Below are 236381 nucleotides of genomic sequence, written 5' to 3' on the forward strand. Positions count from 1 at the left end.
GTGGAGCACATAGTGGCGAGTAGGAGAGAAGGAAAAATGATTAACGTCACTAAGCCAGTAAACAATAACTAAACTTAACAATGGTTAATGGTGATGGCGAGATGAAGATCCAGCAAATTGGTTCTCAAAAGGGTTTCATTTTCACGAGGCAAATAGTGTTAAACAGGCAGATACATTCCAGATATGTGGCAATGAATGTGTTTGTGTAACTATAGGAAAATGATAGATGGGAGACATTTTCCTTTTTATTCAGGAATAATAAGTTCTCAAGCCTCGATACGCGCTTCACAGAAAACTTCCTGGATTACTCGACACGCGCCCCGAAGCCTCGGCACAGCACATAACCTCACTAAAATGCAGAACTAAGCCAATAAAACAATAATTAAACTTAACAATGCAGCGTCCGTGTTTTAATTTAACCAAAAAGTTGTATATAGACTGTAACATGACTTACTACCAAACACAAACAAACTGGGGATACACTGTGTCTGCATGTTACAGATGATGGAATTAAGGCTAAATAAAGACTAAACAAGCATGGTTAGATTAGTATGAAGCCAGTCCTGATGAGGACAGTCCATTCAAATGTACTGTAATCTTTTTTTCCTCAGGTAACTCCCTTTGTGGACCTCAGAATCTGACACTTACCAGCTCTGACCAGATGATCCTGATAACATGGCAAGATGAGCCGTCATGCTCTGCAGTACAGGATGTGCTGATCTATGAGCTGATGGTTCTCATAGCCGACAAAAAAGAACATTATGTAAGACTTAATTTGTATTAAAACCAACGTTGTTGACTTCCATATAACAATATCCTCAGTTTTTGGAGCCTGTACTACGAAGCGAGTTCAGCATACCCGCAGGGTATCTTCTCGTTATCTGGCTGAACTAACCCAAACAAACGAGATCACGCCAAGCGGTCCTACGGCGCTGGTTATCAACTAGGGAAAAGAATCAACTCAGGGTTTCTCAATCTGGCTATGAAAGGGGCGGTGTTTGCAGCATGTGACCAATCACAAACATGGACAAGTATACTGTCAGCAGAGCGGCACATTTTGCAAACTGTAATATAAGACAAATACGAAGAATTCAAACACACATAATCTGGACTAAAAGTAACACAGTTGAAGTTGCCAAATGCAGGAAGGACAGCTGGCAAAATAATATAAATGCCGATGTGTGAATGCGTAAATTATCACTTATTAATTTAACAGAATACTCAAAAGTCAGATCTAGTCATCTAGATATGGCAGATATTATAAAAAACGTTCAGAATATAATGGATGATTAGATTACACTTCATTACACCCTTAAGTAATGAAACAGCGTGTATGACTATTTCAGCCTTCTTTCAGCTGCGTCCCCGACTCCGATGGCGTGAAACGGACCTGAGAACAAGTAAAAAATAAATATAAAAACATAATTCAAAGCGGTAAGCACCCGCAGCATTAATCCAGTTGTCCTTCCTGCATTTGTCAGTTTAAACTGTGTCGCTTTCAGATTTCCTGGATTATGACTGTAACTTCTTCGTATTTGTGTAATATTATCATACAATCTGTGCACCGAGCTCCGATTTGTCAGTAGGCGGTGCTTTTATACGTCTCTTATCTGGTACCTAACCTGCTCCGGAGCAGGTTATAGCTGTTCAACATTAGTTACCATGGCGATCTACCCCGGTAAGAAGTGAACCACCATCGTAGGAATGAAAACCCTGAAGTTACCTCGCTAACCCTAAATCCTGCTTCGTAATACAGGCCCTTGGAGTAGCAAAAATGAACACACTGCTTAATTTGGTTATGAAAATGATTTAGGAGGAAGTTGCTGTGATGCCTGACCAGATAGGATCTACTCACTCCTGGAACTGGACGTCCTATTTGGCGTTGGAGTGCGCTTCCCATTCGGTCAGGCTCCGTTCCCGACACAAAAACCATAAAAGCCCATGGAAACAAGAACAAACTCTTCCTGGTAAATATTCCGCTCACGTATCTCCATGTTTTGATCATCAAAAACATAATAAAAGCTAACATTATTACATATTTGACAGACATGGCACTCCTTCAGATGCTTATTATGTCCTATTATTATGCTTTTGCAGGGATGGAAACCTCAGAAAGACCAGAGGTTTTTCCAAGGGACAAAACGTTCATGATTGGCAGTAGAGTCACCTTCTGCTGCGTTCTGCCAGCGGGGAAAGTTTTTAAAAAAATGTATCTGTCTGAGTATAGTAGAGCTAATATGAACGCTACCACGATCAGCAATCAGACACATGCCTTGACCGTCCTCCTGAACCGGTTACCAAAATATGATACCTTTATTGTGTATTGTGAAACAGAAGACAACAGTAATAACCGTAATGGGGCTGTTGTTGAAGTTGACTGTAAGTATGATTTAGTAATGTCCTGAATTTTGGGATTTTGGACTCTTAAATATGTCTTGTTAATAAATGCTGGCTGTTTTTTTTTTTGTTTTATATATATATATATATATATATATATACTTGCCATCACTTAGACCCACCTGATTACAGCAACCTTACGTGTGAAACTCGAGATCTGGAATCAGTCGAATGTTACTGGACAGAAGGAAGGAAAACGAGGTGGAAAAACATAAGTTATCAGCTGCTTGAAAGGTATATTAAAAATAAACCGGATGAGTATGGAAACAAACAAGGGTAAGGGTTTGAATCTTAGGGGGTTTTCACATATAGTCCTTTTTAAACGAACCAAACTCAGTCCTCTTAAAGTGGGACAACCGAAAAGGGACTCATTCACATTGTCCGTTCATTTGAAAGAGGACTCAGTTCTCTTTCTGGTCCACTTCAGCTCTGATGGGGCCTCAGTCCTCTTTCTGTTCACACTAGAGTTTCTCTGGAGCTCAGACCCACATAGTCCTAATGATATAAATTCTTTAAGCCCATAAACATCTGAGTGGTGTATATGGAAAATGCAGCGCTTTCATCAAGTAGCTGCCACCGCCGTTTTACGATGTTTTAGGATGTTTTAGGATGTCCTGCCTGTGCAATCAATGCGATTATTAATGTGTTTTTTCATCATTTATTACAATCATAACTAGCATTTGGGAGCAGGACTGATACAGACAGAAAGGCATGTTTCTCTCTCCTCAAGCGGTGGTCGTAACATGGACATGCATAGTGTCTCTAAAACTGTAAAAACATCTCCTTCAAACAACTGTTTTTATTCAAGTTTCTCACCAAAATCCAAACACATTTTCTTTCGTCCCCGGGATGACGGGACGCCATTAGTCTAGAGCCTTGACGGTACATACGGTACCCGAGGTACTGTAGAAAAACAAGTACCGTCACGTCTTCAGAATTTTTGCATCGACTTGGTACCGAAGTATCGGTTCTCGTGACATCCCTAAAGCGAACCTGGGGCGCTTTGTGTTCACAACGTACAGGTTAAGCGAACCGCAACGCAGACTTGAAGCAAACCGAACTCAGACCTCCCCCTTGTTTCAGAGGGTCTGAGTTCTTTTGAAGTGTTCACATAGTATTCGAAAAAAATGCTGACTAATCGCTCTGAGTTCGTTTGGAGGGCCGAAAAAGTCAGAGCAAATGTTCGATTCGCCAACTAATATTGTAAAACTGTCAATATTCAAAATCTACACAGTTGATTTCTCGCCTCAAACATTTTTCATAAGTGAATTTCAGTGATGAAATAGCTACGAGTATAAGTACGGGTATAACTAATGGATGGAATTAGTCGCTCAGTTGCTTACAAATTCAGAATCTAAGGCCTTTGTTTGCTTCCATATTTGAGGTGTAGTCCTGGTTGCCTGCATGTTTATATTGTGGGATGGACTCGAGTATTTTATTTGCATTGAATGAAAAGTTAGACTCTCTTGGCTTTTTGTATTTCAGTCTATGTACAAAGATGGTGAATTTGAGATGCTCTCAAGAAGTGCAAGTAGATGTTGGTGAGAAAAACTGGACTTTCACAGCAAAGAGTGGGTATGGGAAGGTGGAGCTTTCAGACACTGCAGACCTGATTAAAAGAGGTACTGTATACCTTTACAAAAATATGGTGTTATTTGGTGTTTTTTTTTTGGTTATTGACATCTCATTTTAATCATTAAGCTCAGCTGATTGTTGTTTGTCTTTTGTTTTAGTGCACATGCGCCCTCCAAACGAAGTCACAGCTTCAACTGTGAATGCCAGAAATGTCAGCCTGGAGTGGCGGTGGACGGTGCCAAAGTACAATAATCTCAGTATAACATGCCAAGTAAACATTAACTGGGATAAAAATACCAGAGAGGTGAGACATTAGAATGGTTTTTAAAGTAGGATCTAGAGATGAAAACGTATGAAAATTTAATTTTTTGCGTTGTAAAAGTGAGAGTGAAACTTAAAAGCAACACGTAACATGTAAAACTGAATGAAACGCCATGTTTTCAACACAAACAGAAAGGCTTCTTTAGGTTTAGGCAAGAAAACTACAACTTCTTTAGGTTTAGGCAACAAAACTACAACTTCTGGTTTAGGCAAGAAAACTACAACTTCTTTAGGTTTAGGCAACAAAACTACTACTTCTTTTGGTTTAGGCAACAAAAGTACAACTTCTTTAGGTTCAGGCAACAAAACTACAACTTGCCTATGAATAATTGCAATGAGCCCAACAACTGACATAGTTACAAAGGAGGGTTAGGGCGGTTGGTAAGATCCTTCTCTGAACTACACTAACATCATCATCATTCTTTCCCATATTGTGTTCCCAGAGAACACAAGAAAGCTTTGGCGTCGGTCTTAAGTTTGTAGTTTTGAATGACCTGATACCGAATTGGAAATATATTGTGACAGTACGATGTGGAACAACGCATAATTTCTGGAAGTGGGGTGACTGGAGCACAACTGTCAACTTGCACACAAAGGGTGATGGTAAGTAATAAAAAAAAAAAGTAAACATTTTGAAACTTTTAATAACCCATAATGGCAATTTAACAGATACTGATTCCATGTTCTGGTCACTGATTGTCTATTTGTCCCACAGTTCCAGATGCTCTTGATGTGTGGATGCAGATGAAGGACAAAAAGATTATAACCATCTGGAAAGTAAGTCCGACTATTGGGCTTAATCTTTATAACTTGTAATTAGAGGTTTAATCATTCACTAATTCTTAATAGATCAGTAATAAGCTGTTAATAAGAACACATTTTTGGTTGCCAGATTGTGAAAAAGCTCTCTTACCCTCCTTCAGCAGGACACTTGTCCTTTAACTCCTTAGTTCACCAGGTGAACCACTATAATGTTTTACCTTTGACCTTCGGGAAAAGTGCTGCAGAGCATTTGGACCAAAATCCCTGTGGGGGAGAGACGGGATGTCAACCCAGGCGGACTGTCCTCAGTGCGAGGGGTCTGTGGCAATGTTGGCATCCCCGTCTCGTTTACCATGTGACGTTTTGCCATCAGCATTTGTAACCATACAACCTTTATAATTGTTCACTAGAGCACCAAGCTCTTCATCAGCCTCTTCATTTTGCTCTCAAAGTGCTCCAGATTGATGCATTTAACTTTAATATGATCCAAATTTTCTTCTGGGGGAACACCACACCACAGTCTCTCAAACTCCCGGGGGAAACACTGTATTATGTCATCCAAAACTACTACCCCCCCCCCCCCCCCCCCCCCCCCCCACACTTCAAAACTCGTGCTGATCTGTGCTATCTATTTTGCAAGGGCACCGTTGCTGCATCGTGTGCTTAGCACCACCCAAGACAACTGCGATTGGTTTAAAGGTCCCATATTGTAAAAAGTGAGATTTTCATGTCTTTATATTATAAAGCAGGTTTAAGTGCTATATAAATACTGTGAAAGTATCAAAACGCTCAATATACGGAGAAATACACAAAGCCCGTATTCAGAAACTGTGCGTTTGAAACAAGCTGTCAGGATTTCTGTACATTTGTGATGTCACAAATCTACAAATTTTAGACAATTTCAACAGTTTTAAACAGTTTTAAACGTAAACATTCTAAATGTGTCCCAGTTTATTTCCTGTTGCAGTGTATGTGAATGACATCAGCTGACAGGAAGTAAACATGGACCCAAAGCTGTTTCCTAGCAACGCAATTCCGTTGCCATTCCGTTGAAATGTACTAAAACGGAGCGTTTCGTGATCGAGAGTGAATACAGGTATATTCAGACAGACAGTATGAGAAAAAAATAATGTGTATTTTGAACATTAAAGCATGTAAACATGTTCTAGTAGAAACCCAAAATACAAGTATGAACCTGAAGATGAGCATGATATGTCCCCCTTAAAGAAATACAAACAAACCAGAGTGTGTTTTTTTCTTGTATAGCAGAGCGATAATGTGTGGAGCCAGACCTTTCTATAGCGCTATCACAGTGCTGTGGAGATAGGTCTGGCATGTGAGACTACCTCTCTGCAGGTGCCTCTGGACAACCAGAGTCATGGACACATCGAAGACTATGAAGTGACCTGGACAAAGACCACAGAGAGAGAACGACAAAATAGAACCAAAGTGGCTCCCAACAACCACAGTCATGCTCTCAGTCTGGACCCCACTGAAGAGTATATCATCACAGTTACAGCCAGGAATATAAACGGCAGCTCACCCCCATCAAACATCACCATCCCCAGCCTCAATCCAGGTATGAAGCTAACACATATTACAGTTAAGGAAGAATTTAAACCTGCGTTAAGCCTTCTAGCAACAAGGCTGAAAGGTCACTATAATCTGACGGGTTTATTCTTATTGTCTGAATGCTGACTCATTCAACTGAACTGAAAGTGAAACTTATCTGTACTGTTTTTGTCAACGGCTTTGAAGACAGCAAAGATGAGTTTCACTTTCAATCACCCAATTTGACTGTTATCAGGCCATTAAATAGGCGTTATCAGTCGCTATAAGCACCATAGATGTGGGTCAATAGGGGCCTACTACGTTGTAAAAGTGAAAGTGAAACTTCATGAAACGTCACATTTTGAACACAAACAGAAAGGCTTCTTTAGGTTTAGGCAACAAAACTACAACTTCTTTAGGTTTAGGCAACAAAAATACAACTTCCTGTTAAGGCAACAAAACTACAACTTCTTTAGGTTTAGGCAACGAAACTACAACCTTTTTAGGTTTAGGCAACAAAACTACAACTTCTTTAGGTTTACGCAACAAAAATACAACTTCCTGTTAAGGCAACAAAACTACAACTTCTTTAGGTTTAGGCAACAAAACTACAACTTCTTTAGGTTTAGGCAACGAAACTACAACCTTTTTAGGTTTAGGAAACAAAACTACAACCTCTTTAGGTTTAGGCAATGAAACTACAACCTTTTTAGGTTTAGGAAACAAAACTACAACTTCTTTAGGTTTAGGCAACGAAACTACAACCTTTTTAGGTTTAGGAAACAAAACTACAACTTCTTTAGGTTTAGGCAATGAAACTACAACCTTTTTAGGTTTAGGAAACAAAACTACAACTTCTTTAGGTTTAGGCAAGAAAACTACAACTTCTTTAGGTTTAGGAAACAAAACTACTACCTCTTTAGGTTTAGGCAATGAAACTACAACCTTTTTAGGTTTAGGAAACAAAACTACAACTTATTTAGGGTTAGGCAATGAAACTACAACCTTTTTAGGTTTAGGAAACAAAACTACAACTTCTTTAGGTTTAGGCAACAAAACTACAACCTTTTTAGGTTTAGCAAACAAAACTACAACTTCTTTAGGTTTAGGCAACAAAAATACAACTTCCTGTTAATATAACAAAACTACAACTTCTTTAGGTTTAGGCAACAAAACTACAACCTTTTTAGGTTTAGCAAACAAAACTACAACTTCTTTAGGTTTAGGCAACAAAAATACAACTTCCTGTTAATATAACAAAACTACAACTTCTTTAGGTTTAGGCAACAAAACTACAACCTTTTTAGGTTCAGGAAACAAAACTACAACTTCTTTAGGTTTAGGAAACAAAACTATAACTTCTTTAGGTTTAGGCAACAAAAATACAACTTCCTGTTAAGGCAACAAAACTACAACTTCTTTAGGTTTAGGCAACAAAACTACAACCTTTTTAGGTTTAGGAAACAAAACTACAACTTCTTTAGGTTTAGACAACAAAAATACAACTTCTAGGTGAAATGAAAAACGCCCTTAAGGGGGAACTCAGAAGGAGTTTTTTCAAAATAAAAGCCCCAATAGAGTAACTCTATCCTAAATGGAAGCTCAGGATGAGGCATGGAAGTATTATAATAGCAGGTAGCTCAGTATAGGTCTTATTTTCATTCATACAGCTATATGTTTATGTCAAATCTAACTTTCAAAGAGTCTTCATTTTCAGACAGAACCAGAGTGAACACTTCTTGGATCATTGGCAGTAACGGTGGCTTCAACCTGTCCTGGTCTTCCAGCCCTACAGCCAGCTGTGGCTACATCGTGGACTGGTGTCCAACCGGGCAGTGCATTGTGGAGTGGCTGAAAGTGCCTCCCAATGAGACTAAAGCCAATATATTTTCAAGTAAGTCTTATTCTTTGCCCACAAAACGGTTATGTATTGTAAAATGTCCTTATGTTACAATACATCTGTCCTGTTATTTCTTCACCTCAGAAACCTTCAAAAACGGACTGAGATACTCGTTGTCCATATATGCCTGCACCCAAGGAGCTCCAGTGCTACTAGAAATAAGAGAGGGCTATGTCAGGGAGGAAAGTAAGATTGAATTGTTTGTCTTTTCTGTGGAGGACTGTTTGCTTAATAAATGTTTCAGCACAATAAAATGTTTCACCCATGTTCGCTTTGTCAGGAATACAAGACGGCCTGTTTAAATCATTGAAGGGGAAACAGCAGGATTCAGATTATGAGGTATCCTGGGACAAAATATCTTTACGAGAGCAGACTGCTTTCATCCAAGGATATGTCCTGTATTGTTTGGACAACAACAACAACAACAACAATATTGTCAATTTCAGCACAGGTATTGTGACACCCCCGTTATTTTCTGTTGACATTCCACAGAGAACCAGGGTTACATACAGGACCTGTTACACATTCTCAATCTGTAGATACATTCACAGATATTAGATAATATAGACATGATATGATAAAAAAAACATAATTTTCCCTGTCTTATATTCATCATTCATCAATATACAACACAAAATTGCCATTTATCATTTAAAGAAAGTGGCTTCAAGAGTGGAAGTAACAAAATGTTAAACACGAAAAAGTTATCCTTGTAAGTTGAAAAGTACTTTCAATTGTAATCTTGATGGTTCTTCAGAATGTTTATTAGTAATGACAATCTCCTTTGCTTGGTTTAGATAATCCTGAGGCCACCAGTCTGACAGCGAGAAAACTTTCAATCAGTTCCTACACATTCACAGTGAAGGCAAAGACAGCAGTTGGAGAATGTGGCACTCAATCCTTTACTGCCACCTTGAATACACCGAGTATGTTGCTTCTTTCCCCCTTAAAGACCACCATGTCTCCTTTTGTACAAATCCATTTATTTAGTAAAACTTATGAAAACATAATCAAATTTGTTGCTTTATTTGATTTTCTGCTTTTCCTCATCTGGGCTGTTTTGTCTCATCTCACCAGCTGATAACTTGATCAGTCCAGTCATCAGTCCAGTCATCACTGTTTTTGTTCTCCTTATCCTCATCGTCTTCCTTCTCTACAGACACTGGACATGGTAAGCAGGCAAAACACGTTCATTTTCTGTGCGATTTGCTCAGATGTTGCCTCTGACGTTTCCGTTTGAATGAGCGCATGTCGTTGCCATAACCTGTGTGATTTATTTCCATGCATTCTTACATCCAACAGTATCAAACAGAAGGTCTATCCTCCGATCCCGAAGCCGGTGTTGACATCAACGGTAAGTCCTCACAACCATGTCTTAAAGGGGCACTCCACTAGTAAAAGAAAATGTATCGAGTGGCTCTGCAGGGAGCTTTCTAAAGCCTGAAAACAGAGCCATGAGGAGGTGCAGTAGTCTAGTTTTCTCTCAGAACACTTGAATTACAATACGCTGAAATGTTATAATGGAATTTTTGCCCAATGACGCCAAAAACATTCTGCCTACTGCAGGTTTAAAGTCAGGATATCTCTGCTTTTGATGCTTTGTTTTTGTGCATTATTTTTAGCCATGCTAGTGGTGTGGCTCTAAAGATGGCAATGCCCGGTCTGATGGTCCAACACTGTGGCTTATCTCAACAACTGTTGGAAGGATTGCAATGAAATTTGATGCACACATTCATGTACCCCTCGAGACGAATTGTAATAATTTTGTTGATCTCTTATCTTTTCATCTACGACACATTTTATACTTGTCCAATACTTTGAGTTTTGCAGGTATTTGATCATAAACCAATCAGCCTTAGCTGTACTTTGCGTTTAGTGCTACTTAGTAAATGGTACTCTCTCAACTAAGATGGTGAACATACAGTATACGGTGACCAGACATTGTGTGGAACGAGTCCTCCAAGCGGACAGTATTAACAGAACTACTACTCGTCTGTGGTGTCCGCTGAGCTGTCCATGTACTGTATGTGTCTGCATTTTTGCACGCCCAGCTACCACCCCCTAAATTAATGTGAGGTCTTTGTTTTTTTTTTCAAGGGTGAACATTTATTTCGTCCTCTTCACGTGGACCAGTGTTACCACAGTGAAGCAGATATCCTGGATGTTCCGGAGCTGCATCATAGTACAGGAGCACCAATGAATGGTTTTGCTTGCCAGGAGGACATGCCATTTGTTTCTGCACAAATTCCAAAGGATTACTTATTCCAGCCCTTGGAAAAGTGCACCCCACCACCCCTAATTGTACCCACTACAGCCGTCCCATCTCAGTCAGGGTTGCCATCTTCTCCATTCAGAAGTGTAATTCCCATCCCATCATACAGCCTGATAATGAAGCACTGGGATCAGCAGTTCAACTCAGGTCCTGAGCTTCAGGGGGGAACATCTTTAGAAAGAAGCACCGATGAATACCAGCCTCAGGATTCCATAGAAACCTTCACTATAAACCAGACAGAAGGGGATCGAGATAGTCCAATGTCCTGTGTTTCCTCTTACATTTTGCTACCAAAGTCATCTTCCAGATAGCTGCTGCATGCACAGCCTGTGTGGTATGTTGTAAGTAGGGTTGCCAGAAAACAGATTTGTTGTACACATTTACGCATTACAATGTTAAGCATAGTTTTAGTCATGCTAATGCCATGGCTCTAGGGATCTAGTGTATCGGCACCATGAGGTAGATGCTTATGTTTTTTATTGAACAATTTTGATCCCCTAACTTTTCATCCAGCACCATTATCGGGTCACAATTTAAATTTTTCCAATACTTTGGTTTATGACCAAATACGTCCAAAACGCATGACATTCCCGTCTGTCTCAGCTGTACTTTGTGTTTAGTGCCAATTAGCAAATGTTTGCATGGCCAATACACGTGAAACACTGCCTCATAGAGCTGCTTGTTATATCCAGAAATCAGTGCTAGATTAATTAACTTGCTTCAGATTATTGAAGACATTTCACCGCTCATCCAAAAGGGTTCTTCCGTGCTGACTGACTGCTGGGGAGTCCCAGGCATTTAACCTCTGTTGGGTCGTTTAAGGGGCCAGTATACTCCATCAGAAGTGCTTGTCGGATCATACTTGACACAACTATTTCTGTCACTTTTCATGTGAACAGCCGAGTGCAAAACTATGAATCTCTATCAGGAGAGACTGTCTGGAAATGTGTGCCATATCTACATAGTCACAAAAAGTAAAAACTCAGGGCCGAAGTTGTCTTCTGCTAAGATAAGTTTCACTTTCAGTTCAGTTCCCTGTCGGAAAGGAGAAGGAAAGGGCTGTCTGACGGCAAGATAAAGCTGTGAAAATCTTCTCAATGTAGCGTACACTTAAAGGTGAACCTTTCTTTTAGGTGTTTTGCTGCAGGCCCCGTCCACAACACTTTATTGCTTTGCTCCCGTGCTGGTACTCCTGTCTCTTTCTCCAAGATGGGGGTGTGCCGACCGCCATTTACTGTATAGGTAATACACTGACTATGGATAAGTACTGTACCTCATACAACCCCACTTAAAAACACCCGAACTATCCCTTTAACATGCTCAAGAATGTAAAGCAAGTTCAGTTGCCCCATGTTGTATACCATGACCTGGATGGCTGAGAATCTTCACAGATGTACTGTTAGAATGATCTATGATAAAGTTACATACACTGGGAGTTATATTGTTGTCACAGTGGCTCGTGTCCAGAGGTCCTCTGACTTTTTGTTGCGACTGAATTTGAGTTTAAAGGCGCTAAATCAGTATCCAGAGCATTAATATAGCAACAACCAACTATTTGCCATTAGAGTTGGGCCGGTGTAAAAATGTTCAAACCGGTTTGATCTTGAGAAAATAGCAAGAGTACACTAGATTTTTAAAAATGCTCCAGAATAAAAACCATGTATATATACAGTATATACTGTATATATGATATATATATGAATTTGTGAATTCAGATATCTCGACAACTGGAAGCAGATTTGAACCAGAGTGCATTTCATCGGTGTGACCATGAGTTAACCGCGACTTGTGTGTGTTTTTCCCCCGTGAGTAAAACGGTATTTCCTCGGTGTAAAACTTGATACGAAAAAAAAAAACTAGTAACGTTATACATTTAACATGTGAACTACTGTATATACCTCAAAATAAAATGGGATAACTCTCCTGTCATTTGTGGTATTGATCTCTCTCCTAAATACAATACATCCTTCTATAAAACTAAATCATATATCCATCTGGAGTTACAGTATACATGCTGGAAATGCATTCTGATTTGCATTTCTGTTTGTCTGGCAGTGCTTCGGGACACTTTGCGGCTTGGTTCCCTTTGTTCGTACCAACGAGTCATTCAAAAGACTTCTAGAACGTCACGATCACTAGTAGTTACTCAGGCCCTGTTCAGACCTGGTATTAACATGCGTCACATATCCCAGCGGGACGTCAGTTGAGTAGGCGGTCCTTGATGTGGCACAGGACACATTCGGGTACATACTACTAAAAAAAAAGTGATAGTATAGTATGTCGAAAATGTTCATGGAAAAAAGTCATAGTATAGCATGTTGAAAAATTGTATATAAAAAAAGTCATAGTATAGTATGTCGAAAAATTTCATGAAAAAAGGTGATAGTATAGCATGTTGAAAAATGTCATGAAAAAAAGTCATAATATAGCATGTCGAAAAAGTTCATGAAAAAAAATCATAGCATAGTATGTCGAAACATTTCTAGAAAAAAATTCATAGTATAGTATGTCGAAAAATGTCATGAAAAAAAGTCATAGCATGTTGAAAAATTGTTTTTTGCTTCTTCAATAAGTATCTGTTCATTGTTACGAAACCATTTTCCCTTTAGCCTGAGAGAAAAAGAGAAAAGGGTACATTTTAACTGATATTTGATTAAAAATCATGACGAATATGAGACAAAATGCATTGTTAACAATTTTGTTAGTGAGCACTAGAGGGAGTTAGCACTACATTACTGATGAGAGGATTCTGTGGACTGAACTGTTACACAGTATAGTATATTATATTAAACCTGTGGTTCCCAATCAGATGGTTTCATTTAAACCAGCTGAGATTCCTTTAAACCTTCAGATTCATCTGGTGACCCTTTGGAGGGGGATCAGAACCACTAAACTATACCCAAGTGCATAATATACATTAGTTAAAACTTGCTCCACCTCAAGCTGCTAAAACAGTCAAACGCTGCTTAGATATTGATGCATCAGTATTAACAATCTAATAATGCAATATACAATAATATATCAGTTCACAGAGGCCAATTTTCTGCAGGACGAGGACTTTTACTTTTGATACTTTAAGTACATTATACTACAAATCTTTAGTACTTTTATTTTGGATGCAGGACTTGTAGTGTCTCCGGGTTCTCTGGCTTCATCCCAGAGTCCAGAGACATGCAGGTAAGGTTAATTATAAGGCTGTCAATCGATTCAAATATTTAATCATGGTTAAATGCATGATTGTCCATAGTTATTCTCGATTAATCGCAAATTATGCATTTTTTATCCGTTCAAAATGTACCTTAAAGGGAGATTTGTCATGTATTTAATACTCTTATCAACATGAGAGTGGGCAAATATGCTGCTTTATACAAAATATATGTATATATGTATTATTAGAAATCAAATAACAACACAGAACAATGACAAATTTGTCCAGAAACCCTCACAGGTACTGCATTTAGCATACAAAATATATGCTCAAATCATAACATGGCAAACTTACTCCTGTCTCTGAGTCGTGCGTTTGAGTTCTGTTCCTTGTAGTTTCACCTGATATCACACTCTTTCACTCTCCTCTTTTTCTCTCTTTCCGTGTCTCTCTGTCTCTTGCACATGATGTCATCACGCCTGTTTGTTCAGATGATGTCATGGCAGCTGATAACTTTCAGATGTGTGAGAGAGATTTTTTTCCATTACATTCAGTGGACTCTCGCCCCCGAACAGCCAAATAACCTCAGAGTGAAGTCAGTTTCTGGTAACAGTATCTGCTGTGTGAGACGGGCCAACTTCATGTACTCTACTGTGTTTTTGATTCAAATAGAAGTCAGTTATAGTCACACTCTGATACTGCACTGGTCAGATTACTTTCACTCTCCGTGTCACACTCTACTTCTTGTCACCATAGATATAAAACAGTAGATGTGACCGGGATGGAACCATATGGTTGCCATCTTACCTGGGTCCAGTTATAAACTTGTTGTAATTGGAACCTATGGTGAAAAAGCCTCATGTTGTCATTTATAATCCTTAACCCATACTGATTTTCATTCAAAGTAATGAGTGTAAAACGACTTAGATTGCAGACAATGATTTTTTTTTTTTTCAATTTTGCCTGAACTTAATATGTAAGAAGTGTCTTTGGTATTCTGAATGGATCATATACTACATTAAGCAATAACTTTTATGTGCAAATCCTAAATAGATTCAGCATTTAGGCCTAGAGAGGCAGGCAATTACTATTAGTCACTTCTTGTTTTGCCGTTTTTTTCCAGTCAACCGGCATGAGGGTTTGTTTTGATGATGAAGAGCCTTGCTAACTGTAAATGAGAAATTGTTTTTGTTAATAAAGTAAGTTTTGTTTGGAAAGGCTAATGATTGACTCATCGCATTCTCATCCCAAAGTAACCTTATGGATATTAACTTTACAGAGAAATCGCAGGACTTTTGCAAAATTGCAAGCTTGACCTGAACGGCTGAAGTATAAATTTCCTTTCTGCGACTGAATTACTTTAAACATGGGCTATTTTTATTTGCTTTACTGAAATGAAAATCATGTAAAGGGATGATGAAAGCTGACAACAAGTGATGTTAATATAAGATGACTGATTGCAGGATTCAAGGTAGCTATATATTGGGTTAGATGTTGTGAAACAATGTTAAGTACGACCCCTCGGTCTCGATTATATTGGTCGATTGCATGGTTGGTTCTAACTCACACAGGCTCCGCCCTCTACTGGACTCCATGGGTACAACTCTCCTCCAATCCGACTCACGCGTTTGTTCACTGAGATTTGCATAAACGTAGCCGGTCAATCGGCACTAGGTGCATTATCACAGTGCGTAAGGCGGCGCTGGCCTTGTATATCTCCACGGATGGAGTCGCCGTCACAAGAACCTCGATAGTGCCCGTCGTGCCCCCGGCCTCATTGCCGGGATGGAGCTTCACGATGCCTGACATTTCTTGTGCTTCAGAGTGGGACCACGCAGAGGAGGGCGTTCAGCAACCTCCAGACTGCCTGGCCTATACTGGTCGATTCCCAAGATTCGACACCAGCAGAGATGTGATCATTTTCGCCGCTGCGACGTGAGACTCCGCTGTGATGACAGCGACCCGGAGTCTGAGTTCGACGCCGCTGAGATGAGATCCCCACTCTGGCCATGGACGTTCCGCCATTGCCTCCAGCCATTTCTGCTGAGACGCCGGCTTCGTCTGCTGATGAAGACGATGATGTTTCCTCTGTGTCCGGCGATTCCATGGTCTGTCGTGGACTTTGATTTGCCGGGACTTCCTGCTGGTGATGGCTGCTGTGGCCACTCCCACCCAAACCCTTGAGCCGTCTTCGCCGCGGTTTTTACAACCCAGCTCGTCCAGCTCAGGCGGCCAGATTCGTCTTGCCTTCACTTCCGGATATCTGGCAATATGTCGAGGTGTCCTGGCCCCATCCGTTGAAGACGAGAGCCCCGGGTAGCAGGATAAAATGTCTTATTCAGCTTCCAGTTGTACTTAGCTCCACCCTCTCGTGTCACTTCTGGTTGCAAAAGAACCAAGATGGCGACGGCCAAAATGTCGAACTCAAGGCTTCAATACGGCAGTACACAAACCCAATGGGTGACGTCACGGTGACTACGTCCACTTCTTATATACAGTCTATGGTTTTCCTTTTTACTGTTTAGTTTTGTGAAATGTTGGCTATGAGAGAGAGAGAGAGAGAGAGGGAGGGAGGGAGAAAGAGAGAGAGAGAGCGGGAGAGAGAGAGAGAGAGAGAGGAGTGTCTCTGACTCACTCTGTCTGTTCTCGGATCGTTCAGCAGCTCTCTGCCTCTCTCTGTGAGTATTAACCTTCTTCTTAACATTATTATTGTTCCTACTGACACCCGGCCGCTGTCTTATATCTTAATCTCGCTTCGTTAGATGATTGTGTTAATTCATCAGATTCCAGCAGCTCTGAAGTTAACGGCTGGACCGGGAACTTTAACATGTTTTTGAGCGCGTCCTGACAGATCAGAGGAGTAGAGAGATCAAACTACTGACAGGTTATTATCACAGTGAATGTTTCCACCGTTTGACTCTTCATTTATCCTCTGCAGGGAAGCTCTCACTAATTATTGATTATTATTATCATCATTGGATAAACATGTACAGTAGCTAAGCAGTGTTTTAATGTTGTAAAGCTGGTGGAGATGGAGCTGATTTAAACTACATTGTTGGGTTGTTCAATTCATAACAATTCATCATATTTTCTTAATTATTTTGTGAGCTATTGTAAAATCTTAATTTGCAAACTAACTCCAGCTGTGAAATATTGATTGTATTGGAGTAAAAAAAGTACATTTCCCTCCTAAGTTTAGTGAACAGTAGAAAATGGAAATACTCTCAGAATTATACAGATAAAGTGTCATATATAAAGTCATGAATTGGCTGATATTTGCTTATTGCACATATACTGTGTGGTGTTGGGTGATAAGTAAGACATGCTTTTTACGTTGGAGGTTAATTTAGAAGCAGTGTTGCCGTTACATAGTTTGTCCACCAGAGAGTGCTGACTGTGGTGAGTGATAACAATAATCCTGATATTACAAGCTATTTTTATAATAAGAATATTTATGACAAAATGAAAAAAAGTTGTTTTTCAGCTGGTGTGTTCGGATGTATACAGCCAGCTCCTGTATGGTGTCTGGTGGACTCACAGGAGGAGCAGAGAGTGTCAGAGTATAGCGGCTCTTCTTTCAAATAACTCGCTGATCATCGGACCAGCTGAAGGGATGTTAGTCAGTTAGTTCAGCTGGTGATTATCAGACTTACTTCAACCTGGTGTTTGACTGTGTGGTAAAATATCCCTCATACATTCCCTCCTAAATATGAGAGATTTGTCTCTACTTTTCCATCAAAAATTCAGAGGAGTTTCCCTTTCTCATCAGGAAGCGAATGTCCCGGGTGAATCATATCCTTTACTAGATGCCGGAGTATGTAGCCTTTGTTGTGTGATGTAGTCTATGCTCTTTTAACTCTCAGGTTAAATGTTAGACTTGAAAAAAAATGTGAACCTGTCTTAAAACAATACTGACATGCCCATATGTACACTGAAACAGTTTTTGGTCACTGTTATTGTTTCTCCCGTTCATATTGGCCCACAAAGAGAAATTTCAGCAGAAGTGATGGGAGACAAAATCCACAGTCCTTGTTCTGTGTGAAAATGCCACGAGTTAGACAGATCAACTGGATACCTTCCAAAGTTACTTTCTTATTGAGTACAAAATTCCCTCTTTATGCGCACACGATTTGACCGTTATCAAGCCATTAAAGAGGCGTTATCAGTCGCTATAAGCATCATAGATGTGGGTCATTAGGGGGCCTACTACGCCTACTACGTTGTAAAAGTGAAAGTGAAACTTAAAAGCAACACGTTCTAACATATAAAACTGATGAAACGTCACGTTTTGAACATAAACAAAAAGGCTTCTTTAGGTTTAGACAACAAAACTACGACTTCTTTAGGTTTAGGCGATAAAACTACAACTTCTTTAAGTTTAGGCAATAAAACTACAACTTCTTTAGGTTTAGGCAATAAAACTATTCATCGTCCCCAACCTCCAGTTTCATACTGTACTGTCTATACTACAGCGCCTGACTTGCCCTTTTGCTCCTGTCATAATTACTGCGGTCTCTAGAGGTCGCTGTCGTCTTCTTTTATACCTTCTTTCAGTGACCTACCATGTGAATAGATGATAAAACCTGCTAGTGGGTGTAGTAGGCCCCTATTGACCCACATCTATGGGGCTTATAGCGACTGATAACGCCTATTTAATAGCTTGACAACAGTCTAATCGGCTGAAATGAGTCTGTTCTTTGTTGTTTCAGATCATTTGAGTGTGTGTTCCTGCTCGAAACTCTCAATCACATCTTCCAATCAGAAAACGTAGAAAAAAAAACTGTGAGAGAGAGAGTCAGATTCTCACTTTACTGACATTTAAATCAGGTTCATCACACACACACTCACACACATAGGGAGTACTTGGCGGTTCACTTAATAGCCTGACAACAGTCTAATCGGCTGTTCGGCCTAACCATATAATGGTCAAGTTGGAATATTATTGGTATATTATAGGCCAACTATAGAAGATGCATAGCCCAAGTATAATGATAATAAATAAATAAATAAATAAATAAATAAATAAATAAATAAATAAATAAATAAATAAATAAATAAATAAATAAATAGGTCGGCACACACGCCAACATGTGAATAAGGGGAGTACCGGCACTTATTTGTTTCCACTTCAAGCACTGTGCATAAAGTTTGTTGGGCGTGAAAGTTCATTCCTTGTAAACAGTTGTCTTCAGTCAGCACCACCTTCCAGGTTATACCTCAGTAATCTTCCTCCTCTTCCTCTCACAGACGTGTTTGGTTTTTCCTACAGGCACTCTTCTTCTCTTCTTTCTCTCTTCTTCCTGCCTTCATCCTCCGGCTGCCGACGTCAGTGGAACGTTTCAATCCCCTCTGATATTCAGGTTAATCTGATTATGAATATTTCCTCTGAGACGCCTCTTTGTCAATGACAGCCAAGATGGAGACTCCTTTTTACCACGACGACTCCCACGCCGTCCCCGGCTTCAGCCAGATCGCAGAATACGAGCGTTACTCAGGAAACAAGATGCTGATGAGCAAGAAGGCCATGTCAATGATGGGCAGTCATCACTTCCCTGGTGGTGGTGGCGCAGCAGGAGGGAGGAACCATCACCACCTGGGGCTCGCCGGCAACAGCTCCTTGATGGCATCAGCGGCACCCTCAACGGACATGAACCTGCTGAAGCTGGCGTCCCCTGACCTGGAGCATCTGATCATCCAGTCCAACCAGGGACTGGTCACCACCAGCCCCGTGCCGAACGCCTCCAATCCCTTCATGTACCGCAACCAGGCCACCAATGAGCAAGAAGGTTTTGCCGATGGCTTTGTCAAAGCGCTCGCCGACCTTCACAAGCAGAACCAGCTGGTGGGAGGCGGCCCCATGTCGCCGTCCTCGTCCTCCAACACCTCCCTACAGGCATCCTACCAGAGGAGCTTAATGTCCGGCGGAGACATGCCCGTCTACACCAACCTCAGCAGCTACAACCCGGGCCAGATGACGTACCCCGGGGGTCAGATGGTGTACGGTAGCGGCTCAGGCCACGGCCACGGCCACGGCGGAGCACCTCATCCCCATGCCCGAGGAGTGGACGCCCCTCAGACTGTCCCCGAGGTGCCTCACCCAGCAGGCGACCCCACGTCCCCACCCTCCCTCTCCCCAATAGACATGGAGACGCAGGAGCGAATCAAAGTAGAGCGCAAAAAGCTCCGCAACCGCATCGCCGCGTCCAAGTGCCGCAAGCGGAAGCTGGAGCGGATCTCGAGGCTGGAGGAGAAGGTGAAAGTTCTGAAGAACCAGAACTCGGACTTGGCCTCCACCGCCGCCATGCTGCGGGAGCAGGTCACGCAGCTCAAACAGAAGGTCATGAGTCACGTCACCAGCGGCTGCCACATTGCCGTCGGCTCGGCCCCGGCCAAGTCCGGAGGAGGCGTGGGAGGCGCCGTCAGCGAGGACTCCAGCTCCTGAGGAGGCGGGACACCAGGAGAATGAGCGTGCAGAAAAAATAAGCCGAGAGGTTTACTTTGACCATTTTTGCTATTTTGCTCGCATTCTCGGTGAGAGCGAGCAGAGAGCGAGGTGTCAGGACAGATGGATGTTTAACGGGATTTCTGTAGCCCCGTAAACCCCTGTCAATCATCCAGCCAGAGGGGGCGGGGCTTAGAGGAGAGATGGGAGACTGAAAGAGGGATAAATCCCTGACATGAGCAAAGTTCAAATTTTAATTTTTTTAAGAGGAGATGGCGGCAAATTTGAAGAGACTGTGCGCGTGTGAACAGATACAACGCATTTTTTTCGACTGGTGAATTATGACATATTTCAGAGTTTTTAAGCACAAAAAGGTCACGACCATCATTACATCTCAGTAAATAAACTGCAATGGAAACAGTGGAAATGATTTTCCACCACTGATTCTATTTTCATTTTATAGTAAAAACTGAACAAATGTTTAAATAATTTTTCTTTTTTTACAGTGTGAAGTTGATCTTTTATTTTTTGAAACAGAGTTGAGAAGATTGCTCATAAAAGGTAATGCTACAATCAAAAGTACTGATGTAATTCATGTGGAAAACAGTAATCAGATTACTTATAGTTACAGAGTGAGGACTGGCATTTTAATTCTATTGTCATAATTTACAAGAAGAAGAAGTTAGAGTGTCAAAGAGACAGTTTCATCCAGGGAACGCCTCGCCTGTGTTTTTACAATCACCCTTAATGGTTTCTGTGGTAGAGTTATGTAATCTGATTACTGCCAGTGACTGTTTACATTTTTTTTTAATTGTGTTTCTGTGTTTTCTTCGTCTGGAAGTTAAAAACCTTTATAGCTTTATTTTGACGAGTTTAAAGTTCCATCGTTGTTTTTCCAGCTGACAGGCGGTTTGATTTTTTTTTTTATTGTTGGCTGTTGGAAACTTTTCTCATTTATTTTCTGGATATTTCAGGAATCAGGACTGAAGGAAATGTTCAATTTAAGATCTGCCAGCAAAGACGTCTGTATGTGGTTTTAATCTCTAAATTTAAAACTCAGATTATTTTTACTTTTCAACTAGTGGAATAAAATCCAGATGTGGGGAGTAAACCTGTACGTTGACATAAATATTTTCTACAACAGAAATATTACTGAAGATGAAACATTTCATTTCTCATTTCATAACAGCATTGTGCATATAAGATATGACAATTTAATAATGTTTCTCATTTTGATAATTAGTTTGCAGCTTTGTCTGCTTTGCTGTTTGAACTGTGTAATGAAAACACTCCACACTGTGTGCTACTTTTGAAGATTTTCTTACTTAAAACTCAAGCTATATATGTGAATATACCTTACATGGTGAAAAAAATACAGATTGGGCATTTAATATCTTAAAGTGCAAACCCACAAAAGAAACTATAGAAGGTAAAAGTGTTGTTGTTTATGAAGTGTGTCGATTGATATTTTCAACACATTTTCAAATGATCCCTTTCTATTTTTGGACTCTGTTTTGTCCTGACAATCAGCAGGTCTGTATCATGTTACAGTTTGTAAATTGCAGCTGTCGGATAGAAAAACATATAACTGCAAAGAAAGAAAATAAATCCGATTTTTATGCGAGCGAAAAACCAAATACAAAGCTCCGCTACTTTAAAAAAAAAGAATCAGTTGCAGTTACATGTTTTCTGTTGGCGAGCGTCGAACAAATATTTATTTTTCTTTAACTTGAACGAGGCTTTTGACGTCTCTAATGATTCTATTTTTGTACAAATGTAAAAAAAAAAAAAAAATGTTATTAATATTCTGAAATGATGTGTGTGTACGAGCTTGTTTGTTTGATTTGATCAAACACTTTATGTCTCTATTTATTATGAATATCTTTTGTTATACAGATGTATGTTTATGTTCTGCTGCGTTGAGGTGTTTGTGTCAATATATCTGAATATGAAATATTCACCTGCTGCTAGTTTTGCCGTTTGTAAATTCAGAAATGGAGTGACATTCCACGTGACAATGGCCACATGTTGTAGTAAGTGCACTTTCCTAAACTCATTTTAGCTGTGTTCAACATCTCACATAAAGGATTAAAAATTCAACAATCAAAAAATGTAAATTCGGTGTTGAAACTGATGTGATTTCAGATGTTTACAGTTGTTTGCTGTAAAATGAGACAGAGACTGCAGATCTCCATCTGGGTTTATGGTAACACTTCATTTTACAGGTTCGCAAATTTCATGGTAATTAGTTGCTAATTAGCAAGGAACCTATTTTAAATTTCTTTGGAGCCAAATTACCCCAATATTTTTTATCGAAAAATTACTTTATTATAAATATTATTTAATAATTATATGCTGAAATAGCATATAATGGTTAAAATAGGGCCCTTAGGCTTGAGAAGCGGCTGCTCTTCATCGGAGATGGAAAACTAATAGAAGACACTTCTGATCAGGCACAAATGACACCAATGTGTGACTTATTGTCTACACAAATGTAACCTGGTAACTAATGTCATGATTCAGGGAGTTGTTTTTTTTAAAGAAAATTCAAATAAGTTATTTGCTAATAAATTAAAGTTATTATTATATTATTAAATAAATGATCAGCTATTGGGGAAATAGCGGAATATAATTATTAAATAATGTTTATAATGAAGTAATTTTCACCTAATTACCATGAAATCTGCGGACCTGTAAAATGAAGTGTTAGCGGGTTTTTATGTTTTCATATAAAGCTACGTAGGTATTATTGTAATTACAGTAAAATACCTCTTTATTAGGAAGCCGAGAGCCATGTGGAGAGCTGAACATTGCAGCCATATGTCATGCAAAGAGCAATGAGAACCAATGTGCAGGTGTAACACCCTGAAAAGGGAGACGATCAATCGACATTTCTGTACATAATTGTCGAGAATGTATTGCCGAACAGAAAAACATATTAACGAAATAAGTGTGTTTTCACTGTCACTGTCTAATGTCCATTTAGTTTCTGTTGCAGTCCAGCATGAATTATCTTCCATACAGCTCCTTTAAATGTCCTTTATACACACAAGGTATGAATGGATCCACCACGAGTGCAGACAGGTAAGTGATTCCGCAGAACTGCCCTTTAATATATAACAGACATTCTCTGTAACCTTTTCTTTCTATATGTTAACCTCCAATATAAAAAATATTTAAATGCATTCTTAAAAAACTTTCTTTCCCTTCCTCTTCCTCAGCAACAAAACTGAACTAGCTCTTTTACTCTATTAATCACAACAGCACATATAAATATACTTCATTATATTAATTTATTATTGTTAACACTAATTATGATAATTACTTTACATGCGTATGTTGTGTATTGACTGCTTTATACCAATTAACATTGTTTTTCTGGCTCACGTTAACACGTCCTTTAGATGATGACACACCAAACAAGTGTTTGACCGTCACCAGTGTGTAACCATCTGATGAGGCAGATGACACAGACAGTTTACGCACCTTTTGACATTTTTTGTATCTGATTTTCATAATAAATCATTAAGATTACTGATAGATACGACCTTTTACTAAAGATTCAGGGAATGAACGCCTTTGGCTAAAATCAAAGATCCAATCAGAATTCAGTTGGACGTAACAGGTGAAAGTTTGGACTCAATCTTTGTTTTGTCGTTGTGGACGGAGCCAAACTGAGTCACCTATGTCAAGGATACTATTTAAGGCAATCCTTCAATGATATATGAGTCAGCTAAACACACACAGGTCAGGTCAGAAAACCTTCAGCTGCTCTCAGAGGAAAACAGGAGCCTTAAACACTCGTCAATGAAACCTTCAATAACGCCGCCACCTCCATGTGTTGCAGAGTCAAGCTTTTTTTAATTCATAGAAAATGTTTATGGATTTTTTTGATATGCTTTTGTTTGTGCTGGATTTCATGAGTCACACTCATGACCTCTGACTTATGGCCATTTCTAAAATCATGTCCAAATCTAGAGAGGATCACGTTTGGTAAGAATCAAAACCTGTCTCTTAGAATTATGTTTATTTACTACTAGTTAGCAAGAACAAATGTATTTTGATAATGCCGCTGTGATTATGTTTTTTGTCAACAAAAAGGATATTTTTATATCTATATTAACTAGAATGGCACTCGGAGAGCGCAGACCTCCGCCAAGGTGCCGGAGTACGATTGCCCCCCCTCTCCGTTCAGCTTGCGCCATCATCCACGTGTATTTTTGTTTATGTTGAGATCAGCTGTATGTAGCGGAGCATCGTAAAACACTCCATTCAAACTGGACAGAAACAAAGTAAAACTCGCCTAAACTGTCGTTGTTACTCTTTCCAACAATCACAAGTGTGCTTTGGTCTGTCCCTCTCTCTGCAGGCAGAAGGAAAGTGGCTGGGTGACACGTCATGAACGCATCATCAGTTACACTGCACATGTCCTAAAGCCTGTGGTGGTTAATGCACAGGCTGAGCGGAGTTATTAAAAAACATTCCCGAAGCCGGATCATGATCCGGATCACCACCAAAATCAAATGGATTGTTCATTGTGCCACCCCTCCAAAAATGTTTAATTCAAATCCATCACAGACTTTTGGAGTAATCCTGGTAACAGACAAAACAACAAACCAACAAACAAACCAACGCTGGTGAAAACAATGGATTAAATGCCTTTATTACACGGCTGTGTTGAACACTCGATTCTGATTGGTCAATCACAGCGTTCTACGGTCGGTTATTTCTTTATAGCAGATCGTTGCTATGTGTAATAGACCGTTGCTATGGATGCAGTTCTGATGTCAGACTCTGGCGGACCGTTTTTGTGTCAAATCATTGATTTCTTCAGCAAGTAGCCGTGTAATAAGCGGGATAATATACAGCTAGCGGGTCATTGTTGTGAAAGAAACCCCTTCAGGGCCCTGTGACAAACTCCACAGAGAATTATCACCTGACAGCAGTTCACCTCAGCTTTACAGAGGTTTTTTAGTGTCCTTTATTTTTGTTTTATTTACACGGCCCACAATGTCACTGTCTTGGTTTTTTGTTCACTGTTTCCTATTTCCAGCAAAAAAGGCGTGACCACCGTGACCAGAGAGATCACCGCCAGCGACAGACGCCACGCAGTGGCACACACACACACTCAGAGTCGCGCTCGCGCACAAGCAGATCCATTTCCCGAGCAAAAAAACACTTGCTTCTTCTCCTATTTGCAGAATCCACCATTTAAATAAGGGAACAGGAGATGATACTCTGGTTTATTTCATGTTCAATTTATTTTCATAATAAAATCAAATCATAACAGAAGTTATCTCGAGACGCTTTTCATATAGAGCAGGTCCAGACCGTACTCTATAATTTAGAGACCCAACAAGCATGCGTTGTTATGCGACAATGGCGAGAAAAAAAAAATCCCCTTTAGTGAGTAGAAACCTTGGGCAGAACCCAGCCTCGACTGGTTGGGTACGCCCAAAACACGCCTATGATTAATTAAATACAACCCCTTTGCGCCTTACTTTGCGCCCAGATTATCTACCGTTAAACTATGAAAAGTTGGAGTTGGAAACGCTCTAAATGGACTTGTGCCATACGCTATAGATTGTTAAATAGAGCCCTTAGTGTTTGAAGCTCCGGTGTTTTATCATGAAGAATTTGAACATTTAAGGGATAAAATCATGTGTTTTGGTTGGTAGTGAAGCTGATCTACATGTGATCCAACCAGCTGATCAGCTCACGTTTTACTGTTTTTACTTCAGCCCTGCTAGAATCAAGTGTTTTTTTGTGTTTAACTCTTGGTCGAAAACGTTGTGTTGCTGTTTTTCCATATTCTGCTCCAGATGGAGTGACCCACTTACTGAGAGAGAGAAACTCTGTGCCATTTCTGGTGACTAATACCCCCTCCACCCACACCTCAACACACACACACACACACACACACATACAGAGCTGTATTGGCGTGCACGCCTTCTTGTTGTTTCTCTGTGCTTCTGCTCTCTGATGATTCTGTTAAAAATAAAGACATTTGTGAATAAATGAGGGTTGACAGTGAACGTCAGTGCCTGTTGTTGTAGTTTTACCAACCCCGATCTCATGGGAAGGCGTATAAATAGCACGGCATCACAAGGGCATTCTGCGTGTCATGAGAACATGCGAGAACGCATATTTGCCTTTTTAACGCCTTTTTCGTGTGTAATTTTAATACCACGCAACAAAACTATGGTAGCAACCAGTTTAGTGTCCGGCCAAATTCAGACTCTAAAATTTAAGAACCTTCAGCGTCAAGAGCAAGCCCCAAGGAAGAGCGCCAATTTTCGTAGTGGCCAAATGGCGGTACTACAACTTCTGTGTCCGTCACGTGTTACCATTGAAGAAGAAGAAGAAGAAGAAGAGCGTTGGGAACAGATATGTAAATCAGACTGATTTCAGCTTCCTGCTCTGAAGCTGACCTCAGGTCAGACTGCTGGAACACACTAGCCCCGCCCCCCCTCCACCTGGAGGGAAATAGACGTCGGGTCCAGTCAGACATCTTCCTTCATTCCTTCTTTCCGCCTCATTAAATATTCATGAGACTCATCCGAGGCGCTGCAGAACCCGTCTACTGCCCTGAGCCGTGATGTCATATCGAGGTGACGGTGAATCTCTTGATGCGAGCGGGTCTCTGTGAGAGAAATGATACAACGTTGTGGACGTCAGTAAGAATCTGACGGAAAGACAAGATCTGACTGACTGACAGCGAGAGTCTGCTTCACCTCCGCTGTCAAAAACTAATAGCGTCATCGGCCGAGGTGTCAGACCAACTGCAGGATCTGTTGGCTCCAGAACGTTCCAGGTATGACGATCAGGCATTCATATGTTGACTCTGATCCAAGATTCAGAGGCTCCACCCGGTCAGGAAGTAGTCCAGACTAGATCACGGATGTATTAAGAGAACTGGATACAGCGTTGGAGGCGGAGCCCCGTTCAGTCCTATGAAATTTGCTCAGTGGCGCATGATGCCAAAATGGCTTGACTTCCGAGTGGAAAAAGTACCCGGATCTTCCGGCGATCTGCCGCATCCATCGGGCCCATCGGACACGCACAGTAGCGTAGCGTGTGGGTCAATATTGTCATTTAGATGTCCTCAGACCTGGACCGCTATGAAGTAGGACAAATTTGACCAATTACAACCGTTCAATGGCGAATCAGGTAAATTCTCCACCACGCCACGTCTACGTCGTTCCATAAAAACTCAAACTTTTAACAACTTTTCATCACAAAGGTCTTTAGATTGTACTGACCAAAATTTGAAGTCGATCGGGTTAAATTTGTAGGAGGAGTTTGTTAAAGTACAGAGCCTGGAAATGGTCAAAAATACACAAAAAAAAATCACACAAAATTCAAATTGGCCGACTTCCTGTTTGGTTTAGAGCATGGCCCCAAGAGACTTTTTTTTAAGTCTACATGCGTTACATGTGCCTACTAAATTTTGTATATCTCGGTGAAACGTACCGCTTCGAATTATGTTTGTGAAGGTTCTCAGTCATCCAGGTCACGGTATCCGAGTAAAGGTTAAATCAGTTGGTTTAGATTCTTGAAGACGTTTCACTTCTCATCCGAGAAGCTTCTTCAGTTCAAGAAGCTTCTTGGGTGAGAAGTGAAACGTCTTCAAGAATCTAAACCAAGTCCAGTTGCTGCTGATTAAAACCCTTACTCGGACGCTTTGAATTATGTTTTTATAAATATTTTTGGACTTGCTCTCGAGTCCGTTTCACACCGCCGAAGTCGGGGACGCAGCTGAAAGAAGGCTGCGTTGATTTACCGAGTTGATAACCACCGTCGTAGGAACGCTTAGCGTGATTGCGATTGTCAAGGGTTAGTTAAGCCAGATAAGGAGAAGATACCCTGTTGAACTCGCTTCGTAGTACAGAGGCCTCAAGGTGTTGAGACAAAGCCCTCTGATTGGTCCATTTATCCTCAGTCCCCTCCACTCGTTCTCTCTCACTCTCTGTTGATGTTGTTGGCTGACTCAAAGAATTACTGCCTGTTACATAACCACACACGCACACACAGTGAAAGTTTTCAGCTGCGTCTTTGTTTTGGTGTTTGGGTTTGATGTTGCTATGACGACGCCGACTTGAAACAAAAACAGAGGTAGAAAATAAAAAAAGACAAGCATGTCAGAGGACTGTAAAAACACATCTGTAAACATTCATCAACTGGACCAATCAGAGGATTGTTAGGTGGGGGGGGGGGGGGGGGGGGGGCTGCAGGAGGACAGGTGAACCTGCAGGTGCGGGAGGAGGGAGGAATGAGTTGAACTTAATTGTAAAATACTGGGAGTGGATACTGGGCATGCTGGGAGTGGATTTGTTTGAACAAATGATAACAATGAATAAATGAAAATCATTCATTCGACTTAATGAATGAGTGACTGGAACAGATTAAATGAATGAATGAATCTGAGAATAGAAGTGAAGCTCGTGTTTGAAAGTAAACTGGTGAAAAGAGTTCAGAGCCGATGTGTTACGCAACCAAAATGTTTCTTTTATTTACTGAAGAACCGTTTTTGTTTAAAAAAAAACAACAACAAACTGAAAAGATGTGTCGAGAAAAACATTCAGTGAAGATTGAAGAAGAGAAAATCATTTGTGTAATCAATGTTGTCTTGAAACCGATGGAGGGACGAGGGAGGGATGATGGAGGTGTGCACGGATGGAGGGATGGGTGGAGGAATGTATTATTGGCTCTGTAGTTGTTTGAGGATGACTCAGATGCTCCGCCCACAGATGCGCTGAGTCACCATGAACCGCCAAGTACTCCCTATGTGTGTGAGTGTGTGTGTGATGTACCTGATTTAAATGTCAGTAAAGTGAGAATCTGACTCTCTCTCACAGTTCTTTTTTCTACGTCTTCTGATTGGAAGATGTGACTGAGAGTTTCGAGCAGGAACACACACTCAAATGATCTGAAACACAACAAGGAACAGACTCATTTCAGCCGATTACACTGTTGTCAGGCCATTAAATAGGCATTATCAGTCGCTATAAGCCCCATAGATGTGGGTCATTAGGGGCCTACTAAACCCATTAGTAGGTTTTGTCATTTGTCTATTCGTATGATAGATCACCGAAAGAAGGTATAAAAGAACAGCAACCTCTAGCGACCATAGCAATTATGACAGGAGTAGAAGCGGAAGTCAGGCGCTGTAGTATAGACAGTGTGAAACTCAATAAAGGGGTGGAGGTCGGGGACGATGGATGGGACACAAAACACAGGGTTTTTACCCAGGAGAACAGAGTTCGCATGCCATGTGAGACCAACAATGTGTGGCTGTCTTTGTGTTCGTAGTTATTTTAACCCAAATGTTTTGTTTTTTGTTGCCTAAACCTAAAGAAGTTGTAGTTTTGCTGCCTAAACTTAAAGAAGTTGTAGTTTTGTTGCCTAAACCTAAAGAAGTTGTAGTTTTATTGCCTAAACCAAAAGAAGTTGTAGTTTTGTTGCCAAAACCAAAATAAGTTGTAGTTTTATTGCCTAAACCTAAAGAAGTTGTAGTTTTATTGCCAAAACCAAAAGAAGTTGTAGTTTTGTTGCCTAAACCGAAAGAAGTTGTTTGTCTGTTGTTTCCCCGGCGGAAGAGAGCAGTCTATGCTCGCGACACAGCGCAGTTTGAGCTCATGTTTGAGCTTCGCTCGCCACAACGTGCAGCGCCCGAAGTTGGGCTTTGCGCGATGCAGCGGAAAGCCGTCGTGGTGCAGAACAAGCCGTTAGAAATAACGGGTTTCAGAGCGCAGTGGTGCCGTTGTGTCTGAAAGGACTTTTAGTGAGTGAGAGAAGGAAAGAGAAATGGAGAGAACTAAGAATAAAATACTCAAGCAGGAGCATAAATTAAAAAAAACACATGCCAAGTTCACACCAGAGGGGCGAAATATTCATTTTTCTTTCCTGGGAGTTAAAGGTAAAATCAAAAGTTTAACATAAATTTCTGTTGCAGTGTATTATTAGTTTGTTATTTTACTCTTTTAAAATCACCAGAAATGCAGGAAACATAGTCTCTGAAAGGTCTCGAGGTTCTTAAGTATGCTCCAGCCTTCATGTTGTTGCTGTTGTTTGTTTCTCTTTGTGTTTAATGAACTCAGACTCTGAGGTTACATAAAGCTTCTGTCTCAGCGAGGCTCTAACCAAGGAGTCCGGACAGGTACGCTCCTTGGCTGTCACAGCTCGTCAGACGCTTCCACGGTGTGATGCGAGGACTCCTTTACCACGCTGTAAAAAAAGTGACCGTCCTCACAAGGAAACTGCTTTAAAGGTTCCATATCGTGCTCATTTTCAGGTTCATACTTGTATTTTGTGTTTCTACTAGAACATGTTTACATGCTGTAATGTTAAAAAAGAAAACAACTTTATTTTCCTCATACTGTCTGCCTGAATATACCTGTATTCACCCTCTGTCTGAAACGCTCCGTTTTAGTGCATTTCAACGGAATTGCGTTGCTAGGCAACAGTTTGGGTCCATGTTTACTTCTTGTCAGCTGATGTTATTTACATACTCTGCAACAGGAAATAAACTGGGACATATTTAGAATGTTTATGTTTAAAACCGTGTAATGATCTAAATATTGTATATTTGTGACATCACAAATGAACAGAAATCCTAACGGCTTGTTTCAAACACGCAATTTCTGAATACGGGCTGTGTTTATTTCTCCGTATATTGAGCGTTTTGATAGTTTAACAGTATTTATGAAGCACTTAAACCTGCTTTATAATATAAAAGACATGAAAATCTCACTTTTTACAATATGGGACCTTTAAATAATAAGCTGTATTCCTCACTGTGTCGAAGTGAGTCACACCTTACACATTTTCTTAAATATAAGGCAACATCAGGTTTGACTTAAACATTGTTTTTCTAACTTTGTAAAACAAAATGTAACAAATAAATACATAGATAGAAATCTATTGAATTGTCAGGTTCCAACATCTGGTAAAAGTCTTCCAATCGAAGAGCGAAGTTCCCGCTGCAGGTAAAGTCTTAAAAGACACGTTACGATATTTTCTACAGTGTAGTGTTGAAGGCGTTTCCTCCACTGAAGAAGAACATCTGACCTGGAGTGTCCTCGCCTCATGCTGAGACAAGAGGTCACAAGGTCACAGCACTCTACGACCCTGCTCTCCCTCCTCGCCATCCTCGCTCCGTCCACACGCATCACGTCCTGCAGGCGTTTTTTCTTTTTTCTTTTCCTCTCTAAATAACAACAGCAGCAGCTCATTCTTCAGTCTGAGGAGCAGATTCGGCTGCTGGGACGTCATTCTGGATTAAACAGCGCTGAGGTCCGATCTCGTTTTAGCTCTGACCTCCAGCGCACATCAGACAGTCTGCTTCTAAAATGGAGGAAGGGTTCCAGTTAGCGGGAGGCAGACTTCAACTTCAGGCAAACACAACAAAGTCCCTGAGGGGTCCTGCGAAAATGTTAATGAGATATAAACTCATTTAAAGCCGTGACCACCACATCTGGAAGGTTGATGTTGGTGTTGATGAACTGGATTATGAAGAGGTGTCAATTACTTGAGTTAAATGAAATAGAAAATGAAATGCACTTTGTTTTATATTGTCTTGTATATCATTATCTCCAGTGTTGTGCAAGTTCACACTTTACAAAAGCTCAAAATTCAGACGGATCAAAATGAACTAGTTCACTTTCATTTCTTCAGCTGTTTTTCTTTTTGACTAGTCAGCATTTTCAGGTCCCCCAGAAGAAGAGTTGGTTGATGGTTTGTTAAGTTTATATGTGAATGCTGTGAGATGGTGTGATCAGTGATCAGCCGAGGAAACTATGAGATGTTTACATAAAACAAAAGGTTTTTTTAGTGGATTATTCCTGTAACAAAGATTTTTTTTCCAAGGTTGATAAAGTACAATAAAGTTTTAATTGTAAATTAAATATATATAAATTGAATTATATATATTTTATATAATTAAATTATTTTACATTTTTGTAATTACTATTTTATATAATATAAATATAATTTAATATATATTATATATTAAATATATTATATATTAAATTAATTTAATTTATAATTAAATATATATAAATTCAATTTCGTATTCAGTTAAAACTACAAAACAAACTACAGAGAAAATAAAACAGAATGAAATTGATTTAAAAGCAGAAGAGTAAAAAAACTAAAATAGATAAAACTGTAACTATAATAAAAGTGTTTTATTCATTAAACCTCGTTAAAACAGTAAGATTTACTGTGTGTGTGTGTGTGTGTGTGTGTGCACGCGCGCGTGCGTGTGCATGTGTGTGTGTGTGTGTGTGTGTGTGTGTGTGTGTGTGCACGTGTGTTTCATAGCAGTGTGTGTTGATGCGTTCAGACAGCTACCGTTTCCTTGCGGCTACACTCGATGCCTGCAGACACACATGCACATATGCACACACACACACCCCCACACACACACTGTATGTGTGTGTATCTGTATGTTTGCAGGCCAATCAGACTCTCCGGATCAGCACCAGTCCAGTCTAAGAAAAAAAGGGACAAAACCCACAATCCTCTTTCTACTTGTACTGAACAGATGATCATGACAGCACATTGGATTCTACACCATAGATGGAAAAATGGAAGTTAAAGACATAAAGTCTAACATTAATCCTGGTTGGAGCGTTTTGTTGCATTTTTGTTGCAAATTTGATTACATGTTCAACTTGTTTAAGTTTGGTTGACAAGAAAAAAGTAAAGTTACAAGCTAAAAAGGAAATATAAAAATGACGTAAAACATTCAACTACTTTAAGTTTAGTTGACAAGAAAAATGTAAAGTTACAAGCTAAAAATAAAATAAAATATTCTACTACTTTATGTTTGAGAAGAAAAAAGTAAAGTTACAAGCTAAAAATGAAATATAAAAATTTAATTAAATGTTCAACTTCTTTAAGATTAGTTGAGAAGAAAAATTAAAAGTTACAAGCTAAAAATGCAATGCAATGCAAAAATGAAATAAAATGCATGCAAACCAAAATAAAATCATACATAATTGATCAAGTGGCTGCCTCTCTCTCTCTCATATATTGTTAGTAATATTGTAGGTAAGGTTGCTTGTTTTGGGCTTGTTTCTATGGACCTGGATGCTTGTTTCTATAGCAACATCTGGCAACACTGCTCTCGAATTATGCACCCGAGACGAGAGCGCGCAACCGCCTGGAGCACACAGAAAAGTGCGCTATTTAACTTAACCATATACCTGCAACATCATCCGTCCACTCACCTCATCTTGAGTGCGGACTTCGTCTCACAGCCACCCTTCAAAGACGCTAAAAGACGAAGGAGTTCCCACAGAACAGACGACGAAGTAAAACTTTTCAAATCAGCTTTTCGCTCCGCTCTTTCAACAGCAGCTCTCTTCCGGGTGACGTCATCACGCACACCTCCAAACAACAACACACCGCGAACGCAGCGCACCTGTTAAAAGGGACAGTTCACCTTCATCCTCCAGTTCAAAGACTATCGGGATGTCGGAACAATGGGCAGTCCCCTTCCAGAACAGGTTCCTTCGAGTTAAAGGGACTGTTTGTAGCTTCTTACACGTATAAATCAACCCGGGTCGGTGTCCCATCCACGCTCGTGTGTGGCTACGCTGTTCAGACTCAGACTCCAACACAATCTACACGGAAGCACCAAAACCGCAAAGTTATATCTAGTGAAGCCCGTCTGTTAAACAGTGTTGGCCGCGGTCGGAGGATGCGGGGAGACCGTAGCTTTGGTCTCCAGGGCCGGAGTCTCTGTTCCTCTGCTCCTCTGCCTGCCTTCACTCACACACCGCGCTCGTTCTCGCTATATCGCTCCACTCTCACGTGCACGCACACTACACACTGCAGAAGAGTTAGTAGCTTTGAGAATATCTAGTGAATGTTCAGTGGACGTTTGTGCAGAAATAACTGCTGCAGCTCCTCCACACCAACAGAGGTTTCCAGTGTCTTATGAAGTGACGGGGCTCCGCAGAGAGAAACGTTATCTTGTCTCCAACCAAAACTCCGGTGTCTCCCCTGTTCCCTCCGGCCGCGGTCGGGAGGCTGAAGCAGGAAAAGCCAACACTAGGATCAGCAGTGATTCATGGAGAGACCTCCGTCTGCTCAGCTAACATATAGAGTGATATTGTGGTTTTAGCTGACGTGTGTCGCCTCACTGTGTTGATCAATGCTCGTTCATGTCTACGTAGAGCAAGCACAAGCGCGAGCGCGATCAACAGGACGCTGACTTTCGTTGACTTATCGGCCACAGGTGTCGCTGTTAACAAGCAATTTCTGATTCTTACAAACAGTCCCTTTAAATCGTACCTCATTGATGGTGTGGTCCTTGCTAGTGAATTAGTTATTTCTCTTATTTTGCACTTGCACCTTCATCTTATGTATACATATATGGTCTCAGTGTGCTCTCATGTTCCTAATTTATGTGTCATATAGCGGGGGCATATATGGGATTCAGATTATTACATTTTTATTCTGTAATTTTTTTAATCTAGAAAGCACTTTGCACTTAAGTTTGACAAACGCGGTATAAATAATGTAATTACTACACTAGTTGGCGGCTTATCTCTCTACTTTCTAATAGTAACATTCCACCACTGGCTGGTTGGTTTAGTGCCTTGCTCCAGGGCGCCTCTGTGGTACCATCAGTTGTTCTACTCCTTCACTTTCCCTCTGTTTCCTCCTCACAAGAGTTTCCAGTCGGTGTTTGGCTCGGCTTCATGGATTTATTTAGTGTCTGCAGATTGATCACACTGGTTTGTATTTAACCTACTTAGGCAGAGAGCGAGCGCGCTAAGCTGAGCCCCCTGCAGGATTTAACATTTCCAACTGTCAGGACGAATTAACCGGCACTAATACCACTTTCATCCCTCGCTGGGTTCCTTCAGTGGAGTGACTCACAGCTCTGTAACGCCGAGCAGGAGGATGTTGGAGCGTTTCTGAGAGTGATTCTTCTAAACATCCATGTTGATTAGACTCCGATCTGCTCCCAAGGGCTTCAAGAATGAGAAAAAAAAGCATCAGGGTTTGATTTATAAAACAATCATTTAAAAAAAAAAAAGTCAGTTATTAGTGTTTGGATCCAGGGTGTAAAAGTATTTATTATTTCTTCAATTACACATCTGATCAACACATTCTGATCATTAAATCTGTCTGTAAGGAGACGACATCAACAGGTGAAAAGAATTTTAATCTTATACATATATTTATATATTAGGTCAATATTACGACGGAGTGTTAGGGCCACATTGAGGGGGAAAAAAATCTGAGATTTCGAGATTAAAGTCGTAATTGAATGAGATAAAGTCATACTATTTGAAGAAAAAAGTTGTAATATTCTCTTTTAGATCCAATGAGCCCAACTGTATTCATGTGTGATGATGTTAGTCCCCATAGGAGCCATTTCATCGTAGTGAGACCATTTTTTTAAACTTGACCTCACTGTATAAAATGACCTGTGGTGACCTCTAGGATAATCACAGCCTCATGAAACTTTACAGCCACAAACTAGACACCTAGAGCATTCAGAGGATGGATGGCTTTCCTAGGTAGATTGACAATAAGGGGGTTTCTGAGCAGTTTACACAACAGGAGTGCTCGTCAGCAAAAGATGCGATTCTTGCAGAAATCTCAAAATGTCAAAAGTCACAGCATGGCTTTTTCTATGGTGTTCCTCGAGGTCTTGGTGTCTTAATGTGGTATTTTGGAGGATTATTGATCATTTTTATCAATTCTCGAGTGGTAAAAAAAATGGTTAAATTTAGCACCAAATCTGTGTAACAAATGGTATCAACCCAAATATTGCTGCGACAACTTAGGAGACATGATAGAGCATGGGGATGACCATCATGTACTTCCATCATAATGTTATAAACCCTTATACACTTTTACAGTTAATTTTAAATAATTAATTCATGTTTATTTCTGATTTCTGACTAGAACAACTTGACGCACAGTGCTGAACTGCTTCTCAAATTAATCAGGTTCCCAGCTTTCAGATGATGTACACCACTTCTATAAGACATCTACTGCTGACCTGCTATCTCCCCCTAAAGATCCCCTGCACCCCCCTAAAAAAAGACTAAAACAGGTCTATTGTGGGTCTCAGGGGGTTAAAAGCTAGTTTTTAAAACACACACACACATCACCAACACCTTATTTTCACCAAACTGTGTAAAACTTAAATAAGCCCCTCTCTCTCTTCCAAATCCAAGGGAAAAAAAACACCTCCATGAATTATAGATGAGCGTGAAGAGGATTAATTATAGCGCACTAAAACCTGATGCTAATGTGCTGCGTTCAGACCGACACTAATGCTAATGACAGAGACAGAAACCACATATCTCCACACAGGAGAATCGGTTAATATCATCAGTTTTCACAGCAGGGATTTGATGTTGTATTTATAACAGACTCTCAAACTGACCTTACAGCTCATAGTGTACAGACATCATTTTACAGTTTTCATAATAGACTATATATAGTGACATGGAGATCATATTCCCCCTAAAATCTCTCCCTTTAAATATGACAAAACATTAAGGGCTAGTTCACATGTTTAAGTCGTAATCCTCTTGTTTTAATGTGAAACTCTGACGTATAAATTCTCCCTTCTCTGTTTCTGTTTAACTGCATAGCTTTGAATAGTAACTGGTTGAAATAATCTATTACCAAATCTCAGTATCATTTATAAAACAGGTTTCTCTCTTCTTTGGAAAACAAAACTCAAACCCAGTTGACTCCCCAGCAGGAAGAATTTGTTTCTCACCACATCCCTAAAACAATAACAGAGCCATAACTGCCCTATTTAAAAAAAAAAAAAAAAAAGGTTGTCTTTATTCCAGATGTCATGACATATTGGAATCGGTTTGCCACTCTGCTGCGCTGTAGCCGGTCTGCGAGCGTCACTGTCCGGATGGCAAGCGAGCTACGCCCGCGGGTAATTATGGAGCTTTTCAACTCCAAAAAGGCAGATTTTCACAGGTTCCCGTTCATTTATAATGGACATTTACTGTATGTTGTGATATTTAAACAAACTATCAGTCAACAAGGAAATAAAAGCCCCTTGTCTACGAGACCGGTCTCTGGAGAGCTCCTAGCGGTCTGTGAGCGTCACTGCCTGGCTGGCGAGGTAGCGACCCCGGCAGGCGTTATAGCTAACTGTCACTGCAGTTTGTGGAGCTTCTAAACTCCAAAAACGTTGGAGCAAATGTTCGATTCTCCATCTAATATTGTAAAACTGCCAATAATCAACATCTACACAGTTGATTTCTCGCCTCAAAAATGTTCAGAAGTGAATTTAGTGATGAAATAGCTACGAAAAATGTAAAAAACAAAACGAGCCATTTTTGGCTGCTGCTGTTAGACTGTACCGTTCCAGCGCTTTGCATTGTGGGATACAGTAGGCGAGGTAGACTGCTCCAATGCATACTGGAGATTTTTTCCATATCAGTACGACATCAGGGGATTTTGGCATACTGTAGATTTTGCTTTTGTTCGCATACTGCATACTACATTTTGGCCAAATCAGTGCGTACTACTAGTATATAATGAGGTTTGGGATACAGCCAGAGTTTATCAGGGCGGGTTTCTAACAGTCAAGGCCCAACAGGCCTTTAGCTATTTAGCTATTCAAGTTTTTAAAAGTTGGACATTTGCTTTTTACCATTTTATGGTGAAGTGTCATCATGTGTTTTAACATGTTTTGTATACATTTCCGTCGATGTCAGTACGGGTTGGCTTGAGCTTCACTCTTAACGTTCATCTTGCGACCTGCTCAGCTGGGACTAGAAGCGTGGTCGGACAGTCAGGCGGACGGATGTTGGAGGAAAAAGGCCCCGCAGCGGCTCTGCTGCATGACATTACAGAGAAAAAACACGACAAGGAAATTTATGCTGCTGCCTCTTTGTGTTCACGCTGTGAGAGAGCAAGCTGAGCGGAAACTGATCAGATCTGATCAGAGCCACGTTCAGGACGAGGCCAGCGGGGGGGTGGGAGGGAAGGGAGGGCGGGGGGGTTATGTGTGCACGTTCACGGAGCCATAAACTAATTTCCAGAGTCGTGGTCACAGATCGTCTAAAAATAATAACGCCTCACATGTTTTATCTTCAAACTGGAGGTCAGAAGTAGAATCAACAGCAGCTTTCAGTTCTTTACTGTTTTTTTCTTTTTGTTTTAATTTAAAGTTACTGGCTGACTTTCATGTCACTGTTCCTTTAATTAATTAATTAATTAATTAATTAATTAGTTAATTGATAATTGTAAAAGTGTATAAGGGTTTAGAACCTTATGATAGAAGTAAATGATGGTCATCCCCATGTTCTATTATGTCTCATAATTTGTTGCAGCAATTCTGGGGTTGACACCATTTGTTACACAGATTTGGTGCTAAATTTAACAATTGTCAAGTTCCAAAAAATGGTGTGACTACAATGAAATGGCTACTATGGGGACTAACATCATCACACATGAATACAGTTGGGCTCATTGGATCCACAAGAGTCTCAGCTTTACAGTGATACCCAATTTATGTAATTCAGAGAAAGTTTAGGGTACCCATAGAACCCAATTTCATTCACATATCTTGAGGTCAGAGGTCAAGGGACCCCTTTGAAAATGGCCATGCCAGTGTTTCCTTGCTAAAATTTAGCCCAACTTTGGAGCGTTATTTAGCCTCCTTCTCAACATGGCAGCATGACCATGTTGGTACCGATTGATTCATTAGGTTTTCTTGTTTCATATGATATATGTAACTTCACTCTAGCTCTAAAACGGAACCTACTAGAGCCTCTGAAAGACAGTAAAGTCAGTCGGGATCGCTGACTCTGAGACCCTCTCGGAGGTCTCTGAGGGTTAATATTCATTATATGGAAATCTGAGAATATCAAACTGTTTTCATGCTCGTGTGCTTCATTCTGGAGGTCAAAGGTCATTACGGAGCAGCTCGGCCCCACTAGGACGACTAATTAGTCAGTCAAGGTTGAAAATGATATTTAGAGAAAAACTTCAGGCCAAAAGCCAAAATCAAATATCTGCTCATCATCATCATCATTAACGAGGTCAGATCAACAAAATCATGAACACACGCCAATAAAGCTTCAGAAGGAAACGGAGATGACACAGAGCTGAGTGAGACAGAGATACAACCATATAGAAATAGGAGTAGAATGGATATTGAGCTGTTTGCCGAGGTCATTTGACTAACAAAATTGCGATTGTTGTTAGTTGTTATGGTGACAACACACATCAGTAAGGCCGTAAAGTATGTTACACTCACTAGTTTGAGAACTCCTTTTTCTTGGGCCTACCATCCACATTAAGCCAAATTATTTGGAATTACTGCCAAATTACCCCAATATTTACCTCAATATTAATAAAAAATGACCTTATTATAAACATTATTTCATAATTATATGTTAAAATGGCATGTAATCGTTAAAATAGGGCCCTGAGGCTTGAGAAGCGGAGGTGGAAAATCAAAAATAATAAAAGACACTTCTGATCAGACACAAATCTCACCATTGTGTAACTTATTGTCTACACAAATGTAACCTGGTAGCTGATGTCATGATTCAGGGAGGTTTTTAAAGAAATTTAAAATAAGTTATTTGCTAATTATCATCTATTTATCAGCAGACATGGACATAAAACATATCAATTAACTTTGTATTCTTTTCCTGGAAATGTATTAAATAAATTACCAGCTATCGGGAAATAGCGGAATATAATTATTAAGTAATATTTATAATAAAGTAATTTTTGATAAATTCTGAGGTAAATATTGGGGTAATTTGGCAGTAATTCCAAAGAAATTTAAAATAAGTTACTTGCTAATTATCACCTAATTACCATGAAATTTGCAGACCTGTAAAATAAAGTGTTACCAGACTCACTTATTCAAACTGTCTAGTGTTGTAAATTTGTTTTTAATTATTTTTTATTCTTCTAAAACCCTTTGTGAATGTGTTCCATGGAAGTTGCAATACTAAATAAACGTATTATTGTTATTATTACAATGGTTGCAATGAACACATAAAAAGGGCTGCCACTCTGACCATCCTTCTACTTCTTCCTTCTACTTTACTACTATATTCTATTTCTATGGATACAACCGACATCAGAGGACCACACGTCTGTTTTTTTTTTTTACATGAACTTCAGATCGTTCACATCCTGACAGGTGTCTCATAGATGAGAGAATGAAACAAGTCATGCACACTGTTAGCGCTAAGTCTAATGAAATATTATATGTGAGCCACAGGTCACAACAACCAATCAGAAAAAAGTAATCAGATCACAAATGCCAATCACAGACAATCATCCGGATCAATAACATACTGTATAACGAGACAACAAGCAGCCTCTGACAGTAACTATTTTTTTCTACCTTTACTTTAGTTTGTGCGGCGGCTCGTCCTGCAGCAGATTAATGTTCCTGAATTAAAGCTGACAAATCCCAAACAAATGACTGACTGACACAGATGTGTGTGTGTGTGTGTGTTTATTGTTGTTGACATACATATTCAGTGTTGATTTGTTACACTGTCTGTACCTTCAGATTATTATTAGCCACAAGCTTTAGGATGACACACGAACACACATGAATTATTCATTATTTCTGTTCAAATATATTTACATTAATAGTAAAAGCAGGTAAATAAACATCAGTTAGATCCCTGTTTGGGGTTTTCTAATTGTCTTTAATAATCATTTATTTAATATTTATTTATATAATTTTCTTCTTTTTTACAATGTAATCTCTTTATAAAAAAATAAAATGTACAAAAAAATATATATAAATTGATCTGACATGAGACGACTTCATTTTACAGGTCCGCAGATTTCATGGCAATTAGGTGATAAATAGCAAGTAACCTATTTGAAATTTCTTTTGAATCAATGCCAAATTACCCCAATATTTACCTCAAAATATATCAAAAATTACTTTAATATAAACATTATTTAACAATTATATTCCGCCATTTCCCAATAGCTGGTAATTTATTTAATACATTTCCAGGAAAAGCTCAAAAACAACTTCACGTCAGTCGGTTAATGTTTAATGATGTTAAAGGTTTGAATGAACAAAGCAGCTATGATCAGAACACAAAATTATCTTCAGATCTAAAACATGTTTGAAATATTTCAATACATGTGTAATCTCAATGAATAGTATGAGTGTGTGTGTGTTGCAGTGTTTATGATATTCAGTCTGTGTGTTAAAGTCATACTTTGCCGCCTGCTTCCTCACTTTCTCATGACATCAGGCAAGAATTAAATTGTCAGACGTGACTCAAACCAACACACCTCTACTGTGTTAATGCTGAGCCGCACGCACACACACACACACACACACATAGAGGAGGTGAAACCATGTCGTTATGGTTACGGTGTGTAACAGCAACGCCCTTTAACCCCAGGGGGAGTGATGTCACATGGTCACCACCCCGGCGTGCGTCATGGTGACATCGACGGACAGAAACGCCGACACAATAACAGGTTTCTGTTTACTGAGCTGATAAATAACGTGACACACACCGAAGATCATCTGGTACTCAGGACTAGAAATTCATGGAAGACAAAACTATAGCTCCAAATACTGTATTTCTAAAAGCTTTAAAGCTGCAGTGGGTAGAAATGGAGAGCAAACGGTCAAACTAGGCAGCGCTGATCAAATATGAATCAATATTCTGTTACTGAAATGCCTATTTCTCTCCTCAGATGTTTTCAGAATCATCTTGTAGTGCACGGTTTAGCAGCCATGTTGAGATCAAGTTGAGGAAACACCAAGCACCGCCCACCAGCCGGAGAACAGCCAATAGGAACGCTCTCTCTCTGAAATGACCTGTGATTGGTCAAAGTCTTCCATCTCGCGCTAGATTTTTTAAAAACAGAGCCATGAGGAGGAGCAGAAGTCTCTCAGAACACTTTAATTACAATATGCTGAAATGTTATTATGGATTTTTTGCCCAATGATGCCAAAAAAATGTTGCCTACTGAAGCTTTAATAGCAATTTAACTTTTATATATATTCTATGTTTTATATATGCTTTGCTCAGCAGCACCTTGGCAGCATCATCAACGTTCCTTTCATCCTCTCCCTCCTCTGGTTTCTCTGGGATTTGAACCGACAGCTCTCTGCTCACAGTTAAAGCCTGTTTTCTCCCTCGTCTCCGTCTCCTTCCCTTGAGGCGTTTTTTATAGAAACAGCAGATTATTGGCAGGGAGATCAGACATTATTATAGATCTGATAGACGCTGCGAGGCAGGGTTTTTAGATTTATGGCATTGTTTACATTTATATATACCATCATCATTATCATCATCATGTTCGTCCTGCTAACCTCAATTTACTCCAAGTCCTCGGCTCAGCGCCCCGGGCCGTCCAGACTGAAGAGAATAAAAGTGAATCTGTGTAGTTTCTATCTGGGTCAGAGGATGAACATATTCATCAGCGGCAGATTCACATGAGCAGAGTCTGAACAGAAGAAAATGATCTGATGGAAGAAAAGACTCTGCTGTGTACGTGCTGTTCGTCTTTAACCTCTGATTTCCCTCTTAAATGTAACTTTAAGTGGCATTTAGTGCTCTTAAAACACACTACCGTCTAACAATATGAACACACAGTATAAAATAACGATTTATGTTTAGATATAGACATATATTTTTGATCCAATATCGAGGATAATATATGTGATATTTTACCATACAGTCAACGTATTTGACATAGTAACATTACATTACTTAATATATGTATTTACATATTGCATTTTCAGTTTATTTAGCAAAATATTTGGAAAAAATTATCTAACATCTTTCTAATAATCGTTCTATTGTACAGGGGTCAGTAAATCAACTTTTTTGTTTTATTAAAAATTCAGTTAATACTTAATTTTACAGGTCTGAAATTTTCATGGTAATTAGTTGATAATTAGCAAGCAACCTATTTGAAATTTCTTTGGAATTACTGTCAAATTACCCCAATATTTACCACAAAATGTATCGAAAATTACTTTAATATTAACATTATTTAATAATTTTATGCTAAAATAGCATATAATTATTAGCAAACCTCAGTATGAAACCAATAGTATGTGAATTGCGTACTATTTCCGGGGAAATATATTACAATATGCAACGCTGGACACTACGGCGGCACAAATATCCCACAATGCAACGCGGTAGCGACGACAACATTCATAACGGACGTTGACGGACGGCTCTGTAACATTAATAACGCTTAAATTTAACTGTAAGATTTCACTTTGCTAGGCGTTATATACATTTTAAATTAATTCCGACTTTTGATTCTCACAAACCGTCGTTTTGGTCACATGACGATTTGCGCGGGATACCATGGTTACACGTCTGCAACTGGCTCACAGGAAGTGACGACATAAATTCCTGCTGAGTGCATCCAAAAAAATACATACTACTGTTTATTCACACAAAAGTATGTTGAATGATAGTACGCATATTGAGTATGCAATTCCGGATAAAGCTTTTACCCCAAAATTACATAGTAGAATTATACATAAATAAATATAGTAGAATTTAAATTAAAAACAGTTATTCTGTGTGTTGACTATATTTAAACATTTTTATATCTATTTCTTTTTTGGCATTCAAATGTATATGAGCATGTTTCATGTTTAAATGTGTGCAAAAATACACTTTTTTGTATTCACAGGATGTTTTTATCCGTGTGAATGGTGTATATAAAACCCAATATTACCTTTGTTTTTGGTTGCTGGTGGAAGCAGCAGTAGGTCATCCAGGTGTTGTTTAATCAGAGCGGTCAGACTGCAGCCCGAGGAGGAGCGTTACAGATCGGGACAGGACGACCTTGATGCTACTCTTCAGCCCAAACACGTCCACCTGGATCACATTCAGCCCCGCAGAGGTCTTGTTCACCTGAGGAAGGGTTGAGGTCACCGAGGAGGTGAAGTCCGCTGTCTAAACTGAAAACTTGCTCCTGTTAGTGTCCCCTGGAGGATGTGAAAAACTGTCAGAATAATATCCTGAAGATTTAGCTACAATCTGAGTCTTAGTAGTGGAGCTAAAAATGTAAAGTTTGTCCTGAGGCTGGCACTAGAAGAGAGGTCATGGGGGTCATTACAATCCAAAGCGTTCATTCTCCGGGAGGGGACAGGAATGGGGTCCAAAAAATCTGTTTATTTAGATCCTCATTAGTTGTTGCCTTGGCAAGAACTACTCCATGGGTCCATATAAAAAGCACAATATAATCAACATCATCAGTTGCTCCCCACCTGGGAGTCGGAACCCTCAAGATAGATTCAAGATCAATTTTAAGGGTCACAAGGTGATCAGATGGATACGAAATATAAAATATAAAAATATTTGGTAACACTTCATTTTACAGATCCGCAAATTTCATGGTAATTAGGTGATAATTAGCAAGTATTTGAAATTTCTTTGGAATTACTGACAAATTACCCCAATATTTACCTCACAAGTTATCAGAAATTACTTTATTATAAACATTATTTAATAATGATATGCTAAAATAGCATATAATCGTTTAAATAGGGCCCTTAGGCTTGAGAAGCGGCTGTGCGCTGCTCTTCATCGGAGGTGGAAACTAATAGAAGACACTTCTGATCAGGAACAATATCACCAATGTGACTTATTGTCTACACAAATGTAACCTGGTAGCTAATGTCATGATTCAGGGAGTTTTTTTAAGACTTTCAAATAAGTTATTTTTACTAATTATGAATAAAGCATATCAATTAACTTTGTATTCTTTTTCTGGAAATGTATTAAATAAATAACCAGCTATTCATTAGTGCTTATTGGGAAATAGCGAAACATAATTATTATATAATGTTTATAATAGATATAAAATAATAATAATAAAAGTCCAGAGTCAAGTCCCAAGTCAAGAATTATAATTAAATTTTGAGGTAAACATTGGGGTAATTTGGCAGTAATTCCAAAGAAATTTCAAATAGATTACTTCCTATTGTTCACCTAATTACCATGACATTTACAGACCTGAAAAATGAAGTGTTACCAAATATTTACACAAAATGATAACACCAACTTCTATTCATTTCTTCAGATATTTGTCTAATTTATTTATTTATTTTTTATTTATTTTTCTGGATACTTTCACCTCTTCAGGCCAAATGGTTGGGGACCACTAAACAACAGTAAATAATACGGTTACAATTTCACCATTGCACTCAAACAAAATGACACCAAGATATAACATTTCATGCAGGTTAGTGTGATTCAAAGTGCACTTTAAGGTGGTTTTCACAGCTAAGTGTGTATCTAATGTTGTTTTAAGTGTACTTTTTTAATAGTACTTTGTACTACTCAGCCGGTGCACTGTGTGATCAGTGATCATTAGAGAGAGTTACTGGGATGAACCCACTGGTTTCTGACATACAGCTCTGTACCACCACCTGCTGGCCAAACGTATCACTGCTTTTCTTTTCCCTCAAACGAAAGAATTGCACATTACATTAATTTACTGAGTTGAATCAAAATGAAATAAATAAATAAATAGTTTAATCCTCTGAGACCCGATCCCGACTGACTCTACTGTCTTCCAGAGGCTCTAGTAGGTTCTAAAGGAGGCTAAATAACGCTCCAAAGTTACGCCAAATTTTGGTGAGGAAAAACTGTCATGGCCATTTTCAAAGGGGTCCCTTGACCTCTGACCTCCAGATATGTGAATGAAAATGGGTTCTATGGGTACCCACAAGTCTCCCCTTTACAGACATGCCCACTTTATGATAATCACATGCAGTTTGGGGCAAAAAACATGCAGTATAAAGGCAATCATATTAGATGAACAGGAGAATAAATGTAAGCATGTACTCCACCACTACCATCTTCCTGATGTGAATAGATTGACTCCAGAGCTTCTTGCTTTCCTCCTCAGACAGAGGCTCCTGGCGCAGGGCTTCTTCATCCTCCTCCTCCTCCCTCATTTTTCCATCTTCCACCTGCTGTTGGAAGCTGAATACAAAAACCAACCACCAAATATAATATATAAGTAATCATATCCTATATAGAAAAAGATACACATGAGAAAGGAATGTAATACTTGGGAGTAATAAACTTCCACTCATTGCGAACGCCGGCATCCTCGGCCGACTTTACCGTCTTTCAGAGACTGTAGCTTTTTTTGCAGAGGGAAAAACTGGCAAGGGCATATTCACAGGGGTCCCTTGACATATGACCTCAAGATATCTGAATAAAAATGGGTTCTGTGGGTACCCTCGCTCGCTATTCAATCACCGAAAAATGCAATTCTTGCAGAAATCTCTAAATGTCAAAGGTTTTCTGACACACACACACACAGAAAGAATGTTTTTGCATCATCTTTATGTGAAGAAAAATACTGAAAGAAAGTAAACCATTCAAAAGTATTACAAATGTACAATTTGTTTCACTTCCTTTAAGGAAGAATTCTTCAAAGTCAAAAAACATAAATAGGATAGAGCATAGGGAGGGGGTTTGGAATCCCCCAAATCCCAAACCAGGATCTCTGACGGATCAGTTCAACATTTTGGGAAAAATAGTTTGTTATCTTTCGGAGACTGAAATGAGAGTATCGATATCAAAGTCATGTTTGTGTGTTAACTACAGAGCTGGAGTCAGGATGGTCGGCCTAGCTTAAAGGGAAACAGCTAGCCAGGCTGAAATTCAAAAATAAATCTTCAAACACCCCTGAAGCTCACTGATTAACAACTTCAACTTGTTTGTTAAATCATTACACAAACAAATACTATAATTACTGCTTCACGGTTGTACGCCTCCGTCTACCAGTCAAATTGCAGTTTACATCCATGTCTGTCCAAAATGTCATCAATTCATCCTGTTAGATATTTGTGTTATATAATTGTCATAATTGTCATATGAATTCTTGAGTTAAGGCCTAAAAACGTGCTTTGTGAGGTCACAGCGACCTCGACCTTTGACCACCAAAATCGAATCAGTTCATCCTCGAGTCCAAGTGGACGTTTGTGGCAAATTTGAAGAAATTCCCTCGAGGCGTTCCTGAGATATCGCGTTCACGAGAATTGGACGGACAACCCGAAAACATAATGCCTGACAGCCGCGGCTGTCGTCGGCACGGAAGCATAATAAAAGACATCAGTTTGTGATTTTAGGGGGAGTTACATGTTGGAACTATTTCTTGAAGAACAAAAGTTTATCCATCCACCCAGTACTTCAGTGCAGCGTCTCCACTGGTTGCCTAGCAACCTCAATGTGACGACAAGACTCCAGGGGAAACAGAGCAACCCAGCTGTTTGTCAAGAAATGGTTTCAGCCATAGAACTCCCAATAAAACCAAACCCCAAAATGTTGAACTGTTCATTTAAAGTGACATTACTTAAAGTCATTTCACCGCAGCCCAAACAGAAACAAAATGATATGAAAAGAGTTTGTTGTATCCATCAAATCGGATCCACATCTTGCATTTGCACTTCCCGAACAAGTGAGTCCTTCAGCTCTAAGCTCGGAGGGTTCGCCGCCTCGCTCAGCAGCTCTTCAACAGTCCGCCAGCTGCTGCTGACAGATGTGAGATTGAACCTGCAGCAGATTTTAATTTGACCACACGCTCGTCTCTCGTTTCCTCGTTACTCGAGGCCTTTGAGTGTGTGGTACAGGTGTTTCGGTAAAATCACATATCCCTCTCCCAGAGCTGTTGGCGGCTCGCGACCGGTTCTTTGTGTCTCACACGCCACCTTCAGCCTCTTTAGCTGTCTCTCCTGCCGCCGACACTTCTGCTGCGTCGTCTTTAGCTTCTTCCTCAGACTCCCCAACTGCTCCTCCAGCTGCTCGATGCGCTTCTTCTGCCAAAAAGAGTCCTCCGCTGTGTAGTTGTGGTCGCAGGAGACCGCCAGTGTTTCGCACCGGATCTCGGGAAGGCTCCTCCCGGGCTCCTCCTCCTCCTCCACCGCCAGGTCAGAGGTCAGAGGCAGAGAGAGAGGGAAGTGGATCTCTGATGTGAAGGGATCCTCCAGGGACTTTGACTGTCAGACAGAAAACAAACAAGAGTTGCTGCTTTCTGAACTACCACAGGAAAGTTTCTAGATATCAGCTGGGAGAAACCTTGAGGGGTTTGGTAGCATTATATCAAAACGCTTGGAGTTTGTCTTTAATTGTAACCGTCAGTGATGGTGGCCTTGCAGCCATTTCATGACCAGTTTGTTGACATTTTTGTAGTTCTTTTCACCAACAGGAAGATCTCATACATGTCAGAAACTCTGCAGCTTGTATGATATGAACATACGATCTAATACTTGAGCACAACAGACCCATCGTTAATGTTATTAGCCTGTGCTTTTCCTACAATGACAAGTCAAAAATAATCTTCAATCTAAACCTCATTGAAAGTCATATATTCAGTTCATAGGTGTAAATATTTAGCAATCTCTACATAAGAACCAGTTAATGCGGTGCAACCTGCTTTAGTTTACAAGCACTTACATTAGAACTAGATTATGTTTTAATTTATGAAGAGCTGGTGCAACCGGCTCCTGAACTAAAAGTTTACTTGGTCTGGATCAAATGTGTGTGGACTCTGCAGTGGAAATTCACTGAGCTGCCTCACCTTGATGTTGAGGTTGAAGGTGAAGAGCGACGGCACAGCGTTCTCCTTCAGCACTCTGTTGTTGCACTCTCTCTTGAAGCAGTCTTTGGTGAAGTGCTGCGAGCAGATGTTGCTGTACTTCGTCGGCTTGAAGTTGTTTCTCCTCATCGCCGCCACCCATTTACAACAAACATCTGGGCGCGCCAAAGGGAACCTGGCAAAATGAGAAATAAATCTAAGGTGCGCGTTCACAACAGACTTGTTTAAAAACGGAGCAGTTGGAAAATTTAAAGGTCCCATACCGTGCTCATTTTCAGGTTCATACTTGTATTTTGTGCTTCTACTAGAACATGTTTACATGCTGTAATGTTCAAATGTACTGTCTGCCTGAATATACCTGTATTTACCCTCTGTCTGAAACGCTCCGTTTTAGCGCATTTCAACGGAATTGCGTTGCTAGGCAACGGTGTGGTTCCATGTTTACTTCCTGTCAGCTGATGTTATTTACATACTCTGCAACAGGAAATAAACTGGGACACATTTATCATGTTTATGTTTAAAACTGTGTAATGATCTATATATTGTATGTTTGTGACATCACAAATGGACAGAAATCCTAACGGCTTGTTTCAAACGTACAATTTCTGAATAAGGGCTGTGTGTTTTTCTCCGTATATTGAGTGTTTTAATCGTTTAACAGTATTTATATAGCACTTAAATCTGCTTTATAATATAAAAGACATGAAAATCTCACTTTTTACAATATGGGACCTTTAAACAATGTATTATCTAGGGATGATAATAATTTACCACTTAAAGGTAAATCCTGACAGTATGCCAGGCAGACACACAGCTGACAATTTGTACCCAATGATGACAAAAATATTCTGCCTACTGCAGGTTTAACACAACTTGCAATTTTTAGGTTGTATCAGGCTCCGTTTTAAAGCTAGCGTGAAGATACTGGCATCATATGAAACTAGAACACCTAAGGAAACTATTGGTACCAACCATGTGCATGGCCATTTTCAAAGGGGTCCCTTGACCTCTGACCTCAAGATATGTGAATGAAAATGGGTTCTATGGGCACCCACGAGTCTCCCCTTTACAGACATGCCCACTTTATGATAATCACATGCAGTTTTGGGGCAAGTCATAGTCAAGTCAGCACACTGACAGCTGTTGTTGCCTGTTGGGCTGCAGTTTGTTATGATTTGAGCATATTTGTTTATGCTAAATGCAGTACCTGTGAGGGTTTCTGGACAATATTTGTCATTGTTTTGTGTTGTTAAATGATTTCCAATAATTACTGCTACTGCTCTGTAACTTGTGTTGTTAGTAGACTTAAGTCTGGTTCAGCTCGTCTCACATGCCACACAACATGTTTAACCTGTTCCAGCAAAGTATACTTCAGGCTAACATTAGCTTGACAGCCAACAATACAAAAAGAACTGTAACCAAACTCCATTCAGAATTAATGTGATTTAAGTATTTCTGGATGAGGAAAACATGTTGGGGAATATGATAAGTGTTTAACTAACATGTAATATGTCTTGGTAAATTCGGCATATAGAAGTCTGTGAAACTGTACTTAAGTTAACACTGAAACTGGGATGTTTGGGCATCACCACAGTAACCACGATGCAGTTTAACTAGTTCATTCGGAGGAGGGGGACTGCGCGATTGGTGGGCGAACTTGATACAAACCTTTAAATTTCTCAAAGTAAGATGGTGCTTGGTGAATTATCGGTGAGACGAATTAACCAGTAAAATCTACTGACACAAGAAATGTCTTTTGTTAACTTCTACCACCCACCTACTGTTCACGACGAGCAATTAAGCTTAAATACGACATATAGTGAACGCAGTCTGGTGAACTCTGTCTTCCAGGTTTATCCGTCATGTCTGGACAGTTAACTCTAACTAGCTCACGCAAATCGTTCAGATAAACTTACTTGTGGAAGGAAATGTCTTTGTCTTTATGGTAGCGGTTCTTACAGCCGTACGCGGAGCACGTCTGAACCATGACTGCTGACCGGGACGACACGCACTGAGGCTCGGACTGATACTCTACGAGGCTCCGCTGGTGCTGCTCCACAACCTCCGCACAGGCTTCACTGCCAGTAACAATCATGGCGGCGGGGATTGGGTCACGTGGACTGTGTTCTTGGAACTGATTGGCCAGAAACACCTTACGGTAATCTCTCACAATGTCCACCAGAAGGAGACAAAGAAGAAATTGTCAAATAAAATAAATAAAATAATTAAAATAATTAAAATAAATAAAATAAATAAAATAAATAAAATAAATAAAATAAATAAAATAAATAAAAATAAATAAATAAATAAAAAAATAATAATAATATATGACCCTTATACTCTGAAATATATCATTCCATTTCATATACTGTATATATAGCTGTCAGACTCCACAACCAGCACTGCTCCCAGTAGACCACTTACACACCAAAAAACTGACAATAACCTGATATTTTCAGGTGGAATTTCATTCATTCATTCATTCAGTCATTCATTCATTCTCACTGTGCAATATCATTTTCCACTTGTGCAATTTTGGTAATAGTCTGTTTATTGTCAATACTGTATATACTGCTCCTATTTTTATACTTCCTTCTATTTAAATGGTTCATATTTTGTTACACTTTGTTTAGCTCTTTTTTTTTTTACTGTGTTAGCTGATGCATCTTGTTTTTTGCACTATCCCCTTTGCTGCTGTATACTGCAAATTTCCCCACTGCGGGACTAATAAAAGAATATCTGATCTTATCTTATCTTATATCACACTCAGATTAATTTAAATTTAAATAACTGCCATTCAACTTCAAATCTGTTATAAAAACATGTTACAGCTGCATATTTATACAAAAATGTGTTCGGAATCAGATACTTACAATTTGATTATTTCTAAATACATAAACATGTATGTGTACATGTACATTTGTGTGATACAATGTTATGTATACATTTTAAAAATATCCACCCGCCCTTGATGAATACCATTTTATTTCTACATATATCTTTTTGGGATTTATTTTTATGGCTTAAGAGGAAAAAGATACTCTGCTGTAAAAAAAAAAGACTTCATTTTTAATTAAATTTTCTGAAGATGTTATTGTTATTGTTATTGTTATTGTTAATGTGATAGTTTGTTTAAGATATTAAAAATCACTTCAAATACTCTTGTTAGTTTCTGCTCTGTATTTTGTGCTAAAAAAAACAATTTTAGATGCTGAACGTTGTAGTGGTTTGTAAATAAAAATTTGAGCAAGAAAAATGTATTTGTTGCGTGTTTGCTGCAGATTCCACTGGTACCATCAGTGTGAAAACAAAGGTCAATATCATGTGTTTCATATACACGATGACGTCCACTATTACTACTATTATTATTAGTCATATTTCTATTATTTTTATAGTGGTTGTTATTATAGTTGTTGCTGTGCACTTCTCTCTCAACCCAAGCGGTCAGGCAGGTGGCCTCCCATCTAGAGCCCGGTTCAGTTTGAGGTTTCCTCCTGTTAAAGGGGAGCTTTTCCTTGCAGCCGTAGCCCGAATGTTTTCTCATGAGGGAATGCTTGGTCTCTGTAAATAAAGAATATTAATTAGAGTCCTGAAATGTGTCATGAGAAAACTCCTGTTGTGATTTGGTGCTATATTAACACTTGACATATCAACATACGGTACACTGGCACCAGCAGTGTCTGTGCAGTGCTGTTAATATTTCTAGATATTTATGCTGTATTGTTATTACATTATGTAGAGGTGTGTTGCTCTTTAAGCAAACTAGCACTAGCAAACATAAAGGAAGTGTGAATATGCAAACTGGAAGAAATACACATGTAAATACCAAAATATTTTTTAATTTCAACAATTTTTCTGAAAGCAAAAAAGTGCAAAGGTACTAATATTTTTGGCTGCGACTGTATGCAATCCCTGTATGGAGGCTCTGTCAAAGCATCATGGGAGATGTAGTTGTGAAAGTCAACCAAATGTTGTCATATCTTTGTTAAAATGAGGTGTTCAGATGTTACTGTCCTGAGGCTTCAGCACTCAGTTTATCATTCACATATAAAAATAAAAGAGCAATATTTTACAGCTAGGGCAGGCTGATTCATGGGAAATGTAGTTCTATATACTACGAAAGTTAAGATGTGACTTTCCAACACAAAACTTGTTGGTCAAAAGAAGAAACTTTATTAATAAAAGAGGTGTTTTCAACAGGGCAGGGTTGGTCTGAAGAGCTTTATACAGCAATGAAAGACCATGACAACTATGACGCGTGTGCGTTTATCATCACTATTCTGTTTAATATAGAGAGTCCAGTGGAAGAGCGACAAGCATAAAAAGCCCCAAACTCTTAAACCCTTTGTAGGTTCAGTTTGAACAGCTGCAGACTGTAAACTGGACATAAAAAAAACATTCTTTACAGCTCAGTTTCTCATCAGCTGGCAGCTTATTTGCAGTTGTCAAAGCTCAGAAATCTGCAAAACAGGCTTAGCTTATGATAAGGGAGGTCTTTTTTTCCAATCTATATGACTGCACTTAAACGCACCATTACAGAAGAAGGAAGGAAAGAGTGAAGAAAGGGAGGAAAGAGGGGAAGGCAACAAGGAATGAAGGGAATATATTTAAAAGAGCAAACTTCTGATTAAGGACATTATTTGTCCAATTTATACATTAGCACATGAATGTAGCACTGAAACAGAATTTAGAGAGAGATAAGTAAATAGAAAAAGTACAAAGAAAGTTTGTAGGAGGGCAGCCCAAATGAACTCTATATACAGGAAACACTGTGTTGCTTCTCCTGTTATATTTATATGTTAAAATGTACTTAAATGAACTGCTTTCAGCAAGTGCAAAAAGCATCTGCCTTTAGGAGAAAATGTCTCTGATATGTACGAAAAATGTTTGTTTCTTGTAGTCTAAATCCTATTTTTTATAGTTCTGTCCATCTTTCCTGTCAGCTATGATAACATTTTACTGGAACAATTCAGCGACGCCGATAAAAGTTTTGGAGTCTGAGAGGTTAGTTAAAGAAGTACCTCCATACTCTTTTCTTTCAGCTATTTTTATGTTGTTGTTCTTTTGCAATAAACACACCGTCTTTGGTAGTTTTCAGCGCAGTCAGCTGCATCTCACAGTCTTCACTCACTTAATAGGAACTGACTCAGGTGTCATCATAAGACCTGTGTGAACACCAGACCAAAACCATCAACTGGGAAGGAGTCAAAGGTCATAAGTCAGTGGACGTTCAATCACATCCAACGCCAGAGACCGTCTTTGAACAGTGACCAAAGGTCATGCAATAACAACTAAACCAGCTCGTTTCGTTCAAGAGTGTGAGATGCAGTTGAAATCTATGGATAAAGCTAGTAGGTGGACCTTTAAGCTTGAAATTTTCTGTGCTCACTGTCTAGGATTCAAACAAACAACCATTGCCTGCAATAAATTATTATTCTCATTATCAATTCATCTGTAAATTAATCTTTCAATTCATTATTTTTGCTATAAAATGTGTGAAAATGTCAATGACACTTTTCCAAGTCCAAGGTGATGTCTTCAAATGTCTTATTTTTGTCCAACCAACAGTCCAAAAACCCAAAGTTTACAATAATATAAAACAGGGAAAAGCAGCAAATCCTCTCAACGGAGGAGCTGCAATCAGACAGCGGCTGCTAAGTCAAATATACTCGTAACTGAAGGGATGGACAAAACTACCAAACATTTACAGATATTTCTGCAAACATTGCCTTTAAACTGAAACAAATAAAAGGCTACTGTACAATAAAATATACAGTTTGTAAGTTTGTGGCTGAAATCATTCAGTCTAAATCCCCTGTTGACAGCAGCAATGAGCCCGTCAGACAGTGGTTTCATCACAAATTAAAAAAAAAAAAAAAGTCTGCTTTTCAATAACAGAGTGTGATTTTATCTTTTTTTTTTTTTTTTTTAACTAAAAAATAAATAAAATAGAAGGAAAGTGTAACAGAGAAGAATCTGAGCACTGTCAGTTGGGTATGTTGAATATCTCTGAATACAGCAGTACCCAGAAGCCTCAGCAGCCGATGTCTATCTAGACCTGTGAAATCAGAGTTTTATCATATTCAGAGTGCTTTCTCACCGCAGTCACACACTAAACAACAAGAACTCGAAGCTTTGTCACTGGATGTTTCCTCTAGCGATGCTCTCTGGGACTCGTATTTGACTTATCTCCTAGAATTGTCACAGACACAAGTTGCCTTTGCCTTTTTACAATAAAGGAAGGAACATTTCTTCAGCTCAGTGTCTTCAGTATTTGCACTGATATTTCAGCCGGGTGAGATCATACTTGCCAACCAGGAGACCTCAAAAAAAGGGAGAAAACCAGACTTTGTTTCCTGCATTCTGGAGACATTTAAAGACTGAAAATAACAAAATATTAAGTACACTGCAATAATCACCCCTCTGGTGTGAACTTGTGTGAATCTCTGATAAAAACTTATAAACTAATAAAAACTGAAACTAATCCTTTCAGACACAATGCGACAACAGCACCACTGCGCTCTGTAACATGTTGTTTCCAATGGCTTGTGCCACACCACGGTGGCTTATCGCTGCGTTGAGCAAAGCCCAACAACACAAGCATCTTCTCTACCGCGAAACAACGTAGCTGTATTGTCATCCTGGTGGAAACAGAAGGGTTTATATACACGCTGTACAGCGCCAGAAACAGGTTAAGATAACAACAAGGCAAAAAAGGTTTGTCATAACTCAGAAGTGTGACCCCGGGAGGAAAGCGGGAGAGGGCGATGAAAAACGGGAGTCTCCTTGGAAAATCGGGAGGGTTGGCAAGTATGGGTGAGATTCACGTCCCCACAGTCTGTCAACTGACACTGACGAAGCCCCGTCCTCTGAGCTGCTGTACCGTCCTCCAGCAGAAACACAAGATACACTAAAAACTTAAAGCCTCTGCAGCAGCGTCTCTGCTCAGATCAACACTGAAGCTGCAGCATCAAAAAGTGTCTGCCACTCTTATTTTAGCATCATCTGCCAATTCTGAGTGGTATGTTGATCACTGGTATGCTGCTGCTGATCTACTGGCGTATGTCTGTTATAAATCACTCGTTTGAGTCAATTCTTGTCCTTAATTTCAACTCAAGATCCACTTACTTGTGGAGCTTTTTAGCCACATCCGCCAACTTGTTTGTTGTTGTTTTCATGGTCTCGAAAACCACGATATAAAATTGAAAGCTCAGTAAGTGGACCCGAGTTCAAATTATTTTGTCACATGTGACTGATGTCCCCTGAGTGATTAAAAAAAGCAATAATATTAGAATAAAATAAAAACTATGGATATTTGACATAATGCACTGGCATCTAGTTAGCATAAATGGTAAAATCGCTGCCAACTGCTGCTAGTTATTGTCAAAAACAACAGGCTACATTCACTATGCTAGCCGTATGGGGATAATACGTAGCTGCGGCTAGCCCCATTAGCTTATACCACATTCACATTATCACCAACTTTACACAATACCTGCCGGTGTTAAATTGCACCTGTCTGTGTAAAATGGGATCAACAACTGGGATAAGTGACTTTGGGATAAATTAAACAGACTTGACGTGACATAGGTCAGCAGATCAGCAGGGGTAGACCACTAAGAATTAGCATATGACACCGAAGAGGAGTGCCACTTCTCTCAGCATCACTCTAAAGCTGTGTCCTAATTCAGGCTCCACTTCCTCCACAAAATACATGTCATAATGCGTCAGCGAGGCTCTCCAAATCATCTGCACATCTTTTTGTTGCGTGTCACCAAATGTCTGTTTCTATAGCAACAAGATATGACAGTGAAAACCTTGTCAGTTCTTAGCGTTCTCCACTTTAGATGCTGCAGGAGAAAGGAGAAAACTGTACAAACTAACTGTTATGAGTCAGACGATTTAAGTATTTAAGTTCTTCACATTCAAACTCCTTCTCTGTTCTCCATCACAGAGTGGATCTACTTCTTTCCCTTCTTTCCCTTCTTCTCCTCCTCCTCCTCCTCCTCCTCTTCTTCTTCTTCTTCTTCTGTCTCCTCTTCTGTGTCTTTCTCCTCCTCTTTGTCTCCTCCATCAGCCTTTGCAGCCTGTTTACTGTTGCCATTTTCTCCTGCGCCTCCATCATTATCACCACCGACGGCCTCATCATCATCACCTTCTTTGGACTCTTCCTCATCGCCCGAATCCTGAAAATACAAACACCGCAAGAAAATGTGTTCTTTGTTTAGATTATCAAACAGACTGGCAGCAAACAGATCATAGATCTTTGTTTCTGGCTGCCAGCGTTAGCTAGCACGCTAGCGAGCCTTCAATTTCCCAGGATCGTGCTTGGTGGCAGACAGAATTGCATAGGGAAAGCAAGGCTTATGGGAAACCAATCAATGCACATTATATAACATAAAAAGAACATGTTTTCTTGTGGTGGCTTTTCTAAACTGAGATGTGATTAAAGTTACTATATTCTGTTATGATCAAGGAGTTGATGAGCAGATGGCATTAGCAAGTGTAGCGCATTAGCTAGTTGAAAAGTGTTCCACCCAAGCCCCCAGGAAGAGCACCGGTCGTTGATGCCAATTTTTGTAGTGGCCAAACGGTGGTACTACAACTTCCAAATTTGTCACGGGATGCCGTTGGGCCCAAAAATACTTTTTCCCATAGACTTACATTGGGAAAGAGACCTCTGTAACTCAGCAAATTGTTTTTTTAGGTGAATCAAGTTCCCAGTAAAAACACTTTAATAGCCCTTATTTAAATCATTGGTTCTTTAAAGTTGTAAAATGCACTAATAGCCGAATCCAGAGTTACAAAGGTCCCATATTATGCTCATTTTCAGGTTCATACTTGTATTTTGTGTTTCTACTAGAACATGTTTACATGCTTTAATGTTAAAAAAAAAACTTTATTTTCCTCATACTGTCTGTCTGAATATACCTGTATTCACCGCCTGTCTGAAACGCTCCGTTTTAGCGCATTTTGACAGAATTGCAACAGAATTGCGTCTCAGGTCCCATATTATAAAAAAGTGAGATTTTCATGTTTTTTTTTATTATAAACAGGGATTAAGTCCATATATAAATAAGTCCTTGTATAATATAACAAGCTGTCAGGATTTCTGCCAATTCGTGATGTCACGAATCTACAATATTTAAACCCGTGACACAATTTTAAACGTAAACATTCTAAATGGGTCCCAGTTTATTTCCTGGTTGCAGTGTATGTGAATGTCATCAGCTGACAGGAAGTAAACATGGACCCAAGCTGTTGCCTAGCAACGCAATTCCATTGCCATTCCGTTGAAATGCGCTAAAACGGAGCGTTTCTGACAGAGCGTGAATACAGGTATATTCAGACAGACATTATGAGAAAAATAATATGTTGTTTGAACATTAAGAATGAAAACATGTTCTAGTAGAAACACAAAATACAAACATGAACCTGAAAATGAGCATGATATGGGACCTTTAAGTGTAAAGTTAAGGGACTGTGTGTGAGGTGGGTTACTGTACCTGCTTCAGGCGGTTCCATCTCCGGCTGGGTACCCGGGCCTTCATCCTCTTTGACAGCGCCAGCAGCTTGTTGTGTCTCTGCCTCTTCTTCAGCTTCTCCGCCTCGTCGACCTTCTTCTTCTCCGCATGATCCGAGTCCGACTCGTCCCGCGGCTGCAGCCTGCTCCTCTTCTTCTGATGCACCTTCCTCTTCACCTCCTTGCTCCTCTTCTTCTTCTTCTTCTTCTCCTCCTCCTCATCATCAGTGCTGTCCTCCTCTCCGGAACTGGAGGACGAGGAGCTGCTGTTGTCTCCTCCCAGGAACGAGCGCTTTCTGCGGGTGACTGAGCGGCTGTGGTCGCTGGAAGTCGCCCCGGAGTCGTCGTCTCCGCTCCGGCCTCCTCGCTCCTCCTGCTCGCTGTCCTCCTCCTCCCGGGAGCTCTGGTAGTCGGACTCGGATCCGTTGGAGGAGGAGGAGGAGGAGGTGAAGGAGCCTTCGTCACTGTCGTCCAGGATGGAGTTGGGCAGGCCGATCTGCCTCTTCTTGTTTGCGTCCACTTTGGTTTTCCGCATCGAGGCGAACATCTTCCGCTTGTACAAGCTCTCCATGATGGCAGACCAGTGACATTAAACAGAAACCCGAGAGAGAGACGCGGACCTGGGGGTGAAGATAGCTAGCTTCTGACCGTTATTACAACAACCACAGCATGGTGTTCATGTTAATAACTCAACACTTCACCTCTGTGCAGATTTATATTGGATTATTTACGGAAACGGTCTGCCTGTAAGTGTTTCAAATACGGATTTAGGAGGTAAGAGAGGCTCGTTTCGTAGCTGTTTTCTTCTCAGTGTAGCTAGCTGTGTGTTATTGTTGTGGCTCCCTCTTCGTCTTATTCGCTGGAAGAAATTACAGCACAGACTGTTAAAGCGCCTCCTGTGGAGTAGAGAAGGAGAAGAAGAAGAAGAATTATAAAAAGAATAAAAAGAAGAATTATAAAAATAGTAAAAAGAAGAATTATGAAAATAAGAATTATAAAAATAATAAAAATAAGAATTATAAAAAGAATAAAAAGAAGAATTATAATACAAATAATAATAAGAAGAATTATAAAAATAATAAAAAGAAGAATTATAAAAAGAATAAAAAGAAGAATTATAAAAATAGTAAAAAGAAGAATTATGAAAATAAGAATTATAAAAAGAAGAAGAATTATAATACAAATAATAATAATAAGAATTATAAAAATAATAAAAAGAAGAAGAATTATAAAAAGAATAAAAAGAAGAATTATAAAAATAGTAAAAAGAAGAATTATGAAAATAAGAATTATAAAAAGAATAAAAAGAAGAAGAATTATAATACAAATAATAATAATAAGAATTATAAAAATAATAAAAAGAAGAAGAATTATAAAAAGAATAAAAAGAAGAATTATAAAAATAGTAAAAAGAAGAATTATGAAAATAAGAATTATAAAAAGAATAAAAAGAAGAATTATAATACAAATTATAATAATAAGAATTATAAAAATAATAAAAAGAAGAATTATAAAAAGAATAAAAAGAAGAAGAATTATAATACAAATGATAATAATAAGAATTATAAAAATAATAAAAAGAAGAAGAATTATAAAAAGAATAAAAAGAAGAATTATAAAAATAATAAAAAGAAGAATTATAAAAAGAATAAAAAGAAGAAGAATTATAATACAAATAATAATAATAAGAATTATAAAAATAATAAAAAGAAGAATTATAAAAAGAATAAAAAGGAGAAGAATTATAATACAAATAATAATAATAAGAATTATAAAAAATAATAAAAAGAAGAAGAATTATAAAAAATAATTTACAAGTGAAATATGAATCCATCAATAAATATTTCAAATTAAAAAGGGTTTTACAAAAACTATATTTCATTTGTAAATTCTTCTTTTTATTGCCCATTAAAATGACAATTAATGAATTACTTTGTAATTTATTCCATTTATCAATGGATTAATAAATCAATTTGTAAACAAATTTATGAAAAGGTCCCACATCGTGCTCATTTTCAGGTTCATACTTGTATTTTGTGTTTCTACTAGAACATGTTTACATGCTGTAATGTTAAAAAAAAAATTTATTTTCCTCATACGTTTCGTTTTAGTGCATTTCAACGGAATTGCGTTGCTAGGCAACAGTTTGGGTCCATGTTTACTTCCTGTCAGCTGATGTTATTTACATACATTGGAACAGGAAATAAACTGGGACACATTTAGAATGTTTATGTTAAAAACCGTGTAATGGTCTAAATATTGTATATTTGTGACATCACAAATGGACAGAAATCCTAACAGCTTGTTTCAAACGCACAATTTCTGAATACGGGCTGGGGTGTTTCTCCGTATCTTGAGCGTTTTGATAGTTTAACAGTATTTTTATTGCACTTAAACCTGCTTTATAATGTAAAAGACATGCAAATCTCACTTTTTACAATATGGGATCTTTAATGCCTATTTTTATTGTACAATTAGTTATTAGTCAATTAAATGCTGTATTACTATTTTTCGTCACTCTTGTGGTCCTCCATAGTTGGAGACCAAACCAAAGCTAAAAGGAGGGTGAATATTGGACTTACATTGATCAGGTGGCCAGAAGCACAACTCCAATATGATGATGACATTGCTCTGCTTAATGTGGAATTAGGCAGCTGCTTGCAAACATGTTAGCAACAACTTAATAAGGTGATAATACGTCAGGGCTGTGAGTCTGTCAGACCGTTGTGGAGTTCCTCTGCCCCCATAGAGGCCTAGAAAAATCAACGAATGCAGCCGTAAGAAAGAAACCAGCTCTCAGATTGAACTTTCAGTGGGATTTTAATGTTAATATGAATTTATAACAGGTTGGTGAGTTTTTACTGTTTGTATCACATGATGAAACAATGACATAGGCTACTGTATTCATCAGAATCTGAATTAATCTCCATCACTGATGATAAATTCTGATGACCTCCGACCCTATCAGGTCATCAGTCAGGACTTCTGTGCCAGGAGCGTGCTCAGTTTAATCTTCCCGTCCATGGAGGCGGTCAGGCAGGTGCCGCAGTCCACCGCCGAGCACCAATCAACCGTCACCACCGGTGCTTTGTGCCCGCCCAGCGACAGCACGCTCTCCAGAGCCGGCTCCCCGTTGGTCTGCTGGAAGACGGGGAGGTGAAACATGTTAGAAAATCAAATTATAAAACATAGTTTAAACAAAAATATTCATTATAAACCAGCAAGGGTAAACAAAACAAAAAAAGTGTGAAAATATTCACGTTGTTTTAACCAGTAAAAACTTCACAATTACTAATTTAATTTCTTATTTTAAAAAAAAGCTGAAAGAAAATCAAAATGCATAAAAAATAATACAAAATATACACAACATATATACAAACTTTAAAGAGCATTTCAAGAAGGTTGCGATATAAATACAAAAATATTCAAGAAAATGTAAAGTTTGACCAGAACAGCTGAGCGTGGATGAGAGGTGCACATATGATGATGAATTTCCCTTGAGTCGGGATAAATACATTTTTGCATTTAATCTTATCTTATGAAGGTGTATTTACTCTGTATATTTGTCCTCCATTGCTGGAACAGGTCAGGATGTGTTGGCCTTCAGAGTCGAAGGCAAAGAGTCGACCTCGAGGAACCTGAACCTGAACAAGAGTTCACTCACAAATTTAGAAATCAACGTTTACATTCATTTTATTTGATCTATTTCATTCTTTTAACTTGGATTTATTTTCCTGTGACCTAATTAATTATGCCTGTGATGTCATCCTGGTTCTCTAAATGCTTTAGTAAAAGAGAAGTAAATGACACACATAAATAATATATACTGCAGATAAACCTGTTTCCATGGTAACACTACTTACCTGTCTGTATCCGCTGTACCCTGACAGGACGAAGGGCCCGGTGGCGTCCTGAGGTAAAGCCTGCTCTGACTGCTTCACCCCACACCGATGGATGTTCCACTGGATGAACTGAACACATACACAGATTCATTCATTAATATAAAATAATATAATATAATATAATATAATATAATATTATATTATATAATATAATATAATATTATATTATATTAATTGAATGAATATAATATAATATAATATAATAGCAACATTAAAACATGTTTTGAAAAGTCCAAGATTTAAAATACATTTTTTTTTATCTATAGACAGTCTATAACCATGATGGGTTTTCAACAAAATAAACACACACCTTGCCATCTTCCCCGATGCTGAAGACTGTGTTTTCGTCATAGCTGAACTCCACACTGTAAACTTCTCCGTCGTGAGCTCTCCAGCTCATAGCGCTCTCATACCGCTGCATATCTACAGCAGAGAATTCAGTTATACTGTTAGATTCATATGGAAATGTTACAGAAATTACTCAAAAATAAAAAATAAAAAGTAGAACTATGCTTTCACACAGCAACTTATCGTCACTACACATCAATATACTGTATTGTACAATATGCTGTTTAATGGGCAGAGCTGGTTCAGTAAGATATTAAAATGCTCAGGACTGATTTAATAGTCTTTGCTGAGAAGAAAGAATCAGATAATAAGAAAAATATTTCGAAAGATGTCACTTGGAGCTCTTATCTGTCATTATCTCTGAGAGTTTACACTGTAAGTGAGCAGAAATAGTTAACAAAGGAATCTACAATGAAAATAAATGATTAGTTGTGTCCCTGATAAACACCTACCAAACAGTCTGATGACTCCGTCAGCAGCTCCGGTCACCAGCAGGTTTCCATTGTGGTTGAAGGCTGTGCAGTTAATGGCTACTGGTTCAGGTTCTAGAGAGAACTGGAGCTGAGAGACACACAGAACACTGATTACACTACAGCCACATTACATACACTAAATCTAATGCTAAACATGCAGTTGCTAACACTACAATTACCATGATAACATTAGTGTACACATTAAGTTATTAGTGTTACCGTATCATTTTTATCAGGTTAGTGTGCATAAACATTACATGCTAAACATTAGCATGGTTCAGCTGTAAGCAGAGCTTATTGTTACATATTCAATGTTAGCATATTAACATAATAGCGGTAAGTGTAGTGGCAAAACTTCAGTTCTGATTTTTGTTTCAGTTAGGCCACTTCTTAATATGTACAGTAGAAAAGTGCCTGACTCATATCCGTGAGCGATCGTCTTCTGGTGCCTTCACACAACCTTTACAGCCTGGAATGTCGTGTACACAATATGCTTGGTGTTCAAGTGGTTAACTTGTGAGCAATGGCCTAAACCTAAAGAAGTTGTAGTTTTATTGCCAAAACCTAAAGAAGTTGTAGTTTTATTTACTAAACCTAAAGAAGTTGTCTTTTTGTTGCCTAAACCCAAAGAAGTTGAAGTTTTGCTGCCCAAACCTAAAGAAGTTGTAGTTTTATTGCCTAAACCTAAAGAAGTTGTAGTGTTGTTGCCTAAACCTAAATAAGTTGTAGTTTTGTTGCCTAAACCTAAATAAGTTGTAGTTTTGTTGCCTAAACCTAAAGAAGTTGTAGTGTTGTTGCCTAAACCTAAAGAAGTTGTAGTTTTGTTGCCTAAACCTAAATAAGTTGTAGTTTTGTTGCCTAAACCTAAATAACTTGTAGTTTTATTGCCTAAACCGAAAGAAGTTGTAGTTTTATAGCCTAAACCTGAAGAAGTTGTAGTTTTATAGCCTAAACCTAAAGAAGTTGTAGTTTTATAGCCTAAACCTGAAGAAGTTGTAGTTTTATAGCCTAAACCTAAAGAAGTTGTAGTTTTATAGCCTAAACCTGAAGAAGTTGTAGTTTTATAGCCTAAACCTAAAGAAGTTGTAGTTTTATAGCCTAAACCTGAAGAAGTTGTAGTTTTGTTGCCTAAACTTAAAAAAGCTTTTTGTTTGTGTTCAAAATGTGACGTTACATTCAGTTTTACATGTTAGAACGTGTTGCTTTTAAGTTTCACTTTCACTTTTACAACGTAGTAGGCCTAGTAGGCCCCTAATGACCCACATCTATGGTGCTTATAGCAACTGATAACGCCTATTTAATGGCCTGACCAAAGTCGAATCGGGTGCAATAACTGTTACTGAACTAGCTGTTTAATTACCTGCTGTTTGACAGTCTTGGTGTCCCAGAGCAGCAGCTTTCCAGACACCGGTATAGGAAGTCGTGATCCAGGTTCGCCATTTCCAGATCGACTAAGAGCTGCCGCTGTACAGACAAACGACGAACCGCTGGGACTGCAGGCTAAAGACAAGATACTGAGAGCCAGAGGAGGGACATATTATTATCAGAATTTGTACTTCAACAACAAACATTATTCATTGCTCTGTGACAAAATGCAAAACTTAAGCATGTAGTTTTTACCCAAAACAAAAAAAAGTGTAAAAAACCTGTAACACAGTACAGTGGACAGACAAGCAGGATTACCGCGGATGAGTTTCATCGATGTTCATCTCATAAAGATTCTTCTTGGCGTCCGTATCGTACAGCCGCACTGTGCCAACACCGCTGCCTAGTAACAACTGACCACACACAGAGAGCAGTTTATTGATGACTGAATGTAATCATTTATCAGGTTAAAGTATAAATAGAAACCTGATTAATGCTGTTAATGACACTAAACTCAGTAAACGTGCAGTCTGTGTGTTGCTCTTACCAGTCGGTCTGGTTTGGTGGCCCACTCCAGAGACAGCAGAGGAGACTTGGACATAATGGTAGCTTTGGTCTGCATGATGGGGTTGAATGACCACACCTGAGGGAGAGGAGGATGAAGGCCTTATTATGTGTTTCAATTAGTTATGTACGGTAATATGCATGTTGTTGTTTTTTATTTTCTATGTTCGTAAAACCTACGACAACTCATTCTCATATGTAATGTTCCTCCTATATAATATTAATTTAGCCCCTATGGACATATCGTCATCTGTACAAACCTCTCCTGTATAATACTCTTATACAGCATTTTTTATACAATATTTCATCAGTATGCAACTTATACTTAACTCTTATTCATCAGAATATACCTTATCTACAATCTGTATAGATGTATATACACCACAAATATCCTCATTTGCATATATTGTCTTAATCAGCACTGCTTTGATGCAAAACTGCATTTCGTTGTACTTGTACTATGTGCAACGACAATAAAGTTGAATCTAATCTAAAAGACAAATTATGCAAATTCACCTTGATGACTCCGTCTACGTCCAAACTGGCAACCCGGCGACCGGAACAGTCAACCCTGGAAAACAGAGGAAGGAGAAATGGATGACAGAGAGAATGATGTTTTCGGTTTTATCTTTTATGTGACTTTAAAAGTCGGTCAAGTCCACCTGTGATTAAAATCTATGACTTTGTTCAGAAACCAAGCAGGCTCATGACCAGTTAAACCAAACTGGGGAAGTGTGTTGAAGGCTGACCTGCAGTGCATGATGGAGGAGTGGTGTTCTGCGTACTCCTCCTGGCTGAGTTTGATGAAAGGCTGTTCCACTGAAAGACCTCCTCCTTCTTCTCCTGCTCCGCAGTTCTTGCTGTTCGAGCAGGAGGCGGGAGGTTCGCTGGAGGTCTCGGCAAGAAGCTCCGTCTCTCCCGCCTCCCCTTTCTTCTCTGGTGTCTGAAGATAATACATGGAAGGCTATTGTCAGTATAGTCTGGCAACCTGTCCTGAGCTTCAGCAATAACGTTCTATTTCTCTGATTCACTGCCTTGTTCTCACTAACTCCGCTCCCTCTCTTCATTCACTCTATAGCTCGCTCTCTCGAGCCGACGAGGAGGAGGGGCCAACTTTGAATGTTTACAAACAGCAACCAACAGCTACTACATATTATACATTTAATAAAAACTGACTGAACAAGGAAACCAGATGTTGTAAAAATGTACCAAACTGCTGTGACCTTCAGGTACCTGCGGTGGTGGTTTGGAGAAAAGCTCCTTCCTGTCTTTCTCATGGTCCTGGATTCTCTTGTGTCTGGGATATGTTGGCTGGTTTGTAGGTTGGTTTGTTGACTGGTTTGTCGAGTGGTTTGTCGACTGGGAGCTCGCGGGTTCACTGGTTGATGCCTGGCTGGACACTGGCTTCACCTCCTTGGCTTGGACTGCCTCTTTTGACTTTGCAGGCTATAAAACATAAATTCATTTTAGATATAGAAGATGATCTCAGGTTAGAATTATATCAGTCACTCACAATGTTGAGGACCTTCAATATGGCTGCCAGAGGTTACAGCTATAACATAACATCTGTGAAGCTCCCTACAGGTCTCTGAAGAGATTTCTAAAGCCTGATAAGGGCGCACACCCGTTGAGGACAAAGCGGTGTGGCGTTGGCGATGGTGTGATAGACCGAAACGCCTGTCAAACAAGAGAATCATCTCCAAACTTTTAAACACCTTCTCCTCTTACCGGATTGGTCGATAGGTCTTTCCTGCCCACCGCTACCTGGCTTGGCGAGGACCCAGAGCTGAACTGAGCGGGTTTCCCCGGAGTGCGTCTGGCCTGCGGCAGGAATGTAGAGAAGAAGTTTCTGGAAGGAGTGGTGGTGGTGCTGACAGGGCGCTGGCTCGACACCAAGTCTCTGGGGGTGAACAAAGCAAAGCAGATGCGATTTTACGTCGGTGGGGAGAAAGGCGATGATGACAAAGCAATCACGTATTAACAGTTGTTTTTAGCCACCGTAGCGGCCCTGGGAATGACAATGTCTGTCAGTGCACCACCATGAAATATTGTCTAGACATTCATGGTTCAGTTTGTTTTTCTTAACAATGAACATTAAAGAACTGCTAGGCTAGCTGTAGGCTCTTGGTCTTATTGCAGCCTAATCAGCGGACGCCAACAGTACAAACTGTGAAATGCATTCAGCCAAGTACTGTAACACATGGGACCTCATGTTGTTGGGCTGTCTTGTTTCTTTTTATCTTGTTTAATAGAAGCTGGTGTCCAGTTCAATGTCTTAATTCAGGATGTTCCTAACAACTATTTTCCCTGATGTTTAAACGGAAGTTTAAAATAGTCTACTAGGCTTTGGTAAGAAAATACTCAGAAATTCTGAAAAGTCCAAATTGATCACAATTTAATCCATAAGGTTAAACATTGTGTATAAGAGCCATCTGAAATTATTAATCACATTTTTCAATAACCAAATCATATTTTCAATGCGATCAGACCTCGATCGATTGATGTAATCATTTCCAAAATTCACAATATGTTTTAAATAGAACAAAATATTCTCACATTCACACCAAGCCGGTATCAAACCTGCGGCCCTCTTGCTGTGAGGCGACAGTGCTAACCACTGCACCATTGTACATATCTAGTGTAAAAAATTGGATATTTGTTGACCATACCTTTTTTTGGTTACTGCTGCAGAAAGAAACTAGGATTAACGCCTTACGGTTTTATGCCTCCACCAACCAGTCAATTTACATCCATGTCGGTCCTAAATATCATCACTTCATCATTTTATCCTGTCAGACATTTACGTGAAATTGTCATAAGTAGCATATGAATTCTTAAGTTGTGTCAGGTCGCAGTGACCTTTGATCACCAAATTCTAATCAGTTCATCCTAAAGTCCAAGTGGATGTTTGTGCTGGTTGTAATGAAATTCCTTCCAGGCGTTCCTGAGATATCAGAATCACGAGAATGGGACAGATGTGAGGTCACAGTGACCTTTGACCACCAAAATCGAATCCGTTCATTCTTGAGTCCAAGAGGACTTTTATGCCAAATTTGAAGGAATTCCCTCCAGGCGTTCCGAAAAATATCGCTTTCACAAGAACGGTACAAGCAAACGGACGGACGGACAACCCGAAAAATGCCTGTGCGGAGGCATAAAAATAATATGTGTTTGTGAAATGATGTTATGTTTTACTGTATATTAAAGTGTCTTATTAGTAGTACTCATTTTATATATTCTACAGTCCTCTGTCAGCGTGTGATAAACCAGAAACAACAATTCATCAGGTGAATTGTTTATTTGGCAACAGCAACTGCATCACAGCATACAGTGTAAAACAGCACACGCTTTTTAAATAGATATTTTATGTCAATAAACAAAATAATTCAGCAGTTATCTCTGCATTAAAGTACCTTAAAATTCTTCTAAAAGTGACTCTGGGATAAAGAAAAATACGAAGCTTCTGAACGACCAAAAAAAAAATAAAAAATGTCCTCACATTCCTCCATCTTCATCACTTCTCATAACACTGATGTTTCTAGGGAAGATTATTAACGCCAAAAACGTTCTACTTTATCCTCAGAGTTCAGAGGTGAATCTCACAACTCAAATCATACCTTCAACTTTCAGTAGCATTAGCAAAGAACTTTAGAGCCTTTCATTTAGCAGGAGGTCGGACATGTTATGTTCTAAAATTCAGCAAAGAGCTCTATTCTAAATAATCAACATATTAGACTTCATAGTGAAACTTTTATAATAAATTAGCAGTAAAACAAAAGCAGTCAGTCAATGCACTGAGGTAAAATTGAACAACAAGCTAGCATGCTAAAGTGCCAACACCAGAAACATTTCATGTGTCTGTCCCGTGTTTGGTGGAACGAAATAAATAAAAAAAACACATCAGGGTGAAAAACACAAAGCTGCGATGGACGGAAAGACCTTTTAGAGAGAAGATAGAAGACGGCTGCCGTCTGTAACAACACGTAACACAGTTTTCGTTTTTCCATTTAAAGGGTAACTCTGACAGTGCTTGTTCTTGCGTAGTTTTAGTGTAGCTTAGTGTTATTTTAAAGATTTTCAATGTCATGGCTGAATATTTAGATGATTGAACCAATTTCAAATATTTTTGTCCCCATTAATCACTTAGACACAAAAACATGGGAAAATAGGGTCTAGGTTGAAAAATACGGAAGTTACCCTCGAAGTGCTTAAACTGAATAAAAGTAGAACTTAGTTTATGCCTGGTGATCTAGTATCTTTAAGAAGTTTCCAGAGATTTGGGTCCAATAAATAACTTCCGTTAGAAGTAGGGCTGTCAATCGATTCAAATATTTAAACGCAAATTAATTGCACTTTTTACATCTGTTTAAATGTACCTTAAAGGGAGATTTGTCAAGTATTTAATACTCTTATCCACATGGAAGTTGGTAAATATGCTGCTTTATGCAAATGTATGTATATATTTATTATTGGAAATCAATTAACATAACACATTTTGTCCAGAAACCCTCACAGGTACTGCATTTAGCATTAAAAAAATGGCAAACTCAAGCCCAACATGGCATGTCTGTAAAGGGGAGACTCGTGGGTACCCATAGAAACCATTTTCATTCACATATCTTGAGGTCAGAGGTCAAGGGACCCCTTTGAAAATGGCCATGCCAGTTTTTCCTCGCCGACCTTTAGCGTAAGTTTGGAGCGTTATTTAACCTCCTTCGCGACGAGCTAGTATGACATGGTTGGTACCAATGGATTCCTTAGGTTTTCTAGTTTCATATGATATGAGTATCTTCACTTTGGCTGTAAAACTGAGCCCGCTACAGCCTCAAAATCGCAAGTTGCATTAAAGAAATAAGTGGCGTTAAAACGAATTTGCGTTAACGCGTTACTATGGCGTTAACTTTGACAGCCCCATTTAAAAGCATTATGTTGACTGTCTTTTAAATCAGCACAACGAACATTAAATAAACAGACAGAATGGCAGCCATCTTAGTTGTAGCCAGTCATCAATAAAGACAGAGATGTTAGTGTCTCACAGCTCAGTGTCTCCCAGACGGTCCATGTTCTGGACGTACACCGGCAGCTTGTGGTGGACCATCTCGTCTACCTCTCTCTGGTCCCGACTCTCCGTCTGCAGGGCAAACAGCTGGAAGAGATACGACAAGACAGACTAGTCAGATACTACAACGAGACATATGATACCTCAATACCATTTAGCCAAACGTCAGCATGAGACTGATGAGAAAAAAACTATTCACATGTTGCATCAATGAAAAAAAACAATGCCTGCACTGATTCCAAATCACAAAATATAAACAGACAACATTCATCCAGTCAAAATGTTCAACAGTGATTACCACAGCCGTACTGTATATATACACCAATAGGCTGACAGGCTCTATGATGACAGATGCGGTTAACCATCCAACCCGCCCAGGGTGATAAACATCTCAAAGAAATTAACAATTCAAGAAGGTATAACAAAAAGTACAAGTACAAATGCAATACAAAATATCACTAATTACAGTTCTGAGCAAGAAGGGAAAACTTGAAATGTTGTGCAAAAGCATCTTTAAAATGCATATACAGTATAATAAAAAAAAAAGTCAATGAAGAAAAGTTATACCTTCAAGAAATCTGAACCCAGATCAAATAAATTATAAATATATATATATATATATATATATATATATATATATGTATATATTATAAATAAATATACATATATATATATATATATATATGTGCTATTTCAGCACATAATTATCAAATAATGTTTATAATAAAGTAATTTTCGATACATTTTGAGGTAAATATTGGGGTAATTTGGCAGTAATTCCAAAGAAATATCAAATAGGTTACTTGCTAATTATCACCTAATTACCATGAAGTTTGCGGACCTGTAAAATGAAGTGTTACCAAACATTGTTTTAATCATTTTATTCTCACCAGCTGGCGGAGCTGTTCGTTCTCTTCTGTCACGCTCATCATCTTCTGGACTTCGGCATCAAAACTCAACAGGACTGGCTGGGGTGAGAACAAGTTAAGGACTGGAAACCAGCAAATCCAGAGTTTAAATGGCACACAGTGGACACAGTGGATCAGTGTGGCGCCTTTCAGAGTTTCCGACATGCATTACAACATCTTCATTGTTAAATTTAATGCAGCTAAAAACATTAAACTGCAAACTTCTTCAGCTGAAGGATATGCATACACTGGAAGAGGACCGACAGGAAGTTGTGCAGTGAAACCAGGAAGGTGTCGGACCACTGGCGGGAGAAGTACGGAGAGAAGGCGGGGTTCTGCTCGGGCGTGGGGATGAACGGCAGGATAAACCAATCACGCCACTCGACCTGACTCTGCAGCTCTAACGCCTGCTTCTGGAAAAACTCCTGAGTCCTCTCCAGGTTTCCTTTCTAGGAAAACAAAAGGACGAAGGCATGGTTGTACAAGAGAGATTTTTTAACTGTTCGTACTTGATTCCTCTACTACAGGATGTTACCTGGATGGTGTTGATGACGTAGTATCTGTACAGGCTGGTTCTCAGCTTGTTGACTGTTGATCTGTAAACATCCTCCAGTCTGCAGAACAGACGTCTGTCCAGGTAAAGCCAGTACTCCTTTAGACCAAACAAGTCAAAGCTGTGGACAAACTGCTGCAGCTGATCGATGATCTTATCCACCTGCAAACAGAAGATGTTTTAGAACCTAAAATTACACATCCATTTCTTAGGTTAGGGAAAAGAACCAAATACTTCATACAAAAACAGATCCATCCATATGCCCATCAGTCCTACCCTGAAGCCTTTCTCCTTGTCGGCTTTGACCTCGGTGTCCAGGTGTTTCAGAGTGCTGGTGAAGCCGCGGTAGATCAGATACTCTCTCACATGCTCGTCTGTCCTCTCTACTGCTGACCCCATGGTGACCTCTGATCCTGCCAGGTACAATGTACAATACAGTTAATACAATACGATCAGAAAAAAAACCTCATCTGTTTGGTCTTCTGTTATCATTCAGTTAAACTGTTCTGACCATATAAATGTCTGTGATGTTGCATTATATTTTAATGCTTCTTTATTTTTGTCATGAGCAAGGTCTGAAACTAGCACCCGCCACCCGCCAAATGCGGGTAAGTCGTTGGCTCGAGTTTGATAAGCAGGCTAATGATCAAATATTGCTGCCAGCCAGCAGGTGGAGTTAATGAAGACGGGATAAATCACACACAAGACAACTTCAAATGCTAACTTTGTGGGATCTTTTATTGTCTTCCCCATTTATATGTAGTCTTTAAAATAAAAGTAAATAAGAGCTTGGTTTTCAGTTTACCAAAACAAACAGGTATTGTTCGAATTTAGGTTTATCTTTGTACTATTTCAGTACCAACACGTCACAAACACGGTAGGTATTTGGCACAAATACGGTAGTTTTAAAGGTCCCATATTGTAAAAAGTGTGATTATCATGTCTTTTATGTTATAAAGCAGGTTTAAGTGCTATATAAATACTGTTAAACTATCAAAACGCTCAATATACGGAGAAATACACACAGCCTGTATTCAGAAATTGTGCGTTTGAAACAAGCCGTCAGGATTTCTGTCCATTTGTGATGTCACAAATATACAATATCTAGACCATTACACGGTTTTAAACGTAAACATACTAAATGTGTCCCAGTTTGTTTCCTGTTGCAGTGTATGTGAATAACATCAGCTGACAGGAAGTAAACATGGACCCAAACTGTTGCCTAGCAACGCAATTCCATTGCAGTTCCGTTGAAATAAACTAAAACGGAGCGTTTCAGACAGGAGGGTGAATACAGGTATATTCAGACAGAGAGAATGAGGAAAATAAAGTGTTTTTTTAACATTACAGCATGTAAACATGTTCTAGTAGAAATACAAAATACAAGTAAGAACCTGAAAATGAGCATGATATGGGACCTTTAAAACATTATCTTCTTCAAAAAACAAAAATTCTAGTAAAATGATGAGTTTGTGTGTGTTAACCTATCAAACTTACCAAACTTCACTTTACAAAGGAGACTAAATATGTGTGTCTCAGGGGGGTTAACATTGAAGTATGCATGAAACTGCTCTAACTTTGTTAAAAGCGATTTTAAGTCATATTTTTGTTATATTTTGACGAATTTTAATAATATTTGGAAGGTTTCATATATGCCGAATCAACATACGTATTGCCTTTATACAAGAAATGCCTTCAGTTGTGTCTTAATGTTTACGTACCTCGTTTTATAATGAAGATTAGCTTCACTTAGCAGGTTTTATAATGGAGTTTGGTTCCTTTCTGCAGCACAAACAGCAACGTAACGTTATACCGCCGTTAAACCTCCTTCAACCCGCAGAAAACAAACACCAAACGTTATTTAGATCCAAGTAGCAGCTGGAGCATCTGCTTCTCCGTCATATTCTGAATGCAATAAGATCGAATAAGATGTGAACATGTTTACACAACAACAGCAAAGAGGAAACTCTCTTCCTGTTGTAGTTTGTCACCTGACGGGATCACGTGATGAGGTCATGTGACGTAGACAGCTGGTGGTGAAGCCAGAGCGCCCTCAGGAGGACAACATGGACAACATGCTTCAGGAGGACAACATGTCAAACATGCTTCAGGAGGACAACATGTCCAACATGTCCAACATGCCTCTGGAGGACAACATGTCCAACATGTCCAACATGCCTCTGGAGGACAACATGTCCAACATTTCCAACATGCCTCAGGAGGACAACATGTCCAGTCCAAGGATCAAGGATCATGGATAGTTTTTATTGTCATTCCAGACACATGCTTTATATAAATGCATGTTTTTTTTTTATCTGTGGAAGATGTGACTCAAACATAAATAATGTTATTAAACTTTTTAAATGTAAAAGACTAAAGCCTACCTGTTCTCTGCACTGACTATTAGAAGAGCCTCTCATTAACTAACAGGGCTGGAATGGACATTCAAGTCAGCATTATATACAGTATATATATATATATAATATATATATATATATATTATATATATATATATATATACGTATGTGTGTGTATATATATATATATAAAGTATATATATGTAATAAAATATATTATATATAATATACTATATATAGTATATATATATTCTATAATTATAATTATAGATATAATTATATTATAATTAATTATATAATATAATATATATACTATATTATCTATATATATATATATATATATTCTGTAATTATAATTATAAATAGAATTATAAATAAATATATAATTCTGTATATATATATATATATATATATGTATATATATATATAGAATTGATTAGTACTTGAGTAAATGTACTTAGTTACATACACCACTGGTACTGGTGAGAGTTATGAAGCTGAATTGAAGAAAGAATTGTGACATCACCTCACAGTTAGCACTAAATTACAGTCAAATCAAATGGAATAATCCAATAATGTGATCAAGCTCATGTTTGATTAGCAGACTAATGATCAAATATTGCTGTCAGCAGCAGGTGGAGTTAAAGAAGACTTGTGATAATATAATAATCATTTCATGCAGACTACAGTACTGTGAGAAGCATAAATTAAGTTGAAATGTACATTTTTTCGCTGCTCTATTCATCTCCCCTCTCAGGCTGCAGTCGGGACTGGAGCTCCACTGTGGACTCACCTCACAAACTGACTGAAATCTCGCAGGAACAAATGGTGGAGGTCTCATTAAATAAATTGCAAATATATGCATTTACTTTTGTTATCCAGCATCATTATTTGCATATTTTAATAATCACTAATATATCTATTTCATACTATGACTAATCCTGTCTTCTACATAGACCCGTTAGAATGATGTAAGTACAACACACACGTACAAGAAAACTTGTTTAATCATTCAACTATGATAATTACAGCCATAGCATGCATAATAAAACACACCAAAACAAAAAGTACTTCAAACACTTAATAAAATATCAAAAGTTAAGAATACAATCAACACTTCTCAATTGTGGTGCAACGCTTATTTAAAGTCAGTGGAGTGAAACTGCTGCATGACATCACATTACTACAACGGAGTATTAGGGCCACATTGAGGGGAGAAAAAACAAAATCTGAGATTTTGAAAATAAAAAGTCGTAATATTACGAGAATAAAGTCATAATTTTATGAGAAAAAAAGTAATTTCCTCCTCCACAAAAGAGGCAGTTTCCCCCTCAGGTCCATGTGGTTCTTTCTAAGAAATAAACGCTGTTTCTTGCACAATCTTTTCAATTTCCTAATACTTATGATAATGTGGTGCTGATTTGCCAATGTGTATTTCATTATTTGTGAAACCTAAACTAAAGATTAACTTCACAAGACGTTCCTCATTTACACACAGCTGCTCTATTTCCCCTCTAAAATAACACGTAAAATTACTACTTTATAATATTAAGACTTTTTTCTCTTAAACCTATGACTTATTCTCGTAATATTACGACTATTCTTGAAATCTCAGATTTATTTATTTTCCCTCAATGTGGCCCTAATACTCCGTCGTACATTACAGCCTCTGTGAGTAGAATCAAATTATTGCGATGGCACATGTTTTAGTTGTAGAATAAGGAGACGAAAAATTGAGGCAGGCTAGTTTTCAGTTACCAGGTCAGATCTTTTTTCCTACTACCATGAGGAGTTATCAAAGCCACAGTTTCAAATCTTACATATAAGGGCATTAAGATAATTCAACTACAAACTTCAACTGTCCTCAGATTTCCTTATGAATACAATCAAACCATCACAGTATTTCTTTTTTTTCTTCTTCTAAAGATACTAGAAAAATGCCATTCACAGGTTTCCATATTCTGACATTTTGTCCAGTCAAGTACCAGACTGATGGGGGAAGAGTAATGTATTACATCAACTCCCGTTACTGTGGAGCTTTTAGTGTATTTGTCCTTTCAGTGCATTTTTTTCCAAGTTTTTTTGTTTTTTTTAAATAATAATACAGTAGGATTTTGAGCAAATTGAGCTAAACCAGCCCCTAAACTAATCTAATCACTGACATCCTGTGGCTTTTCTTGTAGCTTAAAATAAAGCATCAATAATATAATAAGATAAAATAAAATAACTAAATTAAAATCCATTAAAAAAATCACATACTTGTTTTCTTAAAAAGACACAGTCGGTCCTTGAGTTTAGCTACCTGTTGCATGGTTTTATAAAAAAAAAAAAAAAATTCTGAACTACAAATTTTGTTCAACAACCACATTATTTTTTTTCAGATGAAAATACATTTACTAAATTCAGTTTTGCATTTTTATGAGAAATAAAACCTTTTTGTATTGAAATACACTACAAAAGATAGAAAAATAGTTCTAGTATTACAGTTGGCAGCAGACTGGCTGGGCTCAGCGGAGGTGGAGGTGACTGGTTGTGTTCAGTGGGATCACATGATGGAGCAGCCTCTCTTCGCAGTGCGAGGGTCCTCCTGCACACAAACAGTCAAAACAATGCTACAACTGTTTGGCTGACACAATCGTCTGGTTTCTAAAATAGTAAAACACACAATCTTAAATCTACATCAACGTTGAGGGTTTAAAAAGGAAGGCTGAGATGTCAGGAAATAAACTTGCAGTCTTAAGCTGGGCATACACTGTACGATTTGAGAAATGTTGTTGTGTAACTCCTTCTCCTACTGTACAGTTAGATCGTTTGCGATGTAAAGCCAAAGCTCACGATTTATGTGCTCACACTGGACGTGTAAATTAGAAAAAAAACACAAACGGTCATCTTGAAAAATGTGTTCATATATAGCAAGGGTCCATAAAATATTTTTAAACATATGCACATTAAGTAGTTGGATTTAAATCCGAGGAAATGTCTGTACTGAGCTGATATAGAAGCTGAAGTTCTCACCTGCTGGAGGTAGAGATCGTCGTCGATGGCCTCCACTCCGTTATCGTCTTCCTCAAACTCCTCTTCTATTGCGGTCTTGTATGTTGTGGTTCTCTTTGCCACTTCCTGCCACACAACACACACACACAAGTAATCCACAACTGGTTGACAAATAACAACTCCTCAGCTTTTTTTTTTTTTGACAGAAAGAAAAATCTGACAACAAAAATCAGATGTGGGGATGGATGGGTGACTATTACACTAGCCTAGAGATGGTGATAGCAGATCAATAGACAAAAACAGAGTGCAGGGGATGGAGATGGTGGATGTGTGTGTGTGTGTGTGTGTGTGTGTGTGTGTGTGTGTGTGTGTGTGTGTGTGGTCTCACCTCTCCCTGAGGGTTGATTAGCACCACATGGACATCCACTCCTGAACCCCAGGAGGAATGGTTCTTCCACACGAGGTCTGTGGGAGGTTTGGAGCCCACACCAGCATCAGACGCCCAAACCTGCACAAAGCAAACAGCCCCAAAGGTCCTCCTCATATTCAACTCAGTATTCTTTTTGATATGTTTTTAGATGGATATCACTCCTGAACAGGTTCAGCAGCAAATGATTACAATCGAACTAAAAACAGACTCTTACCGTGACTTTCTGGCCAGCCTTCAGGACATATTTGGGTGTGAACTTGTAGGTGGCTGTAGCATTTTCAATCGTCTTAATCATCTCAAAACCGACCATCGCCTGATCCTGAGACAAACAATCATTGACACAATAAAGAAATCAGTCAGATACAAAGGTTATACTCGAACTGTATTATTAATAGGCTGATATTTATACCAAAATAGGCTATACATCAGAATTTACTGGGAGAAAACAAGCAATCCTATGTAAAATCTGACATTCAGCGCCCCCATGTAGACAGAAAGGAATGATCCTTTGTTTCATGACCACATTTCCCCGCCACTGCTAGACACTAGTCGACTATTCGGGGTCACCCCTAACCTCCACATGAACATTAAAGAACTAAAACCATGCAACGTCTAACAGCCCGAAAGCTCACCTCATCTCCACTGTTGACGAGGCAGATGAACTTGCCGTCTGTGTCGATCTCGTCGACGCAGATCGGTCCTGTGGCCGAGGCAGAATGAGCGATGGACACCGAGCTGCTCGCCTCCTGTTCCTCCACATCGACGCGCTTCCTCTTTCCCTTGGTGGTCTGCACGCTGCGGCTGCTGGACGAGGCTCGAGACACCGTGACGCGAGCTGAAGGACTGGGAGACAGCTTCAGTCTGGGGGGAGAGGAAACACCACAGTTAGAGATCCAGGTCACTTAAAAACATGGAGTAGAAATTCAACTGATGCTGTCACAAACTTCCTGGGTGCTCACCTTTCTTCTTCTCCCTCCAGAAGTTTGCGGTAGGCGTTGATCTCCATGTCCAGCGCCAGTTTAACATCCAGCAGCTGTTCGTAGTCATTGAGCTGTTGCTGCATCCTGGCCTGGATCTCAGCCAAGTCGCGGTCTTTGTCTGCCAGCAGCTTGCGGCTCTTGTCTTTCTCCTGACCCAACGCCGTCTCCAGCTCCATGATACGATCGCGCCAACCACGAGTCTGAATAAAGACGAGGAGGTCAGAGTGTGAGTTGGCGATGATGCCCATGCGTCACAGGTAACACTTTATCATATGTCATTTAAAAAAGCTTTGATACCTGCTTCAATAAAATCATTGCAGTGATGAAAATTAAAACTCAATGCAGGGCCCGAATACTTTTTTTACGTTAACATGCACTGGTGCATGTGACTTAAAATGACATGCAAAGTCAGATCTAGTCGTCTAGATGGGGCAGTGATATTATAAATAGCTTTCAGAAGTGTAATGGATGAGTTAATTACACTTTATTATAGCCTTTGACAAAGTTGTGGCGTGTATGAGTATTTCAGCCTTCTTTCAGCTGCGTCCTCGACTCCGGCGGTGTGAAACGGACTTGAAAGCAAGTAAAAAAATAAATATAAAAACATAATTCAAAGCGGTAAGCACCCACAGCACACAGCCATCTGTCCTTCCTGCATTTGTCAGTTTAAACTGTGTTGTTTTTAGCCTGGATTATGACTTAAACATCTTTATATTTGTGTAATATTATCATACAATCTGCGCAGCAAGCTCTGATTTGTCAGTAGGCGGTGCTTTCATACAAGTTGATCTCTTATCTGGAACATAACCTGCTCCGGAGCAGGTTAGGTGTTCAGCATCAGTTACCATAGCGATCTACTGCGGTAAGAAGTGAACCACCGTTGTAGGACGGAAAACCATAAAGGGTTAACCCTGAAGTTACCTCACTAACCCTAAATCCTGCTTCGTAGCACAGGCCTCTGATGAGGCAGTTTAGATGGGGGTTGGGGCAGGGCTGTCTGAACGCCGGATTTGTCCAAACTAAAAATGTTTAGGAAGCTCAGTTTAACCTGCGGGAGTCTTTGATTGTGATGTCACAGAATGTCATGGCGAGAACAATTAGTCCAACTGCGACCATAACCTTGAGAGAAGAGTCTGATAAACGGAATTGACAGACTGAAGAATCAGCTGCACTTGAAAACAAACTAGGTTAAGCCGCATAAACTTGTGGTTTACGGTTTCGGAAATGGTAAGATATTAAGATTCAGCATTGAGATAAATGCGGTCTGCTTCGGATGTTACAGGGTTTTATCAAATATGACTGCTTAGGATACCAATTCTAATTCTATTAAAAAAATAAAAAGTAAAATAAAATGCCAACCAACCTCCTTCTGCATTCCTGTCAGCTGGGCAGTGAGGCTCTCGATCCTCAAGGTGGACTCTCTGAGCTCCTCGCGGGCCATGTTGGTCGATGCTCCGTTCATCTCAGCCAACCGACGCAGGTCGTCCAGCTGGAGACAAAAACACGGATGGTTTGAGAGTCAGCAACATCAACACATCAACACTGTTTCATTCTCATCACACACTGAAAGAGGAACTGAGCAGCGTCAGTCACTTCCTGACCTGCAGGAAGTTAGTTAGCAACGTGTTGCTTGCAAACGAGTGTATTTTGTCACCTTTCATAATTTATCATAGCAGCAGTATTTCCAGCAGCTGTGTTTTTCTGTTTTGATTGCTGCCAAATAATTATCTTCACTTCACATCTGATGTTAAAGGTCCCATATCATGCTCATTTTCATACTTGTATTTTGTGTTTCTACTAGAACATGTTTACATGCTGTAATGTTAAAAAAAAAACTTTACTTTCCTCGTTTCGTTTTAGTGCATCTGAACGGAATTGCGTTGCTAGGCAACAGTTTGGGTCCATGTTTACATCCTGTCAGCTGATGTTATTCACATACACTGCAACAGGAAATAAACTAGGACACATTTAGAATGTTTATGTTTAAAACCGTGTAATAATCTATATATTGTATACTTGTGACATCACAAATGGACAGAAATCCTAACAGCTTGTTTTCAAACGCACAATTTCTGAATACAGGCGGTGTGTATTTCTCCGTATATTGAGCGTTTTGATAGTTTAACAGTATTTATAAAGCACTTAAACCTGCTTCATAATATAGAAGACATGAAAATCAAATTTTTTACAATATGAGACTTTAAGGGTTTCTTTTTGTTTTCAAGTTTTACTGGATCACACAAAAAGGCCCAGTGGATGTGGTGTGTGTAACACTGTGAGCAGAAGACTCTCATGTGAAATCTGTACTTGTGTTAAATGTTCTGCAAACCAACTAAAGATAAACTAAAGGGAGCTGTTAGAAATGATTAAAGGTTAGTAAAAGCATTGAAGTTTTCATCACTGTACTGGCAGAAGTGTAGTAAAGTACAGTAATGTGTACAGTACCCTCCCTCCCCACAAAAATAGGGCTCCTCCGGAAGCCACGGTGTAATTCGAACACTGTAATTTACCATGCATTTAATGTTTTTTGTGTAAAGATATCAAACATTGAATGACATCGGATCTAAAATGTTATTCCTTCATTTAGCGTAGAAATTTCAAAAGTGTTAGATAACATTTCTGAGTGGCATACTTGTCTGCCACAGTGGCAGGAAGTGAAAAAAGTTCATTTCAGACCCTGCAGAAGACACACAGACCATGAACAGCGCAGCTAATCTAGAGATTCGCCGTGTGTCACCTATTTTTTTTTCCGCGTGATGCGCGCAGTTCTCATCCAAAAAATAGACCGTGAAAACGATCTGTTGAGAGCTAGCAGCTCCGCAGCAGCAATGCGGTCTGTGTGGACGCCACACACCAACGAAGTGTACGTAATCATAGACATCCTGTGTGGGTGTGACAGTTATTCGGGTGTTGAATCTCCGTCGTGTGTGTGTGTGCTAAACCAAAACGTGTTTGTGTTTATCATGGTAATTGTGGTATTGCATAATCCATGTCGTGGCCGAACGTGAAACCGGTGACGGTGATGAAACCGGTATACCGCCTGTCACGGGTTAGACCGTGCCCTGTAAAGTAAGATGCAACGCACACACACTGTAACGCCACCTCCATCATATATTAAATCAAGCCGGCTTGGAGGTGTCGGTGTTAAGTGTTACCGTAGCATCAGTACTTCTAAATGTCGGGAGACCCGCCGCCAAAGTAATCAATTTCTTAATGGGGGTCATAGTGATACAAAGCATAAATGTATTTATGAATTACACACAGGCATAATTATTGATATTGAACATTTCCATTTATTGTAAAATGGATATTCAGTAAATTGTGTGTCACCCTCTCTTCTCTGCTGTAGATGCGCTCCTTGGTTTAGACTTGGACTGCCGAAACCGAACAGGAGCGTACCAATAGCTTATGTAAGGGGGGTTCCCAGAGAAGGTACCAAGTACAGTAGAGTTGGAGGGTGTTTGGGGGGGTTGATAATAGGCAAGGTAATTTTAATTAGTTTGAATAATTACTTGCCTCAAAATGTTATATTAAATGTTTTATAATTTAATTATAAATTATGTCCTATTTTTTGGACTGGATATTATTATGCTGTTGTTTGATTGATTATTAATTATTATTTGTTTTACTTAGTAGGATCCAGCTTCATAAAAGAGGAGGCTGGAATACCTGGAGGGGGGTCAGTGGAGAGCAAACCTCTGATGAGAGGCAAGCCATATTGTAGAGCTGCAAGGGCCCAACATTTAAAGGGGCATAGCCTATGCTGTATCTTGATATATATATTTGTCATTTTGCTTATATTTTTCATTATTTTGGAAGAACCTGTTTCCTGGATGCCAGGCCTGCACTGTACATATTTTTGCACTGGATTGTTGGTTTCCACTATTGTTAATAAATACACCTGGACTGTTTAACTGGAATTTTTCTCAGTTTTTACGCCTTAGCCACTCGGTCAACCTTACACCGCCCATGGATCATTATGCGAGTGGAGAATATGTACCAAGACAGTGTATGTGCTGACAGCGTGTGTGTGTGTGTGTGTTCATACTTTGGCCACGTAGGTGCTCTCCATGTTGTCCTTGTAGATCTTGATCTGCTCCTCATTCTGAGCCCTCATGTCAGTCAGGGCCTGAGTCAGTTTATATTCATACTCTTCCTTCCGTCCAGAGTCCACCTCCACCAGTCGGTTCTCATACCGCTGCCGGGATTCCTTCGATTCCTGTAGCATAGCACAAAGTTAGCGGCTTTCAGACCGTATTCTCAGGTTTGATCCTGCCCTGATTAACTCAAGTCAAAACTGGTTAGGTTGCACAAATAAAAATAGTAAACAGAAAGAACATTCATCAATTTAATAAAAAAAACAAAAAAAACTGCTTTAAGGTGGAGGTTATAAATACAGCGTAAAGCTTTGGGACGAACTTCCCTTCTCTCCGGCAAGGAAATAAATATCACAATCAGAAATACTTTATTGATCCCAGAGGGGAAATTGAGTTACGATTTGCTCCCATTCTAGAATAAAAATATATATACATAAAAATAGAGAAATCCTAAGCAAATCTAAATGAGAAATATATATAACAACGGTGCAAATAAGTCCAAGTATACGTCTACTGTGACTTGAGAAAATGTCATTCTGACCTCCTCTTGCATGCTCTTGCGAAAGACCATTTCCTCTGTCAGACTCTGGCAGCGGTTTTCCATGTCGACGCGCAGCAGCATCTCATCTGCGAGGTGTTTCTTGGCCTGAGCGAGACCTGTATCCAGCTGACAACACACACAAAAGAAATTGAAGATAAGTCATAAAAGCACACAAAAATATACTTTTGTAATAAGCACAATTGATCTCTTTGCATCACTCCTTTACAGGTCAAAAGGAACACGTACAATAGAAAGGAAAATCCTTCAGCAGTACTGTACCTCCTGCAGCTGTTCTCGCAGGTCAGCCAGTGCAGCCTCCAGGCCTCTATTCTCAGACAGCGCTGTGGCCAGCATGGCCTCTTTAGAGTTCAGCTGAGCATCCAAGTCCTTCAGCCTGGCTTGGGCTCCTGCTGCCTCAGAGTCCTTTTTGCTGTAGCTGGAAGGAAGATGAAAAGGCATAGTGAGTGCATGTGGACGACAGTGTTTGTTTCTAATATTTTGTTTCCTCAATCTATGAGGGCAGACAACACCCACATCCACTGCCTGTCAGTATTAAGACAGAAACTTTACCAACGTGAACAGCGTCCTCTGGTGGCCAGAAGAGCTCAGAACTAGAAGAAAAGCTTATTTATGTTATATTTAGACTGCAAATATATTTTATTGCCATTTTGCATTTTAAAAAAAAGGGATGTCAATAATTAACCGTTAACCAACATTAAGCATTTTAACCGATTAACGCTATCGGTTGAAATGGTTAAAAGAAATGTTAATAATGAATTCAAAAGCTGAACGGCTCAGAGGAGCGGCTCGACTTTTTAAGGAGAAAAGCTGGGCCACCATAACAGCCCACCTTAAGAGGCGGAGCCGGAGTTGCAGGATGCAGGAAGTCGGCTCCTGTCTCTCCATGGATCAAAGAACAGCTCCGGCTTGCTTGAGCGGAGGAGTTGTAGTTTCGTAGCACTTATTCACCGACAAATAAACTCACTAAAGTTACGCAGACTACGTGTGCGGCAGCGAGCATGAAGCCTCTGGCAATGCTAGAGCTGCTAACGTAGCACAAATACACACACTGTTTGTTGGACACTCGCTAAAGTTTTGCCGGGCAGACACACAGCTGACAACCTGCTAAACTAAACTAAATGTGCGGTGGAGACTTTTACTGGGAAAGTGGCTGCATGTCCGCGACACTACACGCAGCATCGTGGCTGCTAAGTTAACGCTCCCAGACGGGTGAACTGGGGACTCCCGTCAACGACCATCTGTTGTGCACCTGCAGCTGGTACACCGCTGCATGCGAGGCACAAATCTTGTCGGTTAACGGTTAAGACGTTTTTTTAAAATGAGCATCCCTAAAAAAAAAAAAAATCCTTTTTATGCCATGAATGCTTTGATTAAAAAACAAAAACAACAAAGCCACATATTTCACTTTCAAAAACAGGGTGGACATCTGTTTCCCGGCTCTGAGCCTGTGTTAACTAAGTCAACAGCGGAACTGTGTCATCAATGGGTCTGTGAGGTATGTGTGTTGGTGGAGCTCTGCTGGGACAGAGACCAGTTATTTTCTCATGGTGTGCCTGAGGGTTACAACGGGCGAGTGTGACTGCTGCCGAAGTGGACAAACTATGAGTGGAATGCAGAGTGGTATGTTTGTTCTTTTTCACGTTTTACTGAGGAACATTAGCTGGGAGGCGAAAAACCACTGACTCCAGCGCGCTCTGTCTTCACAGGAACACTCTCAGTAAGAAGACCACACCAGTGCACAACAAATACCTAAAATACTTTCAGAAAAGACAATAAGTCATTATTACATTAGGAAGCAGGGCTCTAGATAGAATGCAACCAAAATCGTAAAATGGAAGACTAGCATCCACCCTTTTGGTTCCCCCTTAGGTAAACACTGTTATCTCTGTCAGCACTTTCGCCATTGTTTGCACTGCGAGCAATCAGCTCGTCGTCGCCATGTTGAGAGGCAATAGAAATGCTCCAATCCCGTATTTAGCACCTTTAAAATCAATGATCAGACAAAATATATAAGCACATTGACAAAGGCCCTGTTCAGACCTGGTATTAACATAGGTCCTCAGTGATTAGATCACAAGTGGACAGCTCCAAGTACAGGTGTGAACGCAATCAAGATGCATTGAGATCAGATCTTTCAGACCACATTCAGAGGTGGTCTGGGCCACATATGGCCACATTCTTTTAGCAGTGTGTACGTAAATGTGGAGACACATTGTAATGCCAGGTGTGAACAGACGTACTTAAAGCTGTCCACTTGTGTTCGGATCACTCAGGACACATGTTAATGCCATGGAACATCCTACAAGAGCTGCAGTTTTGGAGATGCTCTGACCCAGTCGTCCAGCCATCACAATGTGGCCCTTGTCAAAGTCGCTCACATCCTTACGCTGGCCCATTTTTTCTGCTTCCAACACAAAGTTCAAAATGTTCACTTGCTGCCTAATATATCCCCCCACTGCCAGATGCCATTGTAACGAGATAATCAATGTTATTCACTTCACCTGTCAGTGGTCTTAATGATATGGTTGATCGGTGTAGATAAGCAGTATTAATGTCTGTAAAGTAAATAATACACAATCCAGTTACAAGATGTGTTGAAAATCAAGATGAGGTGGGCTAATGGGTCACGTCAACTGGCCAAGAGACTCAAACCAGCTGTCACTGGCTGCCACCTGTCAGAGTGTTTGACCACACACACAGTACTTCCTCTGTTCAGCAACACTCAACAGCTCCACACCTAACTCCTCACACTGAGCAGCACTTGTGTGTAGTAAATGTGTATCTGGGAGGCTACTCTTTTCACAGAGTCATGCTATATTCATTTAGCAACAACAGTGGACCTCTGCGACACTCTTATTACACACACTGGTGAAAGTTGGTAAGCTAATTTGGTTTCACATGCAGCCAAGGTAACATGCAAATACACAGCTGTGGGTGTCTCAACACAACACTGCTTGGTATCTATTAAGGGAAATAACATTAACTTTTTTTTTTTTTACAATTAATTAAACAGTTGATCAACTAACAGGCATTTTATTTCTGAAAATGCAGCTGAAACACCACACTTTCAGGATGAAAACCTTCCACACATTGTCTACTCATGCACTTTTGGTCAACAGCTGTGAGTAACAGTTGCTGCTGTCAAATTATATCGGATAAACGGGAATACACACAAATGTGCGTACAAATGACTACTAAACCTTAATAAATACAATTTGCATATTAAAATGATGTAATATGCATGTCTGATGAATATTTCCTCAACACACAGTATGCTAATTCTGCATACCAATTCAATCAGAGCTACCAAAAGCACTTTAATTCTGCGCCAGTGTTTGGGTCTTCCTCATAACAGATACTACCAGTAGACCGTGAAGGCACCATGTTGCCTTCATTGAACGCTTTCGTTATCTGCCAGTTTAATTAAACCACAGGTACATTTCTCTAAATTAATTTGTTTCTTTTTTGGTAAACCAATTCGATCATTTATTTATTTAGACATACATGGTAAAAGTCACATTTTAAAGCCGGCTTAACATTTATTCTTGTATTTTTATATCTGGTATATTTTTTTGTACTTTGAACTACTAACTTTTTTACTGCCTTTTTACTAACATGTTTTGCACTATGGAACTGTGATGCTGGAAACTTGAATATCCCTCGGGATTAATAAAGTTACTATCCAGCTATCTATCTATTCTCTGACAATGGTGGGCGGATAATAAAGGCCATTGTCAATAAATCATTTCAAAATATAGTTAATTATTTCATTCATTTTAAAAATGCATAACTTAAGTTACTGGTTGTAACTACATAAAATGTAGGAGTGGCTTTTAACGAGCCACAAAGGGACAGTAAAAAACAACAAAGTATGTTGTTTTTTATTACAGGCCGAGTTTGAGTGACGCGCTAAGCAGATGGAACGTAACCGCAGAACGTTCGAACGTAATGTTGCAAAAGTGGCTCGAAAATCAAAGTCAGCACAACGTTGTAGCCTTTTAGCTAATTATCCCAGAGTTCCATGTCCCTATTAGACAGTGATTAAAGTGTTAAAGGCTTACTTCTGCAGAAGCTGCTCATGCTCGGATTTGATCTTTCCCAGCTCAATCTGCAGCCAGGCCCGCTCCTTGGAGGACTCATCCAGACAGCGTCTAGCGTCGGCTAGCTCGGTCTCGTACAGAGCTTTCAGTCCGGTCACCTCCCGGCTCCTCACGTCTTCCTTCTCGTTGATTTGCAAGTGGAGCACGTCGTTCTCAGACTCCAAACTGCGGACTGTGTCGATGTAAACGGCCAGGCGGTCGTTGAGTTCCCGCAGCTGGTGTTTCTCCTGCAGTCTGGTGATCCTGGTCGGGCTCAGCGGTGTGCCGCCGCCGCCGCTGCCGCACGTGGTGCTTCTCTGCCCGGTCGGAGTTGCAGCCGCGGTCGCCATTATTGGAAGACTTTAAATAACCCGAGATAATACTCAAAACCAAAACAATATTTAAATTCCCAGCGCTCAACAGCGACTTCCCAAAACTATCCTGGAAGGAAGTATATCCTGTCTTTTTCTTATCCGAATGAAAGAAGGGGTTTGGCTTCCTAATATGGCGGCTCATTGGATATTTGTACGTTGTGTACCGGCAGCCAATGAAGGAGCTCGACGCAATGCGTTCTTTCAATTTTCAACTTTTTGGGTTCGCTTGTAACTGTGACCGGCGTGTGCCGAAACAATCCCGAGCATGCGCGGTCTATTTGCTGTCTATCGTGGATGTATTAAAGAGAACGCCGGTTTGTGGAATTCGAACGTCCCGGTGTTAATAACAAGCGCCGCCTGACTTTACTGATAACGGCTGAGAATGGAATCGTTTCATTGTATCATTTTTCCCAGAAATGGCTCATATGAGGGGAAGAAGTAACAATTATTAATTGATACAAACGGAAGTGATGAAAATTGATGTGAATTAAAAGAAATGGAGTGATAAATTATCAAGGGATTTATTTATTTATTTATTTATATATATATATATATATATATATATATATATATTTGCTTATTTATTTATTTATTTATTTGACAGGAGCAGTACATGTAGGCATTGTTGCACTTAATCAAAGTGCAACCGATGCAATGTATAAAGGACTTTTAGCTGTAGCTAATTTGCAGACCTTGTCCTTGGTTAGGCTTTTAAGAAAAAAAAATAAAAGTACATAATACCACGTCCTACAATACAATAAATTTGCATATGTATGTTCCCAGTTGATTAATTTAAAGCTGATTTGATTAAAACAGTCGTGATATTGGTGAAAACAATCATCATTCATCATTCACAAAATTGCCATTTATCATTGAAGGAAAGTGGCCTCAAGGGTGGAAGTAACAAAAAAAGGATTGTAGAAAAGTGATTAAAATGTATGTGAATTGAACAAAAAGAGTGATAAATTGAGTTGATATGTTTAAAAAAAAAATGTTCTTCACTTCTCTTTCCTTAAATGATAAATTTAAATTTTGTGTTGTGAATGATGAATGTTAGATGGTGAAAGTTGAGTTTGCCATGTGATTGGAGCATATTTTTTATGCTAAATGCAGTACCTGTGAGGGAATCTGGATACATGTCATTGTTTTGTGTTGGTAATTGATTTCCAATAATAAATATATACATACATTTGCATAAAGCAAGCATATTGGCCCACTCCCATGTTGATAAGAGAGTTAAATACTTGACAAATCTCCCTTTAAGATACCATTTGAACAAATGAAAAAGGTGTGATTAATCACAATTAAATATTTTAATCAGCCTTAATAAGAAGAAATGGGCTGACTCCAAACCTGACACATCCTGAACGTGACACCCAAATAGATATGTTAAAAACAGGGAGGTCGTCAAAACGTTTAGTATGTTTAGTTAAATAAAGCATATGCACAAAGTGTATTATTTTAATTTACTTTTATTTTATTTATTGTGTATTGTTTAATGCTCTCTGGCTTTATGGTCATATGTTTTGTTCACATTGGTTATCATTTCTCATGCAGAAGATTTTTAGGTGTTTATGTGCTAAGTTATAGCGATTTGACATCTGGCATTTTAAGATGTTATGTGTGTTTACACATTAATTCATAACATCTTAATGCCCTTCTCATTTTCAACACTGTTCTTTTATTTCATATTATAATACAAACATATTTGACAATATAATGTTAAAGACCATGCACAGCCATGGGAGATTGGGAAAGAGTTTGACAGTTAACCATAAGGAGTGATATTATTCATCACTTTAGTGCAATAATGTTAAAGTACATACCAAACTTGAGCACGCTGCAGATCCATCACCCCTCAGTGGTCAACCCGGCACGAACTGTCCACAGCAAGGTAGCTACCCTCCCCCTTCACCACCACCACTAGCTGTGACATAAGATTGTGAAATAAGATATTCAGCATCTGAGGAGTAATGAAGTCTTTTTCTTTGCAGTGCTGCAAGCATAGAGACTGCAGTAAGTTGGAAAATAATCACATCAAGGACAAAGAGTGTCTTCAGTTCTCCCACAGACTACATCACTGATGGATAGTGAAGTAGTTGAATGTTTATCTCCATGAGTTGATTGACGACCATCATCAGTGGCTCACTGCCTCTTCTCCCCACTAATCAACAATGTAGCCCCCCTACATTTTTCTTATCAGTGTCATCATTTATTTATATACTTCTGCTATATAGCACCCAAGCATAACAAAAAAATGTCCAGACATTGGCTTGTTGCTCTCATTCAATTCCTGTTTAAATATGTCTGCATGGTTGTAACCCTGCGAGCAGCCATGAATGAAAGTTTGAAATTTAGGAAGACGTAGCTGATGGTCTGATTATTAACGTGATTTGCAGACAGTTTTTCCTCTTTTCCTCTGCACCACTAGAGAAATAAATCTCACCTGTTATGAGAAGATATCTCCACTTCACCTTATAATTACACCATTACTTGCATAAAAAATGATAACATATTGACAAATTTATAGTATCATCAACAACATCCTGTGTTGCCGCACCTGATTCAACTGTTATCAGGCCATTAAATAGGCGTTATCAGTCGCTATAGCACCATAGATGTGGGTCATTAGGGGCCTATACACCTAATGCGTTGTAAAAGTGAAAGTGAATCTTAAAAGTGACACGTTCTAACGTGTAAAACTGAATGAAATGTAGCGTTTTGAACACAAACAAAAGGGCTTCTTTATGTTTAGGCAACAAAACTACAACTTCTTTAGGTTTAGGCAATAAAACTACAACTTCTTTAGGTTTAAGCAATAAAACTGCAACTTCTTTAGGTTCAGGCAATAAAACTACAACTTCTTTAAGTTTAGGCAATAAAACTACAACTTCTTTAGGTTTACGCAACAAAATTAAAACTTCTTTAAGTTTAGGCAATAAAGTCTCCCTGATGACCTGGGAAATTGCGCCAAATAAAAAATTACAAATAAAAAACAGCAAGAGACAATGCACTGATTTGGAAATAGTTTATTCAGATCACTTTGGTACACAAATTGAATTGTGTTTTTCTGGATGTACTGATTACCGAGCAGACAAGGACACAACAGTGCACAGTAGCACACTCACACACAGTACTGGAACTATATGGTATTGTGTTTGTACATAAAGGCTGAGCTACTGATTACAACTCGCATCACTTTCTCATCCCAACTTGTCGCATATACACATGCTTTTGTAGATACCTTGGCGTCACTTTTCGGTTGCAGTAAACACTAAAGGTTGTGAATTAAACAACAGACCACAGCACTGGAACTTTTTTTTTCGTTCCAATGGTGCCTTGATCATTTTTACAAACTGTGGAAGCACAGGCAGTGAATCATCAGCAGTGTTTCAATAAAACAGGACAAATACTGCAAAAGCACCACCATCAATGTGTTTTTAGCGAGATTTAATTTAAATCTTAACAGTCAGAGGAAACTTGAAGTAAGCTAAATACAGCATTGTGACTTATTTTAGTTCCGTAGCTCCTTAACTAGGATTGAATGTATTTTAACCTCAGTATATGTTGATTCTATTACAAAGTTGCTGAAACAACTGATGTTGTCGTTCTTCTTTGCAGGACAGTCTCAAAAACACCAATGAATGTGACAATACACATACATGGCAAAAGTTCACACTGCTGAAACGCAACATTTATTTTATTTGCTCTATTTTATCGATTATTTTCAAGTTATAAGTTTGAGGTAATCATAACAAGCAATGTCACACATTGCAGCTACATGGCAACATTTAACAATGGTGGATCACCTTGTTGTTCACATCTGGAAGCTGCCACTATACTCTTTGATAAGATAATAATAAAAAAACATACTCAGATATTGGCAGTTTTCTTAATTGTATTCGTCATGATTAGCCCACTCCAGGAACCGCTCATTGAGCGCTCTACACACTAGAATGTAGTGTTAATAGCTGATGGTAAATAAGCCACTTTAACATCCACAAATTTGTTTATATTTCAAAGCATGTATATTTATCTTTTCCTATGCAAAATGTTAAATTAATTAATATATATGTATGTTTTATTTTATTAATTATTATTAATTATTTTATTGAGTTTGCTTGCTTTTTCTTATTAATTATTATTATTATTTTTTATCTTACTTAATTTTGAATTATTATTTAAAATGCTCTGTGTCAAATATTTGTGAATAATGCTCTTTTTCTTAAATAAAAATATTATATATATATATATATATATATATACAGTATATATATATACATATATACTGTATATATATATAAAGAAGATATTGTCAGTTTGGGGTAACGGGGGAACACATGTTCTTTAAATAGTCCACATAGGTGCACAGGTGCTGGCAGTAATGTACACGTCGCCTTATTTATAAGATTCAAAGCGGGAACAACTGTTGCTTTGCTACAGTCTTGGTCTCTGTGGATTCTTTGACTGTCCCAAAACAGGAATAGCTGATACCAAAGTTGACCAATGCAAGGCCTACATCACTAGGACGTATTCATGGTGTGAAACTTTATTGAAATAACTAAACTGACTGAACTTAAAGAGCCTCATTTCTTACACTGAGACACACGAGTAGGATGAGACAGCGAGGTGTGCTAAAGGCAAATGGCTGCGCTCTATGAGTTTAGAGTAGAATGTGAGTAAAATACACACCCATATTATACTAATGCTGAACTGGTCTTTGTTCAGTTAGCTTGTGCATGTGAGAATAAAACACCAAAAATGCAGCATGGAACTGGTTTTCTGCCTCTTGATGCCTCCATAAACCCGAGGCAAACACAGTAACACAGCACTAGGTGTGTGTGTGTGTGTGTGTGTGTACATAAGAACCCTAGGTCAGAGTGTTGTCGAACTGGCCCTTCTCCAGACCGTCGAGGCCTTCAGCCCAGGTGGAGGTCGGCATACTCCGGTAGGGGTCCAGCAGGATACGGAAGCATCGCACTATGAGGATGAGGAGAAAAACAAAGAGGAAGAGGACCAAGGCGAAAGTTGTCTTCTGCTCCAGGGACATGGCGGTGATGGCCGAATCCGACGAGGACGAGGAGGAAGAAGAGAACGAGGAGAGGGCGACGAAGTGACCCCCGGCAGAGTACAGCAGAGAGGAGAAAGCAGAGGTGAAGGGCTCTCCTTCCATCATCCAGGAGGAGAAGTGTGTGACGGGGGCGGGACAGTTGCACTGCAGCTCCCACAGGGGGGCGTCGTGGCATCCTCTTCACATCGGCCCCGTCCAACACCTTCAGATGGACCTCATTGTCTAGAGAGACGGAGGACCAAAGCATTGCTCTTAATATAACACAGTCACACAGGTCCTGTTCAGACCTAGTATTAACATGCATCCTCAGTGATCGAATCACAAGTGGACAGCTCTAAGTACAGGTGTGAACGCACTCAAGACTGATTGAGGACACATTGAGATCGGATCTGTCAGACCACGTTCAGAGGTGGTCTGGGCCACATGTGGCCACATTCTTTTAGCAGTGTGTACGCGAATGTGTCCTGAGCCGTCAGGATTTCTGTCCATTTGTGATGTCACAAATTTACAATATTTAGAACCCTTTACACAGATTTAAACATAAACATTCTAAATGTGTCCCAGTTTATTTCCTGTTGCAGTGTATGTGAATATCATCAGCTGACAGGAAGTACACATGGACCCAAGCTGTTGCCTAGCAACGCAATTCCGTTGCAATTCCGTTGAAATGCACTAAAACGGAGCGATTCAGACAGAGGGTATATACAGGTCAGAATCAGAATCAGAATCAGAATCATGATTATTGCCAGGTGTAAGAGGTATACACTAGGTATTTGCTTTGGTTTTGTTGGTGCAAGTTAAACAGTATAATAACAAAAGAATAGATAAAAACGTTAGAATAAAATAAGAATAAAAAATTTGAATTTCTAAGGTATATTCAGGCAGACAGTATGAGGAAAATAATTTTTTTTATCATTAAATCATGGAAACATTTTCTAGTAGAAACACAAAATACAAGTATGAACCTGAAAATGAGCACAATATGGGACCTTTAAATGTTAAAACTGCTTGCCATAGCACCTGCCGAGGTGCACGATGGTGCATATCATTCTAGGGACCAATGGGGATCAATCAATGTGCATATATTCATTCACACATGACAAAACAAGTGAAACATGACAGGTCTGTTCACGCATTCACATCACTCAACAAGTGCAAAGACCACCTGACCAACCGACACATACAGTTAACTCGTGCACACACATGCACTGCGAGCTGATGAGTAGCCTACCTGTGTCTGTGTGCAGTGATGGTGGATCCATGTCCAGAGTGGTCCGAGTGCGTTGATGATGCCCGACAACAGGATGCCATCCCAGGCTGAGAGCTGCTGTGTGCAGCCTCCCAGCCGGCTGAGGTGCTTACTGGCTCCGCTGGGAGGGGGCGGATGAGTCCGGTCCACATCACCAGCAGCTCTGTCTTCTATACCTACTGTACCTGTCTGTGTGTACCTGCAGCCTCGCATGAAGACAGTCTCGGACACCACAGCTGCTTTCATCGTCATATTAAAATCCCACACCTTTCCTTTACCCCATTTTACACAGTTTGAATAAAAAAATAAAATAAAATAACATTAAATATAAATAAAATAAATAAAATAAATAAAATAAAAAAAATAAAAAAATATATATATTATTTTATATATATATATACATAAATTATTATTATATATATAAATGAATGAATGAATTAATAATTAACTTATTTTCTGTGTCTCTGTTCTTTGTTTGTCAGCTCGATGTTTTCTGTCATTGTTGATATGTCTGTTTACTCTGTTTTTTTTTAGTTTAGTTTTTTTAAAGAAATATGGTTTGACTAAGATTATGATTATTATTAGTATTATCACTTTTCTTGTCCTTCATTAGCTATTAATTTGAAGAAAAAAAAGAAAAGAAAACAAAGTAAATTTAGTTCCCCCAAAAATATATATATACCCAATTTACCCAAATATTGTTTAATATTGAAGCAACCAACACAAAAACACACACCATAACATTTTGAGCTTAATGTAACCTATATTAATACTACAACTCAAACACAATCCTGACCTCAGAGTAAAGCATTTTTATTTTATTTATTCATTTATTGTTTAAATATACAGTTATTTGTTGTATTGTTGATATTTGTCTGTTTACATATGTGTCCATGTCTACTCTTTTTTTGTCATTGTTGTTGTCTGTTTTATTAGTTTATATGTCGTTAAGGTGGACAGTTTATTTGACCCTGCTTTTTTTTTTTTTTTTTTTAAATAATATGGTTTGACTGAGATTATGATTATGATGGCATTTTTATTTTATTTATTCATTGTTTAAATATACACTGTTTTTTGTAACATGTAGGCCTACACTGGCAAATATAAATCGGAGCTGTTGTATATACTGAATGTACCTATACTGCTCTTTTTATATTTTTTATAATATATGTTTTATTTCTATATCATCTTTCACCTACTGGTAGTAGATAATAGCTCAATATTTACTACTGCCCAGCTTTGTTGTTCTTGTTTTGAGCTGTACTTCTATTTCGGTGTCAAATTCCAAATGTGTGTACTCATACCTGGCCAATAAAGCTGATTCTGATCTCTGTTTTTTTTCATCACAGTGCCAAATAATTCCTGCCATGCTGGTCACATTTATTTAGTTCATCAATAATTCGTATGAATTCCACTTCATTATCATCAGGTAGTATGTACCTCACGGTCCTTATAACAATAAATCAGTTAGCAACAGAGGATACAATCTAAAGAGTACCATCCAGGTGATGAGTCAGTGTGCTGAGAGGCTTGCAGGATGTTGAGAATAGTATTTATGAACTCCCAAACCTGCGATGAAGCTGCACAGATACTGAAAATAGAATTTGAAGAGATTCATGGGAGCCAGACTTTTAGATCTGGATAAAGTGATGCTGTGAATGATAGACGAGCAGTCTATCGTTCACAGATTCTCTGTATCATTGAATACTGAAAGCACTGAGCCCTGTAGACATACTGAAGAAAACTCAATCTCATCTAGCAACGGGAAAGCATCAAAAAAGGTGCACAATAGAGATCTTTCTCCGGTGCTTAGGCTTCAATCTTTGGTCATGTCCTTTTATCAATCATCTACCTGTTTACTCAAAAATGTGAAGGGCTGCAATATGGCAATTATCCTTTTGATTAATTGATTATTCAGTTGGTCTATAATGTGTCAGAAAATTGAGAAATTGCAAAAAAAAAATTATAAGTATACTTGAATTGACTACTTTTTGACTAAATCTAAAATACTGGAATATTTGAACTAGTGGAAAACCCTCTACATGAAGTGTCCCATTCCAGGTCGCTAAAAATCCCCAAAAATGAACCTGACCTCTGTGTCCTCAGTGGAAGCTATGGGACAGACCACCCTGGCAGAATATACAATACTGGGAGAATATAACTATGAACTAATAACTTTACATTGTCTTTGTTCTGCATTAACCTGTGTAGCACGTTTAAGTGGAACAAACATGCAGCATTGATACAAACAAGCATGAAAAAAAAGATTAATTTATTTGTGTAAAAAGGCACATTTAGGGGACACAAAGTACACAGAAGAACGTTGTTTCCACTCAAGCTTCACTAAGTGTTTAGTCTACTGTAGGAGTCCCAACTGCCTGAAGGAGCAGAAAATAAATTATCCTTCTTACCTAATAATCCCAGGTTACCGTTAGCAACCTGAGGCAATTACTCATGGGCCAAAATGTGTTTTTACCTAATGTACATACAGCACAACATTTATGATGTGCAAATATTTTACTTAAACCCCCCCCCACAAGAATCAATGAATGTGAAATTTTTAAAACCAATACATTACATTTAAAACATGACAACGTCAGACTGTTGTAGCTGTGTCCCAGTAGCACACTATATACCGATTCCAAATGGATTTAGTGCTTTCACATCAGCCAAATGAATAAATACAATGAAAGAGCAGCCTGCAGGTTGCTTGACTTTAGGTGTTGAAGGCAATGTTGGGTTACGAACACGGCAAAGCAGGGAACTAATGATGAAGACTCGCTCCAGTGCAGCCCAAATCAAATGATCATCACAAAAAAAAGGTTGTCCAGTAGGATCAAATGCTTCAAAACAATAAACCATTTTCAGCACAATTGCTTCATATCGACTCAATGCTTTAAAAAGCTTCTAATTTTAGTTCAATCAAATTACCACGCAACAAATTACTACATGAATTTGGCATAAGCAATAAACTTAAAAATACCTTTAATGCATAGTGAGTAGGAGGAATGGTGGGTTAACAGGGGTCCTCTAGCAAGTTAATTTAGCCATGGTTGAGGTTTTTTCAAACAAATAAAAGGAGGAGTTAGACATTACAGCTAGAAAGATTGTTAAAAAAAAAGAAGAAAAATAGGTGGACGGTGGATCGATGGCTATAGTAATAACCCAGAAAACTAAAATATACACACAAAAACAAGGTCCTTAGAATAAAATTTCTTAAGGTTTTGAAATTGGCAGTATTGTGTCAGGATATCAGCACATACCTTGTGTTATTACCTGTTACTACAAAATGAACTGCCACAATAGTACACTGCCAGCTTTAGTACAAAGTAGAATGTACGGTGTTACAGTGGAGGACTTCACTCAGGTCTACTCAGGGTGCTTTCACATCAGGGACCCAGGCCTGGATCAGAGTACACTTGTCCTCAAAAAGTCCAGTTTGGGGTTCGTTGAACCGTACTCGAGTCCACTTGAAAAGATGGTCTGGAGTACGGTTCATGTGTACTCAGGTACAGTTTGCATCAGGTGTGAAAGCCAACCGTACCAAAACACAGAGGTGGACTGCTGTTAAACACGAGAGACGTTAGCAGTTAGCGAGTAGTTTCGTAAGGACAGGCTTTTATTCAACGCCGTCGGTCTCCTCTGAAATCTGTATACATATAAACTGTTTCATATCTATGTCTGTATATGCGCGCATCTCATCCTCTGAACTGCATGGCCATGGGTGATAAAGGCAGGAAGGCCATTGGGGTCAGGCGATGTTTGTTATTTTATTTAGCTAGTTTAATGATCTGCCTCTGAGACAGTGACGCAGTGAGACAGCGGGGGTGAAACGGAGTGTAGAGTCAGCATATTTTCACATCAAACTCTGAAATATAACCAAACCAGAGCTTGTGATTGTTGGAAAGACTAAAGACGACGGTGTTGGTGAGTTTTATTCTGTTTCTGTCAAGCTTGAGTGAAGTGTTTTACGATGCTCCGCCACTAGAACAGCTGATCTCAACATAAACAAATACACGTGGATGATGACACAACTGTACTCGGGTACGGAACAACTTTACTAATGTGAAAGCTGAGCGGCGGAGGAGTGGAGAGGGGGGGCTATCGTACTCGGGCATGGTACGGATCAATCGTACCTAATGTGAAAACGCCCTCAGTTCCTAGTATCCAGAAGCCAACGCAGGGGCCAGGTCCACATTACATTCAGTGTAACTGTTTTTTTTTGGTCTCAGGTTTCAGGTCAGATTGTTGTGTTCTCTCTGTTCGGGTCCGTCTGGCTCGACCACATTTTGGATCGGGTCTCTTTTTAATGGTTTGAGCAGGTCAGTGACGACCTCTAATATATACACTAAAAGTGGGACACAGTCCATGTAATGTGTCTTTACAGTAACCAGAAGCATTCGTAAACAAAACTAAATATTGTCACAATGTGTGTTAAGGTTTTTGACATTAATATACATAAAGTGTAATCTTTTAAGGACAAGATGTGTAGTTAAGTCTTCTTTAAACCTGAGTAGGCGAGTATTGATTTGATATCTGATGGCCTTTCAGTTAAACCCCGCTGAAATGCTGGAATGTCAGTAAACATCTTTGAGACGTTAACATCTTTAAAAGAAATGTGCATTTGGCGTTGCCCCATGAGGACAGACGGAGGACGGACGGGGAGATACGAGGAACGTCGCTGTCCTATCAGCTCCTCCAACGTGTCTCCAACTCCTCCCCCCAGTACGTGACTCAAACTGGAACCGTTCAGCCTCACACAGTCCTCGGTGGCAGCTGCTGTTTGTAGATTCCAGCCAGAGCTTTGGCGGCGCTCTGGATCATTTGGCGTTGGGTCATGCCCGTCATGGTCTGATGCCAGTCTGTTCTGTTGATGTTGGGCACGCTGCGCTCCAGAACCTCGCCCACGGTAACGATCAGACCTGACCAGCGCAGGCTGTAGTCAGGAGGGGTCAGGGACTGAGCCTGCACAGGAAAACAGTTCAGGAGGTTTAGAAGTGACTGATATTGAATAAAGTTTCTAAGGCTGAAGCTATATTTGATGGTATTCGTTCCCGTCAATGAACCAAGCTGCAACTACAGCGGTTGAAAACTGAAATGGTACCAGGGATGGGACGATTCACTTATCTCCTGATTCGATACTATCACAATACTTGGGTGCCGATTCGATATGTATTTTTAAGTATTGCGATTCGATATTACGATGTATTGCGATTTTAGCTGACAAGAACCATACTATCAGAGACATTAGGGTATTGAAATACCTGTTGGACGTGATCTAGAGCCAGAGGAGTTGCCTGAGTGAAGATCTCAATGCGGATGCTGTGCCCAGGGTCCTCCAGGATCAAACAGCCGATGTCAAACCACCTGAAGACGACAATAGAATTCTGAAACATTTACGGCTTTTATACGTCTGCATTCAATATTATTCACACCCACTGGATTCATTATATACATGGACATTTCAGATGAGTTGCTCAGTGAATATTGTCAAAAAGGATTAAAAAACAGACAATGATGATAGATTCAGGAGGCCTTTCAACCCCCGTAAGAGAAGGTCAGATAACAGCCCTGATAAGTCACAAAAGCAGGATGAGAAAATGTCATCCTGTTCGCACTTAATCCTCTGGGGGAGATGCCGTTGCCTATTTTAGAGATTGCTGGACTTTTTGCATCTCTGCTTACAGCCTTATTTTTCAGAATCCAAGGAAGTTATGATTATATAGAGCAGCAATACGGCGATATATGGAAAGGAATAGAATAGATATTGTTTGAATAATTCTGTGTGATAGAGGTCTTCTTCTTCTTCTTACTTGTCGGGAAAGAGCTCAGCGATGAAGTTTTCCAAAGAGACCACCGGCTGCTTCTCGTGGATCACACCGGCTCGACGCAGGCTGTCGATGCGCTCCTGAGCCCCCTGCAAACACACACATACATGTACAAATTCCCACGGTTTTGGTCAGAACTGATGAGTACGAGGGGAAAGTATGATGAAACATGATCCTGTAAAAAAAAGTACCACATTGTAGTAGTTCTGCCTTGTCTGTTATTTTGAAACAGAAGTTTACTTTTATTTATTAACAAAGCCAGTTGGAGAAGCAGCAGTGGACTGACCTTGACACCAGCTGCATATCCAACAGGCTGCGGGGCGATGTTGGACTGACCGGGCTCTCCGGTGACCAAAGCCATCCCAAAAACCTCCTGGAAGGCATCTCTGACTGCCTCCACGTTTTTCTCCTTATCGGAAGTCACCACAATGTCGATGTCCCCGCCAGACTCTGGAGAGCAACAATACAGGAACATTTAAGGACAGCTTTCTTCATTATGAGGTAAGGTAGTGATGAGAAGAGAGCGCAGGTAGACTTACTGATGTATGGAGCCATGCCAGGATCCAGAGTGGTGATCATGGACTCCACAGAGTGCTTGGTTTTGTCCAGAACTGACTTTACTACGGTGTTACCTGCCACTCCCTGAGGACACACAGACAAAACGTAGAACATGAGCTTGACTGTTAGAAATGTCATAGTTGGTGCTAAGATCAACTTGGACACATTCATACAGATCAATAATTACATTTTCAGAATATACTATATACTAGTCAGATCTGGTGTTGGATATGACGTTCATATGGGTTTGCTGTGACATAGAACCACCTCCAGCTAGGTGACCACACGCAGTACCTGTTCAAGGATCGGTGTGGCGTCAGCAGTTATGCAGGAGTGGTATCGGACGGTTGTGGGAAAGAGGGAGCTGAGCCGGAAGCCAAAGCTCTCGATTTACCGGTCCATCTATGTTCCGACCCTCACCTATAGTCATGAGCTTTGGGTAGTGATCGAAAGAATGAGATTGCGGATACAAGCGGCCGAAATGAGCTTCCTCCGTAGGGTGGCTGGGCTCAGCGTTAGAGATAGGGTGAGGAGCTCAGACATCCGGAGGAAGCTCGGAGTAGAGCCGCTGCTCCTTCGCGTAGAAAGGGGCCAGCTGAGATTATTCGGGCATTTGATCAGGACGCCTCCCTTTAGAGGTTGTCCGGGCATGTCCAACTGGTAAGAGACCCCGGGGCAGACCCAGAACACGCTGGGGAGATTATATATCTCATCAGGCCTGGGAACGACTCGGCCTTGGGGTCACCGAGGAAGAGCTGGAAAACGTTGCTGGGGAGAGGGACGTCTGGAATATCCTGCTAAGCCTGCTGCCTCTGCAACGCAGCCTCAGATAAGTGGAAGGTAATGGATGGATGGATGGATGGATGGTATTACCTTGAAAAAGCCCCAGATGCCTCCTCCACCAGTGTTGGCGAGTCCAGGCCCTCTGGGATCTTCCTGCTCCTCTGGGAAAGTGATGGGAGATCCAGCATCTAATCCTCCGGTCATGGCTGGCTGCTGAACCATGGGGTTCGGCACTACACCTGCAAGGTAACATGTTTTTTGTAAACCCATATGACAAATGTAATTATACCATATATAGTATATGATATGATATAATATCATATAATAACTATTTTATTTATATATATATATATATATATATATATATATATATATATATATATATATATATGTATTTATTTTCTCCTTGGAAATTCTCATAAATTGGAATACCTAAAGTGCAATGAATGAGGTCATATCTAACTTATAACTGCAGCCTTCTCTACGTAAAATTAATGAATATGATATGTGCTGTGGTTTGACTTCTGTTCACAGCACTGAGGGGCTGCTGGGAGGAACTTGCTTCATGTGACAAGCGGGCACTAACCTGGCATGGCGGCAGGAGTGGAAAATGTCGGCATCAATGGCGTCTGTGGTGTTCGACCGGCGTGCCCGCGTGTGATGTCATATCCTGCACTCATGGAGAAGTTGGATACGGGCGGGCCCACGGGAGGGGCCGACATGCCGGGAGCCGAACCGGGAGGTGGTCCGATGGAGGAGGCCAGGGGAGGCAGAGAGGGGGAGGTGGAAGGAGGAAACGGAGAGCTGCTTGTGAAGTGGGAGGCGAGTGAGGAGGGAGGGGGGAAGTGGGAGGACAGGGAGGGGTGTGGGGCCAGAGGGCTGCTGTATGGGATGGAGGGAACAGGGGGGAACGCGGTGGAGACCGAGGGGGAGCCCATGGAGACGGAGCTGGTGCCAGAGAGGGACAGAGGGCTGGACATACCTGAAACACAATGAACTCATGTTACACCTCAGAGACATCTCTCACTGTGGCTTAATAAAGTGCTCTAAATTCAGCTGTTCATATGTATATTATATGTAAATCACAGGGATCTAGGTCTGTTTACATAGCAACACCTGATAAATCGTGTCTTACCGATGGTCATTGGCGGGGGGCTGACGGTGGCAGCCACAGTCAGAGGAGGTGTAGGGCTGGCCGGAGGCGTAGTCTCAATCCCACTCTCTTCCATCATCTTCTCAGCCTGATACCTACACTTCAGCACAGAATACAGCCGTAGTAAGATGTTGTGATCATCGTGTTGTTAAGCTTATCAATTAAAATGTCAGTGTACATGGTTCTATGGGTACCCACAAGTCTCCCCTTTACAGTCATGCCCACTTTATGATAATCACATGCAGTTTTTTTCTGCAGTATAAATGTGTTATTTTCGCCTATTCTAAAATTATGTGTTTGAATATTTCTACATACTGGGGTCCCTAAACAGTCTTGAATTACATAAATTGGGCATCACTGTAAAGCTGAGACTCTTGTGGATCCATTGAGCTCAACTGTATTCATGTGTGATGATGTTAATCCCCATAGGAGACATTTCATTGTAGTGAGACCATTTTTTTTATTTGACCTCACTGTATAAAATGACCTGTGATGACCTCTAGGATAATCACAGCCTCATGAAACTTTACAGCCACAAACTACAGACCTAGAGCATTCAGAGGATGGATGGCTTTCCTAGGTAGATTGACAATAAGGGGGTTTCTGAGCAGTTTACACAACAGAAGTGCAATCGTTGAAAAGTACAATTCTTGCAGAAATCTCCAAATGCCAAAAGTTTTTGATCCCAAATCACAGCATGGCTTTTCTATGGTGTTCCTCAAGGTCTTGGTGTCTTAATGTGGTATTTTGGAGGGATTATTGATCATTTTGGAGTGATAAAAATGGTTAAATTTAGCACCAAATCTGTGTAACAAATGGTATCAACCCAAAAATTGCTTCAACAACTTATTAGACATAAAAGAGCATGGGAATAACCATCATATACTTCTATCATAATGCTCTAAACCCTTATACACTTTATTTTAAATAATTAATTCATGTTTATTTGCTGATTTATGACTAGAACAACTTGACACACAGTGCTGAGCTGCATCTCAAATTAATCTTCAGGTTCCCAGCTTTCAGATGATGTACACCACTTCTATAAGACATCTACTGCTGACCTGCTATCTCCCCTAAAGTACATCAACATGTTGGCAGTTTTGACTGCTATCTCTCAGTGTTAGCAGCTAATGAAACGTTACACGTGTACAAACACACTCAGATCTGGCAAAAACAAACACCTAGATGTAGGAAAAGTGACATGTAACATTACATTTTTATCTACTTCTCCAACAACAAGCATCAGAGAGAATCATGAGTTCCTCTTTTTTACGATTTCAAGACATTTATCTTGACTACTCACCTGCTAGCTAGACTAGCTCAGCACAACATGAACAAACCAGCGACGCTCCTCGATGACGTCACGTGTTGCTGCCACGTCTGCTCGGACCTGACTCCTCCCACTACCGGAACCAGGATGAAACCACGTGGACCCAGTTCAAATCTTTTTTATTATTATGCTTTCTCTATTGAACTCATGCTCATTAACAGATGTACAGATACATACAGTTGAAAAAAAATAATTACAATAATAATTACATATATATTTCATAATGCCAGAGTTTGTTTATGTTATAAACATAATTTTATAATAATTTAATTTAAATTTAAATTTGAATAAATAAAATAATAATAATAATAATAATAATTATTATTATTATTATTATTAATTCAATTCAATTGAAATGTATTTTTATATAGCGTCAAATCATAACAGAAGTTATCTCGAGACGCTTTATATATAGAGCAGGTCTTAGACCGTACACCATAATTTATTATTATTATTATTATTATAAAATGTACCTTTTATTATTTTAATTTATTGTTATATATTATTATTATTATTATTATTATTATTATTATTATTATTTAATAATTTAAAAGTCTTAATGGCTTTTTTGTTTTTAATATTGGGTATGATGGTGCTACACTGTTTGAATTCATTAATAAAATGCAGGAAAGTTTGCTTGGTTCCTGACCTTTTTGTCTTATGAATATGAAATTTTCCAACAATAATAAATAATTGTATTATATATAGCATTTCCAATCTTATCTTGACTAAAATATATCATTACATCAAAAATATTTATTTCAACACTCATCTTAAGTTTCTTTTGTAGAAAGTTGATTAAATCCATCCATTCTTGTATGTATGCAGTGAAAGAAATAAATGGGAAATACTTTCTTTTTCATTTCCTAATGCAAGCTCTGATTGATCCAAATTTGGTGCGATAGTAGCCAGGGGGTTCCTCAACATGTGTGAAGAAACAGAATGTGAATATATTGATGCATTGAAGAAATACAGTTATACAAACACTTAAGTACAATAAATGATGATGAATGTATTCATTAACTCTCACAGCTTTGGCTTTGATTGTCCCAGTATCACCAATCAGGGTTTTCTGGATTGGTATGACTGTGCTGAATCCAGCAATATATGATATGTAACTGTAGCAGGTATTGGTCAGTGGTCTACATTAAGAAATGTATGATGTGTTCCAAACATGAAATGAGGATAAATGTCAATCTAGATACTTAAACATACACTTTTTAATGTTCTTTTGAGGCAACGATATGCAGGAGAGGATTCATATTTTACAGACATGAATCAAAATTTCACAGTCATACATTAGCCCACAGAAATTCACATGTCCAATAACAGTAGGCCTACATAAATAGGAACATGTTATCTTTTTTATTAGGAATGTTTACAGTGTTTTTACTGGTCTATCAACAAATATACAGAGATATTAAAATTCAACTGAATATTTAGTCAAACGATTGTACACACTTGGTGAAATATGAGTTGAAAGACAAATTTATATTGACATTTCCATTATAGGCCAGACATAACTGTACATGTCACTAGTGCTAAGTGCCATGCTGAGGTTAGTTTTTACAGTTGGACGGTTACCGTAGTGCCATCATCATGGAAACGCTCCCAGAAATTCATTCATCATTTCATTCATCAGACTTCTGCAAATATTAGATTTCCATTCATGAAAAGACAAACTAAACAAATCCAAAACTACAAACTAACGTCATTAAAAGTTCATTTTAAATGGTGTTAAAATATGAAATATTCCCATCCAAAACAATAAGGGGTAACACTTCATTTTACAGGTCCAGGATTATGACTCTCTGTATTCCTGCATTAACGTGTCCTATAACGTTTATAATTTCATGTTTCCAGACACAATGTCGTGATAAACACATACAGTCAAGTGAATATAGTCCTTCTGAGAGACGTCTAAGAAATACAGAGGATCCTGAGTGACGTCCGGATTAAAACCCTCCTGGACCAGCTTCACCTTCTGCTGCTTGAAGGTCTCCGTCACATCCAGAGAGCTCTGAAAACACAGGCGAACAATATAACTTTACACTTCAAAATGCATACGGCAGGTAAAATGAAGACCTGCGTGACTTACCTGTATTCTGAGAAACCACGGCCAGGCGTACGCAGGGAGCGTTTCTACTAAATGGTTGTAGAGTTTTGTTCCATTTAATTTGTGATCCTGTTTTAAGACGACAGCAGCCATTCCTGCCCGACCTTCATGTCCTGCATATACACATTGGAAAACAGTCACTATACAGTACAGTCAGTAAACAGTATTAGAAATCACAGTGTAACACTTAGACTCCACAGACCTGGTATGGTGACTCCGTAGATGTTGGCCTCCTGGATAAAATCAAGAAGACCTAAAACCTCTGACACCTCGGTGGTGGACACGTTCTCTCCTTTCCATCTGTAGGATACGAGGTTAGATGCAGTTAAAGCTGAAATAACTGATTTCTGTGGCCACTTGGGGGCTGAGGAAACAAGTTGTGAACACAACACTGACATCTCATCACTTTTTAAGTTGGCCAAGTTGGTGAACTTGTTTTCAAAAAGTTGCTTATTTACACATCCAGCAGTTATGTAGCAACATGTAAATGGACTGGCATTACAATATATTCACGGTACCTGAAGGTGTCTCCGATTCGGTCACGGAAGTAAAGAAAGTCCCTGTGATCGTGGAGCAGGAGGTCTCCAGTGTTGAAGTAGACATCCCCAGCTGCAAACACGCCCTTGAGCAGCTTCTTCTCAGACTGGACCTGGTTCCCAGCGTAGCCCAAGAACTGGTTCATAGCGGTCAGAGGAGCCACCAGGATCCCCGCCTCTCCTGTGCATCGAAACAGGAAGTGGACACATGAGCTTTTCCTCTCAGCTACGTAGAACAGACTTTCATGTTAAAGGACTTATGATCAATTTACCTATTTGTGCTCGCATGCATCTTCCAGAGTCTGTGCGGACCGGCTCGTATGTTTGTGGATCGTATCTCAGGAGCTCAAAGGGCATAGAAAGCTGAAAAAGAGGAAATTACAAGAGTTTATGAGCCAATGCTTTAGCAGCTACCGTCTGACTAATGGACTTCACTAGATCACTGGTTTTCGACACATTCAATTGCAAACAACACCGGTTAAGCCAGGAAGTGACCTTCAACATTATATCAATATTAGAATATCAGAATATATTCCTGACCTTGTTGAAATAGCTCGCCCTCCCAATTGGTCCGACTTCATCGGTGTAGTTGAGAAAGCCGATGCTGGCCTCAGTCAAGCCGTAACCCTCTCTGATCTTGATCTTACCGAAGCGTTTGACGAAATCCCTCCAAACATCTGATCTGAGACCACTTCCTGCCGCCAGCCGGACACTGTGAGTTCTCTCCTCCGGAACCTGGAGGCAGGATTAGAGTTGCATTAAGAAACAGCATTTCACTTTTTAAAGGAACAGTCCTACCTTTTGGGACGTGTTTATAGCTTCGCTTTGCACAAAGACTGGAAGCAGGGGGGGGAAACCGCTAGGAGATTTTAAAAGCATGCACGGTCACGGCCACCCTCTGTACTGTATACTGCATACTGTATACTGCATACTGTATGTAGTAGGTGGTTTCGAATGCAGCCTTTGTCTGCACAGCACAACAAAGTAGGAAATAACAATAATAAAACAACTTACAAATATTGGTAATTTGTAAATACCAATAAATTATTTTGTGAAATAAACAGCTTTTTAATTTATTTATTTCACTGATAGTTGTATTGTGTATTAAAAATCGGGCTGTCAATCGATTCAAATATTTAATCGCAAATTAATCACAAATTTTTTATCCATTCGTAGATTCGTCAAGTATTTAGTACTCTTATCAACATGGGAGTGGGCAAATATTTACACGACTACTCATTAAAATCGGTTGAGAAATGTAGACGTTATAATGCCTTTTATCCAGAAAAACGGCAGCTCACTTGTATAGGGTTACAGGCCAGTCTTGCCTGGTCCAATATGATGCCCACGTTGACGTATCGCTGAAGCGTCCAATGCGGCGTCTATGTACTGTATATATGTCTATGTCTAGCCCCTCTACTGATAATGCTCATCCAAAATGATTATAGTATCATTATCATTGGCTGCAATAAACACTGAAGCCTCTCGAAGAAAATGGCTTGTTTTAAACGTTGTCATTCTTACCGTGGGATGGTTGAACAGGTATCGACAGAGCTCTCCTATGTACTGCACCACCGTCACATTGTGTTTCACACAGTCCTTCCAGAACTGACTGGCAGAAAACTTCTTTTTTAACACGCACGTTGCACCTGTGATCCAAAGAAAGAGAAAGTAGAGAGAAGATGGCAGAGCAAATATTGCAAGTGCTAAAAAACTCTGATTTTCAATACATACTACATGTCTGACAATGTCAATTCAAACTATTTATAGCCTGAGCTGTAGTGAGAAATTTCCTCTTCATTGTTTCAATGTTTTCTCCTGGTATATGAGGAAGTGAGAATTCCTTGTAGGCCAATAAATCCGGATATCCGCCGTTATGTTGTGTTTCCTGCAACTGGACCTTATAATGTACTGAATATAAATGGCATAGGCATTGTGTTCACTGTGAATTATTCCACCGTACATTCACAGTAAATTACTGGCTACTAGTTGCATTACTTTCACAGTAAAGTACTGTATCGTGTTTACAGTAAGGTATTGTGAAATGACAGCTGTATACTGCGACCTCACAGTAGTTATGGCAGCATATTACTGTGATTTAGCAGTATGCTGCTGTAGACTTACTGTATTTAACTGTAACTTCACAGTAAATGTTTAGATTACTGTGATTTAGCAGTAGGCTGTTGTAGAATTACAGTGTAAACTTTACACTGTAAATTACTGGCTACTAGTTGCATTAATGGGACTCAGTAGCCAGTACTGTGCTGTGACTCTACATGTAAAAAACAGCTTTATCTGTTAACCCATCAATAACTTCAAACATTGAGGTTAATTTCAAATAAACACAAAAATATGATCAATTTTACACATTTTTTTAACATGTAGAGAAACCTCTCAGTAGCTTGCAGTAATCACAGCCGTAATAGCCATGACTTGCATTATTTTCACAATAAAAGTATGAATATTATATTGTGAATATAACAGTTAAAGGCCTGTGATGTAATTATAATGTCATTTATTGTGAATTATTACAGTTGCATCTTGTGAAATCCTGGTAATAATTTACAGGGTATGTTTGTCATGGAGTACTGTACAGCTGTTCTTACCGAGGTGTATGCATCCTCCGATCCCTAACAGGGAGGCAGACATGTGGTAAAGAGGAAGAGTGATGTAGATGATGTCATCAGATGTGGCGCCAGACATTTGAAAGAACGCCATACTCATGATGGCTTTCAGGTGACCGACACGGGCTGCCTTGGAGAGACCTGGAAGAGAATGACACCTGAAAAATGACTTAACTTGAAAAATTACATTTTAAATTGACATTAAAATAGATGTTAGAAAGGTAATTATGACCTGTTTAACTACCTAACACTAGCTCTAAGCAGCTTATAATACATCATTAAAATTACTGACGCTAAGAGTTTTTTAATCAAAGCAAATATGTAAATAACAATAAAATAATTTCTTTCTTAATCATTTTAATTGTGTTTTTTATGCACTATAGATGACAATAATAAAGTGGAGTACAGGGTAACACTTCAATTTACAGACACTTCTGATCAGGCACAAATATCACCATTGTATGACTGATAATAAAGTAATTTTTGATAAATTTTGAGGTAAATATTGGGGTAATTGTGCAGTAATTTCAAAGAAATTTCAAATAGGTTACTTACTAATTATCACCTAATTACCATGAAATATGCAGACCTGTAAAATGAAGTGTTACCCAGTACGGTACTGTGTACAGTGTCTCTACTAGAGCAGTGTAGATGTGATATCTTGGCGCCGTGTACGGTGTCCGGCCATCTGCAGGTTAATATGTAATAACTGAATAATACAATGCTCGTGCAGCAGTACCTGTAGTTCCCGAAGTAAAAATGAAGAGAAAGTTCGACATGATGTCGACTTTAGGAAGGTCACTTAAGGTTTCTCCGGACATGTGTTCCACTTTATCTAGTAAACTGCTAAAATCCTCAGAGGGTGAGGTGTGATCCACCACCCACACCGCCATGTTGTCCTTCTTCAGATCCGGCAACACCTCCTCCACCAAACGCACCAAATCTGGATAAAACAGACATATAATGGGATATAGTAAACAAACATACACAATATGGTCATTTTAGAGGACGTTTGTGGTGTTGTGTCAGACTGAATTATACTCTATAAGCTGTTATTTTGTCCTGCCCTACATACAGATATGTGTGTATTCAACATTACACCTTCCATGATACTTTACAGACCACGACTCTGACAGAATTTAGGTAAAAAGTCAATATATTCCTTTTGATTCAGGGCTCCAAACCATTCAAATACATGAGTGTGCTTACTGAGAGGTCACGGCATGGTACTTTGCTCTCTCTCTGTGTCAACTATCAGTATCACTGATAGCCTTTTACATGTTATTAACTGCCATCGGAGGGCCTGTCTTGAAAAATATGAACTTTTACTGCACAATAAATGACAGATTGCATTGTTACAGCAGCTATATTCTCCAGATAACCCACTGATCTTACTGGACTCATTACATTCACTGTAATTAGACTTTCTCTTACCATTCTGCTGACATGGTGTGAATACAAGAAAAGGGCCAATTGGGCAAAAGCAAAAAGCAAAAAGTGAAGTCCTTTGGTAAATTTGAATTTAACTATGAAAGTTGTCTTTTTAATGTATTTGTGAATAATTTATAAGACCATCAATAAGCTATACATGAGATCTAATGATATTTTCATGAATTGGTGTGGGTCTCTTAAATATTTATTTGTTAAAAAGAAAGTGAAGAAGTATATATATATATATACGACACAATATTCAGGTAAAATAGGCCAATATAAAAAGAAGGCAATACAGTAATTTCAGCTGAAATCATTTTAATTTTAGGCCCCAAATCTTTCTTTGTCCAGGATGGCATCCTGCTGGAGCCATCCTGTGTATTATAATAATAATAATAATAACAACAACAGATTTTTTTAATGTGTATTTTATCATGTAAATTGCACCCTTTCCCATTCTGTTGGTAGAAAACTGTGTCCATAATTTTTTGAAATGCCTTAAAAAAATATTTATTATTATGTCTCAGAGTTTCATAAATCAAAGCACAGTGAGCAGGATTGATAAGAGAAAACTTTGAGGAAAATAAAACATGCAATAATACCCTTTTACATTATACAGCATGTAAACATGTTCTAGTAGAAACATAAAATACAAGTATGAACCTGAAAATGAGCAAAATATGGGACCTTTAAATAATAAATTAGATGAATTGTAATGTAAAAAAAAAAAGAAAAAGAAGGAATGCAGTAAAAACTGTATTTCAGAGAAAAATTGAATTCCAATCTGATATTTATATATATTTGTATTAAAAGTGTATTGAAGTACTTTCAATAACAAAGAAACTATCAACTACTCAAAATCTGGGAACCCCAAATTAGGCCCCAAATCTTTCTTTATCCGGCCCTGCTGGAGGCATCCTGTGTATTGTAATAATAATTACAACTTTTTAGTGTGTCTTATCATGTAAATTGCACCTTTTCCCATTTCTGTAGGTAGAAAACTGTTTCCATGATTATTTGAAATGCCTAAAAATATATTATTATGTCTCGAGCATTAAAAAGAAATGTAATAAAAACTGTATTTCAGAGAAAAATGTACAATTACAATTTACAATTTACATTGTAGCCTACATCTATACTTTCAATAACAAAGAAACTATCCTGAACAGTGTGCTGCTCAAAATCTGGGAACCCCAATTTTAGGCCCCAAATTTTTCTTTGTCCGGCCCTGCTGGAGCCATCCTGTGTATTATCATAATAATAACGACAACAGATTTTTTTAGTGTATCTTATGTAAATTGCACCCTTTCCCATTCTGTGGGTAGAAAACTGTGTCCATAATTATTTGAAATGCCTTAAAAAAATATTTATTATTATGTCTCATAGAGTTTCATAAATTCAAATTCTGGGAACCCCAATTTTAGACCCCAAATCTTTCTTTGTCCGGCCCTGCTGGAGCCATCCTGTGTATTATAGCCTCCTGTGTGTATTATAATAACAACTTTTTAGTATCTTATTATGTAAATTGCACCCTTTCCCATTTCTGTTGGTAGAAAACGGTGTCCATGACTATTTGAAATGCCTAAAAATATATCATTATGTCTCGAGCATAAAAAAGAAATGCAGTAAAAACTGTATTTCAGAGAAAAATTTACAATTGCAATTTACAATTTACATTGTAGCCTACATCTATACTTTAAAAAACAAAGAACCTAGCCGGAACAGTGTGCTGCTCAAAATCTGGGAACCCCAATTTTAGGCCCCAAATTTTTCTTTGTCCGGCCCTGCTGGAGCCATCCTGTGTATTATCATAATAAAAACAACAACAGATTTGTTTAGTGTGTATCTTATGTAAATTGCACCCTTTCCCATTCTGTGGGTAGAAAACTGTGTCCATAATTATTAAAAAAAATAAAATAATAATAATATTATTTCTCATAACTCAAATCACAGTGAGCAGGATTGAAACTATGAGAAAAATAAAACAATCCTACCTTTGCCTACAAGCAGCGTCCTGGCTCCACAGCTGTGGAAGCAGTGCAGCAGAGATTTGGCTTTAATGTTGACGTTGAGAAAAGCGACCTCGCAGCCCAGTTTGCACAGAGCCAACCACACACAGATGAAGTCCGGCTCGTTGAGCATCAACAGGGCGACAATGTCTCCTTGTTTCAGAGAACCGTCCGCTCTGAACGCGTTGGCCATCCGGTTACTTCTCCGGTCCACATCCCGGTAGGTCAGCCTCTGGTTCTCGTAGATGATGAAGAGTTTGTTGGGGCTCTTCCTCGCCTGGTGGAGGAAACAGTCGAGGTATGTGATGACTCCTCGCTGCATACGAGCCTGCAGAGTCTTCCTGTAGCTCTGGAGCCTCCAGTAGTAACTCAGATCCAGCCAGAAGAAAGGATAAGAGATCCTCTGGTAGAGGAGAAGAGCCAGGAGTCCTGCTAAAACACTGCTTAACACCACAGCTATCATCTTTAACAACAACACACCACACCTTCTCCTACCTCTCTCTCTGCAAGACTCCCTAAGCTTTAAATAACAGGAAACCTGCAGTCAGGCTGGTGGTCTGCTCATTATTATGCAGTTTCTCAGTGACAGCCAATGAGCTCTACTGAGGTCAAACCAGCCTCCACCTCGACAAAAACACACTAGTCAAACTCAAAGTAGTACTTACTGGCCCCCACTTTGTTTCACGGTGCGCGTCTTAGACGTTATTACGGTAAAGAGCGTTCTGACTGACTGATTTCAAAATAAAAGCGGCGTTACAACTTGAATGGCAATTTCAAAGTTTTTTTTCTTTTTCAAAGTTAGTCTGTCTGTCTGTCATAAATAAATAAATAAATACATAAATAAATAAATAAATAAATAAATAAATAAATAAATAAATAAATAAATTAATATATAAATAAATAAATAAATTAATACATAAATAAATACATAAATAATTGAATAAATTTCACAGTGACAGCCAATGAGCTCTACTGAGGTCAAACCAGCCTCCACTTAAAAAAAACCCCCACAAACTCAAAGTAGTACTTACTGGTCATGTAATGTGTTATACTGGCCCCCAATGTTGTTTCAAGGTGCGTGTTATAGACGTTATTACGGTAAAAAGCGTATTGATTTCAAAATAAAAGCGACGTTCCGGTGAACAGTGATAGGTAAATTACAATTTAACGTCCATTTAAAGTTGGTCTGTCTGTCGTAAATAAATAAATGAATAAATGAATAAATAAATAAATAAATAAATAAATAAATAAATAAATAAATAAATATACATACCTAAATAAATAAAAAATACACACCTAAATAAGTAAATCAAAAATCAAAAAGTATTAAAGTGGCAGTAGGCAGTATATTTTTGTCATCATTGGGCAAAAATTCAGAGGGACATGATTTTTTTTCAGGTTACCTGTTTCATGTACTACTGTCACGATATAGCGACCGTTTTATAAAAATAACTTTTTTAAATCATATTTGCTCCAATCTCGCCTACTTCAGCTTTAAAGGTCTCATATCCTACTCATTTTCAGGTTCATACTTGTATTGTGTGTTTCTACTAGAACATGTTTACTTGCTGTAATGTTTAAAAAAACAACTTTATTTTCCTCATACCCTCTGTCTGAAACACGTTTTAGTACATTTCAATGGAATTGCAACAGAATTGCAACAGAACTGCATTGCTAGGAAACAGCTTGGTCAATGTCTACTTCCTGTCAGCTGATGTTATTCATATAAACTGAAACATGAAATGAACTGGAGGCACATTTAGAATGCCTTAAATGCAGAACAACATCAGCCCAAGTACACGTCCCTGCGGCATGTCATATAACTGCATGTCATAACTGCATGAACTATAGGCTGGCCATTTTAAAGATGAACATAATAGGTAATATTTAGTGCTGAACAGAAATCAAAATGTCAAAATAAAGTGCTCACAATCTCCACAAGACACCAAACTATTCCATCATATTATGTCATTTTATTCCAAAGCATTTACACAAACAGCACTATAATGAAAAATAAAAAACAAAACAAAAAGCGTAACAGAATCCCATTGTGGCGACGTCAAAATCATTGTCAAGTTATTCATGTGCAAAGGATTCTTCTTCTGGTGCTTGAGGATTAAAGAACCAATTAAGAGTCAAGATCTTGAGGAACTCTCATGCATTCCTTTCAGAGTAGACATCTTTAAAATACACACTACTCTGGAGGACCAGAAAGGGAAATATCACAAAAGAAATGCCGTATCTGTAGAGGAGAGTGTCAAGTTTCCCAGTTGTCATAACATCGTTGTATCAGTGCTAAACCAAAATGTGTTTTCAATTTCGGACATAAGACGCTGGGTGATGTTAGTATTTTTACAGAACCGATCATACTATGCACATTATATTACAAACATTTCAAAATAGCTTAAGACTGTTTGCTATTTTAGGCAATTCAGAATACAGGGAGGATTAATAATGTCAATTTTTCCTGTCATAATTATCCTTTCAAAAAAGCCAAAGTCCAGCTTAAGCTTGCACTCCATTAGATATGTTAAACTGTACAGTAATAAAGATTAGCAACCGTGTTATTATAGGTCTTATTGTAGAGATGACTGCGTTAATTTGGTGATATGAAGATGTTTACTTGAAGAAGAAAAGATGAAGACGTAATGATTGTGAAATATGGGTCACTGATGGAAACTCGTGAATTGCAGTAAAAGATGGCATATTGCCTGTCCCACATTAACGATGAAGCGTGTCTCGCTTTTGCATTTTTGATGCTATATATATACGAAACATCCCAGTTTGTACAATGCAGTGGAAACAAAATTAATAACCAAAGTTTACAAGGTTCAGGTTCCTGCAGTGGAAAAGGGCTTCAAGTGCCTCCTGACAGCCTGGTCTCACTCCCAGGGCGTCAAATACGGACGCTTTGGCAGTCTGGTCTTGATACCGACACCCCTTAGCGTCTGTATGAGACGCACCAGGCTTTCAACTAACTCCAATCTAAACACATCTGTGTCATTAGTTGACAGTCAGTGCGACTGATGTATTAAAGTGGCAGTAGGCAGTACATTTTTGGCATCATTGGGCAAGAATTCCATAATAACCTTTCAGTATATTGTAATTGTAGTGTTCTGAGAGATAACTAGACTTCTGCACCTCCTCATGGCTCTGTTTTCAGGCTTTTAAAAAATCTAGTTTTAAAAAAACAGCGGACCTCAGATCAGCTCTTACTGCTTTTTTTCCTCCGGTCTGTGAAATCTTGCAGATGCTGTTAGGAGCACCAGAGGACACAGAGGAACATGATTTTTTTCAGGTTACCTGTTTTTAATAATAACTTTTTTTTTAATAATATTTGCTCCAATCTCGTCTACTTCAGCTTTAAGAGCGAGAAAGTCCGCTAACGGTGGGACGGAGCAATGGTGGAGGGGTCAATCAACCTCAGGACTTTCACTCGGGCTCATCCACTCACTGGTTGGATTCCTACATTTGCTGCCATCTAGTGGTGGACATTTTCACCACGCTGCACGCTTCGTCTCCTTTTACACAGAACTTTAAATAATGTTTTTTTTTAATAACACTCCATTCATTCATAAAACCACGTTATTTAGCACATCAACACAATGAGCAAACAAACAAAAAAAAGAATGTATCATGAAAAATATCAGGATATAGGGAAATTGTGATGAGCATTTTATATATGGTAACCAAATCATTCAGTGATTCTGTCTTTTTTCTGTCATTTGAAGTGTTTGTTTTCAGAAAATTCAAGATTAATTTCAGTGTAGCATCCCAGTAGGTAGGCCAGGACAAGTGCTTGAAAATTGGGACTCTTATGGATGTTCTTATTGTCTTGATTCTGCCCTCATTGTGATTGGATGTTGCTGATATGCAAGGCTGTCAACAATCATGGTGCACCCAGAACAAGTAATGATTACTGAGCATTATGTATGACTGATATGATATTCAACGAATATTGTTGCGAGGCTCAGCTCGGAACATCTTGGATTAAAACAAGTCGCAGCGCTTTGAACTAACGCTGATAAAAAATAGTATTTAAAATGGAACTTGTACCTTTGGTTAACTTGAAATGTACTAATCCAACACTGACTCTATTCCAACATCAAAAACACGGTCAGCTGCTTGACTCTACTACTCTTCCTCATGAAACACAAACATCTAATCTTTGATATAATTGCTAATATTCCATCAAATTAGCCATTTTTCTAATACTGTTGTTACAAAAATAGAGATTTGATTGGTATTGAATGTTATACACAAACATCATAAAAGGCTTCAGTATGCTTGAAACGAAGTACTCCGATCATTTAACAGCATCTGAAACCACCTTTGGGATGGGGTTGCGTCCGAGAATCTCCGTACCTTTCCGAATAATCCAACAATCACGCCCACTTTTATGCAGCAAGGTGTAGCCAAGCCAGGAAGAGCGCCGGTCGTTGATGCCAATTTTCGTAGTGGCCAAACGGCGGTACTACAACTTTTGTGTCTGTCACGTGACGCCATTGGGCCCAAAAATACTTTTCCCCATAGACTTACATTGGGAAAGAGACATCTGTAACTCAGCAGATAATTTTTTTGCGGCTGTGACCCCGTGACCGAGCCATGTGACCGAGCAGACGCTACTGCGCCTGCTCCCATGGGCCCACTGGATGCGGAAGATCGCCACAAGATCCGGGTACCATTTTGGTGCCACTGAGCAACTTTCATAGGAATGAACGGGGCCCCGCCTCCAACGCTGTATCCAGTTCTCTTTATACATCCATGGGTGGGTGTAGCCAGGTGTTGCGGAGGTATGGAAAGGTGCAACACCACAAATGCTTTGTCGCCTTATCGCCGTTTGTACGATTTGTCGCGTCAAGACTACAAGACACGCAAAAAGAGTTCTTGGAGAGAGAGATCGGGGGGAGGCAGTCAGAAGGAGGCTTTATGCCGTCAGCAGTCGTCGGCACAACACATGATACAAACTGCTTCGTTCAAAGCATACTCAGACCTCACCTCCCAGACATGTGGAATGACCTACGAAGGCTTCATCGCAGTTTACAAAATTGCTGTAAAAAATAACAGCTATACCTCAAAAACTAACCTCCAAACTCTTCACTTTTGTTCAGAGAGAAGTTACATAAGATACATAATTACAATGATAAAAGTTTAACAGCGACGAAACAAGTGAAAGCATGTTGGTGGGTATAAAGTGTGCCTGTTCGTGGAACAGCCAGAGCTGCAGACTGGAGGTGAGACATCTGGTCTCCGTACTGAGTCTCTCTGCCATCATTCACTGTCTAGCTCCTTGTGCTCCGGGGACGGACTCTCTCTGGCTGGCAGGAGGTCGTAGTGACAGGGGATGTGGCTGTTTTTTGGTAGATCGTACGGATCTTGACCAAACTGTGCGTTGCTGTCTCCGGTCAGCAGGATGGTACTTACAGTCGGCTCTGAAATCAAACACAGGCGAGTTGGCAGTTGCAGGAAGAATAAAAATGTGTAATCTGCGATAAAGCGCTATATAAATACAGTTAACTTTACTACTATGTAGTTAATGCGATTGAAGCTTACTTCTCTATAAAGCACTCACAATGACAACAAACAAATTTCACTCACCAACTTCATAGACGTTCCGGTTATTGGTGGGGCTTTCGTTGCTGATCTCGGCGTATGGTGAATCCCGTCTGGCCGGCGACTTCATCTCCACGTAGCCACACTCTGTGTTTTTGGCCGTCAGCGGTGGGAGGTCCTTTATGGTGGCATATGGGTTTTCAGAGCTGTTGAGGGAACAGGAGCTGGCGTGATAGAGCGTGCCCTTCAGATCTGGGTGACACGGACAGAGGAGGCCAGTGAGAGGATGAATTCCAGCGTTATAAACTGAACAGTTCAGGATTTCTTTGTAAAACTGCAGGACCTACCTCGTAGAGATTTCCCCATGTACCTCCTGTCGACTCCGTAGGCTCCTATTGTGAGGAAAAATGGAAATGACGAAGGTCAGTAAATGGTGGAAGCAAAAGTTATGTGATATGGTGCCTTCAAATAGGGTTGTGTTTACTGTGTTTACTGTGTTTACGAGATGAGCCCATATGAACACCCCTCCCTCTTGTCGTATTCACAACCTCGTAAGTGTTTTTTTTGCCTAAACCTAAAGAAATTGTAGTTTTGTTGCCTAAACCTAAAGAAGTTGTAGTTTTGTTGCCCAAATCCTAAAGAAATTGTAATTTTGTTGCCTAAACCTAACTGTTTTTTGTCTAAACCTAAAAAAGTTGCCTAAAGCTAAAGCCTTTTTTTATGTGTTCAAAACGTAACGTTTCATGCAGTTTTACAACATGTTAGAACGTGTTGTTTTTGAGTTTCACTTTCACTTTTACAACATAGTAGGCCCCTAATGACCCACATCTATGGTGCTTATAGCGACTGATAACGCCTATTTAATGGTCTGATAACAGTTGAATCGGATCGGGTTGGTGGGTAATACTCTCCCTCAATCACGAGCACACATCGCCCACTGAGCCAACAATACACAAAGATACCAACTTACAGCATTAATGTTGATATTTATGAGTACACTATAATGTATTCCATGTCTCACCCAGTTCATTGAAGCAGTCTTCTTGTTTCCAGCCTGCAGGCAGTGTGCTGGTGTGCTCAGATAGAGGAGCCCTTTTTCTGTGATCTCCATTCTTCAAGTTCACAAACAGCTGGTTGCTTTTGGCCTGAACAATTAAAGTTAAAGGGACAAACATCAGTTAGGATATTAATTAATAGACACATTCCTTATGAAACAACTATACAGTCTCAAAGTCCATACCTTTCCATATGGACCACTGTTAACATGTGGCGGGCCGACACACTGGGTCAGAGTGTGGTAACTGGGGTTGGAGAAGTAGTTGCTGGGGTGGGACTCGCACGCTGGAGGGTGAGCATCTGAAAAAATGACAAGAACTCTTACTTCTTGACGCGTTACCGCCATCAACTGTCAACCGGTTGAACCGTGTTTTATAATAATAATAATAATAATAAGCACTAAGTACATTACAGCATGTCAACCTGTAACGTACCTGTGATGGTGTAGTCAGCAGTGACCCTCATAGCAGGAGTGTAGGTCACAGCCGGCATGGTGGGCTCTTTGCCCTTTTGCTTCTTCCTGTAGATGATGAAGAGGAGGAGGAGGAAGAGCACCAGGAGGACCAGGACGATGATTCCTGCGATGGCTCCGATCTGATAGGTGTCCACGTGCATGGCTGCGCTGGTCAAACTGTTGAGGCTGCCCACCACGACACCAGCTGCAGACAGGATGTAGAACCAGAGATAAAGGCTGTTTGGTCCAGATAAACATTAGTCCATTTTTCAAAATAAAACGTGACAAAGTTTCGATCAAAAGGAGATAACTGTCGATAATCAGACAACCAAGGGACTCTGATTACAGTAACTGTCACATCTGAGAACTGGCTATGGACAACAGGCATTTTGATCTGTTTTCTTCATTAACATGATGCTATATTGATTGATACCTTGGTCACAGCGAGGTCCCTTCCAGCCAGGGTTGCAGTAACATGTACCAGTCATGTGATCACATGTGGAGTTATTCAGACAGTCACAGACCTGACGGCAGCCATAACCATACGAACCATGAGGACACTCTGGAAAAATAATAATATAATTCAACTTAAGGATAACCCAACCCCTAATGACAAAACAACAGTACTCTGCTGGAAACAATAACAAAGTTAAATTATATATATACTTCAGAAAGTACTCCCATAAATACAATAATAATATAATAATAGATTCAATAGCTAATGAAAATGTTAAATCATGGAAGTTATATATATATTCTTTTATTCTTTCTTCCTTTCATTTATATAAATGAAAGAAAGAATAAAAGTGAAAAATGAAAGGAAGAAAGAGAAAGAAAGAATAAAACACAAAAAAAAGAAAAAGACAAAAAGAAAGAAAGAATGAAAGAAAGAAAGAGAAAGACAGAATGAAAAAGAAAAAAGAAAGAGAAGGAAAGAATAAATCACAAAAAAGAAAGAAAGAAAGAAGGAAAGAGAAGAAAGAAAGAAAAAGAAAGAGATAGAAAGAATGAAATAAAAAAGAAGGAAAGAGAAAAAAGAAAGAAAGAAAAGGAGAAAGAAGAAAGAAAAAGAAAGAATGAAAGACAAAAAATAAAGAGAAAGAAACAATAAAACACACACAAGAAAGAAAGAAAGAAGAAAGAAAAAAAAGGAAAAAAGAAAAAAGAAAGAGAAAATATAAAGAATGAAAGAAAGAAAGAGAAAGAAAGAGAGAAAGAAAGAAATAAATAAAGAAAGAAAGAAAGAAAGAAAGAAAGAGACAGACAGGATGTGACCTACTTTGTTCACAGTGTCGTCCCATGAAGCCGGTGCGACAGGTGCACTGTCCAGAGATGTGATCACAGTCGGCTCCGTTCCTACACTGACACGTCTGGAAACAGTCTTTCCCATAGTAACCTAACGGACAGCCTGCAGGGAGGAATCACACATCACATGATATACCTTCAAAACGCTTCATTTATAAAATATACAGCACAGACTTTATTGTTGTTTTGTCTCTCTTTGTTGTTATTTTGTGTCTCTTCTGTGTTTTGCATCTCTTTGTGGTCAGTTTGTGTCTCTTTCTGGTTGTTTTGTCCCTTTTCGTAGGTGTTGTGAGTCTCTTTGGGGTCACTTTGAGTGTCTTTGTAATTGTTTTGTGTCTCTTTGTAGTCGTTTTATGTTTCTTTGGTCATTTTAAGTCTCTTCATGGTTGGTATGTGTCTCTTTGAGTGACATTTTGTAGGTGAAAACTGAAGATCTGTTACTGACGCTGTGTGCAGTAGAGGCCGGTCCATCCTGGTGTACACTTGCATTCCCCATCGTAAGCGCTGCAGTAGGCTCCGTTGTGACAGTTACATGTGTGGATGCAGTTGGGTCCCCACTGGCCAGGCGGACATGCTGAAACACAGAGACGACAACATGTAAGTGAGTATAATCTTTAGTCATATAACAAAAAATCCTTTCTAAGTCACTTTTTTTTACATCATGAAACAAGTGCTTTACAGGATAGCATCATTATAAAACATCATTGATAATTTTATTGAGTGAACGCACGCTGGGAGCAGTCGCTGCCGATCCATCCTGGATAACACTGACAGGAGCCATCGATGGGGTTACAGGTGCCGTTGTTGGTGCAGCTGCAGCTCCATGCGCACTCCTTCCCAAAGCGACCACTGGGACACACTGCACACAAGACATGTGTGAGTGTTATTCAACCACATTTTTGCTAGAAGTACTTGTTGAATAGTTTGATTTTTTACGGGGAAATTCTATCATAACACAACGAGACTTCTTCGAGTAGCACTTCTAATACCAACAGGAAGCTGTAACCACTATCAGCCTTTAAAAACCCCCTTTAGGTTGAGCCTTGTAGCTTTAGTAACACAGTAGAAACTAGTGTGCTGCAGGATAACTCACCCTCGTTGCACAGGGCCCCCTTGAAGCCCGGCAGACAGTCACACTGTCCTGTGATGTGATGACACGGTCCGATACTGTGGACACACTGTGGACACGTCTGACTGCAGCGGTGACCAAAGTAACCTGGAGAGCAGACTGCAGGCGAACGCAGAGAAACACAAAGATGAGTTCATTTAATCTGCACGTAAATTAAATAAATTTTTTTTTAAGGTAACTGCTAATTATGCAATCAACAACAGGGATTGTTTTTTTGCGCAGCCCAGTCGCCAGAATAAAACGTTGGCATTGTACGTTTCTGCAAACCACAGATGTGTTGAATCTCGACGTTTCTAAACATAAAGTAGTTGTAGTTTTGTTGCGTTAACCTAACTGTTTTTTTTGTTTCCTAAACCTATAGAAGTTGTAGTTTTGTTGCCTAAACCTAAAAAAGTTGTAGTTTTATTGCCTAAACCTAAAGAAGCTGTAGTTTTATTGCCTAAACCTAAAGAAGTTGTAGTTTTGTTGCCTAAACCTAAAAAAGTTGTAGTTTTATTGCCTAAACCTAAAGAAGTTGTAGTTTTGTTGCATAAACCTAAAGAAGTTGTAGTTTTGTTACCTAAATCTCAAAAAACCTTTTTGTTTGTGTTCAACAGAGGATTTTCATTCAGTTTTACATGTTAGAATGTGTTGCTTCTAAGTTTCACTTTCACTTTTACAACATAGTATGTGTAGTAGGCCCCTACTGACCCACATCTATGGTGCTTATAGCGACTGAAAACACCTATTTAATGGCCTGATAACAGTCGAATCGGGTGCACTACTCATGTTTCTGATTAATTTTTAGTGATGTAACCATGTTCAACGTTATTATCACTATATATGAATGGATGTGTGATGATCTTGCAGTGCATGTGGTACAGTAGGTCTTACTCCTCTGACAGGTGGTGCCTCTGAATCCTGGAGCACACTCACAGGTTCCTTCATCTGGAGAGCAGGACGCTCCGTTCTTACAGTTACAGTGGAGGGAGCAGTTCGGGCCCCAGCGGCCCTCTGCACACACACTGTCACAGTGGATACATACACACACACACACACACACACACACACACACACACACACACACACACACACACACACACACACACACACACAAATACCTTTTAGTGTATATATTTCTGGTATACTGTAGTGCTCAGATCTTTCTACAGACTATGCATGGACAAATCAGCCATGAGAATTATTAATTATTAGGTCTTACCTGTCCATCCAGCCAGACAGCGGCAGTGACCAGTAGAGTGGTGACATCCATCAGCATGACTGCAGTCACAGCGTTCCTTACAGTCCAGACCATAGGTGCCATCCTGAGGAGGACGGGCAATAACCATCACAGTTATGTACTTCATTAACAAGTCCATCACAGTTAGTCTTTAGAGAGAAACTTGTCAAAAAAATCCTATTTTACTTCCACGGATTCATATGTTCTAACGGGGTGCTTCATATAATTAAAAATGTACAGTGTGAGATCAATTATACAGTGGAGTAATGTCAAAACTTTGTGATTCAGACTAAAGCAGTGATTAATGATTATTGATTAATGATTAAATAAATAAATAAATAAATAAATAAATAAATAAATAAATAAATAAATAGAGAGATATAGAGATAAATAAAAAATAAATAAATAGAAAAATAAATAAATAGATAGATAAATAAATAAATAAATAAATAAATAAAAATAAATAAATTATAAATAGAGAGATAAATAAATAAATAGATAAAAAAAATAAAAATAAAACAACAAAAATAAAAATAAATAGATATTTGTGCTGGGAGCATCCGTGTCCTCTCACCTGGCAGTGGTGATTACACCTGTCTCCTCTCCAGCCTGGAGCACAGGTACAGTAACCATCCAGGGCGTTACACGCACCTCCGTTCCCACACAGGCAGGTGAGGTTACAGCCCAGACCCCAGGTACCACTGGGGCAGTTGATGGAGCAGTCCACTCCATGCCACCCTGATGAAGCAACGTCAAACACACACGTATACTTTTACTCTCTCCATTAACAGTTAGCTCACATCTCAACCATCCAGATTAACAGAAGAGTCTCTCTGAAATAATGCTGACAGTAAAATGATCCCCTCCTCTTCTCCACGTCCCTCTCTTTCCTCCTCCCTCTCCTCTTCTCTCTCATCCTCCTCCCTCTTCTCCTCTCTCTCATCCTCCCCCTCCTCCCACTCTTCCTCCCACTCATACTCCCTCTCCTCTTCTCTCTCCTCCTCTCTCCTCCTCCCTCTCCTCCTCTTCCCTCTCCTCCTCCTCGTCCCCCTCAGCTCACCTGGTTTACAGGAGCAGGATCCATCGACAGGTGAACACTGAGCTCTGTTCTTACAGTCACATCTGGAGGAGCAGTCCACTCCATGAGTTCCTGCTGGACAGGCGACGGTACAGTTGGGACCCTGAGGAGATCAATACAGTCGCTCAATAGTTAGAACTGGCAGTGAGGATATCACACATCCTTTAAGTGTACAGCTCGGTCATGGACAGCACTGAAGAGACGTGATCATGATCATCTTGCTATAGTTCTAACCATCGCCACTAGATGTCACCAAAGAGCTGTATGGACAAATCCCAAATTTGCCTAAAGAGCTTTGAGCCAGATGATGAGCCTGCAACCACACACTATATCACACATACTGCACATGATATATGACCTTAAGCATTCACTGACATTCTGTGATGATAGAAATGGGTTTACCGTGAAGCCCGGAGCACAGACACACTCTCCAGTCACACTTTGGCAGTCGGCACCGTTCTGGCACTGGCACACCTGCTGGCAGGACTCGCCATAAAATCCTGGGGTACACGTCTCGTTGCAGTAGAGGCCGGACCAGCCGGGCTGACACGTACACTCCCCTGACATCGGGTGGCAGCTGTGTGACAAGAGAGGAACATAATAGTCACATTGTTGTACTTCATTCTTGTTTAGTTTTGTGCTGTTTATCTGGGACATTGTTCAGATTCAGAGCATGAAACAAAAACGTACAGCCACAGAGACTAGAGTTCTGCAAGGGCCTAAAATCAAGAGCAGAAACGTACCCACATCTCTAAGACTCGACTGAACCCGGCTGCCAAATTTGAGAACAGGACTGGCTCTAAAAATTTATTAATTTAATTAAAATCATAAAAGTAGTTGAAATAATCTTTTAAAACAGATTTTAAACCCCGTTACATATTTTTAAACCCTTAAAACTGGTAAAACATGGTTAAGATAGTGGACATTTTGCTTCAAAATTCTGCCAAACAAAAAAACTAAAATCATATTCAGGGTTTTTTTTAAATTGCAAGATGACAAACTGCAGGTTGATGTTATTTAATTAAAATCATAAAAGTATTTGAAATAACATTTTAGATTTGATTTTTGAACCCATAAACCTGCTAAAACAAACTTTCATGAAATGAAAACACACTGTGAAAGGGTTAAAGTTCTAATTCAAAACATGGACCGGACAGACCGTGGTAGCGACCTGTCATTCACAAGGTAGCCCCGCCCTAAAGCATCCCCTGCTTTATGGTCTATTTGACTCTAAATGGGACCATAATTTACTAAATGAACATCATGCTGTATTGAAGAAGACTTGAAACTAGCTGATTGAGACCATAAACTCATGTTTACAATGTTTACTGAGGTAATGAATCAAGTGAGAAGCATAGACTTTGTGTTTGACTGACAGCTGGCCCACCTGCCACAACGCTGCCATTGAGGAGCAGCAGAACAGCTGCTCCCTGCGGACACATGCAGCCGCCAGCTGTGCCAGCCTAACTGATCACGACTACTGGCCCACAACAGCTGTTTTGAACACTAAGAGTGAGGAATATTTTAAGCAACTGACCTACGACATTTTATTTTTCAAGATGTTTCAATTTGGGAACATTAAATCTCCTATATGCAGGACACAGTTTGAACACTGCGTACCTGCGTGTGTTCCTGGCGTAGCATGGACACTTCCTGTCACACCGGAGGCCGTAGTGTCCTTCAGGACACAGTCGGATGTCACATGTCTCCCCCGTGTATCCCGGCTCGCACAGACACATCCCGTTGGTGTGGTAGCACTTGCCGTTGTTCTTACAGCGGCACGTCTTTGCACAGCCGGCGCCATAAGTCCCAACTGGACACTCGTCCTGACACCTGTTCACAACGAGAGACACAGTGATGTCCACGGGCAATGATTTGAAAAGGTGGAGGTGATCAATAACAGTTCTCTCAGGAGACTTAAATCCATATCTGTGTTGTTACTCTTATTGCAGCTGTTTTCTGTTAATTATGTTGTGGGACATATTATGTTCACACGCAAGAGATAGAAAAAGGGGTGTTAACCCTCTGAGACCCACAATAGACCCGTTTTTGTCTTTTTTAGGGGGGTACAGGGGTCTTTAGGGGGGGATAGCAGGTCAGCAGTAGATGTCACATAGAAGTGGTGTACATCATCTGAAAGCTGGGAACCTGAAGATTAATTTGAGATATTTTCAGCACTGTGTGTCAAGTTCTTCTAGTCATAAATCAGAAATAAACATGAATGAATGAATGAATTAATTCACAGGTCATTTTATACAGTGAGGTCAAATTTCAAAAAATGGTCTCACTACAATGAAATGGCTCCTATGGGGACTAACATCATCACACATGAATACAGTTGGGCTCATTGGATCCACAAGAGTCTCAGCTTTACAGTGATACCCAATTTATGTAATTCCAAGACTGTTTAGTGACCCCAGTATGCAGAAATATTCAAACACATAATTTTAGAATAGGAGAAAATTACACATTTATACTGCATGAAAAAAACTGCATATGATTATCATAAAGTGTGCATGTCTGTAAAGAGGAGACTCGTGGGTACCCATAGAACGCATTTTCATTCACATATCTTGAGGTCAGAGGTCAAGGGGACCCCTTTGAAAATAGCCATGCCAATTTTTCCTCGCTAAAATTAAGCCCAGCTTTGGAGCGTTATTTAGCCTCCTTCCCGACATGGCAGCATCGACAGCAGTTCATCGTCCTTACAGAAGACGATAGACTGATAATAGGTTACAGATGACATGACCTTGTTGTGTTGAAGAGTAAAGCAAACAAATCCAAATCAAATCATCTGTGTCTGCTTAAACTCGTTCACATCCAAGAAATGTGTTTGTGATACGTCCAAAAACGGCCGTAAATCCACGACACAAATAACTGACGATGCAGTTTTTCGTCACATAGAGATATCTAGTTTAGTTAGTCTGTGACATACAGACATTCTTTGTCCAGTGGTGAGCGTATAAAAGTGTCATGGATTTAAGCAGTTTGTTTCATCCACTGCTGACTGCAGTAAAAAGCCTCTGTGGTGAGCAGAGCTTCAGCTAATGTGGCTGCAGCTAAGTAAAGCAAACAGTTTGGAAATGAACGCAGTGGGTCCTCATTATCTCTTCCATAGTTACAGTACAGACGTATATCAGTCTGACCACCAAATCAAGCTGGGTTTGAACATTAAATGACCCGCTGCTATCCCGTCATTTAGCGCAGACAAGAAGCAGAAAAATATGAACTTAATTTAGATTTTACTGAACCTTCACTTTACAGTTAATGTTGTTTTTTCTGATATTTTAACACCACATTTTTGAGGGACAAATACCCCCCCTCCCCACTAGTTCCAGTGGGTTTGGGTGTGGCATGGCCAGCCCAGCTCTCTAAGCAGTGCCATACTGTGACGTTTGGCTTCCCTTAAACCCTCATTTACTCATGAAAGGGCACATGGACGAGGCTATTCCTGTCTCGTCACTGGTCTGCTTAAGTATATGGTGTGTGCTCTCTGATATTGCTAATTATATGGGCCTGAAGCCCTGCGTGGCGCTCTGCTGAGATTTGTCTGTGAAAACACTGACTGGGTTTCCTGGTTTTGTTTTCTCTCGTCTCTCTGGAGGATGTGGACGAGTTTAAGCAGATACAGATGATTTGATTTGGATTTTTTTTGTTTGTTTGCTTTACTCTTCAACACGACAAAGGTCATGAGTTCTGTAACCTGTTATCAGTCTATCGTCTTCTGTAAGGAAAAAATGAACTGATGTTGATGTTACCATGTCGGGAAGGAGGCTAAATAATGCTCCAAGTTTGGGCTAAATTTTAGCGAGGAAAAACTGGCATGGCCATTTTCAAAGGGGTCCCTTGACCTCGGACATCAAGATATGTGAATGAAAATTGGTTCAATGGGTACCCATGAGTCTCCCCTTTACAGACATGCCCACTTTATGATAATCACATGCAGTTTGGGGCAAAAAACATGCAGTTGTTTTCATGCAGTATAAATGTGTTATTTTCGCCTATTCTAAAATGGTGTATTTGAATATTTCCGGATACTGGGGTCCCTAAACAGTCTTGAATTACATAAATTGGGTATCACTGTAAAGCTGAGACTCTTGTGGATCCAATGAGCCCAACTGTATTCATGTGTGATGATGTTAGTCCCCATAGGAGCCATTTCATTGTAGTGAGACCTTTTTTTTTAAACTTGACCTCCCTGTATAAAATGACCTGTGGTGACCTCTGAGATAATCTCAGCCTCATGAAACTTTACAGCCACAAACTAGAGACCTAGAGCATTCAGAGGATGGGTGACTTCCCTAGCTAGATTGACAATAAGGGGGTTTACGAGCAGTTTACACAACAGAAACATGCTCGCCATTCATCATTTAAATTATGGCTGCACCATCATGATACCAATATGATTTCCTAGAGAAGCTCTCTCTCGATATTTGTAGACATGTATATGCGCAGGAAGCTTGTCAAAAGCAGCTATGAACTTGTTGGTTGGAAATATATGTGTGAAATGCTGTTATGTATTCAGTGCCTTCGAAAGCAAGCTGTATCGCTCCAAACTGCTGTTCACTGTGTGGTGTATTGTAGAGGTTGCTCTTACCGTTCTCCCGTGTATCCGGGGCTGCAGAGACACTGTCCAGTGGACAACACACAGAAGCCGTTGTTGTGACACTGACATTCCTGGGTACAGTTTTGTCCATATCTCCCCTCTGGACACGGCTGGCCACACACTGTACCCTGCACACAGCAACGACAACAGGAACATTACATGTTGATCATGTGAGCACCTTAAACTCTTTGAATACATGCCTTTATGCTTTCTAGGACTGCTCATGTGTGTGACCTGAAAAAGAGAACTCATGATTGTTATGTATTATGTATCCTTGGAAAATATCATGGATACAACTCCTCTATTCTGTATTGTAGTCTATAGCTTCAAATCCAATCTCTTCAGAGCTCCTATCACATTATGACATCAAGATAGTGATTTTAGGAGACTGATATGAACAATATTGTTGATTCATTTTAGGTGATTTTGCTCATGTTATGCATTGTGCCTCTCCACACTCTTAGAAGATCACTGGGAGGACAAAGGACAATAAGTGATTCTTCTATAATGAGTTGAAACCAACAGGCGTACCATCCATCCTGCAGGACAGGAGCACTCTCCAGTCACATGGTGACACACTCCTCCGTTCTGACACGGACATCTCTCCTCACACTGCTGCCCGTGTTTACCCGGCGGACACAGGTCTTCACAGCTATGAGGAAAAAGAAAACAGCATCCGGTTAATATTTTTCATTTTAAAAGGTCACATATGGAAGTTTTGTTTATATAACAATTATAAACTTGCTTGAGATGTGTAAAAGTGAGCTGCAATTAACCATTATTTTCAATATCAATTCAATTTTTATCACATTTTCAATTAACTGATTATCATTGAATGTCATCAAATCAACAGTCCAAAACCTTAAGATATTTCATTTAAAGGATATAAGACAAAGACAATAAGCAAATCATTATATTTCAGAAGCGGGAACCAGCCAATGGTTGGGATTTTTGGTTGATAAATGAACATAATATACATAATAAATAATCATCTATCAATAAAATGTTATTTATCAGCCTAATTTATCCAACTTTTACTCACCAATACCTAATGTTTAAACAATGTTCTTTGTGACGAGGTATTCAAATCACAATAATCAATCAATCTGTGATAATCATGACAGAATTTATTCTTTAACCTTCAATTTCTAAACATTATTTTACACAGAAATTTCACGCACAGTTATATTTGTTCACTGGACTATTGGGATTAGAGAAGGAAAACAGATTCTCACACACTCTCTCCTCCCAACTTACAAAGCTCCGGTGTATCCTGGTGAACACTTGCATTCTCCGGTAACGTGATGGCAGGCGGCTCCGTTCTGGCATTGGCATTTCTGCTGGCATCCGTTTCCATAGGTGGCCACTTCACACTGGGCCTCGCAGCGCCAGCCTCTGTACCCGGGAGTGCAGATACAGGCTCCGGTGATGGGGTTACACAGAGCGTTGTTCTGGCACTGACACCTGTTACTGCAGTGGGGACCCCAGCGGGTACTGTCACAAGCTGAGGGGGGAGATGAAGGAAAAGAAGATATCAGTTCAAGATTCAGTTAATTTTAGTTTCAGTTTCATTTAACAGTTTCTGATGAGCCTCTTTGCATCGGCTCCCTGTGGCTCAAACATGATAACTTCTAAGACTTCGCATGGTCAAGCTCCAAATCACATTGTTTAGGCTGCATGTTAATCCTTTTATGAGCCACAGCGCCACCTGAACCAAATGTTGAGATTTGACAGTGAGCTCCATGCCACCACATCATCAATCCTCAATCAGCTCCTGGCTCCGTATCACTGACATGAAAACCATCTGCAAGCAGCAAGAGTCTCAATTACTGTGCAGCCAGGCGGGCTACGACCTGAACCCACCTCATCAACCTTTGGGTTGTCGGTTTTCAGCCTTAATCAGACCACACCTCATATATACACACGAGCGAGCTCTGCCATGTGTCTGGCCTTCCCATCACCGCTAGCAATGGAAGCTTCACCACGCGTAGCCGCAGTAAACTGGTAAAAACTGAGAATGTGTTGTTTAGTTCTGGATGTCTTTCATCTTGTCGCGTCACTTCTTGCCAGCGCCTGGTGATGACTGGGGGCTGAATAGGAGGGAGTCAGAAAAGGTTTACAGAGACTGCCAGACCTTTCATTACGGGAGTTTGCGTCATACACGTCTATATTGAGTTCAGGGGAAAGTGAATTCTTTTTACTAGCAAAAAAGACAGAAATTGAAGGTTTAGATAGCGACTACATTACTTACACTGTGTATATTACTGGGTCTTATTTTTATAGTTTTGGCCAACATTTGTACAATTTGTCACCAATTGATTGATTTATTTCAAGGCACCAATCAAAGCATGAGCTCAACAAACTCCGTCAGCCTCCTCGGTCATATTTCTGCACCAATGCAAGATTTATGTTATATTTTACAAACTAAAAAGACACTTTGAAAATGGTCAAAAAAGATGCACGGGGGATGTGAAACAAAGGACACCCATTTGTCCATTCATAGATAAAATTCCTGTAAAAGACACATTTTGTGTTTAAGTTACTGGAACATGGAAACAAAACCTGCAATCTCAGGTAGTCGACTCGAGTTCACAGCTACACTCGTACTTGTCAACCTTGAGACGTCAAAAAAAAGGGAGGATTTGAAAATTTGAGTTTCAGAGACTTCGATTCCTGCATTTCTCGAGACTGAAAATAACAAAATATTAAGTACACTGTAACCACATTTTTATGTTAAATAGGCCTACTTTTAATTTTACTTTTAATTCTCAGGAAAGAAAACTGAATAATTCACCCCTTAGGTGTGTGAATCTCTCATCTCATATTAATCAGTTTTTATTTATTTAAAAAACAACAAACAATAAAAACGGTTGAATATTAGATTATGCCAGAGATTCAAACAAATTCACGCCAGACGGGTCAATTATTCAGTTTTCTTTCCTGAGAATTAAAGGTAAAATTAAAATAAAAGTTCAACATAAAAATGCTGTTGCAGTGTACTTTGTTAATTTCATTCTTTAAAAGTCACCAGACTGCAGGAAACAAAGTCTCTGAAGATCTAATTTTGGTGTTGAAATCCTCCCTTTTTTTTTAAAGGTCTCAAGGTTGGCAAGTATGTGGCTGACTGAACTACACACTAAGTCCAGTGGGTCAGTAGTGTAGTAGTGAAGTACACTGTGAGGGTTGTTTATAACAAACAGTTTGGGTTATAATTTAACCTTTCACCTTTGTTTTCTCTGCCACATAAGTAACCTGTGGGTTTGTTTACAACCTTGGTCTAACTGCTCATGTTTTCGCATCAGAAAAGCTAGTAAGTGGAGCTTGAGTTAAGATTTTTGTTTCTTATTAGACTACTGTTTACTGAGTATTTTTGGTAAATCCTAAGTCCAAAATCTTTGCTGGCTGACGCTTTCCAGATCTTCACCTCCGATCCTAATAGCACAGCGCGTCTGCTAATAATAAAAACGGTTTCCCATCTGTTCTGTGGGATCCCGCTGGCTGCGACTGACCTCTGCAGCTGATTGTGGTTTCACCGCTCCGACTAGAATATACACACGGCAGCGGCAGTAAATAACCCAAGTGATCGCAGTAACGGTGTCCTCGTGGTTTATGGACAGATGTGACTTTCTTTGCGAATGTGTGTTTAAGGTGTAGAGCAGAGAGCAGATGCACTGTCACTTCATGAGCAACAGTAAGCAGAGAGGGACTCGAGGTAGAAAATACTAAATTAATTGAGGTCTTTTCAACTTTTTAGAGTACTACTAAAATTAAAGACTTACATAAGAGTGCAACTAAATTCAAAAGAAATTACATTTTAAAGGGGTGATGTTATAATCCTTACAATATATATTCAGTAAATAGTCATTTAACTCAATTTCCTTGAGTTGAGTCATGCATTTTAAAAATACATAAAAAATACATTTTACAAAAACTTATTTTGTGCAAGAGAAGGCTTGATGTTGAAAAGCTGACTATTTAAAAAATGTCAGTTTGCACAAATCCCATAAAAATCATCAATCAATCAATCAATAATTGATGGTTCTATATTTCAAAACAATAGTACAAACTTCTTTCATAAAAAACAATATTATTTTGCCTATAAAAAAACAAAATATATATATATATAAATATATATATAAAATATAAAATATAAAAAATAAGTATAAAAAATAAAAAATAAAAATAAAGCAAAGCAAAATAGAGCAACATTTTAATTAATTTGTAGTCGTGTTTGTGTCCACCTGATGAATGTAAGCCCAATATCCACGTTCCTTTTAGCTCTGTTTTGGTCTCCACCGACTCCTGAGAAACATACCTGGCACTTAAGCCCCTAAATGCTCCAATATGTTCACCAGTCTGTAACTGTGTCTGCTTAGTATTTACTCTCTGCATCTGTAGCTGGGTTTCCACCAAAAGTTCCTGGAACGTTTTAGTCCCTAGAACTACTTTTCAAGGAACTAAAAGTTTCCCTCAGCCCTCTGATGTCTGCGTTTCCACCAGCAAATTAATCCACTGACGTATGAAAAAGCAAACATGACATGTGACGAGAGCTGCTGGTGGTCACGGCGGTAAACACACTCTGCAGCCTACAGTTCAACGTGTCCGTCCGCCTGTTTTATCTCAGAAACACGTTGTTTTTTCTCTCACTGCGACGACATTTACTGCTGCATATATTTACTGATGCACGTTGGATGTAATGAATGAAATGCAGAGGAGGAAAATGAAGTTAAGAGCGTCTGTCTCGACAGTAAATCATCTGTTGAGTGTTATTTATTTGTGCTTTAGAACGTAACCACCGTGAAACAATCAGAAAATAGCTTTTCTTTCTCTCATTCACAGAACCACAACGCTGTCGCCCTCTTCTAACGTTACTGCTCGCCTTCTCAACTCTTTCTCTCCATCGGTCTCTCTCTCTTTTTTTTTTTAATGAGTCGAGAGGCTGACAGCAGGGCCTAACTTTGCTCCCCGACGGTGGCGAGACGGGCCGGTGGACCGCTGTAAAGCTGCGGCCGCGAGCCACCTTCGCCCCGAGACTTTCCAAGCCGACCTAGAGCCGGACACGGCGCATCGCCTCGCCTCGTATGCGGGACTCCCCAGCCTGCCGTGTGTCGCTCACACCCTCCAGCCGGCTGTTAACGAGGGTCTTTTGGCACAGAGAAGTACTTGTATCAGTACTTGGTATCCGCGAGTACCCAAATGTAAGTACTTGTACTTGTACTCGGTCTGATAAAAAGTGGTATCTGCGCATCCCTAGTCAAAACGCAGTGAGTTCCTCAAAAGGTTTCGTAGTTTCGGGGGCAAGTTCCTGCAGCCTAAACTTTTTTTTTGTTGTTAAGACAATTTTAACACATATAATAAAACATTTTTCAAAAATAAATTGCCTACCCTAGCTTTATGTTGAGATTAATTTTGTCAAACTCAATTTTATTTATTTTTTTATTTAGGTTTTGGTAACTTACATTATTGTCTTAAGCCATAATTATTCATATATATTATATTTTTTGTTAAATTAACAATGAATTTCCTTTGCGCTCAGGATCCTCTCCTCTACTACATAAACACAACCCGGTGTTTGTGTGCCCGGCATGCAGAGCAACATCTCCAACCATTCCACAATCCTGAAGTTGTTCAAGTGATTAACAGGCTCCTTTTATTCCTCCTGCATTAGCCTGCTTCACTCTGACCTGAAAACCGCATATGGTACTTCCTTTTCCTCAGGCAGTCTGGCTCGCTGTGTGACAAAACAGTGGCGAGGACCGAAAGGGGGGAGGGTTGGTGGACAAAGAGGAGGAGGAGATTAGGGATAATAAGATGCACACGTAAAAACCCTCCTGCATTCAAATCTGCCATCCTGGTACCTTTGTGAAACCTGACCTAGATTGAAGAAAGGCCAAACTCCAGGAGCTCGGGGCTCCTCATCATGCTTGCAGAAGAACAGACTGTTCTCTTTCATCGGCCTATTCAACTTGGCTGTGAACAAAAAAGACTGCACTGTGCCAGGGTTTCGGTCATAAGGCTGTGTCATTATCTACAGCAGTGAACAAAACTAGATCGACGGGGAAAACGTCTGCATACATGTATCTTCTTTAGTATCCATGTAGACACAACAAGTCATAAAGATGTATCTCACACCGAGGGGGAAAATTGTTAGTCAAGAAGAGAGACAAAGCCTTGAACCAGTAACTTGAGCTGCCAGTTGCTGAGAGTTGGCTCAGCTCAGGCTGTCCACACTGGGGAGGGATTGGGACCGGGATGTTTTTCCATCTATTTAGTGATTACCCAGTCTACCAGGCATGGTGCACTCATGGGAACAGAAAAACGGCTTTCACACTGATACGCAGGATTCCCAGTGAGAAAGAACATCTGTAGCATTCCTCCAGTTTTCCATGCTGTCCTCCTCCAGAGTTTTATTTATCACTATACAATAATCTCACCATTAAACCAGCGTCTTTACACAAGGAAACTTTTAGCTTTTAAATTGGTAAAACAAAGAACCAACACCGCTGCACCCGATACGACTGTTATCAGGCCATTAAATAGGCGTTATCAGTCGCTATAAGCACCATAGATGTGGGTCATTAGGGGCCTACTACACCTACTACATTGTAAAAGTGAAAGTGAAACTTAAAAGCAACACGTTTTGACACGTAACACTGAATGAAACGTCACGTTTTGAACACAAACAAAAAGACTTCTTTAGGTTTAGGCAACAAAACTACAACTTCTTTAGATTTAAGCAACGGAACTACAACTTCTTTCAATTTAGACAACAAAACTACAAATTCTTTAAGTTAAGGCAACAAAAGTACAACTTCTTTTAGAGTTTTTTTTTTTGGAAAGTTTACTAATACCTTTCTTACAAATTTCAGACATTTTATTAATATTTTTGGGACATTTTTAACAATGTTTTTCTTCCATTTTACTACGTCATTTTGGACATTTTTCTGACATTTTATCATATTTTATTACATATTTTTTGGAAAGTTCACAAATACGTCTCCGACATTTTACTAATATTTTTTTTGAAACATTTTTATACAAAGAAATTGCAATTAAGTAAAATGAATGCAGTTTTTTATTATCAAATGATAGAAGTCAAGGAAAATAATACATATTTTACCAAATAATTGGGGTTTAAGGGAAATCTTTAAATACTTTAATTATTTAAATGACAGTGTCATTTAGTGATGTAATCAGTGATATTTTTGACACATCTGATAACATCGGTCAGTCTGGGGCTCAATATAAGACCAGTTTGATGAAGACTAGAAAGCGTGATATACTGGAGAAGATTTATGCGACAAATACGTTGTAAAGACCGATATCATGTCACTAAAGTGTTATGAATTGAAGAACTGTAGGTCCCTTGGTTAAAAACACACAAAGCAGAGGCTCTGTAAGATATACAGTACATGATATTGTTGTTTGTGCTGTATTCTCACAGCTGAACTTGAGGCCTCCTCCTGAGCATCTTGTGTTGTAACTTATCATGTGTACTAAATCACAAGCTCCAGCGCCCCAGGTCATTTCCTTCCACACGATTTTCTCCTCCTATTATTACTGCTTCCCCACATGAACACTGCCTTCCCCATTTCCTGTTCTTGGCCTCCAAATTGATCCTCAGACATATTGTTGGGGCCCGCTGACCTGAAAAACGCAGTCAATGCGTCCGAGTCTTTGGTGGCTCTTGAGGAAATTAAAGTTATTGAAGGAGGCGGTGAAAGAACGGAGGCTGAATGTAGTGACTGACCCAATATGCTGCTTTTTCAAAGTAACATATATAGTATAGTTCTCCCTTTAATCCATCATTTCAAGTAAAATCATGGATAAGAGCGCTGCTATGTTACCGTATATATTGATATATTTTTCCTCCCAAAGCAACAAAACATTTTATATCAGTCAGTGGGAGAATCAGCAGCGACTCAATCACACACTGATAGTGACAGAGCACGTCTCAGGTGGTCCGTCTGGCCTTCAGCCTGGTATTGATCTGTGGACTGACTGCGATGATGTATTGTCCAAGAGACACAGACCAGTGGGTACCGGGGAGGAAGAGATTAAGATTAAGAAGAAGAGACACTAAACCCAGGAAACATGATGTGGTGGTGTAACCAACGAGTCAACGTAGGATAACCTAGTTGAGTTAGAATAACAGTATTTAGGCCCAATGGGAAAGTTTGAAAAGGCTCAACTTCACCTTAATGAGACCTTAAAGGATCAGTCGGGTGGTAATCTATATTTTTCTTAATATCAAAAATTCCCATGTGCAGACCCAAACCGACAATGAATGTAAATACTAACAAGTTTTATGTGTCTATCCAAAGATTGCGTTAACGCAAATTCGCTTTAACGCAACATGCGATTTTTAGGTTGCAGCGGACTCAGCTTTAAAGCTAGAGTACAGATACTGGTATCATATGAAACTAGATTAAACCTCAGGAATCCATTGGTATCATGTCATAGTAGCTCGTCATGAAGGAGGCTAAATAACGCTCCAAACTTACGCTACATTTTGGCGAGGAAAAACTGCCATGGCCACTTTCAAAGGGGTCCCTTCTTCACCTCTGACCTCAAGATATGTGAATGAAAATGTGTTCTCTGGGTACCCACGAGTCTCCCCTTTACAGACATGCCAACTTTATGATAATTACATGTAGTTTGGGGCAAGTCATAGTCAAGTCAGCACACTGACACACTGACAGCTGTTGTTGCCTGTTGGGCTGCAGTTTGCCATGTTATGATTTGAGCATATTTTTTATGCTAAATGCAGTACCTGTGAGGGTTTCTGGACAATATCTGTCATTGTTTTGTGTTGGTAATTGATTTCATATAATAAATATATAAATACATTTGCATAAAGAAGCATATTTATCCACTCTTATGTTGATATGAGTATTAAATACTTGACAAATCTCCCTTTAAGGTACAATTTGAACACATAAAAAATGTGAAAAAATCTTCCTTTCCCTCCCCATTATTTTCAAATTAATACATTTTAGCCATCCCAACCTTTATTATTATACAATATGTATGACGGAACCAACCAGTTTTACTCATCACTTAATGAATAAATGAGATAGAAAATAAAAACTGAAAAAATAGAAGGAATACACATAACATTCATGACCTCATGGTTCCCAAATCACACCTCTTATTTCCACGATTAAGCATCAAATTGCCAAGCCATTCATACTTTCATTAAGTTTTCTATCAACGAGATACTTTATTTAACAGTGTGTGTGAGAGAGCAGGCAGACAGGCTGGGCCTAGTGGGGCCCAGGGGAGCCCCAGGGCCCAGACACAACAATAAGCTCCTTTATTACAGGCTGAAACTGAAGACAGCATGGGCACACCCTGTGGGCTCCTCATGCATATCAGTATATAGTCCTGCATGGAGACACATTCACAGGCTCATAAGCAGAAGCAAAAAATAACCTCCCACAGACACGGAGTGAACACTGTCTGCACGGTTTCCAGTGCTGACCTGATCAGCGTGGGAACATCTTCATCCACTGAAGAAACGACTAATAGGAGTTCTCCAGATTTTAGTGTTTCACTTTGATGAAGAAAAGAAAGTGGTCGACATCAAAGCAGCAGAGACTTTGCCTAATATCAGACAGAACTGTCAACACGTTACACTCCCTCAGTCCACTCGGTGGAGAGGGTAGATACAAAGGTCTGGACGCAGGCAAGCAGAGTCTCACATATGCTGATTTAGTCTGTATGGGTCACGCTCCAATAACACTGGATTCTTAATTTCCCATAATGCAACCAATAGCATATTTTTTATATTGTGATATTGGGTTATATAAATCAAACTGACTTCTACTATATTTGTGTATGGCAACTACAGAATTGTTAAAGTTAAGGAAAGACTGCAGATCCCCGGTTCCTACTGTCTGCATGTGGAAGTGTCCTTGAGCGAGAGGTCAAATTTCATGTCTGTACTTGTATGTATATTATGATTCTAATAAAGTTTTTGAAAAATGTTTTTAAAAAGCAAACATTATTTGCAGCCTGGGATGGGATGTGAACTCCAGTCTCCTGAATGTGCGACGTGCAACACATCCATCCACCATCCTGACCTCCTCACACTCACATTGCCTTCAATACATAACGGATTGGACTCGTCAGTGATGACGTTGTCAGTTTCTGCTCGTTACATGCATACAGTGTCTTTTCAAAATAAACTTCCCACGTATAGGTTTACTTAGTACTGAGATTTACTTGGTTAGGTTGAGGAAAAGATCGTGGTTAGGGTTAAAATAAGTATGCTTGTTACGTGACTTATGTACGTGCAATTACTTAAGTACCCAAGTTACGTAACAAAACTGATGTAAAGTAAGTCAACGCTGACTTGGTTTCACACGGGACATTAACCGCTGTCTCCTGGGTGAAAGTCCTGTAGTTGTTTGACCCCTCCATCCATCCATCCTTCCCTCCCCCTCGTTCTACACGGACATTATCACACGTCAGTTTCTCTGACCGTCTAAGAATGACATGGAGGGGTTTACATTGGAGTTAGTTGAACGTCCGGTGTGTCTGCTAAAGGGTGCCTCGGTATTAGACACCGAAGGGCACTGACCGAGCGGCGCTATTTGACGAGATTGGAGTGAGAACGGGTTGAAAGTTGGTCAAATATGAACTTCATTTCTAGGGACGCTGGGCTGCAAGACCACATTCAGATATGTGAATCAAAGCTGTAGCAAATTCAGAATGATCCGTTGCTGCAAAATGGGAACAAAGAAACGGTAATATAGTCGTTGAATCAATCAGGAGCTGAAAGTGAACTCATTTAAGCTCTTATGAGATTTCACAAGCGTAAGCAAAACACACAAAGCAGAATTCAAAGCTTGGTGATCAGATTTTTGAAATGCTTTTGGTGTTGGACATGGACCTCTTTCCTTATCTTTTGACTTTGAAAGAACCAAATATTCCCTGCCAGATTCTTTGTTTACCAGTCACCTAACCGCTACTATTTCATGGGATCTTTAAGAAGTTTGGTGTCACCAACTAAAGACACATATATAATAACATTTCTTAGTCCCAGGATGTAACATCAAAAAGATATTTTTTTGTTTTTAACTGACCACAGTTTTATAATTCTGAGACTCTACCAATTGACTCTGTCTATTGCTATTTACATCATTCTACTCAGTAAGCTCTCTGAAACGACATCAAGGATTATGGTTGTCTTTGAAAGCTCCACCATAAACATACATACTAAAAGCAATTTTCTACAACTTCCTGAAGGAAAACCACTTGAAAAGATCTGGTTATTGAAATAGCAGCGTCCCCGGGGGGATTTAACATAATTCATCCGAGTGCCAAAGATGGCTCAATGAGGTTCAGTAAATCCAGTAAATACAAAAGTGTTTCCACACACACACACACAGCTGACCATTGTTCAGTCTCAGGATCCTTCATTTGACATGAACAAGCTGTAGTGACAAGACCTCAGAGGAAGGGCCCAGTACAATTGCATTATCTGTGACAAACTGCTTACAAGATACTACTTCTGCTCATGTTTGGAAAATACATTTATACCCATAATGCAATGCTTCTACAGAAAATGAAGGAGCTACTTGCAGCTGGCCTAAAGTGACACATGGCAGCTGATGGCTGAGAGTGAGTATCATAGATGGATGTCTGAATGAAAGGCAGGACTGTAATTTACTGTGCCGCCTAATTCAATAGAAAAATACTGTCAGTCTCAAGTGAGTTGAGCCTGTTGAGCTTATCCAGACCACAGTGAAGGAAGCACAAACTGAGGGTTCATGATTATTGACATATAGACGTTGTGGTTTAACGGTGGTCAGGGGGTTACCATCTCAGGGATTGATATCCTCGACAAACTTTGTTGAAATCTGGCCTCTAGTTTTGAGTTTGTTTGTCCTGACCAGAGTGATTTTGGTGGCACTAGAGGAAAGGTCAGTTGTGGTCACCAAATGATTAGCCTGTTATCAGGACGTTAAATAGGTGTCATCAGTCGCTATAAGCACCATAGATGTGGGTCATTAGGGGCCTACTACACCTACTACGTTATAAAAGTGAAACTTAAAGCAACACGTTCTGACATGTTGTAAAACTGAATGAAACGTCACGTTTTGAACACAAACAAAAAGGCTTCTTTAGGTTTAGGGAAAACTACAACTTTTGGTTTAGGCGAAACAAAAACAACGTCTTTAGGTTTAGGCAACAACTTCTTTAGGTTAAGGAAATAAAACTACAACTTCTTTTAGTTTAGGCAAAAAAACTACAACTTATTTAGGTTTAGGCAAAAAAAATACAACTTCTTTAGGTTTAGGCAATAAAACTAAAACTTATTTAGGTTTAGGCAAAAAAACAAAACAGTTAAGCTTAGGGAAAAACATTGTGTTTTGGTTTAAAATAACTACGAACACAAAGACAACTACATGTTGTTGGCTTCACCCAGGATGCAAACTTCAGTCTCCTGGGTGAAAACCGTGTGTTTTGTGTCTTATCCATCGTCACTGTCCTCCACCTCTTATGGAGTTTCACACTGTCTATACTACCGCGCCTGACTTCCACTTCTGCTCCACTGCTGCGTCATAATAACTATGGTCGCGAGAGGTCGCTGTCGTCTTCTTTTATATCTTCTTTCAGTGATCTACCATGTGAATAGATGATAAAAACCTACTAGTGGGTGTAGTATGCCCCTATTGACCCACATCTATGGGGCTTATAGCGACTGATAACGACTATTTAATAGCCTGACAACAGTCTAATTGGCCTAAATCTAAAGAATCAATTTTTTTTTGTGTTCAAAACGTGACGTTTCATTCAGTTTTACATGTTTGAATGCGTTTAAGTTTCACTTTCACTTTTACAACGTAGTAGGCCGCTCATGACCCACATCTATGGTGCTTATAGTGACTGATTACGCCTATTTAATGGCCTGATAACTGTCGAATCGGATGACTTTGTACTGTACAATACATTTTATATATTTTTTTACCTAAGTACAGTACTTACGGAAAATGTAAGTATGCATGTCTGAAAAACATAAAGCCATGAGAACAAACAGGGTGTTTAGCTCCTGTGACTGTTGGTGTTGGTGTGCTACAGTGCAGCAATCAGTAAGACGATACCACCCTCTTTTTTTGTTTTTCCTCTGGTGAGTGCTTTCACAGAAAACCAGAGTCACACACACACAAAGAAATGAGTGCTCACAGACAGCAACAGCTGGAGGACTTACCACTGGAACAGTCGGTGCCCCCCCAGCCCGGCTCACACTGGCAGGTGTTGGGGGCCATACAACGGCCGTGGACACAGCTCTCTGTGCAATGGGCTGGACATGGAGGAGACAGGAAGACGGGGATCAGTACAGTCACAAAGACTTTTAAACAAGATGTCTGCACTAGAATTAGTCATGTAGGGGTAAATAAATGAAATGTTCCCTTTAACGGAGCTGTAGAATTAAGACGTGGCGTCGCAAAGTCAGGACTTCTGTTGTTGTTGCTTGGTACACTTGAGACTTTCATGTCTGAAGGCTCAACTTGACTTAATCCAAAATTGGATTGGAGCACTTTGTTTTAAAGCATATCACTCAAGTTATAAATAATCATTGGTTTCAGCTCTAACTGATTTTCACTGGAAAATACCCAGATTGTTTTCAAAAGAGCAGTTTGGGTGAGACCTGCGGGCGATCCCGACTGACTTTACTGTCTTTCAGAGGATGTAGTAGGTTCAGGGCTTTAGTTTAGGGCTAGAGATATCATATGAAACTAAAAGCCTAAGGAATCCATTGGTACCAACCATGTCATGCTACCATGTCCATGTCGGGAAGGACACTAAATAACGCTACAAAGCTGGCATGGCCATTTTCAAAAGGGGTCCCTTGACCTCTGACCTCAAGATATGTGAATGAAAATGGGTTTTATGGGTAGCCACGAGTCTCCCCTTTACAGACATGCCCACTTTATGATAATCACATGCAGTTTAGGGCAAAAACCATGCAGTTTTATGCATGCAGTATAAATGTTTTATCATTTCTTGAGTGGAAAAAAATGTTAAATTTAGCACCAAATCTGTGTAATAAATGGTATCAACCCAAAAATTGCAGCAACACCTTACGAGACATAATCGAGCATGGGGATGACCATCATATACTTCCATCATAATGTTCTAAACTCTTATACACTTTTACAATTAATTTAAAATAATTAATTCATGTTTATTTCTGATTAACTACTAGAACAACTTCACACACAGTGTTGAGCAGTATTTCAAATTAATCTTCAGGTTCCCAGCTTTCAGATGATGTACACCACTTCTATGTGACATCTACTGTTGACCTGCTATCTCCCCCTAAAGAGCCCCTGTACCCTCCTAAAAAAAGACAAAAACAGGTCTATTGTGGGTCTCAGAGGGTTTACCAGATTTTTTGTTTTTGTTAGTAACACTAACAAGGAAGACGAAGAAGAAGAAGAAGAAGAAGAAGAAGAAGAAGAAGAAGAAGAAGGAGAAGGAGAAGAAGAAGAAGAAGCTGGCACACTGACTCCATCCAAATAAAAATGTACTAAATTTAACTCAATTAATACAATCTGACTTCCTTTCCTATCTGATTCCCATCTGGAAATACGCCATGCAGCCCGGAGTATCTGGCAAATCCTCAGATTCTCAGATCCAGATTCTCAGAGCAACATGTGATAGTCGCTCATACAAGAGAGCCTTTTCACTCCAAAATAAATTCCCCTCTGATATCCCGGGGCGCACATTTTTCACAGCTCCTGCGTGAATCAAACTGTGGTCTCCATCTCCAGATATTATAACTTATATCACCAACATCTCCGACCATCATAACAGCGGGCTGTGTGTTAACATAATGATTTCTTTTACTGTCCACAGTTGTTGTTTTTGCCACTGTGGCTTCACACCTGTTACTGCCTGCTGGCTACCGAGAAGGACGGGTGGATGGGGATGGCGGGGGGGGGGGGGGCGTGCACAGTAGCCTCGCTGGCAAGTGAACTGACAAAAATAACGACAACACATGTAGACAAAGGTTCAGTTTTTTTGACTAGTGCAGTCATTCAGCTAAACCATGTTTCCCAGTTTAATCACACTTTACACCAAAATCTCCTACAGTGTGGTGACTGTGAAAGCCATCGAATGTGGCCCTGTTCAGACCTGGTATTAACATGCGTTTTTGGGGGTCATTTTTCAGACTTTTGTTTTTTTTTTTTTTTTACATTTTTGGGATATTTTTCAGACTTTTGTGGGACATATTTTGGACAATTTTCGGACTTTTTTTTTTTTTTTTTACATTTTTTCAGATTTTTTTTTTTTTATCTACATTTTTCAGATTTTTTTTTTTTTTACATTTTTCAGACTTTTTCGAACATTTTTCTGGACAACTTTTGGACATTTTTTTTGCGGAAATTTTCAGAAATTTTTTTTTGTTTAACATTTTTCTACAGCCACCTGATAAACCACAAATGACCACGAGAGGACAATCACACTCGACCTCGAGTTGACGCCGATGATGATAGTGATGATGAAGATACTCACGAGCACAGATCTCTCCATTCTCGAAAAAGCCTGGGCAGCACTGGGACTTTCTCCGGTACATGGTCTTCTCTCCTCTTCGATAGGCTGTCCGATAACTCACTCTGCACAAGTGAGGTCACATACAGGATCAGAAATAAACAGTAATAAATAAAATAAAATATAGAAAAAAGCAATAAATAAAGTAAGAATAACGAAATAAACAGTAATAAATAAAATAAAAAATATAAAATATACATACACACATATATACATACAGTATATATACATATACATACACAAGGTTAAATTTAAAAAAAAAAAAAAGGAGGTGGGAAACAGCTATTTTCTAACTTGACAATAAACTGCTTTTATTTTTGACTGTTGTCATTGTGTGGTCATCTAGTTGTCCATACAGCGTTACCATGCCACAATAACATATGTTTGACCAAAATAAAAGAAGACAGGATCTTCTAAGTACTGGATTGCCTAAACATTCAAGCCTGGGAGGCGGTAAAAACACTCTGGTTATGGTTTGGAAAATGGTTGACAGGTAAGTGAAGTAGAGTATATAGGCTAAAGCGTGCAAAAACAATGGTATGGTCCTTTAATAAACCACCCTCTCTCTCCACACTCTCTCACACACACATTGTTGTTAGTATCAGGCCTCAGCGATTTGCTCCTCACCTGTGTCTGGTGCACTTAAACCAGTTGAGGATGTCGGTGCAGCTGGTGTAATAAATCTGATCGAAGGGATGGGCGTACGACTCCTGCACCGTCACAGAGTAACTGAAAGCACAGGAAGAGAGAGGACAGAGAGAGATCAGACATAATCAGCAGAATCAGTTTTTCCTTTATCCAACAGGTCTAGACATTATACTATCCATGACTGTTTTAATCGTCATTAAGCTGCTTGGTGTGTGTGTGTGTGTGTGTGTGTGTGTGTGTGTGTTGTGCTCCGGTATGCTCGATGTACCACTCCCCACTTAACTGTGTGTGGCCCTCCATTATTTATGTCTCACAGTCAAATCAAAAAGACTTTAGTGAGGCGGTGACAAAAGCTACCTTGTGACTGCCTCGTGAACTGGTCTTACCAGAGGCTCTCTGGAGGCATACTGTATGTCACTTCAGTTATTTACTGTATCACTTATGGCTGCAGTTAAAGGGGAGCTGCACTTGTTTTCTGTATGGTCTAAGACAGTCCAAAAAATATTTGTGAATATGAACAACTCTAGAGTGCTAAAACTCAAATTTGGGATGTCATAGGGTATAAAGTCTAGAAGCTCTCCAAAGAAAGTGAATAGGGAAAGATGTTCTAGATGACACTGAGAGCAGCTGATCTGAACATAAACAAAAATACACGTGGATTGATGGTGCAAGCTGAACGGAGGGGGGGGGCAATCGTACTCGGGCGCCTTGGCAGAGGTCTGCGCTCTCCGAGTGCCATTCTAGTTCCCGTATAGTACGGTTAAACAATATGCATTTTTCCTGCTCTCTCCTGCTGACTGATTTCCGATTTTTCACACAGCACAGGAAAGATCTGAAGTTCTTAGTGGGACTTTCTTAAGAAGCCTCATTATCATCAGCTTGTGTGTCTCTTCGGTCTTTCTCTGCTGTCAGTCTTCAGGACAACAACACAAAGCGAGGCTCTGAGTGTGTATGCAGCTGTTTCCTCAGATTAGTCAGTGAAAGGCAATATAGCTGGGAAATCTGCCTCCACCTTTCTTCTTTTACATCTCACTTGGGGCGGCTGTGGCTCAATGGGTACAGTAGAGCGGGTCGGGCCTTTAATAATCAAAAAGGGTTCGATCCCCGCCTCCTACTGTCCACATACCGGAGTGTCCTTGAGCGAGACACTGAACCCCAAGTTGCCCTCCGGCTGCTTCACGGCAGCCCACTGCTCCTAAAAATGCTTAGGATGGATCTGTATGTATATATTTACATATGACGACTGTAATAAAGTGGATAAAGTGACAACTGGTGGATGACGTCACGTTGTGTTGCAGCAAAAGTTGAGGCTGGTTCAAGTTCTTTGGCGCCCCCGCTGCACAGACGGACCGGCTCCAGTCAAATAAATGGGAGAGTTGTTTTTCACAAAAGGCTCAAGTTGGTGTGAATGAGGCCTAACACACAGACTGATATTGAACTTTGATCTTCTGATCAGTGAGAAGGTTGAGTTCTTTCATATGTTTTGATCTACTTCTTGCACATTTAGCAAGCAGAATGAGTCACCATGGCAACTGAAATCAACATGAACTTAAGCTTTCTTCATAACACTGAGGTCAAAGGCTTTTAAAGAACAGATAGCAGCATTGTGACTGACCTCTCCCAGTGGCTGCAGACGTTAGGATCCTCCAGGTTGAGGGAGGAAGTGATGCAAGGCAGGAAACAGAAGGCCACGGCCAATATGACCGTCCTGTGGCAGCGCAGCGACGTGGCCATCTCAGTCAGAGCTGCACCTTCAGACAGGGAAGGATAAGGAGAGGACACATGGTAATATTCAAAAAATATTCAAAATAGAGCAAAATAAATTTATATATATATATATATATATATATATATATGCAGCTTTCAGCATCTGTAACAAAAGTTAAAAAATATGACTAAAACTAAAACTGAGACCTGAAAATAAGATGAGCAACATATGAAATGTCGATTGAACATGTCTCTACTTGATCCAAATGCCAGAGGCCCTGATTCTGAACTATTGAGCTGATTTGCTTAAATTATTGATATGATATGAATGAAAGTTCACATCAGTGATACGGTGATGTTGAGTGGTGCTTTAACTCACATATGATCTTTGATCTTGAGTACAAACATCAGCTTGCAGACAGCAGAGCACCAAAAAACCAGACATTTGGCCTTTGGGCCAAATAACTTGTGACTATAAAGTTAATTAGTAACAGCTGATATTTCTTAAAATCGGCGGAAAAAAACAAACAATTTAGAGCCGACTTAATGTTCAGCCACGAAAGGACGTATGAATGACAGGATAATGCGCAAGGAAAAAAAGCGTGGAATAAGAACGCCGTTCTTGCTTTTGCCGTGTCATTTGTACGCAATGTAGTCTGTACTGACGGCAATGTAAATGCATCCGTTTAATGTGCTACGTTCAGAGTATAAACATTCTAAATGTGTCCCAGTTTATTTCCTGTTGCAGTGTATGTAAATAACATCAGCTGACAGGAAATAAACATGGACCCAAACTGTTGTCTAGCAACGCAATTACGTTGCAATTCCGTTGAATTGCGCTAAAACGGAGCATTTCAGACAGAGCGTGAATACAGGTATATTCAGACAGACAGAATGAAGAAAATAAAGTTGTTTTTTTTAGCATTACAGCATGTAAACATGTTCTAGTAGAAACACAAAATACAAGTATGAACCTGAAAATGAGCACGAAATGGAACCTTTAAAAGGTAATCATGATGTTTTTTTCCCAAACCTATCTATCATCTGTCACAAACTGATCTCACGCTTCACCACTGAGTGCTCTTGGTTTTAGGGTTAATTTACCTGGACCCTTGAAAAAGCACAACTGGCCCCAGGGAGGCCCATGAAGTTGATGTAAATGGGCCAAAACTACCACTAAGGCAAGTCTCCGATCTCAGAGCTAAAGTGTGTTCAGGGAGCAGGAGGACACAGAAAACCCAATGTGTGTGTGTGTCCTCCACCCCAGCCCCTGTGAGTTTCTCACAGCCATTCAGCAGAGCATATTTCTCCGTCGGCCCAGTGAACAAAACAATCCTGAGCATCTGCAGTCTCGTCACATCACCTGTGTGGACTTCATCTGAGAGATGGCCAAAGAAGCCCCGACTGAAAGAAGTAAACTAAGCAAAAACAGAAAAACAACTGCAGTGATGAATACCTCACACATATCAGTGTGTCCACAGGGAATTTCATCATCGGGTTTTTTAAAAGGGTATTTGTGACGCGTTTGGCATTTGCAAATGGCACAGTGTTATTTGTTGAAGTGACCCGTGATTGTGCATACTGGCTCACTGTATAATGGCTTACTGGGACACTTTAAGCATGACTAACCATGTTTACCATGTCGGGAAGGAAATAACTCTGCAAAGTTGGGCTAGCGAGGAAAAACTGGCATGGGCATTTTCAAAGGGGTCCCTTGACCTCTGACCTCAAGATATGTGAATGAAAATGGGTTCTATGGGTACCCACGAGTCTCCCCTTTACAGACATGCCCACCTTATGATAATCACATGCAGTTTTTTGCATGCAGTATAAATGTGTTATTTCTGCCGATACTAAAATGGTGTGTTTGAATATTTCTGTATACTGGGGTCCCTGAACAGTCTTGGAATAACATAAAGTGGGTATCACTGTAAAGCTGAGACTTTTGTGGATCCAATGAGCCCAACTGTATTCATGTGTGATGATGTTAGTCCCCATAGTAGACCTTTCATTATAGTGAGACCAGTTTTTAAAAATTTGACCTCACTATATAAAATGACCTGTGGTGACCTCTAGGATAATCACAGCCTCATGAAACTTTACAGCCACAAACTAGAGACCTAGAACATTCAGAGGATGGATGGCTTTCCTAGATAGTTTGACAATAAGGGGGTGTCTGAGCAGTTTACACAACAGAAGTGCTCGCCATCCAATCGCTGAAAAATGCAATATTTGCAGAAATCTTAAAAAATGTCAAATGTTTTTGTCACCAAATCACAGCATGGCTTTTTCTATGGTGTTCCTCAAGGTCTTGGTGTCTTAATGTGGTATTTTGGAGGATTATTGATCATTTTTATCAGTTCTCGAGTGGTAAAAAAAAGGTTAAATTTAGCACCAAATCTGTGTAACAAACAACCCCAAAATTGCTGCAACAACTTATGAGACATAATAGAGCATGGGAATAACCATCATATACTTCTATCATAATGTTCTAAACCCTTATACACTCTTACAATTAATTTTAAATAATTCATGTTTATATCTGATTTATGATTAGAACAATTTGACACACAGTGCTGAGCTGCATCTCAAATTAATCAGGTTCCCAGCTTTCAGATGATGTTCACCACTTCTATGTGACATCTACTGTTGATCTGCTATCTCCCCCTAAAGACCCCCTGTACCCCCCTAAAAAAGTCCACACCAAAGTACACACCAATGTACACTGTTAGAATAATGTGAGAAAAGACCTGTACTAAAAAAGGTGCTAAACTCTAATCCAAAGTATCAAGTATAAAAGTCTCTGGAGGGATCTTTAGGGTTTGACATTGTGTCTACACTCAATAAGTCTGGTCTTCTTCCTTAATGGTACAGAAACAGCTGTGGCCACTTTATTACTCCAGCTGTTTGATGAACCTCTCTGTGTCTAGTCTATTGAGTGAGCTAAACGTCTAGAGACCAACGTGGTTAGCCCTCTGTCTTCTGGCTAGCCTCCTTTCCTTTCGAAAATGTTGGTTGATGGAGGAAGACTGGTAGATGTCTCCAGTGGCCGTATGGCTGCTGACAGTGTGTCTGGACGGGCAGTTTACGGGCCAGCAGGGCCAGTCCTCTCTGGTTTCACAGAGCAAAGAGAGGGCACAGCTGCACAGCCACCAATGCCGAAAACCCTCCCCACCCCAAGACAACTGCACTGCTGCACAAACAAGGGCCATGCTGTGTGTGTGAAAGGGCTCCAGACACACAACCCTTAATGGAGCGGATTAGAGCCGGGCCGCACAACTTTGATACACTGTTCCAGGCAGCACAGTATCGACGCCTCTCTGTCCACTCACAAAGGACTGCAAGGAACTAAGAACCTGCTGTCTGAAGTCCCTCCAGAACCAGAGACAAAGGCTGCACTCAATTCCTGTACAGATGAGATGTACAGATCTGTGTGATCTTTATTGTTGGCTCTGTTCTCATTTTTTTCCACTGTCAGTAAATGCTTTAGTATTTTATACATCTAACAAGTGACCAAAGAGCTGTTGAGCTTTGTTTATGCTCACGCGAGACGCCGTGGTGCAGGCCTCTGTAGATGGCCCGTGCACTACGAGCATGCACAGAGGTGTTTATGCTCAGCTCGTTGTTCGTTGCAATATGCTCTGAAACGCCAGAGGGCGTAGACACAAAATATTGTGTGGATAAGCAAGAAGTCAACGACTGATATCGGAAATGTAAGTGCCCGGCAACAGTAGTAAATTCCGACGTACCGCCAAGCATTGCATTTATATACTGTAATTATTACTGTCGCTTAACTCCAAGTCTAAATGACTTTCTGTCTCTTGGTGCTTCCCCTCGGGTCGCCACTCTGTCCATGAGATCTTTTTTATTTTTAGCTTTTACAAAACGATCTCTCATATTCTTTCACAGCCTGCAGCGAAAACCCTCTTCTGTCCTCAGTGTGTTGCCTGTTTCTTTCCAAGTATTTAATGTCATTTGACCCTGTAGTCTCTCAATGAACAGTTGTAGAGATGTCTGCACAGAGATGTTCAACGGAGCACTGTGACAACTTGCGGAGCCTTCGTGCATCATGCAAAAAGCCGTGATGACGGAATTTTCTGGCGCATGCACCTGGCGCCGGCTTCAATACGGCGAGCATTAACCAGGCTTTAGTTTCCTCACAGGGCTGATATGCCGATAAGGTGGCTGTTCAAAACCAGAGAGATGCTGCCAGGTATAAGCATAAAATTGAAATTGAATGATGTCTGTTTTCTTTGTGGAAATAATTCCAGCAGCTGGGGATTAATATGACGATGGCTCTCATAGACGGCAGCTGGACGGCAGACTTCAGATCAGCTCTGATTGGTTGTTTTCCTCCGGTCTGTGAAATCCTGCAGATGCCATTGGGAGCACCGGAGGACACGTGATTTTTTCCAGATTACCTGTCTCATGCACTACTGTCAGGATACAGAGACCGTTTTATAAAAACTACTTTTTTTTTTACTTTTATTTTCTCCATTTCTACCCACTGCAGCTTTAAGCTCCACTAAAAAAGAAATGCACATTACAGTAATGTCCTATACAGAATCTGGGCAAGAAATAACTGGGGCTCATGATTTAGTTCTTATTTTTTTTACATTCTGGGAAGATAGTCTTTTATTTAATGCCAATTTCATCCCAGGCTACTGTGTCGTTTCTCCGCTTGCTTGTTTGAGGGGCTCTTCGGGGAAGAAGTGGGCGAAGGCAGCACTCTCCCATCGGGGCTCGTTGGTTGAGCCTGACAAAACAACAGCTGAAGCCGATGATGTCGGCACTACAGCTGACTCTAATGGATGTTGAGCAAGCCTGACGCAGCTTAGACTGATTATAATATACAACTCTGACCACAAAGTGTTGACTCTGACAAGGTGAGCCCATGAAGTGCGAAAATGATTGTCATACTGAGGATGTGAAAGAAACATTGGAATAGTGGTAGTACAGAATGAAAAACAACCTCCCTGACTCTCCAGTAGGGCTAACAATCACTAATAAATTCTCAACTCAATTCTGTAATGACAGTCTCAACTGGAAGATGTAGCAGCAAATATTTAAATATCTTTGAATTATTTACTCAAAAACATCCGTCTCTTCTGGTTGGCGAACTGAAACCCCCTGTGAAAACACAGCTGCTGCATATGTGTATGTGAGAGAGAGTGTGAGAGAGTGTATGTGTGTTGTATCCTGTCCTGTGTTGTTGGCATGCTGTGTTTTGGCTTTCACCTCACACAGTCAGCTGTGCATCTCCTGCAGTGTGACCGGACTTTCCCTCACTCACTTTCACTGGGGAAACACCACACAGAGTGTTTCCATGCACACCACCAACACTGCAAGGCATCAGCTTCAGTGCCTTGACCTCTGACCTCAATATATGTGAATGAAAATGGGTTCTGTGTGTACCCACGAGTCTCCCCTTTACAGACATGCCCACTTTATGATAATCACATGCAGTTTTTTCTGCAGTATAAATGTGTAATTTTCGCTTATTCTAAAATTATGTGTTTGAATATTTCTGCATACTGGGGTCCCTAAACAGTCTTGAATTACATAAATTGGGTATCACTGTGAAGCTAAGACTCTTGGGGATCCAATGAGCCCAACTGTATTCATGTGTGATGATGTTAGTCCCCATAGTAGCCATTTCATTGTAGTGAGACCATTTTTTTTTAAACTTGACCTCACTGTATAAAATGACCTGTGGTGACCTCTAGGATAATCACAGCCTCATGAAACTTTACAGCCACAAACTAGAGACCTAGAGCATTCAGAGGATGGATGGCTTTCTCTAGCTAGATTGACAATAAGGGGGTTTCTGAGCAGTTTACACAACAGAAGTGCTCGCCATCCAATCGCTGAAAAATGCAATTCTTGCAGAAATCTTAAAAAATTTCAAAAGCTTTTGATACCAAATCACAGCATGGCTTTTTCTATGGTGTTCCTCAAGGTCTTGGTGTCTTAATGTGGTATTTTGGAGGGATTATTGATCATTTTTATCAGTTCTCGATTGGTAAAAAATGGTTAAATTGAGCACCAAATCTGTGTAACAAACAACCCCAAAATTGCTGCAACAATTTATGAGACATAATAGAGCATGGGAATGGAAATCATATGCTTATGTTACAATGTTCTAAACCCTTATACACTTTCACAATTAATTTTAAATAATTCATGTTTATATCTGATTTATGACAGAAACAACTTGACACACAGTGCTGAGCAGCATCTCAAATTAATCTCCAGGTTCTCAGCTTTCAGATGATGTACACCACTTCTATGTGACATCTACTGTTGACCTGCTATCTCCCCCTAAATAACTCCTGTACCCCCCTAAAAAAAGACAAAAACAGGTCTATTGTGGGTCTTAGGGGGGTTAAGTAGAGTGTATACTCTCTAATCCCTCCAGAGTTTCTCACGATGGCAAAACACTGCAAGTTTTAGACACTTCATGCATGCAAGTCTTCAGCTTTATTAAACAAATGAGCCTTGATGATGTTAAAATATGCTTAATAAAACAATAAAAGCCTACAACAGATGCACTGGGAGTTTTTTTGTTACCTTATCTATGAGAGAATGATCCCTCCTCTGCTCATGGATCCCTCCTTTGGTGCTGATGCTGATATATCCAGTAGTTAATAATGATAAATAACAGAGCTGTCCTCCTGAAAGCCCAGAAACTGGAGTCATTGAAGGCGTTATTTTGTTGCAGTGTGCAGTGAGGAGTCTCCTCCAGCGTCTCATCAACACACAGACTAACTTTCCCTCTTTCTCCACTTGGTCTGCTGCCATGACGTCACCATCCTCTCCACCAATCACAGGCTGTGTAACACTCCTTCATGTCTGAGACCCACAATAGACCTGTTTCTGTCTTTTTTTAGGGGGTACAGGGGGTGTTTAGAGGGAGATAGCAGGTCAGCAGTAGATGTCACATAGAAGTGGTGTACATCAACTGAAAGCTGGGAACCTGAAGATTAATTTGAGATGCTGCTCAGCACTGTGTGTCAAGTTGTTCTAGTCATAAATCTGTAAAAAACATGAATTCATTCATTTAAATTAATTTAAAAAGTTTATAAGGGGTTTAGAACATTATGATCGAAGTTTATGATGGTCATCCCCATGCTCTATTATGTCTGTAAGTTGTTGCAGCAATTTTTGGGTTGATACCATTTGTTACATTGATTTGGTGCTAAATTTAACCATAAAAAATGGCCCATAATCCCTCCAAAATACCACATTAAGACACCAAGACCTCGAGGAACACCATAGAGAAAGCCATGCTGTGATTTGGTATCAAAAACTTTTCACATTTTGAGATTCCTGCAAGAATTGCATTTGTCTGCGATTGGATGGCGAGCACTTCTGTTGTGTAAACTGCTCAGAAACCCCTTTATTATCAATCTAGCTAGGAAAGCCATCCATCCTCTGAATGCTCTAGGTCTTTAGTTTGTGGCTGTAAAGTTTCATGAGGCTGTGATTATCCTAGAGGTCACCACAGGTCATTTTATACAGTGAGGTAAAAAATGTTTTAAATGGTCTCACTACAATGAAATGTCTCCTATGGGGACTAACATCATCACACATGAATACAGTTGGGCTCATTGGATCCACAAGAGTCTCAGCTTTACAGTGATACCCAATTTATGTAATTCAAGACTGTTTAGGAATAGGCGAAAATAACACATTTATACTGCATGAAAAAAACTGCATGGTTTGTACCCCAAACTGCATGTGATTATCATAAAGTGGGCATGTCTGTAAAGGGGAGACTCGTGGGTACCCAGAGAACCCATTTTCATTCACATATCTTGAGGTCAGAGGTCAAGGGACCCCTTTGAAAATGGCCATGACAGTTTTTCCTCGCTAAAATGTATTTTTTTACAAATCCAATGTGCCAGCCGTTGAGCTGACATTGGAGCACTGTGGGCTCATGCCGTGGCAGACGAAAAGCCGGTCAGACTTCCTTAAACGAGCTGTACAATTCTGGAAACAGTGTGGTTGGTCAGGTGCACCGGGTGCGGACCCTTATGAAGCAAAAAGCTCGGAAGTGTCTCGTACCCAAATGTGCTTTCCCTTCGCCCTGAGGCTATTTTTTGTTGTTTCATATCACTCATTCATGTTTAATGTTCCCTTTTTTATTTTGTTCCTCTCCTCTAGAGATGTCTTCACTTCTGTCTTGTGTTTTCCCCACACTGATTAGTTTCACTTGTCAGCCCAGTTGCCACTATTCCTCCTGCTCACCTGTTCCCACTTCCACATTACTCTCACTAATTATTCTTTGTCGGTTTGTCTTTCGTCATACATGAAGTTTTGTTTGCAAGTTACCTGTGAGCTGTGAGTCCATTGCTACGGGTATTTTTTTTAAACGTTATTTTTATTTTATTTTAATATTAATATTATTGTGCATATAGGAGTTATTTGATTTTTTTGACCAAAATGTGACAATGCTCATGTAAAAAAATCCATCAATAAATCAATAAATCAATAAATCAATAAATCTTTCTGGGGCTTCAGTTTAACATCACTTTGACTCTGCTGCCACCTGCTGGCACATTATCAAAAATAAGCTGCAGATCAAAGTAAGCATATTAGAATCTCATCATTAGAATGATATCTAAAATCTAAATAACCTCCCACCATTTTCAAAATCTAAATTTGCTTATAGTGGACTGAATAATTACTGAATTCCTGTGAGCCCCTACCTAATGAGGAGCTTAAAGGAAGCTTATATTTTTGTTGTTTTGTCCTTGCCAATTAGGGTGCAATCTTGTGTTTATTGTTTGATTTTTTTTCTGTCTAAAATCGTATCTATCTATCTATCTATCTATCTATCTATCTATCTATCTATCTATCTATTAAAGGGTAACCCCCAAGTTGCGAAACTCTCGCGAGATAGTTAAGGTGGATAATTACCCTTCAAAATAAAAGCGCCAACGCTCTGCTGTGAGATTTATTAAGAATTAGAACAATATCAATATCAGAATATCACTTGCATTATTGTTTTTTAAACAAGGAACATAGAAAAATCAGCCTAATAAATAAAATAAATAAAATAAAATGGCACCTGTTCCCCTAAGAGGTAAAAAAAAGGACCTTAGAAAGATCTGCTTCAATAAAAATTAATAAATTCACCTGTTTTTCCTAAGAGTCAAAAAAGGAACTTTGAAAAATCAGCCTAAAAAAATATATTAAAAAAAATTCATCTGTTTCCCCTAAGAGACAAAGAAAAAAAAGAACTTAGAAAAATCAGCCTAAAAATATATATATATAATAAATTATATTTATTTAAAATATATATATATATATATTTTTGCTTTTTAAATTTCACCTGTTTCCCCTAAGAAGCAAAGAAAAAAAAGAACTTAGAAAAATCAGCCTAAAAAATAAATTTTTTTTTAAATATATGTATATTAAAAAAAAGAAAAGAATATATATATATATTAAGTGTCACCTTCTCCCCCTAAGAGACAAAGAAAAAAAGGAACTTAGAAAAATCAGCCTAAAAATATATATATATATATAATAAATTATATTTATTTAAAATATATATATATATATTTTTTTGCATTTTAAATTTCACCTGTTTCCCCTAAGAGACAAAGAAAAAAAGGAACTTAGAAAAATCTGTCTAAAAATATATATATATAATAAATTATATTTATTTAAAATATATATATATATTTTTTTTTTGCTTTTTAAATTTCACCTGTTTCCCCTAAGAAGCAAAGAAAAAAAAGAACTTAGAAAAATCAGCCTAAAAAATTAATTTTTTAAAAATATATATATATTAAAAAAAAAAAAAGAATATATATATATATTAAGTGTCACCTTCTCCCCCTAAGAGACAAAGAAAAAAAGGAACTTAGAAAAATCAGCCTAGAAATATATATATATAATAAATTATATTTATTTAAAATATATATATATATATATTTTTGCTTTTTAAATTTCACCTGTTTCCTCTAAGAAGCAAAGAAAAAAAAGAACTTAGAAAAATCAGCCTAAAAATATATATATATAATAAATTATATTTATTTAAAATATATATATATATTTTTTTTTTGCTTTTTAAATTTCACCTGTTTCCCCTAAGAAGCAAAGAAAAAAAGGAACTTAAAAAAATCAACCTACATTTTATTTTTCTCTTGCCTTTCAGGGCTTCCATAAGAAAGAGAACCCCGAACTAACGTTAGCTTCATGCTAACATTAGCCACAACACCAGTGTAAACGTAATGGAACTTGGCTACAACGTCATGGGGGGCTGTGCGGTGTCTAATGGGACGGGCTAGCCTCGAGGACTGTCTGTTATATTAACGGGTTAAATGTCTGTTAGCTCCATGAATGCTGTCAGAGGTGGAAAGTGTATTTTTCCACATCAGGTACCAGCCTCCAGACTACAGAGAGATGCTGGGTGTCCCTACACGTCAGCAGCTCCGCGGACAACAACGATAGCATTCATCCATTAATATCCACCGCAGAGAGCTAACGGCTAAAACTCAACCGTTATAACAGCAGCTCAGCAGCGATGGCTGTGAAGTCGAGGAGACCGTGGACGGCGGTGATTTTCGGCGTGTTTCTCGGGTTCACCGTGTCCTCCTGGCTCATCGTGCCTCAGGTTCTGGAGAGGAGTAAAGGGAAGAAATCTCCCTCCATGTGTTTGTACCATAGTGACGGTAAAAGTCCCGCTATGCTCGGGATAAGAGAACAGGACCGCCCGCAGCAGCTCAACCAGGAGGAGGAGGCAGTCAGGACATCGAGTACAGCCGGGAACAGCAGCAGTAGTACCGGCGACAGACCCATCACTAGACCCCCCCGGCATCTCCTCTTTGTCGGCGTCATGACAGCCAAGAAGTACCTGCGGTCCCGAGCCGTGGCCGCCTACAACACCTGGTCCAGCTCCATACCGGGGAAAGTGGAGTTCTTCTCCAGCTCCGGGTCCGGTTCCATCCACGTCCCGGTCCCGGTACCGGTGGTGTCGCTGGCGGATGTGGACGACTCGTACCCGCCGCAGAAGAAGTCCTTCATGATGCTGAAGTACATCCACGACCACTACCTGGATCAGTACGAGTGGTTCATGAGGGCAGATGATGATGTTTATATAAGAGGTGATTATTCTGGAAGTCAAGCTGCATGAGGCACAATGATCCCATAGTCCACATTTATATATATTTTTCATACATATTAAATTTATATATATTTTTTTCATACAAATTAAATTTATATATATTTTTTCATGCATATTGAATTTATATATTTTTTTCATACATATTAAATTTATATATATTTTTTCATACAAATTAAATTTATATATATTTTTTCATGCATATTGAATTTATATATTTTTTTCATACATATTAAATTTATATATTTTTTTCATACATATTCATGAGATATTATGATGCTATAGTGCAGGGGTCAGCAACCTTTACTATCAAAAGATCCATTTTAGGCAAAAAAAAAACAATCTGTCTGGAGCTGCAAAACATTTGAGCATTGTGATGACACAGTTTATAGTCTAAGTATATAGTATATTAGTCTAATGCAGTGAGGGCCAAAGTGCAAATGTGCTACGGAGTATTAGGGCCACATTGAGGGAAAAAGAATCTGAGATTTACGAGAATAAAGTCATAACCGTATGAGAAGAAAAGTCGTAATATGACGGGAATAAAGTCATAACTTTATGAGACAAAAGTCGTAATATTACGAGAATAAAGTCTTAATATTACGAGAATAAAGCCATAACTTTACTAGAAAAAAGTCGTAATATTACGAGAAAAAAATCATAATATTGTGAGAATAAAGTCATAACTTTACGATAAAAAAGTTGTAATATTACGAGAAAAAAAGTCAAAATATTGCGAGAATAAAGTCTTAATATTGCGAGAATAAAGTCATAACTGCGAGAATAAAGTCATAATATTACGAGAAAAAAAGTCATAATATTGCGAGAATAAAGTCATAACAAAAAAAAAGTAACACGTACAATTACTACTTAATAATATTATGACTTTATTCTCATAAACCAATGACTTTGTTCTCATAATATGACTTTATTCTCTAAATCTAAGATTTTTTTTTTTTTCCCTCAATGTGGCCCTAATACTCCGTCGTACCGTTGCATCCAAAAAATAAGTTTCAAACCTTACCCAGCCCAGGATGACTGTATTACGACCATCTAACTTCTCCCACTTCCCCTTCTGCCAGGTGAGAAGCTGGAGTTGTTCCTGCGCTCGCTGAACAGCAGCAAGCCCCTCTACCTGGGCCAGACGGGCCTGGGCATGGCTGAGGAGCTGGGCAGACTGGCCCTGGAGCCCGGGGAGAACTTCTGTATGGGAGGCCCTGGGATGATCTTCAGTAGAGAGGTTCTACGCAGGATGGTCCCTCACATCAGCACCTGTCTGAGGGAGATGTACACCACTCACGAGGATGTGGAAGTGGGTCGCTGTGTACGACGCTTTGGAGGAACACAGTGTGTGTGGTCGTATGAGGTGTGGATTGACTCTGCTTTCTATTCTTTCAGGTTTGAGAGTGTGTTGCCCAATTGATCAATGGTAAAGAGCGTTGTTTGTACTGGTGTTCCGTGCTCTTATCATGCTGTTGCAACTCTCTCCACAGATGCAGCAGCTCTTCTACGAGAACTACGAACACAACAAGAAAGGTTTCATCGAAGAACTCCACAGTAGCAAGATCCACAACGCCATTACACTTCACCCCAACAAGAAGCCCGCCTACCAGTACCGGCTCCACAGCTTCATGCTGAGCCGCGAGATCTCCAGACTCTGTTACCGCACCATCCTGCTCCACCGTGAAGGCCTGGTTATGAGTTACCTCAGTGATACCGAAGTACTGTGGGAGGACCAGCAGCTGGGATCCCCACCTTCCTACATGCGCTACAAGCCCAGCGAGAGAAATGATGTCATCGAATGGGATTTCCTCACCGGCCGCCATATTTATTCTGCCGCCGAGAACAAGATCGCCCGGCAAAGCCTCGGGAACTTGCTCCGGACTGCACTGGAAGACATTATACTCCAGGTCATGGAGATGATTAATGAGAATTCGAAAACACGTGGCCGTGTAATTGACTTTAAAGAGATTCAGTATGGCTACTACAGGGTGGATCCAATGCACGGCGCCGAATACATCATAGACTTACTGCTTCTGTACAAGAAACACAAGGGACGCAAAATCACAGTTCCCGTTAGGCGGCACGCTTACCTTCAGCAATCCTTCAGCCGACCCTTCTTTACTGAAACTGAAGAGCTTGACGTGGCTGAACTCGTGGCTGCCATCAACTCTGAATCCCAATCCCTGTCTTTCCTGTCCAACTCTCTGAAGTTCCTGTCCCCTTTCCAGGTCTATGAATCAAACAGGGAAATGTGGGAGCAAAGCCAGAGAAAAGTCAACATCCTTGTCCCATTATCCGGTCGCTATGACGTCTTTGTCCGCTTTATGGAAAACTTTGAGAAAGTGTGTTTGATACCTAAACAAAATGTTAAGCTCTCAATCATCCTGGTGGACAGCGAGAGCAATCAGAGCAGTGGAAAACACGCTCAGTTAATCAAAGACTACTACAGGAAGTATCCCAAAGCTGACCTGTCCATAATCCCCATGACGGGCAATTTCTCACGAGGACTGGCTCTCGAGCTGGGCTCCTCGCAGCTTGACAACGACTCTCTACTCTTCTTCTGTGACATCGATCTCATCTTTAACGGCGATGCCTTGCAGCGTTGCAGAGACAACGCCGTCCAAGGGAGACAAGTCTATTTCCCTGTTGTTTTTAGTCAGTACAACCCCAAGATAGTGTATTCCGAGAAGGCCCCGAGAGAAAACAAATTTGTGCTGACCAAAAAAAGTGGTTTCTGGCGAGATTATGGATTTGGAATCACTTGCGTTTTCAAGAGTGATTTAATAAGAGCTGGAGGTTTTGACACCTCGATCTTAGGCTGGGGATTGGAAGACGTAGACTTGTTCACAAAAGTTGTCAATTCTGGTTTAAATGTGCTACGCAGTCAAGAACCAGGAATTATCCACATTCATCATCCTGTCCACTGCAACGCAAGTCTCGAGCAGAAGCAATACAAAATGTGCCTTGGGTCAAGAGCAAGTACGTTTGCGTCAACGATACAGTTAGCAGAGTTGTGGCTGGAGAAACACATAGAGGCAGGTTATAACAGAACTTCATCCTGACATCCCAGCCCTCCTGTACTCATATACGTCTAAGTTTACCTCAGTTCTGCTTGAATGCAGACAGCGATGGACTGTGTGTGTGACTGTGGATCACAGGTCTTTGTAGGCTGGAAAATTTGATCAAGAAAGGACCCAAAACCAGAGATGGCCCTAACCAATTAAGACCACACATGACCCAAACTGACCTGACAGCAGGTAGACCCGACCTCGAAGGGATCCAGAGGAAACGGTACACGAACAGAACCGAGTCGAGGATTGCTGGACCCAAAACAACAAAAAAAGTATCTGCTACCATATCCAGTTCCAAACCAGCTAGGGAAACCACTGACTAAATATAAATTGGCTGTTAGTTGGTACATTGGATATTGTACAGTTCATTACAGTTTTATGGATTTATTGACGTATTATTACGCTGCCAAATAGCTTTGGGGAGTCCCGAGCTTTTTAAATGATCCAAAGAACAAGCTATATCAGCCTGTCAGGTGATTTCACGTAATATATTTATATATAGAACACCTAAGGAATCCATTGGTACCAATCATGTCATACCAGCTTATCGCGAAGGAGGCTAAATAACGCTCCAAACTTGCGCTAAATCTTGGCGAGGAAAAAATGGCATGGCCATTTTCAAAGGGATCCCTTGACCTCTGACCTCAAGATATGTGAATGAAAATAGGTTCTATGGGTACCCACGAGTCTCCTCTTTACAGACATGCCCACTTTATGATAATCACATGCAGTTTGGGGCAAATCATAGTCAAGTCAGCACACTGACTGCTGTTGTTGCCTGTTGGGCTGCAGTCTGCCATGTTATGATTTGAGCATATTTTTCCTGCTAAATGCAGTACCTGTGAGGGTTTCTGGACAATATTTGTCATTGTTTTGTGTTGTTATTGAGTTCCAATAATAAACATATACATATATTTGCATAAAGCAGCATATTTATCCATTCCCATGCTGATAAGAGTATTAAATACTTGACAAATCTCCATATCAGTTCCAGACCTGACACCTGTAGTGATTTCATTGCAGGGTCACTTTCTCTGATGGTACATTCAGATAGTGTTTTTTTGTTTCATTCAGTTCAATAATGAATTCTTCCAAAGGACATTTTCAGGCTAAGTAAAGGCTTTCTTAGCCATTACCTCATGGCTTCTCCTGGACTGTAATTATTGTTGTTATATTAACTTTTTATTAAGTTATTATGACATTTACACTTCTGCCTCAGGACCACATTTTAAGTGCATTGTATTGCACTTCTGTAAATTTCACTGTGTAGGATCATTTGCATAGATTCTGTGTGAGAGAGTTATGGTTTTGTTACCCAAGCATAATGGCTTTAAAGTCTAGCAATAACAACTGCTATAGTAACAACTGGTTATTTATAATAAATGTTTAAACACAGATATTTTGTCAGCTGTCTGTCTTTGTTTTCATTCTATACAAGAAGCTGAATCGGTGTTTTTGTTCGATAAATCTGTGTGTGAATCCTCTTTTTCAGCAACACCATGCTTCACACTCACACAGTTGCACATGTTCAGTGAGGAAGAATATATTGGTTAATTATCCATCTATTTGTAAATATTTAGTTTTGTTGTACAGTTAAATATAATTTCATTGATTTATACTATAATTTTCCAAGCTGACTAGATCCTCCATACTCTTCATTCTCACTTTTATTTTTGTAATATATATATTTATTTTATGAAGTTATGGTACATTATTTAATTTCTACTGCAAGCCTAAAATGATGTTAATTTTTCATTTCATTTTACTTTAAAAAATAAAAATAAACCAGCTACTGGTTGTTTTGTGTAGTTATTTATAATCTAATTAATATATACATGTATTTATTTATTTATTGGTTAATTATCCATCTATTTGTAAATATTTAGTTTTGTTGTACAGTTAAATATAATTTCATTGCTTTATACTATAATTTGCTCAAAATAAAAATAAATAAAAAATTATGTTGTAAATTTTACATTTTTTTTTTTACTTTTAAAAAATATAATAAACTAGCTACTGGTTGTTTTGTGTAATTCTTATATACACATATATATATAATATACATATATATATATATATATGTATATAATATATATATATATATATATTGTATATATATATATATATATATATATACAACAAAACTAAATATTTACATATATATGTAAATATTTAGTTTTGTTGTACAGTTAAATATAATTTCATTGCTTTATACTATAATTTGCTCAAGATAAAAATAAATAAAAAATGATGTTGTAAATTTTTTAATTTTTTTTTACTTTTATCAAATATAATAAACTAGCTACTGGTTCTTTTGTGTAATTCTTATTTTATATATATATATATATATATATATATATATATAGAGAGAGAGATATACAACAAAACTAAATATTTACATATATGTAAATATTTAGTTTTGTTGTACAGTTAAATATAATTTCATTGATTTATATTATATATATATATTTTTTTTTGTAATATACGTATATACTTTATTTATTTATGGTACATTACTTAACTTTTACTGCAAGTTTCAAACGTTGCCCAAGCCGTTTTAACATTTACTACTTTCTTGAGGACCATAAATGCAGCATTTCTGATGACGTCACAGAGGGGAGATTAAACATGGCGTCCGGGCAGCAATGGGTGTTGGTGGAAATGGTGCAAGCATTTTATGAGGTAAAGTTTCTCCTCTCTGCTGCTCTCTTGATAGAAAATGACGTTTACAAATATATTCCTCGAATGTTTAGCTACTCGTTGATGTTTTTAGTTTCTGTCTGAGGCTGTTTATTATAAAGTTGTGAGTCAGGAAGTACCCGAGTCTTTAGAGAAGGAGGTTGACTTCATGTTGACACAGTCTGACAGCCAATCAGCTGCTTGTCGGTTAACTGCTCTCTACTGTTACAACCAGTCAGAGGAGAGGAACAGCAACAAGGAAGTCCTCTGTAGATAGTTACACAACTAGAAAACATTACTGAAACTACAAGGTTTGATTAACTATGAATATATACATAGAATAGAATAGAAAGCTTTATTGTCATTGTATTAAATACAGAGATTCACAGTTTGCCACTTCTGGTTCAGTGCTTTTAAAACAAATACTTGACAAGACTAAACGAGGCAGATAAAACATATAACAGGTAAAACACACACAGCTATAAAGCAAATAAAACAGGTAAATAACAGGTAATAAAACAGGTAAAACAGGTGATAAATAAATATAAACAGAAGTGTTACACTAGAAATATAAAATAGATTCAAGAGTTTTATTTGCCATTTATACCTCTAAGCACATTGGAACTCTGAGTAAGCTTTAAGAAAAGAAAAAAGGTAGAAAAGGCACAAGGTAATTACAGTACAAAATAAGTAGCACATTCAACTCAACACAATAAATAAATAAATAATTATAAAACATAAAACGCCCTCAGTGTAGTCAATAAATAAACTAAACTACCCTCTGCATAAGAAACAATACCTCAGAATGCAAATACACACTATATATGCTCCATGACCATGTTAAAAGAACTTGTAACTCTCAAAGATATTTAAAAAAAGAAATAATTAATATATTTCAGACAATTACACAGTGAAAGGCAGCTTATTGTACAGCATTACAGTCCATTCAGTTCAGGTGTACTGTGTGTCAATGTAAACAGAGGTAATTGCACTTGTAAAATAAGTAGAGTAGATGTAATAAATAAAATGTAAACAAAGGTAGTTGCACTTGAGGTATATATTGCATCAAGGATATATTGCACAGACAAATGTATTTCACATTCAGTGTATTAATATTGCACAGATTTATTGTTTGTACATCTGCACAACTGGTATTTTAAGAACATGTCCTGTTTGATAGTAACACTTTTATAGCTTTAGACTTTAGGGGTCAGCAACCTTTACTATCAAAAGAGCCATTTTACATGTAGGTAAATAAAAAATATATATATATCTGTATGGAGCTGCAAAACATTTGAGCATTGTGTATGTAACACAGTTTATAGTCTAAGTATATAGTATATAAGTCTAATGCAGTGAGGGCCAAAATACAAATGTATTTAAGGAGAAAAACATCCGAGATTTCGAGAAAAAAAGTCATAATATTACGAAAATAAAATCATAACTTTACAAGAAAAAAAGTCATAACATTATGAGAATAAAGTCATACTTTACGAGAAAAAAAGTCGTAATGTTACGAGAATAAAGTCGTAACTTTATGAGAAAAAAAGTCTTAATATTACGAGAAAAAAGTCATACTTTGCGAGAAAAAAAGTCGTAATATTACGAGATAAAGTTAAAACTTTATGAGAAAAAAAGTTGTAACATAACAAAATAATCTTCATGTCCCTCCCTGTCCTCCTCAGGCTCCTGCTTATCACCTGATTCTGGAGGGGATCCTCATACTGTGGATCATCAGACTTCTCTTCTCGAAGACCTACAAACTCCACGAGACCTATAAACTGACAGAGAAGGTAAACTAAAGCAGCACAGTGCAGAGAAAAACAAACCGCAGTAGTGTTTGTGTGTGTATGTGTCACCAAACAGCTGTCATGTGGTTCCATGTTGCAGGAAAAGGAGGACCTAATTGAGGAGTGGCAGCCAGATCCCCTCGTTCCTCCCGTTTCCAAAGACCATCCCTCCCTCAATTATGATGTTGTCACGGGGTAAAACACACAGACCACCCCTCCCCTTACTGCTTTTAAAGATTATCTGAAGCTAAGGATCCAAACTGAACTGAATGCACTGTTTTCCATTACAGGCCTCCCAGCCACAAAATCATAATCAATGGAAAAGAGTGCATTAACTTTGCATCATTTAACTTCCTGGGTCTCCTCGACAATGAGCGGGTTAAGGTCAGTTTATTTATTATTTACGCCATTACTACCTTCATTTTGACGTGCTGCCGGTGGGCATCAGTGTACAATTGGAACTTTTTCTCCTCCATTACAGCAAAAAGCGTTGGCATCACTGAAGAAATATGGTGTTGGTACATGCGGTCCAAGAGGCTTCTATGGAACTTTTGGTGAGAGAAAGAATCTTCTATTAACATTCATCCACTATCTGACATCCCAATGATTCAATAGACTGTAAGCAAACACAGAGGCTGTTACCATAAGTCTGGTCATAGAGTCACCTGTGGTGCACCGCTACAGAATCACAAGTAATACACATTATTAATAATACAAATTCACCATGAAATGTTGAGAAGTTAAGAAGTAGAGCTGCTGATTGATGAAACAAAGCCGGCGTAACGGCGGATCTTCTTTGCGGATGTATTGTGAAATTAACAGTAAACTCTGGTGTAACTTCTTGTTACTCCCCCAGATGTTCACCTGGAGCTGGAGAGTCGTCTGGCCAAATTCATGAAAACAGAAGAGGCCATCATCTACTCGTATGGCTTTGCAACCATTGCTAGTGCGATCCCTGCCTACTCCAAGAGAGGGGACATCATCTTTGTGTAAGTACGATCTCCTGCTACCGTGAATAGAGCAACATTAAACCAGGAATCAGTGATCACACTTAACTTGCATGTTTTTCTTTTTGTGCATATTGTTGTAGCATTGATTGCTCCACTGTAATTGTTGTGCATATGACAAGTGAAGACTTGAAACTACATTTACTGTCAGGCTTAGTTCCTCAAAGGTTCAGCACAGAAAACCACATCTGCTATCTGCTGAAGCCTGTATATGCTTCTATATGTAAGCTTGTTGGATTTGTGTTCCATAGCTTAGTGTTTTGTCCTTGGTTGTGTGTTCAGGGATGAAGCAGCCTGCTTCTCCATCCAGAAGGGTCTTCAAGCGTCCCGCAGCTTCATCAAATACTTCAAGCATAACGACATGGAGGATCTGGAGAGGATGCTCAAGGAGCAGGAGCTGGAGGACCAGAAGGTTAGTACATAGGGGGGTGGGTGTCACAATTTGCCTTGTGTAGCCCAGAGTGTTTGAACTGCAAATAGTATTTTTATTATAATCCTGTTTTCACACTGATTTTTTTAATGAATGTCATAGGTCTTGCCGTCTTTCTAGTCAAAGTCGTATATACTAACATACATTGTTTCTGCTGCAGAATCCTCGCAAAGCTCGAGTGACCCGGAAGTTCATTCTAGTGGAGGGGCTGTACATCAATACTGCAGACATCTGTCCTCTCCCTGAACTGGTAAAAAGAAAAGCTGCTAATTATCCTCCACAATAAACCTAATGTCCTTGATTCATAAACTGGCCAGGCTTATTATCCCTCAACAAATTCCTTGTATGTATGTACTTGGCAAATAAAACTGATTCTGATTACTCCAAACATGGAGAATGTATCTTACATGGCATGATCACTCCAGGTCATATTTCTTGATGCTTCTGCTCTTATTGCCCATTGATTGTGTTGTTATCACCTCCAGGTGAAGCTGAAGTACAAGTACAAGGTGCGGATCTTTCTGGAGGAGAGCATGTCTTTTGGTGTGTTGGGAGAACACGGCCGCGGAGTCACAGAACACTTTGGGGTCAATGTGAGTACACTCAACTTTACATAAAGAAATGCTGTATATTGGCACAGTAAGAGGCTAAAATGTAAGACTAGTTTGTTGGGAGCCTTGCCCTGTCAAACCAGTGGGACAGTAGCCGCTCTCAAAAAGCTAAAACATAAAACAATGTATTTTATCCCTTCTTGTGTTTTCATTTTTTGTTGATGCTAGGATCTCAGCCTCATGCCTACACCTGCATGCCTTCCTCTGGTGTGCTGATAAAATTCATTGTTTCCGATAATGATTTATTATAAGAAGTATATTATAATAAATTTAGTTTGATACACTTTTCCAATAAACAAAACAAAAATGACTAATATGATATGGGGATCCAGAGTACACTTGATCAGTCTCTCAAATCTGAAAAACATTTTGGCGTATCCAAAAGTGCGTATCCATTGTGTGTGTGTGTATGTATTTGTATGTGTGTGTGATAATAACCATTTCTTCAATATGCAGATCGATGACATTGACCTGATCAGTGCCAACATGGAGAACGCTGTGGCCTCCATCGGCGGCTTCTGCTGCGGACGCTCCTTTGTCATCGACCACCAGGTAAAATACAACAAGATCTTATTGATACAAGTTGAATAAATAACGAGCCCCCATTTTGTCATGAACTGACTCACACTTCAGACTAATGTTTTTTCCCCAGCTGCTTTTCTGCACGACATCTGTAACTATTGCATATAATTGTGCACGGATTCCTCATATTTTCCCTGGATGGCATCTCGATTTTTTGGTCTATTTCTTTTTAATATGGTACAGGGAGTGGTCTCGAGTCTTTTTAAGAAGTATCCAAAAACCAGATTTAATGAGGTGTGAACAGCTTCAAGCAGACAACAAAGCCACTTGTAAAGCCAGAGTTACACGGAAATGTCTTTTAAAATGTTGACGTCCTGCTTCCAGAGTCCAGACTTTACTCCAGAATAGCCGTTCACTGACAGTAAAACCAGACTAATGAAATAAAGCTGGTAGATGACTGTCCACGTGGACTGAATGCAGTTATGTTTTTTTTTTTCTATTTTAATTTAGGTCCATTTGTAGGTGTTTTTTACTTCTATTAAAATATTCAGTTTCAGTGTTAGAATAATAATCCTAATGACATACGCTGTGATTCAGTAAAAAGTCTCTCTCTCTGGTGTTTTACAGCGTCTGTCAGGCCAGGGCTACTGTTTCTCTGCCTCCCTGCCTCCCATGCTGGCTGCTGCTGCCATCGAGGCCCTGAACATCATGGAGGAGGATCCAGGTAGCGGCTGCTTTCTCCTCTCTCTCTCTCTCCACCTTTTTCATTTTGAGGGCATTTGATTCTTTACTTTAGACAAGCAGCTGTTCTAGACGGAGGACTTTCCATTTCTAATTCCCGCTGATTAGAAGTATATTTGTAATCAGAAGCAGTTCTGTCCACTCATCCATCTATCCTCATCTGTTTTTCAGATATTTTCACTGTCCTGAGGGAAAAGTGCAAACATGTTTACAAGGCTTTACAAGGGTAAGTTCACCTGCACTGGGTTGATTAGTCTGTCACTGTGGGTTGAGTAAAGACCTATTTATTTGTGAATGTATCTAAAATAGAGCTGTCAATCGATGAAAATATTTTAAATGATTTTTGTTTTTCTTGGTGTATGACAGAACTCCAGGTCTGAAGTTAGTCGGAGTACAGTTCGCCCCGGCTCTTCACTTACAGCTGGAGACGAGTTCAGGCTCCAGAGACTCCGACATGCAGCTGCTTCGCTCCATCGTAGATTATGTGAGTCCTCTATGGCTGATTACATCAAACTCCACGCACACACCATGATATTTAACTTTTATTTCTCGTCTGAAACCTCTGTTTCTATTAACATACACAGAGGTTCCTATAATGAGAAACTGTTCAGGAGTCCAGATGTAACGTCACAATATCAAGTTTGAAACTGCTGATTCTGACGAGGCTCCTCATAAGAATTACAGCTTTGTCACATTTTTTATACCATTAATATTATAAGTGAAGCAACAAGACATTTATTGTCGCTTTTAATCGGAACTATTTTATGCTCCAAATTCTATATTTGAGGATTATTTTTTAACCATATTTCAAAGTTCTCTAACAACCAACTGTAGTTCAAATGGTGAAACATAATTTAGTGTTAAACTACAGATTTTTATGAAGTGGCTCATAGTAGTTTTCATGTTTTCCATCTCAGTGTATGGAGAGACGCGTGGCTCTGACCCTCGCTCGTTACCTGGAAAAAGAGGAGCGTTTCCTCCCCGCACCCAGGTAAGGGAATCTGCTGTACTATGTAGTTGATATGTATAATTGTACTTTTTTCCCAACAAATTCCTCCTGTTTGAGTAACATTTGCTTAAGTTTGCAACCAACTAGTTTATGCTTTCTTACAATAGAAATGATCAAAATGTTTAAATGGATCCATTTGTGTGAATGACGTTAGCCTTGAACACTAGCTGACTGCTCCACCTGTGTGTGTCCTCAGCATCAGAGTGGTAGTCACCGTCGAACAGACGGAGGAGGACATCCAGAAGGCCGTGTGTTGTATCCAAGAAGCGGCTTCAGCTGTCCTCAAATGACAATGTCGTGTTTGTCGCTGCTGAAACGAAGCAGACGTCACTGGATTACTTTAGCAGCAGTCCACTCAGTTGGACTGGATAGGACGTCCCTGTGAGGGGAACACTTCCGACCACAGACTGTGAGCCCTGAACACTGTAAGTGTCATGAGGATAATTACTGATAAATACACATTATATTTTATATCTGTCTCTAAAGGATAACTTTGCTATTTTGCAACCCTATTTTCCCATGTTTTTGTGTCTAAGTGATTAATGAGGACAACAATTTTTTTAAATTGGTCCAGTATTGAGGGAGAACGCTGCAGCCGCCAGCCACTAAACAAGCTGTAATGTAATCATTTGGGGCAACTCTTCAGTTTACGTCCACTAAAAGTGCTTGTTTTTGCCACTGACAGGCTCAGATTGTTTTTATAAGTGTCTTACAACATTATGGAAAGAACCCTACAGAGAAATGAAACCTTTTTCTTACCTTTCACTTTCCATTTGTTATTGTGTCTTGTGACTTGTTGCCGGAAAGCAACAGTGCAACGGCCCCAAATGACCAGCTCGTTTAGCGGCTGGCGGCTGCAGCGTTCTCCCTCGATACTGAACCCCAACAAGTGTTTAATCATTTAGACACAAAAACATGGGGAAATAGGGTCCAGGTTGAAAAATACCGTGTTATCCTTTAATTCTTTGCCTCTCTCTTTGTTCTCACTCATCATGTGTCATAATCGTACTACATGTTGTATATTGTTATGAATGTTAGAGTGGGGCTTCAACAGACGATAATGGCCCCCAGTCACTAATAAAGAAAAACGACTGCGGTGAGAATTAGACTTGATCTCCACAGACCGAATGTACTTGTTGCTTTTCATGTACTGACCAAAGAGGAGACATTGTTCTTATTGTTTTTTTAATATTTTTGCAGTCGACTTGTACATTAACTGTACGTGAGGATTTTATATGCCACAATTAGACACTGAGTTTTACACCTTGATTTTTGTTTTCTTTTTCTTTGCTTTTTATTCAAAGTTACTTCTCTTTTGTTAAGTCATTGCATTTTGACCACTTTATTTTTATGAAATGTAAATATATCTGATTTAAATTGAGTCATGGTGTGTGTGTGTTTTTTTGTGGAATTACCTTGAATTCAAGACTTGCAAAATTTTGTTTTAAATTGACTAACACATTTGTGATTCATGGCGTAATTCAAATGGGAAAGATATACATAATATAATATATATATATATATATAGATATAAATATATCTATATATATATATCACATCAGGCATCAACCTCAATGAGAGAGGACAACGTTAATGTTGCACAGGTGAGCATTCAAATTAAATTCGTTTTTAAGTTTTGTCCTTATCTTATAGTTAATGGTGAGGACAATTTAGCATGTTTGTGGTAGAGAAGCGTTCAGAAATGTAATGAGGCTTACTGAAATTGGATTCACGGTCTTTGCAAATGCAAAAATGAAATTTAATGTTTAACTTGTTTAAGTTTAGTTGACAAGAAAAATGTAAAGTTACAAGCTAAAATGAAACAAAAAAATGTAATTAAATGTTCTATTACTTTAAGGTTAGATGACAAGAAAAAAGTAAAGTTATAAGCTAAAATGTAATAAAATGTTTTACTACTTTAAGTTTAGTTGACAAGGAAAATGTAAAGTTACAAGATAAAGATTTATACAAAAATTAAATAAAATGTTCTACTATTTTAAGGTCAGAAATGTAAAGTTACAAGCTAAAATGTAATAAAATGTTTTACTACTTTACGTTTAATTGACAAGAACAATGTTAAGTTACAAGCTAAAAGTGAAACACAAAATTAAATAAAATGTTCAACTATTTTAAGGTCAGCTGACAAGAAAAATGTAAAGTAACAAGCTAAAAATGGATGCAAAATGCAATGCAAAAATGAAATGAAGTGCACACAATCCAAACTAAATCTCTAGATGGAGCCCTTTACACAAACGTTACCTGCACGTTACCGAGTGCGCGTAGCCAACGCGCGTGCGTCCGCTCCAGTTTTCCCAAACTCGCTCGTTTCACCGCGAGGACACAGAGGAGAGAGAGAGAAAGAGAGAGAGGCCAGTCTGGATCAACAGCTCGGCCATCGAAGGTCTCACACACAAGAGATGAACGCATCTCTCTCCAGCTCCTCCATGTCTGACTCCTGGACAGAGCGCTTTCTCTCCACTAACCTGGAAAACTAAGAAGAAGAAGAAGAAGGAGAAGAAAAGCTCCAGCAGAAGAAGACCAGCTCACTAAAACTGGATGCAATTATCATTTGTTGAGAGTGAAAACTGTCGCTATGACCACCTTCCTGAAGAGTTTGCTCTGGATGCTTTTCTTGTTTCCAAACCTGAGATGTGAAGGTAAGTCCTCTTTCATACTGCAAACTGCTTAAAAGACACAATTACGCATTAAAACTCAACATGTAGTCCAGTCAACAAGCAGCATTTACGCACATTTTACGCACATTTTGCAGCTGTGAAAGTTGGGGAAAAGAGCTTTGGGCATTCATGTGTTTTCTCCTTTTCTCTGAGACACAATAGATGGAGCATTTTCTCTCTTTGGCTTGTTCTTGTTTTAGTTTCAGTAAAAAAAAAAAGTTCAGAGTTGTATCAGCTCCATTAGAGCTGGAGATTGCACATCCCAGCTGCAAAAAAAAGTTCCTTTTAAGTTCCTTTAAAGAAGTTTCTAAAACTTTTTTTTTTTGCTCAAAGTCTTTTTATTGGTATTCTGTACAAAATCCAATAAATAATTGTATAAATAAAATAAAATTATACCCCCCCCCCATCCCTATAACAATATTACTGCACCATTAATTAAGCAGAGTTAATTTCATCAATAATTTAATTTATACATATAAATGAATTAAATTCGATAGCAACATAAATTAAACATATTCCAAAAAAAAGGAAAGGACCAAAAAAACCCGAAAAATAAGTAAATTAAAAATAATAATAATAAATAAAATTAAATAAGTAACTTTATGTTTAGTTGACAAAAAAATTGTAAAGTAAGAAGCTAAACATGTATACAAAAATGAAATAAAATGGTCTTCTACTTTAAGTTTAGTTGACAAGAAAAATGTAAAGTTAAAAGCTAAAAATTAAATAAAATGTTTTACTACTAACAATATTACTGCACCATTAAATAAAACATATACAAAAAAGAAGAATAAAAAACCCAGAAAAATAAGTAAATTAAAAATAATAATAATAAATTAAAAAAAAACAACTAAGTATAAATTGTGAATTATATGTAATATGGGGTCAGCAGTTTTTCTATATAGATTAAAAAGGGTCTCCATATAGCATAACATTTCTGAGCACACCCTCTTGTAGTATAGCGAATCTTCTCCAATACCAAAGGATGTATGAGATCTTTAAACCACATCCTAAAGGTTGGAGTATACTTCTCCTTCCATTTAAGAAGTATAAGTCGTCTAGCCAAGAGAGCTATCATATTCTCTTCTAAAACTTGTAATCATTTATTTAAGATGGAGCTTGTTTGCCCTTAAAAGGCATTTGTTCACACACATTTCACCATGATGTTGCAGATGTTTGTGGTAGTTTTCAGGGGGAATGTGTGATGGTTTTGGTGGAGGTGGGGGTTTTCTCCCCCTATAAGTTTATGTGATCACTTAAACCCTCTTTGTCCTCTTTCAGCTTGTTGACATGTGTTCCTTGCAGCTCCTAGTCTTCATAGAAAAAGGTGCTTGTGTCAGACTCAAAGGGCCACTGTTTCCTTGTCATGTTAATTGAATGCATAGCTCGAGGTGATCTCTTGTCTTTGTCAGTCATGCTAATTCGTTTACTCCCCCTGTGGGGGGTGAGAGAGCTGGGGAGATTTCCTGTTTTCAGCTCTGGCTTCTTTGAGGACTCACCATTTGGTATGAAGTTAAAGGGGCATGGGAGGAGGTGGGGCGCAGGGTAGAGCTAAATGATTAGCTCCTTTAACCCCTTATTGGCTCTGCAAAGCAGCATTTCTTCATGTTATGACCTCACTGAGGACTGAAGAAGCAGTGCAGAAGGGCTCTGTGCCGAGTTGCCAAGTCTGCTTATAATAAGCGAATTTGGGCTTGTTTTCCTGAAGTCACTTACAAATATTGATAGTTACAGGTTGCGTTTTTTGGGCTTTGTTTCTAAAGTGTAGTTGCTTATTTGCGCTTGCTCCGGTCTCTCTCCTCTAAATCTGTCTAGTTTATCCTGTTGCAGGATCCATGCATCTAATTCTAGATCTAATCTTGTAAAATTACAAGTTAAAAATGGATGCAAAAATGACAGGAAACATTCAACTTTAAGTTTATAACAAAAAAAGCAAAGTTACAAGCTAAAAAGTGATGCAAAAATGATGTGAAACATTCAACTCTAAGTTCAAACAAGAAAAATGTAAAGTTACAGGTTAAAATGGATGCAAAAATTATGTGAAACCTTCAACTTTATAACTGGATAAATGGATGCAAAAATGCAATCTAATGCATGCAATCCATCCAATAAATTCATACATATATATGAAGTGATCACGTGGCTGCCTTTCTTTGTTATATTGTGGTAGGTACGGTCGCTTCTTTTGGGGGGGGTAGCTGCTGCTTTTGGGCTTGTTTCTATAGACCTGGTTGCTTGTTTCTCTCACAAGATCTGGCAACACTCGCTCTGTTCTTCAAAAGACAAGTTGAAATCAATGCAGTTGTTCTTCTAGAAGAAAAGGCAGCTCTTGTCCTTATATGGTAACTTATTTGATATTCATACATGAGTCAATGTGTCCATCATTTTGTGCATCCCCCTTGTCCTTTATAGGACAGCGTAGTGTATATTCATGATTGTGGAACATTGTTATAAATTAATTTGAAAATTGCACAGGTGAAATTAATATTTTCACGTGTGAATGTATGAAAACCCACACATCCCGGTATCCAGATTCATTTCACTTGTTAAATATTTTAAAGAGGACCTATAATGCATTTGTGCTTTTATGTTCCCCTTTAGTGTGTTATATAAAAAAAAATTTGCATGTAGAAAGTCTGCAAAGTCCACACCAAAGGGAGTTACTGTCCCCCAGAGAAACACTGCTCTTGAAATTGCTGCCTTTTCTTCTGTAATGTGATGATGTCACCAAGTAACACATTTGCATAACGGCTAGTTTTGCACGCCCTCTAAACAAAGCAAGTTGAGCGTAGCTGGAGCGGGGGTTGTAACCATGTTCTAGTAGAAGCCTGAAATACAGGTATGCACCTGAAAGTAAGCATAATAGGTCCTCTTTAATTTAACATACATACTTTTATATTTGAATTCAAGCCTGAATTCCTGTGGTATCTCTCTCCACACACCGCGGGTGAAGCAGTCTGTCACTGAAAGAGCTATTTAATAACGCACGGGGGGAAGCAGCGTCTCTTCTAGTCCATCGTCGGAACATTGAAGTTTAACCACGGCAGATCAGCGTCACTAACACCCGCCGCCGTCGCATCATAATTACGGATTCTCTTAATACCACAGTTGTCTTTTCCTCAGTCCTTCTGAATTCTCAATCACATCTTTCCTTGACCTCATGACGTTTTCCATCAAGGTCAAGGAAAAGTGGTTATGAGAAGACATTATGACGTCATTTTTTTGACTTTTCAGCCGCAGCCTTGGTTTTCCTGTCTTTAAGGCAGCTATTGGCTTCCATTCATTTAGCTATAAAAGTCAAGATGTAAACATGCCTGAGTTCGGTCATCTAGAGCAGCAGACATCTTGTCGGCTGTTACTGTTTCAAGTCTTTACAGGTTTGTTTTCATAGTGTAGTGAAGTGAAACTAATGGCTGCCTTGAAGGTAGAAAATACACTCTGAAAAAAATAAGGGCTCTGACGCAACAAGATAATGTCATTAACAACAAACCACATGCACGTATGAGCTGCGACGGCATGAGTGGTAACAGCTAGTGTCTGTGTTCCAATACAAAGAACGTGTTGGAAGGACAAACTGACCACTACCACCGTGAATCTGATGTAATTATTCTTTATCCGTCGTCATGTGCTATAGAAATACAAATTGAGAATGTGTCTGTCATCATTTAGCCTGCTGTCCTTGCTTGTGGAAGAAGAAAACAAAAGATGGTGTTAAAAAAAAGAGAGAAATAAAAACCGTCATTGGGTGAAATCACTTATTTCCTAGAATGAGACGGACCAATTCAACGTGCCAGTTGAGTGGTCAGCATTTAAAGTATTTTTGACAAATCTGTGAGAGCGATTTGAGTAACTGAAATGATGTGAGGGCATCGTATGGAGGTAGAACCAGAAATAGCTGAAAGCCCAGGCAGCAGCTGTGAATGAAGTGGAAGCGTATTACTAATGAGTACTCGCAGCTATATGACTCACCGTGTTGGGGTTAGAGTAGAAAGGCGGAGCTGCTGGTGGAAATGGGGCCAGAGGGCCTTCCTTTGCTGTGGGGGGTGTTTAAAGAGAGCTCCATCATCTCTGTCACTGAAAAACCAGCCCAGCTGCATACTTGCACATCGTTATTCATTTAGCACAGAAACCAAATATTAAATGTTGTCCAAACATAAGAAGCCGTACAAGACCTCTAGCTAATTATAAAGCCTTGAACTGGCAAGACTTTGGTTTCAGTCAGGAAAAACATTACGAATCTGAACAAGCACTCATTGTCGCCTTTTGGTACTTGACAGTTTTTGATTCTTTTTCTGTTACCAAAAAAGGTTTGATACCAAGCCTCATTAATAAACCTTTTACCCAATACAGTCGCTGCACCCGATTCGACTGTTATCAGGCCATTAAATAGGCGTTATCAGTCGCTATAAGCACCATAGATGTGGGTCATTAGGGGCCTACTGTGTGGTAAAAGTGAAAGTGAAACTTAAAAACAACACGTTCTAACATGTTGTAAAACTGCATGAAATGTTACGTTTTGAAGGCAAACAAAAAGGCTTCTTTAGGTTTAGGCGACAAAACTACAACTTCTTTAGGTTTAGGCAACAAAACTACAACATCTTTAGGCTTAGGCAAAAAAATAAACAGTTAGGTTTAGGCAATGAAATTACAACTTCTTTAGGTTTAGGCAACAAAAACTACAACTTCTTTAGGTTTAGGCAACAAAACTACAACTTCTTTAGGTTTAGGCAACAAAAACTACAACTTCTTTAGGTTTAGGCAACAAAACTATAACTTCTTCAGTTTTAGGCAACAAAACTATAACTTCTTTAGGTTTAGGCAACAAAACTACAACTTCTTTAGGCTTAGGCAAAAAAAATAAACAGTTAGGTTTAGGCAATGAAACTACAACTTCTTTAGGTTTAAGCAACAAAACTACAACTTCTTTAGGCTTAGGCAAAAAAAATAAACAGTTAGGTTTAGGCAATGAAACTACAACTTCTTTAGGTTTAGGCAACAAAACAACAACTTCTTTAGGTTAAAGCAACAAAACTACAACTTCTTTAGGTTTAGGCAACAAAACAACAACTTCTTTAGGTTTAGGCAATGAAACTACAACTTCTTTAGGTTTAAGCAACAAAAACTACAACTTCTTTAGGTTTAGGCAATGAAACTACAACTTCTTTAGGTTTAGGCAACGAAACTACAACTTCTTTAGGTTTAAGCAACAAAGACTACAACTTCTTTAGGTTAAAGCAACAAAACTACAACTTCTTTAGGTTTAGGCAACAAAACAACAACTTCTTTAGGTTAAAGCAACAAAAACTACAACTTCTTTAGGTTTAGGCAATGAAACTACAACTTCTTTAGGTTTAGGCAACGAAACTACAACTTCTTTAGGTTTAAGCAACAAAGACTACAACTTCTTTAGGTTAAAGCAACAAAACTACAACTTCTTTAGGTTTAGGCAACAAAACTACAACTTCTTTAGGTTTAGGCAACGAAACTACAACTTTTTTAGGTTTAAGCAACAAAAACTACAACTTCTTTAGGTTTAAGCAACAAAACTACAACTTCTTTAGGTTTAGGCAACAAAACAACAACTTCTTTAGGTTTAGGCAATGAAACTACAACTTCTTTAGGTTTAGGCAACAGAACTACAACTTCTTTAGGTTTAAGCAACAAAAACTACAACTTCTTTAGGTTTAGGCAACAAAACTAGGGAGGGAAAAACATTGTGTTTCTGATGTGAACTCCAGTCTCCTGGGTGAAAACCCTGTGTTTTGTGTCCCATCCATCATCCCCGACCTCCACACCCTATGGAGTTTCACACTGTCTATACTACAGCGCCTGACTTCTGCTCCTGTCATGATTACTACGGTCGCTAGAGGTCGCTGTTGAGTTCTTTTACACCTTCTTTCAGTGATCTACCATGTGCATAGATGATAAAACCTACTAGTGGATATAGTAGGCCCCTATTTACCCACATCTATGGGGCTTATAGCGACTGATAACTAGGTATAAGTGTTTTTTTTTTGTTGCCTAAAACCTATTACTTTGGTGACTACAATGTTCTTATAACTAGTGCCGTTTTCCTTTAATAATACAACGTGTTGCTTCATTCTGTGCTAAACCATCCCCGCCAGTTTATTGGTAATATACTCCTTTCCTGAAACCATGTTTAAATGCGTACATAAAACAGCAGGTGAGGGTGATTAATGCAGAGTCTCATTCTTATTTAGGGGAAATAGTAATGCATGCTTTTGTAATCAGGTGCCGCACCAATCAAATTAGACACAGCGTAATAAATCCATCTGCCACTGCGGGGTGGAACCTGTCTGTGGTTGGATGTACTGTATGAACTAATGGCTTTGTTATTTAGCTACAGGCCAGGCACTGATGTAACTCATAAACATAAGGAGAGATGATTAACTGTTGCATGGAACCCACCGTAAAAGCTTTTCCTAAAGTTTTATTGCCCACACACCATCTAATGTATTACAAACTGTGTTTTTACCTCCTGTCCGTGTTTCCCCCTACCCGTCTAGCTGTGAAGTGAAGCACTGGACACACCAGAGGAGTTAGCCAGAGGTCAGTCCATTCATCTGGAGTTTGTGGAAATGTGAGGGAAGCGATCAGGGCCCTGGCTTTTCCCTCAATTTTCAGAGCAAGGAACTTAATTCCACGCTAAGACATGAAAACTTTACTTTGGAGCGTCATAAGACAGTTGAGTTGGAGAACAGTTTATCCCATGTTTGGACATGAAGTCAGAGTGGTCTTCTGTCAAGGACAACAAGACAATAACATGTTTCAAGACTACGTAACTTTAGAATAAAGAAAAAACACAATCTTCCTTTTACAAGTGAAAAACATTGAATAAAACATTCAATTCAATACACTCGTGGGTTTACTGCTAAAGCTTGTAGTAGCAGTAGTTTATGGTGGTTAATGTCAGCTAATGTTTGCAAACTTAGGTGGCTTTGTCACGCGTCGCCGTTCGATACCGCTGCAGACGCACCGGACTTTCCAATTAACTACAATGTAAACCCATCCGCGCCAACAGTATGTCTAATGTAGAGTCTCAGGTGGTTTAACACAGCTCTGCAACAAATAATTAATATCATTATCAATCAATGTGCAGATTAATCTCCGTATTTTGGTCTATAAAATCTCAGAAATTAGTGAAAGCTGCCTGTCACGATCTCCTAAGTCCCAAGTTGACAAATAGCTTATTTTGTCCAACCAACAGTCCAAATTTACTATGAAGATCAACTCAGAAACCCAGCAAATTAAGTGATCAATTATCAAAATATTTGCTATGAAAGCAAAAGACAGTTGGAGTGGATTATATGGGTGAAGACCTTATATGTATATATTTATCATTGGAAATCAATTAACAACATAAAACAATGACAAATATTGTCCAGAAACCCTCACAGGTACTGCATTCAGCATAAAAAATATGTTCAAATCCTAACATGGCAAACTGCAGCCCAACAACAGCAGTCAGTGTGTCAGTGTGCTGACTTGACTATGACTTGCCCCAAACTGCATGTGATTATCATAAAGTGGGCATGTCTGTAAAGGGGAGACTCGTGGGTACCCATAGAACCCATTTTCATTCACATTGAGCTTTGAAAATATCCATGTCAGTTTTTCCTCACCAAAATTTAGCGTAACTTTGGAGTGTTATTTAACCTCTTCTGTGACAAGTTAGTATGACATGTTTTTCTCTCTAAAACTGAGCCCGCTACAACCTCGAAAGTTTGATTGCATTAATGCGTATATACAGTATATACTGTATATCCTCTGTCTGCAGCGGGCGTTGGGCAGCAGCTCCGTTTTCCCCCACCTCATAAATATTTCTCCAGATCCGCCACTGTTCCAGCTCACTGTTGTCTTCTGACAAACTAGCACTGCGTTCCAAATCACATACTTTCTCTCTCTACTTCAGTACGTAATGCAGCTGCCCTTACAAAGTACGTACTGTTGCATACAGTATGCATGTACATACTACTTTGTCATAACTTTGCTCCTTGAATTTTGACTCTCTTGCTCATATATCCACTGCGCAGAGGATTCTGGGTAAAAATAGCCAGAAAATATAGTATAAATATAGAAATATAGATGTATTATAGATATACAAACAGTAAGTGTAGCTTTTAAAGTTCATCTTTTTTATCTACCTTTGATATCTAGGTTAAGATTGAGCTGTTTCAAAGCTGTTGTACTATTAAAGGTGTTTTTCCAATGCATTGGGATTAATAAAGTTAACCATTTATCTTTTGAGTGTATTATAATCTGTGTACTGCTCCTCCCTCCCAAAGGAGATTGTGGTTTTATTAATAACAGTTCACACAGTTTAATTACAATGCAGTTTGTTTTAGTTTTTTTTCCTCATAAAATTTCACCTGCAGTTCTTTTAATATCACCTTTTCATCTGCCTCATCACTGTATCAGTCTATAGTGCCGAGTCATCCTGACTGCAACAGTGGTGGCTTTGTTCTTAAGTTGCAGCTAATTGCTGGCTGGTGACAAGCTCTCAAAGGAGTGTGAAACGGCTCGAGGAAGGCTGCAGGGTGCTGTTGTGTTGAAATACACAGAGATGTACCACAACAGACAGCCAGAGCTCCAAAAAGAACAGCTCTAAGTACAGATGTGAACGCACTCAAGACGCATTAGGACGCATTGAGATCGGATCCTTCAGACCACATTCAGAGGTGGTCTGGGCCACAAATAACCACATTCGTTTAGCAGTGTGTACACATTAAGGACGGCCTACTCAACTCGCGTCCCGTTGGGATCTGCGGAATGAAAACGGCGTCTGTGCTGTACTGTATTCTGTTGGTACAAGTGTATTTTATTAAACTATATCTTATCTATAGGCTGCATAATCTAGAGACTATGAAACTAGGCACAGGAAGTGCATTATTATCATACTGTCGGAGATGTGTCAGTGTTTTTGTTCCGCTGCGTTGCACGGAGCTGACGCCCGCCCGCTCGCTCTCTCTCCTCCCCGGCTCTCTGAAGCTCTGTACCCCGTTGTTGTCTGGCAAAGGCAACGGTGCCGGCGACGTGCGCTGAGGTCTTTGGGGACCACACAAATTCACGAATATGTAGGATATTACTACAGACATTCCTGTAATACTATGTCACAACATCTGCTGTATTAGCCACATGTTTACCACGCGTTTATTTGAGTGGGGAAGTGAGATCGGATCACATGTGGCCACTCGAGACGCATGTGGAGACGCATTCTAATGCCAGCTGTGAACAGACGTACTTAAAGCTGTCCACTTGTGTTCGTCTCACGCAGGACGAATGTTAATACCAGGTCTGAACAGGGCCATATAGATGCTATCAAGTCATGTTGAGAGCAGGCAAGATGAACAGTAAACACACTCGAACAAATAAGCCGGACTGGTTATCTGCTACTGATGACCTACTATACTGTTATTGGGGAGTGACAGAATGTAATGACAGGGGTTTTTAATACCTTATGCCATTATATAATTATTATTCTGGTGTATTTTGCAGAATCAAATATTGTTGCCTGGTAGAAAAAATGTTCATGGTCTAGTACCGGCCCATGGCCAAAGGATTGGGAACCATCAACCATCATTTATGCATAAAAGTAAATAAATTACATCATAAATTTGAAGAAAAAAAAGAAATCCAGAAACAACGATCAGCTGGAAACCACAGTAACGCTTAGGAGCTTTTCAACTCTTTCCTGTGTTTGTTGATGTGAGGTGACAACACCGAGAGAAATGACTAACAGGAAGCATTCTGCTGTATGTTGGTGTGTGTTTGGTATGGTACTCATTATAGTCCTGGATCTGGGACTAATTAGAGCAACGCAGGCATTCCCATGGACAGGGCTCTGTGTGGATGGACTTGTCGACAGGATGGACTCTGTTGGACTTAGCATACTGCTGTTGCAAGAGTTGAGACATATTAGTTGGCTGGCTTTTCGTGCAAACTTCCTGTTTACTTGGTGATCAGTAGTTTAAACAATCATAGAGCTTTAGGTTTTAATATAACCGCTAGTGCTGCTGCTTCAAAGACGATATCGTTCATATCATAGATGGCCTTATCTTGATTGCATTTTGAAAAGAAACCAAAGGGGCACAATGTTCACATATGCTGTTAATTACTGGAGCGGGTAAGCAGAAACAGAAGTGGAGGCCCACAAGTAGGCTAGTTTGTAGGAGGAAAAGCAGTATGACATGGTTTGAGTGTAGAGCCCTGTGTTTCTCTAATGCTCCGTGGTGTGATGTCTGTATTTATGTGTGTTTATGTGTGGAGTGTAAACAGGACGTTTTGTATCTGAGTGCGAGACGGCGCTGAAGTGGTGAACAGAAAGAAGACAATAGCAGAGAACTGCTATTTTCTGAAGCGTTCCAGAGAGAAAAGGATTTTTTGGCCTTGGATGATGTTGGAAGATAAGGATGCATTTTTTATATGTGGCCAGCTCCCAGGTTGGAAGGAGGTTTGAGGGTTTCTGGACAATATTTGTCATTGTTTTGTGTTGTTAATTGATTTCTAACAATAAATATATACGTACATTTGCATAAAGCCAGTATATTATCCCACTCCTATGTTGATAAGAGTATTAAATACTTGAGGAATCTCCCTTTAAGGTACATTTTGAACAGATAATGTGTGATTAATTTCTGATTAATTGCTATTAACTATTGACAATAATGCGATTAATCACAATTAAACATTTTAATCAATTGACAGCCTTAGTTTTTAATACAGTCCTTAATTAATAAAGTCCTTACTGGGCCGATTAGTGCAGGAGTGGGTGTCACACAGTTCAATGTCATTAATAATAATTGTATTTGCATAAAAAGAAAAGAAAACAATCACAAATATAAAAAGAAAAACTCACAAATAAATCATCCAAAAGGTAGAACAATTAAAACAATTAAAATGAACTTAACATCAGGTGGTTGCACAACAGAGCTTTATAACAATGTAAACACATAAAAATGTGTCTTAAGACTCAAATACTAACTGCATTAATGTGTTCAATGTTGCAGCTGGTATATACAGTATATATTAACATATTCTTCTTCTCTATACATACTACATCCTGTTTACATTCAGTTTTCCCATCTGAAATACAGTCTTCAACTAAACTACAAATTTACATTAACATTACTATTTTATATTCACTTATATTCATATTTATTTTAACTGCACTATATTTTAGATTATCATTTTGCTTTTACTTTTACTTGTGCGATTTCCCCCTTTTATATATAAACATATTTAATGAGCATTGTTGAAGGAACCTGAGACCAAAGATTTTCATGAGCCAATAGGGCTGCAACGATATAAGGAAAATATGTGACATGCGATGTCAGAATGCAGAATTCTTTCTGACTCAAAATGGTTTCATTTCATTCGTGAGGATTATATCTGACAGATTATAGCCCACTCAGTCCTTTTTACCTGCTGAAATTTCTTTAAAGGACCATTACAACCCATAAAATACAATTTTCATCTGCCAAAAATTGATTGCAGCTCCTACCTTGTGATTGAAAGTTTTCTTCTGCCTCAGAATGGTTTGATTTCATTCATGAGGATTATATCTGACAGATTATAGCCAACTCAGTCCTTTTTACCTGCTGAAATTCCTTTAAAGGACCATTACAATTCATAAAATACAGTTTTCACCTGCTAAAAACTACATTGTTGAATATCTCGATAACGATATTACTTGCGATAAATATACAGATATTTAAGTGTACCTTTAAGTTCTGCCTCTTTCAGTATACTGCTAAAAACAACTAATTATTGAACAAACTGAACATTGAACTGAACACAAAAGGCACCAATAAAAAAAGAATAATTACATTTTAAAGTGCAGTTTTTTTAATGATACTCTCTTTCAACTAACTCAAAAAAAATCCTTGAGTGCAATATCGTAGTCTTTAGCGATGTGTGTATCGCGCAAGTTGACATTGCGATTGCTTTGACAAATAAAGAACCTTGAACCTTGGAGGAGAAGTAGAAAGAAGCAGAACATGGAAATACTCAAGTAAAGTACAACATTTTTAGTACAGTACTTGAGTAGATGTGCTTAGTTACAGTCGGGATACAGAGCCCTCTAAAGGCAAACGCAGAAAATACTCAAAAGGAGGTGTGACAGTCAGTGAGGAGTTCCTTTCAGCCTCTACCAGGACTTCTTTTTGATGTATAAGGAGTTTGTGGGTGGTGAGTTATCACTCCTAGCTGTTTAGGGAGGAACATTTAAATGGGAGGTAAATTTGTGACTTCCTGTGTGGAGCCGATTTTCCCCCAGTGTCCATGATGACTACAAAAGTTGGTAAATGGGGTGAATTTATAAAGTGTGGGGACTTGAGGAGGTTGAACGTGTCTTAGCGAATTAGTGCGGCTGGATTTTCATCAGACAAAACACACGTCATGGATCACAGTCCCTTCAGTGTGTTGGGAGGTTTTAACAGTTGTTTGGTTTGGACCACCTCTTGAACTGCATTACATAAATTGTATAGTCTGTTAAAGCGAAGGAGCGCCCCGCCCCTTCCAACCCTTCTACACACACTCAGAGGTCAAAGGTCAGCTAAAAGCTTGTGAAGCTGCCAGACCTTTTGTGTCTCAGTTTGCATATTCAAGACGTTTTGTCACAACAGTTATTAATCAAGAATATTTTTCTGTGGAAAAACAACAAAGTCTATTTTTTTTCATTTCCCAGAAGAGGAACGGCTTGTGGATGTTTTTAATCTTGCTGAATTCCAACATGTGCCTGGCCATCGTTTTTTTTTGTTGGATTAGAAGATATTTGGAGCCAAAGGCAGTGTTGTTGAGTCTGTTCATAATTATCCTGTTAAAGTGTCCCAGGATGTGTTCTCATGTTTTATGGTGCATACTTCTCTACCTGTGTAACTGTCTTCTGAGGGGCTTTTTTTTGTATTTATGTAGGTTATATTTGATGCTGGATCTCTCTCACATTCCTTCTTAACTTAATAGAAACAGCGTTACGGCTCTGTGCGATGTGTCCTGGATCCTGGATTATTCGGCATTAAAGCAAATTGCTGACGTCAGGTGAAAACCTTTTATTTCCACGATGTGGAGCTTATAGGAAACAAAGAAAAACAGCTGTGTGTTAGTGATGCAGGTTTTATATGAAAGCATTTAAAGCTGGGCATACACTGTACGATTTTAGCCCATTACTAGCCCGAATTTTGAGCCGCCTGACTCATTTTTGAGTCGGACAGCTTCATCAGGCATTGTTTGCCGTGCAAAGTACAGGGGGGACGGAGGACCGGTTAACTCCTCCCGACCGGCCGTCGAACAGTAGGATGAATATCTGACATGTCAGAAATTTTGGTCGGCCGACCACAGGCTCTCGCACTGTTGAAGCAGAGCCACGAGCCGATTCCCCAACGTCAGAACCCTTTTTCTTTATTTTTTTTACAATAATCAGAGCGTAGCTATCAAGATAACAATGTAGACTACAATAGATATAGAAAGCTTACCTCCAATTCTCTCTGTAAAATGGACAAGCCATACTGTCCACGTCTTCTTCGCCACAGCGAGTCCATATAACGTTATGCTGCCGTCTCTTTTTTTTAGACATCTCAGCAGACAGGATGACACAGATGATCAAGGCAGCACGTTTCTGCCTCGTTAGCATTGTGACCCGTACAGACGTCTGGTAGCAAACAAACTTTACCTGCCTCAGAGCTTTCAAACTAATCTTTATTGACAACGGTCAACAGCCAGAATGGGTTGCATGAGCCAACGGGACCATACAGTGTGAGCACATAAATCGTAAGCTTTGGCTTTACATCGCAAACGATCTACTCGTACAGTCAGAGTAGGAGTTACACAACAACATTTCTAAAATCGTGAATATAATATAAAACAACTGAATATCCGACCAAAGTCTCTGCGGTCAGGTTGCTTTGTTGGTACTGTAGGCACGAGGTTTTGTGGTTTTTCAGTGGACTCTATCTTCAAGGGCGTTGTGACATTTTGCTTTATAGTCTGTATATTGTACTGTAAATAATGTGTTGAAAGGACAGCGGCCGTGACCTGAAATACCAGGAAAACATCAGTCTGTTGTAGTGGACCACTGGAGTTAAACACATGACCATCAAAGTGAAACTGGGGATCTTGGATTCCCAAGTTCAGCGTATACAGAGTGACGGATGTGTGTGTGATTTGAAGGACTATGGGCGTTACACAACAGTTGGCCAACAAGAAGACTCCAACCAGATTGGACTAAAGTAGTGTTAACAAAAGAGAAGTGTCCCATTTGGTTACTTTGTGTTGATTGATTCATCTGTTGAAACTGAAGCATATCTGTTCATGGAGACAGATGAGTAAAACATGCTCTCTGTAAGAGGTGGTTGGCCTTTACAGTCTCCCATTGGTCTGTGGAAATATGTTAACAGCAGGGTTGTCAAACTAATAGCCTGTCCCTCCTCTTACAGCAGATGCTTTGTTAATCATAGCTCAGAGACGGGGGCCTAAGAGGAAGCGTAGAAGAAAATGGGAGCAGAGTTTGTTCACAACTAAAATCTCAGTAATATTCTGCTGCGTCGTACCTTTCAGCTTCATATTTATGCTCTTCCCCAAGACTGTTTGGATGAAGGAAAGAATGACTAAGAGTTGGTTTGGAGAAAGATAAACAATTGACACTAGAGCTTTGTTTTACATGCATCTTAAAGCTTTTCTTTTTTGTGGCTGACCCTAGTTTTTCCACAGACCTAGCTTGGTATGCACACGCTTATCAGAGAGCCAATAAAATGCAAATGACTCAGCTCTTCCCCCATCACGACCTTCAGTCTCATTTATTGTCTTGTCTTTGAGCCTCCAAATGGCCAAATATTTGAAGGGAAGTGCCTCCCTTTTTATGAGATAGCTATTGTTGTTCTAACTCAGTCACAGGGATGGAGTTACCCCTCTGTAAGCCGCCGCCGTGATGAGGGCTCGCAAGGTGGGAACTAGCATCAGAGCCAGTGAAGGGGAAATTCCATTGCAGGCAAGACGTGATACAATCTGACAATCCAGAGAGTGCCATGATACAGTCATTATGTCAGAAAGACTGTCGTGTTTATGTCTAGATGATAGTGATGGAGCCTGTGTCACAAAAGTAGTCACATCTGGACATGGTTTGTGTTTGAGAAGAACTTCACCACCATCACATTTCTATCTCAGGAATGCTTCCAGTGCAGCTGGAAAAAAGCAAGCTCTTGGTGCATGTTTGTTGAGATTCAGCAGTCTTATAGATTCACATTTCAGATAACTGTAGTTAATACAGGGATAAATGAGGCATTTCCTTATTAAATATGTGCATACATTTCCAGAACAGAAATGAGAACATCGGATAAAGCCAAGTTCAAAAGTCCTGTTTCATTTTTATAGAGGCAATTTTGGGGAATATCTCTGGGCGCACCCAGTTCGACTGTTATCAGGCCATTAAATAGGCGTTATCAGTCGCTGTAAGCACCATAGATGTGGGTCATTAGGAGCCTACTATGCCTACTATGTTGTAAAAGTGAAACTTAAAAGCAACACGTTCTAACATGTAAAACTGAATGATATGTCACATTTTGAACACAAACAAAAAGGCTTCTGTAGGTCTAAGCCATTAAACTACAACTTATTTAGGTTTAGGCAACAAAACTACAACTTCTTTAGGCAAAAAAAACCCAGTTAGGTTTAGAGAAAAACATAGTGTTTTGGGTTAAGTCAGTCAGCGGTCGTTAGAGGTCACTGTTGTGTTCTTTTATACCTTCTTTCTGTGATCTACCATGTGAATAGATGACAAAACCTACTAGTGGGTGTAGTAGGCCCCTATTGACCCACATCTATGGGGCTTATAGTGACTGATAACGCCTATTTAATAGCTTGACAACTGTCTAATCGGCTGGTATGCTTCAAATGAATGTGGGCATACTTGTGGTCGTGCCCCTCTACAACGTTGGAAGGGTGTGGAGGGAAGAGGTTTGACAATCCACAAAAAACTAAGTTTGAAGCGTAGGTATTTGAAGCCACAGGTATTTGTATCCACCTGATGAATAGAACTTCAATATTCACTCTTCATTTAGCTCCTGGTTTGGTCTCTACTCCGGAAAGAAGTGACTGAACCAAAGAGTAAAGTTGTGGACTGTCAAACCAAAATAACAAGCTGAAAGAGGCTAAACCTTTCCATAGTGTTGACGAGAACTCTACAGTTACATAGTGATCATTTATATTGGAAAGTTCACACCATGACTCCATGCATCACACAAACAACTGACCTAAAGCCAGTGGAGGGCAGCAGTGTTTTTATTTGTGATTATTCATAGATTAATCTGGACCTCACAAGGTCACAGAAGGTCAGCATTGTTAGCCACTACATTGTTAACACACTGATGCAATACAGCTAAAGCACTGACCGTTTCCAATCTAATTAGAGTGACAAACACTCAACAAGCTCAAATTTTAGAGAAAGAACTTAGTGTGCATGAGGAAATTCAAGTCTGGTCACACACATCGGCAGCAATGAGCAGACAGAAGTGTTACTAGTATCTGAAGACAATGCAAGCTGAGCTCTGCAGGATCTCGGTTCAATCTGAACTAGAACAACTTGACACACAGTGCTGAGCAGCATCTCAAATCTTCAGGTTCACAGCTTTCAGATGATGTACACCACTTCTATGTGGCATCTACTGATGACCTGCTATCTCCCCCTAAATACCCCCTGTACCTCTCTAAAAAAGACAAAAACAGGTCTATTGTGTGTCTCAGAGGGTTAAAAGCAGATGAATTAAATACATAATGTCTATGAGATTAATTAACAGTACAATACTGTATGTTATAGTCATAAAGTAGCAGAAAAATCACGTTATTTTTCTTTTATTTGACCTGTTTTGTGTTGGAGCCGCATAACAAAGTGAGTGAGTGCCGGGTATGTAGCTTCAGGGCAGTCTGGGTTGTTTTCACCGGAGGTGCTTCCATCAGATACGCTGACCCCGAGCTTTTATGAGGGGTCATAATTTCAGGGCATCGTCTGTCTCGTCTTTCACAGTTGAGAGAAGGTGTGTGCTGGACGGGACAGGTTAAGAGATTTGTTGCAATACCGGAAACACTTTCAAACACGTGACATTCAGACTTTACAACCCACTCTTAACTGGCTTGGGAAACTAACTTAGGATATCTGCTCTGATTTTTTTTGTCTTCATTTCACTCTCCTTCCCTGATAGCTCAGTTCCACCAGACAGGACATTGCTTGAGTCAAATTAAGTTTATGGAGGGCTAGCTCACCACGTCTGTCTTCTGCTTGTCCTACGTCTGCCATTCCTGTTTCAACCAGTAACAAAGTGAGGATGGTATGCTCAACCCCCATCTCAGTTCTGCTTCAGCCACTGACTCAAATCAGGGAAGAGTGAAAAGATAAAGAAGATCTTTTGAAGATTTAGTTTCTTGGCAGCAGTTTGTTGTTTGCTTTGTCCGATAGGGACAGCTGGCTGCCAGTGATCATGTGCGATAAGTTTTATTGATATCGAAAATATAACGTTTGAGGCATCAGAATTTTTTTTACCAAATTGTTGGTGTAAGATTTATTATTTTAATAATAAATAAATATTCTGATAATTTTCAAGATTTTTTTTTTACTAAATTACTGGTGTACGATTTATTATTTTAATAATAAATACAAATTTGTATAAGTAAAATATATACTTTTTTATTTATTTGTTACATTTTGTTTTATATAGTTAGAAAAAGCATTGTTTAAGTCAAACCTGATGTTGCCTTACACACAAAAGAACAGTGACTTCCACACCGTGAGGCATACAGCTTATTAATTAAACCCTATCGGATCGGTGTTTGGCCGATACCTAAAGCCCAGGTATCGGTATCGGGACTTAAAAAGTGGGATTGGTGCATCTCTAATTTAATCCATGTAGAACCAAACCAAACCATATCTTTATGAAACAAAACAAACATTACTTTTTTGAGAACAATCTAGGGATGTATGTAATGATCCCATTAATATAAACCCTCAAAACAGCAGTGTGTTTCTTTCTTTCTAAGACAGCACTTGTCTGTGTAACCGAGGAGGCCCTGAATAACTCCCATGACAGAAAACTGAGAGGCTGACAAGAGTGAGAGAGACAGAGGAGGCACACAGCGCGGTCTGAATTGGATATCTAGAAGAGGGAGGTTGACCAGGAATTGACTTGTTTAAACGGGGGAGATAATGTGCGCCCCTCAGGCTACGCTGACACCAGAGCAATATATATACAGAGTCTGAACGGCATCAGGTCAAGTGCCAGATCAACAGATAGAACGCAGTGGTTTGTGCTGATACTTTGAGAGCAGAGAGAGAAGTCTTTCATACAACACAAGCTAGTGTTGGAGAGGCTGAATAATTATAAGAAGCATGTACAACTAATCAGGGATGTAACAGGATGAGATTCGGGTAACACTTCTTTTTACAGGTCGGCAAATTTCATGGTTATTAGGTGATAATTAGAAAGTAGCCTATTTGAAATTTCTTTGGAATTACTGCCAAATTACCCCAATATTTACCTCAAAATTTATAAAAAAATTACTTTATTAAAACATTATTTAATAATTATATTCGGCTATTTCCCAATAGCTGGTAATTTATTTAATACATTTCCAGGAAAAGAATACAAAGTTAATTGATATGCTTTATTTCCATGTCTGCTGATAAATAGATAATAATTAGCAAATAACTTCTTAAAAATCTCCCTGAATCATTACATTAGCTACCAGGTTACATTTGTGTAGACAATGAGTCCCACAATGGTGAGATTTGTGCCTGATCAGAAGTGTCTTCTATTAGTTTTGGTTTTCCACCTCCGATGAAGAGCAGCGCACAAACGTTTCTCAAGCCTAAAGGCCCTATTTTAACCATTATATGCTATTTTAGCATATAATTATTAAATAATGTTTATAAGGTATATGGTATTACACTATTATTATTATTATTATTATTATTATTATTATTATTATTATTATTATTATTAGTAGTAGTAGTAGTAGTAGTAGTAGCATCAGTTACAATTACCCTTAAAGGAATGAGAACAAAATTATAATGAACAGAATTATAAACCTGATAAAAAAAATTGCATGTAACAACCAATGCTAAACACGGCTGTGGCTCAGAGGTAGAGCGGGTCGTCCACCAATTGGAAGGTCGATGGTTCAATCCCCGGCTCCTCGAGTCCACATGTCGTAGTGTCCTTGGCCAAGATACTAAACCCCAAATTGCTCCTGAAGTCTGTGCCATCGGTGTATAAATGTGTGAATGCTGACATGTAGTGTAAAGCACTTTGAGTGGTTGGAAGACTAGAAGGGTGCTATATATATGTCCATTTACCATTTAAACATCAAAGCACACTACATTTGGCAGTCTCAAAGCATGGCCACTTTAATGTGGTTAAATGTGAACACTATTCCTCTAAGCTTTGGCCTCTATTCACACTAATAGTTAGTTTCCACTGCAGGTATTTTAACAACCTGCAACCTCCCTATAACCTGAACTTTTAAGAACCTTATGAGGACTTGGTACGGTGTTACTTCCTGTGTTTCACTGTATTTTACAGGCTACAGTGGGGCCTACTATTTTTATTTTTTGTTATATCCACTGCATGCATTTACTTTTTTTCCCCTGCACTATTTGGCTATGTTGTATCTCCACATCTGTCAGACGCTGAGAAATCTTCTGGCCATCCTTGTTGTAATATGATTTCACATCTGTTCTACATGTTCGAATGTGGCAAGTTGGGATGAGAACATCTTGACTATTGGCAGCACTGCCACAAAACTCTGAAAGTATCTCTACCTCTATCTAGTTCTAGAAACTTCCACAGAAGAACGTTGGAAACATAAGCAGAAGTTGTGTCAAAATGAAACGTCAAATATCACTTCTTCACTTCCAGTTTGTCAGGAGTTGAGGGTAAGAGTCACTGAAGTGCACTTAGTAAGCTACACGGTGTCACCTAGGGGTGTAAGAAAATAGTGATACACTTGAGTATCGCAATATTTTGTTTTATGATACTATTTATATTCTCAAAAACACTATAGAGTTTTAATTAGTAGTTTAAATGCAAAGTTTTGTGTGGCTCAGATTGCTCCAAAAGTAGTGCTATGATGTTGGATGTTACAGGGACTGTAATAAATGCAAATGCAGTTTTACATAAAAAAGTTTTAAAAAAAATATTCAGATTTTATGCATATGGCGTTGTGTTCTTAAACAGTTTTCCTAAAATTAGATTTAAAAAATCTTGCTTTCAGTATCGCAACATATTGAATCGCACCCCTGTATCATGATTTATATCGTATCGCCAGATTCTTGCCAATACACAGCCTCATGGTACGTGTCCACAGGCTTCGTGCTTTCCACGCCCCCCATTCATTGTCTATGAAAGCAGCTGAACAATGCATTCTGGTAGCGTGGCGTCGCGATTCGAGAGTCTAGGCGTCACGACGCCCGCTCCTCATTTGCATATGGTTGAGGGCTAGTCTACTTTATGTAAATCACGGGCGTCCGGCGCGACTCGCCGCCTCTCAAAACTCCCGAGAATCTTTTAAAATAAACGTTGTCGATCCAAAATAAAGACAGATTCAGCAACTGCATGTCTTATTTCTCACCTCAAATGTTTTCAGAAACACATTTCAGTGAACTATTTTCGTGAAATAAGAGAAGAAAGTTTCCAAACGAACCTCCATACTGATTCCGGTTTGAAAGCTGGGAGCAGCAGCCAATGGCGGGAAAGCATTCGTCCAATCAGGTGGGGACAGCCTTGTGTCTAGTGACAGCCCAGCAAGCGTCCAAAACGCCCCTGTGGACATGTACCATTAGTGTCACCTCTTTACCATTGTTACCCAGCTATCTAACAGAGGTAACTCCAGTATGAATATGTATTGGCACTGTCAATCTCAGCAGGACGTGCTTCATTAAACATCCTTCACCACGTACTCCAAATGATTTAAAACAACATAATGGCTGCTTGCAGCTTCATAACACTTCATTAAACACTCACATTCTTGGAGAGAAGAAAAGCAGTAGCTGAGTTTTAAGCCATGTTTTCCTCTTTCTTGACACTTTGTGGTTATTTGCTTCCGTGCATTGAGCTTCAACTCGGCCAGCAACATCACGTCTGTCTCTAAAGTAGCTCTGCCTTCAAGATATGTTTGTATAACTCCGATCTGCTCTCTGCGAACTGTTGAATCAACCCCTCGCTGAAAACTCGGGAGGAGAGGTTGTAAGTGAGGGCAGAGAAAATGTAGAGGGGTGGAGGATGGGGAATAACAGAGACAAAGGTTAGAGAGGCAAGAGGACGCACACACACACACACACATGCATACAAGCAGTTTAAACAGGAGGGAGAAGGAAAGTGTTGAGGTGTGCCAGAGGGCCCTCTGTCAAAACCCCAGTAGATGGAGCCGTGGCCTGGCCTCTCAGCTCTCAAAGGGCCCTTTCATGGCAGAGGCAGCAGGCTGTTGGAATGCAGCAGCCAGCAGTCTTATTCAGCCTTGGATGGAAAAGCATCCTATTGCCCCAAATCCCTCATTTTCCAAGGCAGGGGGATACATGTAATCAATCACAGCCACTGTCTGATGGGACGCCTGTAACCAGGCTTTAGGAAGCTCAGCTCAGCTCTTGTTTGTCTTGGTTTTCTTCTAGTGTAGGCTACTGTCTAACAAAACCTGAGTTTGATATGTGTGTTACTTCACTGTGTTGTGGGGTGCAGGGTACATAGGGGGGCTCGATGGCATGGTAGCAGCTTCTTAACAAGACTAGTGGCCACCAGAGGCTGCAGCGTTTCATTACAACCCACAGTACAAGCGTGTTAGAGGAAACAAACATGAATAAATATGTATTGAAAAAGTCAGTAACACTTTATTTTACAGGTCTGCAAATTTCATGGTAATAAGGTGATAATTAGCAAGTAACCTATTTGAAATTTCTTTGGAATTACTGCCAAATTACCCCAATATTTACCTCAACATCTATCAACAATTACTTTATTATAAACACTATTTAATAATTATATGCTAAAATAGCAAATAATGGTTAAAATAGGGCCCATAGGCTTGACAAAAAATAATAATAATAGAAGACACTTCTGATCAGGCACAAATCTCACCATTGTGTGATTTATTGTCTACACAGATGTAACCTGGTAGCTGATGTCATGATTCAGGGAGTTTTTTAAAGAAATTTCAAAGAAGTTATTTGCTAATTATTATCTATATACCAGCAGACAAAGAAATAAAACATATCAATTATGCCTGGAAATGTATTAATAAATTGCCAGCTATATTATATATGAAATAGTGGAATATAATTATTGAATAATGTTTATAATAAAGTAATTTTCGATAAATTTTGAGGTAAATATTGGGGTAATTTGGCAGTAATTCCAAAGAAATTTCCAATAGGTTACTTGCTAATCAAAACCTAATTACCATGAAGTTTGCGGACCTGTAAAATTAAGTGTTACCTTAAAGTTTGTTAATATGAGCTTTCTGTCACAGTAACATGATGGTGCAGCACCTGGACACAGTTTTATAGCAGAGCAGCATTTTCTTTGATATTGGAGGGTTTTGATGACAACAACTCTTAACATGAAGATCTACCCGAGGCTACTGATGATGATGATTTTGTGCCATTTATGAATAAGATCATTTAAAAGCAGAACTGGAGCATGAGAATGACAAAGCTATAGCTCAGACATCACAAGCTCTGAATGGGACAACGGTCAAGATACCGTCCAAGTAGTGGTCCCAAGAGAAGTTAGGACTGATGAGGGAACCTCGTAGAGTTATAAGCATTGCACTTTCCTGGAAAACCTTGGCCATCAGCTGTTTTAGAAAAGGAAAGAGGTACAACGACCTCCAAGTCCAAAGGCTAATAGATGCTCTAGTCTAAAAGTCTTTGGTTTGACCAAAAACAAAACCGTGACTGGGATTAGTGATTACTGTGTTAACTTATTAGTGTGTTGTAGGCGTTAGTGTATGACAAGTTACAGAGGTCTATGTGTAAGAGAATACAGTAGAAACATGAATTAAAACAGAATGAATTTTGGGGAAAAAATCTTTAAAAAAAATCTATTAATTGTTGTAAAAATGTAATGATTGACAAAAATATATTTTGTGGTTTTTATTGTTAATAATACATTTAAAAAAGTTCACAAGCAATGTGATTTTAATACAGGGCTTAAGGCAAAGGGGGCAATGGATCAATCAACATTTTTAGCAATAGATGAAGAAAAATTAAAACAAAAGAGACAACGGAGACTGAAAATGGTGGAGTCAGCTCACCCAAATGTTTTGCACATTGCTAATAAAAAAAAGTCCAAGGAGGGACTTCAGATCTGGAGAGAGATTCTTAGCAAATCCAAGTATTTTATTAACCGGATCCAAAACAGAACTCCCCCAACTTTATTGAAATGCAATACTGAACCACCCAATCAATCAAACAGACAGTTTGACGATAGAAATTATTGAAAACGTTTAGTTGTTCTCAGTGTTATTTCATGTTCTTTCAGGAACAGATCACTCCGTGTTGTTTCCATTAAGTCCATTTAGTTCTTTTACTTCTGCAATAAATCTGTAACAGATGGGAGCAGCGGGCTGAGTGTGAACAACGGAGAGATCAAACAAAGACTTGTTTTGATGCCTGTGCTTCGTCCTTGCATTGTGCTCATAACTATTAGAGTTGTTTAGCAGACATTGCAAAGGCATTCCCGTTCTCACTCCCAACTCGTCAAATACCGCAATTTGGTAAGTGGAAACCGACGCACGGAGGCACGTCGTAGCAGCATTATGTGACGAACCTGCTTTCAACTTACTCCATTGTAAACCCACCCGTGTCGTTATTCAACAGGCAGAGCAAGTAATGTAGTATTAAGAGGGTGAGAGTCCGCTAAGGGCGGGCAAACAAACGGAAGACTTCCAACCAGGAGGACGGTGTTCATGTGCCGCGACTCGTCAGTCCTGTGAGTCCTGTGAGTCACGTGAGTCGCTAGTCAGTGAACTTAACGTCAACCAAGACCGTGTCCTAACCCTAACTAAGTGGTGGTGTTGCTTAAACATAACTTCCTGTGAAAACGGAAGTTTATTTTGAAAGGATACTAAGCATGTAATGAGCGTATATTGAAAAGTTGTCCCCGGCCCGTCCAAAAGTAACGCAACCACTGATCAAGTGGCGGTATTTTACGAGTTGGGAGAATGTGTTGTCTAAAAGTTAGGGCTGGTCAGACGTACTTGCTTAATATCTCAGAGGACTATGCTTGACATTCGTCTGTGGTGAATACAAATCCAGCATTTGCATCTGATGCAGAAATATTCAGTGAAATAATCCACCCATATCATTCTGAAGGAGACCCGTCTCCGTCTCTCTCGCTGCCGACGTCTATGGGCTGGATTAAACTCCAATCTAGAGGGAAGTGTGGCTCCTGAAAGGAATGCTGTATGGTTTTTGTTCACTGAAGTCCACGGCACCACCAATTTCCTCCACCACCACATCTGTCAAGCACATGCTCTGTATCACAGGGAAGGAGCAGGAGCCATTGCCAAGTCAAGTCGAGCTAATAGCCGGAGCCATACGTTGGGTCTGCTCACATATGCGCCTGATCCTGATTAGCTCCCAGGGAGAGCCAGGCCCAATCATACAGAGCAGCCAGAGTATCTATTACACATATTGCTCATAAAAATATATATGTATTGTGTATATCAGAGCAAAAACCCAGTTTGCCTCACAGCTGAACTGAGAGACGTGGCAGAGAACACTGAAACAGTCGGGCGTTGATGTCTCAGTATGCTTCAAATAAACAAACTAATTTGGTAATTTGGGTAACGCAACCCTTTAAACAGACTAGGAGATGTAGTTGAATTTATATGCTGTCAGTGGCAGATGGAAATCTTAACTTACAGTACAATTAAATGTGATTTCATTTTTATTATTTGTTGCATTACTATTGCCTTATCTTAAGTATATAGATATGATACCCTTATGTGCGTCTCTGCTCTTTGCAGATGATGTAGTTCTGTTGGCTCCTTCGTGACCGTGACCTTCAGCACGCACTGGGGCGGTTTGAAGCCGAGTGTGAAGCAGTCGGGATGATAGTATGATGCCGGAAAATGGTGGAATGCACCTTCCAGGTTGGGAGTGAGTCCCTGCCCAAAGCAAGGGAGTTCAAGTATCTCATGGGTCTTGATCAGGAGTGAAGGTAAAACAGAGCGGGAGATGGACAGGCATTTTTTTGCGGCGTCATCAGTTATGAGGGCGTTGTACTGCACCGTTGTGGTGCAGAGGGAGCTGAACCGTAAGGCAAAGCTCTTGATTTACCAGTCCGTCCTCGTTCCAACCCTCACCTCTTGTCATGAGCTTTGGGTAGTGACCGAAAGAATGACATCGTGGATTCAAGTGGCCGAAATGAGATTCCTTTGTAGGGTGGCTGGGCTCCGCCTTAGAGATAGGAGCTTGGATATCCGGAGGGAGCTCGGAGTAGAGCCATTGCTCTAAAGTGGCCAGCTGAAGTGGTTCAGGCATCTGATCAGGATGCCTCCTTGAAGTTTTCCGGGCATGTCCAACTGGTAAGAGGCCCTTGGGGTAGACCCAGAACACGCTGGAGAGATTATATATCTCGTCTGGCCTGGGAACGCCTCAGGGTTCCCCAGGAAGAGCTGGAAAACGTTGCTGGGGAGAGGGACATCTTGAGCACCCTGCTAAGCCTGCTGCCCCCGCGACCTGGCCCCAGATAAGCGTTAGACAATAGATTGTCTCTCATGCACGTAGCAGTGCAGTACTGCAGATATTATTGCATAACACTGAGAAACTAGAAGGGCACCCGGTGAGCGCAGGACTTCGCCACGGCCAGTTTCCCAACTCGCACTGTTAATGAAAGTGAAAAATCTTCCTTGGCTCTACACCCGTCCACCAAGTTTCATGAAAATCGGGCCAGTAGTTTTTACGTAATCCTGCTGACAAACAGACAAACAAACCGAATGAAAACCTCCTTGGCAGAGGTTATAATATAAATATTATTGCAGGGAAAAAAAATGATTCTCTGATGGAGCTCAGGACTCAACTGAGGATAGCTTAGCTCATGATTTTTGTATTTTTTATTATAAACTTTTCAGCTTCTAAGGGACCACCACCACCACAGAGTTAGACGTGTTTCATTTGGGCTTTAGTTTTAACTCTTGTATCCACTCTCTGTCTATTTCTGCAGCTGATCCAGGTCTGTCCCCGGATACCGATGGTCTGGCTGAAGCTCAGAGTGGAGCTGCACCCACTGGTGAAGGTAAGATAAATATTTTATCATTTAGTTTTCATTTTTATGTTGTATATAATGTGTTTAAACCATACAACACTTTGTCACCTCTTCCTTCACACAAGAATGCATTGAAAACGTATATACGGTGGTCATGGAAACTCTCTGATTAGCTCTGTATCGCCCACTTGAGGACTGAGGAGTTGTTGGAGGGATGAAGGGGGTCAAGTACGAGGGGTTGGGAGGGCATGCTGAGTTTGTTCACCAGGGTCGCACATTTGTGCCGGTCGGGCCAGACGTTGACGTTTGCGTTGCACGGACCATGTTTGGGGACCAGAATTAACCGCCCACACTGTTCAGTTGTGTGACATTATTCATTCCTTTGGTAAATGGTTGTTGTAGTTATGAATAAACTGTATATTGTGACTATTCAGCCGTGGCGGCTGCTGCTCAGGTTAACCAGAGGTGAACACTGATGCTCTTCATTTGTGTTTATTAACCTGGCTTTTCATGTTTAACATAGTTTTATCAAGCTGTTAACGGTATAATCTTCAGACACCTCATTAATTACACTTTGTTTGAGAGGTCTGCCCACATGTATATTGGGGTTAAATATGATTTGACTGTAGTGATGTGCAGATCGTGTGCCCCGTGGTTACCGATATAAATCGTACAAAGTGTCTGTGAGTTGTCAGACATGTTTATAGTGTCGGCTGCTAATCTAAAAAAAATTATGTTATTCCATTAACTGTACAAATTGTTAACGTTATTTTGTCATTAAGAGTGGCAAACTTATTAATTGCTTAGTAATTAATTAAGCGTCATTATGACGTTTTCTTTTTATTGTAAACAATGTCTTTATTTATATGTATTTATACATATGCTATATGTATAGTTGGAGTTTCCCAGAGTCATCTGTAGAGAAGCCTGTAGTATCATGTTTCTGTTGAACACTTATTTTTCGATTCGTATATACATAAGAAGGAAAACCCATGCTACCACGGGGAGAACATGCAAACTCCAAACCGAAGGGCCCTGTGTTTGAACCCACAACCCTCTTGCTGTGAGACGACTGCGTTACCGCTGTACCACCGTGCCTTTCCTCAGTCAGTCCGTCCTTCAGAAGTCAGCGTTAGTTAATTCATGGCACCATTCAGGCCTATCAGCTGCATATTAAAGGTTTGTTAATGTTAATGCCTGCTGGTTTTTAAGCCCCGTCCTCTCAGCTTAGCTCTCTGTTGTGCAGCACGGTGGGTGTTCAGCGTGGACTCCTGGCCCCGGAGCATCAATCATTTTCATAATTTAAGGGTAGCGTCAATACTGCTGCAGCGGTGTCTGTTTAATACCAGGGTAGGGAAAAGGAATGTAACAATGTGAAGACATTGACCGTCACGTCTCCGGGGACTGAAATGAGCACCGAGCAGTAATAGTTTACATGAACATTTTGGATTCATTCTTTTGAAGAGAAAGGAAACTTTGCAGAGCTTTCTATGTAATTATTTTTTCCTTGTTATAATCATTATTTTAGATGTAGTTTCAAAGCACATTTTTCGTATATGCCAGTTATTTAAGTGGTAAATGTGGTAAGGCTCTGACCTCGTCGCTCCCCATGAGGAAGTGACAAGCTCAGCACAGCAGGGAGTGGGAAGTGATGGTGCTTATTACAAATACAATACTTTTTCTCTGAGGAATATAAACATATTTCTCTACACAACTTAATTTATTAGGAAAAAAAGCTTCTTAAATGAATCAATAATTCATTCATCCAGTTTTCATTCAACCTTTTATTTGAATCATCATTTACAATGATGTCAAGAGTACAATAAAACTAAAGAATAAATACACACAGAACATAGTTAACGAATCACAAGAAGCAATCAGCCAGAAGATAATAGAACAATGTTAAAAACAGTTGCATTCAAGAGCGGAGTAGTTTGTAATCATGGATTTAAAATCACCTAGAGATACAAATGTGGTTAATTATAATGTTTTTATAAAAGTTTTGAACACCAAAAACAGTTTCCCCAAATTTATTGTTTGTACGCGGGACTTCAAGCTTTAGACGATCACTTGAACGAGCTGAGTAATGACTAAAGGACCTACTTAATAAGGATGTGATGTATGACGGCAAGTTGCCGTTAAAGGGCTTTATAAATAAATAAAAAAACAATGCCTATCACGTCTTACTGTTAGAGATGATGAGTAGAATAACGGAGTGATAAACTGAATATAACGGTAACCAATAAGTTCTCAAATGTCAAATGTTTGCTAAACACAAGCAAGTATGAGAACTTAGATAAAGTAGATCAAATAAGATAGGATAAAAATGGTTTAAAATTTATGATTTTTTTATTTAAACCCGGAACACAATATAACTAGAAGTGCAATCGGAGAGCGCAGACCTACGCCAAGGCAGGTTTCATGAAAACATAACCTCCTTTCTAAGCCTTCGGCCGTGGCGGAGGTAATAAATTCAGAGCTGAAATGGAGGCTGGAGCCTCCTCAGCAGCGCATGAATCTGCTGTCCATCTGTCGACATGAGGTGGATGATTTGTATACTCTGATAGCTACAGGAAGAAAGGATTTCCTGGGGAGTTCTGTGGTGCATCATGGTGGTTGTCAGTCTACTGCTGAAGGTGCTCCTCTGCGTGACCAGCACATGGTGGAGAGGGTGAGAGTCTTCGTCCATGATGCTCCTCTCTGACACCACCACCAAAGAATCAAGCTCCTCATGCCAGCCTTCCTGATGTGCTTGTTGGTGTTCACATGATCTATTTCCTCTGTGTTTGCTGTGTGGTTTGTGGGTTTAATTGTCCCACAACAGAGCTCTTCCAAACAACTCTTAGATCTCCGACTTCACAAGCTCTTATCAGCACAAGAATGCACCACAATTCTGCAGCTGTCTTAGACCAGATGCTTTTCTTTTTTTTCCCCCAAATTAGCTTGTTTGATTCAGGATTTTCCCCTTTTATGAAGTTAGGTTAACTCCAACGCAACCACTTTTGGTGTCACTTGGTGCCCTGAGCAGTCATTTCTTAGACAAACAGGCCGGTTGTCCAAGTGGACCGAAGCTCTGGAAGCTTGCCAGAGAGCTGGCTGTGAGAGAAAGCAGCTTTTCATTGCCTCTATCTCTTGGGGATAGGAATAATCAATCAAGCACTTTGGCCTTGATATTTGAGACTGTCATGCCTCCATAAAAGTACCTCACAAAGTAGCTTTTGACCAGGAATGATGATGTTTGAATCTCCCAGTGGATTATTAGAATTGGTCGCAGCATGCATGCAGGCACGCCGCCGTTACTTCTGCAGGATTGGATTACATTCTTGAGGAGAATGGTGATTGATAAGACAGTTGGAAGTGTTGATTCACGACAACACGGCCATGATTTGGCAAAAACAGGGATTGCTGAAGTGATAAACGTAGCCATAAGATTGTAATCTGGACTGGGCTCCATTTTCACCTGGTTGAAGATTTTTCTGCCATTGCCTTGCAGTATTTTGCAGCAGTGCTGTGTGTGCTTCAGATTTTGATTCCTCATCCACACAGACTGTCATTGTACCAACCCAGCTGACCCAGGACTTCACTAACAGAGACCACACCATTTATACATATATACAAATGAGTTAATTGAAATGGCAGCGGTCCTGAAGGGATAAAAGTTGGGTCGAATGGTATTAACGGGCCTGGAGGTGTCGAGGAACCTATGGTGTGAGAGTGGGCTCTTTGGATATTGTTGAGATGGCTGTGGGTGTAGCTGTGGCAAAATTATGATGACCAGCGGCCAAGGATTTTGATGGTGTGGTCAGAAATTCCTTTCACGGATGTGTTGGTTGCTAAAGGAATTACCCGAGTATAGTTTGTGCGAAATACCTGCCAAAACCATGCAGTTTTATGTATGCAGTATAAATGTGTTATTTTCGCCTATTCTAAAATGGTGTATTTGAATATTTCTGCATACTGGGGTCCCTAAACAGTCTTGAATTACACAAATTAGGTATCACTGTAAAGCTGAGACTCTTGTGGATCCAATGAGCCCAACTGTATTCATGTGTGATGATGTTAGTCCCCATAGTAGACATTTCATTGTAGTGAGACCATTTTTTTAAACTTGACCTCACTGTATAAAATGACCTGTGGTGACCTCTAGGATAATCACAGCCTCATGAAACTTTACAGCCACAAACTACAGACCTAGAGCATTCAGAGGATGGATGGCTTTCCTCGGTAGATTGACAATAAGGGGGTTTCTGAGCAGTTTACGCAACAGAAGTGCTCGCCATCCAATCACCGAAAAATGCAATTCTTGCACAAATTTCAAAATGTCAAAAGTTTTTGAAACCAAATCACAGCATGGCTTTTTCTGTGGTGCTCCTCAAGGTCTTGGTGTCTTAATGTGGTATTTTTGAGGGATTATTGGTAATTTTTATCAATTCTCAAGTGGAAAAAAATGGTTAAATTTAGCACCATATCTGTGGGGATGGAAATTATAAACTTCGATCATAATGTTCTAAACCCTTATACACTTTTACAATTAATTTTAAATAATTCATTCATTCATTCATTCATATTTATTTCTGATTTATGACTAGAACAACTTGACACAGTGTTGAGCTGCATCTCAAATTAATCTCCAGGTTCCCAGCGTTCAGATGATGTACACCACTTCATGTGACATCTACTGTTGACCTGCTATCTCCCCCTAAAGACCCCCTGTACACCCCTAAAAAAAGACAAAAACAGGTCTATTGTGGGTCTCAGAGGGTTAAATAAATCCGAATGTCATCACAGTAAAGCTTTATGAACTTAGTTTAACCAAAACAGTGTTCTGTAGAAATGATGAAATGTGTCTCTGGGCTTTATTTTTTCTTCTTTGTGTTCTATTGTTGGTCCACTACTATTAGTACCACCTGTCTGTAAATAACATAATTCTTCATAATCAGTACCTTAATGTTCATATTTATGTGGCAGACAAATTTGCTATGCGCCTGACAGACGTACAGACAAGTTCTACAGGGCTCCGTAATGTGACGTTATGTAACATCTTGCTGCTTACTTTTATCTTTTATCTTATTTTTACTTTATATCTCAGAATTGCCCTTAAGGGTTTTACAATCTGTGCAGCATACGACACACTTTATCCTTAAACCCTTGGTTCACATTGTTCTTGTGGTCATATTATGACATACAATGACTTCAGAGCAACATTGAGGGTCAGAATACTCAGTCGTCAGTCGTCAGTCGTCAGTCGTTTGTTTTGAGCCCTTTAATCAAAACTGCAAGAAACATTGAAGCTGTTTTGGATCTGCTGTTTCATCTTTCCTTTCCTGAAGAGCTGAGAGTTTGCAGCACATCCTTAAATGAAGATGAAGATGTTATAATTAAAGAGCTGCGTGGTGACATCATTCATCGGTAGCCTGCTCTGTGGAGAGCTTTTGTTTTTGCCAGGATGGGAAGCTGGGCACGCATCTCTGTTTTTCCATTGCATAAACTCCAGAGCCTGGCTGCTGCTCGAAATGCAGATGGTATGAAGAGCCGGGAGTCTTCGAAGTGTGTGTTTATCATTGTCTCTGCACCCAGACCGGTCCTTTTTATTTCCTTATACAGTAATCTGCATGACAGAACCCAGCTGAGAGTCAAAAGTACTGGAACAAGACCAATACGGAAACCTACTATATGGCTTGAAAGTGTTTGGTCAGCGTGCTAAACTGTGGCCAAACTGTTACAGGGATAGTCAGTGGTAGACTCTATAAAGTGAAGTGGCCATTGGACCCCCCCACTTTACGGCCCTGTCGTACTTTTTTTTTTAAGGTTGCGAATCACTGTATTCCCGCAAATGCCCCTATATTGCAACACAGTAAAAAAAAAAAATAAGTTTCAGTCATTCCCGCCGTGCATGTCCAGACTGGAGGGTGTCAGAAGTGTTTTTACTCAACAGATTCACTCTCATTTTAATCTGTGCAGCAGCCGTCTGCACGGCTCCGTCTCAGCTGAGTCTCACGAAACCGCAACCTGGACTGAAACGTTTATTTACGCTGAGAGTCTATTTCTTTTTTTATGGTTGATGCCCAATAAAAAAAGCACTGAATAATATATTTATCCACATTTCGTTATGACATCCAGCCTGCTACAGTTTCATAATTAACCGAAAATATTTTTACACTTTGGGCTGGCCCTCGCCGGGCGCATCATCTGAGGTCTTGCCGCTGCACGGGGGTCGTGGAGTTCTCGCTGCGCAGTGCGCCATCTCTCCCTGTGGGGAGGGATGGGATTCCCGGCGTGACTGTCAACCGGGGTCGAACGTGAATATGACTGGACTTTGCTGAAGAATGAGCCAGTGATTTTGAAGCATGAATGAAACAGCTGATGTTAACGCGGTGCCTGAAACAATGCTGTCAGGTTTCTAAAGTTTTGATGCTTCCTTTAATCTTTTAACCCTTTATGTTTCAGTTCCTCAAGGGCATTTCCTGGAGTTCCAGGAGCCGGTCAACAACATCACCCACTTCCAGGGCCAGACGGCCACGCTGCACTGCAGAGTGACAGGAAACCCACGGCCGTCCATCCGCTGGCTGAAAAACGACGCCCCTGTGGTCCAGGAGCAGGGACGCATAACCATCCGTAAAATGGAGGCAGGATCCAAGCTCCGCATCCAGGACCTGGACACGACAGACACCGGCTATTATCAGTGTGTCGCCTCCAACTCGCTCAAGGTCATCTCTGCTACAGGCGTCCTGTACGTCAAACTAGGTAAGGTTCACATCAGGCTTGTGCTTAGATAGAAACTATGCGGCTTCATGTTGGGTTGGGCCTGATGTTTCGGGCCCGATCATAGCTCTAAGCCCATAGTGGTTCTTTGCATGTAGAGTCACAAAGCTAAATAGGTCTCTCTTCAATATGAATTATGAATGTTTTATTTATGCTTTTTATTTTTGGCTCACAGGACAGATGCCCACACACAGTCCAGATGAATCGTAAGTGAACACCTCCTATACATTAGTGTGTTTGTCCGAGTGTGTGTGTGTGTGTGTGAATAAATATCCTACAGCAATAGAACGAAAAAGCCCTCCAATTTAAGGATATTTTCATTACAGACAAAAAATTTTAAAACTTAAAATTAAGATCAACCACTACACTACAAAGACACCTAACTTTTTATAGCCACATTCTCAGGTAACAAGGGGCTGATCTTTTATTGTGAAAGTGAATTATAATAGCAAGAAATTTCCTTTAAATTACAAAAAGCGAAATGAATTACTGCAATGTGATGTTGGTTACTGATTAATTCTTGATTAATCTGTTTTCTATTATTTAACAAAACAAAAATACTTTGTAAAGTAACAGTTCAAAAGTGTATGATTGGCTATCTATAGTGTGAACAGAAAGAGAACCGAGCCCTCTTTCAAATGAACCAAGTCCCTTTTCGGTTAGTCCACTTTTTGGTCCAAGAGGACTGAGTTTGTTTTGTTTAAAAAGGACTATATGTGAAAACACCCTAAGGTTTGTAGTAGTGAGGATGGATTTGAAGATTTGTTTTCAGGAAATTACTGTAGTTAATGAATATCCTCTGACGTGTGTGACAAAGTGGAAATGCATGTTTGTGGTGTTATGAAGTGCCTGCCCAAAGCTAAAAATGGGCAAGCAATGACATGTCAGCTAACACTCACACCTCCACTGCTTTGACTGACTATTAGAAATGATGAAGAAATGCTTCGCTGATTGATGGAACCAAACCATGAGGGTAGCAGGACATGCAGTCTCTCTCTCTTGTGGTTTTGACTCACCAGTACGGGGCTCAGAATAGATTCCTCGACCAGCAGTCAGACACTAGCCAGTGGTTTGGACCGGCCTGCTCTGAACTGGAAAGAATGCTGATTCACGTCCTCAGTCAGACCAACTGTTTCTGAATGCCTCGTCCAAGGAGCTTATCTCATCAGCCAATAATATGACTCATTTAACGGCTTTTATCTAGAGCTGGGGAGAGGGGAAGTATTCATTTTACAATGCCTTTTTGTCTATTTAAGCAATGTTTGGTATACATATACATTTTCCTTTATAGTTCATCAGAAAAGTCAAAGTAAAGGGTAGTTTTACTTTGTCACGCTGCACCCGATTCGACTGTTATCAAGCCATTAAATAGGCGTTATTAGTCGCTATAAGCACCATAGATGTGGGTCAATAGGGGCCTACTACACCTACTATGTTGCAAAAGTGAAAGTGAAACTTAAAGGCAACACAAACTGAATGAAACGTTGCATTTTGAACACAAACAAAAAGGATTTTTTAGGTTTAGGCAACAAAATTACAACTTCTTTAGGTTTAGGCAAAAAAAACAATTAAAAACACCTTGTTTTGGGTTAAAATAACTACGAACACAAAGACTCCTGGGTGAACTACAGCGCCTGACTTCCGCTTCTGCTCCTGTCATAATTACTACGGTTGCTAGAGGTCGCTGTTGTCATCTTTTATACCTTCTTTCAGTGATCTACCATGTGGATAGATGATAAAACTGACTGATAATGCTTATTTAATAGCCTGACAACAGTCTAATCCTTATTACCAGTGGATTTATTTGGTGAACCTACTGTAAAAGTAAGAGGTGTATAGCTCTATAACTTTGGGTAATCAAAAGCAAAATGACTCCCAGCGTGTTATCACAGAACAGGACAGAGCCACCAGCACATCAAACGCCATTAACCAGCTTTGAGTTTCTAATTTTAGTACTGTAAGCATGCAGGCCTCTGCTGTGTGTATATCCTGAGATTTGGGCTCAGAATGTTTGTTTTGTGGATTAAGACTCAAGTCAGGCCGGGGAGACTAAACCAAGTACAAACATAACATAAGAATGACCTTAGTGAAGAGCCAAGTTTGACAACAAGTTCAGACAACTTCCTGTACAGCACCCACACTGACCAGCCAACCCAGTCTTACGGCACATAACATCAGTCTCTATGTGCAGCCGGCTGTGTGACGAGTGTTCAGGGACCGCTGCGGATCAGATAGTTAGAAAACGACATGAAATAGAAAGAGCTCATCATGAAGGAATATGTGGCGAACGAGAGGTTTGTTCACTAGAGAGCTGTGGTAGAAATTTACAACGTGTTGTAGATTTATTGTCTCCAGACACACTTTATGAACCCGTACGGCTGCAGTGCAGCGCCATAGTTTGTTTGAATAGCTTCCGCCTCCCACTTGCCGTAGCGGCTGATGTAATTACAGATATCTGCAACGTCATATCGCCGAGTCAAAACTCTAATTCAAGCTATCTGTAATTACATTTTGACTATCCGTAACTCCAGTTTGAGATATCTACAACGTCATTTTGACTAGTCATAATTTAATTTTAGATATCTAAAAAGGACAATGTAGACATCTTCTAATTGAGGGGGAATTAAAGATATCTTGAACTGGAATTATAACTAGCCAGGATTAAATTGTATATATCAGAAACTGGAATTGTGGATATCCGTAATGATAAACCCCATACACATGAACGGCAAAAGTAGTTTGAATCGTACTAGTCAAAAGTAATTACGGATATCTTGAAATAGAGTTTTGACTCGGCAAAATGACGTTGCAGATATCTCTAATGAATATCCCGTCTAGCTTTTAAATGTTAAAACAGCTTACCATAGTTGCTTTGTGTTTTCTTTTAGTGTCACAGGCTTTATAATAACATCAAACAACAATTAATGGCAGTAATTTACACATTGCTCCAAAGTGTTTAAATACGTGACTTAGACCACGTTGTGATTGCACAATGCATGGTTTTTATACTGGGACACCAGAGGAGCTCATGATGGGAGTCGGATTCTGCAAAGAGCCCCAGGAAGGTTTTTGGGGTAAGAGTGCTACAGGAAGTCATTTTCTCCCTCAGCCATCAGACTTTACAATCCACCCACTGTGTATCTCAGCAGGGCCAACATTGATTCATTTGTGGACCAACTGTTGTCGTCTACTTGAGACAATTGGTGGATTCAGATCCTCAGGTGACAAGTACCAATAAACTGTGTTAGAGCGTGTTCAGGTCTGGTGTTTCCAGGCTGAATACGCTGCTTGTATTTCACTGTAATTCATCACATTATAGACTTTCATTTTGTTAATATGTTTAAAAGATGTCTTTGCTCTGTTAGCAGTCAGATTATAATATTGCTCAGTAGGTTCATATGTCTGTCTACTCTATAGTCCAGAGAAAGACATCTTGAGAAACATCTCTTTCTTTTCTTATATTGCCTTGCCAGAGATGTTCTGATCCTTTCTCTCGTGTCAGGATCAGATCTTCGTCCACATCTATACATGAAATATCACAATCTAGCTTGACTGAGCACATTCACATTCATCAATCATAGAGATTTTAATGACCACATGACCTCTCCTCTAGCACCACCCACAGGAGAAACTTTTCATTATGAGCTCCACTAATGAATAGCAAAATAATTTGTATTTAGATGGTTTGTTTTTTTCCCCAACACTTGTGGGGTGTAACAAATTTTGCAGCCACATAAAGGAGTCCCAATGGGATGCTTCTGGGATGATTTAGCCGTGTCTGTCCTGGTCTGGTGTTGGATCCTCAGCATCCACTCATTGTACCCATTGGCCTGGATCTGCTGCACCTATAGTTCTCTCTATCCTCCTCCTCACTGATGACATGTTGTGCTCTGTGTAGAGGGTCCTCACCACCGGTCTTTACACCGATCAGCCATAACATTAAGACCACTGATAGTTGAAGTGAATAACATAGATTATCTCTTTAAAATGGCACCTGGCAGTGGGTGGGATATATTAGACAGTAAGTGAACATTTTAAACTTTGTGTTGGAAGCAGAAAAAATGGGCCAGCGTAAGGATGTGAGCGACTTTGACAAGGGCCAAATTGTGATGGCTAGACGACCGGGTCAGAGCATCTCCAAAACTGCAGCTCTTGTGGGATGTTCCCGGTCTGCAGTGGTGCAGCCTACCAAAAGTGGTCCAAGAAGGCTGGTCCGTGTTGTCCGATCCAATAGAATAGCTACTGTAGCTCAAACTGCTGAAAACGTTAATACTGGTTCAGATAGAAAGGTGTCAGAACACACAGTGCATCGCAGTTTGTTGCGTATGGGGCTGTGTAGCCGCAGACCGGTCAGGGTGCCCATGCTGTCATTATGTTATGGCTGATCGGTGTATATTGTCAGGGGTGGTTTGCAAGTGGACTAATAAGTTGGCTAGTAAGTGGACCTTGAGTAATGATTATTATTTTTTTAAAACTTGTGTTCCCAAAAATGAAAATTTTCCTCTCTAATTTATCTATCGGTTCTTCACTCATTCAACATTTCCAGTAACAGTTCTTAAATAAGTTTCCAGGAGTAAATGCAGAGCTCCGCAATAAGCCCAACACTTCCAGGGGACCTGCTTCTCTTCATAGAAGGAATGCCAGAGGCCCGTTTGCTAATGACTTTTCCATTACATAATGTTTTAAAGTCCTCAATAATGAGATATGGGGAGTGAAACAAATAAGAATAGATTAACAAGAATAGAATAATAGATTTAATAGATTTCCAGGAATGAGTGATCCACACAGTCATACGCAGTCATAAGTTGTGAACTGTTGGCCACGTGTGCGTGGTGCATGCATGTGTGCGTGTGTGTGTGTGTATGTGCAAAGGCAGAGCAGACAAATTGCAGACATGGATGTTTCAAACTATGGATAACAAATGTATACATGGTGGCTGTTCATTTCAGTTTAAAACTATTATTTTTGAGTGCCCTCTGGTAGACCAAGGCTGGACTACCAACAGAGCAAAGTTGGCCACCCTCCCCTGACGCCAGGAGTTATTTTGTTTTCTCTTTGTTTTCTCTGCTTTTTTAAAAAAAAAAATATTGTTTTACTTTTCAGGTCACGTGAAAAAGGTTTCTGCCAGCCATACCGAGGCATTGCCTGTGCTCGCTTTATTGGCAACCAAAGCATTTATGTCGAGTCTCTGCAGATGCAGGGGGAGAGTGAAAACCGCATCACAGGTAAGAAAATCTCTTAGTTAACATATTGCATTACAAGAAGTTATTACCAATAAACAGCTGGGTATAATTCTAACTACTAAAGATATCTGAGATTACAAAAGCATGTGGGAAACAGTTAAGAAAATGTGTCTCTTGTTTCCTCCCTCCAAAGCTGCCTTCACTATGATCGGCACCTCCACCCACCTGTCGGATCAGTGCTCCAGTTTCGCCATCCCGTCCTTCTGCTACTACGTCTTCCCTCAGTGTGACGAGGGCTCTCGGGCCCCTCGGCGGCGTCAGCTCTGCAGAGACGAGTGCGAGGCCCTGGAGAACGACCTGTGCCACACCGAGTACACCATCGCCCGATCCAATCCCATGATCCTCATGCAGCTGGAGCTGCCCAACTGCAACCTGCTGCCGAGGCCGGGCACGCCTGATGCTGCTTCCTGTATGAGGATAGGAGTACCGCCAGAAAAACTGGGCCCATGTAGGTGGACGTTACGGCATGCAAGCATTACACATATTGATGTAACAGCACCCTGCTCATGACATGAATGAAATAAGGTTGTTTTTTCCTCGGTTCTTATGAATTCTCCTTCACATCTTTCCTCGACCTCATGACATTTTCCATCGAGGTCAAGGAAAAGTGGTTAGGAAAAGACATTAGGACGTAAAGTCACCTCTCTTCGGAGCATTCACACGGAGTCCCTGTCTGCTCTACAGATTCCCCGCCAGACCACAGCTGCTACAATGAAGGTGGGGATGACTACAGGGGCACAGTCAGCGTCACTGCGTCTGGTCATCACTGCCAGCCGTGGAGCGCTCAGTACCCTCACGCTCACCACCTGACCCAGGACTACCCCGAGCTCTGGGGAAGTCACAACTTCTGTCGTAACCCAGGCGGCCAGATGCAGGCGCCCTGGTGTTTCACCCTGGACCCTCAGGTCAGGGTGGACCTGTGTGACATCCAACCCTGCAGTAAGTACAATAATGCAATCATCTATCCATTATCTGTAACCTTCTTATCCTATTCAGGGTCACGGGGGGGCGCTGGAGCCGATCCCAGCTGACACTGGGCGAAGGCGGGACTATCACAGGGCTGACACATGAACACTGAGCAACTATCTCTATTATCTTACTCTCTCCAGAGCCTCCAGAGAGTCCCAGGAAGGAGATCCTGTTCATTCTAATCCCTGCGATTGCCATCCCGTTGGTCATCGCTTGCCTCTTCTTTCTGGTGTGCATGTGTCGCAATAAGCAAAAGGACCCAACTGACACACTAATACCTAGCCAGGATGTGGAGCTGTCTCTCCTTAATCAGCAAAAACACCCGGTAAGAGGCTCATTGATAGGGGTACTTCATTTTACATTTTCTGATGATGTATGGCTGTGTTCAGACCGACATTAGCACTGCATTAGAAAATGCAGCACTACTCAGTCATTTTAACACAAAAGAACAGTGTGTGTAGGATCTGGAGGTATCTAGCGGTGAGTTTGCAGATTGCAACTCACTGAATTCTGTGTGCCAAACGTGTAGAATAACTACAGTTGCTGACGCAAAAATGCGAATTAGCCCTCTCTAGAGCCAGTTGTTCTAAGAGTAGCGTAGGTCATTTGGAGAAGGGCCAGCGTGTAGAGTGTGTGTGTACGTGGGAAGTGAGTGGTGAAGCAAGAGAGAGAGAGCGGCAGCGACGGCAGCGAATAACGTCATCGACTCCGGCCCAAGCAGGAAAAGTTAACAGTGTTTGGTTTGTCCGTTCTGGGCTACTGTAGCAACATTTTAAGGTAACAAAAACATAGCGATTCTTATTTTCAAATGATCATACGCTAAAAGCAAAGATACTTATTAATATTATATTCCATTTCTGCCAATAGATCCCCATAGTTGTTACACACTGGTCCTTTTAAGCTCAAATTCATTGAGGAATTTGTGCCATAATAAAGGCTTTAAACTCAAGACCTCTCCACAAGATGGGGCTTGAAGATTATGCAATAATGCGGGCGTCAATTTAAGGTCTTTCTCATCAGTCAAACTCGTATCTGTGTATCTTATTTCATCATCTCATCGGTAACTGAAGCAGCACACCCCCACCAACGCAGATGCTTTTGTTTTTTTAATGCAGTGCTGGTTTTGGTCTGAACACCCAGTAATGAAAAAGAAAGAAACCTCCGTACACTTTAATTATGAACTGTTGCATTCCAGTAGTAAAGTATTACATTAGGGTTTTATTGTCGGCCGTACACTTTGATGACATGTAATCATATTCATTGCTTTTGTGGCTGCAGGCCAAGCTGCGGGAGATAAACATGTCAGCAGTGCGCTTCATGGAGGAGCTCGGCGAGGACCGCTTCGGCAAGGTTTACAAGGGCCACATGTACGGCACCGCACCTGGTGAGCAGACCCAGGTGGTGGCCATCAAAACATTAAAGGACAAGGTCGACGCCGCTCTCGGCGAGGAATTTCGCCACGAAGCCATGCTCCGCTTACACATACAACATCAAAATGTCGTCTGTTTGCTGGGTGTGGTCACCAAAGAGCAGCCGATGAGCATATTCACCTACTCCGGCCTCGGCGACCTGCACGAGTATCTGGTGATGCGCTCCCCCAACTCAGATGTTGGCAGCTCAGATGATGACAAGACGGTCAAATCCACTCTGGAGCAGGCTGATTTCCTTCATGTTATCACCCAGATTGCTGCCGGGATGGAGTACCTCTCCAGCCAGCAAGTAGTCCATAAAGACATCGCTGCCCGAAACATTCTGGTCTTTGAAAAACTCAGCATCAAGATCCAGGATCTGGGTCTGTTCAGAGACATCTACTCTGCTGATTACTACAATCTCATGGGCCCGAGCCCTTTCCCCATTCGTTGGATGTCCCCAGAAGCTATTAGCTACGGCAAATTCTCCACCGACTCCGACATCTGGTCTTACGGCGTCTTGCTGTGGGAGACTTACAGCTACGGCCTGCAGCCGTATTGCGGCTACTCCAACCAGGACGTGATCGAGATGGTGCGCAGCCACCAGCTCCTGCCTTGTCCGGACGACTGCCCCGCCTGGATTTACACCCTCATGCTGGAGTGTTGGAGTGAATTCCAAGCGAGAAGGCCTCGCTTCAAGGACATCCACACGCGCCTGCGCTCCTGGGAAAGCCTGTCCAACTACAACAGCTCCGCTCAGACGTCTGGCACCAGCAACACCACCCAGACCAGCTCTCTCAGCACCAGCCCTGTTAGCAACATCAGCATGAGCACGGCGAATGCGTCACGCTACACCAGCCCTAAAAAGAGCTTGCCGTTCCACCAGCCCCAGTTCATACCCATGAAGGGTCAAATGCATCGGCCGATGGTGCCGCCGCAGCTCTACATCCCCGTCAACGGATACCACCCCATGCCAGCTTACCCATACCTGCAGAACTTTTACCCCATGCAAATACCCATGCCCATTCCCCACCAGCACCAGCACCAGCAGCAGCAGCAGATGCACCACCCGCCACAGATGGTTACGAAAGCTGGTTCTCACCACAGCGGCAGTGGATCCACATCTACCGGCTACGTCACCACTGCCCCTTCCAACACGTCTGTCACAGAGCGAGCAGCTTTGCTAAACGACGACTCCACCAAGACCAAGGATGAGGACTTGGCCGACAGAGCGTCCCACGAAGAGCCGGACCAAAACAAGGACTCGTTAGTGCCTGAAACAGAATTGCTAGGTGACAATGATCCTCCACAGACTGACGAACTGGTGATACACTTGTCAGACACATAAGGTGTGGTGCTGTTTGAAGAACTGAAATATTCTGTGAGCTGAGCTTGCCAAAAAAAAAAAATCAATAAGCAGCATAAAATGAAGTGGAACAGTGACTGAATGTTTTTTTTTTTTTACGAGTTTCTTAGATTGTACTGACACATTTGAATGTCAAGTGTGTCTCATGTTTGCACCTCTCAAACTCAACAATTAAGCAAAATGAATTTTCTACAGACCTTGTTTTTGTAACGTTGCCGTTCAGAGGAATTCATGTTCTTGCCGTTGCTGTGCAACACAAAACATTTTCTTATCCACAAATACGTAGAGGTTGCTGCTTATTTTCACTTGTAAGCAAAGCTATTCACTGGGAGGCCAAAAGGGTGTGATTCACACACGGATGTATAAAGAGAACTGGATACAGCGTTGGAGGCGGGGCCCCGTTCATTCCTATGAAAGTTGCTCAGTGGCACATGATGCCAAAATGGCTCGACTTCCGGCGATCTTCCGCATCCATTGAGCCACATGAGCGGAGGAAGGGAAATAACTCTGGATTCGGCTATTAGTGCATTCCACAACTTTTAAGACCTAATGATTTAAATAAGGACTATTCAAGTGTTCGTACTGGAAGGCGTGTCTTTCCCAATGTAAGTCTATGGGAAAAAGTCTTTTTGGGCCCAATGGCATCACATGACGGACACGGAAGTTATAGTACCGCCGTTTGGCCACTAGGAAAATTGGGATCAACGACCGGTGCTCTTCCTGGGGGCTTGGATTCATGCCCCCAGCGCCCGCCCTCCCAACTTCAGATACCACACCCCTCTATACAGGCACGCGGACCTATCAGAAGGAATTGCTTGTTCAGCAAAAAGTGAGATGATCTCTCACCCTCTTCACTCACAATGCCAGTTGGTGTTTATCGTAAGACACAACCAAGCCAGAGGTATTGCTACCAGAACCCAGAACTGAACCCAGGTTTCTGTAGTGATGACGTTTTGCTCGTTGTGCACCCCTTAATGACATTTTTTTTATTTTTGAGGTTATTATTCTATGGTTTGTGAACGCCACAATCATAGAGCAAAAGAATGTATGATGAATAGAAATGCTGTAGCAGTTTTGAAAGAAACAGGCTATGGGTACCTTTGTTAATAATTATACTCACAGAGATGTTTTTTCAATCAAACTAAACAAAAAATATGTTTTTTTTCCTCAGGCCAAAGTTCCCACATGACTTATTTCCCACAAGGTTGATACTTTTAACATCAACTTATAACCAAATTGTACACATTTGTAATTCATGTACTTTGGTTTGAACGTTTTATTTGTTTATAGTTTTTTTTCTTTATTGGTGAAGACTCCTAAGCCTGGTGTTAGTACAATGTCCTTTCCACCACATGTTTGCTTTGTTTAAGTAGTTTTTTTTGCTTACCATATAATGTGTACATCCATCTATGGAGTATCGAATAAAGTCATATGAAAAAAAATTGTATTATATATGGTCATCATCTGTCATTACATGTGCAGAGAGTCTAATATATGGTGCACTGCGCAGTCAAGTTACATTAGGCCAAAAATAAACTTAGTAGTAATATACTTGTAGTGAAGAAATACATGTATTGCTGATACTAATCAAATAATCTAAACAACTCTCATTTACAAATACTTTATATATTGGTTTGTTGGGATTATCCGTCCATTATCTGTAACCACCTGGGGGGCTGGAGGCGATCCCAGCTGACATTGAGCGAAGGCGGGGTATGCTACAACCTGGACAGGTCGCTAGACTATCACAGGGCTGACACACATAGAGACAGACAACCATTCACGCTCACGATTTTAGGGCAATTTTAGGGTCAACAATTAACCTGCATGTCTTTGGACTGTGGGAGGAAGCCGGAGAAAACCCACGCTATCACGGGGAGAGCATGCAAACTCCACACAGAAGGGCCACCAAGCCGGATTCTAACCTACGACCCTCTTGCTGTGAGGCGACAGTGCCAGTCTATTCAACAAGTGTGAAAAAAAAAACAGACTGCAGGGCCCAACACATTTAAACTGTCCTCAACTATTTAGCCATTCACACCACCTCACAATTAAAAAAGAGTGTGAGGTGACAAGCTGGACTCCTTCCTGGACGGGAAGACTGATGGAAACTTTTCAAAATTGTTAATTTTAAAGAAACGAGATAGAACCAATTCCAATCCAAATTTATTTATAAAGCACATTGAAAAAAAAACAAAAGTTGACCAAAGTCCTGTACAATTAAACATAAAAACAACACAATAAAGACTTTTAAAATGTAAAACCAACAGGACATTAAAATAATAAAAGTGTTAAGACCAATAGGAAAGGACAAAATGGATAAAAAGGTGCAAAGATTCTTTTAGGGTGATTCAATGACCCATCCAAAACACAATATCCGAAAAATACCTTCATATTAAACAACATATTGATTGAAAGGTCTTTGTTTCTCAAAACATCAAGTGTGTATTTATTAGGGAATACTGGTTTTATCTCCTGATCTCAACACATGAGGTGTGTGCAAAAGTTGGGTGTCAAACAGAAGAATGAATATTCTCTGCCAGACATATAGTGGGTGTCAAGTTTGTTTTTGAAATTAACAGATTAAACATAGAAGCTATTTGGATATAGTAAATTGTGTATAATGTAATGAAACATAGCATGAGGTCATCATAGTATTTTAATCTGCAGAAAGAATCTATCTCTATATACCAACCACTTCAGGAACAAAGTACACTACACTCTTCGCCTGGCTGAACACCAAATACAGGCATCACAGACCAGAGAGACTCACAACCCACTGAAGTAGATTCAACACAAGTGTCCTCTATAATAATTGCCAAGGACATTCAGGCTGGAGAAAGGCTCGTAGCACTCAACCCCACCATCTAAACATTTGGGAACAACTAGGAACTCATGCACTCTGGAATGCAGCAGCCATCTTAACGCTGATCCTCCAGGTACAAGCAGGTTTACACCAGCTATCCAACAGTGACCTCTAGAGGTGTTGGTGCAGTATGAGGAGCAAATGAAGTGATGCAACACAACACAGAGTTGGATGATAACGGGTCCCTCAGTTATTAGCCTACAACATCTGGGTTGCACACATGCACAAAAAAATAAATTAAAAAAAATGATGATGCAGAGTATATTGCAGTGGATATAAGGGAAATCCTTTGCAGACCATTTATGCATTTTATTATTTTTATAAATTATAGTTTTTTTAATGTTCTTGTATTGATCTCAGTTAAGTCTTTGGAATTATTTTCTTTTTCTATTACAGAATTCATCTCTGTTTTCTCACTTGCATGTTTTATATTTTCCGCAGCCTATAACCTCACTTCATCACTTTATACAAATCCATTAAATTATGTGAACATGCATTTTTCAAACCAGAATACATTTTGTTGATAATAATTATGAAAACGGGTTCTATGGGTACCCACGAGTCTCCCCTTTACAGACATGCCCACTTTATGATAATCACATGCAGTTTTTTTCATGCAGTATAAATGTGTTATTGTCTCCTATTCTAAAATGGTGTATTTGAATATTTCTGCATACTGGGGTCCCTAAACAGTTTTGAATTACATAAATGGTGTATCACTGTAAAGCTGAGACTCTTGTGGATCCAATGAGCCCAACTGTATTCGTGTGTGATGATGTTAGTCCCCATAGGAGACATTTCATTGTAGTGAGACCATTTTTTTTTTTAAAACTTGACCTCACTGTATAAAATGACCTGTGGTGACCTCTAGGATAATCACAGCCTCATGAAACTTTACAGCCACAAACTAGAGACCTGGAGCATTCAGAGGATGGATGGCTTTCCTAGGTAGATTGACAATAAGAGGGTTTCTGAGCAGTTTCCACAACAGAAGTGCTCGCCATCCAATCGCCAAAAAATGCAATTTTTGCAGAAATTTCAAAGTGTCAAAAGTTTTTTTTTTACACCAAATCACCGCATGGCTTTTTCTATGGTGTTCCTCAAGGTGTTGGTGTCTTAATGTGGTATTTTGGAGGGATTATTGATCATTTATAATAATTCTCGAGTGGTAAAAAAAGGTTAAATTTAGCACCAAATCTATGTAATAAATGGTATCAACCCAGAAATTGCTGCAACAACTTATGAGACATAATAGAGCATGAGAATTGAAATCACGATGTTCTAAACCCTTATACACTTTTACAATTAATTTTAAATAATTAATTAACTCATGTTTATATATGATTCATGACTAGAACAACTTGACACACAGCACCAAGCTGCATCTCAAATTAATCTTCAGGTTCTCAGCTTTCAGTTGATGTACACCACTTCTATGTGACATCTTCTGTTGACTATTGTGGGTCTCAGAGGACTAAGAGTAGTAGCATAAATATGTCTGTAAGATTTCCTAAAATCATAAAAATCAAAGTACTGTGTCGTGAACTGCCGCACCTAAAAGCCCCACACGCTTTGTGGATGACGACATACAGTTTCTATGAGACTTGAGCTCTCTCTGCTGAAGCCAAGAATCATTGGCTCAAATTGGAAAATGCTGCATTCCGATTGGCTGCAGCTGCTGTCATCTAATACCACACTGCCAATACACTTAAGCAGTGACCTACTAACACAGATCCAGTCTGTAGCCACCTTTAGAGGGAAAAGCCAAGAGGAGGAGAGAGCCAGGTACTTCACAACTTGTAGGATTTCGTCGACAGTTATTTCCTTATTATTAGCTGACGAGGAACATAAACTTCTACTCTGCTTGACACGCAGTGGAGAACCACACCAAACCCTCAACCAGGTGCTAGAAAAGGTACAGTTGTTTTTTATTTGAGATTAACAAATTAAACTCTTATACCTTCTTCTTCTAGTGTTCCTGCGGGATGGTGTTGTGTTTACGTGTTAGGAAGAACGTCCGTGAATCACAGCAGCGCATTAGCTAGCTTCTAATTCTGTGTCATAACCTCTGTTTTTCTTGCGTAACGTTGCTAGAAACCCACTTAACATGTAGAATAACCACGTTAATATTCATAATAAAGGTGCCGAAGTTCGAGGTGTGTTGGCTGTTATTAGTTAAGGTTAAACTGTACCGTTACTGTATTAGTAGTTTGTGCATTACTGCTATAAAAGCAGGCTAATGATGGCCGGTTAATGAGACTGAATGTATCGAACTGTACCAAGGCACGGAACGTTCACGTGCAGGCCCGGCAGCAGGAGTTTACAGATTGCAACACAACGTTCTGAATCAGAATTCTCAGCGTTCTAACTCCGAATTCTCAGAATTCGAAGTGTTGTCAGCAACGTTCTAAACAAACCTGCTGCTGTGGCTGCTGTCGTTGTGTAACTGTTACGGGTCAGTAAGTTAATGACGTTAACAAAGCAACGTCCTCTGTACTGTACTTTAGCCGACCTCACGGTACTTTTTTAGGGCGTAGAGAGACCAGACAGACCCCCTCGCTCTCCACCCGCCACACTGTCATCATGAGTAAGCACCATAGAAGACAGCAGCGATGCGATGATGTCAACACAGTCAATGAACACATTGTCTGTTACACTTACCGTTGAATATCTGACTGACACATATTTAGTAAGAGATATTTTAAGTTATAGAGCAGAACAAACATGTTATTGCCACACATTGATGATGTCTGCAGCCGTAGAAATGTCTAGTATAGTCTGCGGCCGGGGGGAGTTTATTGTATTTTACTGTCACAATGAAGGAATCTGGGACAATAGGACGTGTTGACGGTCGGCTGCGGGCCGAGCCGGTCCGGGCCGATCCCTGAACCGACGGCTGAACTCCCGCTCCACTACACCCCGAAATCGAGCTCACGTTGCGGTAATATTACCACCCATTTTTATCACGTGTGATCCAGATTTAGTCTTGTTGTCATATGTTGTTGCCTTGTTAGAAAGGATCCTCGCATCCAGCCACAGCTGCGTTACATAAAATCTTAACATCTGTAAAATCTTTCTCCAGTGATCTCAGAAAATAGACAAAGAAAACAATCAAAACAGCAGATTAGTATAAAGCATGTGGCTGTTTTTTCAAATGGTAAAATTAGAAACAATTTCACAGAATTGCAAGTTGCCTATAGACTACCTAAGAACTGACATTGGACTTGTTTAGGATCTCATTAAGCCACAAGTCCATTCCATAGTAAAGGTACCAGGTTATACATTAGTCTTTCATTTAGTAATCATGTTCATCTCCGTTAATCATTTACTTTCTAAATATAGACTCCAGCTAAGGACAAAATGAGGACACAAAGTCAGGAGAGGCATTTATTTGGGACATTTTACCACACCCCTAACCTTTATTATTTGTTTTTACTAATATTTTTATTTAAGAAAAAGAACATTTTTCACAGATATTTGACATAGAATATTTTCAGTTCCCCCCCCCCCCCCCTCCACTGCCTATACAAAATAACGTTTAATAACATATCTACACAGGGAATGATGGTTCAAAATTAAGTAGTAAGAAAAAAAAAAAAATAATTAAAATATAAATTAAAAAGAAAATACAAATAATTTGTTAGGGAAATGTCTTTATTTGTAGATTTTTGGGTTGCTGAAAAAAAAAAATACTGCCTGACATTAAGTGATATATTTGACTTCAAGACATCTCTGACTACATACATGCTGAAAATCAAACTTTTTTACTGTATTAATTTAGAGATTTTCTGAAGTAAAAGTCCCTAGAAGTTTATGATTTAACTTAAAAAAGTTTTAAAAAATCGCAATAAATTGTAATATTGAATCGCAATACTTAAAAATCGCAATACATATCAAATCAGGAGATAGGTGAATCATCCCAGCCCTAGTATCTACATTCATATTGTATCATCGGCGAGGGAGACGTACCTACTTTATGGGAAATGCGTTAGAATATCGTTAACTTGACACTGACATAACCTCTCTCATTGTCTGTTATTCCACAGATTTTCTCAACTCGAGTGGATTAATCCAACGTGCCAGCTACTACTGCTGCATCCAAGCATTATGGTGAACAGTTAAAGACCTATGAACATATTGACAGCCGTCAACAGTGATAATATGCAATCAATCAAGCAAGAGGTGGACTCCAGTGAGTCGTACAGTGGAGAGGATGCCCTGGTCCTGGCTTTACAAGGGGCTAACAGAGATGCGACGGGCCACAAAATCTCTGCAATCCCGTTCAAGAGTAAAACTACCTGTCGCAGGAGAAGAGAGTTTATCCCAGAGGAGAAGAAAGACAACCTTTACTGGGAGAGGCGTCGCAAAAACAACGAGGCAGCCAAGCGCTCCAGGGAGAAGCGGCGCGTAAACGACATGGTGCTCGAGAACAAGCTGATGGCCCTCGGAGAAGAAAACGCCTCGCTCAAGGCTGAGCTGCTGTCGTTGAAGCTGAAGTTTGGCCTGGTGAGCTTGGCAGCGTACGCCCAAGAAGTCCAAAATATATCCAGCGCCGCCAATATCGACCTCTACCAGGAGTTTGTTCCACCCAATGCCGACCAGAGTTCTTCCAGCAGGGTTTTGGAGCCTCTTCACGTACACAGCAGCTGCATATCGGTCATCAAGCATTCACCTCACATGCCCGAGACAACTCAAGGCAGCTTTAGTATCTGCAAGCAAGAACCAGCAGAGAACGGCAGCTATGCACAAGAGAGGAGTAGTCCCTACGAACTGTATAGAAACTACATGGCCAGCCCTTTGTCCGGAGTCTACTCCCAGCCTGCTTCATTCCTGCAGCTCGCGAGGTCGTCCAGTAACTCCCCCAGGAGCTCAGATGATGGCGCTGCAAGCAAATCATCAGACGGCGAGGACGAGCAGCAGGTGCCCAAAGGGTTGACGCCGTCTGTAGCTGATCCAAGGAGCGTCATCGTCTCCACGCACAAAGTGCCAGATGCCAGTTGTTCGGCTTTGCCCCATAAACTGCGGATCAAAGCCAGAACCATCCAAATCAAAGTGGAGGCCAATGACCCCGAGTACGAGTCCTCCGGAAAGTCCTCCTCTCCCGTCAGGTTTTCAGAGGGAGGATACTACCAGACCGCTCAGGACTCTCCAGAGTACCCCCAGTCCTCCCCGTGCCCTTTGTCATTACAGGTCACCAACATGCAAGACTGGACCCACCAGTCCGAGCAGTGGCATAAAAGCAGCACAGAAACGCTGCCCAATCGCTTCCAACTTACCACGAGCCCCGTCTCAAACATTGCGGACGTGAAAGAACACTCGGATGCAGAGGACTCGTACCAGGGCCCCGCCGACCTGTCTGCAAAAGCGGTCTCTCTGAAAAGACCGATCACAGCACAGCAAGGGTCCGTGATAGAGTCGACCAAAAGCACAGCTGATCATCACGAGTCATTATCAAAAAGATTTTCCTTTTGAATGACCTTTTTGTATTTTTTTTTTTTGCATTTCCACTGTATTTGTTGTTGCACTGTGTGGTCGATATCGGGGTTAAACAATGTTTTGATCATCCAACTTTTTCAGTCCCGATACCGAGTACCGATACGTAGTGATGGCGAGGTGAAGCTTCATGAAGCACTGAAGCTCTCCAGCAAATTGGTTCGACAAAAGGGTTCATTTCATGAGGCAAATAGTGTAAAACAGGCAGATATATTTTGTGTAACTATAGGAAAATGATAGATGGGAGACATTTTTTCGTTTTTATTCAGGAATAATAAGTTTCAACTGTATTTCGGCTTCGGGCGTCTTCAATGACGTCATCGGTCTAAGACGATACAAGTCTTGATACGCGCTTCACAGAAAACTTCCTGGATTACGCGACACACGCTCGGAAGCCTCGGCACAGCACATAACATCACAACCGATACCAGAGTTTTATTAATAGTCTGTATGCCTCACTGTGTCGAAGTGACTGAGATAATTCTTTTATGTGTAAGGACCTGTCTTTAACATTGCTTTCCTAACTTTGTAAAACAAAATGCGACAAATAAACACATTTTACATTAAGTTGTTAATCGATGATGTGAGACTGACATCCTTCATGTGTAGGATATTAACATATTAATACGTGTGAAGCTTTTATTTTTATTTTCCCAAATTATTCATGACTGCTGTCCCCGTCCCTCTGCCAATCAGTATACAACGACTATCACCGAACACTGATTTTGTGGGTCAGTCAGGCCGGTATTTGCTTTAAAGCTGGTTTTAAATAATGTAGTATGGCTGTCGTATTCATTTGTATGTTGGTGTGTGGTGACAGGTTTAGTCTATGCCTCTGCTTTAAAGGGAATGTTCTGTAAAGTGTGCTTAATTTTATGGGTTTTTAATTTCTGAATAATTTCCAAGAATTATCTAGAGAGAACGTTGTAATTTGGTACTAATTATAGGGAAAATATGTTTAATCTTCCAATTATAATTCAAATAAACTGCTAATGTAACCAAGAGATTATTTAGTCCAGTGCAAAGCAAGTCAGCTGAACATGGAAAAACTATGTAATTTGTCTGCAGACAAACTTATAATTGAACATAAAGTTTGCAATATTACAGGTCCGCAAATTTATATTATAATATTATATTCCACTATTTCCCAATAGCTGGTAATTTATTTATTACATTTCCAGGAAAAGAACACAAAGTTATTTGATATGCTTTATTTCCATGTCTGCTGGTAAATAGATAATAATTAGCAAATAACTTCTTTGAAATTTCTTCTTCTTCATACTCTTAAATAATGTTTATAATAAAGTAATTTTTGTTAAATGTTGAGGTAAATATTGGAGTAATTTGGCAGCAATTCCAAAGAAATTTCAAATAAGTTACTTGCTAATTATCAGCTAATTACCAGGACATTTGCGGACCTGTAAAATGAAGTGTTACCTCATATTTACATGAATTTAGAAGTATTTCTTTAAGGACACTTATTTTCCCTATAATTAATATCAAATATTACAGTTCTTTCAGGAAAAAATACAGCACTTCTTTTCTGTATCGTCCTGGTTGACTATGTTAACGCTGCTTCAACACTTCAGTAAACAATACTGTATACTTCTTGGACATGTTGCACTCAGTGACAGTGAGTTGAAACAACTCACCTCACCACACGCTTCTCCACTGTCTCTGCTCTAGTTTTAAAAGTTACAGATTTTGGCTTTAATCTAAGTTTAGCTTATCTTTTAAATTGCTGCTGCTGCACTTGCTTCACTGTTTGCCAAATAGCCATCGCTTCTCTTTTGTCTTTTAGTGGATTTTTGTTGATTATTTAGGCTTAAACCTTTCACGCTGCTGGTTACCTGAGAATGTGTGTGTGTGTGACACTGGCTGGAGAATTGTGATAACCATCTGATGAATGAATCCCTAGTTCATTTCAAAATAATGGTGTGCAGTTGCTGTCAAAAGTTTGGAATATCTAGATGATGATGATGATGATGATGGCGGTGGTGGTGATAATAACTCTATTCACCCAGCAGCCTGAATTCCAGCAAACTGTATTTGAACACTTTTCTCAAGATTTATTGTAATGGTGAGTTTTTGTTTACAATAAAGGTCTTGTCACTGTATCAATTATGTCTTTTTCTGTCAATTTCTTTTGTTTGTTTGTCTTAGATTACCCAAGTACACATAATTTCTACAAAAAAAGTCTCGTCATTTCCCCATCACAGTGGGACCCTTACCAAAAAAGAAGTTTGTTCAAGTGTGTTATTGGTATCAACTTAAAATAGGAGAGTATGATTTCAGTTTACTTTTTATGTACTTATGATTTAAATGAATGCTTCTGACTGCAGTAAATGTAGAAAAATAAAAGTGTCCAGGTCCTAACATCTGTCATTAAAGGAATATATATATCCCCTTACGAAAAAGTAGTCTAGTTTATTTTATGAAGTATATTTATAAGTATAAGTATAAGTAGCCTATACTTTATGTAGTAAGTATACTAATTTCAATGTACTAGTAGTATACTAGAAAGTGTACTACTTCAGTACTTCTTGGGACTACTTTTTAGTTTATATTTTAAGTGTACTTTAAGTGTAAAAATAGTTTAAACTAATATTATTTATTTACACTAGTCTTGCATTTTTATTTATGCATGCATTTATATTATTTACATAGAACCTATTTTTCAGCAGATTTATTATTAGCATTATTGATATACATATTTCTTATTTATATCCAAGAACGGGAGCAAGACGTAACTCAACTTCCACCCGGGGATCAATAAAGTATTTCTGATTCTGTATTTCTACCCTCCACTTTAAAGAAGGGTGCTTCACTGAGCTGTGAGTGGGACTACAGTGGAAGGGTGTAGGAGACGTGGTAGGAACCGGATTGGAACGCGGCCTTTTTAATATTCGTCCTGCACAGCCTGCAAATAAGTCACGTGATACAAACACGTGACTAGGTTCAAAGTTGAAAGTCAAAGAACACACTGCGGCTCCGGCGTCCTCACTCAGTCAGTCATGGCGGTGCAAGCTGGACGCAGAGTCCTGTTGCAAGCCTTCCGCGTGCAGGCAGCGAGCCGAGACACCTGCAGGAGACAGTATGCTGTCCTCGGTCAGGTGTCTCCTCTGTCTCAGCTGAACGGTCCCGCAGCCGTGACGAGACACTACAGTTCGGACTCCAACAAGGAGGACCTGCGGGTCAGGTACCTGGACGGAGAGGACAAAGGTGAGTCCCGCTCAGGTGTCAGTGTGATAATTAAAATGTTTTTGTTGATGGAAAAGTGGTTGTTATTGTCAAACCGGAAGTCCCGTTAGTTCGCATTCCTGCAAACGGAAGTTGACTATGCAATGGTGCACAGGCTGGACCAGTTCCAATCCGGTTCATACCATGTTTCCTACACCCTCACAGCTCAGTGAAGCATCCTTCTTTAAAGTGGAGGGTATCAATACAAAACAAACAAATATCAGAATATAAATAGAGGAAATCATAAGAAAATATAAATAATAAATATATATAACAACAGTGCAAACAATAATGCAAAAAATAGGATCTATATGCAAATAATGTAAATGCTTGCATTTATAAAAATTCAAGAATATTGTTAATAAATAAGAATATTAGTTTAAATGTACTGTAAGTAAATAAATGCAGTATTAATGCCGGAGTAAACCAGATTATTGCACTGTTAAGTCAGTATTGCACAGTTGAAGATATCAATTATGGGGTTATAGCTGCTTATAGGGGTACAAAGTAATAAATAAATGTTGTGTGTGTGTGTATATATATATATATAAGTGCAACAAAAATATTTTGTCCCTAAAATCAATGAATAATTGTACCTCAATATAGATCAATACTAGAAGTGCACTCGGAAGGCACCGACCTCCGCCAAGGCAGGTTTCATGTACGTTGCTTAAAGCCTGTGGTGTTAATGCACAGGCTGAGCGGAGTTATTAAAAAAAATCCCGAATCCGGATCGCCACCAAAATCTAATGATTTGTTCATTGTGCCACACCCCACCCCTCCAAAAAATGTCATTCAAATTCATTGCGTACGTTTGGAGTAATCCTGCAAACAGATAAACCAACAAACCAACGCCGGTGAAAACATAACCTCATTCAGCCTTGGCGGAGGTTATAATCATGATTATCATTTTGACCGTAATTGTGCAGCCCTAGTGCAGCTTATTAACATCTGCTATACTTTAGTCTGCTGCATGTAGTATGGAAATGGGACACAACATTTCAGTTTTCATATGTGATCTTGGTAGAAGATGCTTCAGTTGTAACATCATGGTGTTATGTTATGTCTTCATTATGCCGTTGTTAATCAGCATGATGTAACTCTGTCTTTCAGGGATCGTTGTTATGGGGATAAATCGAGCAAAAGCAAAAAATTCCATAAGCAAAAATCTGGTAAAAATGGTACGTATTGCTATATTTACCTTGTATTCACTTTAACATATCTACTTAGATTAAGCCAACAATCGGTTGCACAAGTACAGTTGTTATTGTGCTTCTGTGGGCTGCATGTAGGCTAAAGTTCACGGTGGATTATGCATTTGTACATTGTGTTCATTTGTTTTCGTCTCAATTTCTGAGATTGTGACCGGTCACATTTGCACATTAACTACCTCAAATATTTCTTATTAAAGAACAAAACATTGTAACTTGCACACTTTTGCTAATGTATATAGTGGGTTATTGTGGCTAGTTGTAGTAGTTGGGTATATTTATAGTGTATATATTTATTATGTACTGTTCCTGTGCATTGCTTGGATAACCTGCTGCTGTAACACAATAATTTCCCAATTTGGGATCAATAAAGTTCCTGTACCTCTTAACTGGCTCCAAGCACTCAGCACTCTTGAAATATGCTCCAGTTTATCATGCTATTATTTTTAGTTTTTTAATACAAAGTGATTTTCACATTTAAATCATAAAGACATGGTGAGAAATTTAATTTTTACTTTGGAATAAAAATGTTTTTCAGATGATTGAGGCTGTGGAGGACATCAAGAAGAATAACAAAGTGCGCAGTGTCATTATATGCAGTTTGGTTCCAGGGATCTTCTGTGCAGGTACTCTATTTGTTTATTGCATTGGAGAGATTTTTGACTTTTTGAATTCGCTGTTTGGAACGTCTTTCCATTTCGCTTCTCGTTCTTCAGTTGTAGACATTTTGCCAATCCAATCTTCATGCATAATTCTGTGTATAATATTTCATATTGAGATCTTGAAAGCCTGATCTGGCAGATACCAAAGCTCTGAGTGACGGACCAACACTACACACTCCTCTGCTTCATGTTTCAGGAAGCCACAAACCTCTGGCTTGATGCCGATGCTTTGTCTCTCTGTGCAGGTGCAGATCTGAAGGAGAGGGCCAAGATGCACCCGAGTGAAGTGGGACCGTTTGTGTCCAAAGCAAGAGGACTCATCACAGAGCTGGGTAAAGACTGTAAAGAAGGATTAAATTCAGAGACCGTTCACGAATTCATTGTAGATTAATTGATTTGAATGTTTTCTACACAGCGATGCCTCACATTCTTATTTAATAATAATGTTGTAAAGTTTTTTGAATCGCAGAACTCATGTAATTTTGTTTTCATTACTTTGAAAAAGTGAAAGAAAATATAAATTTTTCATTAACACTTTCATTAAGGCCAGACACTATCGGCAAAAACACTTAAAAGTATACTTTTATTAACTAAAAAGTTGGCCAATTTAGTCCAAAGAAGTACTGAAGTAGTACACTTTCAAGTATACTACTACTACATTGATATTAGTAGTAGTAAGATTTTACTTTTCTGTTGCAGGTAACCTTCCGGTACCAACAATTGCTGCAATTGATGGAGCTGCCTTAGGAGGAGGCTTGGAAATGGCCCTTGCTTGTGACATCAGAATTGCCTGTGAGACTCAGTGGACTGTATCGTATAATACATCTATACTCGTAGTAGTGGTGGTGGTAGTAGTATGTGTAAGTAGTAACACTACTCTTTGATCTCTCTAGCTGATACTGCGAAAATGGGACTAGTTGAGGCCAGACTTGCAATCATTCCTGGAGGAGGTAAGGCTGGATCCTTTTTTTTTGTTTTTCATAATTTCCAGTGAAAATCTTTAGGTTGTGTCCAGATGTGGTCGAGGCCATGTCCCATCCTGGTTTCTCATAACTTCTCACTTCTGTGCAGGTGGTACACAGCGTCTCCCCAGGGCAATTAGCGTTTCCATGGCTAAGGAGCTCATCTTTGCTGCCCGGGTGGTGGATGGAACGGAGGCGTGTCGCCTGGGTATCGCCAATCACTCTGTGGAGCAGAATGAGAGCGGAGATGCTGCCTACCTGCGGGCTCTGGAGCTCGCCCGTGAGATCAACCCTCAGGTAATGAGACCGATTCACTGACAAGCAGATCTCTTTATTAAGGAGATTATACAAAATCGTGATGAATGTCATTTCATAGGCATTGAATAATTGCAGTAAAATGGCAGTCACTCTTTGGTTTTTGGCTCCACAGGGTCCAATTGCAGTGAGGATGGCGAAACTGGCGATCAACCAGGGGATAGAGGTAAGTGTAAGATGTCAGTGCAGGACTGCTTTTACGGTATTTTGCGATTGCCTTGGCTCAAGATTAAAGATGGCATTGCTAAAAAAAATCTTATTGGAGCATTTAAATCCAGTTGCTTTCAGGCTGGGTATCTGTCGTGTAACATGCAGCAGCATACAGTAAATCTCATGGTGGTTAATTAGAAAGCGTCACGACTGATTGGCATGAAAAGAAAATTAGACATTTTCAGCTGCAGTGTGAACTTTCACTGAGAGATGTCATTTTCTCTTTCAGGTCGATTTAGCTACAGGTCTGGCAATTGAGGAAGCATGCTATGCCCAGGTGAGTAATGAAACAGTTATTTCCCCTGCTGTACGGGATAATTATTTGGTTGGCAGATTATTAGGTCAGCCTAGCTAAAACTTGTGCTGCATTCATGACATGTCGGCAGAATGTGAAGAGTCTTGTGAGTGTTCACATATTTCCAGATGGTTACCCCCGCCGTTAGCCTTGTAGTCACACAATTTACATTACATTTATTTAGCTGACGCTTTTATCCAAAGCATCTTACAATTAGTGCATTCAAACATGTGGATACAACCACATTTGTATTGTATTGTACGGAGAGTTGCGTTACCCTCATCAATATATAATGAATGGACAAAATATTAGAAACACATCAGCGCAGGGACTTAAATTGGCTTCAGATAAAGAGGTGCATCTTTTTTTGTACCGAAACATTTGTGTTGTTTTTCAGGTGATACCAACTAAAGATCGATTGGAGGGTTTGGCTGCGTTCAAGGAGAAGAGACGTCCTCACTTCAAGGGGGAGTGAAGCCACACTCCTTCTGCCTTCAGCTCTCCTGCTACTCCACTGCTTCCAACATCTTTCTGGGTGAAACTGTACACGACGACACATTAACCTGTACAGCACCCAGAGGACGTCCGTTTGACCGCAGGACATTACGGCCGCTCCTGGCTGGTGTTTTTTGCCAGTGACTTCAATGTTCACGTGTAAAGCACTTGCTGGGTGTGTCAACTAACCAATCATTGGCTTCCAATATTTAAAACTTAACTAACTTAAAATCTAAAAGATGAATTGCCTCAAATGGTTATTGCTCTTTGCAGTATGATAACAGTTGGTCACTAACCTCCTTGATTAAATGAACCTATCCAAGAGCCATAGACATTTCTGTGATTGCCTCACATGAATGATGCATCAGAGGGTTTATTGCTTTTTTTTTACTTAGGTAGAAATGTACCACTGTGTTCACAACGCTGAATAACACCAGAGGTGTCTGCATGAAATCATAAAACAGACTGGGTTTTCTCTTTCTTTCTTCGGCTCATAGCGGCAGACTACAGCTCGGCTCTGATTGGTTATATTCCTCCGGTCTGTGAAATCTTGCAGATGCAGATTAGGAGCACCGGAGGACACAGAGACACATGATTTCTTTCAGATTACCTGTCTCATGCACTACTGTCAGGATATATTTTATAAAAATAACTTTTTTTAATCATATTTGCTCCATTTCTACCCACTGCAGCTTTAAGCCAAGTTCACACTACATGACTTTCAAAGTCTTCAGATTGCTGTACACAACTAGCTGTCTTGTAATTGTTGTGGTTTTCATACTACAAGATCTCTTCCCCATACGTCTTTACCGTTTCCCATATGTAGATCAGTTATGTTTATTCGTGCAAACATCCCTAGGTGCAACAACAACTTTGGTCCGTGTTGCAAACGCTACACATACTGTAAGTTCCTGTTGTTACAGGCGACCTCTCTGCCAGGTTTCCCCTCAACCCGTGTCTCACGCTCTCATTGGCTGTAGCTCCCCGACAGACTCCCAGACAGGTCCAGATATTTAGCATGCTAGATAAGTGGAATGTGAGTGAAGCAGTTCACACACAACCCTCGAGCGCCGATTTGTGAGCGCGTAACCAATGCGGATTTGTCGGCGAGTGGAAAATCAGGGCTAAAGTCATGGAGTGTGAACAAGGCAGTGCTTCACAGTTGTGTGACTGTACCGACACATTGGCCCAGTGTGTACTACTTAGCGAGTTGGTTAGAAATGTTTAATTTGATTGGTTAACTGACCAACAGAAAATAAACAACGCTGCTATTGCTCAGAGTGACCGACATCAAAAACTGTTCAGAAATGCCCTTAAAAGTACATTATATAAATTATATCAACATATTGCAAAAATGCATGTTTTTGAGCATCAAAGTTTGTTCTCAACTTTGGAAAAAGGTATTAACTCTTGGTCCTCTTACTAGATCTGCCAAGAGCTTTCAACCACATCTCACATTTATCAGTGGGTGGTGCTTGTTCAGTTGGTACTGCGAGAACTTCATCTGCTGATATAGAGCATTCAATTTGGTTGAAAGCCCTGGAAAAGGGTGTAAGTGGACCTTGAATTTTTTTCCCATATTGATATTCATTTTTTAAAGATATCTTTTCTACAGAGCCCCCCACCATACTTTAACTGCTTTTATGAAACTGTTGATGAATGAATGAGCCACAGTGGAGATGATTTAATGTTATTTTAGTGAGTGAAGTGAGTCTGAGGGCATTACGATATCACACAGTTGTAAATAAAACTTCTGTCACACTGAAATGTTTCTTCCCATACTACATTTGTATTGTTTTGAGTGCACATAATGACCTAATAATAATCCGTCCACTTGCAGTTCTATGCTGTCTGGCTGAGATACATTATGTTGGGACATATTGTTCATAAATGGTGATTTGAATCCCTTGCATGCAGTAAGTCAAGTACAGGTAGAAGCTAATAGAAACTGAACACTGTGCATGCATTGCTAGATATGGGCTAGAAAGCTCTATAGTGACATTGGGAAATAAAATCTATAGGTATAATAATTGTATAATGTAATTTTTTTTTAGTATTGATTTTGATTGAATATTGAAGCAGTTCTAAATCCAAACAAGAAGAATGACTGAAATGTCTGTCAACGCAATTCTGATTGCTCTCATTAGTAAGTACATAATAGTAATTGCAGTAGCAGTTAGGGGTAGCCTATAGATTGAAAGCATGATTGCTAAAACTGAGGAAGACATTTCATTGTACATTATGTTATATTATATTATATTATATTATACAGGGACCTCTCTACAACCTTAAACAAGGAAAATAAGCCGTGTTTATCATGTTAAAACTCATGATAAACATGAGTTTTAACAATTCCGTATGATATATGAATTATTTTCTATCGCATAAGTAATTCCGTTCATGTTCTTCTCCTGAGCGTCTAGCAGCGATTATGGCTTAACTATCAAGATTCTAAGTAACTGGAGACAAAACTTTATTTACCTATTCCACATAGATCCTAAACCCTTTAATATAATAACGATTCATTGAAATCAGTTGAGAAATGTAGACATTATAGCGCTTTTTATCCAGAAAAACAGCAGCTCCCTGTTCACTTGTATAGTTACAGGCCAGTCTTGCCCGGTCCAATATGGCGCCCACGTTGACGTATCATAGCAACGGTAGAGGGCCGAGTAACGTCTCTCTCTCTGAAGCTACGATGTTTGTGTGTTTCCTACCGGGATGAACTCACATTAGCAACTGGTCTGACTTGTTCTGTCTCTTCCTGGCTGATAAAAACACCAGGAGTTGCTGAATAAAACACATCAGGTAAGATAACGGTTCATTTGTGTGTGGAACATAGCTAGCTAGCTACATTGTTTTTTTTGTTATTGCCTTTATTTCACAAACTGGTCATACAGGTTCAATTACAAAGACGTGCAAAACTGTAAAAGGAACAACAAGACAAAATAACAGATGCCAGGGGATAAACAGCTTACAAGTACAAAGCCAGGGAAAATAAACATTTAGATAAATATATTAAAGGAGGTGCATAAAGTTACCGTCTTAACAGCTTTTTTGTTTAACAGGAGAGAATCAATTTAATGTATTGTTTGGTTTCATGTTCAAATACAAAAAATTAAGGTTTAGATTTACTAAATTTTGATTTATGTATATGAAATTTAGCTAAGAGAATAATTAGATTAATAATATCATGTTCTTTGATTTTACTGTTACCTTTATGGAAACCAAACAAAACATTCTCTAGACATAGAATAAAATCAGGGTCAATATTATCAATAATGATTCTACTCAAGTCCATCCACAGCCTGTTGCTATGGTCACAGTGCCAGAATAGATGAAGAAGAGTTTCTGGGAGTACATCACAGAATGAACAGTTTACATTGATGTCCTGTTTAAACTTAACAAGATAATGACTTGCTGGATAATATCTGTGAAGGATTTTAAAAGATACTTCTCTTATTTTGTTTGTCAAAAGATGCTTATAGGGTAAAGTCCAGATGTTCTTCCACTTGAGGACTTTTACAAGGTTGTTCCAGTAATTGACAACATCATATCATTCTGAAATAAATGACGTATACCTTTATTATTATTTTTGGTAGACAAAAAACATATCCTGCCCCGTGAGTGTCCGCTGGATTAGGAATCTGTGGTACAAATCCACGTTCAGTTGTACCTTTTAATAACACAATGACTCCAGAGGAGCTAGCTAGTGTTGGTGACGTATGTTGTGCGAGACGAGAGATGTAGCTAGTTCACTGAGCGGTTTCACACAAAACTAAATGATAAACCTACAACAAACTGAGACTTTCTTGACTTGAAAATGTATCTTTTAAATTGACAAACATCATATGTGTGATTCATGGCGTAGTTCAAATGGGATTAAAAAAATATTTGTCTCTCTCCGTTGACTGCCGTTCATATTTTTTGCCCCTAAATAAGGTCCAATGAGGTCCACCGGAAGGGGAGGGACTGTTTGAAATCCATCCACAGTTATCCACATTTTAATAGTACACCTTAATTAAATTGGTGACAAATTTAAAGTAGCTTATTTTTTTCCTTTTAGTTTGGGGTTCATTATGAATTATGTTGGTGAGTGGTAAAGCCAATCTCCAGTCTACCTGTGTGGGGGACATCAGCGAGGCTACAGCTTCACTCTGTGATCAGGATTTAGTGTTCAGGGTAGAATCAGGCTCCTGTCGGGCTGAAGTTAGACATGCAGTGTGCTGACGGTAGGGTCAGGGTTATCGTGAGGACATAATAGAAGTAGAAGGTGTGTGTGCGAGTGTGTGAACAGACTGTTGAGGCCCTGGCCAGCGGTTGAGTGGAGACATGCCCTGTGGCTTCGTGCTGCTGCAGCACAGAACCTGACATCAGGCTGCACATCCCCACTGTGGCTGGCCTCCTTCCGGCAGATGTCCCAGCAATAAGCCGGGGGGAATCCCACCACAAGTCAAGGTTGCGTAAAGAAAGACCCGCTCCCCAATACTGGAGGCCTGCACCCCAGCCACTTCATATGGGAAACGGCGAAGGTGTAACTGTTAACGGCAGCATTTCGTTGTCTTTTTTAGTTTTTAGTTTTTTTTTAAGAAACGGTTTATGTTACCGCAGACCAGTCTGGGAGATGTGGCTCCTTCTCCTCTACCATGCACAAGTTTCTGTCTGATCTCTTTCTCAACGGATTGTTTTGGGTCTCAAAGGTGCTCTATACGATATCCAGAGCATTAATATAGCAGCAAACAACTATGTGCTATGTAAAGATATAGAGGAGTAAGAGTCTACCTGAGCAGAGAATGAAGTCGCTCTCCCTCTGTGTATGTTAGTGCATGTGAGCGTGCCCCACTGGCTAGCTCACGGCCGCCACTCTGCACTGCGCTCGTACGGCGGTTACAACTGATAACGCCGCCCCGACCAACAGCGTTGTCACGGAAGTGTTGCGCTGGTGGGCCTTTTACAAAAGGTGATGCAGACAACATGAAATATGATGGCCCTACAAGAACAATCAGGCTACCTGTCATGCCAAAAGACAATGTGACTATTTTTGATGCAGCTCCCTCATGTTCTCTTCTCTTCTCATGATCATGGAAACAAATTAGTTGGTTTTACAATTATTGCGGATAGTGATATTCAGGATAAACCTTTCAGTAACAAAAACATATGAATTTCTATGTCACATTTTGTGCAGCAAAATAGTTTTGGTCTCTTGTACTTGGTGATGTACAGTGGGTATTCAACATGAATAGTGCATTAGTAATCAAGTTAAAAAAAAGATCCTGTAGTATTTTACATCCAATTCATTTATTTTATCACAGTTGATCTGGTAGAGCAACCTCCTCATTATGCTCCTGGTTTTATAATGAAAGACTGAGTTATTATTGTCTACGTGGGATTCAAATGGCTCCTTAACTTTTAAGCCACTGGCTTAGACAACAGCCTGGTTTCTCAGAGATTTGGCAGATATTACTGCTCCATAAGTAACATAGAGCGATGTAGGGTCCCAAAACATTTGACAATTATTCACTACAAAAAAAAGGCAACAAATTGGACAAAGCTTACAATAGGCCAGTTTTAATTTGATGCATTTTGTCCAAGGTTATGGAAATAATTATTCTTGAACAGATTGAAGCATATCTAGCCATTACGGTGGATAGGGTGGATATTCATGGGACAATCAGTAGTCCTAAATGCACAACTTGAGGGACTGGGACATTATTGTTTTTATCATATAATAAGAACTTTTTATTGTTTATGAACTGTTTATGTGGATGATTAAACTAGAATATAATATCTATAAGTAAACTTTACCTTCAATTTTGGGAAAACAAATTTTTGTGTATATTGCATCAAGCTGAGAAAATATCCATAATTGAGGTAGTGATACTCAAAGCACCCAGACAAAACATCAGTTTAACATCACTTTGACTCTGCTGCCACCTGCAGTCATCCACAACTCATCAAAAACAAACTTGGGGGTATGAAAATGGACAACATGCAAACTATTGTATTCTGTTATTTCACATTGAATGTATTATAAAGTTCTTATATTGTTGAAAAAAGGAGGGGAAAAAACTAAAAACTGCTCAAAATAAGCTCAATAGGGTTGCATCCAAATTACCCCCCTATACACATCTGGACTCAGCACATTTTTAATCTCACTTTTCTCATAGAGGAATTAATTATTCACATTAAGCTAGGTCTTATTTAATAAAAAATAAAAATGAAGCTCCGGGTTACTTAACCAACTATTTCAGTTTTATCAGCGATCATTGTTTTAAAGGGGATCTATTATGCCTTTATGCTTTTTCCCTTTTCCTTTAGTGTGTTTATTTTATAGTTTTTGTGCATGTAAAACGGTCTGCAAAGTTACAAAGTCCACGCCAAAAGGAGCTCAAACAG

The 236381-nt window shown here is 39.6% G+C and overlaps 15 protein-coding genes across 24 annotated transcripts; 7 read left to right on the forward strand and 8 right to left on the reverse strand.

Annotated features, from left to right (window-relative positions):
• The first annotated feature begins 525 nt into the window (after nt 1-525).
• On the forward strand, nt 526-12707 carry LOC119478694 (leukemia inhibitory factor receptor-like). 4 transcript variants are annotated; one of them, XM_037753603.1, is made up of 17 exons: nt 538-763; nt 1814-1967; nt 2098-2379; nt 2514-2631; nt 3883-4019; nt 4131-4276; nt 4737-4896; nt 5009-5070; nt 6412-6634; nt 8309-8500; nt 8591-8692; nt 8787-8957; nt 9304-9432; nt 9584-9677; nt 9809-9860; nt 10604-10736; nt 10830-12707. In XM_037753603.1, the coding sequence occupies exons 1-17, from the start codon at nt 662-664 to the stop codon at nt 11087-11089; spliced, it is 2517 nt and encodes an 838-aa protein (XP_037609531.1). In that variant the 5' UTR covers nt 538-661; the 3' UTR covers nt 11090-12707. The 4 variants fall into 4 exon arrangements, with proteins under 4 accessions (XP_037609529.1, XP_037609532.1, XP_037609530.1 ...); XM_037753601.1 differs by having other exon boundaries at nt 526-763; nt 10604-12707; XM_037753604.1 differs by lacking the exon at nt 10830-12707 and having other exon boundaries at nt 527-763; nt 9666-9677; nt 10604-10740.
• Nucleotides 12708-16413: 3706 nt separating this feature from the next.
• june (JunE proto-oncogene, AP-1 transcription factor subunit) lies at nt 16414-22485 on the forward strand. Its single transcript, XM_037753605.1, has 2 exons — nt 16414-16604; nt 19196-22485. The coding sequence occupies exon 2, from the start codon at nt 19331-19333 to the stop codon at nt 20366-20368; it is 1038 nt and encodes a 345-aa protein (XP_037609533.1). The 5' UTR covers nt 16414-16604; nt 19196-19330; the 3' UTR covers nt 20369-22485.
• Nucleotides 22486-46705: 24220 nt separating this feature from the next.
• On the reverse strand, nt 46706-51099 carry thap1 (THAP domain containing, apoptosis associated protein 1). The gene is made up of 3 exons (XM_037753643.1): nt 50893-51099; nt 48959-49151; nt 46706-48377 (listed from the first exon to the last, which is right to left on the reverse strand). Exons 1-3 carry the CDS (start codon nt 51069-51071, stop codon nt 47982-47984), a joined length of 768 nt encoding a protein of 255 aa, XP_037609571.1. The 5' UTR covers nt 51072-51099; the 3' UTR covers nt 46706-47981.
• Nucleotides 51100-52799: 1700 nt separating this feature from the next.
• ccdc82 (coiled-coil domain containing 82) lies at nt 52800-59398 on the reverse strand. Its single transcript, XM_037752893.1, has 2 exons — nt 58483-59398; nt 52800-57162 (listed from the first exon to the last, which is right to left on the reverse strand). Exons 1-2 carry the CDS (start codon nt 59068-59070, stop codon nt 56938-56940), a joined length of 813 nt encoding a protein of 270 aa, XP_037608821.1. The 5' UTR covers nt 59071-59398; the 3' UTR covers nt 52800-56937.
• A 1900-nt stretch (nt 59399-61298) lies between these two features.
• On the reverse strand, nt 61299-73668 carry wdr91 (WD repeat domain 91). The gene is made up of 18 exons (XM_037753187.1): nt 73393-73668; nt 71948-72084; nt 71654-71833; nt 71360-71567; nt 71101-71183; nt 70188-70297; nt 66880-67051; nt 66385-66597; nt 65901-66094; nt 65668-65722; nt 65135-65230; nt 64906-65000; nt 64583-64736; nt 63202-63310; nt 62712-62824; nt 62363-62470; nt 62054-62143; nt 61299-61640 (listed from the first exon to the last, which is right to left on the reverse strand). The coding sequence occupies exons 2-18, from the start codon at nt 72068-72070 to the stop codon at nt 61476-61478; spliced, it is 2268 nt and encodes a 755-aa protein (XP_037609115.1). The 5' UTR covers nt 72071-72084; nt 73393-73668; the 3' UTR covers nt 61299-61475.
• A 1349-nt stretch (nt 73669-75017) lies between these two features.
• Nucleotides 75018-89465, reverse strand: lmnb1 (lamin B1). 2 transcript variants are annotated; one of them, XM_037753048.1, is made up of 11 exons: nt 89371-89465; nt 83350-83506; nt 83071-83196; nt 82481-82651; nt 79796-79921; nt 78412-78632; nt 78085-78313; nt 77667-77771; nt 77411-77530; nt 77044-77148; nt 75018-76615 (listed from the first exon to the last, which is right to left on the reverse strand). In XM_037753048.1, exons 1-11 carry the CDS (start codon nt 89394-89396, stop codon nt 76574-76576), a joined length of 1428 nt encoding a protein of 475 aa, XP_037608976.1. In that variant the 5' UTR covers nt 89397-89465; the 3' UTR covers nt 75018-76573. The 2 variants fall into 2 exon arrangements, with proteins under 2 accessions (XP_037608976.1, XP_037608975.1); XM_037753047.1 differs by lacking the exon at nt 89371-89465 and adding an exon at nt 87153-87691.
• Nucleotides 89466-91811: 2346 nt separating this feature from the next.
• Nucleotides 91812-93980, reverse strand: LOC119477793 (cortexin-3). Of its 2 annotated transcripts, none has more exons than XM_037751932.1 (2): nt 93847-93980; nt 91812-92837 (listed from the first exon to the last, which is right to left on the reverse strand). In XM_037751932.1, the coding sequence occupies exon 2, from the start codon at nt 92718-92720 to the stop codon at nt 92415-92417; it is 306 nt and encodes a 101-aa protein (XP_037607860.1). In that variant the 5' UTR covers nt 92721-92837; nt 93847-93980; the 3' UTR covers nt 91812-92414. The 2 variants fall into 2 exon arrangements, with proteins under 2 accessions (XP_037607860.1, XP_037607859.1); XM_037751931.1 differs by lacking the exon at nt 93847-93980 and adding an exon at nt 92972-93030.
• A 2137-nt stretch (nt 93981-96117) lies between these two features.
• On the reverse strand, nt 96118-103604 carry prrc1 (proline-rich coiled-coil 1). 3 transcript variants are annotated; one of them, XM_037753035.1, is made up of 9 exons: nt 103493-103604; nt 102169-102286; nt 101620-102015; nt 101124-101272; nt 100232-100334; nt 99979-100142; nt 99678-99781; nt 99129-99231; nt 96118-98829 (listed from the first exon to the last, which is right to left on the reverse strand). In XM_037753035.1, exons 2-9 carry the CDS (start codon nt 102263-102265, stop codon nt 98620-98622), a joined length of 1326 nt encoding a protein of 441 aa, XP_037608963.1. In that variant the 5' UTR covers nt 102266-102286; nt 103493-103604; the 3' UTR covers nt 96118-98619. The 3 variants fall into 3 exon arrangements, with proteins under 3 accessions (XP_037608963.1, XP_037608964.1, XP_037608962.1); XM_037753036.1 differs by having other exon boundaries at nt 102169-102281; nt 103493-103590; XM_037753034.1 differs by lacking the exon at nt 103493-103604 and adding an exon at nt 103403-103419.
• A 1113-nt stretch (nt 103605-104717) lies between these two features.
• LOC119478028 (very long-chain acyl-CoA synthetase) lies at nt 104718-112910 on the reverse strand. Its single transcript, XM_037752417.1, has 10 exons — nt 112221-112910; nt 109535-109738; nt 108778-108936; nt 107696-107820; nt 106712-106906; nt 106444-106534; nt 106154-106352; nt 105838-105935; nt 105618-105748; nt 104718-105539 (listed from the first exon to the last, which is right to left on the reverse strand). The coding sequence occupies exons 1-10, from the start codon at nt 112696-112698 to the stop codon at nt 105363-105365; spliced, it is 1857 nt and encodes a 618-aa protein (XP_037608345.1). The 5' UTR covers nt 112699-112910; the 3' UTR covers nt 104718-105362.
• Nucleotides 112911-116772: 3862 nt separating this feature from the next.
• Nucleotides 116773-153338, reverse strand: megf10 (multiple EGF-like-domains 10). Its single transcript, XM_037752414.1, has 25 exons — nt 153128-153338; nt 146466-146601; nt 144830-144931; nt 144167-144267; nt 141855-141947; nt 129893-130139; nt 129167-129287; nt 128627-128763; nt 125650-125862; nt 124432-124606; nt 124012-124132; nt 123526-123689; nt 122934-123036; nt 122606-122752; nt 121697-121831; nt 121334-121462; nt 121049-121177; nt 120578-120706; nt 119732-119860; nt 119279-119503; nt 119029-119144; nt 118810-118933; nt 118136-118180; nt 117834-118040; nt 116773-117667 (listed from the first exon to the last, which is right to left on the reverse strand). The coding sequence occupies exons 2-25, from the start codon at nt 146582-146584 to the stop codon at nt 117507-117509; spliced, it is 3372 nt and encodes a 1123-aa protein (XP_037608342.1). The 5' UTR covers nt 146585-146601; nt 153128-153338; the 3' UTR covers nt 116773-117506.
• Nucleotides 143784-161368, forward strand: chsy3 (chondroitin sulfate synthase 3). 2 transcript variants are annotated; one of them, XM_037752416.1, is made up of 5 exons: nt 143784-143788; nt 147636-147643; nt 157090-157671; nt 158771-159054; nt 159182-161368. In XM_037752416.1, exons 3-5 carry the CDS (start codon nt 157092-157094, stop codon nt 160751-160753), a joined length of 2436 nt encoding a protein of 811 aa, XP_037608344.1. In that variant the 5' UTR covers nt 143784-143788; nt 147636-147643; nt 157090-157091; the 3' UTR covers nt 160754-161368. The 2 variants fall into 2 exon arrangements, with proteins under 2 accessions (XP_037608344.1, XP_037608343.1); XM_037752415.1 differs by lacking the exons at nt 143784-143788; nt 147636-147643 and having other exon boundaries at nt 156807-157671.
• A 1966-nt stretch (nt 161369-163334) lies between these two features.
• sptlc1 (serine palmitoyltransferase, long chain base subunit 1) lies at nt 163335-170182 on the forward strand. Its single transcript, XM_037752418.1, has 15 exons — nt 163335-163444; nt 165127-165234; nt 165332-165426; nt 165522-165615; nt 165713-165785; nt 166088-166220; nt 166521-166650; nt 166829-166918; nt 167154-167261; nt 167736-167831; nt 168429-168525; nt 168714-168768; nt 168909-169026; nt 169460-169533; nt 169748-170182. The coding sequence occupies exons 1-15, from the start codon at nt 163391-163393 to the stop codon at nt 169839-169841; spliced, it is 1419 nt and encodes a 472-aa protein (XP_037608346.1). The 5' UTR covers nt 163335-163390; the 3' UTR covers nt 169842-170182.
• A 1678-nt stretch (nt 170183-171860) lies between these two features.
• Nucleotides 171861-214390, forward strand: ror2 (receptor tyrosine kinase-like orphan receptor 2). The gene is made up of 9 exons (XM_037753765.1): nt 171861-172208; nt 198446-198517; nt 204935-205231; nt 205425-205455; nt 210353-210474; nt 210626-210940; nt 211177-211431; nt 211602-211786; nt 212740-214390. The coding sequence occupies exons 1-9, from the start codon at nt 172145-172147 to the stop codon at nt 214216-214218; spliced, it is 2820 nt and encodes a 939-aa protein (XP_037609693.1). The 5' UTR covers nt 171861-172144; the 3' UTR covers nt 214219-214390.
• A 4417-nt stretch (nt 214391-218807) lies between these two features.
• On the forward strand, nt 218808-222575 carry nfil3 (nuclear factor, interleukin 3 regulated). Of its 2 annotated transcripts, none has more exons than XM_037753385.1 (2): nt 218808-219017; nt 221149-222575. In XM_037753385.1, the coding sequence occupies exon 2, from the start codon at nt 221231-221233 to the stop codon at nt 222572-222574; it is 1344 nt and encodes a 447-aa protein (XP_037609313.1). In that variant the 5' UTR covers nt 218808-219017; nt 221149-221230; the 3' UTR covers nt 222575. The 2 variants fall into 2 exon arrangements, with proteins under 2 accessions (XP_037609313.1, XP_037609314.1); XM_037753386.1 differs by lacking the exon at nt 218808-219017 and adding an exon at nt 219029-220043.
• Nucleotides 222576-225537: 2962 nt separating this feature from the next.
• On the forward strand, nt 225538-231752 carry auh (AU RNA binding protein/enoyl-CoA hydratase). The gene is made up of 10 exons (XM_037753152.1): nt 225538-225817; nt 226949-227016; nt 227585-227672; nt 227954-228040; nt 228408-228500; nt 228602-228658; nt 228780-228967; nt 229101-229151; nt 229425-229472; nt 229888-231752. The coding sequence occupies exons 1-10, from the start codon at nt 225610-225612 to the stop codon at nt 229963-229965; spliced, it is 966 nt and encodes a 321-aa protein (XP_037609080.1). The 5' UTR covers nt 225538-225609; the 3' UTR covers nt 229966-231752.
• The last annotated feature ends 4629 nt before the right edge of the window (nt 231753-236381 follow it).

This window comes from Sebastes umbrosus, chromosome 19 (assembly GCF_015220745.1).
Source record: "Sebastes umbrosus isolate fSebUmb1 chromosome 19, fSebUmb1.pri, whole genome shotgun sequence".
Taxonomy (NCBI): Eukaryota; Metazoa; Chordata; class Actinopteri; order Perciformes; family Sebastidae; genus Sebastes; species Sebastes umbrosus.

Bases quoted from the DNA above. Each gene is read 5' to 3' on its own strand.
- LOC119478694 (XM_037753601.1), top strand. From the start codon at position 662: ATGATCCTGATAACATGGCAAGATGAGCCGTCATGCTCTGCAGTACAG. The intron at 2,380-2,513 runs GTAAGTATGATT...GCCATCACTTAG, and splicing joins GGCTGTTGTTGAAGTTGACT to ACCCACCTGATTACAGCAAC. The intron at 8,693-8,786 runs GTAAGATTGAAT...TCGCTTTGTCAG, and splicing joins GGGCTATGTCAGGGAGGAAA to GAATACAAGACGGCCTGTTT.
- june (XM_037753605.1), top strand. From the start codon at position 19,331: ATGACAGCCAAGATGGAGACTCCTTTTTACCACGACGACTCCCACGCC.
- thap1 (XM_037753643.1), bottom strand. From the start codon at position 51,071: ATGATTGTTACTGGCAGTGAAGCCTGTGCGGAGGTTGTGGAGCAGCAC. The intron at 49,152-50,892 runs GTAAGTTTATCT...TCATTTTGCCAG, and splicing joins AAAGACATTTCCTTCCACAA to GTTCCCTTTGGCGCGCCCAG. The intron at 48,378-48,958 runs GTGAGGCAGCTC...TCTGTCTGACAG, and splicing joins CCTTCAACCTCAACATCAAG to TCAAAGTCCCTGGAGGATCC.
- ccdc82 (XM_037752893.1), bottom strand. From the start codon at position 59,070: ATGGAGAGCTTGTACAAGCGGAAGATGTTCGCCTCGATGCGGAAAACC. The intron at 57,163-58,482 runs GTACAGTAACCC...TTGTATTTTCAG, and splicing joins GATGGAACCGCCTGAAGCAG to GATTCGGGCGATGAGGAAGA.
- wdr91 (XM_037753187.1), bottom strand. From the start codon at position 72,070: ATGGGGTCAGCAGTAGAGAGGACAGACGAGCATGTGAGAGAGTATCTG. The intron at 70,298-71,100 runs GTGAGAATAAAA...TATCTCTTCCAG, and splicing joins ACGAACAGCTCCGCCAGCTG to CTGTTTGCCCTGCAGACGGA. The intron at 64,737-64,905 runs GTAATCCTGCTT...TCTGGCTCTCAG, and splicing joins ATCGATGAAACTCATCCGCG to TATCTTGTCTTTAGCCTGCA.
- lmnb1 (XM_037753047.1), bottom strand. From the start codon at position 87,520: ATGGCGACCGCGGCTGCAACTCCGACCGGGCAGAGAAGCACCACGTGC. The intron at 78,633-79,795 runs GTTGGTTGGCAT...GTCTTTATTCAG, and splicing joins TGACAGGAATGCAGAAGGAG to ACTCGTGGTTGGCGCGATCG. The intron at 77,772-78,084 runs GTGAGCTTTCGG...TGTTTGTCTCAG, and splicing joins TCGTCAACAGTGGAGATGAG to GATCAGGCGATGGTCGGTTT.
- LOC119477793 (XM_037751932.1), bottom strand. From the start codon at position 92,720: ATGATGGAAGGAGAGCCCTTCACCTCTGCTTTCTCCTCTCTGCTGTAC.
- prrc1 (XM_037753035.1), bottom strand. From the start codon at position 102,265: ATGATGGAAGAGAGTGGGATTGAGACTACGCCTCCGGCCAGCCCTACA. The intron at 102,016-102,168 runs GTAAGACACGAT...ATTGTGTTTCAG, and splicing joins CCCCCCGCCAATGACCATCG to GTATGTCCAGCCCTCTGTCC. The intron at 98,830-99,128 runs GTATTTCAATAC...TTTCCTGTGCAG, and splicing joins CTCTAGATCACGTCCAACAG to GCTCAGTCCCTGACCCCTCC.
- LOC119478028 (XM_037752417.1), bottom strand. From the start codon at position 112,698: ATGATAGCTGTGGTGTTAAGCAGTGTTTTAGCAGGACTCCTGGCTCTT. The intron at 106,353-106,443 runs GTAAATTGATCA...TTCGATGCACAG, and splicing joins ATGCATGCGAGCACAAATAG to GAGAGGCGGGGATCCTGGTG. The intron at 105,540-105,617 runs GTAAGTCACGCA...CTGTGTTTTCAG, and splicing joins CGTGGTTTCTCAGAATACAG to AGCTCTCTGGATGTGACGGA.
- megf10 (XM_037752414.1), bottom strand. From the start codon at position 146,584: ATGGCCACGTCGCTGCGCTGCCACAGGACGGTCATATTGGCCGTGGCC. The intron at 121,463-121,696 runs GTGAGTTATCCT...TCTTGTGTGCAG, and splicing joins GGGGGCCCTGTGCAACGAGG to TGTGTCCCAGTGGTCGCTTT. The intron at 119,145-119,278 runs GTACGTTACAGG...TCATTTTTTCAG, and splicing joins TGCTGACTACACCATCACAG to ATGCTCACCCTCCAGCGTGC.
- chsy3 (XM_037752416.1), top strand. From the start codon at position 157,092: ATGGCTGTGAAGTCGAGGAGACCGTGGACGGCGGTGATTTTCGGCGTG. The intron at 157,672-158,770 runs GTGATTATTCTG...CCCTTCTGCCAG, and splicing joins TGATGATGTTTATATAAGAG to GTGAGAAGCTGGAGTTGTTC. The intron at 159,055-159,181 runs GTGTGGATTGAC...CTCTCTCCACAG, and splicing joins AGTGTGTGTGGTCGTATGAG to ATGCAGCAGCTCTTCTACGA.
- sptlc1 (XM_037752418.1), top strand. From the start codon at position 163,391: ATGGCGTCCGGGCAGCAATGGGTGTTGGTGGAAATGGTGCAAGCATTT. The intron at 166,651-166,828 runs GTTAGTACATAG...TTTCTGCTGCAG, and splicing joins AGGAGCTGGAGGACCAGAAG to AATCCTCGCAAAGCTCGAGT. The intron at 169,027-169,459 runs GTGAGTCCTCTA...TTTCCATCTCAG, and splicing joins TTCGCTCCATCGTAGATTAT to TGTATGGAGAGACGCGTGGC.
- ror2 (XM_037753765.1), top strand. From the start codon at position 172,145: ATGACCACCTTCCTGAAGAGTTTGCTCTGGATGCTTTTCTTGTTTCCA. The intron at 172,209-198,445 runs GTAAGTCCTCTT...CTATTTCTGCAG, and splicing joins TCCAAACCTGAGATGTGAAG to CTGATCCAGGTCTGTCCCCG. The intron at 210,475-210,625 runs GTAAGAAAATCT...CTCCCTCCAAAG, and splicing joins GAGTGAAAACCGCATCACAG to CTGCCTTCACTATGATCGGC.
- nfil3 (XM_037753385.1), top strand. From the start codon at position 221,231: ATGAACATATTGACAGCCGTCAACAGTGATAATATGCAATCAATCAAG.
- auh (XM_037753152.1), top strand. From the start codon at position 225,610: ATGGCGGTGCAAGCTGGACGCAGAGTCCTGTTGCAAGCCTTCCGCGTG. The intron at 225,818-226,948 runs GTGAGTCCCGCT...TCTGTCTTTCAG, and splicing joins CCTGGACGGAGAGGACAAAG to GGATCGTTGTTATGGGGATA. The intron at 228,041-228,407 runs GTAAAGACTGTA...TTTCTGTTGCAG, and splicing joins AGGACTCATCACAGAGCTGG to GTAACCTTCCGGTACCAACA.